Source organism: Ctenocephalides felis, unplaced genomic scaffold (assembly GCF_003426905.1).
Source record: "Ctenocephalides felis isolate EL2017-DRISC unplaced genomic scaffold, ASM342690v1 CF-g0.4_SCAFFOLD_01604, whole genome shotgun sequence".
Taxonomy (NCBI): Eukaryota; Metazoa; Arthropoda; class Insecta; order Siphonaptera; family Pulicidae; genus Ctenocephalides; species Ctenocephalides felis.
In genome coordinates, this window is record NW_020537758.1 from 24,686,556 (window position 1) to 24,974,913 (window position 288,358).

Genomic DNA, 288,358 nt, shown 5'->3' on the forward strand with positions numbered 1-288,358 from the left:
GAATTACCTTAATATATATATATATATATATATATATATATATATATATATCCAGACGTTTTGACATCTAATTCTATGTCATTAATAGTAGATGTATATTTTAAACACAAATATAACATACATTAATTTAGTAGTAAAAAAATGTAAATTATTCACTATAATAATAATAATTTGCACTAATCACTAAAGTGTGAGTAATTGTGAAATAAATGATAATTATAATGACACAGAAATTAATAATGTAATTTAATAATGTAAAAGTTGCAATGACACAGAATATTCTATTTTTACTATGTTGTCTAATCTAATAGCAACCTCTAGTTTAGAGCGCACATCTAACATAGTCTGCAAAATTAATTGTGATGATTGTGTTACTATTTATGTGAGTGAAACAGGGCTAATTTATAAAAAAATAAGACATCATTGCAATAAACCTTGGAATAAAAATTCAACATTTTACCAATCACATAAAAAATAAAAAACAATGCCAATGTCGATGTTGCTACAGTTTTGCATCACGAGTCAAATATATCAGAAACTCTTATCCGAATCATAGTTTGCAGAAATATACCAAAGTAGTATTATTGAAGGGCAAAGGAATGATATTAGTATCATTCAATTTACTAAGTAATTTTCAACAACATTTTTTGTCATTTTTTGAAATAACGTTAATTTTTCCTTTGATTTTCAATTATATCTTCAACGACAGTATATTTACTTTTTTCTATACATTTTTATAATATCGTTATTATTTTAAATAAATTAATTTTATAAACCTTAGGGTTTAATTGATATGTCATAAAAATTACTCTTTTATGGTGTGCTTAGCAGGTTGAGTTCTAAAAAATATATCTTTTGGTCTGCATATAAAATTCCTTAGATTTTCTCGCCTTCTCGCAGTTGGGAAATTCTTTTTTCACACGTCCCTCGGGCACTTTGCTGGGATAGAGTTAGATCAAACATTGGCCTCTCTCTTTGACATTTTTATAGGATTTCGTTTGAACGATGTAATTCAAGTAACTCGCACGTATCGCAATCTTTTTTTATTCCTATTTTTCTATTGTGACCACTCAAGTATGTATGTCTTCTTCTCAGTGCTATCGAAAATGTATTGCAATGTAGTGTTGATTTACAAATATTATTAAAAATCTGGTTTTGACTGACCTATTTTTTTAATTTAAAAACCATTCGATGAAACTCAATAAGGAACTGCGTACTGCGTTGATTTTATTTTGCGAGACGACCGTCCAACCCAAATTATTAAAAGGCAATTTTTGGAGACTTTGTTGAAACTTTGCATAATGATTGAATTTATGGAATAAGTTAAGATACTAATATATTATAGATCCGAAATGGTTGAAAAAGAAATTTTTATTAAAGTTTTGAATAAGGAGCCTCGCTCACTTCTAACATATATATTTTGTCCTGAGTTTTCTACTGATCACCGTCGACGTCCCCCCCTAAATAAAATACATTTGCAGAACATAAAATTAAATAAAAAATAAATTAAATTTAATTACAAAATATTGGAATTTGTAGAACCAAATGTAACGAATTTATTCTAAGAGAAGCATGGTAAAAGTAAACTCCATCTGTTTGCGAGGGGAATGTTCGATTCTATGTCCTATAGGAGCTTTACTTCTTGGTTTGAAACTGTAGTACAGTAATATCAAGATTTGTATTTTTGGAAAATCAATTATGACTAATAGATGTTTGTTTAATAGTAATTGTTAATTCAATGAAAACTTTTCCTCATGCTAATTTACCAATTAGTCCTTAAACTCTGAAGTACAGTGTTTTTGCAACTTCATATTTTCAACCATTTATAGAAGTATTCTTATATAAGCCATGCCTCTTATATTACTCCTTGTTTATCGAATTAATTCGTTTTTTATAAAATAATTTATTATCAATAGAGTATATTTAATATAGACCACCAGGCCAATTAGCTTTTTTTCGCTGTTCTAATATTTCTTCAACGTAATTTTAATAGCATTAACATAGCAACTTTATTTAATCATAAAAATTCTATTATTTATTTACAATGATTTCGAAAACGCTTTAAAATCAATATAATTTATTCTAGTTTTCCTTTTGAGTTTTTTTATTTATTTTTAAGAATACTTGTATTTCTAGTAATATAGTGCAAATTACTAATGTTGTTTTCAAATTTTCAAACTCAGAATTAAATTCTGCTAATGTTAATTAAACTTGCTTTTAATTACACTATTCGCCAGTAATGAATAGTTTGGTTCTTTGAACGTATATTATACCTGTCTATGTTGCCTACAATTACACTATCGCAAATTCGCAAATAAAATAGAGAGCACGTTCCCAATATATAAATTTCAAAGGATGACTAGGGCTACTGTCGAATCTGTTTTGTGTCCAAATGTTTACATACTGTAATATATGCCGAGTGTAAGCAAACAATTTTCTGTTTACACTGACGCCTTTATTTCAAATGCTTTGTGCCTGGGATGAATCGAACTCGATTCTTTGAAATAAATTCATGATTAATCTCTTTTTATTTGCACGCTTTTAAATGATATACTTGCTATAATATATACATATAATATACAGTAGGCTCTCACTAATCCGGTACTTCAATAGGCCGAGAACCCGACCTCTGATAGGCCGAGAAATCTGACACCCTCACGATCGATTTTTTTTTCAGAAATTTTTGGAAATTTTAACTTTATTCTCAATATCATACGTTAAGAATTATACTTTGTCAATATAATCCAGTGATCCGAACATTCCAGTAATCCAATTTTTAATAGTGTCGGGATTAGCAAGAGTCTACTGTATATATATTGTTTTGGATGGCAAGATATCTAACAATTCTCAAATGTTAATAGGCATATATCTTATAATTAAATAAATCACTTTTGAATCTTGGTATGTTTAATAAAATAATTTAAATAATCATTATAACTCATAGAATAACTAATATAGCATAACTTATAATTATGAATAAAAAAAACTCATAAAGATAGTTTTGAAACATGAAATAGGCGACAGATTTCTATTGGAATTGATGCAATAATAATAAATATAGTCTATTGAACTATATAAGAACTCAATAAGACACTTTCATAACTCTTTAACCGTTATTTTTTAATAAAGTTAATTCTATAATACATATCAACTTTCTATTATATTGATTGATCATGGGCATTGATGCAATCTGTTTTTTTAGTATCAATAAGTATATGGGGTTTCGACCCTTTGTTATTTTATATTTGAATATTTTCTCCATATAATGTGGAAACACAAAGTACTTATATATCTATATATATATATATATATATATATATATATATATAATAACAATGGGCTCTCTGTCTTAGGGCAGGTCCGTGAATTGTGTTAATCTCCAACTCAATTCAGAATAGTATGTATTTACACGTTTTTATGCAAATGTATTAATGCATTATGAAACATTATCCAAATGAATCTTAAAAATAAGGAGCAAAAAGTTATTTTGATTAACTGATAATACTATATATATAAAAGTCAAACGACTTGAGATAGCACATTGCCAAGACATTGTCAAGTTAGGCTAAACTTCTGAAGGAATTCTATCAGTATGTATTTACATATGCTTATGACTAACATCGTCTTTTATTGACTTTTTCAATAACGCAATAAAATGAAGATAAATTCAAGTTATCGACTTCTATTAATTAAAAGGGATACAAATAGATATATAATGCTTAGAAGCACGCAAAGGCAATAAAATCCATTAAATTGCAACGCGTGCACCGCTATTAAAAACCCTAATTTTATATTTTATCTATTATATCCTCGAAACAGTCGAGGTATAAAAGCTTCAAGTAATATTAAAGTAATTAAATGGACACCTAAAAATCGAAAATCTTAACTTCTCAGCATTTTGGCATATGTACTTTAGAAAAAACTGTAGTATGGGAGTGTATGTATGTTTGGATACAATTTTTGGTTCACAATGCACAGATGAGCCAATTTGAATGATTCAAAGAAATTCGCTTTTTATTGAGGGGGTGGTGTGCTGGTTAGTTTTTGGCAAAAGCAAATCCAACCGATGATACGGAGCAAAAATGGCTGAAAAATCTCTCAAAAACATTACTTTGATGAAATGAAAGAGTGATTAAATTTTTGAGAAGGCATGTCTACCGGTTTTGGAGATCCAACAAAAAAGCTAAAAATTTCCATTTGGCGGTCAAAAATAAATATTACATTTGTCTATCCACATTTTGTATCATAATTTAAATTAAAGTATTCTGTCTTACAACAATCTTATATTCAAGTTGCTTCGTCTGTTAGGGATGTAATTGAGCGATATCAATGGTTTGCATTTTATTATGTCGTTTCGGCGCAATCAGGTCGAACCATTGTTCAGAATTCACAGGCCTTCCCTGACGATGCACGGCGATGTTTGCTCCAGGGCCCCCTTCATCGGAATTAGCGCTGCAACTTATGTGCATTCAGCCGTCCTATCAAATATTATATAGGGAATTAGACCAATATTAGGCACTGGGGAATAATACTCTTACCTCTTGGGGCATTTTGTACTAATATACATTGAGCAAATTTAATTAACATGTTATTTAACTATAAGTTTGTAATTTGGTGATCATGATACACTGCATAACTTGCCAGTATCGTAAATTAGGGGAGAAATAATGAACATATTTTTCATGAAAAAAAAACTATATATAATATATTATATACAAAAATAAATAAAATAATATATATTGCGAAACATTTATTAATTACAGTCTAAATAAATAATAAAACATATATAGAATTAACTATTTATGAGAAGGTATCCATAAAGGGTATGAGCGTGTTTCCTTACAGAATTGGCTCCACCCTGGTATTTAAATAATTTTGATGCCATTTTATAGTTATTTTTGAGAAAATCCGATATACCAAATTTCAAATTCGTAGCTCATCATTTGGCCGAGATATCATTGAAAATGTGTGAAAGTGGCCCCTTTTTTCAGATTGACTCAATGTGACCCCTTTTTTCAGATTTACTCAAAACCAAAAACTCGGTTTGATTTTATTTCCATTATTATTTTTAGTATATTTTAAAAATGTTGAATTATTTGTCTAAATAAATATTAGAAATGTCAGTTAATTAATTTCTTTGCTAATAAGTAATTATTAAACATAGTTTTACTAAACATAACAACATAGAGCGCAAACTAGTTGTTTGTCTAACTGTGAGTGGCATTGTGCCTTTAAGCAAGTTGCATAAACCTCCAGATATGTGTATTTGATCGATGTAATTGATAAGAATTGAGATTTAGCTTGTTAATTGGTAATGAAATTTTAAATTATTTAATTGAACGTATAATTTTCACCAAACAGTATATGATACGATTTCGAATTTTCAGTTGATACCGTCACACTTATTATATTTGTAATTACATTAATTCTAGTAAAACAGGTTTTAAACTATATGATACAATAATAAATTATTTTAGTTAAACCACTTGTAGTAGGCTTATAACATCTTAGGATGTTTTTAAGTCTATGAACTTTATTATCAAATAAAATCGTCAAAACAAATTAAACAATTATTTACAAAGAAACTGCCTAGCCAAAACCTAGCTAAAACATAATAAGCGCTATTTTCAACTGATATATTTCGAAGATTTTATGAATTTTTAAAACTGATTCAGAATCTTTGACAAAAACTTGAAAAAAACAAATCGGATTTTATGAACATAAACTTTTATTTCTGAAAGTCAATCAATCTGAATACTATGTATTTTCTTCTATTTTGAGTTTTCTTAATAAATAATATTATTTTGTGATATATTGATATATATTCCTTAGCTATAAAATTCAAGATAATAAATAAAGAATATACACTTTTAAGCAATAACTTAACATGTATTACCTGTAACTCCCCTTCTTTTATTAAATTTTTAAACGCCATATCAATCTAAAACTTTCAAAACCTTTATCGTACTGAAAAAACACCTTTCTTGTTTCTCTCTCGCAGAAAAGGTGACGTCCTGCCATTTATTTTGTATTTTATTGTTTTGTACCAAACCGAATTGTGCCCTTTATGCGAAAGCATAAAATATTTATCTTTATTTTCTACGAGGGTGCAGTACACTTTGCTTGGAGGGTTAAATCATTCTAGAGCACCCCCACTCCTTTTTGCAATATAGTAGAGTTTCTTGTGAAAAATTTTCATCATATGGTAAAATTTTATTTCTGTTGTTCATAGTTGATTAAAATTATAAGATGCAAAGTTATAAATTTTATATTGTAAAGCTGCGTGAATAGAATGCCCCCTTCTTCAAATTCAAAGATAAATAATAAATGAAAAATTAAATAAATAATTATTTGAGGAAAAATTGTAAAATAATTCGAATCTTAATTATATATTATATATAATAAAATAAATATATAAACTTAGGTAAGTTTAAATAATCATATATTCAGATTTACCTATGTTGGAGTTTAGAGGCGTAGGGGCAAAAATTAATAAAAATTTGAAAATTTTGAAAAATGTATAGTCATCATCAGCTTGTGGAAAAAGTTGTGAAGATGTATAAATAATTAAGATTAGCAAATATATATTATATGCATTTTTTTATTTTGTGATAAATCATTACCCATCCTAATGACTCCTAAACAAATTTTTATACACTACCAAGGCTTTATTAAAGGCAAAATTATTATTAGTACAAGTATGTAAACAAATTTAAGTTATGTTGTCATAATGTATTCTAGAAAACATTATAAAAGTTTTTATACACGATGCCTAAAAAAAATCACAATTTAATTTATGACTAAAGTTATAGTTCAAGTTATAAAGTTTATACTATTGAGTGTTTGCAAAATATATTTGTGTGTAAATTTTCAAGTATGAGAATTTTTCATTTGTAAGATATAGAGTCTTATTCTATAAATTTACAATTTTTTTATGTATTTTCCCAAAATGTTGACGAGCTCTCGCCTAGATGTAAGGCGGAAAGCATGTTAACCTCCCCAAAATGCACGTTCGGCAGTCAACAAACACGCGCGGAGTAGTGCTGACGTTTTTCAACTGTAAAACCACTGAGACCTTCTTAGAACAAAAACATTTTCAGTGGTTTGAACATTTATTATAAAGCATTTAATCCAGTAAATCAATCAAAATTAGTTTTTAATATATTCTCAGGCTCAAAGCGGGTTGAACCAAATTAATTCCGCGCGAAATGCATGTTGTTGTTTAGTGGGTGGTGAAAACTTTGTCATGTGGACAAATGATGAAGACTTTTTGAAATTGTGATATTCTGTTGTTTCGATACAATAAAATAAAAATGAAACTTTTAAAATGATATAAAATATATCCGTAGATTTTATTTGAAAGTGTTCTCTTAATTCCCATTGGTAATGAAGATAATAGGTAATAGAACAATTTGTAATATGAAAATAAATACATAGAGAAAAACCTTTTTATGAACATAGTGATATTCTCTTAACTTAACCTAATCTTTTATAAATATTTTATTATATTTTTTATTCACCATTTATTGGGCATATGTATCAATCAAGTCTCTTTTCCAGAACCTAGTTGCTTAATTGTGGTGAAAAGGTTTTGCTATACCCAATAACACAGTTATATGTATATATATAAATATATATATATACATAACTAAAACGTGTTTTGACAAAATTTATTTATAAAAATCCAACTAAAATCATTAATTCAGCCAAATCTTTCTTCGGTTGAGTTTCTATTCAATTCAATTAAAATAGTAGTTTCTTTTGATTGTAGCAAAACAAACTTAAATTAATTCTTATATACAAGTATTTTGGAATTCATATTTTAAAACCTGTAAAAATTATTCGATAACCGTAGCTATATAGACTATAAAATATACCACTTTAAATGCTTCCTGAAAGCAAAGAAAAGCTTTAAGTTGTACATCTATTATATAGCTATTTATTTTTGCCAGTTAAAAGCAAGATTTATTATTATGAATTATTTGTAATAGTGAGAGAATGGAAAAGGAAAATAGCAATGTTAAAATAAATTACAATTTCCTCATAAAATTCAATTTAAATTGAATGTATACATATGGAAAATTCTATATACATATGTTAACTAAATCAATGTAACTAAAATATTTTTCACAGTTGGTGCTGAATACAATCAGAGATGGATAGATGATTTTATTCAATATCATTTTTTTGATAATAAAGAAATATGATGAGAAAGGCATTAAAGTTATAAGCAAGATGCAGAAATGTCTTCACCCAATAATATCACTTGTTGTTGTTTTGGCTAGCTGTTTTGCTGATAAGATAGGTAATATATTCTCTATATTTAACAAATAATAAATATTAGATTGATAGATCGTTTTAATTCAATATTGATCATACATGATAATGCAAAATGCGTCTAATTTTGATTTTCATGAATAAACATTTTCATTTAATAACATCAACACTTCTTCAATTACATCAATAATTTTGCAATGACCGATTGCACTCGTGATGACATAATTACGTCCAATTAATTATCGTTTATCAGTATAATTTATTTTCTATTTATTTCATGATATTGTTAATTCTTTAATCATTAATTATGAGATATGAAATTATAATCTGTGCCTGACATGTATGATTGAGGCAATTTAATTTTGTAATTTATGACTAATGAATAGCTGGCAGTAATTGAATGTTTAAAGCTTAGTGTTGTGTATTACGATATCAAACTTTATTTTCCAGAAAATAAAGGCTAGGATTCGAAACTTATGTAAATTAAATAAACTTGCAAAAAATTAGAATATTCTTATTAGAAAATACATACATATTATTATCCACACATTTATTTTTTTTATACAACACCTGGACGTTTGAACTCAAATTATATATATTATATTATCACATGATTTTACTTAATATATATGTATATATATATATATATATATATATATATATATTCATTTATATATATTTATATATATAAAGGTTGACCATATGACCTTTTTAGACTAATTAGAAATTTAGTTGCTCAGTTGTTTAGGAAATATGTCAAAGAGTTTATGAGGGCGGTCTAACAGTCGTGATAAGGGTCAATCTCATTATACATTTAAGGCCAATTATTTGGATTTGGAAAACACTTTTTTCAATTAAAATAAATTTAGTTTGTAATAAATAATAAACGAGAAGTGTAACATATTATTTCAAAATGCTGTTTTGTTTTGTTAAATTAAAATATTTTCTGATTGATGGTCATAGTTAGAATTTTTTTTATTTATATATATATATATATATATATATATATATATATACATTATTTTCATATCTCAGACAGATAGAAGTGTCAGGTATGAGAGATTATGAAAACAGTTCACCTAAGTTATATATACATTTCATTTGATTATTTCATTAATTTAATATCTATTATAATTAAAATATTTTTATATAACTCTTCAGTCTTCTTTGTCTTCAATTTCCTTATATATGATATTTCTTTATTTTTCTTTTAAATTTATCGAATTGATTTGTTAATGTGAAAGAAACGGAGAATCTCTAAAATATTGCCTTTAATTTTGATTTATGGTTTTCACCTCCTGGATAATGGATAATGATTATCTTGTTTTTTTATTTTATACTAATTATAGGTGGCATTTTGCTTTAAGGCGAGTTGCATAAACTTTCAAAAATGTGTAAATAATTGATAAATAAAAATCAATATATTAATTTATGTGATTTATAAGTATATTTAAGTGATTTATAAGTATAAGTTGCTGTAGAGCATTGATTTTCTAAGTGATACACATGGACCTCTATCAAAAAAAATGTTAGAGATCCACGATAGTGGATTGCAACACACCTTGTTAATATCTATTGTTTATTATAATTTTTAAGTCAAAAATCTAAATAATGTTTAATCATGTATTTGTATTTTTACATTGAATGCTCAATATGAAATGTTAGTACAAATATAAATTTATAAAGAGAAAAATATTTAAAAATTTGGCAAAGCCTAAGGGGTCCACGACATAAACAAGTTTGGGAACCTGTGCTGTAGAGTATTATTATGTGAGAAACTAGTACAGATTATTCAATTTGATCAAACTTTTCAAACAAGATAATTATTTTTGCATCCTGAGAAATATTACACATTATTGGAAAACGAACACACATGAAATATTTCTTAGAAACGCGGGCGATAAATCCAAACTTTGAAATTTTTTATAATTAAATCACTTGTAGTAATTCTTTAACATTTTAGTATGTTCATTAAGACCAGAAACTTTATACAAGTTTCTTTTCAATCGTCAAAACAATTTAACAATCAATTATGGAGAAACGATCTGACCGACCTCTGCCAAAACCTGATTAGCACGATCCCCAAATGATATCAAATAGTTTTTGGTTAATCAAAATCAATTTAAAATTTTTTACGAAAACGTTGGCTAAAAATTTTTGCATTTTTCTGCTAATTCTAAAAAAACTGTTTGTTCGACTTGAAAATCTTTACAATGGAAGTTCTTATTACGTTTTCTTAAATTTTTGAAATCAGTTCAATCGTTCCTGAGAAAACGTCGAAGAAATGTCAAAAAATGACTCCCAAATTTGATCTCAAAAGATTCAGAATGACTTGTAACGTCGAGCAAGCGTGGAATTAGCAAGTCAGATTTTTTAGCAAAAAAATAAAAATTTTATATGTCTAGGTAGACATATACGTTAGATTTAATTCCTACATTATTATTATTTATTTTCTAGAGGTAATCGAAGAGACAGGATGCGCCGATTCGGAATTCCGGCTGACGTGTGCCCGTTTGACGTCCCTGATAGCAATTTTAGAAGCAGGTTTATACACACCAGATTCGCAGGTGTATGGAAACGGAAACCGGAACCAAACCAGGAATAGAACTACTCAATTTGGAAGCACCAACTGTCGGCGAATGTACAAGGCACATTTGCAAAGGGATCTTTTCGAGTGGATCCATATCAATAATAACAAAGTGCCGGTAAAGGGGGTTCAAAATCTACGAGGTCCTCTAAATAATAGGTAAATATCACGAATAAGAAAATAATAGAGTCGAAAAAAACGATCTTGATATGAGGTTCCTATAAACCATTTCTGTCGCATTGTACCATATTTATTGGCAATTACTATACAAATTAATTTTGAGTATATATGTATATGTGCACAAATTATACACAAAGTGTTAACTAGCTCGTTTAAATTATAATTAATAGTATATAAATGTACTCACAACTTTATTTACTTATCAACATTTTTAAATATCTTTTATATGCTTCTCATACATTTTAAATTTTTTTCATTTAACTTTTCAAATTTCAAAATATAAATGTACTCACAACTTTATTCACTTATCAACATTTTAAAATATTTTTATATGCTCCTCATACATTTTCAATTTTTTCATTTAACTTTTCAAATTATTGATTGGATTGGAAGTATTATTGCACTTTTTGTTATATATGTAGCTATCTAGTAACATTTTAAAAATAAAATTCTTTGAATCATATTAAAGTGGTTAAAATAAAAATTGATTTTAATTTTAAAGAATGACTTGTTTATTTATTATTAAAATGTAGAATTAAATATCATAATAAATATAAGTATGAATACACTGCAATCTTTTTTGCACTTTTGCTTAATAATATTTGATCTGTTGAACAAGTAATAAGAAATAAATAAATTACATATCTAAAAGTATAATATTTGCTTTTTATTATAAGCATATTAACTTATGGAATTTCTCCATGATCCATTAGTTTCGTTTCTATTACTTGTTTTGCAAGTCCAACATTATTTAATGAAAGTGCAAAAAACTGCCTTGTTTTTATATTTTATATAGTTTTTATATAATATATGAAAATCGTTATAGTCGGACAACAATAAAAATTTAATGAATTTTATATACATGTAAGTTTATTTTAAATTCTTTTAAAATTATTTAAAATTCATACATTACTGCTAATGTTATAACCTTCATTCAGGAGAAATATACTAAAAATATCATTTTAGACACAGAACTATATCGTGCATTCCCTGTTCTTGAATAACTATTATTTTTTCTTTGTTCTGTCTATTTTTTAATATTTACAACAACTTAATATCCCCATCCTCATACGATAATATTTATTTATGCGTAGTGGTTTTTTTATCTTAGGATAATATCAAATTATAGATATTTAAGTACTTTATTACTATACTTATGTGCATTAAATCAGTTTTAGTATTTTGCTTATGAATGAAAGATATGGACTACAGTCAAAGCGTAATTTTGTAAAAAAAATAGCTTTTATAGATGCAATGTATGTATAATTATATACATACATATATAATATAATCTAGAATATGCCTCTATGCTTATATCTATTTTCCCTAAATATGTCCAAAATATATTTTGGATGATTTTATCCATGAAGTTATGTGTGCTTTTATGCTCTGTTTTCTGGCAATGTGTGTGTCTAAAATATGTTTGTCATGATTTTATCTATAAAGTTATATGTGTATCTATTCTCTGCAGATGTTCGGGCAAAAACCATTGCAGTTTTAAACTGCACGAGGATCACAGAAATTCCGAACAATGGGGACCAGGACTCGTGCGCATTACGTACGCGTGTATGGCAGGTGAGTGGCGACTCTATAACACCATTTCATAAACGGCGAGCTTGTTAATAAAAGATTTACAAAAATTATTGATGTAGATTTTTTTTATTTAAAATGTTTATAGATTCACATATCTATATGATTAAAATGTTCCTAGAACAAGGTTCCTGGTAAAAATCCTAGTAAGGTTCCAAAAGTTGCTAAGCATTCTAAAAACTACATGGTAAGAGTCTAAAGTTCCTTCGAAGTAACAAATAAGTATCTATTGTGGTCACTAGTGTAATTTAAGACTTGATGGATATTATTAACTTCCCGTAGGGTAAGTTATTGTAATCGTCCAAAAACCGAAATGAAATTTCGATAACTCTTCGAAATAACATTTCTCGACGTTTAGAAGGTTTCTGAACATTTTGGCATACCTCAGAAAAAATGGATGTGTGTGTATGTATGTACGGATACAATTTTTCATTCACGTTTTCGGGCGCACAGATCAACCGATTTGAATGGTTCAAAAAACATTCGATTCCTATTGATAGGGAGATGTGCTGATTAGTTTTTGGCAAGAACAGGTCCAACAGTTACAGAGATAAAAAGCAAAGATTGCAGAAAATAGAAATCGAGTTTTTGAGAAAGCGGAGTATCCGATTTGAATGATCTAAAAAACATTCAATTAGTAATGATTGAGAGAAGTGGTTATTAGTTTTTGGCAGAGGTAGGTGCAGCAATTCCCGTATACAGAGCTAAATGTTAAAAAAATTGCATATTTGAGAGAACTAAACGTCCGATTTAAATGATTTCAGATTTTATTTTTAATTCTGACTAAAGTTCTAATATACTTTAAACAAATAATTTCAACTCTGCGATTCTGTTTATATAATTCTTATAAATATTAGACAATGTTACAATATTTATAATAATCTATTTGAAAACATTCAGTATTCCTTGAACATTCCGCTACGGTACGAGAAGTTCCAGCAATTTGCTTTAACACTAGTATTTATTTTAATTTTATGATCTTATAAATGTTTATTAGTATGCAGACTTTGTCTTACTTTTCGTTTAATTTTCTGCGTCTCTAAAATTGTTTCTATGCTAGTAACACAGATGTGATCAATTTAAGTGATAATAAGTATTGTGTTTAAATTATATACTTTATCAAAAAAAATTGTATAATTGAATAAAAAAGCAAAATTTATTACATTATTACATTAGTATAAATTGAGTTATAAATTGTTCTGATATAAGCTAATTATTGTTTTAAAATGTAACATTCAAATAGACCTTTCTATATGGATTTTTCTTGATTTTTTATAAGATAATGTTTCAAAAAAATGTAATATTTCAAAATAATCTTGAAGCTTGGTTCTGTAAAAATATACATAGTTACATATTCAAGTTCAGATTACAATTTTGAGTAAATACTGATATTGTTTCTACTCTCATAAATTATTCAATGACGGGCAGTTTTCTGCTCAACCAACTGCGTCGGCCAACGGTTTTTAGGGGTAGATGTATTGTTTATATTATTTAGTTACATGGGGTATTTTATTGATATATGACTTACTCGTATTTGTTATGTAGTAGTTGCTGATTGATTGATTCAATAACAAAATGATACTTTCAAGACTTGTTTTCATAAATATTGGTTATCATAAAGAGACAACATAAATCTTCTTTATGTAATATGTAACAGTAGCATATCCATTTCGATAAATTTTCAGATTTTATGATTATATCGGATCGATACCGTATCATTTGATCCGTTGCGTAAATATGATGAAATATTTGAAATAACTCTGGCACCCTATTCTTTTTGATATCCGTGAAAGAGTCGTTCTAACAATGCGTATTTTCTAGATAATTCCGATACAGGAACGTGATTTTTCGGTATTTTGTGTTCTTTTATAACATTGTAGAAATAACTTGCCAAAATTCTCCTGGCTTCCTCGTAGATTTTAGTCAGAGGTCCCAGGTCCCAGGCTTGCCTTGGGCAGCCTGGTGACAAGCAGTAGTTTTACTTGGAAATAAAGATAGCAATATGTTTTAAAGTGAAAATAGCCCTTGATCGGCATTTTGCAGAATTAATTATTGCATACTGACTAACTGTTAAGTTGAATTTTCACAACAGCTAATAGGACCCTTAAAAGTTATGATCGCTCAAATAATATGTATAAAAAATCTCTTGTAACACTGATTAGTTGTGCTAGCATACTTTGTTTCAAACGTAATGATAATTAAAATTAAAATGATTTATTAATTGAATATGTGTTCATCTATATATTTCTATATATATGGTGTAAATGTCTCATAAAGATATTTATGATCTAGTAAAGTTCGTACATGCAAATCCATTTTAACTTGAAAGAAAATAGGGGAAGCCTATAATTCAATGGAATATTTTACATATTTAAGTCGACACGATTTTGCACTTCACTTGAATACAATATTTGGTATAAAAATAACAAGCGAAAGTATTTATTCTACTTTGTTCTAATTCAATTTGAAAAACTAAAAGCTTCTCACTACCCAATGTCGAATGCTGTATTTCAAGGAAAGTACATATACGGAAATATTACTAGATTGTAAGTTCGCACGATTTTATCAAGTTTCTAAATCTACCCTTAGTTCCATTAAGCAGACATAGGGCTAATAAATTAACCAATAACTATGTACAATGGGAAAAGGACACAATGCACTTGGTCACTAACACGTGTCTGTGTAGAATTTGATTTTTGATGAAATATCAGTAATGATTTTATCATCCATTTGTATAGAAATACCCACTTTTATACATATCATTTTTGAACATAGATATATGGCTACAAACCAAAACCTATTTTATACATTTTCTTACATATGATACTCCATTAACTTCTAGTTTATGTGATAAATCTTATATATTACTTTCTAGAACTAATGAGTAATATTCAGACTTAGAGGTAATATATCTGGTAATTGCTTTTTGAACCTAATGAGTAATATTCATACTTAGAAAAAAAATCTATTACTCGTTGGTGTTATATATTTTGGTTTAGAATTCATTCAGGGCTTCCACATCTTGATGAAAGCACTGAATTTATACCGGCTTTCGTAAAAATTTCAGGGGATCGGTTTGTACATATTAGATTTGACTCCAATAAGCAAAAAACGTAACAAAAGATTCCTTTCGTAGGGTAAAATGCGACAAAACCCCGATAAATATACAAGGTGACCATAAACCCAGGATCGGCCCATTTCGCACGTTTCTTTGAGACCGATTTGTTAAAAGTATCGACACAAAAAATATTGTACCAAAAAGGGGTATTACTATAAATTACTTCTTATGTGAGTCTGGTTGTTAAACTCTATTTTAATAACTCGAGCATAAGATGGTGCCTTATATGAGACTGGATTGCCTTGTTAATAGCATAAAGAACTGAATGACTAGGTATTAATTCTAACAATGATGTGTGAAACATTTCAGTTTTGTATATATATATATATATATATATATATATAAATCTTTTCTCTAAATAGAACTATTAAATCCTCATTAGCAAGCTCGTTGTTTTATGTAGACAACCATCCGATTTGTAACTTGAGCAAGGCAATTTAAAAATAATCGTAACCCTTGTATTTTTAATGTAGGAAATAGGAAGTCCTTACTGATTTGTTAATTAGATTATTTCAACTTTATTATGGCTGTAAACTTAAAAATAGATATAATTAATAAGACTTTTCTAAATTTGGAGAAATCACACATAAAAATAAAGAATAGTTATAAGAGGATGCGTAGACACACTTGTTAATATTTATATTTATATATAATTTTAATTAATTTATATTATTTAAAATGACAGAATCTTCGATATCGAGATTATGTGGTGCTTCTCTGACTCGATCAACGGGTTTTATAATGTCGCCTGGATATCCTGGTTATTATGTTGGAGGATTGTCTTGTTTCTGGACAATAACTCCACCACCTGGTTTGCAGGTGGAGTTTTTGCTACTTGATGTGTCACTCAGAGGTAAATAAGATATAAATGATATCAAATTATTATTTAACAATTAAACAAATGATATTTATTTAATTTTCAGATATAGTGGATAATGAGTCGTTTTGTGTTGATAGTTTAACCATAACCGATCATACGATTGGTAGGCATTTAATTCGCACATGTGGCGAAAGTCAGAAAATTACATCTATAAGTTCACAAGGAGATCAGAAATTAACAGTTACATTCACTACCCGATCAAAAAACATTTATCCTAAAAGAGGATTTCTACTTTATTATAAAGGTATATAAACCATTTATTATAAGTGTTGGAAAATTCATGATAAAAATGTGTAAAATTCATTCAATGTGAATTGCATTGTAAAATTACGAGTCTATTGGTCGGATGAAACATCGTACTATATAAAAAAATATCGTGCAAGTTTAAAACGAAAATGCTACTTTTTTTAATATAACTATTTTCCTAAAGATCATCTTATTTTGTCTAACTTGTTTGTAATTAACGATACATCTAAGATTTAATCCAATTTAATTTCAACTCCATGTTAATTAGATGACGCTCTTAATTTCATTTTCCGACTCTTGAACTTCTTATTTTTTCTCATCTGTGTAAATTTTCGAAGGAGAGCTAGGGGTTTGTTGTAACAGTTTTTTTAATAAATATATCTTGGAATCTGATATCTAAGAAATAAAGTTGAATAGTTGCTATGATTATTCCATTAACAAATTCCAAAGTAAAAATAATGCAATAACTATTGTTTATTATTTCACAATTAATACTGTTCAAGAAAAAGTGCGTTGTTACAGTTTACCCCGTGTTTGCGGCAAGTTGTAACATTTACCAGGGCGACAAGAAAACGGCAATACTATCTCTGAAATTCAATTGTTTGCTTATTTCAAGAAAATTGACATGTTTCTAAGTAATTTTTAGTTAGGAAACAAATTTTTGTCGACGATTTCGGGAACACGTATCAACTTATTTAAATAATTCATTCGAGATTCGTATTGATGGGGAGACGTGTTGACTAGTTTTTGGCAAAGACAGGTCTAGCCGTTTCGAAGATAAAAAAAAAACAAAAATAGTGATTCAGTTTTTGAGATAACGGAGCGTCCAAATTGAATGGTTCAAAAAAAAATTTATGTGTATTGATGAAATGAAAAAGTGATTAAATTTTTGGGGAGGCAAGTTCAGCGGTTTCAGAGATCCAATATGAAGAGTAAAAAAAATTGCCATTTGGCGGTCAAAAATGATCATTAGACATATGCACATCAATGATCAGATATTTTATAGAGAATATAGTTTAATTAATTATCATATACTTGTAATAAACTTAATATAGACTTAGAAAAAAAAACTCGTCGCCTTCGAATTAAATGCAAAACTAGTCACATTGTAAGAATTATTTATGTGCTACAAAGCTATGAAGCATACTGAAATTTGAATATAATTCCAAACAAAATTATGTTGCGCAAATAATATAAATAGCAACAAATATTTTGCGGAATTTGTTTAAAGAAGAAACAATATGTACATAATGCAAAACTGTCTTACAAGACAAAGTCTACATTTAAAGTATTAAAAAATCATTTTCATGATTACTATAGTCTTTTTCAAATAAAAGAAATTTCAGTTCTATCATCATAATAATTCATATCGATTATCATGACATGTATCACAACAAATGTTCTATTTTCTAATTGTTTAAAAATTTATAACAACCATTTGAAAAAAATATTTTGGATTTTAGGTACTACTTCAACTAGTCAAAAGTATACATCTTAACTAATACTAATTTATTAGAGTCTCTCCTACTTTAAGGTCTAATGGACTTTGTGCATCTGAATAAATTAACTATTTATAACTAGATATTAATGTGTACAAATTTAGTTTACATTTCCATGGGTTGCTTTCCAATTTTTATTCGTAAGACTGCGACACTGTCTTTAAAACAGCCAGCAGCATGATTGCTTTGAAAAATGTTCAAAAAAAATTCTTCATATTAAAAAAAATTTAAAAAAATCAAATAAGTTCAATTTTTTCAAAAATTTCAAATCTCTCTAAAATTTAATTTTATCAAAGTTTTCAAAAAAATTTAAAGCTTTCAAAAATTTTAAAATACGGTACGGAACAGTTCCACAAATTTGCCTCAAGGCACGATGCCATGCACCACCAGTTTATATATTAAAAACAGCACTATGAAACATAAAACGTAACCAAATAGCGTAAATCAAAAACAATATCATTGATTAACTAATGTTATATTATACACTTTTATTTACTAACTTTATATTAATCGTTTTCAGTTACAGGCTGCAAATTGCCTCAATTGCCGAAAGGCGTAAAAATACTTCAACTGTCCTCCGCCAGACGTGGAGCGTCGTCTAAAGCTAAAGATATCGTCGTTCCATATTTATCTCAACATGTTGTTTACAAGTACTTCCTGAGAGTCCCTTATTCTCATACGAGAAGGAAAAAGACTTACGATCTCGCACCGAGGGGCAAACATAGGAGAGATAACAGGCCAGAAGAGACGAACACGAACCACAGCTCGGAGCATTCGGCCGAGAGTGACGCGAAATCGGCGGCGGCGAACGGTCGGAACAGTCTGCCTGTGCGCGCCCGGTACAGCTGTGCGGTCGAAGGTTATGTCTTTCCTGATACTCTCTCCGAGGAAAGAATTCTGGTCTGTGTCGACGGACGCACGTGGAATAATACTTTGCCCAGCTGCATTGGTAAGTAGAATTATTAATTTATTTATCATACACCTAAGTCTGTTTTTACACGGTAGATTGGTTCCAGAAGAAGCCGTGCAAAAAAAAAAACTGTGTAAAAAAAGACATTGATCTTATACAAAAATGGGTGATTTGTTCCTAATCTCTAAAACCTATTAAAATTAGTGAAAAACAAGAATTTTTAAGAACAAGAATTCATGTTTATTTTATTAAATCAAATATATAATGCTTATTATATTATTACACAAGCATAGTAATTAATGACAAAAAAGATATGCACTCTAATCTTAAAAGTATATATATTAGATTGTCAAATATCTCCCTTCCGCTTTTTTGCTCTTGGTTTATAATACAAAAAGGCGGAAGGGAGATATTTGACAACCTAATATAAATTAAATGTATGGCAAGTTCAGGAACTAAAAAACTATGTTGTGAACGAAAAGAATAGGTTATTCAATTTTTAAGGTAAAAAATAAAATAAAATAGAATAAGTGAAAGTAAATACCAGTAAAAATTGTTTGTACGCGCTAAAGGGGAATTCACTTAAATCTGACTAGTAAATTTTATTGTATGCACATAAAGAGAATTCCCTTAAATTAGTGCTATTCACATTTGCTTTGACCAGTAAAAATTGTTTGTACGCACTAAAGGAGAATTCACTTAAATCTTTAAGCTAGTGTTCGCAAACTATCGATACTATCGATGGTTTCAGACTTTTTTCTTTCATAAATACTTTTTTGTGATATGAACATACTTCGCAAAAATTAAATTTGACAAAAAAAATGTAAGTACATAAAATTTCAAATCGTGCTAAATGGAATAAAATCGTGTAAAAAAATTAAAAATATTCAATTTTCAAACCGTGTTATATCAAAATCGTGTACAAAAAGACCGTGTAAAAACAGACTTAGGTGTACTATTACCAGGATACCATGTATAGATTGCTATACACATTCTCAAATGTAATATAAGCAAAACGCGTGTAATTAGTTCAATATAAACCTTAAAAACTACTTATATTTTTAACTTCCTTTAGGATAAGTTCTACTATTGTCTAAAAATCGAAAATTAAAATTTTTGCTCATCTTTACGTTTCCAAGGTTTCTGAACATTTTGGCATACCTTAGAAAAAATGAATATTGGTGTGTGTATGTATGTATGTATGTGCGGATACAAATTTACGTCGACGATTTCGTCAACACGGATCAACCGATTTGAATAATTCAAGCAACATTCGATTCTGGGACACGTGCTGATAAGGTTTCAGTAAAGGCCGGGACAGAACAAACAGAGCCAAAAATGGTAATTCAGTTCCAGCAATTTCCTTTAAGCCACGATGCCATGCACTACTAGTTCATTATACTATTTCTAAACATATTATCAGATTTAATACAAACAAAATGCATGTAATTAGTTAAAAATAAACTTTATAAGCTATACTTATATTTTCTCATCGCTTCGAAGCGCAGAATATTCTTGTCAATGCTTTCATTCACAAACTGCTTATACGGCGCATATGCTATTTGCTGACATGCGTGAATTTGATAAACTGAATCATAAAATTCATTATATAGAGCACATCTTTCTTTACATCAAAATATTGCAATCAATATGTATAAAGCTCTTCTTTATTCATTCATATTTATTCATACATTTTTATTATCAAGTGTGCTATTTTATTATTAAGATAAAAATATATTATAACATTAAGAAAATTGACTTGATGGTTAACTTTATGACTTTATAATTAGGTTTTATATTACTTCATATTAAATTTATTCTTTATTACTTCATATTTATTCACATATTTATTCATACTGCATACTGTTTAGTTTTTTTATTATTATTATAAAAATTTATTATAATTTTCAGAACATTGACTTTTAAGTTTAAGTAAATAACTAGGACAAACGGAAATAAAATGAAAATCAATCACAAGAAAATATAAGCACATGTTTTAATACGATTTAATGAAATAAAAAAACACTTAATGCAAATTTAATTAAATTATGTATTATTGTTATTATAATTTATATCTATCTATATATATATATATATATATATATATACATATATATATAAATATGTGTATACATATATATATATATATATATAAATATATATATATACATATATATATATACATATATATATATATATATATATATATATGTATATATATATTTCTCTGTTTTGTTTTTCATTACTCACTTTCGACTTATTCTGATTGTTGAAATTTGTAGTAATAAAAAAAAAATAATTACGTATAATTGGAAGAAAATTACGTTTTCTAATGTTTAGATAAACTGTAAAAAATTAGAAAAAAATCAATGAAAAGTTTGTGAAATAATTTACAGTTCTGCCATTTTAATCGGTAATTTTCGTGCTATTTTGATGAAATCTGCAATGAAATTTTGTATAAAACGTGTTATATATATTCTCTGTTATACATATTAACCCATGAGTGACAATTTATTGTACATTTGTGAAGGTCTTCTAGAGGGTCAATCTAAATTTAATAATAGGACCTATTAAAATTAATTAAATCGTGAGCGTTCATACTGGTCTGAAAAACTGGACTCTTTGTAAATATTTTCCCATGGAAAAAATACTAATACTAATAATAATATATTATTAATTAATGCATGTTACCTATTATGAAATAGTTAATATTATGTTGTAAATGTAAATCATTTTAAAACAAATTGAAAATATTCCTTTTGCAGATATAAAAGAGAATAAAATAGACACAACCCCTCTTATTAACGAAGCAAAAGCTGTAATGGCTAACGAACAAGGCGATATGTTTTTCGGTAAATTTTGAATTATATTAATTTACTGTTAATTACATATATTGAAATTATTTATTTTATAAATAAAAGTGTGAATATATATTTACTTAACTGTAATATTTTTCCTTAGATATTATCGTTCCTTCATTGCTGATTGGCGGCCTTCTATTTGGAAACGCAATCATTCTATTTATTATCTACAGATATAGGAGAAGGTAAAGTTTATTAAAAAAACTGATTAAGGCGATTTTCACAAATGCTACTATTATAATAAAATAATAATTATTGACACTTTATTTATGTTTTTTTCAAATTTGTATTTACTTTTCAGACATCCTCCAACTTCTAGTCCAGAAATTAATGATGTTCCTTCGTCTTCGGTGGCGCCATAAAATATATTGCTCATTATAAATGTTATATATATATATATATATATATATATATATATATATATAATATATATATATATATATATATATATATATATAATATACTGTATACATATTTTTACAATTTAAATGCTTTTAAGAACATAGAAGTGTTAAATAATTATAATATAATATATTTTACTGTTTATAAATGGTCTTTAGGATAATTCTTTTTTAACGTTTTACTAGCTTTATATTTTTTCAACTTTTCATGCCATTCTGATTTGTTCGAGACCAAAGTTGGAAAAAGTATGTGTGTATGTGACTTTTCGTCGGCGTTTTCTCAAAGAACGGCTGCACCTATTTTAAAAGAATAAAAGCCATTTTATGTATCTGGATAATATATTGATATATGAGGAATAATATATTTTTCTCCTTAGTATGTATGTTCCTTTTTGCTCTGGATTAATATGAGTAAGTAAGTTACTCACTTCCATACTAATTTTAGAGTCTGTGACATCAGCTTGATTTCAGAGTGGGGATGATAACCTTCTAAATAACAAACAATATTCAATTTTAACTGTCCGATTCATTCAATTCACTTCGTGCGCATTTTTCTTTGTACTTTGTATATTAATATGCAATACTTTAATCGAACAATTTATATCAAAAATATATAGATATTAATAGTAAAATGAAGTTCTCTGATCTGCTAATATTTGTATATTTACATGTAATCTGCGAAGCTTATAAGCCTGTAGTATTAATGCATGGAATTTTAACAGGAAGCAATAGTATGAATTTAATAGGCAAACGTATTCAAGAGGTACCACGGTAAAAAAATGTTTTAATTAAATATAATTATATTAGAAATTATTTAATACATAATTATGTATATATATAATATATATATATATATATATATATTAATATATATTTTATAATTATAAAATATAATTTCATATCGAATCACATTCAAGATACACCCAGGAACAGTTATCTACAATACTGAAAAGTTTGCAGGTTGGTCAAGTTTAGAGCCAGCTTGGCGTCAGGTTCATGAAATAATTGATGATATAAAAAATATTTCTGATAGTCATCCCGATGGAATACACATCATTGGTAATGCACATATGTTTTATATAAATAATATATCTTGTAAATATTGAAACTATTTTGCAGGTTATTCTCAAGGTGGCCTTCTGTCCAGAGTTGCAATACAATCGCTTCCCAATCACAATGTGAAGAAGCTCATATCTTTAAGTTCACCTCAAGCTGGTCAGTATGGAGGTAAGACAATGCTTTACACATAATGTAATTTATATTAGATGCTAAAAAAACATAATAATATTGAAATATATTTATAGCTGCATTTTTGCATTTGATATTTCCCAATTTGGTTTGTAAGACGGCATATGAATTATTCTACTCACGAATTGGGCAATATACTTCTGTGGGTAATTATTGGAATGATCCATATCATCAAGATCTGTATATGAATATTAGTGTTTTTTTGCCATATGTTAACAATGAATTACATTCTTCAAAATCATCTCAATTCAAAAACACTTTGAAAAAGTTAGAAAAATTTATTTTAATTGGTGGACCAGATGATGGAGTTATAACACCGTGGGAATCAAGGTGAATTGATTTTTAGTTTAATATATACAATTATACACAAGAAAAATGTTTTTTTTTATATACTTATTGGCTTTTAATTTTTATTTTTATTAATTATTTTTAAATTCTTATTATGATTTATGAACAAATTTAATTGATTTAATAAAGAAATTATAATTTGTGAACTATATTATCTTGGGATGTTTTAGCCAATTTGGATATTATGATGAAAATGGTGATGTTATTCCATTGAAGAAGCGTGATATTTACACTAAAGACCTCTTAGGATTACGTGATATGTTTATAAAAGACCAGTTATTGTTTATAACAGTTCCAGGAGTACAACATTATGATTGGCATCTTAACACTTCTATAGTAGATAATTTTATCTTGCCACATCTAGATTGATTTTAGGCAATATAAAAAAAATGTCTTGTAATATAATTTATTTTAAATACAAAATTGAGTCTGAAACATATTTTAATATATATTGTATAATTAAATTATACTCATTATTTTTTTTTCGTGTAAGGTTTATGTTCTCTATATCCCCTATATTTGTGATCAAAATTACTTCGTTTTTCTATGATTGGTTTAGAATTTAAATTATATTGATAATTTTTAACCAAACTTGTTTCGCCAGCAGCAGGTTTGTTGAAGGTTGCACAAACATCTAGGGATTGATTTTCCATCAATTTTAATTTTGATTCAATAGCTCGAATTGTAGTTTCTCTACCTATTCTGTTTGAATTTGATGATGCTCCAGTTAGGGCAGAAATTTTTAGATCTGGCTTATTATTTATGTCTTCCTATAAAGAAAATTCAATAGTTACTTGAAAGTTTCACATACACAAGAATACATTATGCACATACATCATTGATTTTATTTGCAAATTTTACAACTACTCTTCTTCCCATTATTATTTTTCCATTCATGGTGTCCATAGCATGCTTTGCATCTCCAGAGGATTTATATGTAACAAAGGCAAAGCCTCTGTGTTGACCCTTATTGGTTCCATTGCGAACATATGGCAGATCAAAATTTTCAATATTACCGCATTTTTGAATAAATTTTAAAATTTGAAACCAGTTTATAAAAAAAAACTTCAGTTAATATGTAAATTGTATGTATGTACACATATATATTAAAACAATTATCCAACTTACTCCGTTAATCTTATATCCAAATTTCCAATCCATAACTTTTGCGGAGCTATTTCTTGCTCAGTCATTTTTGATATTTATTGGAACTGTAAAGCTTCAATTAAAGTCGTGCCTGGGTCGCAACTTAATTTAGCTTAGTAATATAACTAATATTTTAATATTAAATAAAAAATACACCTATCTCATATAATAAAATTGTTACAATATGTTCATTATAATTCTATGAAAATGAAAACTGAAAAAATCTATTTACAAAACAACATATAAATATATATTTGTTATTATATTTTAAGACTTTTGACAGTTGTAGTGCCAGATTAGTTCTAATCTATATATTTTTAGTGGTATTGTCGTTGTAGACAAAAAGTATTAATAATAAGTTTGTGTAGCGGTAGCACTGCATTTATTTGACATTTCATTTTCATCAACTTCGTTAATTTTTATTGTCAAAATAAAACAATATACAATAGGAACATAACCCTAGAACATATCTAAGTAAACTATGAACATTTAAATCATATTTTAAAAATGTTCAAAATATTCAAAGCTAGTTTTAATGTTCCAAAGTTAAATGGTGCTATTAGTCTTTGCCAATGTTACTCAAAAACTGTAGCTGTAGCACTTAAACCTAAAAAGCAAAAATCTACACGGACGAAAGTACGATTTTATTTATTTGTGCTCTTAAGAGAGCATCGTGTATTTAAATATGAATTAAATAATTTTAAATAAAGATATTTATTTATATATATATATATATCGTTTAAATGGCACATTTTTTAAAAGTTATATAAGAGAATATCTACAAAACAATTTCTGAAAATTCAGTATGAATACATGAAAGTAGAAAATCCATACTTATGGAAAAACAATCAAAATAATTAATTATTAGAATACTCCTAAAATCTTATGTAAATTCTATTATTGCACTTTTATTTATTTTTAAATTTTATGTGCAGACTCAAAAATTTATAGATACTAAACCTGTTCGAACCATCGCTGGTGATGGTGGAGATGGCTGCATATCATTTTTGCAACTATGGGCAAATGAAAATGCAGGCCCTGATGGGGGTGATGGTGGAAATGGTGGTCATGTTGTGTTTGAAGCATGTACAAATGTGTCGAATTTGAGCCACTTAGAAACAATATTAAAGGCTGATTCAGGTGAAAAGGGCAGAGGAAAAGATTGCCATGGTCGGAATGCTCCTCATACAGTAGCTAAAGTTCCAGTAGGCACAATAATAAAAAATTCTAATGGCGATGTAGGTTGCATTTGTTGTTTAAGTTTTATTTTTTTAAGAATTAACTGCCATACATAATTAGTTTGCTGGTCTTTTTTTTAAATCTATTCTGTACGTTATTTTTGACTTAACTTATTAATTGTTAAAACTTTGATTTTCCTTTGATATATAGAGTACATTAAATAGAGATTACTTACATTAAACATATTATTCATCTATTAGGTAATTGGAGATCTAAGTAAGGAAGGGACAATGTTTGTTGCTGCTCGTGGTGGTGCTGGGGGTAAAGGAAATCACTTTTTCACAACAGATATTGAACAAGCTCCACAAATTAGTGAATTTGGGGCTAAAGGAGAAGATTTGCGATATGTTCTTGAAATTAAAAGTATGGCACATATGGGTCTTGTAAGTTTATCAAGAATCAAACTCAAATTAAAAGTCATTTTTCTAATAATTTCTGATAATTTGCCTATTTTTTAACAGATTGGATTTCCAAATGCTGGTAAAAGTACTCTTTTACAAGCAATTTCTCGTGCTCGGCCTAAAATAGCTCCTTATCCATTTACAACTTTGCGACCTCACTTAGGTATGATTCAATATGATGATTTTGAACAAATTGCAGTCGCAGATCTCCCAGGATTAATTGAAGGATCAAGCAAAAATCGTGGTTTAGGAATACAGTTCTTAAAACATGCAGAACGCTGTTCTGCACTTTTATTTGTTCTAGATGTTTCTCTGAAAGATCCATGGGTTCATTTGGATATACTAAAAAATGAGTTAAGGCAGTTCAGTCCAGAACTTTTAGGAAGACCTCATTTAGTTATTGCTAATAAAATTGATATTGAAGACTCAAAAAATAATTTGGAACTTCTTGAAAGTAAAACAGATTTGCCTGTTATACCTATATCAGCTAAGGTAGGCACAAATATTGAAAAACTTTTAATGCAGTTAAGAATATTATATGATGATATATTTGAAACAGATAGTTGAAATTATATGTTATTTGAATAATGTTTATGATTAAGTACAAATAATTTTATTGATAATAAATTACAAATGTATATGAATGATATAACGGTATAAATTGACTAAAGAATAATAGTTAAATGTTTTCAAACAAATGCAGAAGTAAAATACATTTTACAGTAATTTCAAATCTGCAAATTCTTTTGCAGCAATTAACACCTCATCAATTTTTGCAATATTGCTACCTGATGCTTGTGCTGATTCAGGTTTACCACCACCTTTACCATTTATGATTCTTGTTATATGATTAACCCATTCATTTGCTTTTAATCCCTTTTGAATTGCTTGTTTGGAAGCAGAAGCTAAACAGAATATTTTACCATTGTCTTGATCAACAGAGAAAAACATGGCTGATGCATCTGGTTTCAATAATTTTATTTGTTTTAAAGCAGCATCTAAGGCTTTAGTGTTTGAATCTGCTTGCAGTTGTTTAACAAATACATCTGATTCACTTGAAAGGCACAATTCTTTTACCTTCTCAACAATGTCATTCATAACAGCAGCTTTTGCCATTCTATCTTTGTCATCTAATGTTTTCTTAAGGGATTTCAGTTCATTTCTCATGCAGTCTTTTCTCCAATATGGAATTAAAGCTTGTGAAATATCATCAGTTAATTCAATGATATGCTTAACATGAGCCTTTGAGTTTGATGCTTCTTTATCGGCAATGACAGCTTCCTTCAATTTTACCAATTCGTTTTGCAAAAGATCTGCTTTTTTAATTGCTTTTGTAGCTTCTGGTCCAGTCAGTGCTACAATTCGTCGTATACCTTTTGCAATTGCTTCTTCACTAGCAATTATAAAATCACCAATATGGCCTGCTTGTAAAAGATGTGTTCCTCCACAAAACTCAACTGAAGTTTTTGTTCCTGCTGGACTCCAAGGATCTTTTTCTAAATCCTCAACTGGGATACCAATTGAAACAATTCTTACTGGATCGGGATATGTCTCCTCAAACACTGCTCGTAATCCTTGAATAGATTTAGCAACTGCTAATTGCGACTCTTTTGCATACACCTTTTCATTTTTAGCTATCATATTTTGTGTACAAATTTCAGTGTCTTTTATTTGATTTATTGATAATGCACTTTTATTTGTAAAATCAAATCGCAATTTATCTGGAGCTACTAGAGAACCACGTTGATCGGCTTCTGTTCCAAGAACAGATCTCAAAGCAAAATTTAAGACATGAGTTCCTGTGTGATTATTCATGATAAGGCGTCTACGTGCCCCATCTATGTGTAGAGTAACTTTATCACCTACTTTCAATGTTCCTTCCAATGTTCCAATATGCATTACATACCCACCACGCACTTGTACATTTTTGACAGCAAATTCTGTACTTTCATCATTTATTTTTACTAGAAAACCCTCATCATATATTTGACCACCCTGTTCTGCATAAAAGCAAGTTTTATCAAGAATAACACCACATTCCATGCCAGAAGTTACCTGATTAACAAACTCTTTATTGTGACGAAGTCTTACAACTTCACCAATACATGATTCAAAGCTATATTCTGTTAATAAATCTGATGAATTTGCATTGTAATTATATTTAAAAGAATCATCAGTAGCTTGAAGTCCTTCATTTTGTAATTGGGTGATTGCATGAACATCTAAATTAATTGTATCTTCAACTGAGCCAGCTTTACCCTGGGACAATAATTGAGCTCGTTTTTTAGACTCTTCATAACCCTGCATATCTACAGTCATGTTTTTTTCTTCACACATCAACTGTGTTAAATCCACAGGAAATCCATATGTATCATAAAGTCTCCATGCAATATCACCAGGTATTATACTAGCATTATCTAATTTATTTATAGTGCGATTAAGCAAATTTCTTCCTCGAGATAAAGTTTTTAAAAACATTTCTTCTTCTTCATTTATGATATCAATAACGCTTTGTGGATCTTTCTTCAATTCTGGAAAAGTATCTCCCAATAAATCAACTACAGTATGAACCAGACTTGAGAAAAATTTTGGTTTTGCATTTAGCTTTTCAGAACTGTAGCGAACAGCTCTTCTTAAAATTCTTCTTAATACATAACCACGGCCAGTATTATCTGGTACTCCTCCATCTGCTAAGGCAATGGTAATAGTCCGAGCATGGTCTGCTAAGACTCGATATGCCATATCAATTCCATCTTTATCATCTTTCCCAATTCTGCCTTGATACGGAGGTGCACCAGTACCAGATTGTATAGCTTCAAAGAGAGGTCCAAATAAATCAGTATCATAATTGGCACGTTTGTTTTGGATAACCGAAACCAATCTTTCAAATCCCATTCCACAATCAATATGCTTTTTTGGTAAAAGCTTTAGTTCACCATCTGTTTCTCTGTTATATTGTATAAATACTAAGTTCCAAATTTCCAATACATCAGGGTCATCCATATTAACTAGATGGGGCACATCTCTATTTCCTATTCTGTCATAATGCAATTCTGAGCATGGACCACAAGGGCCTGTTTCACCCATTTCCCAAAAATTATCTTTCATATTTCCAGGCAGAACATGAGAAGATAATACACCCAGATCTAACCATATTTGTTTGCATTCTTCATCTGCAGCTAAACCAGAAGCTTCGTCTCCTCCAAAATAAGTCACATACAATCTATCAGCAGGTAACTTAAACACCTGCGTTAATAATTCCCATGCCCAAGCACAAATTTCTTTTTTAAAGTAGTCTCCAAATGACCAATTTCCTAACATTTCAAAAAATGTATGATGATAAACATCTTTACCGACATCATCTAAATCATTGTGTTTTCCACCTGCTCTGATACACTTTTGTGTGTTAACCGCTCTTGTCCATTTAGCCATATCGCTATTGGGATCGACAGTACCAAGAAATATTGGTTTGAATTGATTCATTCCGGCATTAGCAAAAAGAAGAGTTGGATCATCCAACGGTACGGTTGATGAGGAATGAACATATTGATGTTGTTTAGATTTAAAAAAATCTATAAACGTATTTCTAATGTCTCGAGCTGTCATTTGGGTATTCATTTTAAATAAGGTATCTTTTATACTTTATCCTTTTACTTGCAGAAATTTCATTTATTCTTCAATAGCATATGGTAAAATCCTACCAGCAATAACAGGTTATGCGCGAGCGAATGATGCAATAAGGTATTAACAGATGTAACATTGACCAACAAATTGATACTTAGTATTATTATTATTTTAACAAAGCAAACATAACAATTTATAAAATATCTACACACACTCGATTATAACCGCCGACGTGTACTTAATTTAATTTAAATGTTTTTTTTTAGGGGTTAACCCCTCTCTAACGATTTTCAAGTTCCAAGTTGTAACTCAAAAGCTACTTATAACTTATAAATTTCGCCGCTAGGTGAAGACTTAAGCCGCTAGGACAGTCGATTCAAATCACATCACAATCACAAAATTGTGACTGCAGGGTTGCCTGATGTTAAAAGACGTAATTTGTGTGCCATGCTACCGGTTTTGCGTCGTTGTCACATCTGGTCATACTAAAACAAATGATCTGAGCCCATCTAGTGATTTCCACCAAGGCGTCCGAAGACATTGCTAAACTATTTTCTCATTGTTGATGTGTATTGATTGCTTAGTTGACTTTAATCTGATAAATTGAAATCTATTTAAGGTATGTATTGTTATTTGGTGTATATGTTGTACTATGTGCGTTCATATATCAAGCAAATTCTTTATATTTACTTACTACGTGTAATGTTTGGTACCTTTGGTATCGATTTATGTAGCGATCCATTAAAATTCTATATAATGATGCTGTAATAACAATTAATATAATAGTGTGCATGGATGTTTTATCTATAATACAAAATAATCTATTTATCGTTTTCCTGTTCATGAGAACTTTATACCAGCCAAAACTTATTTCTTTGTACTATACCTCCATATTCTTATCTACATTTATCAATAGCGTCTTTGTTTTCTTTTGTATTGTGTGATCTATTTTTCTTTGTACCATAAAAGAGTGTCATACTATCATTTCCTTTTAATTTCCATTCTTTATAGAAGGTACATTACATACATTTTATGTAACCACGGTATTTAAGTTTTTTTTTTATATTATAGATGAGTTATCGTCGAGGACCAAACTATTCCAATTCCTTCAATGAGTTGGGCCGAGGTTATCAAAGACCAATGCAAATGAATCCGTGGAATAATTCTTCTGAGCCAAGAAACTCAAACTCTGGCAACTATCAAGAAAATGCTACTCTATTGTTAGCCAATAATCTAATTAGTAATCTAATCCGCAATTCAAACAACATTTTACCATCATTGCTGGATGTTAATCCTATGCCAATGGATCAGGACTATGGTACTCCAAGAATGAGGCAAGGGGTGCCAGGAAAGGTATTTTTAGAAAATTTAGATTATATCTGGAAAAGTTTAATGTACTTGACTTGTTTTCTTAGTAGCAATTCAAAATGATTAAATATACTTTTTTTGTACCAATTGATTATAATAAAATCCAAAATAGTTATTCCACCTCTGTCATCAATGGGAACTTGCATGAAATTTTTTTTCAATCTTCATGTTGTGCATGAGTTATCTTCAAAATTATAATTGAAATTTATTCCAATTTATAATCTAGTGATTCATTAGTTTTGAGTGAATCTGCGCTCCCTCATCATGATAAAGTAAACTTCCTCTAATTCTATTTTTACTTTACTTTGGTACATATAATCAATATTGTGGTGGAGTTTACATAAAAAAGTTTCTGATCTTGTATTAAGGCATCTTCTGCATTATACATTTTTATAAGATTCACCAGGCAGATCTACATGTGTATTTGCTAAAAGCAATTGAAAAAAGCATGCAAGTTCTCTTTTCCCACACAATCTTCTTAATACTGTTCTAAAAGAAATTAAATCAGTGGGAAACTATTTTTATATCGAATAACTATTGTTATCTCGATTTTTACATAGTCCTTTGGTTATTTTTGCTGTGTATTTCATTGTTAATTCTATTAACAATGTTTTATAAGCTGGTTTATAGAAGATGAGACAGATTTTTATATATTCTATCTATATTACTTTTTTTGTTGCCATCTTTTTCTGGACATTTAATGTCCCAGATGCTGAATAGGAGCAATATGAGCAGGCAAGGTAACCGCGACTATAGTCGCAATCGTGTTGCCAAAATGTCTGGTACTAATAATATCGGCAACAATAAGCGATCGAAGCAGTTTAAGAAAACTCCTGGAAATTTAAACAATAGGAATAATAAATCTCAGCCCGGGAAGAGGTAAGCCTTCTAATATTTCTTCCTAAAACCATAAATACCAATTTTCAATTTCAATTCTAGGCTTTTGTATGGCCTTGCAACTTGAATTTCATCATTTTTATGTATTGGATGAGTGTACAAAGACTTGGTCTTCTGACCAATGCTGAGTTATCTTTTCAATGGGCTGAAAATAAACAAATATTTTAATTTTATTCTTACATTTCTAAATGATCTATCATATTTTTGTATAATGGGGTTGTTTCTATTTGACAGTTTCTATCAACATTTATCTTGATATATTCTGCTCTATGTAATGAAATTTGCTTACATTTTGTATATATGCCATATATGCTTTTATATAATATATTTATATATGCATTTAGATCAAATAATGCTTCTGAAGACCAGAAAGGAAACGAAGCAGCAAATGAAGAGAAACAAGTTGATAATGTTGAAAAAACCACTGATTCTTCAGATGAACAAAATGCTACAAAAACTGATGGTGGAAATGCAGAATCACCTAAGAAAAATGTTGTTAATGAATTTGAAGGAGTTGAGAAAAGATACTTTAAGTGTCATGTTTGTAAAAAAAGCATGTGGGATGGCACTTCATTTAAGAAACATTTGAAAGGTATGTATTATAATTGGTATTATAATCATGTTTATTAATCTTTATTGAATTCAATCATTTAAAAAAAAATTAAGGATACGAATTAAAGATTCTGTTCTTTTGCTTGATTAATATTTAATTGTAATAGGTCGGGCACATTTAATGATGATGGAGAGTTTATCAGACAGTTATGCTATAAAGGGTCAACTCATTCGTCATGAGATCCGTATGGCAGAGAACACAAGACAGATTGAAACAGAGCGCAAAAGACGTTTTGGCAAAGGTAATACATACATTATACAAAATAAATGTAATCTAGAAATGACAAAAGCATCTAAAAATGTTCAATTCAATTTGAAGTTAGTATGTAACCTTATTGTATGAAGTTATTATTGATTCTATAATAGCAAAAAAAAATCTGCAGGTCAAAATGTGAACAAACAATCCATGCCAGTGTTTTGTGCTATGTGTGACACTGAATTTACAAATACAACTCTTACATTGCATCGTCACTCATCAGGACATTTGCGTCTAAAAAGATTCTTGCATCCTAAATGTATCTCCTGTGATCAAGAGTTTCCCACTCGAATTGATTGGGATGAACATCTACTATCAACAAGTCATATCAAGAAAATTTCAGAATTGGGTGAGAAAATAAATATTTTGATACATTCACCTGATCAATGATTTCATTTTTGTATGGGCTTAACTAATACTGTAATTATTCAGGAATCATCAAGCTAAGCAGTGAGGATGACGAGCTAAAGGAATATGTTGAACAAGGAGAAGATGCAGGAATTGATATGCAAAAATATACAATGGTTAAAGTTCAAGATGCAAATGTCATAAAGCAAACAATTGCAGAGACTTCGGAAGAAGGGGGAGAAAAAACAAGCAAACCTGATAATTTTACAGATTTTGCAGAGGGAACTGACTTATCTGGTACATACATTTTTTAACTATAATTAAATATTAGTTAATCAAAAAAAAAATTGAGTAAATTTGTTTCTACTCTAATTACCACTAAAGACTAAAACTGTTTGTCATTTGTAACTTTTACCAGGTTGCACACTTTCTGATCTTCCCAAATATGATCCAAAAACTCCAGTAGGAATGAGTTTTATCAAAGAAATACCTTGTTATAGCTGCACTATATGCCATCATTTTATGGCAACTTCTGAGGCTGCAGCTGTGCATATGAAATCACTCAAGCATTATGAAAGTTTCATGAAAATCATGAAGAAGCAAGTTGCTTCTGCGCAGCAGGTACTATGCTTATATATATATATATATATAAATATAAATATAAAGTATGTATTTATGTCTTATAAAATCATTTACTATATCAGAAAAAATCTAAACAAGAAGGGCCAGAGGAGAATAATGCAAATGAATTAGAAGAAACCAGTGAAGACAAGCAAATGGAGGCAACAGACAATGTTGATGAAAATATTAATGCTTCAGAAATGTAAATATTAATGTTTGTGTACTAAACCTGTGTTCTCTTGTATGATGAATGGGTTATTGAGATTTGTGTGTGCTTTACTACCACTTGTTTACATTTAAATTACAAATTTGCTATTAAAGGTTTTATGTATGATATTAGTCATTTTGCAGTTTCATTATTTTAATTATGTTTAAGGTCTAATGACAATATTGAATCTGCTGCTGATGTTAAAGTTGAACAACAAGAGCAGGAAGTGAAACAGGAAATTATGGATAGTATAGAGCCACAATTGCCAGAAAGTGCTGCTGAAGGTAATATATGAAATTGCTTCTTTGCTATTGATAATAAATTTTACTTATTTTCAAGTGACAAGCTTACATTAATATATTACTTAACATTAGGCATAGAAGAAAAAAAGAACGAAGACATTGATTCTAATGAAAAGCTCTTGCAAACAAATAATACCACTAATAATAAAGAAGTTCCTAAAACTGATATTAAAACTGAGGTAGCAGCTGCGCCTGTCCCAGATAATTCAAACAAGCAAAATCAAAATTCAGTGGCTAATAAAACAGCAACACCTAATACTAGAGCAAATATGGCCACACGTGGTAGAGCATCGAATAGGGCTAGAAGAGGCACTCCTCGCCGATATTAACTTATCCAAAATTAGATAATTTGGGTTTGTTTTAGTAAACGGGTTTTTGACATAATGGTTGTCGATACAGTGGCAACAATCAATAGTGTTTGGTATTGTGGTAAATTATTTGATTTTTTTATGTGTATTAATTAATTAAAATAAGAGTAAGGGATTGATCATAGAAATTAATTTGACCTTTGATCATATGACAATAGATTTTATTTGAATCTGTAAGTTTTATTCTCTTACATGTATATGTATTATATAATATGTACTTTTCTTTTGAGTAAGGTAGAAAACATATGAAAGATATTTTATGTTAATTATTTTTGCATTTGCATTTTATTATATGTAGTAGTGATAGTATTATAAATACATTTGATGTTACTAACAGAAACTTTCCTCAAATGGTTTTTTTCCTTACATTTTTGTTAATTATAATCTTTTCTTATTTTGTTGCAGATCATTCTTTCATTATGTGAAATTTTCATTTCACTCAACAATTTTATTTTCCAGTGTTATGTGGATGCACTATCTTAAATAGTTTCTCGAAGAAACATTATTTTAATAGTATGAAATATCTCTTGTAGTCCATGATGTCACATTTTTGAAGATAGTTAAGTTAAAATAATTATCTCAATTTTATTTTTAATAAAATACAAGTAATATTTGTTCATAACCTGCTGGAATCAACTATAATAATATTATTTCAGAATCTTATTAATAATCGTGATGAGAAATAGATATGTGCAAAGTATGCATAATTTGTAATGATCTTTATTAATCCAATAGTTATTAATTATATTTATTAACTTCTTGATGAAGTTTGTTGTTGTTGCGCGCTTAAGGGATTATAATCAGATTCTATAGTTGATATATAAATCCATTATTAATAGGTGGCTACTAACCTAAGCAACATAATAATATGAATATATACATCAGAAATATATATATATATATATATATAATATAATATATGAATTATATATAATATGTATATATATATATATATATATATATATATAAGAATTATATATATATATATATATATATATATATATATATTATATATATATATATTATATATATATATATATATATATATATGTATATGTATATATATATATACATATACATTTCAATATTGCCTAGGCAATTGAATAATTTACTGATTACAGTTGATGTCCATATTTAAATAAAATACATTTTTAGAAACAAATGGATATATGTTTGAAAGATTTCTATTATATTGCTTTTTTATAGTAGCGAAAATTTTATTTTTGAAATGAACAGTTGAAAAATTTATCTAAAATCTGTATCTCATGTTGATTATGCATCAATGTATACAACCTAGACAATATAATAATACAAGCATGCATTCGTATCAGTAGTTAACGCTGGTTTTATCTATGCTTACGACTTTTTTTTAATTAAAAAGGGGAGCATTTTCATTGTTCAATATGAACACATCGTATTCCAATATTGTCTAGGGTTCAATCTCTGTTCTGTTATGATCACCTAGACAATATAATAATGTATAATACTATAATAATGTATGATCATATGATGACTTACAATACAAGGTAAAACAAGTAAGTAAGGTTTCGCTTGTGGCAGTTGACGTTGACACCGACACGTTACTTGGGAAAAATGGCGTGTGTTGATACGTGTACACCTCTGAAGATATTGTTATTTTTATATATTATTCAAATATGCCTACACTTAAATCAAACTCAAACAGTACCCTGGTACGAAAATTTACCTGCGGTGGCGATGGATTATAAAGTGCATATAGATGCTGGGAAAGAAGATTGTTATTACCAATATGTTCAACCTGGCGCTACATTTTATGTTAGTTTTCAAGTAGGTATGTCGTTCATATAACGTTTAGATTTATTCTAAAGCATGAACCATTTCTTGGAAGCTTATATTTGCTGAGAAAATGTAAAAACAAACAATGGTTTCAGGTCCTTAGAGGTGGAGATGGTATGGCAGGCTTTGCAGTTCGCCATCCAAGTGGCCAAATAGTTCATCCTTATCAATGGCAGGCTAATTCTGATTATAATGATCAGAAATCAACTGGTGGTTATTATTCTGTATGCATAGACAATCAGTTCTCAAGATTTGCGAGCAAGCTTGTTAATTTATATATCACTGTCATACAGTATGATCAGTGGGACAAATTTACTAAAGAAGTCGAAGAATTGAATTTAAATATGAATAATTTTACAGTGAGTTGAATGTTTAATAATATAGCCACTATTTATAGATACAATTAAAAAACAATGTGCTATATCATAACTGTTATTCAAGTTTTTTTTAACATTTACGGTTATTATTTGTTTACAGTCCACTATTAAAACAGTTGAAAGAAATATCAATGAGATGTTGCAGTATCAGTATTACAGTCGGGGTAGGGAAGCAAGAGATTACAATATATTAGAAGCAAATAATTCTTATGTTATGAACTGGTCAATTGCCCAAATACTTGTTATTGCATTTACTACTTATGTTCAGGTAATTCACTCATCAGCTAATTAGAATGAAATCTAATTCAATTACATAAAAATTATTTGAATTTATGTATGAAAATTTAACTGTTTGATCTTGTTTATCAAAAAACTTAATTTTTAGGTGTATTTTGTCAGAAGATTGTTTGATGTAAAAAGTGGAACCAGTGGGACAAAATCTAGGATTTGAATGATTAAAATTACTAATTTTTATATACAGTGGGAATGAGGGTTTGTATTGTTGAATTTTGTATTTATTGAAATTATCATTGTGAGCAAAGGTCACATTGCAAATTTATTTTTATAAACATGTATTAAGTTTTGTAAGATATAATAAATTTAGTATTATGGACTAAGGTGTTTATATTTAAGTTGATTAAGATTGAATAATGTTTTGATCTTCTTTACATTAAAAGAAAATAAGTATATTTTGTGTACAAAATGCTAAAGATTTCCCACAAAATGAATAACAATTTTAATTTACTTGTACTTAATAATATTGTTGAAGATATTTCACCAGACAATCAGCAACATGCTGTTTAAAATATCTTTATTTCTAAAGTGTAAGGCTAGTACAACTAATTAGAATCTATACAATTTTGAATATCCACTTAATAATGCCAAAAAAAAATATTGTTATAAAAACTATGTAATTTAATGAAATAAACTTAAATATCTTGATCGCGGTCCATAGAGCCAGAGTAGTGGTGAAATAGACAATCAAATATAAAATAAATGTGTTAACAACAAAAGCACATTTCATGGCCGAAATGGTTGAGTCGTAGTAACCACTGTCCATTGTCCAACATAGTTTGAATCTCCAAATAAACATAATTTTTTTTTCTAAAATACCTAAGTTAAGAAAAAGGCAAATCTAGTACACCGCTGTTGCTGATGTACGTTTGCTTGGAAAAGGATTTTGTTGATACTAAAAATTATGTTACCAGTCTAAAAATATATAGGTTTTACTGTTCAACTTTTGTTGATAATTTATTAAAATAATTAATCAGTCTGTGCTGAGCTTGAACAAGTTTCTTTTTCTTAATAATAAATTTCCATATTAAGTGACAGATTTAAAGTTTGTGTTTTTTATGAAAATATGATTTAGGTGAGTACCAAATAATGTTTTATATTTCAAATTTTAGGTAAAGTGGTCTATGTTTATATATTCATGCATATTTTGACAAACAGTTGGGTGTAATTTTAAATAAATAGCTGTTAAATATATTTTCAACACTTATAGATGTTAACTTAGTTATTGATTCAATGCTCTTCAGGATGTAGTGTTTGCACAAGAATGTGGTAATTGAGATATGTTAGATTTTAGTATGCCTACTTTGAAGTCACGAAAAAATAATATTAATTAAATATTTAACTTAACTTAAAAATGGACATTGTATTCATTAATAAATTTATTTATTATTTTACATTAATATTAAGATTTGTGTTATGAGGAAATAAACTTGCGATGTTTGATTTTAAAGATCTCTCTATGATCTTTTTGTATATCAATTTAAATTTTATAATATGAACAACATGTACGATTAAGAATGACTTAAAACTTTGAATAAAAATAAAAAATAAAATTGTTGTTTTTTAAAATATCTTAGATACAAGTTTATATATGAAAAAACTAGAGAAAGTTTGTATATTTAAAAATGTAATTATATTTAAAAATTCTATTTTAATTTTCTAGATATCACTTCAAAACCAAAATGCCTCTGTAAAAGAAATTATATACTTTTATAGTATTCGAAAATTTATTAATTTATTTATTTTACACCAAATGTATTTAATGTAATGATTATTTAAATGAAATATGTTTATTTGTGTGAATCAATAACTATTGAAATACTTGCTGTGTAAGTTATTAGAGTGCTTATTTAGAAAAATCTAGTATCATTATAGACATTAAGAGATGTTATTCTATTTAATTTATAACGTCTTTATTGTTAAAATAGTCAAAATTAAAAATTCAAACAAACCTTGGTTCCATTTCTCAACAAAAGAGGCGCTCGAGTTACTGCAACGATCGAACCATGATCGAACGAACGTGCACGTTCCTTAGTCGCTCATCTACAAGTTTTTTTTTCGCACATTTATGGTTTATGCCAATCTGGGATGTCTTTGCAAAAGTTCATTTTCTCATTGGAATTGTTTGAAGACAACATCCTGGAACACAAAGTCCTCTTTCCATTTGTTGTCTGGAGAGAACCTACAAGAATCATTTGGTATGTTGTACTTGTGCTAATTAAGTTTCGCTTTAAGGATTCATTCGGATTTCATTTCGTATTCGACAGTGTTGCGTCATACGCTCAATATGACACTTGGATTTTTACGATTTTATTGAATCTTCTGCAAGTTGAAACAGTTCCCGATTTGTTGTTTTACTCGATTTATGTAGTTTGTTCAGGTCGTATTAATATCTAAGAGCATGCTGGATACATTAAATCTCATAATTATAATTTACGTCATGTAGTGTCTACTTTAAAATAAAACTATTTCGTTGCCTAAGCAAGAGTTTACAATTGAAAGGCTGACCTACCTTGTGCAACATCATCGAGAAGTGATTGTGATTTCTAAAGACTTACGGATTTTTTTTTTTAATTCTTTATTCTTTATGTAATATCTATTAAATACTATTTTTCAAAGATTTTGCTCAAATTGGAAAGCACCAAGTCAAAGTAAACATGAACAACGGACAGTTTTATCATCGGGAGACTTGTTAATTTTGCGAGTATATCTGTATATATTTAAGTGTTATTTAAATCATCACTATGCGCTGACTCACTACAATTTATAGATCAGAAGAATTGTGTATATTGGGCCACAATCATTATGCCATCAATAGTATTTTACAACTGCATTGTTCACAAAGACAAATTTGGTGACGTATCATCATTTGATAATGTATCACTAATGATGTTCATAATTCAATACTAATTGCTGTGTTTTACAAATACAGCTAGGTTTGAATTTGTCACTGCCACTGCCACTTACTATTGTAATTTTGTGCAGATTCTTTCAGTTTTTATGTGAACATTGTTCCTGTGACGCACTAATGGTGGTATTTATTGGAATTGCACTTGGCACGAATGTATTTATTAAACAGTGAATTTACACAAGATATTGATTAATAGTTTTTGTTTTTGCTTTATCTTTTACAAATTTACAAAATCATTAAAGCATTGACTTTCCTGATTCAAATGACAACTATTGCATGTTTTGCATCCATTGTTCTAGTATTTAATAATACTAACAAATACTAACACATACTAATCCAGTTAACATATTAAAAAATGTGGTTGTTTGAATCATTTAAGATTAGGCAATGTGGATTTGATGTATTGGTACATTTTGATTTTCACTGTTTTCAATTCATGTAAATGCATTTCATATAAACCCAAGTGCAATTCTTAAACAATAAATTTCTACATTATATTTCTGGGCATCAAGATATATTATTTCAAGCAATTTGAAGAGAGTAGAATAGTCGAGTATTGAGTGAAAATTCAATTTACGTTCAATTTATTTTATTGATCAATTCTTTATTTATTCTTCACTAAATTTACTGATTTGTAAACTTATAATTTGTTTTTTAGGCATATTTAATTCAGCCACTGTGATTATTACATCATAATCAACTGGAATGATACAATGGAAATATTTGGATAGCATTCAAAGTATGAATAACTCAAATATTTAGCAATCATAGACATTTTTATGACCACAGAAACAATTTGAAAACCTATGAATAAATGCTTTTTGAAGAGGACTAAGAAGTTTGATAAATTTAAATTTACTGTAACAATTGAATTGCATATTGGTCAGCCTCATATAATAGTGGTAAACTAGATAAAAAAAAAATTAATTATTGCAATAATTAGCTTATTATTTTTATTTAATTTTTATTTCTGCATATATTCTTTCTGTATAACTAGCCTAACAATAAGTTTTGATCACTCAGTTTCTAAACCTCTTTGCATTGATAAATTTTTTACTATAGATTTTAGATGGATTAAGTATTCAAACTCCACACAGAATTCTTCACGAGCGATCTTTTGGTAATGCCTCAACTGTTTTATGAATTCTATATATAACATCAATGTATGCATTACTAATATCTTCTTATTTATTTCAGATGCTGGTCCTTCAACATTCAATTCAAGAATTGAATAATCTTCATACCCACTGCATTACCAAACATTTCTCCATATTTTGTCATGAAGTTTGTCTATGCATATAACTGTTTAAATACACTTTAGAGCCTGTAACTTTTACACCAGGAATCGGTTCACATTTTATGAAGTATATGTTAATCCATATGTTTATAACATGTTTATTTTTTTCCAGGTCCTTTCAACTACCGCTGTTCTGCACATTGACTCCTTTGTCAAGAATCGCCCTGAAAATATTTTATGAAAATACGTTTTTATCCATAATCAGTATAAATGTGAACATTAATAACATATGTTTATTTTTTTCAGGTCCTTTCAATTACCACTGCTCTGCACACTGACTTTTCTTCACCAGGAATCGCTCTCAAAATATTTTATGAAGTATGTTCATTATCCATAATCAGTATAAATGCAAACATTCCTAAAATGATTCTTTTTTTTTCAGGTCCTTTCAACTACTGCTGCTCTGCACACTGATTCCTTCGCCAGTGATCTTTCCAGAAACATCTTACCATGTATGTGTTTATCCATATCAGTATGAATGCAAACATTCCTAAAATGATTCTTTTTTTTCCAGGTTTATTCAACTACTGCTGCTCTGCACACTGACTCCTTCAACAGGAATCTTTCCAGAAAAATTTCACCAGGTATGTGTTTATCCATACCAGTCTGAATGCAAACATTCCTAAAATAATTCTTTTTTTTCAGGTCCTTTCAACTACTGCTGCTCTGCACACTGACACCTTCACCAGCAATCTTTCCAGAAACATTTCACCAGGTATGTGTTTATCCATACCAGTTTGAATGCAAACATTCCTAAAATGATTCTTTTTTTTTCAGGTCCTTTCAACTACTGCTGCTCTGCACACTGATTCTTTCGCCAGTGATCTTTCCAGAAACATCTTACCATGTATGTGTTTATCCATATCAGTCTGAATGCAAACATTCCTAAAATAATTCTTTTTTTTCAGGTCCTTTCAACTACTGCTGCTCTGCACACTGATTCCTTCGCCAGTGATCTTTCCAGAAACATTTCACCAGGTATGTGTTTATCCATACCAGTCTGAATGCAAACATTCCTAAAATAATTCTTTTTTTTCAGGTCCTTTCAACTACTGCTGCTCTGCACACTGATTCCTTCGCCAGTGATCTTTCCAGAAACATTTCACCAGGTATGTGTTTATCCATACCAATCTGAATGCAAACATTCCTAAATGATTTTTTTTTCAGGTCCTTTCAACTACTGCTGCTCTGCACACTGACTCCTTCACCAGGGATCGCTCTGAAAATATTTTATGAAGTACGTTTTTATCCATAATCAGTATAAATGTGAACATTAATATCATGTTTATTTTTTTTCCAGGTCCTTTCAACTACCACTGTTCTGCACACTGACTCCTTCACCAGGAATTTTTCCAGAAATATTTTACCAGGTATGTGTTTATCCATACCAGTATAAATGCAAACATTTTAGAAATGTTTCTTTTTTTTTGCAGATCTTCTCAATCCAACTATTACTGCCCTGAAGCTCTAACATCAATGAGTTTAAAATACTCATTCAAATGAATGACTCGCAAGTGGTTTTTTTTTAATAACTTCCTATAATTATGCATGATTAACTTAACTCTTATTAACTCAATAACATGACTAACCTCACTAACTTAATCAGTTATTATAAATACCACTTGTTGAGTTTTACTATGAAGGTTTTACTGAGTTTGCTTGGAAGACGGGCTGAACGATTAATCATGTAATTTATTATTATGGTATATTTTATGAGGCTTGTTACAAATTCATTGTTTTTTTTTATAGGGAAAACGACAACTTGAAGCCAAGTGGTCTTCAACTCTCAAATTTCTCATTAGTGAGAACAATCATTTGATCTACTAATTATGCTGTCCGTCCGTCCGTCTTTGCACCAAAGAAGATGCCTACTGTGATATATTGAGTAGTTAAGTGCATAAATGTTAATGAAATAATGAATAAATTTATTGTATTTAATTTAATTTGTTGTTTTAATTTTATTATGAGCCATTTTATGGCCAAATTACATTATGCTGTAACGTAAATTACACAGATATTTAAACATATCCGAATTTTAAAAATTTGTGTTATTAATGATACTTATTGAGTGTACTTGTATGTGAAGAAAATTGTGTAAAACAGTTTATTTGTTTACTGCTTGGGTGTGTTGAAATCTTGGTCAACTTCCTTATACTTTTGCTTTGTCTCGGCCAAAGTCTGCATCATTGCTTTGATTTGTTGTACTATTATACACTTGGCTCTCTTGATAATATTGAGAGAATATGCCTACTGTGATCTATTGAATAGTTAAGTGCTTAGATGTTAATTAAATAATGAATAAATATATTATATTTAATTCAATTTATTGTTTTAATTTTATGCTGTAACATAAATTACAAAGATATTTAAACATATCTGAATTTTAAAAAAATCTTGTGTTATTAATGATACTTATTGGGTGTACTTTTTAATTACATAAATGATAATGTGATTGATTCATTTTCATTCTTGTTATTGTAATAATAAATAAATATAATTGTATTATTAAATACTGTGATATATTGATTGGAAGTTTTGAATAAAACCAACTAAACTTTACTTGGAGTGTTTCATTTCACACCATTTTCAGTGATATGTATATATATTAGAAACACACCGTATGGGTGGGTACAGGTATTATAAACATAAGCATATTTGCTTATGTTTATATAAACTTTAATATACTCATTAATTCGTTCTTCGACGAGGATGATCAATAAAGTTAATGTAGTTATAACTTTGGCCTACTGTTATTCATAATATACTACTACAATCTATATACTATTATTCAAAGTGTTAACTAGTTCATTTTAATTAATATACTTCAAATATTGGTCAGTTTTACTTAACTTTGGACTTGTACAATAAAAATTAAGTTTACAACTATGTTCTTTTCCTTAACTTTGGACTTGTACAATGAAAATGAAGTTTTCAACTATGTTCTTCTTGCACAATGACATCCTCATTAATATTGAATATATCTTTACGTTTAATTAACGTAATTATTAACATCAATTACATTAATATTCCTATTATCTCCACGCCACTATCTCTTTTCTTACTTTACACTACCTTACCTAATGCTTATCTACGTTAAGAACTGATACTTTTACTTTGCTTATCTTACCACGTCTCGAACCTGCTACCCCGACCTCTCCAGTGACTCCCACCTCCTAACGCGCGACGCCACGACGATCACATTATTAAATCCTTACAAAGTAAGTGATATTGTATATTTTCAACGAAAAAAAACTAACAGGTCATATGGCCAAAAAAAAGTTGAGTTGGTATCGCCTCCGTTGGCGTAATTGGTAGAGTGATGGCTTCGTACCAAAAAGGTACCGAGTTCGAATCATACCTCAGGACAAAAAAGAGTATTGTTCGCGTTGTGGTATTTATTTAGTGTTGAATAACACAAAATTAATATTTAGATATAACAAACTAACAAGTCATGAGGTCGAAAGAAAGCAGAATCGATGTGTGCTGTGCTGGCGTAATTGGTAGAGCGACGGATTCGTACCCAAAGAGTGCCGAGTTCGAACCATACCTCGGGAAAAAAAATGGAAAGCGTGGAATTTATTATTTATTGTAAGATAGCACAAAGTTAAAATTTGGATTTAATAAACTAACAGGTCATGAGGCCGAAAAAAAGCAGAATCGATGTGGCCTGTGTTGGCGTATTGCTAGCGTGCTAGCTTCATGTCAACAGGGTACCGAGTTCGATTCATACCTCCGGACACAAAACGCAAAATAGCGTGACTGTTGACGCTGTGGAACGAGGTATGCACGGAATCACATCCGTTCGAATTTGAGACCCCTGGCAGGTATGCTCCCCTCGATCTCGATTGAGAGGAGAGATACGCGCGAGAATCCCGCAACATCCCCTAATGAACCCCGCAGCAGCCCCGAAAAGGGGCGAGGGGGGATTATAGGGGGGTGTGGGGTTCACGAACCCGCGACCCTGTGGTCCAACCCTCCCGAAAAAGGGAGAGGGGGGACTATAGGGGGGTGAGGGTTCCGCGCGACGACCATCACTGGGTCGCGCCGGTTGAAAAGCCGGGTGCATCACAGGGTGGGTCGGTGAGCGAGTCTCCGGAGCACCCTCGAGTGCGATGATGGGGATGTGGGGTGAGGGAAATGCAGTTGCGAGGGAAAAAGGGGTGGAAAGATATGAGGAGGGAGAGAGATATAGGGGTGGTGGGAGAGATAGGAGGGCTGAGATAAGGGGGGAGAGAGATAAGGGGGGAGAGAGATAAGGGGGGGAGAGAGATAAGGGAGGGAGAATGAGAGGGGGAGAGAGATGAGGGGAGGGATGAGAGAGGGGGAGAAAGACCGGGGGACGGATGGATGCGACGTGCGCGGACATAACACAGTGTGACACGGACGGGCGGACATAACACGTCCGCGGGTGTTATCAGTCCTCCCCTGTCGCTTCCTTCCCTCATCCATCCTTCCTTCCGTCTCTTGTCCCCTCCCCTTATCTCTCTCTCTCCCTCTCTCATCCCTCCCCTCATCTCTCTCCCCCTCTCATTCTCCCTCCCCTTATCACTCTCCCCCCCTTATCTCTCTCCCCCTATCTCTCTCCCCCCCTTATCTCTCTCCCCCCTTATCTCACCCCTCCTATCACTCCCACCACCCCTATATCTCTCCCTCCTCATATCTTTCCACCCCTTTTTCCCTCGCAACTGCATTTCCCTCACCCCACATCCCCATCATCGCACTCGAGGGTGCTCCGGAGACTCGCTCACCGACCCACCCTGTGATGCACCCGGCTTTTCAACCGGCGCGACCCAGTGATGGTCGTCGCGCGGAACCCTCACCCCCCTATAGTCCCCCCTCTCCCTTTTTCGGGAGGGTTGGACCACAGGGTCGCGGGTTCGTGAACCCCACACCCCCCTATAATCCCCCCTCGCCCCTTTTCGGGGCTGCTGCGGGGTTCATTAGGGGATGTTGCGGGATTCTCGCGCGTATCTCTCCTCTCAATCGAGATCGAGGGGAGCATACCTGCCAGGGGTCTCAAATTCGAACGGATGTGATTCCGTGCATACCTCGTTCCACAGCGTCAACAGTCACGCTATTTTGCGTTTTGTGTCCGGAGGTATGAATCGAACTCGGTACCCTGTTGACATGAAGCTAGCACGCTAGCAATACGCCAACACAGGCCACATCGATTCTGCTTTTTTTCGGCCTCATGACCTGTTAGTTTGTTATATCTAAATATTAATTTTGTGTTATTCAACACTAAATAAATACCACAACGCGAATAATACTCTTTTTTGTCCTGAGGTATGATTCGAACTCGGTACCTTTTTGGTACGAAGCCATCACTCTACCAATTACGCCAACGGAGGCGATACCAACTCAACTTTTTTTTGGCCATATGACCTGTTAGTTTTTTTTCGTTGAAAATATACAATATCACTTACTTTGTAAGGATTTAATAATGTGATCGTCGTGGCGTCGCGCGTTAGTAGGTGGGAGTCACTGGAGAGGTCGGGGTAGCAGGTTCGAGACGTGGTAAGATAAGCAAAGTAAAAGTATCAGTTCTTAACGTAGATAAGCATTAGGTAAGGTAGTGTAAAGTAAGAAAAGAGATAGTAGCGTGGAGATAATAGGAATAATAATGTAATTGATGTTAATAATTACGTTAATTAAACGTAAAGATATATTCAATATTAATGAGGATGTCATTGTGCAAGAAGAACATAGTTGAAAACTTCATTTTCATTGTACAAGTCCAAAGTTAAGGAAAAGAACATAGTTGTAAACTTAATTTTTATTGTACAAGTCCAAAGTTAAGTAAAACTGACCAATATTTGAAGTATATTAATTAAAATGAACTAGTTAACACTTTGAATAATAGTATATAGATTATAGTAGTATATTATGAATAACAGTAGGCCAAAGTTATAACTACATTAACTTTATTGATCATCCTCGTCGAAGAACGAATTAATGAGTATATTAAAGTTTATATAAACATAAGCAAATATGCTTATGTTTATAATACCTGTACCCATACGGTGTGTTTCTAATATATATACATATCACTGAAAATGGTGTGAAATGAAACACTCCAAGTAAAGTTTAGTTGGTTTTATTCAAAACTTCCAATCAATATATCACAGTATTTAATAATACAATTATATTTATTTATTATTACAATAACAAGAATGAAAATGAATCAATCACATTATCATTTATGTAATAGTATAATTATATATTTTAGTATATATAATAGTATTAACACAGTATGATATAAAATTAAGTTATATTTACAGTTAAGAAAAGTACATCATTTGAAGGGGTAATAGAAAACATATAACGAATATTATATATACACAATAAATGTTTAAGGCACTCCAACACAAGGGATTGCAAAAATGCTAAGTGAATAGTTTACGCTTTACAGTCAATTTAAACATGTCAAAAAAAAACTACATTTTTCAGTCAATTCAATGTTATTAAGAGAGCCAAGTGTATAGTTCTACAAGTCAAAGCAATGACGCAGACTTCGACCGATACAAAGCAAAGGTATATGAAAATTGCCTAAGATTTCAAGACACCCAAGCAGTAAACAAACTGTTTTACACAATTGTCTACATTAAAAAGTACACCCAATAAGTATCATTAATAACACAAGATTTTTTTAAAATTCAGATATGTTTAAATATCTTTGTAATTTATGTTACAGCATAAAATTAAAACAATAAATTGAATTAAATATAATATATTTATTCATTATTTAATTAACATCTAAGCACTTAACTATTCAATAGATCACAGTAGGCATATTCTCTCAATATTATCAAGAGAGCCAAGTGTATAATAGTACAACAAATCAAAGCAATGATGCAGACTTTGGCCGAGACAAAGCAAAAGTATAAGGAAGTTGACCAAGATTTCAACACACCCAAGCAGTAAACAAATAAACTGTTTTACACAATTTTCTTCACATACAAGTACACTCAATAAGTATCATTAATAACACAAATTTTTAAAATTCGGATATGTTTAAATATCTGTGTAATTTACGTTACAGCATAATGTAATTTGGCCATAAAATGGCTCATAATAAAATTAAAACAACAAATTAAATTAAATACAATAAATTTATTCATTATTTCATTAACATTTATGCACTTAACTACTCAATATATCACAGTAGGCATCTTCTTTGGTGCAAAGACGGACGGACGGACAGCATAATTAGTAGATCAAATGATTGTTCTCACTAATGAGAAATTTGAGAGTTGAAGACCACTTGGCTTCAAGTTGTCGTTTTCCCTATAAAAAAAACAATGAATTTGTAACAAGCCTCATAAAATATACCATAATAATAAATTACATGATTAATCGTTCAGCCCGTCTTCCAAGCAAACTCAGTAAAACCTTCATAGTAAAACTCAACAAGTGGTATTTATAATAACTGATTAAGTTAGTGAGGTTAGTCATGTTATTGAGTTAATAAGAGTTAAGTTAATCATGCATAATTATAGGAAGTTATTAAAAAAAAACCACTTGCGAGTCATTCATTTGAATGAGTATTTTAAACTCATTGATGTTAGAGCTTCAGGGCAGTAATAGTTGGATTGAGAAGATCTGCAAAAAAAAAAGAAACATTTCTAAAATGTTTGCATTTATACTGGTATGGATAAACACATACCTGGTAAAATATTTCTGGAAAAATTCCTGGTGAAGGTGCAGAACAGTGGTAGTTGAAAGGACCTGGAAAAAAAATAAACATGATATTAATGTTCACATTTATACTGATTATGGATAAAAACGTACTTCATAAAATATTTTCAGAGCGATCCCTGGTGAAGGAGTCAGTGTGCAGAGCAGCAGTAGTTGAAAGGACCTGAAAAAAAAATCATTTAGGAATGTTTGCATTCAGATTGGTATGGATAAACACATACCTGGTGAAATGTTTCTGGAAAGATCACTGGCAAAGGAATCAGTGTGCAGAGCAGCAGTAGTTGAAAGGACCTGAAAAAAAAGAATTATTTTAGGAATGTTTGCATTCAGACTGGTATGGATAAACACATACCTGGTGAAATGTTTCTGGAAAGATTCCTGTTGAATGAGTCAGTGTGCAGAGCAGCAGTAGTTGAATGAACCTAAAAAAAAAAGAATTATTTTAGGAATGTTTGCATTCAGACTGATATGGATTAACACATACATGGTAAGATGTTTCTGGAAAGATCACTGGCGAAAGAATCAGTGTGCAGAGCAGCAGTAGTTGAAAGGACCTGAAAAAAAAAGAATCATTTTAGGAATGTTTGCATTCAAACTGGTATGGATAAACACATACCTGGTGAAATGTTTCTGGAAAGATTCCTGTTGAAGGAGTCAGTGTGCAGAGCAGCAGTAGTTGAATGAACCTGGAAAAAAAAGAATCATTTTAGGAATGTTTGCATTCATACTGATATGGATAAACACATACATGGTAAGATGTTTCTGGAAAGATCACTGGCGAAGGAATCAGTGTGCAGAGCAGCAGTAGTTGAAAGGACCTGAAAAAAAAAGAATCATTTTAGGAATGTTTGCATTTATACTGATTATGGATAATGAACATACTTCATAAAATATTTTGAGAGCGATTCCTGGTGAAGAAAAGTCAGTGTGCAGAGCAGTGGTAATTGAAAGGACCTGAAAAAAATAAACATATGTTATTAATGTTCACATTTATACTGATTATGGATAAAAACGTATTTTCATAAAATATTTTCAGGGCGATTCTTGACAAAGGAGTCAATGTGCAGAACAGCGGTAGTTGAAAGGACCTGGAAAAAAATAAACATGTTATAAACATATGGATTAACATATACTTCATAAAATGTGAACCGATTCCTGGTGTAAAAGTTACAGGCTCTAAAGTGTATTTAAACAGTTATATGCATAGACAAACTTCATGACAAAATATGGAGAAATGTTTGGTAATGCAGTCGGTACGAAGATTATTCAATTCTTGAATTGAATGTTGAAGGACCAGCATCTGAAATAAATAAGAAGATATTAGTAATGCATACATTGATGTTATATATAGAATTCATAAAACAGTTGAGGCATTACCAAAAGATCGCTCGTGAAGAATTTTGTGTGGAGTTTGAATACTTAATCCATCTAAAATCTATAGTAAAAAATTTATCAATGCAAAGAGGTTTAGAAACTGAGTGATCAAAACTTATTGTTAGGCTAGTTATACAGAAAGAATATATGCAGAAATAAAAATTAAATAAAAATAATAAGCTAATTATTGCAATAATTAATTTTTTTTTTATCTAGTTTACCACTATTATATGAGGCTGACCAATATGCAATTCAATTGTTACAGTAAATTTAAATTTATCAAACTTCTTAGTCCTCTTCAAAAAGCATTTATTCATAGGTTTTCAAATTGTTTCTGTGGTCATAAAAATGTCTATGATTGCTAAATATTTGAGTTATTCATACTTTGAATGCTATCCAAATATTTCCATTGTATCATTCCAGTTGATTATGATGTAATAATCACAGTGGCTGAATTAAATATGCCTAAAAAACAAATTATAAGTTTACAAATCAGTAAATTTAGTGAAGAATAAATAAAGAATTGATCAATAAAATAAATTGAACGTAAATTGAATTTTCACTCAATACTCGACTATTCTACTCTCTTCAAATTGCTTGAAATAATATATCTTGATGCCCAAAAATATAATGTAGAAATTTATTGTTTAAGAATTGCACTTGGGTTTATATGAAATGCATTTACATGAATTGAAAACAGTGAAAATCAAAATGTACCAATACATCAAATCCACATTGCCTAATCTTAAATGATTCAAACAACCACATTTTTTAATATGTTAACTGGATTAGTATGTGTTAGTATTTGTTAGTATTATTAAATACTAGAACAATGGATGCAAAACATGCAATAGTTGTCATTTGAATCAGGAAAGTCAATGCTTTAATGATTTTGTAAATTTGTAAAAGATAAAGCAAAAACAAAAACTATTAATCAATATCTTGTGTAAATTCACTGTTTAATAAATACATTCGTGCCAAGTGCAATTCCAATAAATACCACCATTAGTGCGTCACAGGAACAATGTTCACATAAAAACTGAAAGAATCTGCACAAAATTACAATAGTAAGTGGCAGTGGCAGTGACAAATTCAAACCTAGCTGTATTTGTAAAACACAGCAATTAGTATTGAATTATGAACATCATTAGTGATACATTATCAAATGATGATACGTCACCAAATTTGTCTTTGTGAACAATGCAGTTGTAAAATACTATTGATGGCATAATGATTGTGGCCCAATATACACAATTCTTCTGATCTATAAATTGTAGTGAGTCAGCGCATAGTGATGATTTAAATAACACTTAAATATATACAGATATACTCGCAAAATTAACAAGTCTCCCGATGATAAAACTGTCCGTTGTTCATGTTTACTTTGACTTGGTGCTTTCCAATTTGAGCAAAATCTTTGAAAAATAGTATTTAATAGATATTACATAAAGAATAAAGAATTAAAAAAAAAAATCCGTAAGTCTTTAGAAATCACAATCACTTCTCGATGATGTTGCACAAGGTAGGTCAGCCTTTCAATTGTAAACTCTTGCTTAGGCAACGAAATAGTTTTATTTTAAAGTAGACACTACATGACGTAAATTATAATTATGAGATTTAATGTATCCAGCATGCTCTTAGATATTAATACGACCTGAACAAACTACATAAATCGAGTAAAACAACAAATCGGGAACTGTTTCAACTTGCAGAAGATTCAATAAAATCGTAAAAATCCAAGTGTCATATTGAGCGTATGACGCAACACTGTCGAATACGAAATGAAATCCGAATGAATCCTTAAAGCGAAACTTAATTAGCACAAGTACAACATACCAAATGATTCTTGTAGGTTCTCTCCAGACAACAAATGGAAAGAGGACTTTGTGTTCCAGGATGTTGTCTTCAAACAATTCCAATGAGAAAATGAACTTTTGCAAAGACATCCCAGATTGGCATAAACCATAAATGTGCGAAAAAAAAACTTGTAGATGAGCGACTAAGGAACGTGCACGTTCGTTCGATCATGGTTCGATCGTTGCAGTAACTCGAGCGCCTCTTTTGTTGAGAAATGGAACCAAGGTTTGTTTGAATTTTTAATTTTGACTATTTTAACAATAAAGACGTTATAAATTAAATAGAATAACATCTCTTAATGTCTATAATGATACTAGATTTTTCTAAATAAGCACTCTAATAACTTACACAGCAAGTATTTCAATAGTTATTGATTCACACAAATAAACATATTTCATTTAAATAATCATTACATTAAATACATTTGGTGTAAAATAAATAAATTAATAAATTTTCGAATACTATAAAAGTATATAATTTCTTTTACAGAGGCATTTTGGTTTTGAAGTGATATCTAGAAAATTAAAATAGAATTTTTAAATATAATTACATTTTTAAATATACAAACTTTCTCTAGTTTTTTCATATATAAACTTGTATCTAAGATATTTTAAAAAACAACAATTTTATTTTTTATTTTTATTCAAAGTTTTAAGTCATTCTTAATCGTACATGTTGTTCATATTATAAAATTTAAATTGATATACAAAAAGATCATAGAGAGATCTTTAAAATCAAACATCGCAAGTTTATTTCCTCATACCACAAATCTTAATATTAATGTAAAATAATAAATAAATTTATTAATGAATACAATGTCCATTTTTAAGTTAAGTTAAATATTTAATTAATATTATTTTTTCGTGACTTCAAAGTAGGCATACTAAAATCTAACATATCTCAATTACCACATTCTTGTGCAAACACTACATCCTGAAGAGCATTGAATCAATAACTAAGTTAACATCTATAAGTGTTGAAAATATATTTAACAGCTATTTATTTAAAATTACACCCAACTGTTTGTCAAAATATGCATGAATATATAAACATAGACCACTTTACCTAAAATTTAAAATATAAAACATTATTTGGTACTCACCTAAATCATATTTTCATAAAAAACACAAACTTTAAATCTGTCACTTAATATGGAAATTTATTATTAAGAAAAAGAAACTTGTTCAAGCTCAGCACAGACTGATTAATTATTTTAATAAATTATCAACAAAAGTTGAACAGTAAAACCTATATATTTTTAGACTGGTAACATAATTTTTAGTATCAACAAAATCCTCTACAACAGTGGGATATTAGATATTTTCCAAAAATTATTTGCCTTTTTCTTAACTAAATGTATATAATGAAAATTTTATGAACTTTGTAATAATTTATAGTATTATATATAAAATTAATTTAACTTGAACTGAATGTAAAAAAGTCTCATAGAAATTTCAGATATTAAATTGTTCAACAATTTAAAATGTATTTCAAATTTAATTATTAACAGAAACTAGATAATTAAAGATTGTGTGTAAGTTATCTGTATAGATATTTCACTGTATTGTATTAAAACCTTAAAGCTAGAAAATGTACATACTGATAGTATGCCCTACGTTCACCTGTATAGTAGAAAATCTGACTCAATCATGAATTATTCTGCAAACATGTGGAGCATAGATTTGATTCTAGAATAATAAGGTATAATTAATTGTTGTTTAATTATATTTTTACAGTGCTTTTATGATGTATAATTAAATTATGATTGCTACATGTATCTTAAAATTATTTCAAGAAAACTGCTCATGGATTATACTTTGTTGAATGTTGATAATTTGTGTTTATGAAAAAGTTTTGGATGCAAAACTTTTGAAATTTGATATAAATTTTTCACAAAATTTATTATTCAAACATTAAATAAATAAATTTAATTTTGATAAATTCAACAAAATTAAATTTATGATTTATATCTATCTATTTCAAATATTCACAGATGTTTAAGTAAAAACTATGGTATATTTTCATATGAAAGAAATTATATTAAGCTTGAGCTTGCGGTGATTGAACCACAGCAGCTTGAGGTGAAGGGGGCGTTCCAGCAGAGTTTCCATCACCTCCTTGCGGTGGACAATTACTACTTTGTAATGAAGTAGTATTATTTCCTAATAGAAAAGATCAACATTATAAACGAGTTCATACTTTTATGCAAATTCTTTAACTTTCATTAATCTTTCAGTTTGGATAAGAAGTATACTGAATAAAGTATTAAACACCAGACTATGTGAAATAATTCAAATATATCAATGTAATATATAATGTAATATATCAATGTAATATATAATGTATTATATCAATATAATTTAAATAATATATTAATAGATATCACTTGAAAAATATAATTTTAAATAAGGAACAGAATGAAATTACCTGAATGCAGTGTTTGATTCTGTGTTAGCCATGACTGATTTTGTTGCTGTTCTTGTTGTAATCTGTGGTGTGCCTGTTGTCGAGCTCTAAATTCTGCTGCTTTAAGTTGTTCTAAGTGAAATTGTTGTCGTTCAGTTATTAACTGTTGCCTTTGGTATTCCAAACCTGTGGTAGCAAAAAAAAATATTAGAATATACATTAATTTTATGTCTGCCACACAATTCATTCCTTCATGTCAACATGATATCAGAAAAGCATCAAAACAAATTTACGCAATACAAATTGATGCAAAACGAACCTTCTCTCTCTCGTTCCATAGTTGTTTCTAATTCTTCAAAATGCCTCAATTTTATTTCAAGTTTCTTCATTTGTGTTTCTACTAAAAGAGCTACCAAGGATTTAATTTTACGTTCTTCTACAGCAGCTAAATGCTTTGCTTTAACTGCGGCAGAGGCGAGAGCCGCTGCTGCAGCACTCTGCAAGCTGCTATCCTTGCTAACCACAGTTACTTGAGCTGGACCTGTAATAAGAACAAATCGATTTTATCATTGATATTTCACAAATTGAATGTTTTATTTTATATCATTACCTCATGTATTACAGTAACATTCCAAATAAAAAAAAAATATATATTGAAATAATATGTAACTAGTTGCAAGTAGCATTTTGCCTCTTAAAATAAGATATATGATCCCTGATATGTGTAAACAATTGACTTAACCAGTAAGAAATCAATGGATGAACTAGTCAAAAGTGCCATTCTACCTTAAAGAAAGTTGCAGAATCTTTGCAATAGGTGTACTAATTGACTTAATAAAACGAAACTAAGATTTAGAAATTTAGAAACAATTTTTAACTGTATATTTCAGAAGTAAAGTTTTCGCTTTCACTTAAATCTAAACATACGATTTACAATTGACATCTCAAACACATTTGCAATATCTGTAATTATATTATATTAAGTATAGTGCACAAACACATGCTTGCATGCCATTGAATTGCAACCTATTTTTCCAAATTTTAATTAAGTTATATAATTTTCACAGCACTGTTTAGGGCATGAACTTATTGCCTTAATTATTTTGTATAATTATCACCCAAATTATTTTGTAAAATATTAAGCATTAGGGCCGGTATATCAATTTCAGAGACAGCATAAAAAAATGCCATTTGGCATTCAAAAATTATCATTGGATATATGCACATCAAAGTGCATCAGATATTTCATAGAAATTTTAATAATAAGTACAAATTTTATTAACATTTCTATGGGTTCTGGCAAAAACAAGCTTCTCCTTCGTGAAATTAAGAACTCACCAATTAAATAGTTACTAATTAATTGATTAATTAATTTTTTTTTCTTATTTAAATTAAATATTACCTTCATTTTTAGTTGAGTCCTTAGTCTCAGCTTCAGTTTTTTCTTTTTCATCTACTGGTTTATCTATTTCCATGTCTTCAGACTTATCATTCTTATCCTTAACTTTCTCATTTGCATTATTTTCTTTGTCTTTATCATTTTCTTTGTTGTCTTCAGAACTGCTTTCTTTTTCTACTGTAGTGCCTGCTATTCCACTTTGGGCTAAACCAGCACTAGGATCGTACTTGCCGTCAACACTAGAGCTTTCTACATTTTTCATATGAGCATCCATCAGTGCAGCAGGTACTTCATCCTTGATAATTGATGATAATTGCATAAATCAAAAACATATAGTTTAAAGCATGGTTCTGCACTACTTTTCTCCAGTTAAGTTCTAATTGATAAATAAAATACCAAACATTTTTAAATTTAATATCTCTATATACCTTTATACTAGCAAATTCCTCCATTGCAGCCTTAGCTGCTGAAGCAGCCACCCGTGGATCTACAACTGATGCCAAAAATGCAACAGTTGACATTATGGGGTTGCCTGCTTTACTGAATGGTATGGGTTGATAAGCTAATGGACCTGTAATAATATGATATGTAGACAACAAAATGGCATAAACTTAATATTTGATAAAGGCATTGGTATTTTTTTTATGGTAATATCAATATGGAGCAATATTTAGTAGAAAATTTCATTTTATGAATAAATACCTAATGCTCCTCCAGCTTCTGCATCTTCTAAATATGGATCCTCAATGGGCAATCGCAGAAAATGTAAAATGCATTCATCTTGAGTTCGAGAACCAACATGTTCACACACTTTGTTCCAATCATCTTTATACATTTCTAAACCTTCAAGTAGTAAAAGAGTTTCCTGATCAGTCCACTCTCTAGACAATCCAGCTGCCTGTTTGTTCCTCATTGCTAATGGTTTTTTAGCATACCTAACAAAATAAAAAATATTGTTTTAATTTTAATATGTTAATTTGAAAAATAATGCAGCAAATAATACTAACTGATCAAGCTTAAGGCCAAATTGTCCTCCTGTTGAAGCAAACGTATCACTCTCTGACTTAACTGTTACACCAGGTGAAGGAGTGCCTTCTTCCAATTTAGAAGTCTGATCAGGAGTCTTTTTATCCATGTCTAACAAAATTTTAGCAGCAGCAGATGGTTGTTGAGTTTTTAATGGATTAACTGGTTGTAATCCAGAGGGAGTATCCGCTAACACATGGAAGTGAGATGTTGGGGGAGGACCCATAGATGATGGTCGGCAATCAGTATCAATCTAATTTTAATTTACATGTTTCTTAATAAGAAATATTACATAATTTACTATTTCAGAGAATTTATTCATTTAATTTAGAACATTAGTTTATGTCAAATTATTTTAAAATTATTATTGTATTCACCTGATAATTTATTAGGCCCCATTGCTCTAGAAAAGCATGAACTCTCATAATCGCACAGACGTCTCCAGCGAGGTTTCTTCTGCAAGCAGTGCTTGTCAAATATTCTGTTGGATTAAGTCTATATGTATCAATCATGAAGTTTCGATATGCTAAGTAGATTTCTGGACTCTTGGATTTATTTTTTCCATTGAAAAATTCTGGCAATGCTCTTTTCTCAACTGTGTGAACAGAATTGTAATCAAACCAAGCTGAGTATGATGGAATGATTATTTGATGTGTTTGCTCTGTAACATTATCTTCCATATCATCTTTGCTTATGAAATCCTGGAAAAAGTGTAAATGCATATAATATAGAAAGAAAATATATATATATATATATATATATATATATATATATATATACTAATTGTTTTTTTCTGTCCATTACTATTCACTTCTGAAATAAATAAAGATATATGCATTTAGAATTTCCAAATATACATAAAATTCATCTTACTTGAGTTGTGGTGTCGCTAATTTTGCTTGGCTGGGAATCATCTTTATCGTCTTCTTCAAGTTCTGTCACAGTACCTCCTTTAATAGGTTGAAGGTCACTGTCCTTTGTGCGACTTGTGAGCGGTGTTGTAGGTGTTGCAGGTCCACTTGTTATAAGTTTTGAAACCTATTCATATAATGATTTTATCTTTAACTACATTTTGAATACCAATGTCAAGCAGAACAACATATATGCATTTTGAAGATTCAACTATATATCCAAACATGTGTATTACTAGAAATTCACAAAATAGTTCACCTCTGTTATGACAGGCTCTGAAACAGGATCCTCCATATCCTTAGTATGATCTGGTTTCTCTTCTTCTTCTTCTGCTCTTGGTTTTTTTGAAACCACTACAGCCGGAGACCTTCCACTAAAAAATAATAGTTTAGAAAAGCATAAAAAATTATTGTCAAAATACCACATTGAATTAGTCATAATATATAGTCGTAAAATAAAGACTATTATAAGAAAAATGCAATTATAAATAAAATTGCCATATTTAAATAGGGGTTTCATAGTAAAACCTTTTTCGTTTTGCAGCTTTAGGCGGTGGTGAGGGTGACTTGCGTCGTTTAGTCTTAGATTTCTTTTTCTCGTCAGGAGGTTGCATTATATCTTCCACAGATAATCTGGCTGGATGTACCTTCTTTTTTCCATTTTCATCAACTTCATAGTCTTCCTCTGTCATCCACTCATTGTACTGCTCCAGATCTAAGACCCATGTTGCAGATACGCGCCAAACGTTTCTTCTATTGCTTGGAGATTCTGGATTTTCCATCTGCCAGATTATTTATATTTGTAATGTCATAATGAAAATTTTATTATGTGCGCATTCTTACAGGTATATCAATGTTGATCCAGGAATCTCTAGAATCTGGAAAATAATACCAGTGCATCAAGGTCATCTTCTCTCTTCTCAATACTGGTCTGGCAAACTCTTCCTCTAAAGGATCAACAGTGGGGTAGATAATGTGTGTTGCTTCTTCTTCATCATCTGCATTTAACATTTATTCAACAGGATAACATTACATATCTTAATTTGATTTAATCTGATCAACTTACCTACAATCTCTCCTTGATGACTGGTAACCAGATCCTTTATTTTGTTTACTAACTGTTTATCCACATCTGAACGAATATAAATTGCTGGTAAACGTAGGCATTCTGCTTCTAACAATGCGGCTTCAATTTCCATCAACATATTGACATTTATATCTTTTCGGGAAGGATTCTAACTCAAATATTAAAAATTTGCATATGTTAGGCAGTTACAACTATAAAACGATTTTGCAAACTGATAGTAAAATAATCGACTCACTTTCCCAATCTGAAAGTCAAATTTTCTCCATCTCTGCTCTAATTTAAATCTATACATAGCTGCTAGAATAACGCATAATGACCCGCCCGGTTTGAAGTCAAGAAACAATCTCATCTAAGTAAGATTCCTTAATATTAGATTTCGACAATAAACGTTACAATAAAATATCAAAATACAATGATGACATAGAATCATATCAAAGTTGATTAAAAATATTCTTATAATTACTTTATCTGAAGCAAAATAAAAATTAATAATCTTTTTATTGTTCGCATGATTTATATTATTAAATATATACATACTGGTAATCTTGTCATTGGAGGATCTACTGCATTTTTACCCAGTTTAGTTTCTTGAAATTGTAATAGTTGTATAATTAAAGACGAAAGACTTTCTTTAGTTGGTGGGTCAGTTTGTACATACTGCAAAACAATTACAAGATACAAATAACAGTACAGATTGATCCTATCAAATTTGTTTTTATGTTAATAAATATACCTTTTTACAATGTTTTTGTATCCACAAACGAATTCCCTCAAAATGAGTTAGAGTTTCTGGAGAGCTGAAGAATTCGGCATTAGGGCTGCCGTCCTTTTTAGGCCCAAAAGCCATCATATTGGTAAAATTATTAAAAATACTTTGCGACAATAAAATAAAACACACGCAAGTGACACAATATGAATGTTTTTTCACTGTGCACGTCTGAAATAAGTGAAAAACACGAAATCACATACGACGCTAGTTTTTCTAACAAACATAAGTGACACCCGGTACCATAGATAAAATGACTTATGTCGTAAACGATATCGGTGTCGTAAACGGTCGGTCTATGGATATGGAAAACAACGTTGGTACCATTGGTACCAACACCTAATCCTACCCATTATTGCCAACACTTAAATATCGGTTGTCAAAATTTGATGAGAAAAATGAGACAAACATTTTAGTAAAGATATAATATATAATTTCAATAAATAATTGTTAAACGTACAAAATTATTGCAAGCATTTGTTTTTTTTCGTTAATTGCTTATAGAAGAGTTGGTCCGATAAACAACGATATTATAGTTTTTTGGTTATATTTGAATTATAACATTGACCAACTGTTGTATTTATATTATGTATGTTACAATTTGTAAAACTGAACCTAAATATTGCATACATTTTTAAATCATATACATTCAATTTTGGATCACATAAAATAAAAACAATGAATAATCCATTGCACGGTACTGCTCACTTACTAGATGAACTTGATAAAAAGCTCATGGTTCTACTTAGAGATGGAAGAACATTGATTGGATACTTGAGGAGCGTAGATCAATTTGCTAATTTAGTTCTTCATCGAACTATAGAAAGGATTCATGTAGGAAAAGAATATGGAGATATACCTAGAGGAGTATTTATAGTTCGCGGCGAAAATGTAGTCTTATTAGGGGAAATAGACCGAGAAAAAGAGAAAAATTTAAATCTCATTGAAGTTTCTGTGGATGATATACTGGATGCTCAACGAAGGGAGCAGGAAAATAAGCAAGATCAACACAAACTGCAGATGAAAGCTGTAAAAGAAAGAGGATTACATCTCGTAAACGATCTTGGCCAAGATGATATGTTCTGAACGAATAAAAACTTATGTTAAGAAAATTACTTATATTTTATATTGTGATACATTGTCCAAGTTATGTTTAAATATATAAAGTATGCCAAAAATTTTGTTTTATTGATATACTGACAGACATAATTTTTTGCCAAGTATTTTTTACAATGAATTTGCAATACTTACACCAAAGCATTGAAACCCTGAGACTGTCTGGTTTTACAATTAGTGATGAGGATTTTACTGTCCTAGAAAATTCATTGTATGTTTTACAAAATGAAAATCATTTCAAAAGTATTTATCTTGTTGGTAAAATTTGTGGAATAGAAAATGATTATATCATATCTTTTGGATATGGAAAAGATGCATTATCAGATAGAACCTACTATTACAGTACTAATTGTTTGGATTGGGGACTTTTACCTCATGCTTCTACTGATGCCAAAAATTTATTTCATCTTTGTACGGATCCTTTTCAAGGAGATCCTGCAATGAGGTCATTCATTATTGCTGATGAAGTAAGTCTATTAGTATTAATTCTATAATGCATATAAAAAAATATGTTCACATATATAACAAATTGCAGGATAAGTCAGGTGTAAGTGAAATTTGTAAACTTACAGAAGAAGACAGATTAGCCGCTTGTGTAACTTCCATTATGGAAGAAGCAGCTTTAATACCAAGGGGTTCTCTTTATCACCGCCCTGATAATGTTATTGTTTCTAACTATTTGTTCGAAGGACTTTCAAGTATTGAAGCTTGTCAATTGTCTTCCTTTCAACATTACAGACCGGCTCAACATAGGTGGAACACAAATCTTCTCACCAGGAAAGATTATAACTGGTCATATGATTTTTTAGATACTATTGATTGTGATATACCTCTGTGTAAAACTTGGACACTTCAACAAGTTAATGGGGATGATATTGTTATACTAAGATCCCTTTATTGGCCTGGTATGACATTTTATCATAGGTAATAATTACATTTTCTATTCTAACAATAGCAATCTATAAATTTTGCAAAAATAATTCAATTGCACCTTTTTCAGACTGCAGACTGAAGAACATGGTTTCTTTTACTATGGCACCGGTAGAAAAAATTTAGATATACCATTTATGTTTGAAAATCTTGATTGAACTATAATTGAACTGATTACTACACGTGAAAAAAAGACTAAATATATATATATATATATATATATATACAAATAATATATTCTTTTATTGAAGAATAACTATTAAGAAGTTTAAAATTCAATTTTTTATTTCATTTATTACAGGTATTATACTCTCAAATGATGCAAAAAGATTACATGAGACATCATATATTATTTATACTTATTATGAGATAGTAAAGTAACTATAATTGCTACAATATTTGAATCAGTATCAATCAAGATAAAATATATTTTAAATTAGAGTATTTTCACATAATCTTTATAAATATTGAATATTTAGGTGTTCTATGGACATAATAAGCAATAATAATATTAGATGTTTCAATGCAATTTTGTGCAGAACACTGTATTATAAAAATATGTAATGATGAAAATGTATATTGATTTACAGCTATTTTGGAACATGGTCTAAATATTCTCAAATTCAAGGCACATTATTCTTAAAATTTCCTATTTACATATAAAATACTAGTTATGAAAATTTAGTACAATTATAGACACCTTAATAAGTATTCTTTCAACTTTTATAATGCCAACTTTAATAAATAATATTTGATTTAGTTATAATTTAAATAAATTTCTTATCATAAGATATAACTAACTTATTTATAATTCAGACTTATATTGATTAATAATGGGACTTAAGACATAAATAGAATTTAAGCCTTAACAACTTTTTTAAATACTACTGCTGCACATTTTGTTCACAAGGTTTCACTTGTGCCATAATCTTTCCTTCCCATAATGGTAACATATCTCCGTCATTGAATATTTCTTCTTGTATGACTTGGTTCTCAAGTTCCTCACATTCGGTTTTGAAAAAATACCTGCATAATGAACATTTATGTTATGTAAATACTATCCTTTGTACTTTTTTTTATTTAAATTTATGTCACTGTTCATTATTATTACTAGATATTAAAGTATTTAACAGTTGTAATAAATATTGTAATTAAAAAAATAATAATAAAGTATTCTGAGAAAATCCTAAGTTGTCGATTTATTTATATTTATACATTAATTAAGGTATTTGATCTAATTGAAGTGAAAAATTACAGAAGATAATATATAAAGTGATGGCTTACATTATAGCTTATAACTAATAAAAAGCAAAAATGAATTTGTTCATTTTCATTATAAAACTTGAAAGCTTAAAAGTGCTTACCTGTACATTCCCTTCTTTGGCAGAATTTCTTTAAATTGCTTCAGTGTGATCATACTCCCTGGTATTTTAGTTCTGTATGGAAATTTTTCATCGCAGAATGAGAAAACAACAACAGTGTAATCTGCATTTGAATTTATAACTGATGCAGAAGCAGATGTTGATATTGATGGGACATCTACAGGGGTGCTTATAGGTTGAGCGGTGTTAGAAACAACAGATCGTTTAGCTGGACGTCTTAAAGTAGATTGTGCAGACATTGTTTCTACTTTACCAGATGAATATCTGAAAAAAACATGAATGCACTTAAATAAAATAATTAAATAATAAAAATTATTTTATTACAATACCTTTGTTTGGGGTGCCTGCCCTGTTTTTCTTCCTCTAACAACCGCCTTCTCGCTTCTTCTAGTAAAGGCATGTTAGGATCAGTAGTAATTGAGCTGTTAGATTGTAAATCAAGTCTGTAGTTTCTATCTCTGTCAGATGATCCATAGCTGTGTCCTGGATACCTTTCTGTAGAACTTGAACGGCTAAATGGTTTACTGTATCTAAAAATAATTTTGAAAATTTAAAATGATGGAGTATCAATCACACATGACTTCAAAAATAGGCATTCAAAATTGCAATTATTTTAATTTTTAATTACAAATTAAAATATCTAGAACAGTTGTTTAACTATACACTTTTCTACTATTATATAATGAAAATATTTATTTACAACAAATAAGCACTAACTTTTCAGCAGGTAACGGTTGACCTCCTTCCATCAACCACAGAATCACCCTTGATTCACGTGCTTTAGTTCCAACATTAACAGTTGAAGGTGGCGGCATGGATCCTGACATCACAGAAACTCCACTATCAGTGAAATCGGTAAGAGTTTTTTTACTAGCAGACCTAAATATATAATGAAACAATAAGTTAATATTACAAAAATAAAATTTTAAGTATGTTCTATTTATAATTATTTCTAATGTTACTACCTCCTCGCAATATTATGTCTATTGAAAACTCCATCATTATAATCAGGCATAGAATGACTTTTGCTCATTGACTTAGTTGTTGATGAAGCAAAATCATGATAATCCTGTACATTTCCTGAATCTCCAGAAAATGTACTAAAAACGTCAATTCTATCACGGAGAACTGATGTTTTAGAATGATGATGTATTGAATGATCAGATATTTTGGATGCAGCTTGATGCAATTGAGTGGGTGGTGTATTAAAACCTCCTGGAGTTCTAGACGGTGTCAAATCTGACCAAACTCTTGAAACATGTTGATCTATATTAAATAAATACAAAGGTTAAAGCATAACAAATTTTTCCATTTAACTGTAAAATGAATAAAAATAATTCTGTTAAATTCTGTTCTGGTAAAGTTACATTTAAAATATTTCTACTAATGAATGAAGTAAGTACTTATAAATATTAATATAATATACCTAATATATCTTGATCGTTATCATCATCTAACTGTAGCCTTTCTCTTAAAGCATCTGCCAAAGCCCTTTGTTGCCCAGGATAAGCATTATCACAAATCAAATCATTCTATCATAAAATATAATATAATTTATAATGTAATTTTGTTTCGATAACCCAATAGGTTTATAATTACCCCTGCATCTAAGATATTTCTGTCCAATTTTTCTTTTAATTCTTGTTCTCGTTTCACAATCTCTAATTTACTCATTAATATTGCAGCAAATTTGGCAGGTTCCATAGGAAGACATTGTTCTTTTTGAACCCTTTGTGTTCTTGGAATAACCTTTTTAAATATGACATATATTTAACAATGATAATCCAATGATTAAAATCAAGTCCAATAATGAAAACTAATTAGGTACCATATCATTACGATCTCTGTTCAGTTGAGCACTTTCTCTTATAGCACGATTGTGCCTGAAGTGATGTCTTCCAGTATGCATTCTTCCTATTGATATTCCATCTCTACAAAAAAAAATGTTTTTTTTATTGAAATAGGTATTATATGTTTAGACTCGTATTGACTAGGAATATATCTACATATTACGTGTATTTGATTCAAAAATTTTATTAAAACAAATATTTGAAAATAATGGATATAAACAAGTACATAACAGAAATTATAAAAAAACATAATAATAATAATAACATATAAAACATTTCCAAAAAACTAAGCAATCTATTTGATCTGCATAGATCGATTTGAAAAAATTATCCAAAATAGACAATAATAATAAACTATTTGATGGAAAGTATGCTATAACTATGTATTGATAACATAACTTACACAGAACTTCCTGACATAGACATAGTGTCAGAATCTGTACGACCACTACTCATTGACTGCTGTTCAGAGTCTTGTCGGGACACTGGGTTATAAGAAGAATAGGCAGCGTGCGGATGCGAATACACAGAATATCCACGAGACAGCAAGCTAATTGATTTAACCAAATCGCAAACAAATATTTCAATATTACACTTGATAACAAGAAAAGTGCATCTTTCAAAGTGAAATGTCCATTCAATAGACATATTAGTTGTGCAGATTTATTATGCAGACATTTTTTTGCAACTTGAAGTGCAGTGTTTCAAGCAATTATAAATGAATATGACAATTTACTTCAAAATATATAAATGTTTGCATAAATCATGGAAAGCAAAACTAAAATTTCATATATGTAAAACATGCTAAAAAGCAACGAAACTTTCCAGATTTTCTAACATGTAACTTTAATAAAAATTAGATAAAAATGCATTGGCATTCAAAGTAGTAATAACATTACTATTAAGTAATGAAATTATAACTTTTAATAACTATAAATTATGTAAACCCAACATTCATAAACTACAGCTACAACAAAAACTACACAATAAAATAATTTGGAGGACTGTGCATACCCTGCAAAGGTTTCAGGTTTGGGCCTTTGGTCTAACCTTCTTCTTTGAGTGGCCATTAATAAATCTTTAGTAAGCCTGGGTGCTATCCCTTGTTCTGATTGAAAACTGTCCCCAAGTTCCAAATCTTCGTGCAATGTTGGTAGAGCTGAATTACTTTGGGTGCAAGATAAAACCTAGTTAAAAGAGTATAGATTATTAATACAGTATAAGACAATCTTAATAGATTCTAATAATCCAGCTCAGAATATTGGTTAAAAATATATGACTAACCTGCGCACTCCCTGAACTAGAACTGCTACATGTGTCTGAGACATCATTACAATTACCTTGGCTTTGCATAAGCTGAACATGAGACAGATAAATTTCTGATTTCAGAAAATTGGGATAAGTTGTATCGTTAATAAGTTTTTCTGCCTAAAAAGACATTAGATCGTATATATTCCTACAATTTAAGATGAATGACAAAAATACTATATGTCTTTAACGTACATCTGCTTGCATTCCATCATAAATGTCAGCAGTTAAAATTTGATCATTCTTCAAACCCAATTTAATTTGCCTTCTTAAATCTTCAGGAACTGATAATTGACTTCTACGTAAAAAACGATATATGGCTCCGACCATTTGTTTGACTTTTGAAGGATTGGTTTGCTGTTTTAAACCCTCACAGGCAAAATAAAAATTAAGTCTGTCTGCATGAATACCCCCTTCCTGTTCCACATATTTCTTAAATAACTCAACACCTTGCCTATCTTCTAAAAGGCTTGATAGTTTTCGGGCCCATCTCAAGTAGGAAGGAGGAGTTCTATCAGGAGGGGGTGGAGTTTCTCGAAATCCACGTGAACTAGTGCTGCAGCCATCAGGTTCAAATCCATTTAAAACTTCTACAAAATACAAAATATCATCAACTCAGAACATAAAAAGGACATAAAATGTATCTGTGTGTGTTGAATATTTAAAAAAAATTGAAATTTAATGCAAAGGAAACATTTTCTCAGACCCACCTAAATAAGGTGAAGACATTCGCCCATTATTTATCAGTTGGTTTGTAAAACTTTTCCGAGGTATTGCATCATCTTGCATTAAATTATATCGATGATGCGAATATGGACCACCACCATCTGCCAGTATTTCCTCTGCCCCTGGCACGGGCGGTCGAGGTGAAGTCTCCAGAAAGGGGTCTGATTTGTGAAATGATTGAGAAGATAAAGCTGTAATTTAACATATGTACAATATGTGCTGAATTCAATATTATCGTATTCAAAAATGTATTTAAAACATATGTATATATATATATATATATATATATATATATATAAACTATAGAAATTGTTATTCTACTTTACAATTTAAAATTAATTTCATCATTGCAAAAAAACTTCAAATATATATATATATATATATATATATATATTGTGTATTATAAATAAGAAAAATTTATATTATTAAATAAAAAAATACCTGATCTTGGTGGAAACTGTGACGTATTTTGATTCATAACTTAACAAGTTTTTTAATAATTACTTGCAGGATTATTTCCCCCAGTTTGCTTAAAAAGCAGGTTGAGCACCCCAGAATATGCTGCATGGTGTTATGTACTCTGGAACAACATTTTTTTTATAAAATAAGTTAATTATATATAATATGATTATGTTTTCATGCATCCATGCAGCAATATATTGTTTTTTCTTATATATATACATACATATATATATATATATATATATATATATATAATAAAGATAGTGGAATGAATAAAAATAAGATAAAACAAAATTTCAATTCAATATTCATCTAAACATGAAAGGTAATAAGAAAAGCAAGCAGGTAAATGCTTCAATATGCCTACCTACCTACATTATGCTTGGCTAAACTCAACACAGTAATAATTCTATTAATCACAGTAGGTAAAAATACATTGAAAAAATATGACAGCTTAACAATGAACATATGAAATTTGAGATGTATATATTTATTATGATATTACTAAGAAATATAGTTTGCACGATTGAACAACATGGACCGTGTAACGCACTACATACAACTGAATGAATGAAGTAGATCGATTGCTAGAAGTCCTTCCCTTGTTATATACTATATATTATCCTGCTTGATATACAAAAGGTATAAAAAATTATTTAGGGTATATAGCTATGGTACATTCTCGTAGCACAAAACGTTACAAGATAAATATATAGCAGTATGTATTTGCAAATGCAGTATGTAAGATATTAAATAAATTATCATAATAATCAAAAATAAAATTAAATTCAAATACAATGATGTAATAATTATAAAATTTGTAATATATAACAATTTAATCATTATATGCATTATTAATATTTAATCAAGTAGATGTTGCCAGAAGAGCTCAGGTAGCAGAATTTGACCCTCGTCATAATTTTGTAAATCATAACAAAAAAATATAAAACATATATAATGTTTTTATAAAGACTGTATTTCTCTGCTCTCGATCAATACTGTAAAGCTAGACCGGGTAATATGTGCAGAACACAAAAGAAATAATACAAAGCGGTTTCAAAAATCAATAACCCGGGGTATTAGTTTCAAAATGGAAGATGAACATCTGTGATGATTTGTTAGACTGACGTTAGCCAATAAAAGTAAATGATATGTTCATTTGTGTAGGTAAATTGATGTAACGCATGAAAATATATAACACAGACACTCATTATATATATGTATATATATATATATATATATATATATATATATATATTAACAAAGTCTAGTAATCGGGCATAACATCAATAAAAAACATTTATGCCCGATTACAAGTCTTTGTTAATACAATATATATATATATATATATATATATATATATATATATATGTGTGTGTGTGTGTGTGTGTGTGTGTGAATAAATTGTTGAATGCAAAATAATATAAAAAAATTTAATAATTGATCTATCATTTTTTCAATACTCACAATTACAAAAGCTTCATTGAAAGATCTCAGATTCATTTTTATACTCATTTTTGCTATGAGATTATAGAAGTTATGATTGTCATAATATATTCTAATAAATTAAAAAGTTGTACTATTTATAAAGAAGTTCAGGATGCAGGAATCTGAAAAAGACAATCTATTAATTTCGTATTATTTGATACAAAATTGATCTTTAATTCAACTCACCCACCTCTATTTTGAATATACATTTCGTTCTTAACAAAAATTGATTGCAGAATAATATTTTTGTTAAATGAAGAAATATGTTGAGGCCGCTATGTTGATCTATAAAATAAACAAATTCAATTAATTTTGTATTTTAAAAACCACAGTCCTTAAAGGTTAAGAACTGTCAAGTTGCTATATACATATTTGAATGAAAAACATAGAGCTTGGTTTATTTAGGTATATTTATTATTAGTATTCATTGTTCCAATGACTAAATTATAAATTAAATTCATTACTTTATTTTTGTCTCAATACAAGTTAAAATTAGTCAAAATGCCACACAACACATGCTAGTTGTATGTTTGACAGTTAGTCGCCATCTGACAATATCGCGAATGATATTTTGTCAAAATCTAAGATTCACACTACACACATGCGCCAAGTTCAAATCTTGCGCATTTGAGACGTGCATTCGAAAGCGAATACAAAACAATATCATTTATAAAATAATATAAACTTGAGACTTAAAATTATGTCTTATATTTAATAAGACGTTATCTAAAAAATCTCATATTTGCAGATAAAATCAAATTTGTAATTCAATACTGCATCTTAAAGCCACAATCACAAAAGTAGTTTTATCAAGCATGCATATGGTGCTATTTCAATTTTAACATTCTTATAAATATTATGATATTATGATGTGGTAAGAATTATATTATATAATAACCCCAGATTAATGGAGATCATGATGTGATTTTCAACACAATACTTAAATTATAAAGTTTTCGCAAACAAAGTTTGCTCTACAAAGTCCTACTTTCCTTCCCATAATAATTAACTTTTGTAAATATGTAATATCATATTACAAATAATTCTATTACTAATATGTGTATAGTAATAAATGTCACTCAACATTGCAATTGGTGCTCCAAAAATATGGTTGAGTGCACAAAGTTGTACTTGTAGATATTTACTTCATTCATTGTCCGATAAAGGAAATCGTTCTCTTGTTATATATTGTAGTGAAAATCCTCATGCTTCGAAAATTAGCTTTTTATAACACAATATAAACGGATAGAACGAGCTACGGGGTCTTAGGACGAGAAATGCATTTGCTTTTTGCTTTGCAAGAGTGCACACTAGGGATGGACTAAAAAAGGTTACTATATTACTAAACTGTAACTATACATCATTTTTTATATGTAAATATAAAAAATCCCTATTTCAAAAAAAAAAATGCAAAATTTCGATATCGAACGATATTAAAAAATAGAATCAATTTTATATAAAATTTCGAGAATTTTCTTGTGTAGATGCAATTTTATATATACATATTTCTAAGTTAGTAAAATTATAAAGAAAACTTTATAAATATAACAGTTTTATTGTTTCTATTACATAGTGTAGTCCTATCATACCATATGGATCAATGTTTTTTGTTTGTTTTTAATATTGGGTATTTAATAATAAGAAATTTTTAAGTGCTTTTTAATTTTTTACTTTTCATTTTTCAAACTCTACTGTAACATATTTTAAATTTTAAATTTAATTATAGTTACACTGAATGAAGACTAGGACTATAACCCAAACTTATGGAATTCTAGAACAAATTTTTAAAAAAAATCATGTTTTTACGTAATTCAATAATAATTGTATAAAAATTCTTTAATGGTTTTAGTAGTAGTAGAGAAGCTGAACTACAATGGTTTTTACGTATCTGACTCTTCAAATTATTTTTTTACATAATTTTGAATTAAATAATCAATTCAATATTACACCATTCTTATAGAATAGAATGTTAGAGATTTATTCCGCTTTTTAATCAGCATTTTTACTAAATTCAATAACAAAATATTTTGCCATCCCTGTATTTCAGCATTATCTCTACAAGAAACGGACGGGTGTACGCGACTAACAATCATTTTGAATCCTGCACAAAATAATCCCTCTTTGAGGTAATATTACTTATTGTTGGATTTAAAGAACTATATTATGAAACTTAAGAAGATGAGTATTACTACCTACGTTAGGTCACTAATCTTATTTCTAGAAGGAATTAAATAAATACAAATGCACTACAATGGCTGAAAATAAGAATTTTCTATTTCTTGAAATTTATGTAAGATCCGAATTTACAAAATGCCTTCCTTCAAAATATATTCACAAATTTATGTTAGATTAACATACGTCTGTTTTCAAAATCTTGTGAAGATAAAAGATTTTGTATTTTCCAAGTCTTTTTTTTCTTTTTTTCGAAGTATTACTTGTTGATCATTTCAGGACAGGTGTAAAAGTTACTATATAATAATTAATATTAAATAATAATATATATATATATATATATATATATATATAATGGTTTTATATTTATTGACACAATAGTTGTGTGTAAAATTATGTAAATATGTACACTAGAACCAATAAAACAAATTCTCCAAAATTGTCTATATTTAACCATATAACACATGAACATTGAATATTAAACCAAGTGAAAAATCAACACATTTCAAAAAGATCCCTTTCTAATAAATGTTAACGATGCAAAGGACTGGAAACAAACCAGTATCGACGTAATCAAATGCTTCAAGAAGGACAAATGTCCTTAGGACATCGGACAAATGGACAAATCAAACATAGGGACTCAATCATCCAATCTTATAGAGCAAGGGGTGGAAATTATTGAAGCGTATATAATCTCTCTGTATTCTGACAAGTTTCTGTGCAACTTTTTTCATCAATATTATTTCAACACGCAAAAATAGGCAGCTACTATTTATGATATATTATATTTCAATATGTTACAGCTACAACATGACGAAGATTTAAAATATGTATATATATGGGATAAAATTCTTATTTTTTCTCAAGATTTTTTATACCGTTTGTATAGTATCTACCTGTACATATTTTATCAATGATACATAAAATAGAAAAAAACGCACTTTATTATTACAAAAACGCAGGAGAATTTTATGTACGAGGTCTGTTCAAAAAGTTTTCGTAATTTTCGTTTTTTCAAAAAAATATTTATTTATTCGTCTCCATTAATGTGGTCCCCTTCAAAGTAGTCCCCCCCAGATATAATACACTTATGCCAGCGTTTTTTCCAATTTTCGAAGCACCCTTGATATTCACTTTTTGATATGTCCTTGAGCACTCTCGGCGATTTTCTTCAATCGAGGAAAACCGCCGTCCTTTCATGGGTCTCTTCAACTTTGGGAATAGGAAAAAGTCACACGGAGCCATATCTGGTGAATTTTTGCACTTTGCAACACTTTATTTCATTTTTTACGCAAAATTTAATACAAATTCTTTGACTTTTTCAATTCTTCCATTGTAAAAATCGCCGAGCTCAGAAAAACACGTCAAACCTTAGCGACTACCACAGACAAAGTAAACAGTGAATATAGCTGAAAATTTCATCATACTTTAGGGGCATGTATACCAACACAATAAAAAAAAAATTTTGACAATCAGACACTCCAGCCCCGCGAAATTTAATTATTAGTAATTCCGGGTACTTTTTGAACAGATCATGTATGTATTCTCGACGTTCCAAGTTATTTTGAATCAGTGTGTGAGTCTTTTGCTTTAAGTATAAATAATTAAAATATGAGTAAATAATCGTTTTAACCAATAATAATTGTGACTTAGCACCTTCATGGCGCAATTTTCTTGCCACAATTGTCATGAGAAAAAAAATACATTTTGATAAATGAATTTCGAAGAAACAGCAAAGCAGATTTATACTGAAAATCGAATCCCAACTGATAACAGAAGATAATGTTATATTGGCTTTTAAATTTTCAAAATGATTTCGGCTTTTTGCGAAAAAGTGGATGAATAATTTTGTATTTCTCAGCTAATTCTAGCGAAACGGATATACCTAACGCGAGTATACCTGTCGATTTTCACGAACTATTTTAGAGAAAACTTCGACAAAAAAATAACAAATTTTGGGCAGAATGTCCTAAAGCGCCAAGAAAACAAATTAGCAAATCAGACTTTTTGCCGAGAGCATAATATTTCATGTATGTAGCAACCAGCGCTCATATACTCGAGAAAGGGATCAACTAGTTGGTTTGGTATTTAGCCTTGAGGCAAATTACATGAACTTCCCGATATGTGTAAATAATCGACTTGATCAAAAAAATGTGTAAATAATATACTTCATCAATCCTACTTTAAAAAAAACGATAATAATTTTAGCAAAGTTTGACGAATTTTTAAAATTAAACTACTTGTTGTAAGGCCGTAATATTACAGTAAGTTCTATAACACCATGATGTATATCGCCAAAAAAAGTTCCATGAAAGAAGGATTAAATTTTTTTTTTCAACAGTTAATTACAAGAAAACGGCTCGGTAGATTTTCACCTAAAATTAATCAGTATCATTCCCAAATGATATCTTTCGAACAGTTTTTGATTTTTCAAAATCGGTTCGGTAGGATGAGCTTAAATGTGGACGAAAATTTAACACTTTTTTTCAACAGTTAATTACAAGAAAACGGCTCGGTAGATTCTCACCTAAAATTAATCAGCATCATTCCCAACTAATATCTTTCGAACAGTTTTTGATTTTTTAAAATCGGTTCGGTAGGATGAGCTTAAATGTGGACGAAAGTTTAACACTTTTTTTCAACAGTTAATTACAAGAAAACGGCTCGGTAGATTTTCACCTAAAATTAATCAGCATCATTCCCAACTAATATCTTTCGAACAGTTTTTGATTTTTTAAAATCGGTTCGGTAGGATGAGCTTAAATGTGGACGAAAATTTAACACTTTTTTTCAACAGTTAATTACAAGAAAACGGCTCGGTAGATTTTCACCTAAAATTAATCAGTATCATTCCCAAATGATATCTTTCGAACAGTTTTTGATTTTTCAAAATCGGTTCGGTAGGATGAGCTTAAATGTGGACGAAAATTTAACACTTTTTTTCAACAGTTAATTACAAGAAAACGGCTCGGTAGATTTTCACCTAAAATTAATCAGTATCATTCCCAAATGATATCTTTCGAACAGTTTTTGATTTTTCAAAATCGGTTCGGTAGGATGAGCTTAAATGTGGACGAAAATTTAACACTTTTTTTCAACAGTTAATTACAAGAAAACGGCTCGGTAGATTTTCACTTAAAATTAATCAGTATCATTCCCAAATGATATCTTTCGAACAGTTTTTGATTTTTCAAAATCGGTTCGGTAGGATGAGCTTAAATGTGGACGAGAAGTTTTTTCGAATTACAAAGAAACGGCTTGGCAGATCGTTGCACAAAACTGACAAACGATAGTCCTCACCGAAATACATCAAATGGCTTTTAAATTTCTAAAATCGGTTCAGGCGTTTTTGAGAAAACGTCGATCAAAAGTCTAATTTTGACAAATGCCAAAAAGACCATACTGATTTTTGCAAACTTTGACTAATTTTTAAAGCTGAACCAGTTGTCGTAGGGCCGTAATATTTTAGTATGACCTAGAAAACTATGGTATCTTTCGTCAAAAAAATAATCATAAAAATCGTCAAAATTTTTTTTTTTAAAACTTTATTACAAGAAAACGGCCCGGCCGATCTTAACCAAAAACTAATCAGCACGATTCCCAACCAATATCTATCGAACGGTTTTTGAATTTTCAGAATCGATTCAGAATTGCGGGCTAAAACGTGGACGAAAAATTTTTCACTTTTCTGCAATTTACAAAGAAACGGCTTGGCCGATCGCCGCACAAAACTCAGAGACGATTGTCCTCATCGAGATACATCAAATGGCTTTTAAATTTTTGAAATCGGTCCAACCGTTTTGGAGAAAACGTCGATTTACGGCAAAAAATCTGTTCACACACACACACACACACACATACACACACACACACACACACACACACACACACATACTTTTTCCAAATTTGGTCTCATTCGATTCAGAATGGCTCGAAACGTCGAGAAAACATAAAATTAACGATTCGGATTTTTTGATGAAAACATAAACTTCTCCTTCGGGAAGTTAAAAATATGATTACAGTATAGGATAATAATTCTATTTTTTTGTGTTACATATAACAGAAAAATATTATGTACTAGTATTAGGCACACAAAATTGTGAACCAATTTAACGCCACATGATAGGTAATTAATAGGCACATAAGAAATATAAAAATGTATGTAAATAATTTTTGTAGCAATTTATCCATAAAATGAATATAAACTCTCTGTATCAATAACCAGTGCTCCTATTATCGAAAATAGGAAAGGGTTGCAGAAAGGAAGAACGCACGACTGACTACTGTCTTCCAATTAAAACGAACTATGTATAATGTGTCAAACAACGGAATTTACTATTTGTCATTTAAACCGTTTACAATTTCACCTAATCCTATAAACCACAAAAAAATTTGGTATTGATAATAATTGAATCAATTTTTTTAACAGGTTAAGATCGATATAATACATAATATTTATCAATTAAATTATAATTTGCTCTCTACATGATAAGAATGCCATTACTTCTTATGAAATTTCAAAAAATATTTTAGCATCAATTAGTGATCACAACGAAGCTATTTATTTGATCTAAATTTTTCAATTGTGATCAAGAACAGATGCTTAAAAGCATCAAATTCAAATTGAAGTTTGAATGAGAACACCTAATAATTAAGACTAATCGAAATGTATGACTTTAAATAGAGCTAGTACGTGAGTAGTAGTTGAACTATTTTGAATTTATCTAGCAAAAAGTACTTTAAAGATATCATTTCCAAGTTTTGCAAAATACGAAACGTTACACCAGCAGAAAACAAAATCAGGAAACTATGTTCGCGAGAACGCCAGCATAACGAAACTACATAGCAAAGCACAAAAAGAACTTTTCTATTGTTTAACAGACTGTTTTTGCTTTCATATCGTTTTTGAGAAATAGATAAAACTGGATGTGTAACTTCTCAGTTTGCTCTGGCTAATGCAGTAAAGGAAAAAGTTTCAAATCTCTTGTAGTTTTACGGAGTGTAAAGATGAAAGCGACGAATTCTGTTATCGGTCTGGACCACAGGCTCTCAAAATAAAGAAAAGGATTCAAAACAAGTGAAACAATTTGTGAATTTACTACAATTCAAAAATAACCGATCTAATAAAAACAGTATTAAAATATTTAATGTAAATAACATCAGCTTGTTAATGGTATTATATTCGTCAAATACTACTTTAGAAGCTGGCAATAAATAAGCGATTCAGTAAATTGTGATATCAAGGGATTATTCGCGTTATATTTGAGACTTTTTTCACATAAATAAACGGTAAATAAACATACGATATAAAACATCAGATTTTTTGAAAAACCGAATGGTAAATTTGAAGGATATGTGCAGTATGATTTACTAAATAACTTAATTAAATAAGTACCAATAAGACAGATAATATTTATAATAAAAATTTGCAAATTTTTAAACATTTCTGCTGTACATTTTAAGGCAAGCAAACCAAAAACGCACCCTTTTCTTCCATAACAATTTGAAACAAATTCCAATTTACATCTTACAATTAGGCTAATACAAAAACGTTCTGTTTATATAAGATTTTTCTCTATAATTCAATCAATACCTATTAATGTTAGTTTCACACATCTCTATGTATTTCTCAAATAAATCAACATTTTAAAATACATTGGGCATTCAGTAATCGGCCAAATTTGAGCACAAGTTTTTTTTATTTAAATTTTTAAGGACAGCGATCAGGGCTTAAGGGTTCTAAAGCTACTTATTATTTACTAAGCTTTAATTATTATCTTAAATTCGATTATTACAATATATGTCAATCAAGCTGCTCGAAGCGAAAACTTGAGATCTCTGATTCAGGTCCAATCGTTCTAACCCAGAGGTCGGCAACGCGGCGCCCGCGGGCGCCATGGCGCCCCCGATCAACTTTAGATGCGCCCTCGGTTAATGTAAATGTATGATAACCTTAGCATAAATGAATTTCATATTTTCCAAATATAAGGCATATTGTTGTAAGTCTAAAAATATATATAGAAAATTTTACTACTACATCATATTTAGAAGTTATAGTCAAATTGGCAGAAGAGTTTTGTTCAAGATTTCGCAGCACTAGAACCCGTTCTAGCATTTTTTATAAACCCATTCAAAGTTGCCGAAGATGATCTTCTGAAAAGTGTTTCAGTGTATTTCGAAATTAGTAATATCGAAGACGTGGAGTTAGAAATAATAAACTTACAAAATGATATTATTTTAAAAGCACATGAAGTAATGATAAAATGTTTTGGAAGTCAATGAAAATACGTATCCTATTTTAAGGAAATGTGCGCTAAAAATTTACTCATATTGTGCAACAACATACAATTGCGAGTCTTTGTTTTCAAATATGAAATATTTGAAATTAAAATACCGAGCAGAGTTAAATGACACACATTTAGATAACTGTTTGCGGACAGGGAACTTTAATTATATTCCCAATTATAAAAAATAGCTGAAAATACGGACACACAAGTTTCACACTAAATTATGTGTATATAATTAGGTATTATTAAATCATGCTCTTCTTTTATCGATGTACTGAATGTTCGTAATGTATATATTATATTATATTAAGTCTTAGCAACTAAGAGAATAAAGGTATGAAAAATCTTTTTTTTTTTCATACCGATGCGCCCTCGGTAATTTTCAGATTTAGTTTTGCGCCCTTAACAGCAATCAGGTTGCCGACCCCTGTTCTAACCACTTACCTACGACGACCAAGCAAGTGAAATATAAATAATATTCGACATGCAATCGACCTTTTCCTACGTTTGGGTTCAATAAAAGCATAATTGTGATGAAAGTAAAACCGTGATTTATATATAATTAAGAGCAAGTTAATTTTACTTCTTGAATCGTTCGACTGACAAAAGCTGAGTAGAACATCGATAAATACACATATGCAATGAATGAGGAGATCATGATACGACGAAGTTTCAAATGGCGTAAAGATCAAAGGCACGCAACGCCGCTCGAACAAAAACAAATACTTTCAGCGGAGGCAGCGTGTTAATCAAAAATCACAAGCGCATCGTTCGGAACTTTAAAATTAAAAACATAACACAGCGTTTGAGTAAGAAAACTAGAACATAAAATACAAATAATAGAAGATTATTAACCTCTACGACGTATTTAGCATACTTACATACATTAGCTATATGTAACATAATACATATATAGTTTTGAATTTTATGTTGTAATTTAATCTTTGTTATTATTATTAATCCGCGATAGGGTCTAGATATAAATTTATCCATTAAACTAGTCCAAACATTTATTACTGTAAGTTTTTGTACATTTTCAACGTTTATTCGCATGTGAAAATGATAGCTAAGGGTGCAAAAACGGCCAGATGCATCTTAAAAGTTCTCTCAACACCTGCTCTTCCGCCATTATTTTTGAAATAAAACCTGAAATCTTAAAAACAATATTTTTAAAATCAATTGTATCTTCAAATCTCCAATTTATGTAACGTTTAATAACAAATCAAAGCTTTATGTAGATGGGCCAAGAAATATTGTACAATATTATGTTTGATTCAGGAAGCACCATAAACGGATTTACGTACTCTATTAAGGTATTGCTATCTGTACAATAGAAAATCGTTAGCATTGTACTGAAATTGCAAAACCAGTAGCACAACAATCACACAACAAAAGCCCTTCAAATTTCGTTCAAATCTAAATCTGTTTACATGCCAATTACAATTTGATGAAGATCATTCCCCGATCCCCGATCTAAATAGCATGTAGTAATGCAATATTACTAAATAAAAAATTGAAACCTATATTTAACCTTACTTCAATAATTAATCAGCCACAGTTGGGATTGAAACCGCAAGACTAAAGTCCTGCAATTCTTGTCAGTGCCAGTGTCTTCATTGAACTGTGGTCAATATATAGCCGGAAGCTCCAAAAACTAATATAGAAGTCTTAGATTGCAAGAGAATTAATATTGAAATGCAAATTTATTAGTTCTTCGGACATGAACAGAAATTCAGCAATTTCTCGAATATTTTCACATTTGTGGGATTATTAATTTCCCGAAGGAGAAGTTTATGTTTTCATCAAAAAATCCGATTTGCTAATTTTATGTTTTCTCGACGTTTCAAGCCATTCTGAATCGAATGAGACCAAATTTGGAAAAAGTATGTGTGTGTGTGTATGTGAACAAATTTTTTGCCGTAAATCGACGTTTTCTCGAAAACGGTTGGGCCGATTTCAAAAATTTAGAAATCATTCGACGTATCTCGACGAGAACTATTGTTTGTCAGTTTTGTGCGACGATCTGCCAAGCCGTTTCTTCGCAATTTGAAAAAAAAGTGTTAAACTTTTCGTCCACATTTAAGCTCATGCTACCGAACCGATTTTAAAAAATCAAAAACTGTTCGAAAGATATTAGTTGGAAATGGTACTGATTAGTTTTAGGTGAAAATCTACCGAGCCGTTTTCTTGTAATTAACTGTTGAAAAAAAAATTTAAGCCGATTTTTATAGATTTTTTTTAGCGATATATACCATGGTCTTATAGAACTTACTGAAATATTACGGCCTTACAAACAAATAGTTAGATTTTAAAAATTCATCAAAGTTTGAGAAAATGAGTAGTTCTTTTGAAATTTGTTAAAATTAAAATTAGACTATTTACTTGGTATAATGATAGAGTACTTGGCCTTGAACATAATAAACCATTAAAGTCCTGGAAAGTGGTTCAATTATAAATATTATTGATTTTTGAAAATTTGCTTTTAGAAAATACTCCGAGTCAAAGTGTTCGTTCGTTTTCAATTATGTGTAATAAATCAACTCGGAATACTTTTATAAAACTCATAAATTTATTTTTTATTAATTAAGCCGATTATTTAAACATATCGGGAAGTTCATGTAACTTGCCTCAAGTTTAAATACCAAACCAACTAGTTAGATTAGTTCCGATCTATATCAAGAGTTTGACGTATATTTGCACAAAGATATCCTTCCAGGAACTTGATGAATAATATAAAAGTCAAATCAAATATAGCGCACTTTATTTGATTAACAAAATCTATATTTCGAAGTAAAATATCGACAACACGCATCAATAGTTTTGCATTTTTGTTTACTTGAATCGGAGCGGAAATTTTTACGACAGATTCCAAGAGATTGATTTTTTATAATAAATATATGTTCATAATAATCATTGGTTGCATCCGCGGGTTATTGGGTAGAGCTGTGGAATTTGAATCAGAGGTCCTTTGAAGTAGGTTCTATACCTTGACACTCTTGACAGTGACATTGCTTTTCAATTGGAAATATAGATGTTTTCAAGTGAAAATAGCTTTTACCCGCCATTTCTGCACTAATAGAAATTGCTCATTATTACAGAAATTGCTGTTAAATAATAATAATCATGAATCAGTTAATGTAGATTGAATTGTCTGAATATTAATATTTATTTTATTAACAGCTACGTCCATGTGGAATTTATTAAAAGTTATAAAGGCTGAAAGTGCGCGCTCTCTGCAGTCGTCGGTATGTTCTTGAGAGAGATCTTCGGTTCTTTGGTGCGCTCGATGATCGCTCTTTTCTCTGTTGCACCGACGAGTCTTCAGCAGAATCGAGATTGTTCGTGTCTCATTCTCGCTTATTTACTACAGCGGCGGTCTCTCTTTGAAGTGACCCATCGTACACCGCGGCGAATGGACAGATGGAAGCAATATTATACACTACGCTGTCTACGGCAGAGCGTGCGAACAATTTTAGAGAAGTGGAATAATGGATATAACTAGTGGGGCGCATGGCATCTAGCCTTAAGGCAAATTGCTGGAACTTCCCCTACCAAATATAATTATTTTTTTAAAAAACGATTAACATTTTTGAAAAAAATTGACTTCGAAAAAATTAGATTTTTGAGAAACTAGGAACTTGACAAAAAATTACTTTTTTTGAAAAGAAAAATTTTTTGTGAAAAAAAAAATGTTTTCTTTATTTTGACATATTTTGGAAATTCTGAACTTTTTTCAAAGCAATCGTACTGCTTTAAACTGCATAGGGATCGTTCAAGTATTACGTAAGCAGATTTATTACAATTATTTACCCCCCCTCCCTTTGTCAGCAAAAGTAAGCAAATTTCTTACCAAAAATAAGCAAAATAAGCAAATCAATAACCCCCCGCCCCCCTATAGTGCTTACGTACTACTTGAACGGCCCCATAGAGACAAAATGTCAAAGCGTGTAAGCGCCGCATCGCTGTTTAACGAATAAATATTGGTACGGAACCCATAGGAATGCAAAAAAAAAATTATACTTATTGTTAAAATCTCTATAAAATATATGATAATTTGATGTGCATATGTCTACTGATCATTTTTGACCGCCAAATGACATCTTTTTTACTTTTTTTTATCAGATCTCCGAAACCGCTGGATCTGCCTATATGAAAATTTGATCAATTCTTCATCTTGTCAATATAAGTAAAACGTTTTTTGAATTATTAAAATCGGACGCTCCGTTCCGTTCTCTTAAAAACTGAGTTACCGTTTTTGGCACTTTTTGCCCCGACCTGCCTTCGCCAAAAACTGATCAGCACGTCTCCTTATCAGTATGGATCGAATGTTTTTTGAATTATTTAAATCGGTTGATCGGTGTTTCCGAAATCGTCGACGAAAATTTGTATCCGCACACACACACACACATACATCCATTTTTTCTAAGGTATGCCAAAATGTTCAGAAACTTTTGAAACGTAAAGATATATAAAATTTTTCATTTTCGATAATTTTGCGATTACTATAACTTGCCCTACGAGAAGTTAAAAATTTATCTTAGAAAAAAGAAAATTCGGGAAATTGAAAACCGAGACACAAGATAAATTTATAGAAATTTATAACTAAAAAGTGGTATTTAATCAAGTTAAGAAAAACGGGCTACTAAATTGTGGTGCCTTCGCATCATGATCAAAACCAATCATAATAATATTTAGTTAGTAAGTCATTTAACCAATATAAAATTTGGGTAAAATAAACCAATATTATGCAAGGCTATGTTATGTAACAGTTTTTCACATAAAATAGTACCAAAAACTGTCAAAATCCTGGTGGTTGCTGGGCGGTCACGTGTTTCATATAGAAAACCTAAACTAGAAAAAGCACAAGTATCATAACTGAATATTTGAGATATGGCTTGATAACATATGAGTGAAGTTGTGTAAAACGCCTGATCGCACAGCAAATATATGGCATTTTGATAGTAATTAGTAGTATTTACAAAAACTTGAACGTAACATAGCCTTGTCGTATCATTGATCTATTTCACGATAGAATCGGCCAATTAGTTTCATGTAAAGACGATGTCCTACTAAAATATCGCAAAACCAATTTTTTTGGTAATTAACAAAGAAAATGCCACACAATTCAAGTCAATATTATCAGTTGATAGCTCTTAGCTTTCAATAAAATTTTAGGTAAAAAAAATAATTAAACTTGATCAAATCTTTTATGTGTTAAATTTTGATTGACTAATTTGAGTTGCAAACCCCTGTCCCACGGCATTTTAAAGCATACTGATACATCGGCGATAATAAAAACAAATTAAATACCGTACTACAAAAATCATATGCATAAAACCTCCACGACATAGATATTTGATAGAAATTGGAAGAAAGTATTCAATTTCTTAAAATAACTAGTCCAAATTTTCATTTTGTGCATCTGAAAGAGAGGTATGTAATTCCAAGCATTTGTGTAATTCCGGAAAAAAATCATAGACAAATATAAATACGAATTATCTTTTGCGATTATAGAATTATTCTAACATTGAATAAACTACAAGGCTTTACTCAACCTCAATCCTTTTTTACAACAGTACCTGGCGGCATCAAAAAGTTTCTCAAGAAACTAAACTCGTTAATTGTTATAAATAAAAACAATACTAAAATAATTTTGATAAACAAATATCATAGCTAGTATCATCGTACAAGCACAAAAAAACTAAACTGATTAATACAGTCATGAAAATTGGGATTGACAGACACTGCTTTATGACCATGTTTTGTTCATGCGTTTTCCAGGAACTACCGACACAGCAAGTAATGGCGAGCCCCATAAACCTTTCAAGGATAATAATCCCTTTAACAGTGGTGTACGTGCGATTTTATTTCTTTCACAACTAATGATAAAAAGATGTTAACACAAAAAATAATGTCGAACGATAATTTAAATTATTTTCGCCAATACATGATATAAACTTCTAAAGTAGCATAAATAATCGATCCCAAAAAGTCGTGGAATAGAATTAATTTTATTGTATGAAAAAGTAACATTTCTGATGTTTTTTTATATGTTAAAGAAAGGTTAAAGATGCAATTTCGATATGTGATCGTAAAAACCAATTTTCAAATTCACAACAAATCAGGATTATAAATCAATTATATACATGAGAAATTTTATATTCTTTCTTTTATTATTTTAAACTTATTATATTTCACAGTATATGTTTTTTTTAAATTTTGAAAGTCATATTATTCGAATAAAGTCATAATATTGATATTTATCCTGGTTTTCAAGAAATGGAGTAACCCCTTTTAAATTACATAAATTGGTTAAATCTTAATATCATAAAAATAGATATAGGAAGTTTCTAATAATTTCCTTTTCTAAAACGTACTGAACCGAGAAAGTATACTGAGCATATATACTTATCCCGAATATACGGTATTAATAATATAATATATAATATGTATTGCGCATCTTGCTGCATTAAAAAAAAAAAAAATTATTGTTCTTCAAAGATATAGAATTTGAATATATATATATATATATATATATATATATATATATATATATATATACTTTGATAACCACTAATAATGACATTAAATTGAATGTCGAAATGTTTGGAATTAAAGACTAATTTATAAATCTTTGCTTTCTATTCTTATCGCCCACAAGAACTTACTGATATATCTCAACATCAAAAATAACAATAAATCATATATATATATATATATATATATATATATATATATATATATATATATATATATATATATATATACGAGTAAATATATATATATATATATATATATATATATATGCATGCTCATTTATTATTTAATGAATCTCATATTTTGCTTCTTTATAAACGACTATCAAGAATGGCAAAATATTATTTGAGAGTTCAGATACTGCTGATCTATGAGATATATGAACATCTAATATAAGCGTTGTGTCTAAAAAGCGATTGTATGATATGATTATTAAGTTTTGCCTGACAGAAAACAGGAGTATTGTACACTTGTGCAAAATTGCCAGATTCATCGAGTACCAACAAAACCAAAGCTGTTCTATCTATCGAGCTGTAAAACAATATGTGCATAAATTCTACTTATTAATTTAATCGCAGCAATAATTATTTAAACTTCTTTTAGAAGTATTTCATAGTTCTTCCCATATTAATGTTTAACCTTACTTTTCGTGATATGAAGGATGATGTTTCATAGATTATACATTTGAAATTCGTCTATATAAATAAGCCATAATAATTATTAATAAAATTTAAATGAAAATATAAATATAATATTTACCTTTTACACCTTTTTGTAGGCTCAGTTTATAATTTATTTCATTTGTATAAATCCAAGCACAGTTATGAACGAAAACACAATAACATTAACCACAACACAAATAAGACTAAAACTTATTATATAAATAATTAAATAACATAAATAACAACAAAAAATAAACAAAATAAAATTAATATACAAAATTAGGCATTTTCCAATTCACTGCACAGGTTTTGGAACAAAATGAAGCATGCAACAAGAAGTAAAACAAACTAACCTGAAGTTGCTTATTAAAAAGTAGCAACGACTTCAAAAAAAGGCGCCAGAACTGATCAATATATTTAAGAAATGCGGATGGTTTTTGTTTCTCAATAATAATTGTATATTTAGCAACTATACCATACAATTTTCTTAATATTTTAAAAAACAAATATGAGATACAATACTATGTATTATAACAACTAATTTACACTCATAAATAAGAGTACTCTGATTAATTTAAAAATTACCGTCTACACTGATTAATTTAAAATTGACTGATATGAACAATTGACTTTTAATATAAAATTATGTACATGAGTACTAATTGCTATTATAAAAGAAAACTAACTATACAAATTATTTCCTGCAACTAATATAATTATGTATATGCCACTGATGCTTTATTATAAATATTTATTTATATTTCATTAAAACTCTACAATTAATTTAAAAATAATCTTATTCAATCTCTACAACTGCACCAACTTTTGACAAGGCTTCTTTTAGTTTTTCTGCCTCATCTTTGCCAATATCTGATTTTACAACTGTAGGTGCACTTTCAACAAATTTCTTAGCTTGAACTAAATTCATTCCCTCCAATAGCGTTTTTATTTCTTTAATAAGTGCTACTTTTTGTTTTTCATCAAACTTCATTAGTTTGACCTGAAATTCAAGAACAATATTGGGTTTCAGCATAAATAGAAAGTACGATCGTAAAAATTTAAAACCTCAATGTTTTTCACAATAAAACTGACCGTAAAAGATGTCTGTACTTTTTGTTGAACAACTTCTTCTTCATCCTCAGCTTGACTGGCAGCGGGAGCAAAACCTCCCATTGGCATCATAGGTGCATCAGGTAGATTTAATCTCTTTTTCAATAAAGTAGTTAGCTCTGAAACCTAATAAATATACGAATCATTTACAATTTGCCCATTTTTCTTTATTTTTGAAATTAGATAAGACTCTTAGTAAATACCTCAAGTAAATTCAATTGTGCAATGTCCCCAACAAGCTTCTCCAGTTTTGGAGATACTACTTTTTCTTCACCTTCTGGTTGGGGAACAGATAACTGTGGTACGCGACTAGTGGTTTGAAAACTTTGGGCTAATAACACTCTATTGCAAAACAAATGTATAATTAATTTCATAAATTATAATTATTACGACTATAACCTAAAAACTAAGTTAATGATTTCACACTACAAAATTACCTGTGGGCACTGCACCATTGGGCACGGGGCCTAAACAAAACTTTAAGTCCTTGCATATTCTAATTTATGTATTAGTTAAAATTTCCCAAGATGCTATTAAGTAATTTGTAAAAAAATTTATCTCCACAACTCACAGGAATGGTTGTTTCTCTTAGCCAATGTGAAGATAGTAAGTTTAGTTAAATTAAATGATCAAAACAGTTACTCCATCTTCAAAACTGTGTTTTATTTTTTATTCAAACCCTCAGATAAGAGAGAATTCAATTCATATAAGGTGAGTTTATAGATTAACATACTATTTTCTTTTTACGATTTATATAAAATTATAATTATATTTTATTCATTTATTAACTATATTGTATATAAACTCACTCTGGAGTTCATAAACTTCGTAAGTGTTTGTGCACAACTTTTGGTTACTGTTTTTGAAATCATAAAAATTATGGATTAATGAAAGCTGTAAAATAATGAAATTAAATAGTTTTAACTACCAATGCTATTTTTGTATTATGTCTAAGATTTATTTCGTATATTGCAAGATAGTATGCTCAAGTATAATATTACGTAAATGATCATTTGCGTATCTCATTGATTTAACAAGGAATGCTGATATGAAATGATAAAAAATACATCTACAGAAGGAACAACAAATGAATTAATAAAAATATATATAAATTTATTTACATTATTATAAAATACATGACTTAATTACTTTCTAAAACTATATAATTTATGTTTAAAGTTTTAATAAAGATATGAACTCTCAAAAAGGAATCTTGCATTTATCAAGTTAACCACTGAATGAGTCTTTCTGTCTTCGAATTTCAGCCATGGTTCGTACTTTGCACCCCGTATGTCCAGCATATTGTTGTACACAAACATCATCCACCCTCATAAAAGGATTTATCATTTTTTCTTTAGCAATACTAGATGGTACCTAAAAGTATAATTTTAAAATGATTATAATTTCAATATTATCTTTACATAAAATTTGATCATAAAGTAGAAGAAGTTAAAAGATATCTGTGTAATTGTTATAAAATATTATTGCTCTATGAATTTATTTGATGAACATTTTATGCTTTCTGCAATAGAACAATGTTTTGAATTACCGTTGGTGTGTTCTTATTTCTCAAATCCGATGCCCATTTTATAGCTTGCTCTACTTGTTTGTTTGTAGGATCTACTTTTTTGGCAAATTTTAAGTTTTGCATTGTATATTCATGACCACAAAACACTTTCGTTTCATCAGGTAAACTTCCAAGCACAGACATGGCATGACACATTTGTTCAGCAGTACCTTCGAAAAATCTGCCACAGCCACCAATGAACAAAGTATCTCCTATTGACAAAAATTAAAATAATTTATTTTAGATAATGATAAATGCTCATATTTTTTTTTTGAAAATGAAGTCATGTTTACCTGTGAAAACAGCATTATCACCTTCAGCAGAAGTAATATAATAGCACATGTGTCCTTTAGTATGGCATGGTGTAAAGAGACATTGTACATCTAGAGATCCAATGCATAAAGTATCATTATTGGATACTTTATTTGTAAGGCAATTTATTCTCTCGTCTCCACCAAAAACCTCAAGACTTGGCACATGTTTTACTAAATTGTCATTTCCTCCGGCATGATCCCTAATATGATCATGGGAATTACATGTGAATGCTATGAGAATTTAGTGATTGTATCACTAACAAGGATAATTACCAATGATGATGTGTTGTGAGTACTTTTGTCAAAGTGGCCCCTTCTTCTTTTACTGCTGCTAGCACAGTATCCGGTTCAACAGGATCTACAACTGCAGCCTGTTTAGTTTGCTCGTCTATTATCTGGAATTAATAAAAACCTAATAAATAATAAGACCTAATAAATGCAGAGAAGATAATACATATTAAATTCAAGAAAACGCAAAATCCCCAAATCTCAAAAGTATCTAATTAGATTCCTATTGCAAATGAATGGAAATGAGCAGATGCTCATATGTAGAGTATTGTAAACATATATGCATATATTTGAAAATGTATGACATACGTTGCCAAATTTGTTATTAAATAATAATATAAAAATTGTGTATATGTGTATACCATAGGTGTATACTAACCAAATACATATAGTTATCCTTTAAAGCGGGTAATATTCTGATCTTCATTTTATCTAAATCTACAACAGCGTCTGTACTATGAAATCCTCTTCCTACGCACCTTGCTGTGAAACAAAATTAAAAACAATCACAAACAAATCACGAACAATGAATTTTCTGCCATTCCATAAATGTCACAAGTTTTGTTTTGATTTTTAAATTTGGCTAACCTTATAAAGGGCGTTACCTTTAAAATATAGAGCTGTGATTCTTTGTGCCACGCCGTTCGGCAAATTTCTTAACATTAAACCGATCATTTAAATTTGAAAATAATTTTGATGTTTAAATGAGAAATGAAAAAATAATACAAAAAATTTATTATCTCTTTGGAGCGCACATTCAAATGAACGGCACACTGTGCGATCACAACAAAACTAAACGCATGCGTCTCGCGGAACGCGGAGTCGACGCGTACATCTAAGTTGATGATTGGGGGAGAATTTTATCATGGGTGTTATAAAATATTATGTTAATAATGTGATTGTTAAATAATAGTGTTTATGTTGAATATATTTTATCAAATATTTGTTCGTAGTTGTTATAGTACAAGTAACGTCCAGTTCCCACACGTTATGTATTGCTTTTGCGGTTTTTCCTGAACGGATCAATATTGAATCATATTCTGACAGAAATTGGAGTATTATAGTAACAAGGATCTCAGAATATATAATTTTTCATATAATTAATACAAGTATACATATTGCTCACTAGGTTTTTAAGATGCCAATAGTAAATATATTAAAACGAGCATCTAGTTACATATACGGATCAGAGGACGAAAATGACTCGGAGATGAAATATTCAGATAACGAAATATTATTTTGTAAGAACAATGTATGTGTGCATCCTCCAACGATGGCCAGACAAGAATATGATGTTGTGCATCATCCTGGATATCTTACTGTCACAACAAAAACTTTTATCGATCAATATAACAATGCCAAAAGACCAACTTTATTTTTAAATTGGATTCCTAACACAACTTTGAGAAAATGCCCGTCAACGGTTGAAAATAACGTAACAGATGAACTAAAACAACATTTTCATGAACCACAAGAAATTAAACAAAACGGTAAAAATATAGAACTTCATAACAATGAATCGACTATTATTAATCAATCACCAGTAATAAACAATCATTTAGTAACTCAGACTTGTCGTAACACTAATCCTTTTCTCGAACCTTATCCTGTTGATGAAATAAATCTTGAAGTGGCTAGAGCAATTGATTTATCAGAAAGCTTAAGTATGAGTTCTGTGTCAGATAAATTAAGTTCTTTATCGGCTGAGCTGTCTCCTCAGAGACCAGCAGAAGAGGAACCTCAATTCTGCGATGAACAAGAACCACTTTTAAGACCTGGTGACACGGAACCGGCCGTCACATTTCCGGAGAGCATTCCGGAGGATGATCATTCTGTGACCTCGGTCAGTATAACAATAGCAGATCCTTTAATAGAGAATATAGCAGCTGTAAAAGAAGATACTTTTATGAGATCAGTATCCGTTAGTTCTTGTGAAGACAGCATTAGTCCGAACTGGATGTCCACCCCAGAATTATTTGCTCTAAAACACAATTTGTCTTTCCCGGAAAGCGTGAGTGCATCTCCAGTTATGACAAGGAAAATGCCTCTAAAATGCAGAAGGTAATTATAAAATGAATTCTAGGATAAGTGATAAATAAAGAAAAATATTATTTTTTTTATTATATAGTAATTTTTACACCAGTCCTGAAATGGACAATAAGTAGGAAAACATCTTTTGGCCAATTTCAGACATTTTGAAAATTGAAAATATTTTTTAATGTAACATGAATTTCTAATAATATCATATAGTACGTGTATATTTATATTAAAATACATAATGAATGAATTGTGAAAGAGTTCATGGCGTTTTGCTAGCCATCTAATATAGTAAAAATGCATCAATGTCTTGTTTTAAATTTGTTATTTGTTTTGATTACCAGCTCTTTCTTTCGACGTCTTCCTTGTCTTTTTTTATCAATTTCTTTTACATGAAAATTCTTCTCGTTCAAATAATAAACAAAACAAAGTCTTCACCTCTTGCCTCTTGCACGAAACTAGTTCCAGTCACTTTCTGTTAATTTCAAGGTTTTCTTATGAATATTCTCTACATATTGACTTGAACATATACATATTTATATGTGTGTTGTATACATATTTCGTGTATTCAAATACTTGACTCATTATAAATTATTTGAAACGGTAATTACACAATTGTATTTATATAAGATTCTTATACAAGAAGATTCTTGCTAAATCTTATTCTTTAATTGCCAATGAGACCAGTGTACTAATTGTGTGTGATATAAGTTTTTCAATAATGATACAAGTTTTTTTTGTCAAAATCATTGCGCAGAATCTTATTCTATTTTTTCATTTTTGAATAGATAAAAATATAACCAAAAATAATTATTATAAAACTGCAGTAATTTAAGAAAAGCAAAAGCTCTAACAACGCACAAGCAGTAAAAAGCTCTATAAAAATTCATCGTCAAAATTTTAAATATTTACTTCTCATCCTGCGTCAGTTTCCTGACCTGGACAATATAATTTACTAGATGTAGCACTTGGACTTTGTGGTTTAAAAGTAAAATAATGCGAGAACTAGTATTAATTGTTTGTAAGAAACTTTGATCTTTGATCTTTCATACATTATATAATAGAGTATACTAACATTTCTTAGAAACATAGAAAAATACAATTATATTGAATCACATGAATAACGTCAGACAATTTTATTACTAAATTAATTGTATGCACTTGTACTTGCTTTTACATATAGCCCATGAATTATTTCTTAATAAGAATATACCAACAATATGATCGGATAGTCCATGCATCTTGTATTAAGGCAACATGCCACTAACACCTAGTTTATTTAATGTTTTTCTACACAAATAAGTTAAATTGTACTTTTTGTGTGCTATATTATATTATATTATATCTTTCTAGAAAGACGAATTATCAAAGTATATGCGTACGTGTTCTTGACCACGGATTTAAATCCCAAATAGATTTATCTTTTGTAATATTGACATTCTGATAATATATACATATATATTGTATTTATACGTATATATATATATTTTTATCGCACTATTTATTAAATAATATTAATGTTACAAACGTGTCTTTATTAAAACATTTTCCAAAAAAATATTACCACTCAAAATACATCATATATATACATATTCATTTAGGGTATTTATAAAAAGTATTAGAAGTTATGTATCGAATAAAATTTTGATTAGGCTATAAGAAACAGAAAATTTGACTACAAATTGTATATATATATATATATATATATATATATATATATTAAAAATTCGTACTTCAACAATAGTTTGACCCACTGGTCAAAAAGGTTGCCCACCTTATGTTCATGATTATATTAAACGGCTGTTTTTAGTGCTTGCCCTTGACAATGTGAAAGTTCTTATTTGTTTCTTATTGGAATCCACTGCATTCCAGGTTCTAATTCAGTAAAGCTTTGTAGTATTTGTTAAGTCAAAAATATATTCAAGATGAATAGTAAACAGAAAATAGTTGTTTTGATTCACTTATACTTTCACACGATATTGTACCTATTTTTTTCGGAAAATTTTACTTTCTAGTTGCTACTTTTTTTGCAAACGCTGGTAAAATAACTGTTAAAAAGAATAATATTGTCACGACATAGATACTTGTATTTTGAATTATTAATAATCACAATAATTTTATATTGATGATATACCATATAAATGTATAGATAGAATTATGTTTGAGAGTCTCTATTACTGCAAGTTATTTCAAACATCAATAATAAAGATTCTCAAAAATTTTTTTTTCTTACTAAGATTGTATATAAATATATATCTATGCACCTATATACCAACATTTGTTTAGTTAGCAAGTATTAAATGATAATGCTAGAGACATCAATATTTGCAGACCATACACACGTTTTCAATTATTGCTAGTATGAAACTAATATCTTTTACTGCAAATCAATGATCAATATTTTATGGTTTATAGAGAACTTAATCTAAACAAGAAATAGTAATCTAGTTAATAATACTAAACTATATTCACTCTATTATGATATATGTTCTTATATGTTTGACTTTATATTATATTTTAACACTGGTCACATGACAATGGACTTTTTTATTTATAAAATTGACTATAACATTCATGAGTTACTTACTTTTTATTGAAATTTTAGGCAAGAATATTATTTGCAATAAAAAATGATTTCAGAATGATAAACTTAATTATACTTCTGTAGCAGTTATCTGCATCTTATGCAAATTTCCGAATTTTATAGTTGGCCTTCCTTTTGCATAAAATTTGCATGCAAATAATTGGTAGTTTTTAATCCAATCTGCTGGATCCAATCATAAATGTAAAATCATTCTAGCCTTCTATATTTCAAACACAAAGTTGGCATTTGGAGGCACATACCTGGAGTATTTTTTGCAAATTTAAAATTTGCAAATTTTATAGTCGACCTTCCTTTTGCATGATATTTGTATGTAAATAACTGCCATTTTAGCAAATCCAATCTGCTGGATACTTAAGATTCCAATCATAAACTTAAAATCATTCTAGTTTCATATATTGCAAACATAAAGATAAAGTTGGCATTTAGAGGCACATACTTGGAGTATTTTTTGATAAAATAAATTTTGTTTTAATACCTAATTATAAAAACACTTTCTTTATTTCTAATAGTAAGTTCTGTATTTTTTTATCATGTTGCAGATTTTCAGTGGATTTATCCCAGATGCGTTCTCTTCGACTATTTTTCAGCGATGAGCAATGCACATGTGGCCAATTAGTGGTTGCATCTCGCGAATCTCAGTATAAAATCCTGCATTTTCACCACGCCGGTTTAGACCACCTGGCCCAAGTTTTACACCGCTGGCACTCTATCATGCACAACGTAAAAGCCGCTCCAGGTAAGATAAATAAATAGATAATAATTTTTATGTAGTTAGAAATTGATCTAATTGTAATATTTTTAACGTTTTGCTCGGTGTTAATTTTGTAATGATGTAACTTTTCTTAATTAAATAATCTTTACGCGATTGCAGTCATTAAGAGTATATTATATAGATTTTACGTAAAAGATAAATGTATTATCTTTTTGGAACAATGCGTTTAACAAAAAATATTTACCAAATTGTATATTGACGTCAGTTACACGATGCGGTATTATTTTAAATATAACAAATTTTTACTCGTTATCATTAAAACTTTATTGCTTTATTTATTCTGTGATGAAGATGAAAAAATTTAAAAATATCTAGTTACTTTGCAGTTATTAAATTCACTAGAAAAGTGCGCACATTTTCTGTTTAATAATTTTCGAGTGTTATTTTCGACCTAGACTTTGTTCATTTCATAAAAAACACGTTGTTTGAAAACAAATCGTTCAAGAGAATTAGCATCAACTTATAAATATTTAACATTTCAAGAGCTCTTATTGATTTATTTTGCATCGAATGCTATTTCGCACTTGCAATTAGTATTATTGCGCTGCAAATACAGTTTAAGATAAAAATAGAGGTCCCAGGTTTAATATTCTCCTCGGGCAGCATGATATCAAGCGGAGACATCAGTTTTTACTAGGAAATTTAGATAGCAATATGCTTCCAAGTGAAAATAGCCTTTGCTGCATCAATAAATAAAATAATCACTATTACAGACATTATAAGAATAAAATTCATCACATAGTCGTAGGACAACTGTTTGGGTTGCCAGTCAAGTCAGTTAAGTTACGTCACCAAAAAAGCTCATAAAGCTCTCAATATCTGATCTTTATTCAAATCATATATAGACTAAAAAGTTACTACTATCGCTACTATTTGATTTTCGAGTCAAATAAAGCATACAAATAATAATTCTGATACATACTACCATATAAAACACAATGGTGTGAGCATTATGTTGCAAAATTAACTATAACAAAATACTAACAAAAAGAGGAAATATAACAGATGCCTAAAATATGTTATTGGTTTCATATAATTGATTTAAATTATATATTCGCAAATTAGTTTCGAAATAATATGTTTTATCAATTATGTCAACGCTCGCGACCCATCAAGTAATTTGCGATAAAAAGTCTTGATGTCGTTATTCCTATGACAAATCAAATTTTGTTCGGAAAGTTTTAACTATTATTTACAAATATTTTTTGTTGTTATATATTTAGTAATACAACAATTTACATATGTACATATACATTTTCATATAAAATTCATGTTCACGATATCATTACTCATACAATTACACCTGCGGTAGTTTTAAAAGACGCATTATGCGTTTGAGTCACCTTCCTTTAATCAATGTTTTTTATTTACTTTGTAGAAGTTTTTGTTAAATATTTGCTGAAGTCCATTCTTGAAATTAAAAAAAAGTTATGGATAAACAAACATTTTTGATGATATAGAGTTATGGGAAAATGTGGGTGAATTAGTTTATGAATAATTTAAATGATTTATATTAAACACATAATAAATTCTTGATGTAATGCGTACTGCATTAATGCAATTGCATACATACTTTATTCAAACTCAATCTCTAAATATATAAAAATACATAGAACGAAGTAATTATGTTATTATTAGATAATATTTTGTCTTAAATTCAAACTGCATTAAAATTATCATTTAAAATTTAATAATAAATAGAAACAAGTATATTTTAATATATCACCAGTGCTATGAAATAATAATTATCTATTAGGTCTGTAAACATTTTTGATTCAGATAACACATGTTTATTTAAATTGTCGTTCAAAATAAAATCGAAGTGGTTTTATCAATCGTTTGACGTATATATTGCTTTATTATCGCATTTTTTGACAATATTTGATTATTTAAAAACTGAAAATAATCAAATCATATTTTTAAGTTGAGAACTAAAATCAGGTTTAGATATTTATTTTATTATTATAAATATTATGAATTATTAAATGTACCTTTTAAATTTAATAAACAACAAAACACTTGAAAATTATGCAAGTAATTATTAATCAGACGATAAACATATTCGTGTATTATTATTGCATTTTAATTTGAATTTTTTGTCCTCACATAATATTTTTAATATGTTTCATGGATATTACTTAATATGCCTTATATGGATTAATAGCACATAAAAAATTACATAAAAATTGCAGCAAATTTTACTTATTAAATGATCAACGTCCTTCATGAAGCCTTGAGAATGTTCATCGTTACATAACGGAATTTATAATACTGGTATACATGTTATGAGTAATTTAATGATTGTCAAATATTTACAAATTTATTGATTAATTAATAAAATAATGAAATTATAAATACTAGCTGTAAGTGGCATTTCACCATAAGGCAAGTTGGAAAAACTTTGCGATATGTGCGAATAGTCGATTAGATATAAATAAGAATTGAGATTAGCAACTCTTTAGATAGTGATCATAGAACTTTGAAATTTCGAAAAGGCCAATTATTCTAAATTTTGATAAATGTCTTTAATTAACGCACTTTTTGTGGGACTATATAGTATGACGTTCGTTAAGACTATGATTATTAGCCACATTATTACGTGACTTTCACCAAAATTGCACCAAAATCGTGCAAAATATTTTTTTTCAATAACTAATTAAGAAGAAAAGTCTGCATCAAACTTTATCGAATGCTTTTAAATTTTGCCGCATTACGAAAGGTCAAATTTTAGCTCATACACATACATATCCAATTTTGGCCTCAAACTTCAAAAGAGCATAAAATTAGTAAAACGGATTTTCTGGCGAAATCATAAGCTTCTTCTTCGGGGAGTTGAAAAATAGCAGAGTACCAATTCATAAATAGTATAAAAAAGTAATTATCATAATGCGGTTTCTTTAATACAATTCCTTGGGATTTACAGAAATAGATTAAATTTTGTTGTCATAGAAACGATATTTTTCTTATCTGCATTCGTTTTACGGAACATATGTACCACAAATAAATGTTATCTAATAAAATTCGACATGGTCATATAGAAATTATTGTGTACGATATCAGCGGCCAACGTTCTCTGCTCCATTATCAAGGTTTCATCTAAAAATAACTATCGAAATTGCTTTTCAAGAATCGATTGCCTGTATTCTAATAAATGATTGATTCGATTCCACCAAAGCTGCAATAAAAATGTATAGAAATGTTGAAGTTTTCATGGCATAAAACATCAACATTAACATTTCTAAATATTTCAATTACTGTAGAACTACAATAATATTTCACATATTTTTTATATTAATTTTTCAAAACAAAAGAATTTCTTACAAAATTATACGTCAAAAAATGATTTAATAATATAAAAAATTAAAAACAGTAATGATGAATGAAGATAACGAAAGAAGTTCTCAAGAACCAGCGCCGTCAAACAAATTACCCAAAGGTTCATATTTCTGTCTGTGTCAAATAGTTTTGTCTTCTTTCGGTTTGTTAGGAACAAGAGCAGTCATGCCATTATATTTGCGAAATAAGTTAGGCTATACTAATAACGAAGCTACTGCTGTCGTCCATGGTATGGACTTGATGAAATTCTTCACACCCATCGGGGCTATCATAGCTGACAGTTTTTGGAATCGATACTGGATTGTGGTTGTGACTCTAATATTAGCTACTATTGCTAGAATAATCCAATTCCTAGGTGCTATCCCCATGATAGCTCCCAAAATGGAAATTGCCAGAATATACACATATTGCTTCTACTTCTTTCTTGGTATTGCTATGGTTGGCCTAGAGTCTGCTGTTATGAGCTTCCGAGGTGATCAGTTTAAACTGCCTGAACAGAACGCTGCTTTCAAGAAGTATGTCCACCTCCAATATTATTTACACAATATGAGCATCACTTTTGGATATTTGCTGACTCCATTGCTAAAAAGCGAGATCCATTGTTTGGGTCAGCAAGATTGTTACAGTGCATCTTTTGCTTTATCGACAATTTTTTCTGCTCTTTCGGCCACTATATTTGCAACTGGGAAAAAGTATTACAGAATCAGAAAACCAACTGGCAATATGATCGTGCTGGTGTCGAAATGTATTTTTGAAGCTCTTCGTACGCGATATAAAAATCCTAACCCTCGTCAAGTGCAACATTGGCTGGACCATGCAGAACCAATTTATGGCAGCCAACTTGTTAGCGACATAAAGAGGCTGTTTAGTTTAATTAAATTATATACCACTATTCCCATATTCTTTTCACTTTATACTCAATACATGACAAAATGGTTATTTCAAGCATCTAGAATGAACGGTAGGGTAGGATCGTATACTATCGTTCCAGATCACTATCAATTGCTCAATCCAATTATTATACTAATCGTGATGCCTTTGACAATAAAGTTTATTGATCCACGTTTGAAAAAATGGCATATGGATCGCAGTCTGAGACGAATGACTCTTGGTGGTTTTCTCACAGCTTTAGCTTTCATTGTTGCAGCGGTTCTAGAAACGGAGTTAATGAAAAATGCTTCAAAACCCATAGAAGAAGGACTTGGTCAAATCAGGATATTTAACGGCTTGCCGTGTGATTGCTATATAGTAATGGACCAACTGGAAAGCTTGCCAATAATTACAGTAACATCCTTAGGATCATATACCAATAGATTAAAGGTCAAAGGCGTTAAAAAGTTTACAATGTCTAGTATAGGAACTTGTGGAAATTTTAGTCAATTTCCTGTATCCATCGTAGAAAAGAAATCTGTGAGTGTGGTGATATCGACACAAAAAAACGTTACGGTTATTGAAACTAACTTGGATAACGCAGATAAAACAGACGGGAGCGATCCTGACATCACAATGCATGGAATGTTGTCTTTGCACAGAATGAATCTTCAAGATTCGAAAGGCACTAATATCACTTTAAGAAGCAAAACTAGTTCTATGGCAGCAGAAACTTATAATTTATACGTCGAAGGAAGAAAAATCCACAGTTTTCAATTATTATTAGGCGGGTCTTATGTTTTAATCGTGCAAGAGAATAATACTTCAGTTTACGTAGTCGTTGATCCAAATTCTATACACATATTTTGGATTTTTCCTCAAACATTTATATTATGTGTTGGCGAAATATATTTTCTGCTTACATTGACAGAGTTCACTTACAGTCAAGCTCCAGATTCTATGAAAGCCCTCATATCATCATTGAGAATTATTTCTATGGCTATTGGGCATTTTATTGTGATTTTTTTCACTATGTTCCTTTCCATAGCAGAAAATTTGAAATACTTCATGTTTTCCGCGTTTATGATGGTAGATATTGTTGTTTTAATAATTTTTGGACGAAAATTTAAACCAGCAATGCCAGATGTAAAACTGATTTAAATGTTCAAATTGTAGTATGTCGACTTTTAAATATATATTTTTTATTAATAAACGTTCAACATTTGTAAAGTCAATCATTTTGTTGTAATTTAGAAATATATATGTAAGAAAATAAATGTCACCAAAATATATTCGATATTATTTTGAAATGCAAAAGCAGTATTGAAAACAAATTTTATGGATGATAGCAGACTTTGCTAGCTCACTTTGATTAACTAAATCGACGTTATGAAAAATCTATTATTGACAGTTGTAAAGTTTGAAAAAATATAATTTATTGAAATTATATACTAATATAATCTATTTAAGGAACGGATGAACGCGATTTACCATATCGGCATTTTATGGTATGTAGACCAGAGGTCAGTACATCGGAACTTCATCCTGAAGAAGGTTCAATACCCAAAATTACCGAAGATTACTTTTATGGAACTCTACTCAACGAAAAGTGAGTAATAAAATACCCGCTATCGTATCTATAAATTTGTGTGCATGAAATAATCAATAATATTATTCAATGAATCCTTAAATTATCATGAAGAATTTACTAAATGCTAATAATCAATCTAACAGCGTCCTTAATGAAATTGTCTTATGTTAATATTTTTTACACACCTGTCTCGGAATATTATTTACCCATGACGCAAATAATATAAATGCTAAGCCAATGATAATTTATTGGATATATATATATATATATATATATAAATATATATATGTGTGTGTGTATGTATACATATATACATAAATGCTTACTCATGAAAGTGCATTATTGTTTGCCTACTCTATGCCTGGTGTTTAATGAACATATTTGCAGGGACCGACATATCGAATAACATGAAAATTAATTATATAATTTATTTAAGAAAATAATTTATTTGCGCATTGCAATATTCATTATTCGATTCATACAAAGAAAAAAAACAATATAGACAATGAAAACTGATATAAAGCCCTACCAAGTGAAAATTTATCTGAATTTTGCATAATTTGAATATGAATACAACGATAATCTTTATTAAAAATAAATACAGTCCTAAAAAAATAAATATTAATGCTTAAATATGTAAAAAACAAAAATCGACATTTGCATTGAAATGTTTCACTTACAAACCAGTCCGACCTCGACACTATGTAAATTACTTAAAATTACATAAATGCAAAATTTATTCTATTCTAATTCCGACCAGCATGATACAGTTAAATAAATTATTAAACATAAATCTATTTTTCCAGAGGTCAAATAGAAGATGACTTAATATTGCGCAAAGGAGTATTCTTTGGGGGCCTCGAGAAAAGTTTAAGAAAAGTCGTATGGCCATTTTTGCTACATTGTTATTCCTACAGTTCGACTTACGAAGATAGAGAATTCCTAACGCAAATAAGGAAACAGGTATTTATATGTGGAACAATTTATATGCAAAGTTTTGAATAAATATTTGCGAAATCAGCCTCAAAATATATAAAAGATCATATGTAAAAACCCACTTATGCAAAGAACTTATGCAATAATCGCTTGATAATAACCTTCATCTTAAAATTATATATGAATATATATATATATATATATATATATATATTTATATATACATATATGTTTATATATATACATATATATCTGCATAATTTTAATTATACATATACTTTTACCGAAAGGTTTTTCTTTACGCCCTCACATTTTAATATTCAACAATCTGTCCCTTATTTAACACAACTCCAAAATACCAAATGACTTAACTAAATTAAACTAAGTAATTTCAACCTCTCATTTTTCACCAGGAATATGACGAGTTAACCAGGAGACGACTGCACGGTATGGGCGAAGAAGAGACCGAACGTTTTAAGAGAACCGTACAATGTGTGGTAGAACGAGATGTCGTAAGAACTGATCGAGGAAATCCTTTTTATGCAGGAGAAGGAAACCAAAATGTGGAAATTTTGAAGGAAATACTTCTGAACTATGCCGTATATAATCCAGGCCTAGGGTGAGATACTGAATTATAGCACATGTTTTGATTTTAAATTATAACCATGAAAGACAAATCGACGCCCAAATCGTCAAAAGCCAAAAAAGATCAAATAAATAGATATTTGAATGATTTGATTTTGAAAACAGAAAAAATCAACAAATTTGTTACTCAATCAACAGAAGCCATATATGTGATGAATTGAAGCCCAACTTATTCGAACGATTATAATTAGAATGAGTACATCGACCGCTGGAAAAAGATAATACAGTTTAATTTTATAAAATGCTTATGCATACTTGTATTATATAATTTACAAATTTCAAATCACAAAATGATAATTTTTAATCTTTGGTATATTTTTTATATCGCCAGGTACACGCAAGGTATGAGCGATCTGCTTGCACCAGTATTGTGCGAATTGCGTTGTCCAGCATTGGCCTTCTGGAGTTTTGCTGGTCTCATGCAAAGAGCTATATTTGTAGCCACGCCTACTGATAATGACATAGATAGGAACTTGGTACGGAAATTGACAAAAACAAATGTATAAATATATATATATATCTATATATATATATATATATATATATATATATATATATATATATATATATATATATATATCTATATCTATATCTATATCTATATCTATATATATATATATATATATATATATATATATGTATATATGTATATAATATTTATAGAATATTTAAACAATATCCAGTGATAGAAATGCTTTTTTGCATAAATTAACCATGCGATATCACTTTTACACGAACAACAGGTATGTATTCAGGTAAAGCACTGTTCGTTTCAAAGGTGACTTGCATTGTATACAAATTAGCATTATCTATGTATCATACATGCAGCATAATACGTGAATAAATACATAAGAGTCAAATAAGAAATAAACATTAAATTTACCTGGCGACCTCTGTTTGAGATTAAAATTGAGACTTCGAAATAAAATAAATATTTCAACCTAAAGCAAAATATGCAACCGTAATATATGTATATATAGGGTATGCCAAATAACTTTTTTTAGGGGGTACGACTTAAGCAACCCTACTGTGTACTCTGCACTCTTTACATTTCACTTTCAAATGAAAAAAGTGAAAATATTTAGTAGTTTTTTAATAGCATTTTCGAACAAAAAGAAAATTGGCAAAATATTCAGTAGATTTTTTAAGGAATTGTTCAAAAAAACGTACATCTAACTTTTACATCTTTCTGCTAATAATAAAAAATCGAGTTGGCCGACCGGCGCGCGAAATTTTTGACATAGTCTTAGCAGCTTCGTAAAAAACACACCCACATACCTTTTCCAATTTTGGTAACGTTTTAAAATATCTTTAAATGCGGAAAAATCATATAATTAGCAAATCGGATTTTCTGGTGAGAATCCGATTTGCATCTATTTCCGTAAGGTACTGATACATAACTAGATGTTTAAAATTATTTTCAATAACTAGCTATTACTTTTATAATATAATCCATAATCATAACTATAACTTTTTCAGAATTACTTACGAGAACTTATCAGACTGATGGTACCTCATTTTTACGCACATTTAGAAAAACACGCCGACGCCATGGAGCTTCTATTTTGCCATCGTTGGATACTCTTGTAAGTAAATAAAAAAATATATGAACGAATTAAGTACTACACTATTTTAGAAAAAATAAAAAGTATAATATAAATTAAATATATCAATTTCCAGATGTTTCAAAAGAGAATTCACCGAAGCAGTAGCTCTGCGAATGTGGGAAGCATGTTGGGCTAATTATCTCACAGATTATTTTCAACTATTTTTATGTTTAGCAATTATTGCCGTTTACGCTGATGACATCATAGCCCAAGATCTCAGGACCGATGAAATGTTGCTTCATTTCAGTTCATTGGGTGAGATGATAATTTTATATGTTATTTTAAAAACATCCGAAATGGTTACTAAATAACTAACAAAATGAAGGAACAAAATATACTGGACAACTGTTAATCTAAACAATTGACTTACATATTTCTGTTTTCCTTAGCCATGTACATGGACGGTAGTCTGATCTTGCGCAAAGCACGAGGTTTGTTATATGAGTTCCGTCTAAGAGCCCGCATTCCCTGCACGTTAGCAGGCCTGTGCAGGCGCTGCGGCTCAGGCATGTGGGATTCTGCCCACCACCCTGCCGTAGAATGCATAGGACACGATGGTGACGTCTGTCCTGCTGAATAGCTACGGTTCGAGACCATCTAGCTGTCTAGGGAATGATGGATGGATAGATTGGTCCCGGGATTAAGGTTACGGAAAAATCTGGATGTCACAAGGCGATTTCAATAATTTATTTAGTTAATTCATATGTAAGAAACCTCTGAGCTACCGTGGCTATATGTGATCACTTTAAATTTATTCCGAGAGTAATGTTAATAATTTTCATATATGGGTCATTCTTTTACAAACCGGGCATTAACCATACCTCGACATTTTAGAATTGGCTGAAATTTTTTTTATAGATATTATATATAAAATCATTTGACACGTATTTCAGGATTTTGCCGGCAAAAAATTTTTTTCCTTGATATTTACGATTGAAATATTGCCGATTTTCTCAATTTTTATGATCTTTCTTTGCATTATGTTAATTATCTTCAGTTGTGTTGATCAGATCAGTATTGTTTTTTGTTATTATATTCATTATGAACTCAACTTTGAAGTAATTTAAAAAAATAATGTTTTTGCAATTATTTTAACAATAATAACAATTGATTGTTAACATTGGTTTTATACACGGGCGCCCCAACTTAAATCGATTGCGTAAAAAACCATATTGTTTCTTTTTTTATCTACTTAAAAATTATTTTTACAATTCGATGGGATGGCTGTTACATCGGAAGATATTAAATGTTTTCGAGGGAAAGTCGCGCCGCGCGTCCGTTTGAAAGGCGCATAGCGCGTATTAAATGAGTACAAGTACTATTTTTAACTAAAATATTTTACAATTTCGTTACTGAGGAAAAATAAAAATATTATCTAAAATATGTAGTAGCAAATATTTTATACAAAATGCTCATATTTTTGAAACTGGTAAACTAAAACTTATTATTCGTTGGATTAATAACAAAAGTTAAATTAATTGTATTGGGTAGGTTTGATTTCGTTAAAAAATAAATACAAGAGAATGCGATTGAAAAATAATTAATTTATTGCATTATAATAGGCTAGCTCTGGCAGCTAGCTTTTTCAAAGTTCCACCCAATCCATCGCAAGCGTTCTTACCGTGTGACGTTGAGAAAAAGTGCCACTCTGCAACCAGACCAAAATCTTTTTCAAGTAATGGCAAGTGGCAAGTAATATTTACAAAATTCTTTTTATTTTTATACTATATCATTAATTGCAACATAGTTTTATCAACATTAGTCCACTCTCTGTACCTAATTTTGTCAATATAATTTTACTTGTACTCATTTAATACGCGCTATGCGCCTTTCAAACGCGACTTTCCCTCGAAAACATTTAATATCTTCCGATGTAACAGCCATCCCATCGAATTGTAAAAATAATTTTTAAGTAGATAAAAAAAGAAACAATATGGTTTTTTACGCAATCGATTTAAGTTGGGGCGCCCGTATGTAAAACCAATGTTAACAATCAATTGTTATTATTGTTAAAATAATTGCAAAAACATTATTTTTTTTAAATTACTTCAAAGCTGAGTTCATAATGAATACAATAACAAAAAACAATACTGATCTGATGAACACAACTGAAGATAATTAACATAATGCAAAGGAAGATCATAAAAATTGAGAATATCGGCAATATTTCAATCGTAAATATCAACGAAAAAAAATTTTTGCCGGCAAAATCCTGAAATACGTGTCAAATGATTTTATCTATAATATCTATAAAAGAAATTTCAGCCAATTCTAAAATGTCACATATTTTTTTTACCAAAATCCGCCCGATTTGTAAAAGAATGACCCATATAAAGCTATTGCCAAAAATATCCTAGCAATCATTATTAATTAAATTTTACATATTAGAATTTATTGCAAATTTATTTTTGTTCCAGTTATGAATGGATGGTTTTTCTCGATAGCTATATAATTAATTATAATTTTTCAACGTCTGTACTAAAAGGCTCTTATTTCTTCATTTTTTCCATTTGCTTTTTTGAACTAATTTATTCGACTTTCAATTTTATAGTAATTAAATAAGTGTATCAATGTTTATTATTTTTTGTTTTTTTATTATTAGTTCATGAAGAAGAAAACATTCCAAATTCCCAAACAGTCGAATAAATTAATTTTTTTTAAATAAATAAAATTGTTTTGAAGAAAAAGTAGGCTGATTTTCAGAAGTTAAAAATTTATACATGTATATGACTTACCTTTCAACAAATTAAGTCATCTTTATTCGAAAAATCGCCCTGACTTGCGCCAAGAATAATAATTGCAATGAAAAGAAATGAGTCCAGTATTACCTCTGATGTTGTGAAGCCTATGTCGTTAAAAACTGAATTAAATTATAAATAGCCTAAAAATTAAAGTTGAAAAAAAAATTAAAGAGTGATATGTAAAAAATATATGTCGATCGCGTTGGTTACTGTCTTAACAGAATTTCTTTAACGCATTCTCATCGTATTTGGACATTAAAAAAATATACTTTTGAGTAAAGTTTGTATAAAACCGCTTTGAATAATTTAAATTTTTACTTTTAATAGATCTAAACTGCATTATCCGACGATACGTGTATAATAAAATGCCTTATGTATTATTTTTTGCCTACGTAGAACAACTTATACCGTATTTTCATATTGCATGAGTGTATATAAACGACTATTCTAAATTATTTAACAAAAAACAATTCTGCAAACTTTAGACAAATATATGAATAAGTAACAAATTATTAAATGGTATACAATTTATAAAACAAAACTTTTTTCATAAAAATATTATAAACCTAAAAAGCTTTCTAGTCCACATCTTACAAACTCAACTATAAAAAAGATTAAACTCACAATCGTATAATATCATATTTATGAATATTAATGTAATATGAAAATCGATGTTTTGAACAAAGCTATTAAATGTGAGCGATATAATTAATTATCAATAAATAACGTACCAAAACTACAATATTCAATTGCAATCTGCAAACAAATCGGCATCAATTTTAATTTTTTTAATATAATATAAAAGATAGATAGAATAATTGATACATTTTACAAAAATGCAAATTTATGATTTTTTGCGGAATACTTATGTTAATTAACGAAATAAATTGCTTCTATAACAATTTTACTATATTCACTCTGATATTAATAACTGTGATGAGATTTTTGGCTTTATGTCCGGAAACCATAAATATGGTAAATCTAAATTTATTGCTTTAATTAATTTCAAAATATAAATTTTTATTATATTGAAGAAAATGTGACCCAAGAAATGCTTTTTAAGATCTGTATACCTATCATTTTACTCACATTCTCGTAAGTATACTTATGTGAACTTGAATCAATTTATTTATAAATACGTACATAGCAGGTTTGCATTATTATGTTATTAAAAATTGAAACAACGATATATTGAAAACCAATACTCGCTTATATTATGTTGCATGATTTTTTTCTTGGGGACCAAATTTTACTTTTGCTATTTCACGCATTGTGATCTAGTAGAACACAATAGTAAGCATTAGCTCATGAAAATTAGATAATAACAAAGTGTGTACTGACACATTGTACAATGGTTTGTAAAAAGAAAATATGTAATTATATATGTAAAATGTTATGTTTTGAAAAATATATATACTAAAATTCAATCAAACAAATCATTTTCATAGAATTATATTAATTATAAATTCATATTTATACATTATATTTCAGTTCCTATGGGAAGCTCTTTTCATTGATATGAGAATCTTACAAAAAATAATTATTTGTGAAGTATATTATATATTACACACTATCCTAAAGTATCAGAAAATATAGTACGAGTTTTCATGAACATTTTGTTGGTCAACACAATATACAATACTTTGCATTAAGAAAATGATAACTAGACAAGCTGTAAGTCTTAAGATGTTAAAAATTCAGAAAGATATATATACTATTGAAATAATGTCATAAACCTTATATATTACAAATTGTTCACAAATATTTTTCTGAACCAAAGATTTATGGCTATAATGATTACGTAAACATCAATTATTGAATACTGATGCTCCCAAGATCAAGTATAAAACTATTAATATATCTTCTCATATAGTCACTGGTTCAAATTCACCATGAGATCATTTTTTGAATATGCTTAGTTGAGTTTTATTGTACGATCTTGACTAAATATTATATCCCATTATTTTATCACAGTTATACATTAAAATAAAATTGACATCTGATTTCTCAAAACAAAACATTTCAATTTGCTTTAGATGGTGCAAACAAATTGACTGAAACAAGTACCACACACGCAATGGACCATAAAAGTATAAAAATAAGCCATAAATTACTTTTGAATGGACTTTTGAATTGATTTTCATGTCTAAGAGCCGGAATAGTATTACACTGCCTTCTAGCAGAATAAACTAAACCTATGGGTACCAAATACTGAACACCAGTTCCTGCATAGCTTCCTGTGAAACCTACTAAACCTGATAAGCTTCTAGCACCTATTGCTACCAAAAACGGTGGTACAATTGCCAATAAAGGAAAACACATTTTGCGTACAAAAAAATTATAAGACTCGATTCTAGAGTTGTCCAAAAACAAAGTTTGCAAATTATTTCTCAAGGTTATAGCAATTATTGGAAAACTTGCAGATAATGTAAAAACAGGAAATAAAGCTAAAAAATAATGTGCCAGAGTCATCATAACAGAGTCTGGACTAGGTAAGAAATTTAATGTATATAAGTCTTCAAGATTTGCAAATGCAAATGTTCCAGTTACAGCTAGTACGATATAAAAAACACATATTAAAAAATAGTCACAACTAAGAAGCTTTTTAAGAGAAGACTTATTTCTAATAGGAGCCACAAGACTCGGTATAGAATGATGACACATAAAAGAATATACACATGCTCCAAACAAACCTGGCACACCTGAAACTTGTGCTACAGATGGTTGAGATTGAGGTCCTTGAGTTGCTAATCTCCAAGAAGCTATCCCAATCATAATACTGAATGCTAAAAAAAAATAATTGCAAATCAACCAAAAAACAAAGAACTAATAAATAATAATAGGAATATCTAGAGTATCAATCTGGAGTGTTAACAAAAAATCGTTCAAATTATAATATTTCTAATATAAATTGTATCTATGAATATGTAATAATTTTTACTTACCTAGCCACCTTAAAAATGAGGTGATCATTTGCAAATATTTTGTTTTTTGTACATTAAAAAATGCAAAAGGTCCCATTAAACAAAAGAATGCTGATAAGCACAAATTATAAACTGTAATTCTTGATATACTATTCTCTTCACTAGGGAAGCAAGGCAGGATGGTATTATTTGTATTATTTGCAGGTATGTAACTAAAAATAATGATTTATAAAAGATGCACGAAAATATTATATATCATATAAGCAAGTTTACCAAGTAATATCTACAAGACTTTCAGAAACAGCAGCACAGTATATACTTAAATCCCCATATAAATATATACACAAACACAAATAAAAAACTGATCTTCCTGCAGTATTAAAAAACATTGAGGCCATTTCACCAAGTTCTACCTAAAAGAAATAATAATAAATAACTAAACAATGTAAAACCTTTAACATTAAATGTATACTATTGCCATTAAACAATGTTTACTACTACAATATTTATAAATTACCTGGTGGTCAATTTCATAAAATCTTGGCATTCGGGACATTAACGGATGCCTTTCCAAATTGTCTATTTCAAATGAATCTTCACTTATTTCATCGGCACAGTCTTCATCTGTAATACACTGCAAAGGATAATAACAGTACGTTGATCAAATAATATTTAATACAGTAAGGAGTAAAGATAAAGATAATAATAATATATCTACCTTTTCTCTTTTCAGAAGACCCAGCCTTTTCCAATGCATGAGTGCATTTGCACATGACATAGTCTCGATAACAAATGTTACAGTAACAAAACTTATAAAGGCTAGAACGATGATTGCAGCAAGCCCTAAACCCCAGCCAGCTCTTGCAAAAACCGCTGGCAGGGTTAGGGCTCCTGTGCCCACAATTAGGTTAAATACATAAACTAAACCCATCTGGAAGAAAGTGATAAAGTTAATATAGTAAAACTATAAATAACTAAGCCTATCAAACATATAAATATATATATATATATATATATATATATAATATATGTGTGTGTATGTGTTGTAGAGTTATATACAAAGATCATTGCACAAAAAATTCTATAAAGCAATAATGATATTATGAACTTAACATTAATTAAAGCTACAATGTTTTTCACGTTTTATAAATATCTTGTTTTATAAAATCTAATTGACAAACGATCAACCTTTCCAAATTGTCTATTTCAAATGAATCTTCACTTATTTCATCGGCACAGTCTTCATCTGTAATACACTGCAAAGGATAATAACAGTACGTTGATCAAATAATATTTAATACAGTAAGGAGTAAGATAAAGATAATAATAATATATCTACCTTTTCTCTTTTCAGAAGACCCAGCCTTTTCCATGCATGAGTGCATTTGCACATGACATAGTCTCGATAACAAATGTTACAGTAACAAAACTTATAAAGGCTAGAACGATGATTGCAGCAGCAAGCCCTAAACCCCAGCCAGCTCTTGCAAAAACCGCTGGCAGGGTTAGGGCTCCTGTGCCCACAATTAGGTTAAATACATAAACTAAACCCATCTGGAAGAAAGTGATAAAGTTAATATAGTAAAACTATAAATAACTAAGCCTATCAAACATTAATATATATATATATATATATATATATATATATATATATGTGTGTGTGTGTGTGTTGGGTAAGAGTTATATACAAATTATCATTGCACAAAAAAATTCTATAAAGCAATCAATGATATTTTATGAACTTAACATTAATTAAAAGCTACAAATGTATGTTTCACGTTTATATATGCAATAGATCTTTTATGTTTTATAGATACAATACCTAATTTGAACAAAACGAATCAACCGAAATATTAATAAACTGAATGTAAATATTGTATATACCCATGAGGAATACTGGTTCCTTGCAATAGTTGGATTTTGTGCTGGCATGTTGGAACCACATGTAGAATAAAGGTATCGATAATCGATACCAGGATATATTTATTATTCGATCACTATTTTATTTTATATATTTTATTTTATTAATAATGTATCAATTCGTTGTTAGCCATATGTCAATTCATGAATGACTAATATTGTTTCGTACGTCAGATTCAGATAGACGTGAACATAACCCCAACTTGTCATTGGTAAACAAACTAACCAGGGCTGGCGGCAGTTATGAAATTTGAATATATTTGAATCAAAACTTTACTTACAGAAATATAGTTATCAAATATGCGAAATTGATTTAAAATTACAACTATATCGACTAAATTTTTAGATATCTGATAACTATAATATATGATTATGATATTGAATGAAAATAATTCAAATTTTTTAAAAACTTTAGAATCATAAACCACATGATTAATATCAATTAATGTATCATATTAAATATGAAACTGTTCATGAATAATAAATTATAAATAAAATAAACTTTTGTCCATTTATATTTATAGTTTATTTATAATTATTATTTTAGAAATTAATTTAATAAACAAAACTATAAAAACTTGTTCTTCGTTTGATTCAAATTTATTTGTAAATATTTTTAAAATAGTTAAAAGTTTTTTATTACTGAAGCCTAAAATTTAGAAATGGTGTAAATAAAACATACTTGCTTTAAAAAATCTTTATTATATACTAATATATTTTTCATTTTATGTACATATATTAATATATACATATTATTCATTTGCTTATTTGAACAAAAAACAAACATAAACTAATAAAAGCACACAAAACATGCTTGAAATATATAATATATATTTGATATAACATAATAATAATAAAAAATTGAATAAATAAGTACTAAATTTATCACATCATTAGATTTTTCATATTTCCTAAAATTTGTGATAAAATTTCAATTTTATTCACAGATTTAGATTTATTTTGCAATACATAAATCTCAATAAAATAGAAAGGAAACAAACGATCATAAACTTGTAAATATTTATAACTGGGAATAAAACTTATTCTAAACTATATACTAAGATATAAAATAATCATGATATATTAAAAAAAATTGCATATATATTTAAATAGACGATCAACATCTTAATGTACATTTACATTCATAATTATCGTAAAACATAATAAAAAATTGAATAAATAAGTACTAAATTTATCACATCATTAGATAGATTTTCATATTTCCTAAAATTTGTGATAAAATTTCAATTTTATTCACAGATTTAGATTTATTTTGCAATACATAAATCTCAATAAAATAGAAAGGAAACAAACGATCATAAACTTGTAAATATTTATAACTGGGAATAAAACTTATTCTAAACTATATACTAAGATATAAAATAATCATGATATATTAAAAAAAATTGCATATATATTTAAATAGACGATCAACATCTTAATGTACATTTACATTCATAATTATCATAATAAATTTTTGATGTAGTATGATATATTTAAATATTTAATTTGAGATTTCAATTGACTGCAATAAAATTGTTTCATTTAAAATAATTAGAAACATGGTAACTTTCGCAAATGACGGCATGGCTAGGCTCATATAACAAAATACATATGCTACATCTTTATGGTAATCTTTAAAATGTAGAAAAACATATAAAATTAAATGGTAAATATACATCTATAATATTCTGGTTATTCTAAACATAATATATCACAAATTATATAGTATAAATTGGAAGACAGTCAGTAAAAAATATTTTCTACAAATTATAAAAAATAAATATCTAAATTATCTATATGATTGATAGAAATTGTTTGCAAATCGTTATATTCTGATACAAAAAACTGGGTGAGATTCTTTTCGAATGGTGATCAAGGTATTGAAAAAGCATCTAGTAATTAGTAAATTAGATTTACTGCTAATGACTTTACTGAAAATTTATAGATTTTTAGAAAAGTCTATAAAACAAGAATGCGACTCGAATGCAAAACATTTCTTTACTTGAATTGACCACCATTCGTAATTTTTTTTTATGATTTCGATAACAAATCTATCGAACACGCTCATTATCCAATTAACCGGTAAGAAATGTCGAATTATGTAAAAGCTTTTACATATTTGTACGACGTTTTATTACACTAATTGCTCAATATTGATAGAATGTGTTTATATTGAAAAAAAAAAAACAATAGTTAAATTGACGTCGAAGATTGTGCAACGAACCGATTAGATAATAATTTGCAAACAAATTTCGAATGTCGTAGAAATAAAACAATATTTCGCAATTGTTACATATAGCACGTATTACAGTCAACGATGATTACTACTATTTGCGAATATTATTTTATAATTCTTAAATGCAAAGAACCTGATGTCACTGATATTTTAATAAAACAAATGTTTTAAAATCTACTTCAAGGAAAATTCAGCGTGATAAAATTTAAAACACGTTCAAAATGTTATGTTTTGAAAGTAAGGTTAAAGTAATACAATCAGCCTTTATAAAATTTAATAAATATTTGCGTGATTAATATCATTCTTTTTTAAATAAAAAGAATAAGGATTTCAAAGACTGACTAATAACATAAAATTCATTGACCTGGGCTAGGTTATCACAAATTAGTATGGAATGTAATAGATACAAAATGCATGAACAACATAATTTAGAGATCTTTTCAATATACATTAAACATTATCTGTTCATGGTTCTAATGAAGAGAGACTAAGATAAAATTCCTGGCCTTAAGGTCTTCCTCATTTTCTTAGTAATAAAATAAATAGGATGCTCAAAATGATGATAAAAATCGCGAATTTGATTTGAAAGGGAACGTTATCCTTCCATTATTTTATTACTTAGAATATGATACTCTGAAGATTTTGAAAATTTGGTCAGAAATACAAATATTAATTGACAAATGTTTTTGTTTCTGAATTCATATAAATTTGAGCTTTGATTGCAAAGCATATGAATATTGCTCAACGCAAACCTTGCAAAATGCACGAATATAAAGTAAAATTTAATGTATAATTTGTTATATTATTTTTTGTACTTTTGGTCATTTGGTCCAATAATTTCAGGCTAAAATTTCAAATAAATGCTCTGCAACCGCCCGATTAAAACCATTTTTGCCTGTTATGAAAATCAATAATTAAAACAGTGCAAAGCTTAACAAAAACATGTTTAAAAAAGAAATTATTTTAGTAAATCTATCAATAATGGTATTTTTTTACAGAAATTCGTAGAGCACAGCACTGTTGCAATTATTTTGCTTCAAAGACAAAAATTTCACGATAAAATGGTTTGAAACAATTTTTTAAAACAAGGCAAGCATAAATATATGAATAATTACTATAAAATGTGCTAAGTCTGTAGTGGTTAAACCTCCAAATTTTGATGACATGGTGAATTATTGTTGTCTTCTGCTGGAAACATGACGTCTGGCAAGGAATCTGGCGTTTCAGGTAATAGCCTGTTTACTTCTACTGGCTCTTCATCAGCGTCCAGGAATCTATAATTGAATTAAAATTATATATTATTCATTACTTATAAAAATCAACTTAATGGATGGCGAAAAAACGCCGTTTCTTCCTTTACAACATTATCTTTACTAACAACTTTACATTATAGAACTTTGGCTGAAATTGATATTGGACAATGGAACTACAAAAGTTTTTTTTTGCAAAACGAATTTTTATACAAATAAGTATATAGAATTATATATATTGAACTAACATTACATGTATACGATTAGAAGTATTAAATTTTTTTTATTGCAATAACGGAAAGTCGCGTGAAAAATTATAAATTTCAGGTAATACTTTGGTAGATATCTTAAACTGCTTGATGAATAATTATTTACTTTAAGTTATAAAATAGATTTTCAATCACTAGTGTAAATTGATTTAGAATTACGTAAATACTCTCGGCGCAACAGGTTTATTAATAAAATATCTCCTTAAGGAATTCAAAGAATTTAATAATTATTTCTATGTCTATATTTGAAGTCGACGTCTTATTGCTTTTTAATAAAAAATATTTATTTATTTTATTTATTGTGTTGTGATAGATGCTGATTGAATAAGAAATTTATTATTATATTTCATCTCGCTTATTGCAACCGTAAGAAGGGGGCGTCCATTAATCACGTGAGCGGGTTTTTAAGGATTTTTGGACCCTCCCTCCCCCTTAGTGACACATGGTGATATTCAAAATTAACCCCCCCCCCCTTCCCCATCAAACATCACGTGCATTTTCAGTTACGTGATAAAATTGTAATTTTTTTTTATTTTTTTTTTAAATGTTTGAATTTTTTCTAAAAAATCAGTTGAAAAATAAATACACGTGATATCTTACTATACCCCTCCTTCTCCCACGTGATATTTTGTGATTTTTTGTAAACCACCCCCTCCCCTTAAAAACCTCACGTGATTAATGAACGTCCCCTAACGTATTTTGTCAGTGGTGCGGCGTCATCAGAATCGAAAGGGTTAAATACCTTTTAAAATATTATATATGAAATTTTTAAAAAAATATTATTTTGTAGTTTTAAGGGGGCCTTCCTATGTGATGAGTTGAAAAAATCGATTTTTTTTTTCATAAATTGCTCCCTTCACATGTCTAGAATACGGTAGTAAAGCGATTTTAGAAAACTCGAAGTCGTTTTAAAGATACAGCAGGTAAAAGAAAGAGCGGTTCGTAGTAGTTTTTAACAGACTTGAAACTTTAAACGCGTTTTTCTCAAAACTTCTTTCCTCCATTGTATCTCAGAAACGGCTAGACCGAATTACTTGAAATTTACAGGGCACACTCAATATATTTAAACGCATGGAATGAACTATTATCAATCGATTCGATTTTTTTATAGCAAAAAACAAGAAAAAAAACGCCTAATTTGCAACTTTTATTTCAAATGTCTATCAAAAATCCAATTTTTTTTATATTCATTTGATTATTGTGTCATTCCGTGCTTTTAAGCCTACAAATTAAAATGCCGTTTATTTTTTTTTTCAGATATGCTGATCAGCCGAAATCGTGGAGGAAGTGGGAGCTCTTTTTTCGAGGCGGGGGTGTTCAGAGCGCTGTAACTCTAGTTTGACTGAATATTTTTAGCTAAAATTTTATATTTATGCTGTCCAAATATGTGTTAATAAATGATAAAAAACTTGAAGCTCTAAATATTTACTGGTCGTAGATAAAAAATCCTAAAATATCCCTAAAAACAGGCCGTCACATAGGAAGTAAAGTATTACACACTTTCACATCAATATTTCATTAACTATGTTATTATTAAAAAAATGCTATAAGCGTCACGATTTTGTAATGCCACCTTATGATTATTAACAAATTAAGTAAATTATCACATTCTTCAGGCATTTAAATTTTACATGCAAATTCCAATTACCTCAAAAGCATCATTCAACGAATGCATTCTCATTCTTTCGCGTTCGTTGCTTTCTAGCCGCCGCAGATTTCGTTCCCGCGCCGAAATTCCCGTCCGCCTACGGCGCGCGTTCGCCGGCGGCGCAGTCCCGCTGCTCCCAGTGGTCGCCGCGCTGCTGTATCCCGCTGCGGCCGCCGTCCCGTTGCCGTTGGCTTTGCCCGCACCGATACCGACGTTTGCGACTCCTTTGCGTTTCGCTCGCGGCTGCTGGTAATCCCGATCATCCTCGATCATAGCGCGGTTTTCTTCACTGGCCGAACTGTCGCTGTCTGAAAGATAATGTAATGTCCTCTGAGTTAGGGAAATAAAAGCTTCAAAATGTATGATAAATCATATTTTATTCTTCTGAACGGATTAATTATGAATATGAATATGGAAAAGCGCGTTTTGTATAACGCTTGCTCCTGGAATGAGAAATGCACGGTGGGAGTAACCTTTTTTTTAAAAAAATGTATCCTAAGTTAGGAAAATAACTAGTGGGGCGCATGGCATCGTGCCTTAAGGCAAATTGCTGAAACTTCCCGTACAAAAAAAAAATAAAATAAAAAGATTAACATTTTTGAAAAAAAATTACTCTGAAAAAATTATATTTTTGAGAAACTATAAATTCTTGACAAAAATTTACTTTTTTTGAAAAAAAAAGACTTTTTGAAGAAAAATTTATTTTGAAATATTTTGGAAATTCTGAACTTTCTTTTCAAAGTAATCGTACTGCTTTAACTGCATAGAGATGAAATATCGAAGCGCGTAAGCGCCGCGTCGCCGTCTAAAACGGATAAACATTGGTACTGAACCTATAAAATATCTGATAATTTGATGTGCATATGTCTAATGATCATTTTTGACCACCAAATGGCTTTTTTTTTACTTTTTTACTAGATCTCCGAAACCGCTAGACCTGCCTTTATGAAAATTTGATCAGTTCTTTATCTCGTTAACAAGTAAAATGTTTTTTGAATTATTCAAATCGGACGCTCCGTTCTCTTAAAAACCGTGTTACCGTTTTTGGCACTTTTTACCCCGTATCTTTGGAACGGCTAGACCTGCCTCCGCCAAAAACTAATCAGCACGTCTCCTTATCAATACGAATCGAATGTTTTTTATTCAAATTGCTTCATCCGTGTTCCCGAAATCGTCGACAAAACACACACGCACACACATACATCCATTTTTTTCTAAGGTATGTCAAAATGTTCAGAAGGCTTTGAAACGTAAAGATATATAAAAATATATAAAATATATAACGAACACTTTGAAAATCAATAGCAATTATCTTACTAAATTTTATAAATAATATAAGTTTTATAGAACAAACTTCTTAAGCTATGATTAACAATTGAAAAGTTAAAACTTAATAAAAAGTTACACATAAGACTTTTATCTCTTTTATATTTTGAAAACTGTTAACAGACTATAACAAATCAAAAAATTTCTAGAAATGTATATATGTATATTTATATAGCAATATTATCGATAAAATAGAATTGTTTTATTCATTCGCTTCAACATCTACATGTATAACTTAATAACTGGTCCATAAATAGATTTGAACTTCTGAACATGTAATGAGTGAGTTTCAGAAATACTAAATATTAATTACTAAAAACTTTAGTAATTAAGAAAAATCCCAGATAAATTCATTGATAAAGAAAATTCAAAACAAAAAACCCAAATCACTAATTATTGATTAAACACTTCTGTACTCGTGATCAATAAGATTATTGCTATACTGAATCATCGCACAGGAAAATCACTACTGGTTTTAAAATCCCCTAATAGAATAATAGCGGTGGTAAAATCGTATCTATAATCTTCTCTTAGTAAATTTAAAATTTATTTACTGTTTTCCTGTTTAGTAATTTTAAAATGTATTTAATAATTTCTTCTTGAATAAATTTGAGTTATTAGAAATATTTGCCATAAAAAAAAAATATAATTTGACAAATTTCGGTAAGAATAAAATTATAGAAATAAATATGAACTATTGGGATGTATGGCATCGTGCCTTAAGGCAAATTGCTGTAACTTCCCGTTCCGTAACAAAATGTTCGAGGAATACTGAATGTTTTCAAATAGATAATTATTAATATTGTAACAATGTCTAATATTTATAAGAATTATATAAACTGAATTGCAAAGTTGAAATTATTTGTTTAAAGTATATTAGAACTATAGTCAGAATAAAAATATAATCTGAATTATTTTCGATATACAAAAAAATTTTTTTTTTAAAAAAAAAGTTGAAACAATTTTTTTTCCAGAATCAATTATTTAGTTAAGACAAGCAGAAAGTTCTTTGAATCATTTAAATCGGACGCTTAGTTCTCTCAAAAACTGCCATTTTTTACATATTTAGCTCCGTATCTTCGAAATGGCTGGGCCTGCCTTTGCCAAAAACTAATAAACACTTCTCCCAATCATTACTAATTGAATGTTTTTAGATCATTCAAATCGGATACTCCGTTCTCTCAAAAACTCGATTTCTATTTTCTGCACTCTTTGCTCCGTATTTCCGAAACGGCTGGACCTGCCTTTGCCAAAAACTAATCAGCTCTTCTCCCTATCAATAGGAATCGAATGTTTTTTGAACCATTCAAATCGGTTGATCCGTGCGCCCGAAAACGTGACTGGAAATTTGTATCCATATCCACACACACACACACACATCTATTTCTTCTGAGGTTTGCCAAAATGTTCAGAAACCTTCAAAATGTCGAGAAATGTAAAAATTTTCAATTTCGATTTTGGGCGCATTACAATAACCCACTCTACGGGAAGTAATAATAATAATGATCTCTTTTAATAAACAAGATGTTTGCTTTTAACATACCTTGTGGATGTTTTCCCAATCCGCGTTTTCCAAGGCCATTTCTATATCTCGGTTCTTCCATGGGCTCTTCGTCCTCCATTTCTACGTCTTGCCACCTGGGCCCTCTTCCACCTTCACCGCCTTCGCTGCCGCTGAGCGGGCTGCTACCGCCACTGGGTCTCATTTCTGATCGCATATCAAATTCGAAACAGAAAGAAAAGAAGAAATGCTTCCAATTTTTTTAGAGAATTTGTAGATAATTGTTCCACGTTCGAACACGTACGGAAACGCGTCCGAACAACAATTAGCTACAAAACCGATCCAGCTGGAAAAGCTTTAGATCAACTTCTAGAAATTGAATTTCTGGATTGTGATGTGATGGTCCGAGTTGAATGTTCGTGAGACGACAAGACAGAAGTGTTTACTTTGTTTGCTTCTGTAAGAAAATAGAAAAGTACCATTGTCATTAGTTATTTGCATCGTATTTAGCGTTTTTGGTTGATTATCGGTCTGAATAATATAGCATTCTACTTCGCATTCAGAAAGCATGACTGATAGAAAAATATTATATATATATATATATATATATATATATATATATATATAATATCAAATAATATAGTTCAGTGCATGCTTTTACATTTTTGCATGCAAGGAAATAATACTTGGTGACTTTAATTTAATTAATATAGTATGTATACATGTATAATACAATATTTTCATATTTTGTAGTAGAATTTAAAATAGACATTAAAAAAAGTGTATCACCTTATATTATTCATAAATTTCGTTCTAAGAACGTCAAAAAAAAGTAAATGTAAAACGGCCGCCTTGCACAATTAAAACTATTTTTTTTTATTCAACAATATATTTACAACTGTCCTCAATTATAACTATTATTATAACTATTATAACGTTTTCAACAGAATGTCCTGTATGATTATAGTTTTATAATAGTATTTCTATTAATTTAAACGAGATTATTAAATGTTAGAAAACAGATAGTTCAGTCAGTAGCATGCCCGACATGACAGGGATGCTCGGTTCGAGTCCTGCCACTGATAAAATTGGAAGTTAGAAGAAGTAGCAAAGTTAGAGAAAAAGAGGAACAATAGTTATAGAATATAAAAAGAAATGTTGTAGGTATGTAGGTAGGTATAAAAAAATAAATGTTACAAAATAACATATAAATTCGCCAGCGGCCTTTTACATAAGTTTCACATATATTAGTAAATAATAGTTTTTGTTTTGTTAGAAATTTCACACATAACCATTCAATTCAATCGATTTTCTTTGTCAATTTACTATGCATGAAATTTTATTTTCCCGCCATGCTTAAATTCGAAACACCTCTCATAATGTCGATAGCCTTTTGTTACCACATTATAAAATAATATAGCTGGTATTTGAAAATGCACACCATGTTTGTAGTAACAGTCAATAGGAATTTTATGAAATGTCAATGTACGTTTTATAACATTATTATATAATTTAAACTTGCGACGAGCATCGACTTGCAATTTATTTGCATTGTAAATGTTCTGAAGTTAATTAAAATCGTTCTATATCTAATGCTTTATATTGGTATATTATTTTGAAATTTATGTATAAAACCAAACTTTATTATTGTCCAGACGACATTAACCTATTAATTAAGTATGCCAATTAATCACATGGATACTTAATCACTGCTCTTAATTAAGGAACATAAATCATGAATATTAATCATGCTCGAACATGGACGCACTAGGCATTAAACTGGAAAAAAATCTATATTCATCAATTACGCAAATAAATAGATATTGAGCAACTATATGCAAATGATTATGTTGTATATCAGCTTTTGGACTACTATAAAAATAATACTCATTGGCAGATATAGCATTTCAAATGTAGCAAGTTTTACTTTAATCTCGTTGCAAACTTTCTATTAAACCGCGCTATGGTAATCAATATTCAACTATCACATTCCTGAGATTAATGAAAAGCTGTCTTTATCGAATTAATATGCAAATGTATAATGATAATTAATTACGCAATGGCAGATCTATAACTGTTCGTCAAAACTAAAATGTCTTAACATTTGTATTTTGATAATATAGTCAATTTCAATATTTGTTTCTATATGACAAGGAATAACTGGTTGACAAACCGACTATTTTTTATTAATAATATAAAATGAAACTTTTTAATATTAATTTAGTTTAAAACTAAGAAATAAATATTTGATTAATTTCATATTTGTCTCTCGTTGATTTTGAAAAGTTGAAAAAAAATTATTTTCAATATCATTAAAGAATGAATTTTGAAGAAAATTGAGATCATGATATAATTAAAAAACTGGAAATTGAATTAAAAAATATTAAGTGAATAAATAAAAAACATAAATATCTAAAATTACCAAAATTGCAAGTTAAACCGCAATTTTAAACTGTAATAATATATGGTGAAATATATATCATATATAGATATAAACAAAAAAAAAACTGTTGAACAGGCATCCATTCAGATAATAAAAAGGATGTCTAATATATGTTTTTATTTTTTTTTTAAAGTGCCATTCTGTTTAAGTCATAATTAGCTTGAATATCCTGTGGATATTCAAACCAGTTAATATTCATCCAGTATATATTCGAATTAAATAACTTACTTTCTCACAAATATGATTGTTAATCAAAACTCTTATCAATGCGGTTTTTGTGTATGTGCTTTTCAAATAATTTACATGTTCCATTCGCTAAATAAAAATGAAAGTCTATCAAATTCTTGTATTTTTTTAGAAACGTTTTCTTAGATAAAAAGCTGTTTTGTTTTTAATTACATCTGTATTATTATGTTAGCCAAGTTTTTCAGTATTTATTATAATTTATTTTTCATATAGCTTTTTAATTATATCTTATCAAATTCTAAATTGTATTACGAGAATATATAACAATTTTCTACATAAGGTATGACAGTCTTCTGAGTAAATGTTTTATATATGACAATCGATCACAATATACTGATCCTCGTTAAGAAAATAATTGGCAATCATTAATAAAAGATAAAAAGTGTATTTATATAAAAAACGGATCTGCCATTCCGTTTTCTATGGGCGATTCGCCAGCATCGTCGTCCGAGCAAACAGTCATCACCTTCATGATTTTATTACTTGCGTTTACCGTTATGATAAGTTTTGTAGGTCAGAATATTCTCAAACGATTTTTTCTTTTCAACAAGAAACGGGGCCCACAATGATGATTCGTATCGTATCACTTCGTATAGGTTTTATTATAATGAACTAAATGCAGTACAATATGTCTACAAAAACCTTGGCCCACATTATCGCCCGAGACGTGTGTGTCTGTATACGATGCATTTGTATGAATTTGCAAAATTTATTATTTCTGAGATGACCTTCTTTCTCAAATTTAAATCTTGCAAGGTGCAAGATACTGAATTATGAATATGTAACATTCGTCATGAAACGACTGGCTCGCGCAACCGATGTAATATTTCATAGGAAAGAGAATGGTATAGGCACAGATGTAAATGTCAAATATGTTCTATGGAGATATTAAGTCGATAACACCATTGACACAAAATTATGACTGGAAATTGATAATAAATGCAGGTTCATAAATTGCAAATTGCGATTATTAGAGTTTTGTGGAGATATGTCGACACTAACCACACCGATCAACTTCAACATCAACGAAAGGTACCTAATATAAATTGTAAATGTAAAAATTGTAAATAAAATAATAATAAATTTTATTTATAAAATATAATGAAGATTTAATATGTGTCAAAGGTACTGGAAAATATATGATCGAATTGTTATTTGAACTTGATTAGTAATTTTGTCTGTTTTCTTTTATTTATCCACTGTTTTTTACCTAAACTTAATGAAGATTTTTTTAAAATGCGAATAGAAACCAAATAAACAATTATCAAATTACCTGGCAAATACTTTCACAAAGTATTCATCATATCACTAATGGAAACTGTTCTAACATCAGTTTTTTTTAATTTCTCATCAGTAAATAGATGAAATAATTTATCAAACTGAGGACTACGATTACAGTTTTGGTAAAATCATATTTCCATAATAATTCAATCAAAAATTTTGATTGAATTATTATTAACTGGTGGTAGCTATAAAATTATCATCCAAACCACGCATGCACATCAAATCCGGTTCTGATACGAAATATTATTTAATAAATACTTTTATATTCAAATATCAAGCGTTTTGCAAGTGTTCATTGCCCGAGTATGCAAATTATGTGCAGATTTCTTACATCGATTGCAGTATCTTGTGAAATTATATATTATATACTGTATGTAAACTCAATATTTTACGTATAATATTGTCATAAGGAAATTAATACCACTTACTTCGGTTTGATATTCAACTATTTTTCATAATAGTTATAATCTTGTGTAATGATCGTTTGTTTTTTTATTATGGATCAAAATATTGTGATCGCAAATAACTTAATATTTACTTAGTGAATAATATTATATTTCAACTATATATAAAATATAGTTTGACAAAAAGCAATGAAAAGAAAATGTGGAGCATATTAATACAGGGAAAAACTCTGCTTCAGAGACTGTATTATTTTACCAGTTTTTTAATTTCTTCGTAGATAATTTATAACAATGAGAGAAGACGAAGAAAAGACACACACATTAATATATAATTATTTCTTATATAGATTAATAATTTAGAACAATGTAATTTCGCGTTCATACAAATAAATACTCCAATACAGATTTGTACTATATTTAATAAGTATGTTGACAGCATGCATGAGTATACAAATAATAATAGGCAGAATAAATATTGAATCTAGAACACAGACGGCCAGTTGCAAATAAATGCAATCGTACATATTTGTAAATGATATATGTATCATTTCAGAAAATACATATGCATGTGCAAATCCAGACTTATACGACCTGGATGAGTTTTCTTGAAACAGAGAAAAAAAAATATATTTTTAATAGGTTTTCTGGAAATTTTATATGTTAGCACAAACTTAAAGTATTTGAAATTTTTATATAAGAAACAAAGTCTAATCGAAAGTAGTATATACTAGCTGAATAGAGAAAGAAAAGAAATTAGGATACGAATTTCTTAACACTATGTAGAAAACTAATAATTTTAGCAAATAATGATTCATATTACTTTGATTATAGCATTGCAAAAACGAAACAATTGAAAAAATCACAGTTTTCTTAATAATATTGATGGAGGAGTCTTTGTTCAGCTATTCGAGGAACAGTTTCATTTCAATCAATTGAATCCATATAAAATGAATCAATAACTTGTTTAAATAAAAAACACTCTAAGTGATGCTAATTCAATAGGTTGTAATTAATAAAAATATACTTAAAACATTGCAATTGGACAAAATCTGGGAAATCTGATTTATTGAGAGTACTACCCCCGAATTTCCAGAAGTTTTTGATAGAGACCGTGAATTGAATTGATTTTTTAAGTTTCATTATAATTTTTCAAGTGAAGAAGTTTCTATGATCATCGTGACCTATTGCATCTGAAGCAACTTTGCCATGATATATTACTTGATTTAAAACTTGGGCCATTCTCCAAAGTGCATTAGAAATATATTATTCATTCGCAAAGACACGAAGTCTAGCCAGATGTTTACATATACTGCACATGTCGCAAGAAGATGTTCATTCGAAGAATATTGATTTAAGCATTTTAAAATTTTATAATCGTAGAGCTTAGCAAAATTTGTAAAATATACAGGAAAAATTAGAAAGGAAGGAAGGAAAGTCTGGGTATGTGTTAATTTTTTTCCGGCGGTTTTAAAGTCGATCAATTTTGAAAATTGTGTAAATAATATTATGTAAGTAATTTTGATTTATGTCATAGAAATGTTAATAAAAATTAGGCATAATGAACGAAAAATGTTCACATTTGGACTTAAGCGAGTCTGGGCTGTACTTAGAAGCTCATGATTTTCAAACTGCATGGGATAGACTTTTCTTCTAATTAATAGTAACAATCAAATACTGTCATCCTGTTTCGGTTTAACGTTGAATTTTGGGACACCCTGTATAAAATAATTATATTGAAAAACAAAACAATAATTATTTTAATCCTCAATTGTTTTTCTGGCTCTCCGTCTATTTCGAGCTTTCTAAAGGAGATGGTTCGGCAAGATAAAACGTTAATAGAAATTCTATTATATTATAAATTCTACTATTTTTGACAGATCGTGCTTAATATAGAAACACGATATTTACTGTATGCGATTGTTTCAATCACGATTTTAAGTAACAGTATTTGGGAACTGCCGCTTTATTTATATCTATTAAAAAGATTTCGGCACGTTATTATCATGTATGAGTTCTATAACAATAGAGAACGAGAAAGTTTGGTATTAATAGTGAATGTAATTTTATGAGACATGGCAAATAAGCTTATTACATCATGTAACGAAACAAATTCGGAGTTCAGATTCAGGGCAATACATATTTTACATACATAAATTTATTTAGTTTTTAGATCTTATTAATGTTTATTTCATATTCCCTGTATATTATTCTCAAGTCTAGATATCGTTTTTTGCAAAATCTAAGCAAATAATGCTTGTACAAAATGAATTATGATAAAAGTGTAAATAAAAAATCTAATATTCTTACAAGATTGTAATTTAAGCAGTAAAAGTGTAAAGTTCATCCATCGAAATGCCTACACAATCTGTCATTTATATATGATATCATGAATATCAAAGACTGTTTGACCTCGCACTTGTGTTACTTAGAATTATATGTAAATACATATGTTTTCATACATTTGTATGTGTATATTTACAAATGTTGTGCTTTATGCGGTTATTTATAATCGTAATATATTGCCACGACCTACCTACGCTACAAAATTTAGTGGTCAATGTCGATCAAACGCGAAACGATACATAAGTTTTTATCAATTAACCTAATAAAAATTATCATACACCTATTGTGCAATATACAAACTTAATACACAACTTATGAATCGGTGGAAATATATTTATTGCACGTATGTATCATCAAAAATGTTATTTACCGCAAAATGTAACAATTTAATTATGATACTGTTTGGGGTCTGATTATTCAATTAAAACTATATATATATATATATATATATATATATATATCTTCGTTTATCGCCAAAGATATAGTTTCATATTCTTTAACCGCAATAGATTAAAAAGCCTTCTATTCCTGTATGTAAGTCCAAAACAGGAAACAGAGAATGCATCAGATAAAAATTATCAATTTGTATCACCTTAATTTTATTTAAATTGTTTATGAAACAAATGTATCAATAAATTGTATAATGCAATAATATAATTTAAAAAAAAATATTCCGATCTACACTAAAATGCTTTTAGCGCATGATCGGCCAATCGTCACAGAATGTATTTTCAACTTATATCACAACTTAAGAGCAATAATAAAACCAGTATTGCAATTATTAAAGGTAAAGAGAAAAGGGTACCGTAAAATGTCTGACAAAATTATAATAATAAGTGACATTTATCTTATTTATCAACCTTAATCCCAAATGCAGACAGTTGATTAAGAGACTTACGTAAAATATTAGCAGATCCGCCTTGGAACTTCAGAATTAGCATGGAATGACCTCAGATCACCACGAAAACCTGAAAAAAAACAAATAGTTGAAATTGGTAATTACAAAAATTTTTAATTTACACATCCGCAAATCAAAAGTAAACGAAAAGAATATATAGCATCGTTTACAACAAAATAGCAATAACATATTCCCATATTTATAAGATATGCTTTATATTTGACCACATCACTCGATCAAATTATTCAGAAGCTAAAATCTTGACCTGTAAGGTGTTCACAAAGTATCAGGAACTTTTCAATTTCTCGGGTTTAGAGAGTACGATTGCCAAAAAAAAATGTGTTGTATAAAGAAATTTAAAAATTCTTAGTACTTTTTGAACACACCTCGCACACTAGTTAATACATATTGATTAAAATTAACAAGTGATTCATTGTAATTAATACTGATTTACATATCAAATTATGAACTTTGAAGTACCGTACGATTACGAGCCATGAATATTGATAAACAGAATGTAAGACAAAGAAGTCCAACATGATTATGATTGAATAATTGCTAGTTAAGTATTGTAAAAAAAAATTCTTAAGAATTTTTATTAATAATTACACAGTAATGAATATACCATAAATAATAATTTTATTGTAACTGTGTTTCTAAAAGAGTACAATTGCAGCTAAATTTTTTTTTAAGCAAAGACAAAAAGTAACGTTGTTCAAATTTTAATAACTTAACTTTCTTTTTTTTTTGGGTATCAAGAAGAGGGCTTCTTTGTTTGAAGTTTTGAAATAAAATTAAATTTTTTGCTTAATAATGATATAAAATTCTTATAATCCTCAAAATACTCAATAGAGATTTGAACCAAAACACTGGAGAGTACAAATGTGTACAAATTAAAATTCCGAAGCTTTCAAAACTTATTAAATACAGTGCTTGGAAGCATAAATATATATTTATATCTAGAAGAAAATTGATGGAAAAAAGCATCCCCTAATCTAAAACCACTTTAATTTTTCTTCGTCAAGAGTCGAAATTAGTTTTATACGTTCACCTAAAACAAAATTTATAAAAGTATAAATGAAAAATAGTTTTAGAAAGTTAATAACATAATTGAATCTTAGCCCAACCGATTTTTTTTTTGAAAAATCATATTCAATCTCATAAAATCTTTATTTGTACTTTTTGCTTTAGATTAAGTACAATATACAATATTACCCTATACAAAATTATTTGAATGATCACGATTTATTAGTAGGCAATAACCTAGATTAGCAACAATTACAGGTTCCGGGTTCGATACCCACCCCGGACAGCTTAAGCTTAAGAAATTAATCTCAAACAGTCGTAGCATCAGATTTTTACTTGAGATTATAAAGATCTCAAAATTTGATATCAAGCCAAAATTGCATTTCGAGCGTATTGCTACAAAAATAATTAGGTCTAAATCAGTATGTTAAAAATAAAGGCACAACTAGGAGGGAGAACTACTCTAGGTTACAAACAGTAACCTAACTAAATTTCATTATAACAGATAGATTGTAATTCTAATATAAATAAAAAGATATTTGATAACAACTTTTGAGCTTATTTATGAAATTCAAAAAACAAAACGAATAAAATCGAACGTTTCTTTCCGTCGCGACACGCCTGAAGCCGTGAGAAAGTTGCACGGTCAGTTACTGAAACCGAGGTCACTAGGGCGGAACTTGCTAAAATGCTCACTTACCATTACCATTCGTACAAATAATTTAATTAAATCAACTTTCATTTATCGACAATAACTTTCTGAATTAAATTTCACGAAAAATATAATAGATTTGAAAATATTGCCGTCTTCAATTGTACGCTTCTAATTGTTGCACAGTATGCCACAATTTTCTCTATTGATTAATTGCTTGGTATAAATTGATATAGCAAAACCTTCTAGTTCTTGAGGCCTTTACTTCTGCTCCCCTGTTTTTGCTTTTGTGCATTTGTTTTCTATATCATGTATTTTGTTGGCCACCATCTTCATCTTAGTCCTTTCAGTCCTTCTATTTTTCCTTCCATGATGTTCGGCAGAATGATCTGCTTTCTGGAATCAGACAGCAGAGATTTTCTTGTAAAATCTCTAATCCTTTTTGAATCATTCATTTTATTCAGCTTTTTCCATCAGTGCATTTACATTTAATAATTCACACTCCGCATATGAGTCATTAAACATTATTCATTATGCATTATAGAATCATCACCGCAAACAAGCTTCGATTAAAATCTATCTTCCGATGAATTTTTATAACCGAGACTACCTTGAGGAGGAGCTCGTCTCGTGAAGATTTCTACGTTGTTTTTATTATTCTAACCGTACGCATCCTGATTAGATTGAATTGAGTGACATTTTAGAATTAGGTTATGCCGTCACTGAATTATGCCATGTCATAAATATGCTAAATAATATGAGGATAGAGAAAAATCGACGAAGAATGTCTTTTGGTATAAATCATACAAGTGAATGCATGAAAGATGCTTTGGACAAAATACGTTAGTCTTGGCATATTTAAATCACTCAATATACTGTTATATGTTGAAAAATTGATTGAAAATTGTTATACATATCTTGCAAAATTATTTACATATGTATAGATTTCAATATGCTAAAAATATATTATTTTTACTAACCATTAAATTTAGAAAAAGTATTGAAATCATTAACCAAGGGTCATAAGGTTGCATGCCAAATTGCAATTGCATTTGCATTTTTTCTGCAACAAATTGTATCAGAAAAGTGAATAAATACATATAAAGCAGTCGCAAATCAATATAAACAAACATTGTTTTTTTACTTCATTAGCAATCAGATCGTAATTACGACAACCTTTATTTGCATTCAAGCGTTAGAACAATTAGTCGTTTGTTATATAAATCAACTAATAACATTCGAAATACAAAGACCTGCAAGTCTGATCTCGGATAAGTTTGCAAATGTATCTGATTAATATATTAAGACAAGATAGTCGAAATAAGAGAAGTTGATGCATCACTACTTGCTTATCATAAGATAATGTAATACGATTTCAATTTTTATCAAGTATAAATAGAGTAAGTATACATTAAACCTAAAACAGCAAAGCAAAAAAATATAAATAAACCAACGAATTTTACTTTGAACTATATTACTTTGTATTCTGACTGTTTTATATTTTTGCAAACAAATGGTAAAGTCTTGAGCAATAATAAAATCAATTTCAACAAACTTTCTGTATAAAATTATTTGTATGTTTCCGAAACCGCTTGTTAAATTTTACTTAAATTGCAAGCAGTTATCAGCAAAAACATATTTTTGCAATAAAAATATCGAACGGTACTAATTTTTTAATTGCTGATTACAACTTAGTAAATTAAGTCCGAAAGAGCGAACGATAACCTAAGATAAGTAACTCAGAGCTAGCGAAACTTTTGCTATCCTGTAGCAGAAACATATTGCAGGTTTGCAGAATAGCAATTAACAATAAATAAAGTATAAAAATGTTGGTCTGATGGAATATTCACAGCAACATCATAGTTTTTCACCTGCCAGAATATAAAAAATAAACTTTTTTAGGTAACTTTGTACTTTGTACTTTTGATGCGGTCGGATGCCGGTTTTGTCTCTCAGATTCAGATTTAAAGTACATATAAAGGAGTAAGTATAATATAAAATTTGTATTGAAAAATCAGCTCTACTTATTAGAAATTTCTATATAAAATCTATAATTCATTGGATAGATAACGTCCACGCTCCCCCAACTTCCAACATCAAAATTAACACTAATTTTATGTTTCCTTGATGAATAGTTGTATGATTTAATTGAATGCATATATTTCACTAATATCTTATGTGGCTTGGGGACCTAGGTACCTATTTTATCAAAGACAAATTCACATGTTTTATTCTTTTTGAAAACTTTTGTTCTATTTTCCTGCAGCTTAAAAATGATGTGGTGTTATAAAATCCTGAACATCCAGGGCCCTTTCAGATACTATAGTTTAAAAATTATTATTTTGCCAACTTTCAATCATTTCTGTCACTTTATAAAAAAAAGTGCACTAACTCTGGGTTAATAATATGCATATTTGCATCGTGCATTAAGCAATGCGATATTTATATGTAACACCTCGCCCGCAACGAAATTGCGACACATGCACGCAGGTTCTAAATACCGATAAAAGTCATGTTTACAAATTAATTTTCAGCAAATATTGATAATTTTGCATATATTTTAATTGCATCATGTATCAGGAATTCAACTGTACTGCAAGATTTAGGATGAAGAAAATGGGCACCGGTTCCAACTTTTTAATGTAGTTTTGTTCGCTCGTTTGAGCGAAAACTATTATGAAAAGTTATCAGCTTATATAAATAGTTGATCAGTATTATTTATGAAGTTAAAAAACGATTTTTTTCAAAGATCGGGTAAATTTGTTTTTTTTTTAAATAAAATGAACAAATCCAGCAAAGGAAATCTTTTTAGTAATTTCAACCATTAGCTTTGGTAAACTATTGTTGAGTATTGAATTATATTTTGCTACATATATTGATAATTTAAAATTTAAATATGTCACTATTAAAGTTAAATAATCTAAATGTAATGTTTACATTTAAATATGCTAATTATATCCAGATAGTTAATACTAATAAAGTTCTATCTAAAATATTTGACTACAAAGTTGTACTATGTCACCAACAGACCTGTTATTCAAGTTTATATTGAAATGTAATAGGTACATGTCACTCAAAATACCTATCAGATATAGAGATTGTCTGTTAGCCTCAGAACATTTATATCTCATTACTGATTAATTCCTAAAGTGGGGAAGGAGAGCATACCATACTATAATACATATACCTATCTATTTTACCTATGCATAAAATTAAAATAAATAATATTTCATATTTGATTTACTAATTAGATTACATTTTTTGAGTCGCAATTACAAAATGATTAATGAACTAGGATTTTATGCGTGCAGCTATTATTGTAGGTTATGCCAAAAGGTTAAAGAGGAGGTGGCTTTTAGATGATTTATCTAAAGATTAGAAATACCTGTACAGGTATTTATAATCTCATATTATGAATTGAATTTATCTGGCTTTGCTGAGTTAGTTTATAATATATTGCCTTTTACGGACTTAAGACATTAAGTAAACTGCCTTGCATACATTGGATAATATTACTAGAAAAGGCTGCTAACAAGATTAGAATTAAATAACAATGAAGATGTATTCAATAGTAAAAATATTTTTAACCAAAAAATCTTCGCCAGTTGCCAATAATCTAATCAAATTACTGATTCGAAGTCAAGATTTTTCTTAAAGTATGAATTTAAAAGTCGTTTGAAACAACCAGTATCAATAAATAGACCTCAATTACGTAACTTTGCAAGACGCGAAAGTTGAAAATTGATTTCAAATCATTTGGAATGTGTTATAGCGCAATTCTCGTTACGATCGAATCACCCTAAGAAATGTGGATAGATAAATGTATTGTCTTGCATAATATATAAAATATTATAATATATAATAAAATAATATATAATTTAATACAATACTTACAATAAGATGATAGTAGTTTTTTCTATCAAATCAGTTGCAGTAATTTTTCTGATATTTTTCTTTTTGTATAATTTTTTATAATTAGAAATTTATTGTAGAAATGTATTTAGCAATCAATTCACTGAAAAATTAAACTACTTTCATTGTATTTTATGAGAGTCGTGACAATGTAAGAAATTAGTAAATTAGTAAGCAAATAAAAATTGATGTCAGAATTTAGTTCCAACTTCAATTTGGCCTTTTCTAAATGCTAGTTCATTTGAGATTACAATCAACATTTCTTTTTTATTCGACAGATATGATGTATGAAAGACGAGATGATAGATAGCCAGAATACTCTGAGGTGACAGCCGTGCGAGACATTGCCATTTAAAATATTAATCGATTCAAATTTTTACCATTATAAAATTAACGAAATATAATTGAAACAGGTTCTTCATCATCTACAATCATCTTTGATTCATTAATAAGATAAATAAAAATAAGTCCCGATTTACATGCAAAATGTAACCAAAACAAAACGGATCAAACAAATCTATCAAGTTTTCCGAAAGTTGATTGGAAATTGATGGTAATAATAATTTTAACAATTAAATTTCGTCTTGTTGTTTCACAAGTGTTTAATATGGAATAGAATTATAATGACAAAGTCGTAAATAATATAGTGAATGGCAACCAATATTTAATCATGTGAAACTATTATGGCTTGAGCATCAAAATTGAAAGGGATCTCATCGAATTGACGAGATATTCTGTTGCGTAACTGATTTAGAAGATTCTACGATATAGTAGCTGAAATTTAGCAAACAATTGACTAACATTTAAAATTAATTTTGTTTAAGTAGTAAGAGGTTGTATAATAGCAATATATTTCCAAGTGAATATTATCTTTACCAGCATGGCTGCAGCTAATAAGAAAGTCATCAGTAATAGAATTATTCTAATAATAAATATTCATCAAAAAGAGAAAGATCACGCAATTAAGGAATCATAAGATTAGGCTTATAAAACTATTAAGTTCTGACTACTGTTAGATAATAATATGCACGAGAAAATTGTTTAGATTGTGAAGTGATTGGGAATTTTGAAGGTTTTTCTCGGATTAAACAATTCTCTAATATATAATCACCATGCAGATTCAACAATTCAACAGAATTTTAAGTCATTATAGCAACGTTTTTAAGACATCCCTAAATCATCACCAGCTCGGAGTCTACTAAAATTAGACAAGAGCGCATATAATGCCCCAGATTCGACACGTTGTAGCTTGTTGCTTTTAATATTATACACCAAGCTATGAAACTAACAAGTGAATACAGCCTTGATATTTGAATTTCTCCTGTTACATGCATACTTAATACTTTCGTGGTTTATACATAACTTTTTGCGCAAGTTTATCCAATCCAATCAAACTTAGTTGCGGCAAAATGCAAATACGTAAACGAGCCAAGATTTACAATGTGAAATAGAGGTATCGGCGCGCCGAGAGAATCCTAATTAATTCAAAGTATCTCATCAATATATATCGAAAGAATTATCATTTTTATTGGAACTTATAATGGATTAACTTTGACACATATTTTAACGGCGTCAAAACAAAATTACTTTCAATACATCTGTTATAGTATTGATTAAAGTTGTGCCTTTGACCAGAAGTTGATCTAGAGTAATTAATTGCAATGAGCATTAGCTTATGTTTAAATCAGTACATGGGAATTGATATCTTCTATTAGTAAATTAATTAATAAATTGGAAAACTGTCGTTAGTAACTGAAATGTTATATATTTAAACCCCATGCCTAGTAATAGAAAACAAAATATGAATAGATGATGATCAAACATCATTAGATCATCGAGCAAAGCTAATAGCACGAGATTATAGCAGAAAATTATATGTAATTTTGATTAATGAACCAAATGATGTATTAAATAACTTAATAAATAACTACTCGTACACAGAGAATATGTGCATGTATAGTATTTTTTTAGTGTGTTTAATTATGAGTTTATAATACTTATTGCACATTGAATCACCGAAAATCCAAATGCTATAAAATTGATAAATATTATTTAATATATATTAAACGATTGAAAAATTGCTAGTAAATATTTTATAATTTTAAATTATATACATCTAATGTTAATATATTTATAAACAAAAATATGTGTTTCGAAAAATTACTTACAATATCTATCAATCAATTCAAATTACTAAAATACGAAATCAAATTTGAATATTCCTACTTTCCCATTTATAATATGTACTATAATTAATGTGCTTTGTAATACACAATGCTTATAATTAATCTTTCGTTTGCTTTCTCTTTAAAGATTATAATATTAGTGATGGCTTTTTATTCTAATAATAGAAAATATTGATTTAAATAATTTTTTAAAATGTTTTTAAATAAATTTATATGAGATGAAAGTATTCGTGTCATTCTTTTTAATTTCACGAATAATAACTGTTTACAAGTACTTATGTATCGATTTGTACCTTTACGGTTTAGTACAAATATCAAATGGCCACCAAATTTTACGTTAAAAATGTTTTTTTTTGCATTGATACTTTACTTATTAGTAATATAGACATAACCATCGGATATGGTAGCATTAATATACTTAATACGTTAATTAATAATATGGCATAATTGCACAAGAACATCAATGAATAAATAAGATGTAAGTTGTAAGTCACTTGTAGGTGAGGTAAATAAAATCTAGAATGTGTTTCACTCCGAATCCAATCGCGAACGAATGGAAGGACGGCCTTACTTGCGGGTGAAATGAGAAACGGCGCAGCGACCTTGCAAAGCCGCAAGACATAAGTTGCAATAGACGGTTAAAAGACTCTCTAAACGACTATTTTCAAATTCAATTAATTCTTCTCAGATTCTTCAATGTATTTTGCTACTTTCTGATTGGATTCATGTATGTCCTGATGTCTCCTATTGTTGGATTCGAATGTCTTTCCAGTTTTTGTGGTTGCACCAAGTACATTACTTATCACTATGTATCTCTCTTTGTTGGAAAGATTTTGATACCATAAATATATTAAATATTAAACATAACATTTTTGATTGTGCTCTTTGATTTTAAAAAATCAATTTGAATATACACATAAATCAACAGCCATTAGCCACATGAATTTTAATATTAAGTGTTTAAACACCATGAATCTTAATAAAGATTAAATTTGCATCCCATGAGCAACAGGTGTTATTACGCTTCGGCATTGCGACATCAAAATAATCCTTTCTATGAGAAATAATTTATGAAATCATTCTTATTTATTTGTCGGAAGACTAAAACGAATTCCAAACTTGGAAGGCGTTAAGGTAATAAAGCAAAATGAGTAAATGCGACATTTCATAGTAAACGACACCTCAATCAACGACATTTGTAATGCAAAGCTGCCGCTCTTGCGACAATAGAAATAAAGGAGCCTCAAATAGATTGGGATTTCGAAAACATCATTTAAGGTATTAAAATATGAATATATCTGTGCAAATTGCGGAATAAAGCAATCACTTTTAGAAATATACACTCAAATCGGACTGTAAAGCGCATCCTGCGGATCTAAACAAAAGACAAAAACCAAAATGGCCTCTTGATTATGCTTAATACCAAAATATAAATTATAAAAATAACATTGACGTACTACAAATAGAACGACGATAATTAGCATTATTTTTTTGGCATGGAATAAATTTATTTAATCCAAATATTCGCAGCAACACGATACAATGCATATTGCTTTTGAACTAATTGATTGCAATTCGTTTTGCAAATGAGAAACAATTTATATTAGTCGTTACAGATATCGGTTGCCCTAAGGCCGACTCTTAAATAATAGTTAATTGCTCAAATCTATCAGTATTAGAAAATCGTTAGTCAAGATGTCAATTCATTTCAAAAATCTAATACAAACTCATTATTATGAGTAGTAATCTATAATAATTCATGTCAGCTGACCTGTTTTAATGGCCAATTCATATGTTCCTGGTAACATTATACAGGTAAGCCGCTGTATAATTATATGACCTCAATTTCAAGTCGATATACAAGACATTTCTAAAAAAATCACAAATGAAAGGTATCACACGCAGTTTCATTATAAAATGCGTATAAATTCTTTAATAAAATTATGTATTTAAACATAATTAATTAACTTGTAAAATGCGAAATAAATACTTCTGTAAATCTCACAGACTTGAATATATTAAAATAAATTTAAATTTAATAAAAAGTAAAATAAAATGATTTTATTCCAGAGCAATTCTTTTTTTTATCCCTGCTACCAGTAACACATTTGAATCCAGTAATCAATACAAATTATTCCTTCTCCAAATTTATTTATATATTGATTATATTTCATCAAAATTGAAAGTAAACGACATGATAATTCCAGCTATTCACTCCAAATGCAAAACAAGTAATAAAATTCATGAATATTCATATTTTTTATCACTCATCCTACGCGATGAGATTTTACATCATAATATATATCATCGTGAATCTTTATAACCCAGAAAACAGTTAAAGAGATGACATTCGAAATAGCCTAGATGTTCTGAATTTGCATTAAAGCAACCCCAGTAGAAATACATCTGAGCTGGAGATGATTTTAATGCAAGCTAAATATTTGAAGCGTAGCTTATGTTAAATAATGTTGAGCCCACGTTCAAAAGGTGCGATTAATATGAGCTGAATATGAGACGATTCATATTAGATTCACATGAATTTTCCATATTGCTAAATGTGAAACGAATATGAGCGATATATGATATGTTTTACATATGATTTTTCCATATTGCTGAATGCGGGATATGTATGAGAAACTGAATATGAGTTTTACATGGTTTATTCATATTGCTAAATATAAGTTTTATATGAGAGTAACAATATATGCGTTTTATATGATTTTTAGAGGTTCTTAGAATATAACATCACAAGCGCGGGCTTTGCCAATAGAAGTGTCAACTTATTAGTGAGCTATTTGAGGTTATATTTCTTGTCAACTTATTAGTGAGCTATTTGAGGTTATATTTCTTTATTTATATTTTATATTACATAATATATATATATATACATATATATATATTCTTCAATCATATTTCAATATGAATCGTAAATCGAGGTTTGCTAAATCAATGGCTATCAAGAGGCATAGAGACGCTATGCTATCGTTTGGAAAAGATAGTTCTAAACTTACGAATGACCTTCTTGGTTGCAATTCTGCCACTAAACCCATTTGTAATGCATCAAATTTAGAAACAGGTGCATTAGAAAAATCTGCAATTTACACAGACTTAATATATGAAAGCAGTGATAGCCGTGATAACAGTGATAGCAGTGTTAATAGTGACTTTTCGGACAGTAATAATGATATTTTATTTTATGATGAGCCAAATCTACCTAATATGCCAAATATTCGACTTGATGATGAGCCAAATCCTATCAGGCAAAACATAGTTGACGAAATTCGATCATGGGCTATTAATTTCAAGGTGAATCATCAACAACTAAATCATTTGTTGCCAATTTTGAAAAAATATGGGTTAAATGACTTGCCATCATCAGCTAAAACTTTATTGAAAACACCCCAACATATACCAATATCAAAGATGATGAGTATTCGTGAAACTGAGGGACAATACGTACATTTTGGCATTGAAAAAAATATTATCAATGTTCTGGAAACAATGCCAAATGATACTTTTGTAAATAATCATATAGAGTTAATAATTAATATTGATGGTCTTCCATTACATAAAAGTACCTCCAAACAGTTTTGGCCTATATTAGGAGCCATATTTTTAAAAAATTGTAAAATAAATCCTTTTCCTATAGGTATTTTTTATGGTGATAGTAAGCCTAAGGATGTTGGAACTTATTTAACACAATTTATATATGATATAAATCATTTATATACTAATGGCATCAATTACCAAAATAAGCTTTTCACCATTTCTTAAGATGTTAGAATTTACCCCACATAAAACAATTTCACATTCCGCAAAGCATTATAATTTGTAACACTAACATTAACATTAAACTTTTAGTAGATGTAATTTATAATGAATACATGGTATATTATTTATCCATATTTATGTAGCCAGGGGCATATATACAAGAGCATAGTTACTTACAATATATGGCATGCATATATTAAATGCATGTGAAGGGACTGGTGCAAAATGAAATATAGATATATACTAAGAGATCCTTAAAGGCACTCACATTATAAAATACAAAGTATATATAATCCATATATCTTAATTTTTTATACTCAATATGCCAAACTTGTAAAAAATTATGAGCTACCATTAGTATCCATTTCCTCGAAGTTCCAATTATCCATTTTCATCACATGCTAGTAGAGAAAGATTTGAAAAAGTCCCATTCTCAGTAAAATTGAGCTTAATTGAGGATGTTAATCCTAATAGGGAAGCACGTGCAAAAATAAAAGTTCTTAAAAATTGTACTTGAAAAATAAGATACGCTCGCCAGAACAAGTTCGAGCCAAATCTACAGTTACATTGTATGGCTCTTAAACCATTTCAACCTTCACCATTGGTGTATTTGCTTGCAATTTCACTTTTCTTGAGCTCGACTGTCTACTATGCACAATATAATAATAATAGAAGAACAATTGCTAACCTCGGCAAGCAATTATATCAGCAGAGAGCCGAGCCAGATCAAATCGAGAGAAGATATTTCATATGTGTTTATACATGCACCATACGGGGAAAACGACTTGTAGTGGTGGATGACCTATGATGAAAGAGAGTTGCCAATAAACTAATGGATAAAAGTTTTTCGATCTTACATAAAAATATCTTCAAAATATTCGAATTACAAAAAGATAATACGGTCTTATACCCAATCCTGATACCTTAGGCAAATACAAATTTCATAAGCGCAGCTATCTCTATTGATAGACAGAAATAAATTCACTGACAAAAAATAAACAAAAAATGGAATATGTTATGTTAACATATTTTTATTAGTTTACGTTATAATTTTATTTATATGATACTAGACACTCCTGCGATTTCATGCATCCGAGTATGAAAATTTACCGAAGTTTCATCGAATACCACAAATTTGCATATGTACTCGCATAAGAACGTTCAGTAATTTAATATTGTATTATATACATTTTGCATATAAAACTGGAAACGATATGGTAAATATCATAGTCTACAATATAGCTTGGTCCTTGGATGAAAATTATTTTCATTTATTTATTTTGCACAATTTAAGAAATGTCCACTGTATTATTTTAATAAAATGAATTATTATATTAAGTTATTGTATATAATCTTTTTTTACCGTGAGTGTATAAAGATTATTATATTGCCAAATCATAATTGATTGAAATAAATTTGCTTTATTTATTTATAATAATAATAGAACGTAAAATCGACACAAATTTATTTGCTCCAATATTGGAAAACGTACAATTACTGTTTGAGATATATGTTGAAAAACAGATATTGCTGTATACTAAATAATACCACAAAATAACAATCCAAAATAAATACCACAAAATATATCAAACCATAAAAAATTCAAGTCTCAGCTAACGGTTAACAACAGGTGAAAGTGAAAGGAAAAGGCGCTACGCAGCTGTTTCAAAATAGATATAAAACAGCATATCGTATATAAGAAACAAAATAAGAAACGACGCATATCTTTCTTGGGAACAGTTACATCTCCCTACTCTAACAATAAGCATTCGCTCAAGAACGAGAAGACTTTGCGATTTAGCGAGATCTATGGTGATTTTCGAATTTTATTCATGTTAACATAATATATTCCATAATTTAATTTTTTTGTGGGATATCATATAACAGCAAAGTCTTAATTAAAAAATATTGAACTATTGAATGCGCGAATCTTATGAATTAGTATTCAGAAATAAAGAACGATCTTGGTTTTGACAAAAAAAAACAAACTAGGAAGTACAGCTGAGGAATATTTTCAACATTTCTTCATTCTAATTATCTCCTTGATAGGTTTATTCATCTCATGTTTCCAAATAAAAAAAACTCGGTCGATTTTCACCTACATATTTGCAACATCACATAGACCATGCATAAACGTTGTTCCATTGTTTACAGAATAATTTCACGATTTATGTTAAACCTTGAAAACGTATGATTCATATGCTTTAATTCTAAAAACAATTGTTCAAGAAACTTCATACTATGTACTGTTTGTTATTTGTCTAAATTTCCATATGTAGACTTTCCAATCTGAGAAAAGCTTCCCTTATAAAATAATTTTATGAAGTTACTGAGGAAATCAGCACCCGAACGATAAATCTATTTAATTGAACGCAATTGATACTCAAAGGTATTTATTTATTCTTGAAAAATAGCGGTTAAATCATTTGTTTAGTCTCGACCACCGCGAAAGTAATGCAAACCTCCAATATTCAATTTGCAACATGAACGAAGTTAATGATGATTAATTTCCCTATCTATTTCTATCCTCTCACCGTGATGAATTAAAGAAAATATGCGCAAATCACCGCAATAAAACAGTACGCGTGCGAGTGGAGCACATATAAACGGTAGGAAATAAAATTATAAGCTTCATGTATGATGGTCGTAATTAACGCGCACTAGTAACATATTTGCATGACTCACATCAAATAATTTATATAAGAACTTTCACTTTGCGCAATTTATCGGCTTTGATATACCGTCGCGGAACAATTATTTTTCAGCATACTTTCAAACTAACTTAATCTTCGAACTAGTTATGAAACATCATCACACACTAAAAATGGAATATCGTAATCAATTCAGTGTGAAGAGTAATGATTCAGTGTAATAAAATAAAGTAAAATCTGTATAATATAATATAAAAGTTTATATTTAAAATATATTCATCACAATTTATATTATTTATTTAGTTATTTTAATTCAAACATGTTGTGGAAGCTACTTTGATTTAGAAGTACTATCTTCTTTATTTTCTTCTTCAGTCTTTTCATCACAGGATTCCTCTTCTGATTCTGTTTCTTCATAATCCTCATCTTCATCTGATCCCTCTTCATCTTCATCATCTTGAGCTGAATAACCAGAATATCCGTAACACTCTACTGGAGCATAACCACCTAAAAATGGTTAATTTTATCTTACTGTATTTCTGTTTATTACGATACTTGAACAGATGCCTGTGCATTTTCACACTTACTTTCATTAGTAGTTCCACTATAATATCCATAACTATAATCCTCATCATCTTCAGGTCCAGCTTGGCCTTGCCGACCAAATTTATGACTACGAGCTACATAAAATGATTAATATACCATTTAAAATCATTGATATATGAATATAAATATACTTACTCGACATGCTAAGATCTTTAGTCTGTGAAGTATCATAATTGCACTTAGGACATGGAATTGGTTTATTTTTATCATATTTGAAACCTTTGCGTTTCACGTGATCATCACAATAACACGTTTTGCAACGCAAACAAGAATATTGACCTAAACGATTGCATGATTGACCTAAAAATCATGACAATATTATAGAAATGTGACAATGCATACAGGTAACAAATTATGGAACCATTGAACCATGATCAAACAATAATAATAATTTTGAATTAAGGGTAAAATTATTATGTATACATCAAAACAAATGTAAATACTGCAACAGAAATAGATTCTATAATCTATTTCTTCTAAATTAGAAGATTATTTTTCGTTATATATTATGGATATAATATATATATAAACTTGAGATATTGACTAATGCGAAAACGGAAAGAATTTCCATACGATTGTGTTAATCATGTTCCAATAGAAACCTAATGTAACTAATGATACCAACATTTAAAGTTCTCCGATTCTAATACTTGACAAGAGGCCTGGTGTTCAAATTGATCATCCTCACATAAGAAGTTGGAACAAAATGAGCAACGAAACATTCGTCCACCATGATCCCATACACTGCGTTCACATTCAATACAAACAGCATCTTGTAATGGACAAGAGCAAGCATGTGTCTGTAAACATTTTCGGCCATGGCAAACCCAAGCTTCACAAAAGTCGCAAATAGCTCCAACCATACCAAGACCTGTTGTAAAAACGCCAGCATGGCGAATAACACAATCTCCAGTTTTTAACATACATTTAACTTTGCCACATTGAGCGCAAATTGGTAAACGTTGCACGCTCTGGCAAAAATAACAAAACGCTCTAGATTTTTGTTTTCTAAAAGACATATAAACAATTATTTATCTAACAAAATGAAAAATACATGAAAATATTTGCATAAATTAGCTAGGAGCTATACATTATTCTATTAAATACTATATAGACAATAAAATAAATATATAATATAATACTTCTAAACAAAACCTAACCTCTGGCACTTCTCGCATTCCATGGGGGCATTGCATGGAAATTTAGCTAAGTCCATATTATCTTTAGCCATACGAATTTCTTTTTGACGGAGCTTTTGCTTCTCCGCCTTTTTTCTTTGTCCAGTTTTCTTTTTCGGCATTTTTACACTATTTTTTATTCACTTATTCACAAATTAAAGAACAGTGAAATGACATATGTGGTTCGATTTGACGTATAAGTTTGTGCGATGCGAACTGCGGTAAGAGAGAGGCCAAGCTACCAACGTAACAAAACCGCAAAGGAAAAAAAAAATTCAACGCATTAACGTTAAAATTTAAAAATAATGATATAACGAGTTTAAACATAAAAAATAAAGAATAAAAATTCAGTGTATATATAATAAAGTTACCTATAATCAACACTTTATATATTTCTTACAAATTTTATTATTATTAGCCTAGCCATTTGCTCAAACTTCAGCACGTTTATTGTTGAAAACTTCATTATACAACTTAATTTGGTTTGGTTTATTTATCAATTGTTGTTTGTTTGCTACACATTGAACAGGAGATTATTGCTCTTATTTTATTACAAAGTATTTACGTTATGTACGTTGTGTTTTTTTGAGCCTTCTTCATAAAGTTTTCCAAGTGAAAATGAAGAAATAGATAAACTAAAGAAGAAAACATGGGAATTGAAAGTCTGGGCACAGGACACCATTTGACACAAGCAGGATTTATAGAAATAAAGTGTGAATAAACCAGGAAAAAAGAAGGGTAAGTGAAATGTGCAAGGCACCAATAATATATATTGATAATCTCTAGTACAGTAAATGAAAAAAGTTATAATAATTGAAACTTATCTTTTTTGAACATATAAGAACCATACGTAAAAGCAACCTATTTTTTTATATATGTTATCATGATTTCTTATCCCGACCCATAGGCTGAAAAATTGATCTCTAGTTGTTGACATGTGATGTCTCTCACAAAATAAAGCTAGTCCAAATGACGTTGCCGGAGTCGCCCTCGTCCGCGAGTTTTCCCACAAGGGAAAAAGTCAATAGTATTGTGCAAATGTTATATTTCTGAGGCACATAGCCATACAGTATGCATGTGTAAGCGACTCACTAGGAAACTTAATCACACGCTGTGTGATCATGTTTTCCTAGCGATATGTGTAGGTTTTCAGAATTGATATTGTGATTATCTATATAAATATAGAGTCTTCAAACATGCAACATTTTTTACCATAATTTGGAGAACATCTTTTTAATTTACTCTTATGACATATTATTTGCTATAAGCTGATGATTACCAAATCTAAAGTTAAATAAAATTGTCTTCTTCCAATTTCAATTCGTATTTCGATGCATGCAATTCTAAAAATTGAGACTAATTAATTAAGCTCTAAGAATTACTTTTCCGTTAGTTCTTCAACCTCTTGTGAAAATATACACCAATTTAATATCCCTACTATATTTTTGCTTTGATATTTGTAAAGTGAAATGCTGGCCGTTTCAAAATGTCCTGAAAATTCACTAAAAATAAGAAAGCGATCTACTAAAGCACGAAGCTGTAAAGCTGCTTCATTTTATAATGAAACTTTTCAATTTACTACCCTTACATGATCGAAAATTAAATGGTCGAAAATGTTACAATATTAAAATTTTTTTTTAAGGCTCTATGTTATTTCTGATTCTAATATACTGATTTTGATAAAACAATACATACTCTACAATCAGAACTTGAGAGTCCTATGAGCTATTGTGATAATACTTCTTAATATAATATCAAAAGGTCTTTTGATGGCATTCATAATATGCAGAATATGATTAAAAAAAAATTGGTCAATAATTTTTGAATTCAACCCATCTATATACGGGTAGGTACTATAGATTTATTTCAAATTTCAAACATTATATTATAATATGAAAAATCTGCTTCCATTAATATTATGAGGAACATTTAATGCCAATGCCAATATAATTAATTTAATATTCAGCTAAATAAGTACGTTTTTTAAAGTTGAATGTAATTTTTTAATATTGCAATATTGGAATATCTCTGTAAATAGCTACGTCTTTATTGATTTATAAAATTATAAGGATTTATCACACGACAATGCATATAAATAAAAATAAGTAAAGTTAGTCTTTAAGCAGCCTGAAGAGTTAGTTATATAAATATTTGTACCACAACTTTGAAAATACAATCAATCTATTAATATTACTATCATAATATAAAAAAAATCATTTGCGATTTCTGTGGAAAAAAATTCAATATAATTTACTATTAAATTAGCGCATTACGTGATCTCAATTATATAACTAGAAGAGAGGAATACGATAATTTACTGCTTTTTTATTATACTACATTACACTTCTATTTCTATAGAAAATAATTGGTAAGCGTCACTTCCACGTTTGATTATTTCGTTTATTTGCCAAGCACTTTATTGCAATATTTCATATCAGGGACATCGATCTGTATGTTTAGTCAATAATAGACTATTTTTCAGTAGATTTTTTTTATGAAATCAAATATTGAATGAAAATGATGGTTATTTGCTGAAGGCAAAATTATATAATCCGTCATATACGATTTTTTTCAATCGATTAACAATTGTAAACCAACTTTAAAAACTTTTATATTCGATTGAATTTTTAATTTGTTTAGTTATTAATGTATTTATCTTTCAATTGCTAGTTTTTTCCCATTAACAGTCAAAATTTATATCGGCTCTATTTTGTATTTGTTTTATTTTGTTTTAGAATAAAAATCATAGCTTTTATGAAAACATTTAACAAATATTTTTGAACAGACATGATTTGAAACAATAACTCAATTTTCTTTATGTAAGTGAACGTTACGTAAAAATCTAAATGAATATTGGCAGATGAAAATCTGAACATGTTTTCCGACCAAAACAAAACAAACAAAATTCCATTCAACGTCGCAATAGTTACAAGATTACAATATCGAAAACATTTGCAGGCGATGGACAGCCGGCAATCCCCATTATCGGCATTTCCCTATTATCCACGAAACGGTCACAAAGACACAGTCTACATTGAAAGTATAATTTAGAGGAAATAATCCAAATGAATGCATCGTATTTTAAAGTCAAAGTATAATATAATTGTTTTTGTTGTTTTAGAGCATCAAAACTATTGCATAATATTAAGCTGCATTTCAACATCGCTATCTAATTTATAAGCTCTTATATTTTGTCTATAAAGTACGAATAATAAAAGTTAAAAAAGTCTTATTAATCATTTAGTATTTTTTATTGATTATTCAATAATATTCGTTGACTGATTAATTACGGTACGGAAAGTTCCAGCAATTTGCCTTGAAGCTCAATAGCAGCTATACAGAAAACCCCTATTTTCTAATAATCATTTCAGTAATCATCATCAGTAATAATTTTTCATCACTTTTCAGTCAATAAATGAATATTTTTTTATTGAGTTTTTATTTTTAATTGGGAGTTCCAAGAACGTCTTTGTTAGAAAGCAATGATGATTTCTGAAATATAGTATTTATTTTTAAAATTGAACGTTATTAAAAGGCAGAACAACGGTTGCCTTCTAATTGGGATATTGCAGCAATACCCGAAACATTGATTCCACTTGATAATGTATTACCAGCTAATTTTCAAGTAAAAACCGATGTCACTACTGCTTGGCATCAGGTTGTCCGAGACCAAACCCGTGATTCTAAGTGCTTAGCTCTAAAACCACTGAACTATTTGGAATCCCAATTTAATATAACAAAACGGCATTATTTTGATAAAAAATAGAGCAATTAAAAGAAAACTACAAGAAACCGTTAATTTCTGTACCCACGGAAAAATGACCGAAAGAATGTAATAGTAGTTGTGGTTTTAGTACAGAAAATACAATTTGAATTGCTTTTTTGTGGTTTGAAGACACTTGTAAATAAAGATGAACAACCCAAAACTTATGAAAAGACCAATTCTAAACTTTGATTTGGAAAATTATTTAATTTATTTATTTATTTATTTAATATGAAAATTACGTTTCAAAATACTATTTATTATTATTGCAACTAGAAATCTGCAATACATACTGGTAATATATCCGTCTATGTACACCTGGGTAATTTACATAATCGACAAAAATGCGCCTAATTTATTTTAACTAGCCTATTCCTGCCTAGAAATAAATTTAAATTCATCGTAAGCTGCAAAGTTAGAAATACAGTGAACACTTTCAATCCGAGGATAGGGCCCCCTATTATATATTGCTCCTGTCAGTCCGCTACGAAGGCTACGGAGAAACAATAAAAGCCCCGCACAGCGTGGATGGCGCTAAGCTCAGCTGGAAATCACAATTGACACAGTTACACCCACTCGACGCATTCGATCATTTAATTAGTGAACTTATTTGTGCGATACGAAAACCTACGCATTTTCAAAACTCTATCATAGATTAAAACACTAATAGAAAAACTCATAGGGGGTGGAAATAGTCACATGTTCTCTGTCCTGTATCACTTCTTAGGGAAACTTGCCTTGGAAATATAATGCAATTTCTCAAAGATTGTTGGGGTGCTGTGGCTCGAATGCAGATTTGTAGTCCAAAAGCTTTATAGTTCACTTTATCAAGTTTCTGCATTTTCTCTTTTCTCATAAGTCGTCAATATTAAGGGGCACAACTAGTGTAACCGTCTAAGAAAAGGTGATTTTTGGGAATTTATATTAAAAAACTACTTTATCAATCATTTCAAAATTTTAGGAATATATTTATACATGTTTTAAGAATACATAGTAAAGTTAAAAGAAGAAAAAAATTAAATATATATTAAAGAGAAATTATTAGAATATATTAAATATGACGATAAATAAGTTATCGTCGATCTCCAACGGCTCGACAAAAAAAGGCCCATCACTGCTGCAGTTATTCCGGCCTTCTACGTGGATGAAATATTTTAAAAAAAAATTCTCGTTAAACTAGATAATATTGTCTGTAAAATGAACTACGATAAAGAAAAAAATCAAAAATTGACAAAATGACGGAATTTTTTTAAAAAAAATCGAATTTTACCCAAAATTTTGGTCGTTTTTGGACTGCCAAAATTCAATTTTTGATCCGATAAAAAAATCGATAGTTCATTTTACAGAGAACTATATATAGAACATGTAAAAAAAAATTGATAGTGATCGGATCATTTTTTTTTGAGTAATCGCTGCAGCAAATTCGGAAAATGCTGTTTCGAGAAAAACGCGTTTAAAGATTAAATGATCGTTATACTATATACTATATATATACTCTTTAAATGGCTGTAACTCAAAAACTATACAAGATATCGATTTAAAATTTTGGTATGTTTAAAGGTATAACCTATCGAAATATGGAAAAATTGAAAATTCGATTTGACTAGTTGTGCTCCTTAAAACTGAACCTCTTCTGCGTGAAGCTGGTGAAAGGTGGATTTTCTAGATCCTTAAAACTGTACTTGACTTCTTTTTCCCGCTCTTTGCAGTATTTCTCCATTTGTTACCAAACATTCAACATTTTTACATGTTCGTTTATGGCATTACGCCTTATTATATATTACAACTTACATTCCCATATTTTTCTTTGACACCAATTTATACGACTGGATTCCGACACCATAAGTCAGTCGCTCTGCTGCTTTATTAATTCCGCTGGGGTTGTTGGGTACGTGAGAAATGGTATCTCGTATAACATTCTGAATATCGGAAGAACAAATTAGGCGATTTAATTGGCAACCTCTCAATTTACGTATCATGAATATATGATATCGGCGAGAAAAGACTAACAGGCCAATTCACAAAAGTTTAGAAATTTTTAGCTGAAATTATGAACGAAATGAATAAAAAAATTACATATTTATACGATTTTTCGATTGTGATACAATTGTTAGGATGGAAATGAATAAAATTTTAATAGATCCATTGTATACATTATATACATATTGAAAATCTGCTGAACAAAATCGTCAAAGTCACTCTATTTTGTTACGTAACTATAACTTTTAGTAACAAATTCTTGTTATTAGGAGAAAATTATGACTACCACTGGGTAGAATTTTAAAATCCCATCTCTACACGTAAGTCACCAAAATTTAATTCTATTCCAAGCAGATTCCAATTGGAAATATATGAGATGGAAATATATGAGTAAAATTTTTGTATACCTCGGTAATATTTTTAATAATAGATACATTAAAATATTGAACGTATATTAGTTTTGTACTTATTTGGTAGATAATCAATTATAATATTGCATTTTATAGGAAATATGAAGTGTTCTGCACAAAAATTAGAATTTATTTATTTATTTTTTTATTCATAAGCAAGCCGTAATCAATAATAATAGATATTATTTCAGGCTCTTGTCAAGCTTATTCATAGTTATTATATTAAAATGATAGTAATTTTATAATAATCATAGTAGCTGCACGAATTTCGCTTCTGAAAAAAAAGAGCTGAAAAAAAGCATTCGAACATTAAATACATCAAGTTCATCATATTAAAGTCTATTTGACCACCAGTCAAGCTCAAAATTCTTGCACAAGGTTGAAAGTTATACTCATTTAAAACCATAAAAAATTTAAATTAATAAAATAGCAATAAAATTATGTACTCATTGAAGAATGTACTCATTAAAGAATATGTACTCATTGATATTCAATATGTCAATATTTAGTATTTTTCTTATTTAGTATAATCGTTAATTTTTATATCTCGATATAGAAGCCTGAAATAGAATTTACTATCAATACACCATGGATGAAATTCTGCCACAAAACCGATATATAATTTTCCGACCGAAACCCCCGTCGCGTTTGTAAAAAGCATTCCCTTATAACTAAAAGCCCTAAATACAATCAATCGAACAGAAATACACACCTCGTACTCGTAAACAATATCAGCTTTTCTTTTTCCATAATAGTAATATTTCAGTTGTGAAATATATTATATTCAAATTGTTTCTGTAATTGATTATTTATTGGTTATTATTTCATGGTTATCAATTGCAAATTAATTGCTTTGTTTGCAAACTTGATCAAAAACGGATTAGAATTCTGGAAGTATTTGTAATTAATTCTAACTTACATTCTGAAGTTTGAATAGATTTTCCTACATCTTTCTTTCAATTGATAAACTTTGTTCATTTTTTTACTTCCTATATACAACATTTATATAATTTTCTCTTTGAAATGAAAATGCAAATTCAATTTTTCATTACTAGCGATTTACAGTGAGATGCAGCAAATCAAATGTCAAAACTTATAAAATAGTACTTTATAAAATATCTGAAGTTCTTAAATATCTATGAAGGACTTTATTAAAAAGATGTAACAGAAAAATTATTTATTTTATGTATTTTCTTTGTAATATGTCATTATTACATGTCAATATCATTTTACAGAAAATAATTTTAATTTTATATACATATACATAAACTATATACATATATCTAAAGATTTAGATAAAAGCATGTATTTATATTTATCTATATATGAATAATATATTATTAAATTTGATAATTGATTTTCATATATAATAAGTAAATAAATAAATTATTTGCAGTGTTTTATAATGTTCAATATCTATACAATTATTATTTTTACTACAATTCTTATTGTTTAATTGAAGTTTTACAAAATATATTGAACTTTTTAATATTTGAATTCTCTTTATTTAAATTTTTTATATTTAAGCACTAATGTTAACGTATAGACATATTATTAATATTCTAGAACTTATGTATTACCATTACCAATAACAGTTCATCTTTTTAACCAAAAATAAAGGAGAGTTAGATTTGAATTTAAACTACAAATAATTTATGCGTATTTCCTGATTGAATAAATACATTTATTCATTAAATATGATTGATTATTTTCATCATTCATTATTCATTCATTCGGTCAAATTCAACACTATGAAAAATACTCTCGATTTTTTGGGAAACAAGTTTTGAATCTCTAGTTATCAAAATGATATCAAATATAGTGTTCTAAGCTGCGACTTCTGATCGATGCTTGATTTATTAATAACGATAAAACGAATATTTGTCCACAAGAAGTAAAAAAAAGTTGATCGAGTGAAATCGATATAGTCTGGTATTATATGATTCGATCAAAATGTCGAAGATCACGTAGTAAACTATCTCGAGCTTTCTCCATCGAAAGGAGTTGGTTCTTGAGAGTTCGTCGGTAACTCGAGCAATGCATATCGAATTATACACAATGATGCAGATTACAGGAGATCGCATTTCCCTCAACACAAGGTAATTGCCTCCATATATATAAATTATAGTAATTTTTAGAAATATGTATACATGCTTCTTCAACATTTAAAATGTTTATAACTACCTGGAAGTCGAAACACGTTCCTAGCATATAGTCGATACTATACTGATTCTCGCTTTTTCTTATTTATTATATTTTGTTTTACAATTGAAACTGTTTTTAACTTCCCGTAGGGTAAGTTATTGTAATGGGCCGAAAATCGGAATTGAAAATTTTTACATTTCTCGACGTTTTGAAGGTTTCTGAACGTTTTGGCATACCTCAGAAAAAATGGATGTGTGTGTGTGTGTGTGTGTGTGTGTGTGTGTATGTATGTGTGGATACAAATTTCCAGTCACGTTTTAGGGCGCACGGATCAACCGATTTGAATGGTTCAAAAAACATTCGATTCCTAGTGATTGGAAAAAGAGCTGATTAGTTTTTGGCAAAGGCAGGTCCAGCCGTTTCGGAGATACGGAGCAAAGAGTGCAGAAAATAGAAATCGAATTTTTAAGCGAACGGAGTATCCGATTTGAATGATCTAAAAAACATTCAATTAGTAATGATTGGGAGAAGTGTTTATTACTTTTTGGCAAAGGCAGGCCCAGCCATTTCGAAGATACGGAGCTAAATATGTAAAAAATGGCAGTTTTTGAGAGAACTAAGCGTCCGATTTAAATGATTCAAAGAACTTTCCGCTAGTCTTAACAAAATAATTGATTTTGAAAAAAAAAATTTTGTTCCAATTTTTTTTTTTTTTTTTTTTTTTTTTTTTTTTTTTTAGTATTTTGTATATCGAAAATATTTCAGATTTTATTTTTAATTCTGACTATAGTTCTAATATACTTTACAAATAATTTCAACTCTGCAATTCGGTTTATATAATTCTTATAAATATTACACAATGTTACAATATTTATAATAATCTATTTGAAAACATTCAGTATTCTTCGAACATTTCGTTACGGTGCGGGAAGTTCCAGCAATTTGCCTTAAGGCACGATGCCATAATTGCCTCAAGACAGAATTCCACTTACAGCTAGTTATAATTTTATTTATACATTATAAATTCAATCAGGTAAATACGTATACGTTATTAATAATTTTAATCCAAATCTATTTGGTTAAATATTAAACTCTACTTTATTATTTATATTATTGAACAGAAAAACCGAAATTTTGGTTAAAACAACGTCTGTTATTCGTAACTTCTAAGTTCTAAAATCTTAGTAATTTGAATTATTGGTTAACATATTAGGACATCAAATTTAAAAAAACTTAAAACAAGGAATTTAAAAAAGTTCAAAATGTAAGAAAGTTAAAAATTATACATTTATTTGTATGTATATATATATAATTTTTCTAATTTTATATTCTCTGACACGCAAAAGCCACGAATGACCAATGAAAGTGAATAATTATTAAGAAAAATATAAAACAGTCAATATTATTTATTTATTACCCAACTCACAATTTAATATAACGCTCAAGATCACTGGAAAAATGAATGCAATTGCATTTGTTAGATACATTTAAATTAGTTTGACTACTTTTATTTTCTTTATTGATTGATTAAATTTGTTCTTCTGCGTCTCTACATATTTTAAAACAATTTATGAAAATAAGACAAATAGAGGTTAAAATAGGTTTGCGTGGTTTTATAACAGAATGGAAATATAATCGAATTATTGGAATTAGATTCAGATCAAATTATTATGCTAAAAGCAAAATAGTTAAAACAGTACAACGAGTAAATAATATTGTATAAAATATTGTTCTTTCAATATTATGACAGCAATAGTAAATAGACTAAGCATAATAATTAGAAAATTTAAAAAATTCAAAAATACAAAATTTTACAAAAAGAAATTTTTACAGACGTTTCATCTGGAAATTTGAGAAGTGAATACTTAAAACCTAAAAACAATAAGACATAAAATTCATGTACCTACATGTATCTATGTAAAATTATTTCTCACCTAAATTTTGAATCTTGATTATCTTGCAAACGACTATTACCCACTCTACATTTATTTTACCTATGAAAAACCCGTCGCTTTTCTGTACAATTTAGTATGAATTGATTTCAATATTGACGTTTAATATTTAGAATAAAAATTTACAATGTTCTCGTCCCGTTATTCAAAAATAAAAGAAACAAATAGTTGGCAAAAGTCCGACTACTTTCACTAACATTTCTCCTTTCCTGGCAATTCACAAAAAGTGCTCGGAAGTCGATTACCTGATTGTTCCTGAATTAAAATACATACATACATATTTGCAATAAATAAAATATTGTTGATTATATAAATTAAAAACGTGTATAAACTATTAAAAATGTAAAAATATGGTCTACCAACCGACAGATCCGTTTAAAGGCACTTATTGCTAGATACAAAATTAAATTTTGAAATATAAATTATAATTCAACTAACAAAAAATGAGATAATTGATGTCATAAGTATACATTGAATTTCAAAAATAACAGGGAATTAAGCGTATACTGCAACCAGTTTAATATTTCCTTATTATTCATAATCTTTAAAAATATTTACATAAAACTTATCAGGAAACATTTAATACAATTATATATACACGTACAAGCTATGAATATAAATAATCAAAAATAAATTTGTAATCGATTACATAAGCAAATAACAAAGTCATGTCTAACACTTGAAAAATGTTTCAGCCATCATTGCTTAATTAACTAATTAATTCGGTCTTAATCGCATTTTTTCAAGATTAAATAGTTGCAATAAGAAACGACGTATTAAATAATAATCCGATAAAAATTTTAGGCACATAAAACAAGCTTTTATTTAGAATTTATTGGAAAGATTGGAGGGATAGTTATTTATAAACTATCTTTTGCAAACAGCTTGTAGAAATAAATAAAATACATTACAAATTTTAATATAAAATGAATAAAGTACTGTCAATATATAATTAATGTATAATCTTTTATTAAAATTCGAATATGAAATTCAAAATAGAAATTAATTTTCGTTTATTACTAAATCTTTGCTTGATATATTATATATATATATATATATATATATATATATATCTAAAAGTTGAGTAATTATTTATTATTGCTGATACCAGCAACGACAAAAAAAATATAATTTTGCAATTTCGTTTTGTAGATTAATATGTATCAGGTGTTCACTTGCGTAAATTACGCATTAATAACATGGTATGTTTTGCAATATCAATTGCATTCTAAGACTTATTTAAAATACAAATAGTTTAAAATTTTACATAAAATTATAGTAAATCACGTAGTGAATTGATATTTATGTACAAAATAAATGGAACTAAATGAATATTACATTGAATAATAAGCATCGTGTAAAACTATCCTATTTGAAGCATTTTTATGCACCTTTTTCCTTCACTTTAACATTTATCCGAAAAACGAATTCAAGTTTTACATATTTTATTTATAAAATCTCAACTTTGATTGATTGAGTCAATTTATACGCAAGAAGAAGTCTAAGCATTTTGTCTTTAGAGAAAATACTACTAGTTTATATAAAATTTTGAAAATTGATTTTGTTAAAACAAAATTTGTGAAGAAAGATATATGGTGTTGTAAAATTAGCATGCATTTATATAAAATATCGAATTGTTGGAATATTTAATATAGTGTCCAGTCTAAAAAATTAGTGAAGGATTAATTAACCATAACCCAAATTGCATACCACGATAACTGCTTGTACTTTATTGCGAAGTGTAAAAATGCACTAAAAAGTCTTGTATAAATCAATCGATTTTATTGCTTATTATAGCGTTTTTACATTTTTATTATTTATTACATAGATTTTTAAAAAATATCCGAAGGTGCATACGTTATTATCGGGCGCATGTAGTGTTTGACGTCCATTGTCTTATCAGCTCGTACAAGATTTACCCAAAGCGAAACATATCGACTCTAATGACGCTAAAATCCATAATTTCTGGTTTATAGTAAAGAACAAAATTATAAAATTGACTTCAGAATAATAAAATATCGACATTAGCCAACAATAACAAAAAGGTCATTAGAAATTAATATCTGAATATAGATACTCACGATGGTTTTGTCGATGTAACATTTTTAGGTTTAGTTTTTGTTTTGAAGAGATTTTATTAAATTAAATTAAATTAAATGATTCAATAGTATATTAGTAATAGGTAAATCTACACTAGGATTTCAATTAATTGAAATGTTTTAAAAATAACAAATCTATAGTCACATCGCGTTGCTTCTGAGTTTAATATTTTAATTAAATTATAAATTCTCCATTAAACGCAAATAGGCTTTTAATATATTTTTTAGTATGATCAATTAATTATACAGTTTAGATATTAAATAACTGATTCAATGCATTACTACATCAATGAAAAACATTTATTCAAATTGCAGGTTTTTGATTAAAAATATCTAATAATTTTTATTGAAAATATAAATCGAATAACAAATTAATCCAAAAAAACTATTATTACATAAATAGCGAAGTGAAGCATACTGCCACTTGGATGTGGATTGGAAGGCGATTTTTCTATTCACTTTCTGCCTTTATAAAAAAACTATTATTATTACTATTTAGGAGTGCAATATTTTATTTCATATCATTAAAATAATAGCTGTGAGTTAACATTCTTTAAATGTAATTTTTTAAACCAAAAATCAATATAAAAAATCAATGTACACACAAAAAGTTTTGCTAACTTGCAACGACACAAAATAATTTGTATAATTAAAATTATTCTATGAAATAGAGATTCAGAAACATACACGCATATGTATATATATATATATATATATATATATATATATATAAATATATAAATATAAATATATATATATATATATATATATATAACAGCAACAAATAAACGTTATATTACGCGAATATTATGTCATATGTAATTCGGTTTCGGAAATTAATAATATCACGTTAAATTCATTTAGAAACGTAAATGGTCCGATTGAATATTAGTCACTTGTTGTAAATTAAATTAGTTCACATTATTATTATTTTAAACAACTAATAATAAAAATCGCTGGAAATAAATAAATAAAAATAAATAAATAAATAAAAATAAATGAATAATTTTTTATGTAGAATGAAATTAGAATAATGAAACTTGATAATGCAAAATAGTTCTAAATTTGAAGCGTAGACTTCGGAATAATATAGTTTGAAATTAGGTTAGGTTTTAAAATATAACTGCTGCTAGTACAGAATTATTATTAATACTATTTTAACATCGATATTCAAATATTCCAGTAATGACATCCCTATGGGTCTGTCATCTATTTTATCACATCGTGTTATAAATAAAACACCAGGCATGCAGGTTGCTGAAGCTTTGGAACCGAGAAATGCGTTCGTTTTGTTTTATATAGGTTTCGGCAGCATTGTTAAAAATGTAATTATGTCAATGACTTCCGAATAACGCGGACCGTTAGGAATTCGTGATTCAATTCTGGAGGGATAGATTTTATTAATAAAATATAGAACTACAAAAAAATTTAGATCACGACACCAGATTATATAGAATTACTGAAGATATGATTGTCGGATATGTACAAAGTATCAAATTCATGCTCTTTGAGCGTTTTTACATAGTAATTTCTGTTAATCGCAGGTGTTTTATCATCTGCCTATTACTTTCTATATATACTATTAATGTTGCATGTCTTTTTTTCAGAATGGCCTAAGTAGTTAATGATAATTACACTCCGCAAGTGTAAGAATAGATATCAATTTTAGTATGTCTTTACGATAAATTTATTATTATATTACATTGAAAAACCATTATTAAGACCTTAAATCTATCCAAAATGAATTTTATTTTTCTTTATTACATGCAATGCTTCAAGTATTCTGCACAAATAATTATTAATATATCCAGTTTGCCAAGAAAAATAATCAATCTTAGAATTTATCATTATAATATATATATATATATATATATATATATATATATATATATATTAGAACTGCCATATAAAGCAATTAAAGTTCAATTGAATTAACATGTTTTGGGCAAATTTATTGACAAAACGACGATTTCGTGTTGAAATTTTTACTTTTCATTTCTAAGCATTTATCAAATATAATTAACACGAAGCAAATACGTAAAGTTCTAGATATGTAATATGCAATCACCTGGTTCCGGGTTCAAACCTGAGTTGCATATGCAGCTTGATATCATGCAGTAGTGTTAAGGATTATTACTCAAAAATATAGATCAAAAATATCGCTCTCGGAATAATCGGGAAATGTGTAGATAAATAATGCAAATGAAGAAAGAATAATCAAAAGTATAGGTAATTAAAATAGTAAAAATAAGAAGAAGCAAGAATAATATGATGTATAACAAAGAATAATTTGGCACATAAAAAACGTGGGTAGATGTTAGAAAATCCTGTTACTATTGCAACCAGTGAAAACTATTTTTGTTAAGTCAAATTCATAACTTCTGCAGAATAGAAATCACGTGTTTGGCATCCAAAATCGATTTTTGGTTAAGTGCTTAATACTAACCCAGTCATCAAAATCATTCATTACTAGAATTTCATCGGTGTTTGCACATTCCATAGCCATTAAACGTTACCTAAAAGTATTATATAAATAGTACTACGTCAATATTTCATAACATTCAATGTCGAAAAATATTTGCTCCTTTGAGATCCATTATCAGCGGGAGATAAATATGTCATTATCAGATGAATGTTCGATTGTCAGTCGAGTCAAATGCACGCATTTCAAATTTACTGACTAGCAAAATAATAAAAATAAGGTATAAGAAGACATACCTGTATAAACTTTACCTATACTATATACTGGAACAGAGATATATGTTTAAAATGTATAATATGTTCCATTTGCATCAGCCATTTGAACAAAAACATTTAATTTTTTATTAGACACAAACACAAGCTATCAAATTATTTAGACAGAGCAATCAACTTATGAAAAATACTATTTACTTATGTATTCCATTTTGAAGTTAATAACTTCTTCATTAGACTGTATATCCAAATATTAACAATGGGAAAATATGAGGGACCAATAATTAATTTTTAAAGATTATTTTTTCATTAAGAGTTCATATGCTTAGACTTCATTTCTGTTATTATACAAGTTCTTTATCCTTTGTTCCCTAAATAGGTAAATATCGATTTCTGTCAACAAAATCGGTATGACGAACGTGTATTCAGTGCATATGTGGGCAGCTGATAACAAGATAACAATGAAACTTATCACGAATATTAAACAATAGAGCTTAGGTACTTCCACATATATATAAACTTGTGTATAAATTGGGCTTTCCCGTGGACTAGTGGTTAGAGCGGTGGATCATCTATCCAGAATGCTCCAGGTTAGATACCCACTTCGGGCAACCTTATGTTAAACTTTAGTGACTTTGGTTTTCACTTGGAAATATAGATGGAAAGCTCTTCCACGACATTGCGGTATCAAATAAAAAATTAGCAGTATTGGAGAAATTATAATAATAAAATATATAAAATAGAGATAAGCCAACTGTTGGGCTATATTCTAAAATGTCTTCTATTTTTTGTTCAATGATGTGCAGAAAGCACTCTATTCAATATCGATTCAATATGTAGGTGTGTGCAAAATATAATGTTAAAAAGCAAAATAATTGATATGAAATTGTTTTACACATTGTGAATAATTTTCAATATTACTTCGTCAAAATAATGTTAGATATAGATAAGCAAATCTGGCAATGAAATTTAGTAATCAGTTAAGTACGCAGACTGATTGGGAATTTCACGATCTATAAATACTATCAATTTTAAATTCATTGTCAAAAATATTTAGTCTTAATATACGTCATTTACAGATGACTATCTTTAAATAGACACAGTGTCCTACAAGTTATTTTTTTATCTTATTTTTTTTAATATTTTCTTATATATGAATGGCAATCAGAACTTAACATTCCTTCTCCTTAACAACGTCGCTTTTTTAGGAGACAACCCAACGGTTGCTCCATTTATATTTGACTTTTTTTTTATTAGAATTTCTCTGATACCGATCTACAATTTTATATTTTCATATAAATATTACAATTATTATAGCTAAAACAAATAAATAATTTCTCTATATATTACAACTCAAACAAAAATAACTATCACATGTAGATGTACGTAAACAAACGATTCACGAAAGCGTGTCGTTAAATTCATAAATGTTAATAAAATAATAATTAAGATGTTATTGTGATTATATACAGATACCGTTTGTTTGAAGGATGAAAGATAACAAAAAAATATCCATAATAAAAGCACGCAATTTATTTGCACAGATGCCTTTATTTACCGTGATACAAATCTACAACTGGACAAGTATTTGCTAAATTTAAAAATTGTTATTTAAAGTTTCAGAAGAATAACATGAGTGCTATTGAAACAGTTTAGAAATAGTTACATATAAAATAAAAAAAATCTAATAATATAACAATTAATCAAAGTTTAATTAACATCCAATCGACAATTAAGAAGTGTCAACAACTAATAAATAGATAAAGAGTTATAACTAAAAACACTTACATTCAGAATTTATGGTGTAATTAAGTAAGTGTAGTTAAGTATTACGTAAAATTAACATCAAGTAAAAAAAGATTTAGATAAAAGTTATCGGACAATTCTATTTTAGTAGAATATTTGGATTTAGTTTCAATGTTTCGAAAAACGCTTTGTTTTGTACAATTTAAATAAACTAAATTAAAAAATTAAATAAACTAAATTAGGCTATATTATTTTTCTGGATATTATATAAAATCACATCTATTTATCCAAAATATTATATATATAGATTTCGATACTCAACTTAAAAACATAGAAATATCAATATCCTGAACATATGCACAAAAAAAATTCTTTCCTTTTAAATTCAAAGTATTCTATTTGATTTTAGTCAATACGATTTCAATAATTGTTTTCTCACTAAAATCTAAATCTAAATAGTCTGACTATTCGAACTATTAATATTGCGTTTCATTAATTTTATTTTAAACAATATTTTGGTTATAATTTAACAGATAACATTGATATGACTGGATTTTTATAACTGTAAACTAAAACATAATATTCAAATGTATACATAACTTTCAGTTTTTTTCATATTAGAATTGAATGTTGTGTTGCGATCAACAACTAAATAAATTATTGCTATAAGCAATAAGTTACCTCTAGATATTTAATATGAACAAGCCTGAAATAAGTTTTTTTTACTACGTCCTTGCTTATGAACAAATAAATAAAATAAAAAATAACTAATTATTAACCAATATTCACAATTACTTGAATCAATGATTTCAAGTATATTTTTGCTTTGTTAGAGCAATCAAATGCGATCTGGTCAATTAATTTACACTTGCAATGCACGTGTGTTTACAGTTACGAATGAGCAACAACAATCTCTCCAGATCCAACAAGTGTGCTTTTAAATATTCAAGCATGCTAAACATTTTCGATTATTTTAGTATTCTTGCAATCGTGTTCTGCAGAATAAATATAGTATGTACAGCGTTGGTAAAACCACTAAAATGTTGGAGTACCAAATTTGGATATCCAATCTCTTTTTCAATGACTTTTTTTGTCAATCAAAACTTTATTCAAGTTTTATAATACAAAATTGTTGAGAATTATAAAAAGCAAAAAATTAAACCTAAATACAAAAATATAAATGTAAATAATAAATAGAAAATAATCTTATAACATCAACTATGGCTAGACTGAGCATTAGCTACTCTGTCGAGTGGTGAATGCTTCTATGGTGGTTTTTCAATGACTTAAGAGTTGAATTAAAACAATAGTTTGAATTTTAATAAAGACATCCAATGCAGAGTCATTGGCAAGTCTGTAATAACATGAAAAAATTCTAACATTTTTATTTGCATTTTTTGTTTGGCATATTCCTCAGTAATAGACGTTATAAGTGAAGGAAACAATACCGAGGCGCCAAAAGCATTTTTAACCAAGGAAACAATAACTAATATCTTTGTGGTATATTTTATCTGAAATTTTATCATATTTCACGAAGCAAATTTTCTGATATAAAGAAATTATCCATAATCAGCAAACTTGCAACAAATCCTTTATAATAAAATGTTCATCATATATGACGATCATCAAGCAGTACTGAACCATCAAACAGGTTCTGATGTCTACATTTTATATGAATGTTGATCATATTTTACTCTCTGTAGGAGTAATTTTATAGAGATAAGCTAGCCAAAACTTGAAAAAACATTTAAAATAAAAAAAAATCCACCATAAAATGTAATGCCTATCATAAAATGATGATCATCAAGCAGTAACTTTTAAATTATTAAAAACATTATTATAGTGAAGACAAGTTAAAGTTTAAGTTGTTACTTAAAGAGTCCTATGAGTTGTGCTGGCTTCTTAAACGACTTGGCTTTATAGATAGCAACCCAAACGGTTGTCCTATCTCTATAAGATGGACTATTATAAATATTGAATATTAATACAATTTCTGTAGTCCTAATGACTTTTATATTGATGCAGCTATTCCGCGGAGGGTTATATTCACTTGGAAACATTATCACAAATGTTTAAACTATTTTAGAAAGAACAATAAAGCGAAATTCCAATGAAGATGTGTAATAGCGGACGTCTATAAGCTAAATGTGGGTAATAATAAATAGTATTCTGCTTGAAGGCAGGTTCATGGCATGAGAGCACTACAAAACAGTGATTCTATTTATTTCTCCATTACAATTTTATTACTATTAAACACATTTTATTCACTCTTATGAATTTTTTTGAAGCTAGCCAAAACTTCAAAGAATGATTTGGAATGATGGATTTGGATGGCTTTATAAATGGCAACCCAAACGGTTGTCCTATCTCTATAAGATAGACTATTATAAATATTGAATATTATTACAATTTCTGTAGTCCTGATATTGATGCAGCTATTCCGCAGAGGGCTATGTTCACTTAGAAACTCTATTAAAAATATTTAAAATATCTTATTAGAAAGAACAATAAAGCAAGTGAAATTAAATTAAATATAATAGTTTATTCTAAAAAAAGACCTGTAATACCGGACGTCTATAATCAAAATGTGGGCAATAATAAATAGTATTCTGCCTGAAGGCAGGTCCATGGCATGAGAGCACCACAAAACAGTAATTCTCTTACTCCTTTACAATTTTATTACCATTGAACACATTTTATTCACTCTTATGAATTTTCTTTCTGAACGTGTGCTTCGGCTTTCAGTTCCCTGTATTTCCTTATTTTCTCAGAACTTCTTCATTGGTTACTTTGTCCATCCACTTTATCTTCTGTTATCTTATCTTATCTCAACTATTGTGGTTACATTTATTTTTTACATTAAGTATATTAATTTGTTTTTCACATTAAGGGGGTATTCTAGTGTAGAAATTTAAAAAAATCGATTTTTTTTATTTCATATTTTCAAAGTTTAATTATCTAAGAATATGCGTACGAGAAGGTTTTTGAAAATTTGAATTATTTTCGAAGATATAGGCATTTTACTGACTCGGTGTCCATACTGATTTGGCTTCACGCAAAACTTTAAATTCGTTTTTCTTAGAAGAGACTTTTTCAGTACTGTTGACACGATTTCTCGAGTTTTATTCGACCGATTCACTTGAAATGTTCAGAGAGTCTTGTTTATAGACCTATCTATAGCCCGAACTAGGATTATCCCCAAAGTCGAATTTTTACTATTTTAAAAAAAAATCGAGAAACTCAAAAAACAGTAAAAAAGCACTTTTTTTTAAACAGTCGCAAACTTGTGAATTTTTTTTTTTTAATTAATAATCTTTTTATTTTTTGTATTTCCGATGGCTAGGAGGGCTGAAATCATGTCAAGACTGAAGTGCCAGTTTTTTGAGACCACCCACTTTTTACAATTTACATCAGCTGCCAGTTTTTACAATTTTCAACTTTTTTATTTTTCAATTTTTGTTTTGTATTTTAATAATGTTAATAAACACGTGGTAAAAGATGGATAGTAAAAACATTTATTGCTTTCTTTTACGACACTTAAAAAATGACCTAAAATTCATCGCTCTTACACTAGAATATTACCCACTAGAGACCAACCATAGTGAAAATCTTATAATAAGTATTTTGCTACCAAAGGCTTGAATATTATAACCAACATCAACTATTTTTTTTTCTATAAAATCATTTGAATGTTTCTATGACTGCTTATTAGTTTTTACTGAAGTTGCAAGCAATTGTCTATTACTATTAGGTTCAAGCCACCAGCTTTCCCTCTAACTTGAATCCAGCAGCCGGTCGCCGTCTGTCGCCCCGTCACTTGTTGCTTTCCCCACGAGGACGTGTAAATCAATAGATTGTAATTTAGCGGAAGAAAATAATTCAATCTTAGCTCACAATGAGCTATAGACTCTATCCGATATTAATTCTTTACTCAAACAAATCGAACCGACACGATACGTCGAGTTGTCCGTTTTTATTTTGCAATTTGTAATTATATGAAGCGCAGAACAACGGCTGAACAACGTCAGATTATTACGAGACGATAACAAAAGATTTTCTTTCTCCGGTTATTTTATTAAAATATTAAATTCGATAGCTGAAAAAAGATTGACGTTGATTATTAACTTTACTAGAAACTAATTTTAACAAATAGGAACAAAAATAATAGAGCAGTTTTGTCTTTATTATAAGTCACTTATCGCTGATTAGCAAATTAAAAGTTAAAACAATAATTTATATGTTTAAAAATATGTAAATTACTTTCCATTATTTACAAAGCAGGAAAACATTCAGCATTGTACAAGCATCCGGCAAAAACTATTTCACACGATTGTGTGCATTAAATATAGTTTTTATTAGTCGAAAGTGTATACTTAGTGTAATAAATTTTACTTTATGTTTAAATAATTCGTTTTTGAGTCGAAAATTGATAATGATAATCACAGGCACATGGTAATGATAATGCGTGTTTCAAGCAAAAAGAAGCAGCGCCGACTACTTTCAATTTTAACTGCAAAATTGAAATATTTCTAATAACTTATAAATATGCATTTTCTATAATAAGTACATATATATATATATATATATATATATATATATATATACAGAGGTGGCGTGGGAGGTCACAGCCTCCGAGGGCGGATGAAAATTATGACCCTGGATAAGAAAAGTTCAAACTAAAGAAATTAAGCTATTCATAAAGATTTTGTCATGTAGAGAACCTCATCAAATATCATAAAAAATCAGATATTTTCCAAGATATATCACGACTATTATTAAATCAAAGTGTTTAATTTAGTAAACACTTTAATTAAAGTGTTCACTTCCGCAAGAAAAGAGACAACTCAAAACTTTTTCAGAAATCACTTTTTGTTTTCAATATATTCCAATTAGATTAGTCTTGGACCTTGAATTTAAATAAAATAAAAATATAGAGAAATGAGACTAATCAAAATAGAAATGAGTTCTGGGAGTTCTTTGAAGTATAAAGTGCACTGAATTTAACCCAAAAAAGGCAATACAAGAAAAGTACTATATGTGTTCAAAAAATTATCAAAGATTGCATTTGCATTTGATTCAAAAATTGAAGTTCCTTATTTTTACTCTACTGCACATTTTAACTTTATTCACTGTGTGTCACTTTAACAATTAATTTTATATTTTATGTAAATAGATGATCAAGCAAGTAAATAAAAAAGAAATAAAACCTAAATGAGTAAAATTAAAATAAACATACTACATTTCAATCATTTTTAGATATTCCACGATTGCATAATTGCAAAAATATTTTATTCAATAAATACTTTCAATTAATTTAATTGTTTATTTAACCAACCGCACTTATTTCACACACGCACAATGTTAATTTTTACTCCCAAGCATTGCTCATACGACATTAATTTTAAATTACTCTATAAATTATGTTCATATACAATAATTTTGATAAGCATTTAGTAAACAACTTTAAATTAAGTTGTTCTTAATAGACAGATGTCGATAACTATTATATATAGTTATTATTGTGGGAATAAATCTGGATTTTTGCATTAGATATTATCAGAGTTTGATATGAGTGTTTTACCCATGGGACAAATATAACAACAGACGTTATCTTCAAGGCTTAAACGATAAAACTATTATTAATATGAATAGATGAGTTGAATTGCTCAGATTAATAAGAATATAAGGGAAATTCCTAAATCACTTCTTTATTTTTAGTTAAATTAAAATCACCGATTACGACGCTTTTCGGTAAATAAGTTTAAAAAAAACTCATGATAATGTATGATATAATGTAAGATTATTATTGAAATTCCAATATTCATAAGGAATTCCAGTCATTGATTTTAGATAACTCAAACATTAAAAGTTAAATGCAATAAGTCAATTTCTATTTTATAATAACTGGTTGTAATATAAGTTTTTTGTTCAATTAATAGATAAATCACAATATTTGCAAATAAACTAATGATGAACTAATGAACTAGTAAATATCAGCTAATAAGTGAAAAGTTTCTCTAAAAAACCAATTTGGCTACTGGCACCTAATCTGATCTAATTAATTTGAACAAAATAGCTTGAAAACGTTTTAAATGAAACTAGTGAAAAACTTTCAATTTTCGAATTGTAACATTTATATATAAAGAAACTAAAAGCCTCTTCGTAAGAGCATTATAAGATGGTGGTTCATGAATGTTTCAATATAAAACATTTATATAAGTATTTACTAAATTAATTATCTGTTTAAGTAAATTTTCTTTTATTTTCTTATATTTCTTTACAGCAAGTACTTACATTTTTGATTTTTTTTATGATTTGTAATTATTTTAGCATTACTCATGATAAAGATAACAAGAGACATTGTGTTGTGTTGTGTATTATTATACAACACTTAATATTTTTTAATAAATTTACATTTAAATCTGAAATGATTGAATTGAACACGATGAAAAATTCGCAGAAAAATAAGTCTAGAAACGCAGTCACAATGTCTCTTCTTATCTATATGCCTTCATAATATATTGACAGGCAGCAATTTACATAATAATCACAAAAATGGCAAAACGATTATGCCTCGCATTCATGTAAATAAATCGGGGAAACATGTTATTTCTAATAGAAAAAGAATCCATGAAATTCGAAATCTTTAGGAAATTTAAGTAGAGCTAACAAAATTGTATTAAAACAGTAGAAAGAGCAGACTTCGTAGTAAAATTGTGAATTAGCAACCACTGGCTCCAGGTTCGATATCTACTCTGGCCAGTTTGACATGATATCAGATCTTCACATAAATGTCTAATACAGTAAATGACTAATACATTTAAGAATTAAAAAAACATCTCAAAGATCTATTTTAAGTCTACTTAATAAGCAAAAATCCATTTTATATTTTTTCATTTCTTGCCAACGCTGTAAACAACTGTTTCACTGAACGTTGCTAATGATTTTTAGATTTATTTTCTCATATTTTATGAGTAATTGAATCGATTTAATGTTTTATGCAGATTGATAATAAAACAAATAAAAATTCAAAAAATGTTTTAATGCTGTGATATAATTATTTGAAATATTATAAACATAACTCCATTGCCTGAAAAGATCTTAACTGAGATTTTATAGAATTTTTTCTGATGAACTTATTATAACTATTATTAACAATTATCCGATGTTTTAATAATTTATTTTTTTATGGACATATGAATATTATTATTAAATAATGTTCGCTTCAATTTTAATCCGTTTTCTATAAATTATTTAAAATAATAATCAAATTTCCAATTCAGTATCAAGCTCCGTATACAAAACACAAATTGATTTGTTTCGTAACAGATTTTGCGAATACATTAATTAGTCGTAGCAATTATTTTTACATACAACTGCATAATTGCTATTATGATAACCGAATTTCTACTTTATTATACACACACATATATATATATATATATATATATATATAATTTATGTATAAATTTCTGTGTTTGCATAATTATAAACAGACGATTGTAATCTCAAGACAAGATGACCTCTTTGGATCCGGATTTATCAAAAAAATGAGCAAAATAGAAAGTGTTTTCTAAATTTAATAACGATATGCACTTAGTAGTCTGGCAAACATAAATATTAAACATTATGTGCCACTAACCTTCAAAAAAACTAATTATGAAAAAAAGATTAAACAAATTGCTAGACAAATTTGGTCTAAAATGATGATTTTAATTTAACATTTTAATTTTCATTATGTGTTATATTATATACTTGGAGCCCAATTGCATTTTTAGATAGATAATTATATTTATTAGCTGATAATTCTTGGATCATTATTTGTTTATATGCAAATATTATAATGTAACTATTAATTTATTTTTGTAGCTGTACGACTAAAAATGCTACTACTTCTATTATCTTACGATTAGACTACTTCATTAACAAATACTATCCTTAAATCTTCTTTAATAACAGCAGCTAATATATTTAAAAATAAAACAAAAGTTTTTATAAAAATAACAAAAAAGCTTAAATATTATAAGTATAAAATTATTATTAAAGTTTTTATTAAAGCCATATTATTAAAGTCAATGCAGGGCATTACAATTGCCCTAAAAATATATTTTTTTATATTTATAATTCATATCTTTGCAGTTAATTTTCGTATTATGTTAAAATTTTGATTACTTAGATAAGATTATTATGATTAATATAAAATTTTAATTAAATACTGCTCTTTATGTAAATATCGTTAAAGCAGGTATTGTGTGATTAACACAATTCAAAGTTTGAGATTAACTGACAGTTATTACTTTTAATTATTTTTTTGAGAATATAGAGTATATGTACATACAAGTCAAATTGGATATTAATAGTCAATTGTGTGATATTTTAAAGAAATTATAAGATGAATAAGAAGAAATGCACATTTGACTTTCAATACAAAGTTCGAATTTGCCTTCGAAGGATCTTGTAGTGTTATGAGCAAATTATAAATCCTACATTTTCGTCCTATTATACATTTTTATATTTGTTTACAACATTTTAGCAAGTTGACAATTGCAAAAAAATACTTACATTTTTTTTATTATCTCTTTTATTTACAACTGTCCAGTAAAGGAAATTCAATAAATTTGATGAATTTACAATAGTCGGCCGAAAAGGGACATTGAATACTACAAGGGCATGTTGGAAAAAACAACTCAGTAGTTGTTTTTCCATTCGATATAAAATTCACAATATTTTATTGATAATTATATAATTTTAACTATTTAATAATGATTAAGTTATTTCCATTTTTTATCAGGAAAGTTGATGGCTTAAATACAGTGGCGCTTTTCTTTTCAAACTTCTTGGATAGTTCTCTGTTATCAAGGAGTTTGCTAATGAATTTGGGTGACTGATTAGCTTGTTTCTATACTTATTTACACATTTATAAAAATAAAAAAATACAGAAGATTAAAGTGTAAACAATAAGAAATAGATTATTATAAAAAAAACGCTTTTACTTTACTATAAAATCTATGTGAAAAATGTGCCCATAAAATTCATATTTCACATTGGATGAATAATGTAACTATTATTTCGTAAAATCTCTTTAATATAAAAAAGACGTTGCCCTCTCTTCTTACCCCTATCGGGGCAAAAAGTATAATTACAGAAACTGTACAATTACTGAAAATCAAAGTGAACATTTGTGCTTCGCCCTACTCTATATTTCTGTACATATGTACATTTATATGAACACATCAAAATCTATTATCTTCTTTCACTTGTATTTTTTGCAATAGATTCTATAAATCGTCCAGCACACCTGTCCATTACAGGTTGTGATTTCGATTGCCATATAATGCAGACGTTCTATATATAAATTTTTTCTGCATAAGGAAGCAGCGAAGCGAACAAGGACGGATAAAACAAAGACTCTTAGAAATAAATCATAACATCATTTTCCATTCTATTTTAATATTTTCAAATTCCGACATTGAATTCGATACAGTGCATTAATCCGAAATGGAAACTATGCAGAGAAATAAATGATTTCTATGAAAATAGAATTTTTTTGGAAATTATGTCACCATAGAAATCATATTGCCATAGATTCCAATTAGAATTTCCTAAACGCGGGGCGTAATTCTAAACTTTTATGAATTTTTATAATTCAACCGTTTATCGTAGGCCTATAATATTTTATATGTTATTTTAGACTTCGATATCTATAGTTATACATAGTTTTATCAAAATTGTCAAATTTTTTTCAACGTTTAATCACGAAGAAATGGCCTGGCCGATCGCTGCGAAAAAGTGATTAACGCTAGTCTTCATCATCTATATTTTGAAAATTCAAAACCCGTTCGAAAGATATTGGTTGGGAATCGTGCTGATTAGTTTTTGGTAGAGATCGGCCATTTCTTGTAATAAAGTTAAAATAAAAATTGACGATTTTTATGATTCTGGATTAATCGAATGAAAGCTAATTCTGAATTTTCAAAATCGGTCTAGTCATTTTTCGGAAAACGTCAGCAAAAGATAAAAAATTAGCTCACATACACATACATTCATCAAATTTAGTCTCATTGTATTCAGAATGGCTTGGAACGTCGAGAAAACATAAAATTAGCAAATCGGATTATTCGTGAAAATATAAGCTTCTCCTCTGGGAAGTTAAAAAAAAAACAAAGATAATGGCAATGCAAATGTATATAACAAATAATTTCATAAACTTGTGTGTGATTGAACTAGAGAAACATGAACGTCTAGAAATATTCAATTCTGATGTTCAAATTAGTAATCATAATAATATGCTAAATTATTTATAAAAAAGTGACACTTGAAAGGTAATTAGGTAATGATTAATTCGAATTCATCATTTTTATTGCTATCAAGTTTTGAAGAGAATAACAGTAACAAAATGAGAATGGTCTATAGACCAACGCACAGTAAAAGTATCCAATTGGAATTTAGAATATAAAACCCCACAAAATCTATCAATGACCGACCGACGTCAAATGATGTATTGAAACGAGCAAACTATATAAAACGATTTTAAATAAACCAACATCGAACAAGGCAATTGAAAGTCGTGCTGTAAGTCCATCTATCTAGTCATGCAACATTTTATAATTTAAAACACATTTCATTTTAGTCAGCAGTTACTTTCTAAAACGCGACGTGCAGCCTCTAAGAAAACTGCACACAGGTCAGCTCCGGTTATCAACAAATATCAACATTAAAGTAAACAATCGGAAATCAAATCTAAGTTCAATAAAACTATTAATGCACGAGGAATTAAATTAATTACCACGTAAACATTTTATAATAGAATCTTATAAGAATTGCATACTCACATTGACTGTTTGCGCGTTTCTAACTGGAAGATTTTCCGCTTGGCCAGCTTTCACGTGCTGCAGTTCTTATCAGCTATTTGTAATTGGAAAAATATGCACTGATTTCATTAAATTTGTATGCCACTGACACTTAATAGTTATTAAAAATCACATAAATTTTTTACGAAAGCTTTGATTCTACCCGTCTTTAAAAGTAATCATCACGGATTTTGATTTATTTGTATACACTTATTTTTATGATATGCAATCGACATGAAAGTTAGCTAGGCAAAGCCTTGACATTTCATTGTATATCTGTTGACCCAGTCCACAATCAATGTTAAACTTATAGAAATCAAAATAAAACTAATCTTGTTTATATTTATTGAAACGGTAACACTTGAGTTTAAAACGAAACGCAACAGGTTAATTTGAATGTAAAATGGGAATCGATGGTAGGTAGAATTTCAGTTTTTTCGTGTCTAGAATTTAGATTCACTTCGCACGGAGCCTTGGGTACCGTTGTTTTGATTTTTTCCACATGTATTATAGAATTGGAGAGTTTACCGTTATTAAAAGTACTTGGTACACAGATAACCGTCGCGGCGTGACTGACAAGCGTCGCTCGGACGGCAGTCGGCGCGGCGTGGCTGCCTACTTCGTTATTCGCACTACAGCTGATTCTGAAAGGTGGGAGAACATGCGACTATGTATTCGATGTTCGACGTTCTACGCGGATTCGAAATTGCATTTCGATAACAACAAAACGGGAAACGGGTTACCTTCGAGAGAAGCCAATGCAAATCATTGTTTCAATATCATTTTACTTTTATTTTAAGATATTAAACTCATTCTACGAACAATACAAATGATGCATTGCAAAGCAGTTTATAAATGTGAAATATTATTATCATTATGTATGGGCGTAACTATAGTTATATCTATAGATATAAAAATATGAAGTCAATAAATATTACTGATTTTTTGCTCATATCTTAAAAGTAACCGGAATCTTACTTCCTATGAGCTGTTCAGCTAAAACTTCCCCTTACTTCGTATTTTTGGATGGTAACCAATCCATAGTTGATTTCATTACTAGAATTAATCTGATAGGGCGTACTTTTTATTTGAGCAGCAATGCCGCACAGAGGCTTTCACTCGAAAATATATTGTTATCTATATTTCCAAGTAAAAACCGTTATCCTTAACATGCAGTTTGAAGCGGGTCTCGAATCTGAGACCTCTGAATCAAGTCCCGCCGCTCTTAACCGTTTACCTACGGGCGAGCTTTTAATACTAAAGTCGTGTATGTCAGAAAAAGGATAAGACAACTACTGGGTTGGTATCCATAAACCAGCCAAACAATCAGATGTCTAAACAGGTACTAAATGTCCTATAGACAGATTATAAAAATAACTTGAAAATTAGGGCTCGCGCGTAGGTAAGCGGTTAAGAGTGACGGGACTTGTTTCAGAGGTCCCGGGTTCGATACCCACTTCGAACTGCCTGTTGTCAGGCAACATTGACAACGATTTTCACTTGGAAATATAGATAGCAATATGTTTCCAAGTGAAAATGGCCCTCACCCGGCATTGCATATTATTAAAAATATTCGCCCTATTACTGAAATTGTAATAATAATATATCAAACAAAGATGTGATAACTGATTGGGTTGCCATCTGTCAAACAGACTAGTATTAAGTAAAAATCAGGACAACAGCTTATAGGACTATTAGGTTCTGATTGCTGTTCAAAAGAAAAAAATAAAAAAAATAAAAAAAATAGTCCTGGGTCACACCTTTCAACTTGTATCAACGTATTCTCTCGTCGCTTCAATGTAGAAACTTAATTTCAATCGTCCTTTTTTAGAATTTTTATTTTTACCAATCATATAACTATATAATCTGTAAGTTAATTGCAAGTATTGAAAATAAAAATACTACAATACATACTACAGTAGATTCTCGCTAATCCGACACTATTAAAAATCGGAGGGTATCGGATTATTGGAATATTTGGATTATGGTGAATAAGTCATAATTTTTAATATATGATATTTAGAACAGTGTCAAAAATTCCAAAAATTGCCAAAAAATTGTCCTATAATTTACTCGGATTACTGAAGATGTACTTCAATAGTACTTTTAATTTCTAAAACTAATCTGACCGATGAAACTGTGTGGACTACTTATTATTAATCTTTCTAGGAAATCCGTATACGGTCTAATTGATTCAATATTTTGATATTAGTTAGACAAAACAATTTTGTACTCTTGCATATTACTGGATAGCATTATTATTTTATAAACTTATAAAATGATACATTTACGGACTCTATTCTAATTAGAATCCTTAATAAAGATTGAAAATCTTCCTGAACAGTTTTAAAATGTGGACAGACAAAGTAACAAATGAAAAAGTACTGCAAAGACTGAGGAAAGAACTATACTGAAATGTTTGGAAAAGAAAAGGAATCTGATTCGGATCCATATTAGAAATAGAGCTTTCAACATGATGTCATGAAGTGAAAAATAGAACTAGACAGAATATAAATAATGAACAACTTAGGCGAGAGAGGAAAATACATGAAATTGCTTGTTCATATATTTTTATTATGAGTACGGAGTAAGCGATAAAAAAATAGATAATTTCATAAACGATAATTTTGTATACGATGCAATATTAAAAATTAGACAACCTTGAGATAGTTGTTTTCAAAAATATACAAAAATGTGTCAACAGTGAATAATTATTTAATTTCTACGAAAAAAAGCCGAATAAGTAACCACAGCTTAAAAAACATTATTGTTGTCCTTATATGTATATATAAATATATACAAATAACGTAAAAATATATATAAACTACAGAATTTTTAAATATAGTTTGAGTTTGAAGATATAATTTTGCATCAGTTTCATTGAATTATAAACACGGTGACCTTGCTTGGCTTATGCAAATATTTGGATATAAAACACGGATGTTGATATAATGCATCAATTACATAAATAATGTTAATCTAACAAACTCGTCATAAATTAGAACAGGTTCAAGAATCATTAGGGTAGTTTATTCCGTTCACAATTCGATCGCGTTTCAAATCCTTTAGACGTTGTTGCAATTAGTAATTAAAATAAATTACGACATTGCAACAAAAAGAAGTTATATAAAACATAACATAATCTCCAAATCCAAAATATTTAAAACATTTTTCGCCATATTATTTTTCGTATATAACTATTTCTTCAACATAGTTGCAAGAAATGTGCCTTATCACTATTGAAATGTAGTGCAATTTTATTACATCACCAAGAAGATTATGAAACAAGAGATTGCGAAAGCAAATTCAAAATGTATATTCGTGTCAATTGTAAATACGGCGAGAAACGGTATGACATGCTTTTATATTTAATTAGGACAAGCATGGGTAATTCAAGTACCTGCGGTCTTTTAAAGAGAATTAAAGCAAACCAAAATTTGCTGCGAATTCAATTAAATTAGGAATTAAATATTTTTTATAGTATAATTTAAAGATTTATCTTTTACATTTTAGAATCAATACGCCACAGTCCCAAATTAAAGTATTCATCCACAAATTGTAGCCCTTTGTGCCAAATGTTTCCACCTTGCATTTTATTATAATTTATTTCACATCATTCAATTATTATAAATTCCAAAGAAGGCAATATTTGAGTTGTCAGAGTAGCATTCGTTGCATTTCTATTTCTCTATATGTAATTTACAATTTGTCAAACGTTTCAATGATCATTTAATAAAATATTTGGAATCAACCAGAAGTGCCAAGGATTAGGATGCCAATATTTACGCAATAATTACAATCGTTACAAAAATTTATAATTTTTTCCCTTGGCACAGATTAAAATTAGAATGATTAAAAACGAGAGTAGTAAAAAAGATCTCGTGCAAATAATTAGATAAATAACTTACCCTAAGGGAAGTCAATATGTATTTTATCCAAAATATATTAGAACTAATGGATAAGCTTGTATCTTATTTTCTAATATATTTATTTTTAATTTAATAAACTAATTGAATTAGAACAAAATATATAAGAATAAAACTTTTTTTTACGGCATAAATATATTATTCCAATTTCTTTTACCAATTATAAATTAAAATATATATAATATACAGTAAATAGAATACTGTGTAATGCTATAATAACAATTTACTAACATTGACATTATGATATATTAAAAATATTCTATACAACAGAACTTAAAGTGAAATAGTTCAATTAAATTCAATAAAACAACTATTTCACAATAAAACTTCAATAAAAACAACTATTATCCATACTGTAACAGTACAAAAGCTATGTTTGCCATAGAAAAACATAGTTCAAACCTAATAATAGAAGTTTTTATTATTCTCCTCACACACATATTAAAATATATCCAATATGCAATTAACCAAATACTATGGACCTAATTAAACCATCTCGTACATTGTCACTCGCCGGTCCTACGCAGAAATTAAACAACACAGATTCCGATTGTACTCTTTGAGAGCAAGCCCCCATGGGATACCAGCCAACTTTATTAAAAACTACTCCTACCTTATAAACTTTATTTTTCTGGATGTAAATTGCTCGGTTAAATGAAATCTCTTGTAAGGATCTGAAGGAAACCCGCGCTGTATGGTGTGTATATGTTAGTCGTGATCCATCAGCGTCCAGTAAGTGTGCATATAAGATATCTGTGTAACATCCTATGTTCTGATTACCGTTGCCTTCAGATACCGTCACTTGTGTTGGAACCTGTGAGAAATTTAAATTCATAATTAAATAGTGCGGTGCATGGAATCGTGCCTTAAGGCAAATTGCTGGAACTTCCTGCACCGTAATTAAAAATCTTGGTACGGAACCCAAAAAAATTACACAAAATGTGTACACATTATTAAAATCACTATGAAATATCTGATAATTTGATGTACATATGTCCAATATGTACTTTTGTATGTATTTTTGACCGCCAAATGACATTTTTTTAACTTATTTTTATTGAGAGTCCATAACTGCTGGATATGCCTTCACAAAAAGTTAATCTGTTCTTCATCTTGTTAACTTAATACAAGTAAAATGTTTTTTGCATTATTAAAATCGGACGCTCCGTTCTCTTAAAAACTGAGTTACGGTTTTTGGCACTTTTTGCCCCGTATTTTCGGAACGGCTAGAACTGCCTTCGCCAAAAACTAATCAGCACGTCTCCTTATAAATACGAATCGAATGTTTTTTAATTATTCAAATCGGTTGATCGGTATTCCCGAAATCGTCGACGAAAATTTGTATCCGCACACACACATACACTATATTCAGAAACCTTTGAAACGTACAGATATATAAAAATTTTCCTTTTCGATTTTTTTGCGATTACTATAACTCACCCTATGGGAAGTTAAAAATGCATATCAACGGATACAGAGCAAATAACAGCTATAAAATAAAAATAAACTACCATGTTATGTTATCTAAAAGAAAAATGATTTGATTCTTACGTAATGCCATCATTCAATTAGTTACCGCTAATCGACTTTTATCCTTATTAACTTCCCGAAGGATAAATTTCGCCAGATATTCCGACTTGCTAATTTTATAATTTGCAAATTGCAAAAAGTATCAATAAAAATTGACCTTTCATAGAAGTTTTTACAAAAACGCCTAATCTATCAAAAATTTAAAAAGCGTTCGACGATACATCATAAGGACTCGCGTTGATTGTGCGAAATGATCGGCTGAGATGTTTATAATTAGCAAAAAGAATTCAGAATACAAAATTGATTAAAAACATAAAATAATTCATCCAGATTTAAATCAAAAAACGATTTTAAAATATCGGAAACTGTTAGTTCGAAAAATATGCGCTGAGAATCATGCTGTAAAACTTTTTAGTAAAAGTCAGCAGAGCCATAATTAATTTTAAAGAAATCGACGATTCTGATGAAACTTTTTAAGATAATAGATTTCACGATCTTAAAAAGCATTGTGAAACAATATCTACAAGAGGTTAAATTACCGAATTTCATTTCATGTTATTCAGAACAACCATAGTGTATGTTCTAAGCATGTGTTTGTATACTATTTCAAATACTATTACAGATATGTCTAACAGATATCAAGTGGAAATCGCATTGACTTGTTTTAACTTTATTTTTGAAAAGAACACTTAAAAAACGTATCTTAAGAGTTAAAATACATTTTTAGTTTTTAGGCGATTATTTGTACTTATGAAGAAGTACATGCAACTTCAAATAATGGGCCTTTAGAAAATACAAGAAGGTGTTTGTGCACTATAATTGATGCAATTACAGATATTAGAAGCCTATTTGAAAGATATCATATGGAAATGGCATTGATCACTTTTCAATGAAAGCAAAATCTTTATTTTCTCAGTGATTAAGTCAATAATTTAGGTCTATTGGGGAGTTGATGCAATTTGACTTGAGACAAAATGCCAAATAGTGAAGAACATTTCACAAGCAAGAAAGATAAGAAATGATATTAGAACTATTTGTCTAAATTGTATGAAAGAAATGAATTTGCACAATAATATTTAAACGCATATACTCATGTTTAGTGATAAAAGTAAAAAAAAAAACTCTACAAAGCTAGACATTTTAAACATGCTAAATTTATAATGTCAAATATTCCTAAAATATTTAATAAAATCATAAATTACTTGCCTGAATTCCAGTGACACATATATTCTTGTCCACAGTGAAAGTAACTGAGCAATCCAAAACACTAGCATTTAGGCAATCTGTTTGTTGCATCATAGGCCTTAAGCATATATATTTGCTCAAATCTCTTGGATTACTGCGACACTCATAACTAGAGCTACTACTTGCCAGTCCTACCGGAGGTGGCACAGTCAGAGTAACATTGCTCACACTATTTGTAGTTGACGGTGTTGGAACTGGACAAAAAGCAGATCGACTGATAGATTCCCTTTGAGGTACCATTTGCATGACTGGAATTTCAGAAACTTTGTCTGTTGGATGCAATGAACAATCATGCATGTTGTTGCCTAACGTTTTTTGATACTAAAATAAAATTATTAGATAAATTAACATAAAAAACACACATATAAGATAATTTTACTTACCTTGACACGTCTTTCAGTAGATAAAGAAAAACCTTCTGGCATAGGGCAGTCAGATAAAGGTGATGATATATTCATAAGAATTGCAAATGCTTCTGCCTGTGTGAGTAAATTTGATTTTGCAGGCCCTTCTGCAAACTCTTGAGGAGTTAATGTTAAAAATCTTATTTGTTGTACTGCCATACGAACATGAGGGATCTGAGCCATTGCTTCAGGGTTATCTAAAGTAAACATAGAATTGAATAAAGCACATATTCAGTGTTACTGATAGTTTATGCAAACTCACCAGCAGAATATTTTTGAGCATATCGTACAGCAGCATCAAAAAGATCCAGTTCAGAGTCTATACTTAAAAATTCTTGTTCAAATATTGTGACTAATGTTTGGGGCTCAATATCATCGAAAGAGTTGCAGTTTAATACTTCCAAAGTATTTGAACATATAATCTAAAAGACAGAACATTCATAAATCATATAAAAAAAGTTTCAAGTAAAACTTGCACTAGCTACTTACTTGTCGACATTTGTCCATCAATACAGGCTCTTCAAATAATTTAGCAAATTCATATGCTTTAACAGCATTTCGGGCATGTAGATCAGACCATAAAAATTTTGTACATTTCTCTACCAAATGTGGTAACATATACTTTTTTGCACAATAACACAATTCACAAGCTTTGTCAAAAGAGTTTATATTAATGTTGTCTGTGTAGATATACCTAAATGAAAAGATATATGAAATATAAATAAGCTGGTAATATATTTCAGAGAGGCATATCAATTGTTAAAAGAAATTATAGATCAAAGACAGGTATTAATGATAAATATTATTTCAGGCTCTTGTGAACAATATTATGACAAGCCTGAATAATTATTTAGAAGAAGGTATGACTAAATGTGATATTATTGATAATATATTATAGTAAGTATTCGAGACAGATTAAGTTGTAAACTTCAAGGAAAGAAGCCTAATGAAAAGGTTTTTTATTGAACATATAATCTGACAAATATACACTTACTCTAGTAATGCCTTAAAAGCATCTGGCTGAACATCCAATATTGGAATTGTATCATTTTTCTCAGCCATATTTCCAAAAAACATAGCTTCGAATACTGGAGAGGCAATGGCCAAAAATAATTTATGAGCCTCCACAACTTGTTGATTAGATTCTGAACCAACTAAAAATTTGCAATCTGACCATTGCCCTGTTTCTAAAAGATATTGAGCCCTCTGTCTTACTTCTTTTCTTGATATTTGCCAGTCAACTGAATTATTTTGTTCCATCTAAAAAAAAGTACACATATGTACCTTGGGAAATATTGTTCATAATAACACGAATATAGTATTTAGATAGTTACCTTGAAAATGTGAAATATATATTGCGACGTTTGTTATAAATTACACTTTCCTATGAATTATTTTTATCTGCTGAGGTAATTGACATAGCAAAAGTCAGGGTTAGTCAGTGCCAAAATAATATTTTGCTTTCAACTTTCAATAGTTTAATAATAAAAATACTCTGTACACTTTAGAGTTGCCATATACAAGAAAATATGTCGATGGCTGTCATTAAGATGATGTTGCCACATGTGATTAAACATGCCGGTATTCCATGTGAGTTAAAGTATTGCCATATGTGATTAAGGAGTTTTTTTTATTCGTTTGTTTTAACTGATGTAGTTAAAGCGCTGATTTTAAATCGGAGAATTATGGATAGATATCTTTGAATATTTAAAATAAAACGGCAAAAACTTTGGATAAATATCTTGTTTTGTATGGTCTTTTGGATTCAATTTAGTGCAATTTGTACTTTAAAGTATACAGAGAGCTTCCAAAACTTATCTCTATTTTGAATAGTGTCATAGTTTCATATTTTTATCTAAATTTATTTAATTATAAACATTTCAAATCATAAAAAAATAATGAGGAGGATCGTGCCACGCTTCATCCCTGTAATAAATTTTCTATATACATATTATTCTGAAGTTATTCACAAATATAGTTTATATTTACAACAAACAATAAATTTGATGAAAAAACATGATTTATTATAGAATACGATACAATATTGTTTCACAAAATGTTAATATCATACAATACTAAATAATGCCATATAAAATTATGTTTTATCATATGAAAAGCCCAGTATTTATGTCTACATATATAGTGTGCAATCTTTGTGATAGATATGAGAAAACATTATTTGCTTACTTTTAATTTCCAAGCTACTATTGTCTAGTGAATAATTTCAATATATTTTGAAATATAATACCTAGAACTAGTTGTTATATATAAATGTTTCTATTTAAATACCCATCACAGAAGCTAGCTTGTGTATTAAGTATTTCTTTGTTATACTCATATTCATTTTAATTTAGTCCATCAAGATATACAACACGCACAAACACATCTCATTTAAAGCATTAACTGACAAAAATAAACTGACTGCATCCACAACAAATGACTGAAAAGTTATCATTGATATTTTACAATTTCATTGATAAGTACACATATCCCTGCGGGGAATTTAGATAAAGAATTTTTTCGATGATCATATAAAGAAATATCAATTTTCTAGAGATTTTCAATATTGTCAATAATGTCTTACAACTACTATAGCTGACATGTCCTAACAATTCAAGGATTTAAGAATGATCTACAATTGCTAATTATGTCAGCTTACAAGCAAATTCCAAGATCAACATCTTTCTGTAATGCGATATATTATTTAAGATTATTTGTAAGATTGTGGAATGTTAATACACCTATATAGTATAGGAATCACTAATATTTAGCTGTGTTTTTATAATACTCTGTTTTATTAATCGAGAGAACTAGCTAGATTTTTATCAAGAAATAACTTTTCTTAAACCTACACAAAAGCAATGCCATAGCCTGGACAACAAGTATAAAAAAAATAAATTTTAATTATCCTTACATAGTGATAATTGTACATTTATTGTATGCATGTATGTTATTTAGTATATGTATATACATAACATGTATATGTATGTATTGGACTCAATTTAGAAATGTGTATAGAATATGTGTTAAATATGTCGAATGCGCCAAAACAATCACAGAATTAATTCAAAAAAAATGTAAAATTAAGTAGTAAGTGATGTAAATCAATATGCATATAACAAATCTAAACTTAAATTAAAATGAATAATATTTTAAAATACTGAAAGTTTTAAAATCACATGTTGCAAGTTAATGATAAAGATATTCGATCATTAGTTAATTTTTCTCTTAAAATCTAAAAATGTATAAACTATATAGTTAATTAGAAAGCGCAAAATCATTGTTGCATATAAAGTAACATGTTATTAACCTGAAGAGGCTGTGACGGGAGATTCTTCTTCTTGTTCCAAAGCTGCTTTGTTTTGGCGAACCATTTCTGCTCTGCGGTCCTAAAAAAAACAATTTTAAATAAATAAATATTAAATAATAATCTTATCTCACTCAAAATCAATATTATATATTATAAACAACAAAAACTTTTGTGCAAAAAATTCAGAAGATATTTTATAATATAGAACAGATAAAATCGCTTAGGAATGCAAATGATCACATGCATATCTATTGATGAATTCAATAACAAAAACAACTAACATGTTTTATGAATGTGTTTAAGAACAAAAACCTGGACAAATCAGACACTAATTATTACTCAGTAAACAAATTTCTAATATATTTTAAAATTCGCACCAGGAAAAACTTATTAAAAATACATTTATAATTAAAATTATAAATTCTTTAGATTTAAATACCAAATTGCTAAATTAATCAGCAATGAGATTTAGTAACAATAGACCTTTCTGTTAATTTGATAGATATTAAAACCTACATGTTCTTTAATTTGGTCAAGTTTTTTCTGTATTTCCTGAGCACGTTTTTGTTCGGCAGTGGATAATTTTGTTTCAATAATTTTCGATGTTTCAGTCTTCAAAATTTCATCCTGAGTCTCAATAATACTCCTCACTTCGGCGATCTTGACTGTGTTCTATGCGATGAATATGAGGAAATTATAAAAATATGAAAATGAATGATTTGAAATTAATAAATTAATTGTAAATAAAAAAATCAGCTTTATGCATGCTTAGAATCAACAAACAAAAAAGTCAAATACTAACATGCTTTTGTGATCATATAAATATTCAAAAATAAATGTGCTAAAGGCTAAAACAATGATATAAACTTTGATATTCATCAAACAGACAATTTATCAATAAGTGAATAAAAATGCAATGGATATATTTCAGAATGCATTTAAAAATATCACACATAAAAAAGTATTTAAATCGAAAAGACAATGAAAACTTCTAATCGGCATAGAGAAAACTAAAGCAACTTTTAACTTACATGATTTCTAAGCTTCTCCTTCTGTTCCTGCTCGAGTTGAATTCGTCTATTTTCAGCCTGTTCGAGTTTTGAGTTAATTGTTGTTTCTAATTGCTGAAATTTTTCCATATTCGCGCTGCGAACTCTTTGCACTTGTTCTTCCTAATAACATGCATGGTAAAATGTGCCATATAAGTTTTTGGAAGTACATTTGCATGTGCAAGCACGAATGATTTGCAAATCAATTGAAGCAATGATTAAATATTATTTTTAAATTATTTTTACTTACATGTTCCTTTAGGCGTTCTAACATTTTTTTGATGTTTTCATCGCGATGAGCTGTAACGGTGTTGACTTTTTCTTGCATGGCGTTTCTTACTTCTTCGGTTTGTTGGTCCAGAGTTAGCCTAAAGGTATGTAAAATGAAATAAATTGTTTAATAAACAACCAAATCATATAGAAAATAAGAATTTTTAAAAATATTTGAAATATTTTAATAGAAATAGAGCAAAAATGGTTTAAGGTATAATAAGTGGACCAATAAATTTAGAAATGATTGAAGAGGAAACTAACTAAAGAAAGAAATGTAAAGACTATGCAAAAAGGGATATTTTTTCTTAATTTAAGCAGAGCATGTAAATCGATTGTCTATTACATCTTACCGGCTTTTTTCGACGCTTTCCAAATGTTCCTTCATCTTCTTTTTGAGATCATTAATATAAGCTTCGCGTTTCTCAATGTGAGTTTCCATTTTCGCATCCAATGCCTCCTTGGTGTTGACGATGAAGGAGCTCGTCTGCTCGTCTTTCTTGCGAGAAGCTTCTTCAATCTTGGCCATTTTGGCCGTAATAGCTGCCATTTTGTTTGCTTCGAGACTCTAATAAAGGAAAATACAGTTAGAAATAAATGATCTTTAAACAATCAAAACCTAAAAAATTGAGACAAGTTGCCAAAGATAAAAACAGTTACGTCAGGCCAATATCGAATTTTCCAAACGTATAGTCAAATGATATTCTTTTAACATATTTTACTTACCAGACGTCTTTCTTCTGCTTTCTTTAGTTTCTCCTGGATTTCTTCAACCGAAAGATTTTTGGGTGTAGGTGGAGAACCAGCCCGTTTAGGTGTGGTATTTGTAGATGGTTCAGCCAGGATCACTTCATAGCAGAGACCACCGCGAGATTTCTCTTGGCAGCGGATCTCGGTTGCTAGAAAAAAGGAAGGTAAACGATTAATCGAAATTCGTAAGAATAAAGTAATTAATAAATTATGTCATTTATGATTATATATTATCAAACATTCTGTAATTTACATGGTCAATATATGTCGAATATAAACCATGTTAAAAAAGTCTGCACTTAGTTTTTTATTGTCATGTTTTATCGACAATTACGTTTTACAGATATTTTTATATTTTTATAAACAGGATATAAATGTTTTAAAATTTAATTATGTATATTTTAACATGTTTTTTTATAATCATTTAAGATTGAAAACGTTTATTATTTTAATTTCATTGCAGCTATATGCATCCATACATTCATGCAATACACATATGCATATGTGGTACATATAATTCACAGACATAAAAACCAAAAAAATCTTCAATGTAAAATATTAATTTTCAATTATTTTGAAGTTGATCTTCAGTGAATTCTATGTGTGTACTTCATCTTGTATCAGAAAGTATAACAATGAGAAATATCACGTACTCATAGTGCATGCTTTTCCATTAATTTTAGTAATACAAAGAATACACTAAATTTTATTAAAAAATAAAAGCATTACATATTTATATTTTTTAATAACATCCAATTATTATTAAACATATTAGAAAATGATATCTTGTACATAAATAATAAAATCTGAAAAAATATCTCGAAGCAGGATTTATAGTAAGTACTGCATTTTCATCCTGAAAAATATATTTTGTTTCATCTAATAATTCACATAGATCCCAATTTTATCTCTGCATGGCACACTATATCTAGACTCAATATTGGGGACGTATCCAATATACAATAACTCAGAGCCGCCCTTAAGCAAACAAACCCCAAAGAATCTCTTGTTTGTTTCGGAATATAATAAAATACAAAAAGCACTTCAAAATAAAATCGTATTTAGGAATTTGGTAAAATATTCAAACTAAAAGGTAATAATAAATAATAAGCTAATAACTAATAGATGTAAGTATAAAAGCAACTGATCAACTGTTATGAAATAATTGGTGACAAATTTTGATGCACATTCTAATAATATTAAATATATAAAAAATGTGGGCTCGCCCGTAGGTAAGCGGTTAAGAGCGACGGGACCTGAATCAGAGGTTCCGGGTTCGATACCCATTTCGAGCAGCCTGTTGTCAGGCAGCATTGACAACGATTTTCACTCGGAAATATAGATAGCAATATATTTCCAAGGGAAAATAGCCCTTGGCCGGCATTGCTGCACCAATAAAAAGTCAGCCCTGTTAGATTAATTCTAATAACAAAAATCATCAAATATGGATGGATTAACCAATGGGTTACCATCTAAAAATACGAAGTAAGGAGAAGTTTCAGCCCAACAGCTCATAGGACGAAAGGTTCTGATTGCTGTTAAAAAATATATCATATAAAAAATATAAGTAAGTAACTGAAATGAAATTTAATTAAATGCTTTTTATAAAATCTAATGTTCTAACGTAAACCGTTCAACTCTAATATTTTAAATTTGTGGTAATCATACTCGACAAGAGCCAAGGGAGTAAAATCGAAGAGAGTCTATAATGATATTATAATTGATAATGAATAAATAAATAAATAAATATAATCAGTTTTAGTAGAAAAATTAATTTTAATATTTTTTTACTCATAAATCTATAATTACCATCAAGGTTTAATTCTGTTTGATGTCGCCAGTGAAAGTAATCTTCACTGAACAATTTTAGGATGTCCGCCTGGGCAGTAGTAATATGGAACGTCCGTGTGACGCGTCTGTTCGAAGATCGATATCCGAACTCCCTAATGCGTACCGAACCCCTACCATGACTTACTTCTCACTTTTCCTACTTTTTCCTAACTTTTCACCCAAAATGAGACCATTTTCTCTGCTACCCGCTTTCGAAAAACAACCACTGCTCAGACAAAGTCGACACGCGGTGCGCTCTTATAGGAAAAAGTAATGACTTTTTCAAGAATTATGTATTAGCCGGAGGAGACTTCTCAACTTTTTGAGAAGAACTATAATCGCTAAGAAAAAGAATAATGATTTAGTATCTACGATTTGAACAATTCTAAAATTTATGTATGAAAAACAACATTGTCGAAAATGTTCTTTGTTACAGGTCTTCTTTTTTAATCTTAAATTTAAAGAGTTCTCCGAGAGGAATGGAAAATACAAGTACAAAGAAGATGTTCAATCCTTCCTTTCACAATGCAGAATCCAAAATCATATCAATACATACACATATTTTGTATTTGATAATTATGTCAGAATCAAAACTAAAAACTTACCAATTAGATAATAAAGTAAGTGTTATACTTACATTACATTTGGATTTTTAATTTAAAAAATAAATTTATATGTACATATATCAAATGATGATCCCAGATATGTTACAAAAATATATAAGAACAAACTAAAGTCATGTAACATAAGGCATGAAATGATAAAATATGAATCAATAAATGTGAAATAAATAATGAGCTTTTAACAATAAATCACCTAGAAACAAATGAAAAAATAAAAAATTATATATATATATATATTATATATTATATATATATATATACTAGCAAACCCGACGAACTCCGTTTCGCCAGCAGTTGGTTTCGTGAGAAAGATGAAGAAATGTTTGGTTTGTTTTATATTTGAAAAGAAAAAAAGAATGATTTTATTATACAACAGTAATGAATTTATTTCGATTACAAAAATGAATTGGTTTTTAGTTGAACTTCTCTAAGTAAATGAAAGTGAATCCGCAAATTATCCGTTTCATTGAAGTTCTCTTTGGTAAACCACATTTTTTGTTTTTTGGTCTGACGTTAACAGAAATAAAGCGGATGGTTTTCCAACTCGTGAACAGGCAACGTATAACTGCTCATGCAAAAAACAATGATTTTATAAATAATCTATTTGAAATTTATCCCGAAAACACTAAGCAATTGGCCTTGCGACTTGTTAATTGTCATTGCGAACGCAAGGCGAACTGGAAATTGCAATCGTTTGGAGTCAAACGGAAGACCAGTCAGAATCATAGGTATGTCACCAAATCACCAGCAATAATTGATTGAATTGTGAAATTCAGTGCGTGTACATCATATTTATTGGCGGCAAGAATTGCTCGTTGACTTAACCAAGCATATTTCTGATAATTCTCACTAATGTCATTACTCGAATTTTTCATTTCATGCACCATTAATTTTCTTAGCTATAAACCTTGCGGAGCCCGAGACCTTTCCAAAGAAAGCAAAATTGTCGAAATCGGTTCGTGCGTTCTGGAGTTAATTCATCAGGAAGGAAAACCCGACTTATTTTTATATATATATAGAAGATAATCTATTTGAAATTATTTAAAACAGTTATTGATTATTTTAATTACTCGGATTTATAATTACGGTGCATGAAGTTCCAGCAATTTGCATTAGGGCACGATGCCATGCACCACTAATTTTCTAAGCTATAAACCTTGCGGAGCCCGAGACCTTTCCAACGAATGCAAAATTGTCGAAATCGGTTCGTGCGTTCTGGAGTTAATTCGTCAGGAAGGAAAACCCGACTTATTTTTATATATATAGAAGATAATCTATTTGAAATTATTTAAAACAGTTATTGATTATTTTAATTACTCGGATTTATAATTACGGTGCATGAAGTTCCAGCAATTTGCATTAGGGCACGATGCCATGCACCACTAATTTTCTAAGCTATAAACCTTGCGGAGCCCGAGACCTTTCCAACGAATGCAAAATTGTCGAAATCGGTTCGTGCGTTCTGGAGTTAATTCGTCAGGAAGGAAAACCCGACTTATTCTTATATATATAGAAGATTAGGGTGGTCCTTAAAATGGTCATTTTCGAATTTCCTTGCTCCCAGGGGCTCGAATGGTTCCAAATTGATAAAAAACAATTCTCTGCAAGTTTTAGCTTCTAATATCAACGTTTAGATAGAGCTTAATTTAATCAAAGTTTTGTATGGAAATAGCATGGAAAAATTTTCAAAAATTTTAAAATTGTTTTTTAGATGTAATTTAACGAACAAATGTATGAATAAAACTTATTTATTTGTCGGTAAGTTACACCTAAAACATTTTTTTTCAAGTTTTCAAATTTTTTCCATGCTCTTTCCATACGAAGTTTGATTGAATTGCGCTCTATCTAAGCGTTAATATTGAGAGCTAAAACTTTCAGAGAATTGTTTTTATCAATTTGGAACCATTTGAGCCCCTGGGAGCAAGGAAATTCGAAAATGACCATTTTAAGGACTACCCTAATATATATATATACATACATACATACATACATACATATATATATATATATATATTTTGTAGAGTTTCGAACAAGAATCCAAAAATAATACAAAATAAAAAACAAGAAAAGTTTTTAAAAAAACAATTTCTTTATTTAATTATTTGTTTATTGTCGACGTTTCGGAACTAGGTACGTTCCATCTTCAGGACATCTGTCAAGAAACATGATCTTGATGAGATTTTTGCAAACAATATGTTTAGGAAAAGAAAATAGATTTTTCTTAAATAATGAATTAAATTGTAAAAAATATAATAATGTACAGAAATATGTACAGATTAAATATACAGAAATATTCTTGACAGATGTCCTGAAGATGGAACGTACCTAGTTCCGAAACGTCGACAATAAACAAATAATTAAATAAAGAAATTGTTTTTTTAAAAACTTTTCTTGTTTTTTATTTTGTATTATTTTTGGATTCTTGTTCGAAACTCTACAAAATATACACAAATCCAAGACTCTACCATTCAATATATATATATATATATATATCAACATATGAATGACTTAACCAGTTGTGATTGACGAACATACTCGTAATGGAAAAAAGGCAGAAATTTGTGTATTGAGTATATGGTTATAAAACATATTCGTCCTGGTTATAAAACAATTACCTTTCCTAATAAAATTTAAATTTTTGGATACAACAAAATATATTCTGGAATGTCGAGTTTTTTTTTAGAATATTTTGAACCTACTGTATAAAATAAGAAGTTATAAGTGGCATGTTGAAATAAGAAGTCATAAGTTGCATAAACTTCCCAAAATGTGGAAATAATATACTAATTAATATAAGTAATAAAAAATTAGGAATTAAATCACATTTTATACTGTTTATTTTGAAAATGGTTTTTGCTTCTCATTAAAGACTAGTCCTACTTTCTTACATTTACACATGTAATACGATTTCATTGAATTCAATTCGTTTTTAGTTCAATACGTAAGTAATATTACATTAAAAGATTCTAAATTTTGACTCGGGAATGTTGATAAATAAGTAAAACGTATTTTTAATTTTGTAAAATAAACTCATATTTTTCATCCGATATCTTAGCAGTGCAATTCACTCTGTGACTGACGAATATACTCATCATAAGCTCGATTTGAGCGCCCCAATTAACAGGTTAAATATATTTCAACTAGAAAATTTGAACCAAAAAATGTTTATATAAATTTTTAGCACTACAACACCCCCCCCCTCGTCCCGGATTATAATAAATTCATAAGTGAGTACAAGAAACAATTACAGTAACTACTAGATTTCCTAAATTACCTTAATTTTGTTTGTATAATAGAATAAAAACACACATACATTCTCTCAAAGAATATTTCTTATTATATATACGAGTGTGTGTGTATAACAACAATAAAAGTAAAGTTGATGTCTAATAAGTTTCCTCTTAATTCCTTCCCGTTTTTGACAAACACACTTCATGAATAAAAAAAGAACAAGCAAGCTGCGGTAGCAAAAGGTACCATAATCAACAAATTTCCCAAGGAAAGTGTCGCCGTGGGACGGAAAAGTGAGCGGATGTTGTCCATAAGAGAAAACGAAAGGAAACATGCCTTTTGATGATGTCTAATATCATTTGTCAGCCGCAGTAATTCCTGTTTTCTTTTCTCATTTAGGTTCATATAAAATCCGAGGTTGATAAATTCGATACTTTGCTGAAACGACATCTGATATTAGAAGCTTATTGGAGGCATCGAATTTCTCGTTTGGAATCAAATAATAAAATGCGATAGTAATCCTTTGGCTTTGGATATATTACGATCATAATAATAGAGAAAGGAAATTGAATGGTACATTGGTAAATAAAATTATATTTAAAATGTTCATCGAAGAAGTTAGAACTAGTTTCTATTTGGTATATAATAAGATAGAATTAGTTTTTATTTGGGATATATATTAGGGTGGTCCTTAATATGGACATGGTTCCAAATTGATAAAAAGCAATTCTCTGAAAGTTTTAGCTCTTAATATTGTCTTTTAGATAGTGCGATAATGTCCATATTAAGGACCACCCTAATATATATATATATATATATATATATATATATAAGGTGACCATATTTTTTAAGGTCAAAACCGAGACGACAACTTGCTCATTCGAGGCGAAGGGTTTAGTTTTTCTTTCATATCATTGTAAGATATTTGATGGGTAGTTGTAATATTATCATTGAGTTATTGCAAAGATTCAATTGAACTCTAATGCTTTCCAAAAACCGGAACAAAAGATCTAATTCTGGCACAAATATTGCTTCTAGAAAAGCCCGGGACACAAGTGGAAAACCGGGACTGTCCCGGGCAAACCAGGTCTTTTGGTTACCTTAATATATATGAAGCTAGAACTAGTTTTCGTTTGGTTTATATAGCAAGTTATAATTACTTTTCATTTTCATATATGGTATAGAATTACAATTTATACAAAAACTATATAGAATTGACTAAATTAAATACTGATTAAATACTGATATAAATTTTCAAAAATAAACCCGTTTTATTTGAGTACCACAGCACAAACACAAGGATGTATTTTCAAATTTCTGAAATTTCAAATTTCAGATTATTAAGCACAACGTGTAGAAATATAAAATATTGTAATATATTAAAAACAAATCTTAATAATACATAAGAGCAAAATAAAATTTGTATTATTTTTAATTTGTGTAAAACAAAAATGCAAAGTAAAAAAATACATTTTAAAGAGTTGAATCAACTATCGTATAATTAGTTTATTATATTTTATTTGTTTAACTAATTGCAAATTCGCAATTAAAAATGTAATTAAAAACTTTATATAAGTCACAAGGATATTAAAACGTAGTTGAATATGACAGTTTTGTACCTGAATATAATTCAAATTTGGAAGGATATTTTGAATTAGATACCATGCGATTTCAGATTATATTCAAAGCTGAAGGCTCTTCGTTAATATTCCTTGTGAGTTCTCAACTTGTTTGAAGACATGTGTCGTGGGACGTAGAGAAGGAACAGACATATATACATAATATATATATATATATATATATATATATATATATATATATATATTGTATATATATTTTATATATGATCAAGTATCGAATTTTGTATCTTCATTATTTCTTAGAAATATATTTATTGGTAAATTAAAGTTTGAATTTTTAAATCTCTAAGATGAGAAGTTAACAACTTGAAAATATGAAGAATTATTATATGTTACAAACTTATTCTTATAATAAATGCCTCTGAAAAAATATTTTTGAATGTGCACAATATATTGATGTATTTTTTGCATAGATTATCCAATTAAAGTATAATTATGCTATTATAGAATTATATATTATTTTTGTAAATTAAACATGACATGATTTAAGAATAAATGCATAAATAAGAAATGTATAAAAAATTTAACACACATCTAAGTTTTCAATCTAAAGAAAATCGATCTTTTACCATGTAATTTTCTCAAAAAGCTCTAACTACTAATCGCCCGCAAACCGTAAATCGCGATGAAAGTCTTTCTTTTGTTCGGTCCTCGGAGAAAATGCTTTTTCACGTATTCTCAAGGTGACCTGAATATGTCAACTTTTCATGAGCTCTATTTTTACTTGCAAATTACATAAAGCATTTGCGCCACAGGAATGGAAATATAAAGTTTAATCTGATATAAACATAGAATGGGCACTTATCCGCTAGATTTACCCTAAAGTTTTTATTTTTAGTAGTTTGTGAGATGTATTTAGCTGCTGTGAAGAATTTTTACCTACTAAACTTTTCTACCTCTAAAATTTTTTCATATTTTAGAACTAACGAATGGGACACGAATTTGATGTACAGAATGTATTTATAGGATTTAAACCAAATATTAAGTAAAAAACTTATATCTCGAGTCTTAAATCATGAAAAATATATGCCCAAGTATAATGGTGAAGATATAAAATGTAAAATAACAAATGCTATATATCAAAATAAATAAATAAAATTCTTGAGTATGTAGCAACATTACATGTATTCAGAACCAAGCAAAGTAATTATAATTACATAAACAATTCTTAATGATCCCAATTAAGCGCCTAAAAGCCTATTAATTAACGTGAAACAATGAAAACACCCCTGTCTAATGATTTCTAAATATTTATCGTTGCTTATTAACGTTTATCCAATAAAATTTAATTGAACACGTATTCAATATAAACAGAACTGAAATGAATGCTAACAGCTGGTAGTCGTTTAGCATTCGAATTCCAGGTGAGTTTCCTCTATATATGCATCGAGGACGTGAATTTTTAATGCGAGCTGAAAACTAAATGGGTTTGAGGATTTTAGACAAGGAACTGGTAGAAGTTAAAGTTTGAAAGATATATAAATCGATGGCCCTACATTGAAATTCGAAATTTAAAACACAAACCAAGGAGTATTCATTAAAAATTACAAGACGAGTTGTCAAAAGCCAGGAAAGAAATTTTCAAAAGACGTCGCTCATTATAAGTAAGTAATATTGCTAATAAAATTGCTGAAACATTTTAAACATTTTTTTACACAATCACGAACATACATGCTTATATTTAGAAATATAATTTTTACCAATATATGAACATTTATAACGACGAGCAATTTATATTCAATCGCGAGTAATTTATTTTCGATATCTCCCAACCATGGAAAAAATTCATTTCGATGAAAAATATAAAAAGCTCAATAATATCCTCCATGATTACTTCAATTATTTATGATTAATATGTAGATTACCTAAATAATATATAAATATGTATTGGACTATATTTAGAAAAGTTATTAAATAAATGTAGACCTGTGAAATCCTATTCATCTTAGAAGTTGGCGCTATTTTAGATAGACATCAATGGGTTATATACAGTATGAAGGCCGAAAAAAATTAATTTTCCAGTATTTTTCCTGAGAAAATTTGATGATTTATCGGCTCTTCATCTACTAAGGTTGGGTTTGAAATTGTTGATGGCTGAAGCAATGGTATATTTTATACCCACACGTGTGGCGTGTTTATGAATAATACAATCGAATCGAAACAACATGTTTTCACAATTAAGTGCGTGGAATGAAACACTCGGAAAAACAGTTTCAGTAATAGTATATGAGGAGCGAATTCAAAATACCAGAGAAAATTAATAAATCGGTTGAAAGGATTAATTTTGATCCAGGCAGTCATAAACGCAATTTAATACATTACCTGACGCTGCTTTTTTGGTCATCAGCATCAATAGTGATATTTGACCATTATAGTGATGGTTGTAACTATATGTAAGAGAATTGATCAGTACATAAACTATAGTATATAAATCAGTACTATAGTAGTATATAAACAGTACTTGGTAAAGTAGATAGAATAGTAAAATATTAAAGTAAGATTCAATAATACAGATATCAAAGGTGACAAATATAGACACAAAATACACATAAGCTTCAAGTTTATAGGACTTTATAAATCACTAATCAGGGGACACAAAATACAGTAATTTTTAGACAATTTAGAGATAAATTTTCAATTTTCAATATGATTTATTATACTGCATACATAAATTATATTTTTAATCAAGTTATGTACCAATACAAGCATCTATATATTTTGATATGGAAATTGTATACAAAATATGCCATTATTGCCTAATATGTAAAACATGTTATCAGTAATAATTCATAATTTTAATGGATATTGTTATTTCGAATAGTTTACAGGCTATAAAATATGTGATTTATTACGGGATAAAAATGAAAAGCTGAAATTATTATAGAAAATGAGTATTGAATAAAAAAGAATTATTAACGCGGTGAATTTAAAGTTTGACATAGTAAAACAAAATCCATAAACCTATGTATTAAAGCTATTTCAGAACAGTTCAAAGACCGCATATGCGAAAAATGCATAGAATTTAATATGACTATGCATTTCGGTGCAGCTATGTGGAATATAATAGTAGATTGCAGTTTGTTCCACTTACTTTCCAGCTGTTTATATATATATATATATATATATATATATATATATATATTTCAAAGTAACTAGAGCCCATTCGTCGAAATAAAAAAGGTAAAAAGTATTAAAAACTTTTATTTATACGTTTCGACACAAGATGCGTGTCATCATTCAGCAACACAGGACAAAAACACTCAAAAAAAATTTATTTTTAAAAAAATTAAACTTATAACATATTAGAAAGAAACATTTTTTTGGAAAAAATTATGAATAATTAAAAGATTTGAAAACTAATATGACTAAAAGTTTTGAAATGTAACATTATGAAGCGAGAAATATATATATATATATAAATTTATATATTTATATATATTTATATTAGTGAGGATCACTATGATTAATTTGATATAAGCGGACTGTAAATTATAAATATTCCATCACCATAAGATATGTGAATAAAATTTAGTTTATGATATATATTGATTTTCACTTTATAACCTTCGTCTCTCATTACATTTGCTAGTCTCTCTCAATTATTATAAGTTGCAGGTATTTATACTCATACCATTGTATCCCCTACCCCATAGGGTCCCGGGTTAAATAAAAAAGCCCTGGTCAAATCTTGACCATATATTTAAATTAATAATAAATATATAAATAGTTTATATAAATCGATTTTGGGACTATTTTTCCTTAACTTGATAAACGTCTTGAACTCATTGAACTTGAAAAAATTTGATAACTTATTACATAAATAATAATAAATTAATGAAACTGTAGGGCATGTATAATGTAGGCATTTACCCTCTTATGAATAAAATATATTTTGTATTTTTGAAGTATAAACCTAATCAAATATAATATTAGGTAAGTACGTTTCATTAAGTGTCGAACATACAAGATTATAGAATACATTTTTTGTCAGTCTCATAAATGATGACTTGAAGTTGATTGCAGTATTTATAGTTTCATTGTAAACCGGATACTTTACAAATAAGTAAATTAAGTCAAATTTAAGATATATTTGAGTGCAGATTATATAAAAAACGAAGCTTTATAGTAAATAATAACAATATTTCTAGTTTATTCAGAGCTTAGATTTGATTCAAAATATAGGTTTGTGACTATTTTGCCATCACTGTGCGGTCCTAGGTCGATAAATGTACGTCGAGGCGTCGATTCGCCGGCGCCCGCGACCCCGTCGCGACGCGGTGAGTCACGCTAGTTGCGAGTCCGCTTATGAAAATTTCCTGCAATGCGGGAAGACGCCGAAAAACGAACGACTTCTGCGAGGAACTTCTTGTATAGTTCACATATATACTTCGTAGGTAAAAAATTGAGTACTTAAAGCATAAAATGCTAAATATGAACTAACTATATTATCAAACTAGCTGTAAGTGGAATTCTGTCTTAAGGCAATTAAGGCATCGTGCCTTAAGGCAAATTGCTGGAACTTCCCGTACGAAAAATTATTATTTTTTTAAAAACGATTGACATTTTTAAAAAAAATTTACTTCGAAAAAATACGATTTTTAAGAAACTATAAATTGGACAAAAAATTACTTTTTTTTGAAAAAAAATTTTTTTTAAAAAAAATTTTTTTTTAATTTTTTTTTGTTTTTTTTTTTGAAAATTTTTTTTTTTTATTTTGACATATTGTGGAAGATCTGAACTTTCTTTTCAAAGCAATCGTACTGCTTTAACTGCATAGGGGCAAAATATAAAGCGCGTAAGCGCCGCGTCGCTGTCTAACGCATAAGCATTGGTACGGAACCCATAGGAATGTTAACAAAATGTATACTTATTGTTAAAATCTCTATAAAATATCTGATAATTTGATGAGCATATGTCTAATGATCATTTTTGACCGCCAAATGGCTTATTTTTTTACTTTTTCCTCCATATCTCCGAAACCGCTAGAGCTACCTTCATGAAAATTTTATCGATTCTTAACCTTGTCAATACAAGTGAAATGTTTTTTGAATTATTCAAATCGGACGCTCCGTTCTCTCAAAAACTGAGTTACCGTTTTCGGCACTTTTTGCCCCGTATCTTCGGAACGGCTAGACCTGCCTTCGCCAAAAACTAATCAGCACGTCTCCTTATCAATACGAATCGAATGTTTTTTGAATTATTCAAATCGGTTGACCCGTGTTCCCGAAATCGTCGACGAAAATTTGTATCCGCACATACATACACACACATACATACATACATACACACACACACACACACACATACACACACACACACACACACACATACATCCATTTTTTGCCAAAATGTTCAGAAACCTCTGAAACGTAAAGATATATAAAAATTTTCATTTTCGATTTTTTTGCGATTACTATAACTTACCCTACGGGAAGTTAAAAATTATTTAAAAATAAAAATAGATTGAATTGAATTTGAAACGAAGCATTCATATTACGCGTATCTACATAGACACTAAAAAAAGACGGACGCAGTGATTTTGACTGTTTTTCATTTTCAATCAGAAAAATAACTGTGTATTTGAAATCGCAACATCGTGAAATTTTGTGACTTTATGCAACATATAAATGTTGTATATAAATCGTATTAGTTGCCTAATCACTTTTATTTCCAATATTCTTACATGTTATGCCTGCGTGGACGGAAAACATTCATTTTAACTGCTATAGAAATTTTACATAAACAAGACCCTGCAATTTATTTAAATTTATATCAGTAAAAAGCCTATAAACATTTTAGCATGTAATAATAGTGGAAAATAATAATACAAAATCTGATCTGTCAGGAAATATTAAATTGTAGATTGCAGTAATTTGACTGTGCAAAGGTAGCATAGATAAGTATTAATGGGTAGCTTAATCAATTGTTTTGTTGCAATGGAAATCTGGAATGAATGATTAAATATAATAGTAACTGTCTTAATAAAAGTGTTATAGAATTTAATTTTTATGTTAAAAAACGCAATTTCAATTAATGGGCATAGTAATTAACAAATAGTATTGATGCACTAGTAGTTATACTGATTACACAGGCCAACAAAGAAAATGGTGCAAACGATTTTAATGCTGTTATTTAGTATATTTGGGGCGCTGATTTCAAAAATGACATTGTTTTTTTTCTATGAGCTTTAGTTTTCAAGATATGATATATATGATATATAAGGAATGAAAGTACAAAAATAGTAATACAATTCAGAATTTTATTTTAATGAGATATGCCTACTCGTACATACAAACATACAAGACCCATTCGGCCTTAGTTGGGACATTAGTTGACACTGTGAAAAGTTCTTTTCCGTGACGACCTAGAATGGACCTGGTTTCGGCAACTTTTTTCCAAGTTCCAGACTAGAGCTGATACAAAAAATGGTTTGCAGATTTGAAATAAGCGCAAAAAATGCTATAAGAATCTAACATTTGAAGCACCAAATAAAAAAAATTTTTTTGTAAGCCTGTGTTATTAATATAAAATCAAATGTAATACAAGAAGATACAATCTACATAATAGTATACAAAAATAGTACTGAATAAAATCATTGAAAGCAATAAATCAATATTGAAGCAAGTACATTTGCGCCATTGGATGAATATAACTATTCATTTCTTTCATTAATATAACAAATACAAATAAATTACTAAACAAGCTGTTATAAATTGAAATTTAATATTTGAATAAATATCTTAATATAAGTTGTGGATTTTTTTTAATGCATCCGCAACCCCACAACAGAACTATATTTGAACTAATTTGGAAATCATCAGTTAAAATATATAGTTTACAAATATTTTCCTTGACACATATTAATATTACACAAAAATGCAATATTTACATAAATTAAAAAAAACTGAATTATATTTCGATAGAGAAAATCCATATATAATCGGGAAAATACAAGGTGTGTGGAAATGACACTATGATATATTAAAAATAAAATATTAAAACCTTAATAATTATGTTTCTGCAAATAATGCTTATTGCAACAAATTTCTAACTAGTATTACGTAATTCAAGAAGGAATCAATGTACGAACATGTAATATCTGAACTATGTAAGAACGATTATATGAAAGAAATAGCATAGAAAGTAAACACGCAAGCACAATTGAAAATAAAAGGAATCGTTGAAATCTTTGTTCCATAAATATAAATGGGTCTCAAGAGAAAAGGCTTTCTATTTTATATTTCAAGACTTTTTTTATAGCCGAAGAGAACACTCATACGTCTGGCAGAGTTGAGTGTCAAAACTTATCAGATAAAAACGATTTGTAAGAAGGGTTGGTTTGTCATGTGTATATTCCGACAAACAGTTTCCAAAAATCACTTTGTATAAGCTTCTAATATTTTACATTTAGGGCCCATTTTGACCACCTTAGTCAGGGCCATTGTCATTTATCGCCGGTAGTGTGTTGGTATTGCTTACCATATTAAAAAAATATTAGTATTATTAAAGTTATATGTAATATATTCGACAAATAGCATTGCATCTGCTGCAAATAATTTTTGAAATGTAATAAATAAATTATTGTGTTATAAACTGTAATATACATAATACCAAAAGGAGCAGGAATGTAAATAAGATTAAGGTTTATTAAAAAACCTGAAGCATGAAGTATTTTATATTCTTTATAAATTTATTTTGTGAAATCTTCATACGCAAAAAATTATATAAATAAAAATGATATATAGTTATTATAAATTAATAATATTTCATTTATAATCGTTTAAAATATCTTACTAAAATAAAGTGATCAAAAGCGTTAATTTCGCGCCAATTCGATCACATTTCCATTACTATGAAAAGCAAATGATAATTAATTCAGTAGAGATTTGTTCAAATTTGTTCGGAATTTCTCCTTTACAGAGTACGCGAAAATTAATTGAAAATCGGGAAAGACTTAGGTCTATTGTTTCCTCGGGGAGTAACAGTAGCATTTTGCAATTCTCTGAAACACATTTATAAATATAATTACATTACCTGCGGAAATCAATATTTGAAATATTGATTTATTTTATGACTACAATGATATACACTAGTTTGGTTAAAAATAATAGAATCAATTAATATAACTCTTCGCTGATGCAAAACGTTTATTTGATGTAATGAATACTTTTGCTGGATTCATCCTACAACACATGAAACAAAAGTGTAATTGCGATGATTAAACGCGAAGTCATAAAATCTTTATGAAAGAAAATTTTATGTGTACTAAAGAAAAACAACTCAATTATTATATGCATATGATAAAAATAAGTAGCTAAACGTGACTGAGAGTCCGGTAGTTAAGTCTATCGAGACTGATATGAACACGTACGACTATTTCTTCCTATTTTATTGAGATGAATTTATAGCCTGTCCCGTCTACTGAACTTACGGACATTCACCGTAAAATATTATGTCATAATATAATAAAAGTGATAAGAAATTTACTATAATATTAGTTGGGGTAACATGTTTATAAATTCTTTTAATACGAAATTAATTGATCTATTCTAGAATATGATCAAATTTCCTCATTAAGTATAGAATATATAATATTACAACGCACGTATCGAATGTTTGTAATATCTTATTTTACTTTAGAAAAGTAAAAAGCTGAGCCGAAAACAAACTTCTAAAACTAGTTAATGTTCATAAAGGGTTTAAACAAATGAACGCGCCAATATTGCATAATGTTAGAAGGATATTGTGAACTTTGCCAGGAAACAAATATAATGTAGAAGACACATATTATTTAATTGACTGTTGAACTGAATTTGATCGAACTCCTCAGAATACGCAAAAATGGCCATTTTACAAATAAATATAGCAAAACAATATAAGCCAATCTGCAGTAAGGACTTTACATAATGAAATTGGCCACCTTAGTGAAGTAAATAAAGGGCAAATAAAATACGAACACACTTGGAATATCAAAATCGATGAGAATAACATAGGTCTGGGCAACACTGACGTCAATGAAGTTAACACGCCACAAGACAGTCAGTCAGTCAGTCGGTTGATTGGAAGGTGAATTATTGATCTGATACAAATGACAAAACGCAATTTCTGGGAATACGATTTGATAGCTGATGAATTACACAATAATATAACTTATGTAGTTGATACATAACAGATAATATGTAGAAATAATACACATGTTAATACACAAATATTATACATACACTTTGACCGCAATGACACCAATTAAAAATATTTAATAAAAATTAACTTTACGACTAAAATAAAAATATCGAAAGATAACCCGAGATTCAAATTTTTCGATTTATAGATTTATTCCCGGATAAACTTGTTCTTTAACCACGCAACTTGATTATGTAAAATAAGATGGTAAAAGACTTTTCTGAATACATTCAAGTTGTCAACTACTTGAATAAATGATTTTATCATATTCGAGAAAACACCCATTTAACAGTAACAGTAAAAAATAATTATATTTATGTGCAACAATTATAAAACTTATTAATTGCAACTATGATAACAAAAAAGAATAAAATACCATCAAAATAAACATAAAACAATAACATCATCTACTAAAAATCGTAGTTGGATTTTTTAAGTTACAGTAATACAGTTGACTATGGTACTGATCATTTCTCTGCTAATATAGAGAAATGATCAATTAGAGGCAAAAGCTGTAGAGCTTTTCCAAAAGGTTATTTTTTTGATACTAAATTAAAATTACAATTTGTTACGCAGGGAATTTAGAATGAAAATTGAATATTTAATAGATAGTAATTCAAAACTTATTTAATAATTTTTAGTCCTAAAAAAATTTTTTAGTCTTAAAGAAATATCAAATATCAGTATTTAGAGGGGCAATGCAGCCAAATATAAGTATTCACTAATTTAACAAATTTTAATTGTTAATTCATTTAACATATGAAAAAACTTGAGTAAAAGGTATTTTTGAATAATATACTTAATTCATTAACGAAATATTACATATTTTATAAAAATCATTTTATGAAATATGTGATACATCCCATTTTACCACAGAACACAATATTGTCATTATCAAGTTATTTTGTACCAAAAATTCAATGATCAACAAACAAATTCCATACGAGTATTTCGTGCTACATTTACGTAATAGATTTAACATGAAAAGTGAAATTAGATTTACGTCATGTGTTATTTTCCGCTATTTACTTTTCCGCCCGCATTTATTTTTATTTATTGGCTTTTGACACATGATTTATTGAGAACAATTTATGTTAACACATACTGAAAATTACATGGTTAACGGTTACGAATGACCCAGAAAGAGAATTTTAATCCTAAAGTATAAAAATGAATACATTTAGAAAAATTAGGGTGAAATAGAAACAGATTTACATTGGAATATTTTGTGATTTCTGGAAAGATATGGTGACGGTGATTGATTAGGCTCAAATTTCAAGGGCTAGATTTACATACTAATTAAAATCTGGCATAATATGAATAAGTGAAATATTATTTTTAATAAGAACTTTGCAAATAGAATTATCAATAATTATTTAAATACATATTTCAAGAATTATTTATGCATCAGTTTAGCACAGCATTGTGGAGAAATACAATATAAAATAATAAGGAAAGATAAAATGAATGAATGAATGTCTTTCAACATACGTTAAACCTTAATGTTACAACAAATTCAACCATATTGTAATATTGAGGCCAATCGTCATGTAAGTGACTTGTATCTAAGATGAAAATATTTTCTAGATGAACTTACTGATAAATTTGACCTTCTTAGGTTGCTTGGTCCGCGGTTTCATCTTCGCCTTCTTGATTGGTGCCTGTTGGTGCCTTCCGGCTGCAATATGGTAGCGTCCAAAGGTAAGAAACAGAAAAGTCAAAAACCCGTTAAGAAACACGTTCGGTGATACCACCATTGAATTAGGGATGGCAAATAGGATTTATCGACCATAAATCGATACATAGTTAAGCACGACCATGTCAATGTCGATCGTTAATGAATTCCGCGATTGCAACAAATTGGAGACATACAGTAGAATCCATCAATCAATAATTGATCACGACATGATATTAAGTAAATTTGAACAAAGAAGTACATCAATTATAATGCATTACAAATATTAAATCGATCTACAAGCATGCCATGCACTATAAGTCCTTGTTCAACATCGATTCGCAGCCGTCGGGCTCTGTGCAACGAGTTTTGCGAACAAAAAAGCTCGGCTTAACTACTTCCACACACTAGTTGAAATCGCTTTTATGTTATATACGACTAAACATTGGTATGTATTTGTAGCAGTTGCTTTTAGCACACAAGAAGCTCAACAAAACGATACAATATAAGCTGAAAGCACAAATAAGGAAATAACGCAGGCTCAACCCATGAAGCGAGTCAAGGCAATTAGCCAAAGAGCTGGAAACGTTTCATCGATTTGCTCAAAATCTCATCCATATTAAAAATTTTGCTCCCATTTTACTGAAGTCATGTTAATAACCTAGATAAGATGTTATACAAAACATATGATTGCAAAAGGAACATTGGAATTTAGAATTCGCAATATGACCTTCAAAGGACCTTCCTTAACAAAGTCAGTAAGACATAAATGTAAATTCTCTAGTTGCTCAATAGACTCGGGCTCAATGATTATTGTTGAGATTCATTACTTAAAGTTGGTTTTTACTCTGGCTTTGACGATTTCTAAAGAATATTACTTCTATTTAATATAAGCAGATTCCAAAATAATGATTATAAAGAAGCTGTAATTCTTTAAAATTTTATTTATTTATTGTGACAAGTCATCACTAACGATTTTTCATATTTTAATCGGATACACAATATTCCAAATGATTTAAAAACTTGGAAATCTAAAAGATATAATAACATAAATACATTTTCCCGTAAAGTGTTTTCAGAGCTCTTGCTATAACTCACCGCACTACAAGTATCCATTTGAGACAAGGAATTAGGGCGTAAGTATTTTCTACTTAACCTAAGGGCAACTACTTAATGCCTTATTAGGGTAATATTATGTACAAGGGTGCACCGACAAAGAAATAGTATAATAAGATAAAATAATCAATTTAAAACAAGTAAGATAATCAAGATTTTTTAATCATTTTTTTCCTTCATCTGGTACACCCGATGTGATTTTAACTTCCTTGTCAAAATTGCATCAATAAGAAATTTCCTGTTGAAGGAGTTACAATTATTTTCGTTTCTCCGAGACGAGTTCCGCAATAATTTTATTACCGCCAAAATCCATTATATCGCTGAGTTTCTACTCCGACGGCATTTTGATGCTATAATGTAATTCTAGATAGAATTTAATTAGAAAGGACGGCATTTGAAATATGCTGCCGAAATTCAATACAGGAACACCGATGGAAAATCAAATTTTATAGATGTATAACAGAAATCTTTTGAATAAATATTGGTCAATCTTTTACTTTAGTAATGTAAAATATCAAACAATAGAAATATTATGTGTTGCAAGTTGTTTTGATCATTCAAACGTATATACATGAGAAAATATATACAGGCGATCGATATTGATTAAATAAATAAATAAATAAGTTATACCCATATTAGGTGTTGTATTAGCAGTTGGCTTGATTTTAATCGTTGATATTAGACAACAATTTATTATTTAATTTTGTCCATTAATATTAGTCGAGTGTAACTCCTACGTGATAAAGTTATCGATCCACAAGTTAAGCTTTTATACTACAAACAATAAAGTTGTTACGAAAGTTCTAATATTCCCGTGTTCTGCAGTGTTTATTCAAGCTGGAAAATACATATAAATTGCAATTGTTCTCTTATTAATTCTTTGTTCTAAATTGGAAACAACAGAGTTGCGACGCGTTACCTCCAAGAGTCCTTTTGTAAAATTAAGTGCCCTCGAGTTGAAACTTTGTTCTCAGAGTATGTCAAGTGGTTCAAGTAGGAAAGGTATAAGTAAGAGGAAGAAATTGTGCATTATTTCATTTATTCATTCTATTTACAAGACTAAACAGAATGAGCCCTATCAAAGTTAAAAAATACATTATGAAGTAGTAGGCGCAATATAACAAAGATTATGAATAGGGTCCAATTAAAATGAACACATGGAATTATAGATAAAAACATAAGACACATTATGAAAGTCGTTTAAATTCTTCTTCAAGCTTCCATAATTCACAATGATACTGATAAAATAGTTTTCAATTCATTTATTCAAATAATTCAAAATAAGTTATAAATTGCCACCAATAACAAAACAGCTGCAAAACTTCATATTCTGAAAACTAACTTCTTGTCATAAATTTCTGATAGAAATAAAACTAAAACTTATTGCAGCAGGAAGAAGTCAATTCTCTGCAGAAGTGCGAAGGAAGTGTTCCGCTAATAAAAGTGAGAAATACTTTTAGATTTTATTTATGAACTTCAGAAAACGACTTGACAACTGGTTTCTACCATTATGACAGAGAAAGTGTTGCCTCAGTGCCAGATAGAATTGCATTTCCATATGTCGACTATAGAAGATATTTATAAACCACCGATATTGAAAAAATGCGTCGTGTAAAGAGGACATATATGATTAAATAAAGAAAGAACTGAAATAATTTATCAAATGCGGACTTATTTACTTTGAACGAGATGCATTCGTATCGAATCGAATGGTCGCCATTTATCATGCGGCTTTTATGTAATATGTTCCATGGTATAAAATCCATTTCTGCAGAAGTCATTATATTTCATTTTTATGTGAACGAGTGTTGTGAAAGATCAGGTATAATGCGATATGTAATTTTCCGTCATAAGGAATTTTGGATAAAATGCAGTGCATTTATATAAAAACATATAGGATATATAGTAATGTTTGACGACACCTAAATTATATTAACATATTTATTATCAAAGTTAGTATTAGAGATTAGTACTAGTTTCTAATTACAAATATTTTGAATAAGATTTGTATTTGGATAAGTAGTGGAAGCAGAAAGGCGAAGGAAAAAACGTTTTATGATTACAAGTTGTGTGGTAACTTTTAATTGGTTCTAGAGCAAAAGCGAATCAAAATTCTTATTTGAATTTCCGAAATCAGAAGTAATTTTCCATAGATAAATGAATATCAAATACAACTAATATATAAAATTTGTGAATCCAATACCGAAGTACAAAATTTGTAAGTGGTATAAATATGGCATAGCGTATGAGTTGGAAATTGTCAGGTAATTTTGTTAACTCTAAGACCAGAAGCAATTACAATCATCGTATCTATAATTCAATTGTTGCCATTGCTTCTGTATTCATATCAATTTTTCTACATCTCTCCGTCCAATTACTCGATGTGCATTAAACACGCAGCTCTACCTAGTACCAGTACCGGTAATTGTACCTTATTGTTCTCATAATATAGTAGATGAGTCTGTTCTCTTCTGGTTGTGTGTTTTTGAAGTTCGTATATTTCACGGCAGAACAGACGGTTGTCATATGCTAATGGCCTTTTCACGGCTCCTGTTTCGCTTCGGTACATAATATCTACATATTTCCTCCTCTTGTTCACACAAAAGGGTCTATATTAAGGTTAACCAAAATAGAGAGTTCAGTATCGAGTAGAACATAATTTAATAAGGCTTAAAGCATATAACATAGATAACCATCACAGAGTGACTAGTTTCCCAGGATTATACTAATCATGAAAATGTCTGAGGTGTTTGAAGTCACCGTCTGGGTTTATCATTGTTTCCAGAATTTACTAAACCAAGAAAAATATTAATTCATGATGATTGTCAAACAAATCCATATGAGAATTGATTATTGAAAAAACTTACCACTTGTCACGCGAGTAAATAAATATAAAAAGCTCAAAAACTGTCTAGGCATGAAAATCCTTGTCTGAAATACCTTGTCGTTATGTAATTGAAATATGATCATCTAAAGTCTTTCTGCACTTTTATAAAAGTATAAAAATATTTTGCATCTTAACAATATGTGCAAGTGAGACGTCATTCAATATACAGAACTTTCCAGAAAAATGTTTGATGTTAAAATTCTAAGATTATTATTAGATTTCCAATTTTTTGTTTCTCGTGATATATCATCAAAGTGCTTGTTTCTGCTTCATTTTAAACCAGCTACTTTGATTTCCCAAATTAAACCACTGCTTCCTTTTGATATTTGATTATTAATTCCAAGCTCTTCATTATTTGCTCGTAAAACAAACGAAACAATACTCTGAATGTAAAATAGCCTCTATTATAAGCCACTTTCATTCGAATGCGCTTCAAACGTGAATGTAAATATTTTAATACTGAAATTTCCAACAATGGTCACACAATGCGGTTCCCCTCATCAAAAACGACTAAAAGAACGATAACAAACATTTATTCAGGAAGTCGTTTAGCCTGGAAGTTCATTATTCCTGTATTTAGAATGAAAAACGAGAAAGTACTTTAGCCTAATACCTAAAAATATCTTAATCATATTTTGGTGCATGTACTTGTAGGATAATACGAATTCTGCTTTGTTATTTGAAAAAGAATTATCAACCAGATTTCCAATATTAGTTCTTCATATAATACAACTCGTCGAGCGCATCTTTAGTAGGTACCTATTATTTATGCACTTATATAGCAATTTTTTTATAATGTGAAATATCAAAAATAGTTTTCGAAAATACATCGACATGAAGGCACAGAATCAAATTAAAGAACTTATTTTAGGTAGTACATGATATAAAGAAAATACTATAAATATATAGCGCCCCATGAAATTTTCTTTCTACATTATAGCAATATTCAATTTTAGAATTTATATAAATTCGAGCAATTTATTAGATGCCATTATGAAAATACTAAAACTCAAATTGCTCGTTATAAATAAATAAAAATATCGAATCGCTATTTAAAATAAAAACCCGTCCGAGGAATTTATTTAGTAATAATTTACTACAAATACTTCCGCGAGTTTTATAGCCGGAAATATAATTAAAACTAAAATATGAGTACAAGTTTTTCTGTTTGTATTCTATAAATGATTAAATTTCTATCGCAATGCATTATTTATAAAATAGGCATAGAATATGATTGGATATTAATTTATAATAAAATGAATGTCAGTTTCATTTAGTCGATAAGCAAATTACAACAAGTTGTATTTATATACACGAAGTTAAACGAAACGATGGATTAGTTCTGACTTTTTATTATTGTATTATGCAAATGCAATCGATTTCAAAGCGTTCACTAAATTGTGTTTAAAGCGTTTTTTTTTATTACAGATTGAAAGTGATACTAAAGTGATGATAAACTTTGAAATAATATTGACCACAAACAAATAAATATAACAAAAAATTATATAATAAAATACTCATTAATCAATGCAATAATTACATAATTAAATCTTTGACAGAAAATGTTCTGACGAATTTAATCTTTTCATAGAAGCTTCAATAATCCCAGAGATTACCCCCCAAGTATTACATAACACGAAATGGACAATGGGGGCCAAATCCGAGTATTAGTGGTTTACATCTTTTGCGATTGCGAGATCAGAGTTGCCCAAAAATATGTAGTAAATAGTATTAAATATCAATAAATAAGAGTTAGTAAATAACCCTTGATTCAAACTTACAATTGCTACTGTAAAATACATAGCACAACTAGGAAGATTTTACACTTCAACCTGTAGTATTTTTACGAGTTTTCGTAACTCAGACCGTTTTTAAATAATAGTATCATTTTATATGCTGATTTAATTTTGTAGATTTTACATGATACGCGCATTAGAAACCTTTTTTCATTAATTCAGTCTTTCATATCATTATAGCATTTTTTCAGCGTAACGCAATTCTGTAGAGCTTTTTCGGCAGAGAATAAGAATGATCCGCAGTGGATGTCATTTTATTATGATTAAATTTGTACGACCCCAGTACAAAAGAATATTAAAATAGCTTCCACAAAAACGCTGCAACTCGACCACAAAATGTAATTTGAGCAGCATTTTGTGATAAAAAAATCTACATTTTAAATATAATGCTAGAAAAAGAACATTTATTTAAATTAATATGATGAAAACGGAAAGAAAATGAAATGATTGAATGGAAAAAATTAAATTAACCGTGTGCGACCGATGTTATTAGCAAATTTTAAACATTACTTCCAATTCCATGATTGATCATTGCGTTTATTAAGTTCTGCGATTGATTCAATCATTTACATTTATCATGTATTAAATCCATGTACTTTTATTAAGTACATTTATTACATATCATTGAAATAGATTTGTCAAAAATAACTGAATTTGCGCTCAGCCCTTCACAAATGTGGGGGGCCACGCCCAAACATAAATTTATATTACATTTCCCAATGAATCACCCGTTACGAGTATATGGGGTGAGCAAAGAACACGAATAGGGATCCCTGACTTGGGGGGTCGATTTCAGGGCAATTATGTTCGCCGGGACTTGTTGACGCCTGAGGTGAAGTAAAAAAAAAAAAAACAAGAAAATTAAAAAATATTTTAAATCATCACTTTTTTGATTTGCAGATTATTTTAAAGATTTAAACAACGAATGTAGATACTCGTCTATTTTAACAACGAAACGAACCCCAATTTTCCTCATTATTCGTTTAGGTCAGGCACGCTCATTTTCCGAAAAGATACTGATGTCCGAACAACGGGAAATATCTTAGGACCTTTTTTCTGCAAGGATTTATTTATTACAAGAATTAAATGAGATTCACTCACAATGGAACATTGGATTCATGATCTGTTTGACCTTCTGCCGAGATAACAAAAAAAGGATAGAATAGAAGATGTCGAAGGAAACAGAAAAAGTGCGAAATGCTTTGGGTGAGAAGTCTATGTCTTGTACGAGGTCAGGGTAGATTATATTGAGATGAATAGACTTCATTTATAAAAAGGCATTTATAAAATCACAGAGGAATTGAAAAAACAGTCAATTATATGATTTATACACTTTCTGTAATATAAAGTAGCATAAAAACCCATAAAATAGTTCAGTTTACTTTATATACGATGTAGTTTTTTACTTGAATGTTCGTTAGCATTATCGTGCCGTCACTGACGCAAATTGTATTGCTGCAGTAGTCATTAAATATGGAATCGTGGCAGAACATCAAACGCAAAAAAAATCGATCGTCAGTAATTCCATTCAAACAGTAGAACAAATAACATCCAACTCAAATAATCACATGACAGCTGTAAAATTTAATTCCTCAAAGAGTTACATACCCAAAAATTTGGAAAGAACTTTATCGAATGCTGCTGTGTATAAAATTATGTTTTTGTATAAACATATAAAGAAGTGCATCAAATATATATAAAAATTAATAAATATATATTATATATACACACACATATACATATATATATATATACATATATATATATATATATATTATATATATATATATATATATATATATATATATATATATAAGTGCAACTATTCTAGGGTATGTATATTTCTGCAGTAAGCGTATTTTTTCTCCATTTCACCTAAGTTCAACAGCCTTAACCAATTGTTCATGTAAAGGCTGAATCGATTTAAAGTCCTGCAGGTCAGAACAAAACCGTTCTAAATGAAACGCGATTTGCCGGATATTCAGCTGAATGAACCCGGTGTAAAATTGCAATCCTTCTACGTGAACCAATCGTTCGCAGTTCAAAAGTCGGATTAGAAAATCCTCTCTAGTCGATAGGATTTATATTCGAAGAGAGGTCGAGTATAAGGAGTAATCTATAATTAATACTGTAAGATCGAAAACTTGTTTAATTAGTTGATAGAGGAGAAAATAGAAATGTTTAGTGATAGAGAAAGGATATAAGCACTGTCCTGTGTTACTCCAAATTTTGTTATGCATATTATGAATTATATACCGACAATTTTATGTGGACAGAAAAAGTATTTTATACATGTTATTTACTTTAAGTATTCCTTAAGAAATAAAGGATTTAATACGACAATTATACCTACTGCCAACATTAATTTTTTTGTCATAATAAAGTCTACACGCTGCATAAAATCATACGATATGAGTAATCAAGATAGCATACTTTTACAAAACGAACAAGATCTATCTAACATATAATTAACATCAAACTGCGTTCATCTTAATATACTATGTTTACAAACAAAGTTAATCCATCTACTCAATAAGGCGACGACTAGAAGAACTGGTTTCTGCAAGTTTCCTTTTTGTTGAAGATAAATGATCAAGTTTTTTATACTTATTTTTATTTATCAAGTTCTAAATGACTAACAGAACAGCTGTTGTTTTTATTTTTGGTTGAAGAGTCATTACTTTACTTGAACTTGAACTGCGTGTGATTTGCTTGACAATCGATGAGTTCGTTCACTTGAAATTATCTTGTATGACGCATACGAGTCATTAAATTTGTAACATAAATTTAGTGAAAATTTCGTTGCAGTTAATTTCTGATAAAAATCACGGTATTAGTTAGACGTTCATAAAATATTTTTCTTTTATAGATTTAAATCCACTTGTAGAATAATCCAAGTAAATTTTAAAGCGATTGCTGTTGTCAATTTGACAAATTGAAACGATTGACTGCTGAGAACGTACGAAATCGTCCCATGATATTCTCGAGGCGTTTTACGTGATAAATCTCTAGATATTATTTTTGCCATTATCTAAAACGTCAGTTCTCCTTTTCTGCAATTTATTTCAAACAGCGAAAATGCAAATTTATATAATACACATCGTTTATTCGCATCCAAAACGTCGCTGTTTTCTCTCTAAGTTGATATTAGGTTAAATTGATAAATAAACGGTTTCTAGCCTCTGGGAGTGATAGGATGATTAAGTAATAGGGTTATATGCACCCTGACATTATGAATATATGGAAGAATAGTTAAATTTATATGTCTAATAAACTGTTAAAGCTGCATAATAAACTAAAAACTGACTTAAATCCAAAACAAGTAATACAATTGTTTATCTGAATTTAGTACATTTGTTTTTGATATCTTTATTGGTTAGCTATTTGTAAAAATAAAAAAAATTCGTAGCAAAAAAAATATTGCACCGTAATACAATTAATATAACGTTTACTAATTATGATTTTGTTAGTCATTCATTGAAGTATAAAAATAAGATTATAAATGATAGTTTGAAATCTTTAGTATTTATAATATATGAGGTATACGGAATTTATAATAAAATAACAACGAATGTCAAACAGCAAGGGGAAGGAAAATGTATGAAAATTTAAATGAAACTCAAATAGTCATTTAAGGTAAAAAGTAACAGAAAGCGGCAAAAATAAGATTTTGATTGTCATGTAATAAAGTTACTAGATCGGAGATTTTTTTATTTTTTCATTTTTCTTTATTTTTTGTATTCGGGTATTTTGTATTAGAGTAAACCTCAATTTTGACTTCAGATTCGTGTACAACGGTAAAAGCTACATTGGAAAAGATATGTCGCACACCCTTTTTTTGTGAACCCTTGAAACCATTGATGTAACTTAATCGGTATTCGTCGATTAAATATTGACTTGCTACGTGTAGTAAAAATGTCAGAAATGGAATATTAGCGATAAAGTCAAGAATTCTAAAAGTATGTTCATTGTTATAAACTTATTGAGAACAATATGTTAGGTTTAGTATGCTAATACCAATATTTAGACATAAAATTCTATAGAACTACTAGCAAACCGGGCGAACTCCGTTTCACCACCAGATTTTATGTTTGGCAATTAAAAGCTGAAGAAAAAATTGCCTGCCATTGAAATTGAATAAAAATTTGCACAATACATGTGATTGATTTGATAGTTTCTAATTGAAATGTTAAGAAACGAATAACTAATTTTTTTTACTTTTTTGCACAATTTCACAGTGAACACAATGCCGATTTGTCACATAAAATTAACTGAGCAGAGAACAATGAGTGACTGTCAAACAAATGAGTAGCAGTCAAACAAAAAATATTAGTTCGTAGTACATGCTAAGTATCATAGATGATGCTGTATGTGAAAAAAGAAAAAGTGTTTTTCGCTTTTTTGTTAAAATCTTTCTTCAATTTTCTTTGCTATGAACCTCAGGGTGTCCGAGACCTTTCCAACGAATGCAAAATCGTCGAAATCGGTTCGTGCGTTCTGGAGTTATATCGTCAGGAAGGAAAACTCGACTTATTTTTATATAATAGATAACTCATCACAGTGAATGTGTGAAATTTTCCTGATTCCATTAAAATGAGGAAGCTAGGCCAATTCAAAACCGCAGATACGTTGAGCAAAGCGTCAGACTGCGAAAAACCGAACTACAATAGACCTGTCTGTAGTTGGTACGTGGAACACCCACACATAGCAACAAGAAGAAAATGTACAAAAACACATAAAAACACAAACACAAATGTACAGAAGTACAGAACACACGCAAAGGAAGAAAGAAGTGATCCGAATCAGGGTGTGGCAGATTAGAGAGGCCTTTGGGCATAATGCATGGATCGCTGACTACTATATGCAATTCTTATTCATGGGTGACTAGCCGATATAATGCATGCAGAAAATAATTCGGAATGAACCGTTCATGCAAATCGAGAAGCTCAGTTTGAAGCATTTGAGCCATCAACGTGAATCAATCAAGTAATAATTGGTAATCGAAGTCGAGCATTTGCGATGGTTTAATGAAGCATAAAGCACAAAGCAAAAACATTTATGTAATTTTTTATGTATAAATTTATAAAATTTTAAAAATCCAAAATTTACCACTGTGTCATATGAATTGAAAAAGATATTAATGCTACCTCATCAGTTTCACGTATCATTAAGCGTTTGATTTTCGAATTTGGAGTTACACAATATTGTGTGAAATTCGCCGTGTCGCCGGCAAGCCGGTACACACGAAGTATAGTGATTAGTGCACGTATAAGACAAATATAAGATAGATGGTTTACGTTTACAATAGATGTTTAACGAACATATTTTATAAGGGCTGGCCAACAAAAGCAAAAAATTACATAATGCAGTTTAAGCAAAATTAAAAAATAATAAAAGCGTTTATCCAAGCGATGAGAATAGTTTAATTCTCGGATACATCACCTGCAGGCATGATGGGCACCTTGCACGTGTGACAAAAACATTGCAAAACCGAATCACGAACCAAATTAATCAACATGTTTGATATGTGCGTTGAACGATTTCAACTTTACAATTTATTAAAAACGAAAATGATCACATTAACCGACTATCGATTCCGCCAAAAGACGTTCGACGTTAAATTCTCAGTCCATACGGACGTAGAGCTCTCACCGTAGCGCAACCGTTGGGAACTGAACGCATGACGTAGACAGCGCTCGTAGCCGAGGGCGCCGGCTCGGCCGTTGGGCGCAGGCGCTAAGGTCCTCGCATAAAAAACCCTGCGTAGATCGTAAACCCATGTACGGGTACGCCTGAGCGAGTTTGTATGCGTAGATGCGTTCGTCGTGAGCATTACATAATTCCGTACAAGGGAGGAAAGTAGGGAGGTTGGCTGTAAGTGTCATCGACACTGGGCTACTTAGAATTTGTATCGTATAATAATTTGTTGTATAATTTACATAGAATATTGTAATTAAATTTTAAAAATTAATGTTATTTTTTCCAGATTGTACCAATTTATCTTCTAATACTTTCGCTATGAGTGTTGTTTAGGGTTTATACAAAAACCGACATTTCAGAAAACCGGTTTTCGAATTTTAATTTTACTAAAAAAACCGGTTATAACCGGTTTTTGAATTTAATATAAAAAATAAATTTTTGCTCGAATATTCTGTAATTTATCCGAAAATTTAGTGTGATTTAGAGCAGTATTTGACTGAATTTATGTATTGTTCAATTTTATAGATAGTAAACAAAATTATTTTAATTTTAATTAGCAGAACTAAAAAATAATAGTTTATCTTGATTAAATAACTTTGAAAATAATTATTCGTTATGCATGCATCATTTTCACATATAAGAATGAAAATATTTTTATGATAGTAAAAGGAAAGTTTTCGAATAAATAAAAATAATACGTTTTAAATAAAAAACATTCATTAAATTAAATATATATATATATATATATATATATATAAATATATATATATATTAGATACATGTTGATACATACTTGTTAAAAAACAATTAAGCTAAACTCGGGTATTGTCTGTTCCGAGCAATTTTAATTAATTAATTTTAAACATTCTAATTGTTTTTTATTGTTTAATAATATACGATTTCAAAAAAACTGATAACGTCTATCAAATTTCTACATAGACGTGTCCTTTGTTTACTCACAAAATTTCTTGAAATAGAAAATACTCTCATACGCCACACTGATTTAAATTCATATATACACTGGTATAAAAATCTAAATTAATATATACAAAACCTTTCTGGGAACCATTGCAAACTGATAAGATATGAAATGCTACTGAACCGATATGATTTCAAAAATCAAAACGCTTGCATCTATATTTTATATTTGTCATTTTCCACATATACAGTAAAAACCGACTTTTTTCGCTAAAACCCGGTTTTCGAAATCCATAATTTTCGCCAAAAAACCGGTTTTTAAAACCGGTTTTTGAAAACCGACAAACCCTAGTGTTGTTCATGAACTACATCCACTCGACTACAAGTGCATACGAGTGCTGTCCATGGATGACATATGTCAGTATTTACTCCACATTTACCATTATGAGTTGAGAACTATTCGGAATTCTAATTATTCTAAATATTTCTTCTCATTATCTAAGCAGCGATATTCCGGCGGAAAACACTTACGTAGCGAAAGGATTAGCTTTAAAGAACATTGATTTTATAGATGTATTAATAGTACTAAGTTGTATGTACTCCTAACGCAATCGTAGTTCTACACTAAAATCGCAATACCACAAAATAAAGTATTGAATCAGATTTTTTTTATTATCTTTTATTTACAACTGTCTAGTTAAGGTCATTTAATAAATTTGATGAATTTACAATAGTGAGTTGTTTTTCCAACATGCCCTTTTAGTTTACAATTTAATCAGATTGATCAAATTTTGTACAATGTACAATCTTTCTTTTAGTCTTTTTTCTCTTCCTCTTAACTTACTTACTATTTCGCCTTCAGATCTGGAAAAATGCGGAAACGTGCAACAGGAGAACGTCTGTACGAGTCAGTTGTCGCTCGAAGCAACAAAGTATGTGAACTGTGAACTATAGTATTTAATACAAATGAAAAAGGTATGCTTTTTCCGAAAAGTATTTTACCAAGATAGTGTTCTGATGGCAAATACTACAATTTCCGGGTATAATAGACTATTGTCAATATTCAGATAGGTGGGTTCTGCACGGAATTAATTATCATGGTTGTACATGTTCAGCGTGTTTGGTCGAGTGGGTATTTGCACATTCGGAGCAATTTTCCACAGCTTTCCCTACGATAGAATTAATGTTTTATATATTTTGAATAATAAGCAGTTTGCAATTATTCAAAGCGAAACTGTGGTTTAGCTATGGTGTCAATAAATATTGCATTTAAAACTCTAAAAACAGTGCAAAAACTGAATTTAAAATTTCATTTGTAATTGGTGAATGAAAAACTTCAGTTGAAAAACGATGCCGCACGAAAGCATGTAATTAAACATATTTATACGATACTTAGAATTATCTAGCACTTGTTCATTGATGTTGAAGATCGAAACAACATATCTTTATCTTATACTTAATGCTTGAACAGTTTTTACATTGCGACCACGATAACCAATTCAATACATGTCTACAATATTTCTCAAAATAAAACTAATTATTTACTAGAGCTTATAAATTCCTCACATAACGCCTAGTAGAAACTTGATTTTTCGCCGGCGGACATGTCCCAATAAAATAATTGGCTACCTAATAAAACTCTATACCGGGATAAAATGTGCTATAGTAATATAATAAATATAGAAATTTCTTTAATAAGACCGGAAATCCTCATCAAACGTCTTTGCAGAGACAAACATAGAAGATATATATTTATCATGTCAAGAGCATTCGCGTGGGATAAAGCAAACAGCATTTCTACTTATCTGACAGGCACGCTTATGCAAATAACACATCTTGTATACATCGAAATCCATGTGAATTTTGCTACGATGGATAAAAGATTACAAAAAAAATGTAACGGTGCACGAGAAAAATTATTAATGACAACCAACGTTTAAAAATATGATATGGATTAAAGTAGACTAGATAATTGATCCCATTCACGATCTGCGGAACGATATGTAAAATTTATGAAGAGAAAAAAAAGAGCTGTGATAAGGGAAACGTTCATTTAGAAAAACCAGTAATATTGAGATTATTCCTCAATTATACAAGTAAACACAATCACAAATAGTCTAATATCTGATAATCCTTTTCAGCTTCCTACTTGGATTTTTCCCAGCGACCCTAAATACAACAACGGATTGCTTTTTAACTCATAAGAAATATTTGTTGTCAAAAATTCTAGAATTGAAAATTACACAAAAATATTATTTTCCAATACTAGTTTCATATAGAAACACTAACGTTTTCTAATTTCAATTTAATTTAAGCAGTATCACATTTTCAACAAAATATTGAACAAAAATATACGCTAGAAACTTTTTCATATTGAAAGCTCGGTATTGGATGAACATTAAATTTTCCAGAAAATGATATTTGCATAAGACGGTTGTTTATGAAAGGAAAACTCAATATAATACGCGAAGATGAAGTTAGCAACCTGTTTTAGCACGAAACAAGCGCCAAGTTACAGAAGTTATGAATTAGTCGACGAGTTTGGAATAATTTCATTTGGAATATAACAAGTACCTACATAAAACATGAAGACGTTGTGAATGAATAAATGATAATGTATAATCATCGTAATATATAACATGTAATAGTTATAATTGAACCCATAATGCCGCAATTCGGTATCGCAATTTGAAACAAAAAATCTTCTATATAATAAAAAAAATAGTAATAAATAAGGCAATCAAAGAAATTAAATTTCAATACCTTCAGGATCAAAATTAAAAGTGTCTAGATTTTTAAGTTAATCTGTAGGTTAAGATTTTTTAAAATAATATATAATAAAAAAACGGTATTATCAAGATTCCCTTTAACATAAACATTTCCATCAGACGTCATCATAAGCACATCTAAAGTGAAATATTAAGACATTCATGACGCGACCTATTTTTTTTTTATTAAGTTATCTTACCAAACATATATAACAGTTTTTCAGTATATTTTCTTGTACCCTAAACGCTCCAGTCAAGATCAAGTGTCATAGATGTTTGATAAGGGTCAGCAAAAAATAGAGAAAACCTTACTAACATATGAAGAAGCAAAAGAAAACTACATTTATCAACAAACTTTTATTTGAAAAATATGTTGTCGTTTAAATTGGATATGAAATTGTATTTAAAGTTTGAGAAAACAGTTGTATTTCAAGTTTTGCCTTTATTTTATTAAGTGGGATTATGGTAAAATTTATTAGTCAGGTACCAAGTCAATAATAGATATTTTATATTATTAATAAAACTAATAACCCATAAAATTTCCAAAATTATATGATGCACGTTATGAATGATTGCACATATACACAATATATATAATTAATTATTTTATCGAATAAACAATTTAAACTTGTTCCATACCTAGCTATATCTAACTGTAAAATCCTGATTATTTTAATGAAAATCGAAATTTAAAAAAATAAATGTATAAGCTATAGTGCATATTTTAGAAAAAAATATTGTCCCCGTCATTAGCCCTTTCGAGTGCCATCGGTTGGAAAATCGTGGCTCATGTTACATTTTACATTCCCTTGATTATTCCATCAAGCACATATGTAATGAAGAACATTCACGAGATTTTATAATCCATTAAACGAACATTCAACATCGCTCTCACCGTCCTGTCGTGTTGATTTTGCTAATTTAATTGTCAACAAAATATTCAACGTTATCTGATGGTTAAATAAAACGAGGACTTCAACTTGTTGCGCCACTTTATTAATTAGCGGGTCCTTGCGACAGAACACAGAGTAAAGAAAAATTACACGGACAAATAAATTGTTGCGAGAAATGTGTTTTGGTTGTAATTTGCGTTGTATATACAAGGGAATAAATTAGTGTGTTAAGTTGTTCAAAAAGTACTTTAGTTTCTCACCACATAGAATTTAATTGTATTTTTTATTTTAATTGCATAATCGCGTACGTATACCAGAAATATAGCAAAGCTGATTTACAAAAGAGTAAATCTGATTATATTCTGGAGTTTCTGGTCTCATTTTTGAGCATAAAGAGAGGTAGAATTTTCTGGAGTTATGTATTTTAATATGTATATTGTTTGAATAATTTGATTTATAGGTTCATACATAACATAAAAAAATTCATTGTGACTCTATATAAATCTGTATTATGCAACCCACATTGCTCTACAAACTGTTCAATTAACCGCCGAATTCTGGTAATTGAATCATTAAAAGGAAGATTTGGGATGTAATGATGCCATGTCCTCGAACACTTCGAAAATCTTCATGCGGTTCTGAATCAGATGGGTTTGTTTGCATTTAATTTAACTTGTTTGCGAAGTTCGGCCTCTACACATAAAGGCGACGATTATATCATATTTCATTCAGGGAAATGAACCGACGATGATTATAAAATTAGAACAATGTGTAAATGATTTATTTAGATAATTATCAGAACAATAATCTTCATTCTAGTTAAAGGAATTGATATTTTTCATAAGCGATTGCTAAAATAACAATTGCGCCTGTAAAAGTACCTGGAAGAACTTTATGAAGGAGAAAACATAAGAAATGCTTTGTCATTGAAAAATATAAAATTTAAGTTTAATGTTATAAAACTTCAATGAAATTAAATATAATTCAAAGAAACTGAATAAAATTCAACGGAACTGAATAAAACATATCAAAATAAGTTAAGCAAACTAGTGATGAAGATTTTTTTTTCATTATTGGAATATTTTTGGTAATTCTAAATAAAATTATTAAATATTATTTAGATGGCTAGATAAATAAAAATATAGTAAGACATAAGTGAATTGAAAGAAAAATTTTGCAGTAAATTTAGCTGCAACTCGAAGAGCAACCAGAATTATGTGAAAAGCACATTTAGATGAAAACGTAGATGCCAAAAATTGAAAATATTTCAGAATCAAGTTCATACCAGTATGCTATGAACATTATCACTTCGACAACTAACAATTACGTGGAAATTAACAATAAAACGATTGCATAAAAAGTACTTATATTAATAACAAAACGAGTGTCAAATGAAAGGTACATCAATAGCAGTACAGTTTAGCAATAAAGCATTCAGTAGGGCAAACAATGCAAGCAACGGGAATTTCTTTTCGAGACAATAGACAATGCAACCCACTCATCCGTATATTTAAACAGATGATTCCTATCTAATGGAATCATTTCTCCTCAATTACAAAGTTCAACATGTTAAACACGGGAATGATAAATACTATTACCATTATCCAGATTTCATCATCACTTTGTCCAATGCAGATAAATAAAATTGAAATTCATTAATTTTTGGACATTTCATATCTATACATTGCAATCAGAATTCAAACATGTTGGGGAATCTAAGTTTCAAGTCAAATATATTTTTACTTAATATTTAATAAAATTTATTTTTGGTATTATGCTAGATTAGAATCTTCTTTTGTACATGTTCAAAATAATTTAATAAACCATGCATGATATATGAGCATGATCAATATTGCACAAAACTAAGAAAAGCAAAATAAAGTCAATTTTATTTCATCGTAAAATAAATTATAAAGCGCAAATAGCACTATTTGTGGCTTAGGTAAGACTTTGTATATGAATTTTACTATTTATAGAACCACTATTCATAATACATAAAATATACGAAGACTAGTGCTTCGAAATAACTGTTACAACTTTCTAAAGATCAAACTTTTTTCCTTGTGGTTACAACTTTATTTTCTATCTCGAAACAATCGCAGTTCTGTGTGCAAGGTATCGGAAAACTTATCAGAAAACTATGAAACAGTAAATGGGTCATGAAATTTTAAACTTTCTTATCGCTTGAAAAACTCTTAGAACAGCATGGGAATATAACGTGGTTTTATAAAGTTTTGCTTCTATGCCTCTATAAATGAATTCTACTTATTATATACAATACTCAAGAATAAATTGCTAAATCCTAAAAAAAATATTTTTCATAATAAAACTGTATAATATCAAAGAAACTAACTAACTTCTAGTAATTAATTTCATATCTAAACGTTTATAAACACTGAACAACATTTTAATCACTCATCAAGTTTGATTTAGTTTAATTAACTTAACAAGATTTCCCCAGTGAACTGCAGGTAATTAATCTTGATGTACCTTCTTGATTAATACTAAGAATATATATAATACAAGTCTAGATCTATACAGTGTGTAATAAAGATAGAATAATAAAGTAAACAGCAAAAGAGGACTTGATAGTATTGATATTGGGGCATTCGGTGTTAGAAGAAAACACCCTCTTATAAGGGTAGAAGGCGTCTCTAGGCAATGGGACGTATTTAGTAAAAATCGAAAAGAAAATTTATACTAATTGTTATTTTCGAAAAGGAATATTATTAGCAAAATATATTATTATATGTTTATTTTTAATTATTTATTAGTTACTATTAGTTTGATGTAATTTTTTAATTAAAACTCTTTTTATAAAGCCTAACCTCATGCCAACATTTATCAAAATCGTCATATTTTTATCAACAATTACTAACAATTACTAACAAATGGCCTGGATGATCCGATTCCGATAATGACCGATTTAGTATTTTTTGCGAAAGTGTAAAATATTTTTTTTTACTTTTTGCTAATAGAAAAGAAACGTTTAATCCGATCGTCTTCCAAAACTAGCTGTCTAGAACCTTCATATAAAAGCATTTGCGTAATTCTGCATGATTTTAAAAATGCATCATTTACCATTTATTTCAATTTTTCAAATCCATCTCTACTCCTACTGACATATGTAATAAGAACAAACGTTCTAATATCAAAACATCAAAAAGCGATACCATTCCCATAGACAGCAAAAAGCCAAGAAAATTATATTCGAACACAAGAACGTGCGTGCTTCAATGAAATACGTTCCGAAGGTGCATTCGTCGAGGAAAGACGCGCGGTCAATACCGACGAGATGAGTTGCGAGATGTTTTGCCCTCTGCATATGAAATGCGGATCATCAGGCAAGAAACGGTGAAGTGAACGAATTGGTCGGACGTGGAAAAAGATTTTGGATAATCTTGATTTTCTAATAAAATATGTTTTAGATGCCCCGATTTGCTATATTACAAAAGAAAAGTATTTCTCGTGCATGCATACCTATATAATACAATAAAGTTAAAACTACTAATTTTATTTATTTACATTTGCGAATTACAATCTGTCGTTCTTATACAACATTCAGTAATGTTGATGGTATATTAAATAAAGGAAAAAGGTCGAAATGTCACCCATTGGTGATCCGATTCGATGTTGGATATGTCTAAAATTACTAATAATAATATAAAAATGTTACTAAAATAATAAGTCACAAGTATTTATAATATATAAATAAATATGCAGACATGTATGTGAATATATATATATATATATATATATATATATATATATATTTCCAGTTTTTCTCCAGTTTGGAGATGTTTTGCCTCCGTATGCATACGAAACGCAGATCAGGCGCGGAAACGTTGAAGGAAACGGATGACTCAGACGTGTCTGCACGATAGTGCACGCAAAAACTTGGAAAATCATTGTTTTCCTAGTAAAATAGCCTTCATATTCCGATTTACACACGAATACACAATCAGTATAGCATAAGGTTTTGTTTATGTCCATGTTAAATTTTAATTTGTTAAGGGGGTATTCTATTGTAGAGGCATGAATTTCGCCCGGTTTTTGAAGCGCTGTATAAAGGAAATAATATTTTTACTATCGATTTTTTTTATCATTTGTTTATTGATATTTTATTAGTACATAAAAAAATTATTAAAAAAAAAATCACAAAGTTATGAGCAGTCAAAGTGGGGCTCAAAAAAAAAGAGGGTGTCCTGGCGTGCATGATTCCAACCATCCTGGTGATTTGAAACATAAAAATAGATGGATTCTGAATTATTATAGATGCCGCTATCGTATGACCCTTGGATAAGTTAAAAAAAATTTTTTGTTTGAATGGCGGCAGTTTGATTTTTTTTAAATTTTTTTTCATGTTTTTAACAATTCCGAATTTTTAAAAAATACTAAATGAAAAGTTATAGTTTTGGCCAAGGTCCACGCGATAAAGCGATGTATAGGGAAGATCTTCTCCAAATTTGAAGTAAATCGGTTCATTAGAAACGGAGATATCCTTACCGCTAGCTCGAAAAATGTAGTTCCGAGAAAAACGCGTTCAAAGTTTTGAGACAAGTCGGACCCGAACTGAGGCCATGTAAAACGGCTATATCTCAGGAAATAATAGTAATTTTGAAAGATCCTTTTAATGACATATTTTTGAATAACTAAACTTTGAGAATATGAAAAAAAAAATTTTCGATTTTTTCAAAATTCTACAGTAGAATACCCCCTTAATGTTTAATTTTGAATGTTTTTCGTATAATCGATTTGAACAGTATAAGTGCGCCTTGAATTATAACTGAAACCTTGAATTATAACTGAAAGAGGAATTAGTAAATTATGTAAATGTTTAAAAAGTATTGTTTAATATTACTAATCAAAAAGTAATAAAACTCTTCATTTACCTATATATGTATACTTTATTTACCTATATCTGTATTTTTTCCCAGAATCAGTTAAATAGATTCTTTTTTTTTTGAAATCTTATATAGTGATGCAAATGAGTATGATTTTTTCTAATTAATAGAAAGAAAATTAATATTGAAAAGCAAATCTTGTTATGTCCTCATGAAGAGTACATTATTCTCTTACAATTGTATTGCTGCATCGCTCATAAATGCAATAAATCAATATCTCGTCATGTTTAACCCTATTCCGAATTTTAAACTTTTCGAGAATATATAAACATCCTACTATTTATTAACTTGCCAAATAGACAGCTCTTTGAGACTCGACGTTGAAAAATGTAAGGTTTATAATGTCGTCAACAAAAGAATGAGTTTTCACCCCTGAATACCTGCAGTTTAAAAAAACTGAAGCTCTGAGAAGTTCGTAGAAAATAAATTTAGAAACTCTCCGCAAAAATAAAATAATTTGCACACTTTTTTTTCTATGTTACAAAATAATAATTTGTGAAACTACAGCGTACCATGTCATGTTATAATAATCAGGTAAAAAACATAGATTTTTTATTTATATTAGCTTTAAACGAATATGAAACTTCTATAACAGTATCCTGTAGGTTTATAGAACAACGAGAAATGATGCAACACTACTCTAGTACATTAACTATTTTTTTTAAATGTACAAGCAGGGAACATTTTCAATACAATATGATATATGCATTGCAGAATCCTTGAAGTGAATTGGAAACATAATTATACCTAACATATAAAACCCTCTCGTGTTCATATTTCACATAGTCAAAACTTACTTCCAACATGGTTTGAATTGCAAAGAACATTATTCAAACATTGAAAACTTTCCAGTGCCGGCTGCGATCAATGAGGTGCAAGTTGGGCATGACATGTTTGTGCGCATATAGGACATATAAGTGCATGCACTATGTATATTCAAAGTTGGAAAAATGCCAGGAAAATGTTAGCAGAAAGGAGAGAGAGGACACAGTTTCATTTTCGACCGAATGGAAAACCTATGACCCCGCAAACGTTGTCAGATGATCCCTCGGCGGATCGAACGATCGGGTACCGTCTACGTGATATCCATGCTGGGTCGGGAATTTAGATACATCAGGCTACGCCGTGCGGAATACGACACACAAATTCAACTAAAGGAACGAAATATTTGAATATATCAATAGTTTCATAAGAAATGTATTCAAATGATCAAAAGATAATTTGCCCATAAGATAGGAATTTCGTACAATATGTGCAAAAATGCAAAACGCGGTAATGTAAAGTATTCTTGCGAATTTATTCTACTATGTTCGCAAGCATAATCTCATCACATAAACCAACTACATTTTTATGCAACTATCTTTATAAATTCTCAAAATGTTATTACAATTCTTTATAAAATTGCGTTGTATTAGGGGGCGTCCATTTATCACGTGAGGTATTTAGGGGGAGGGGAGGTTTGGCAAAAAAACACGAAATATCACGTGGGGGAGGGAGCGTATAGTAAGATATCACGTGCATTTATTTTTTAACTGATTTTTTTAAAAATATTCAAACATTCTCAAAAAAAAAATTCTAAAAAATTAGTTTTTTCACGTAACTAAAAATACACGTGATGTTTGGTGAGGGAGGGGGGTAATTTTGAATATCATCATGTATCACCAAGGGGGAGAGGGGGGTCCAAAAATCCTTAAAAACTAGCTCACGTGATTAATGGACGCCCCCTTATTAAGATATTCACACCCGGCATTAGGATCAAAAATCCTACTCACAGATAAAATAACTTAAATGAAAAAATAAAGATGTTTTTTTCCCAAAAATTATAAAGTACGTTTAATAATTAGCCAAATTGTTGAGTGTTATTTTCAAAAAGAACTTTGAAGAAACCTGGATTGGGAAAAACTGTACCTTCCAAAAATAAGGATTCATATGTACAGATGTCGGACAACTTACGAAACATCATTTACATCAAACGATGTATTTATATATATTTATTCAGGGAACTAAAAGTCGATGAAAGCAAAATTTTAAAATATAAAAAGTGAACTACAAAAGAATAAAGAAAAAGGTATAAGTAAATAAAATGTGGTACTCCCATACCACGAACCTCATCTCGAGCAAAGCACCAGTAAGAATAATAACTTCAAGTGATCACATAAACTAGGTGTAAGTGATATTTTGCTTTAAAGTAAATTCCATGAACTTCCCAATATGTTTGAATAAGCGTCTTAATATTATGGGTAAAGAGTGATAAATCAATGTATGGCGGCCTTACAATATTAGAAAATATTGCACACTTAATTCATCTTTATAATTTACTAAAAATGCTAGTTATTTTTGAAAAGCAGTTTAAATATAATTGAACACGTGCAATGTTCTGAAAGATAAAGAACTTTATCAATATGCAGTCTCATAAAACGCTGAGAAAATTTTAAATTGGTAAATTGAAATTGCTAACGAACACAAACTTCTTCCGGAAGTTTGTAAATTCTAATAATGCGCCGAATAGCTGTTAGCAATTAAACAACCGGTACAAGTTTCGTTGTTGTTTATAAAACGTTCAACAATTTGATACAATAAAACAATCAAGATAATAGTGCTTGTTATCTATCAAAAGCAGAAAGTTTATCATTCTTTTGAAGACTTCCTAAAGAACAATGCGTTGTTATCGTGCTAAAATGACACCACACGGTATTGTTGTTATCAGCAAAAGTTTGTATGCAGCTCGGACAAAACGATCATTGTACTTTCGTGCAAAATGCGTAGTAGATTATAGATACATGATGCGATATTTATAAAGCCATTGTTCTATTTGATGACACATAATGCGTGTTATTAACGGGATCATTATATTTTTGAACGTATAACAAAATTTCAGCTAATACTCCTTTATATTGAACACGTTGTAAATCGACAAATTAAGATTACTGGATATACATAAATTATATGTAATATATTCTCAAACTTATTGAAAAATAAAAGTTTTTTTTCTGATAAAATCTTATATTATTGCTTGCTAAATTCAATTATGATGAAAATTTTAATTAATGTATTGTTGAAAAAATAAGTGTCAGTAATATTTATATCTTACTTATGTAGTTCATGTAAAAGTCTCAGTTTGCATAAACAGCGTTGCATCAGAATACAAAACAGTACAAATAAAAAACTCGTTACGATTCTAACTGTACAGTGTACAAGAAACCACTTGTGCCTTCCCATTTAGGATTAAATTACATGCCAAAAATATTAAATTACATTGACAGCTTGTTAAAACATGTTTTAGATTACAATTACAACACCATTCACGCCATTTCACAAAATCAAAACTAGTTTTTTTTTGTTATAAACTTAATTCTTGTTATTAACAAAAATTTGAGGTGGCATGAAATAAATACAATGTAGTCTACGGAGGATTTCAATTTTAATATGATTAGAAAATTGTGCCAATATAGGTCAATCAAAAACTGGATTGGATGGATGATCAAAGAAAATATAATCTAATCAATCCATCATAAAAAGTCAAACTGAAAGTAGAAAACGAATTCACTTTTTATTCATCTTAGTCATACCGAAAAGGATTAGGATCATGAACTCAATTTGCATCCGAGATTGCTGTTGCAAATTCAATTTGCAAAATCTCGTTCGTGATGTGGATGGATTTTATAGATTCAATGGAGTAATAAAGGCAACAGTAACTCTGATTTTCGTAATAATTTTAAGAAAGTTTTGATAAACAAACATCACGTTTTGTAATAACTAACGACGCAAATTATAGGTCTGTAGGATTCGGATGCAGTATTTGTTTCGGATGAGTAGCGAAGCGAAAACGTGACTCATTTTGTTCAAGAAGTTATGGAATAAATTAATTTAACAAAAATTAATTCATGCTATGTAAATTTTTAACTTCACGAAGAAGTTTGTTTTCGCCCGAAAGTCCGATTTGCTGAGAGTACGTTCACTCGACATTTTAAAGTATATAAATATATATAATTAACATAATTATGTATAATATATTTAGCAAAAATGCAAAAAAAAATCTCGCCCAAGTTATTCGCAAAAAATCCCAAATCAACTTGAAAAATTTACCACTCATTCAAAATATATCAGTTGGAAATCATACTGATTCGTTTTTGGTGAGAATCGGGCCAGCAGATACTTCGAAATTGTTTAATAATGTTTTTCATATGATATCTCAATTAGTATGGATTTTAGTAAGGAATTATTTACTTACACACATAGAAAAGTTTTTGCAACTTTCCTTTAATTTGAACCGTATCAAATTCCTTTAGGTCAATCCGATATTAACCCAATTTCTAAAAGAAACAATATTCCTATTTCTCAGATTACTTCATGTTTCCTACACGATGTTACAGAACCAATTCCTTTTAATTTATTCTTTGAAAAGCAACATTTATGTAATAAAGACATGAAAAGAATGCGTTTTGGTCGAAGATAAGTCACGCGACATTTAAATGAAATTATGATATTCAACAGAACATGGCACGATAAAATAGTTACGCTTTTAATTATAAAATCAATTTGGGAAGCAATTTCATGACGAACATCAATAAAATAAGACATTGCATAGCTCATTATTATAAATGGTACACATTTCCTGGTTGTAAAACCAATTAATGATTATTAATGAATATCTTAAACACTGTGAACAACCTGCAAATAGATAATAACGACCAAGAAAATAAAATTGAGGTTTTTACTTAGATTCCAAATTTAGTTATTCAGATTATTGCTAAATAATTTTTCCTCAAGATAAATTGGATAGCCAAATAAGTTTTAAAATTGTAAACTAAAACTAGGGCTTTACAAATAGCAATTTCAATTATTAATGATTGGTGAGAACTTAAAATATCGAATTAAACTCTAAGAATATGCCACAACTCATAGAAGCTAACACTCACTTTATATATATTAAACATTTTATATCTAATAAAATGCGAGCATAGCATATTTCGACAAGAAAAACCGTACTTTTGGTTGAGAATAAAAAAGTTATAAAAAAAGCTTTATGGGTTCACCGTAAAAAATGAAGATACACAAATTGAAGAACATGCCGAGAAACATACTTGGACCATGTGTGATGAAAGTGCACCGACGATGAACCATGAGAAAATTTAACAGCAAAAAATATAAAACCAAATCTTTCATTTAATAAATTTTTTTGCTGTTCAGATTTTGTATTATTTACGAATAAAAAATTCAGAGTATCGTGCGTGGAAACTAAACTGCTTGAATTGCATGTTTAAGATGATGTTGCACAACTTAAAAACAATGTAAGACAGGTAAGAAAAAATACTTAACAATATAAATACTTACAGAATATAAATGAATAATAAAAAATAATAAATATTCGTTGTTATACTTTATATAAAACTTTATATAAGAACTCAGTTTAAAGTTAATATTATTATATAACTAACAGTACATAATGAGCATATGGGCTGTTATACTGATTTGTTGAACGACTTGGCTTTTTATATATGGCAACCCAAACGATGATGCATTATTCATTATTAAAATTTCTCAAATCAATCTCAAACTTTGATGCAGCAATGCATAGTAAGGGTTATTTTCACTTGTAAACACATAACCATATGTATTTTCAAGTGAAAACCAATATTTCTGCTGCTTGACATCATGCTGTCATAGGTTGGTCCACAGCTCCAACCACAAGGAAGCGCATTTTAAAATGAGTAAAAATTAGTTACTACAACCGAAGAATTAGGGGACAATAGAAAACTTAGCAGGGTCGAAATAAATTCATCTTTTCGCAAAATAATATAAAAGTGATTAATACTTTTATATTATTTTGAACAAATTCTACAAATTTATAGAACACTGAATAAAGTAACTGTTACCCTTATGAATTAATTATGACTGTACCAAAAATAAATAATAAATACAAATTACTTAATATTAATTTGTATTGTCGATTAGTTAAGGATAGTAATTTCGAACCTATATTTTAAAGCAAGTTTAAACGAGCTAAAATATAACTTGAAGAATTTAAATTACATATATAAGAATATACGTGCGTGTGCATGTGTACAGCAAGTATAAATGATTAATATAAAAATGTATATCAAAAATCTTGCCAAATAAACTGAAAATGTGTCCCCACCTAACGCGGATCCTTTGAATAAACCAGTTCAGCAAGTAATCCTTCCACAAATGAATTTGTACGAAACATACACACAATAAAAGAATTGTGTGATACGATACGACACAACAATATTCATAAATCTTACGACATATTTTGAAATAAACATATCTCAAAATCATTTTTGCGCATTTTTATAAGAAAAATACATTTACATACAATTATATAAATGTAAAAATCACTTACGAGATGTCTGGACTTCAGTCATTTTGGAAGAGTAATGAAATTTTGCTCAGGCAGATGTTTATATCCGAATCCAAGGTCACTTGAAGCAAAATATAGGGGTTCACTGAAGAACAATATGTCTCGTAATCTGTAATAAAAGAATATTTTTATATCGACTAGACACAAGATTTGTTATGATCAGTTATATAAATATGCAAGTTTTTCATTAGAAGGCACTATCTTAAAAATAATTTGCTAGAAACTGCAGTTAAACATACAATATGTAACATTGAAAGGTTGATACTAGTATGATAAATATAAAATGCAAAAAACGTTCAATGAAGCAATAATCAAACCCTACAATAACTATTGCGAGTTTCAAAAAAAAACATGAATTCAACGTTATTGTGAAAAAATAAATATCTTTGTAATAAACGTTAATCAATTGAGTCGAGCAAATAAAGACAGACACAGAACTTCGGTACATTTTCAACAGGTTTTTCATACTAATAATGAAAATGTAAACAATAACATAGTATAAATATATTACTAGAATTGGTGTATACAAAAAAATCATTAATGAAAATCGATGGATGTACTTTGACAACTAAAGCAAATTTCCAAAATAAAAAATAATACGTACAAAACATGTAGCATAACAAAAGCTTTTACGATTATAATGTACTCTAAATGTTTAAGTTTATTACAAAGAAATTAGTCACTCCATTAGACATAAAAAAGAATTTCAAACAACCATCCGATCGGCCAAGACAAAGGATCACGCCACGCTAAACACAAATCGTACATACATCGAAATACCTTAACATAATTCGCAAAATAAAGTATATTCAATATTCCTAATTATATTTCTAATATATTAATTATATTCTAAACACTAACCACAAAATGTATCAAGGAACTGCAGCCACAATCAACACTACTTGTTCACTGACAGACTGTTGCGAATGCAATGAGGAGAAGACTAAGCCATCGGCCAGTGCAAGGCACAAAGCGACGAGAGTTGTTTATAAACAAGCCGAGAAGCCTGTTGAATGCGAGCCCGCCATTGGTCCGTTTGAATTCGGACGTTAAATTGTGCAAAGATTCGTTATTTGTAAAAGAAGTAAATAAAATCATTAAAATTTAACAGAATCGAATGAATCATCAAAAATGCAAGGCCGTTCCGCTCGTTTAAATTTAAATTAATCTAAATTTTATTGTATTTGAACTTTCGCGTTAAGTTTGTGCAGATTGATTACTTTACTTTTTATAGGTTGCAGTTTTGGATATTTTTGATTTTACTTTTTTGGGTTGCAGGTTTGGATATTTTTGATTTTACTTTTTTAGGTTGCAGTTTTGGATATTTTTGATTTGACTTTTTTAGGTTGCAGTTTTCGATATTTTTGATTTTACTTTTTTGGATTGCAGTTTTAGAAATTTTTGATTTTACCTTTTTGGGATGCAGTTTTGGAATTTTTTTTACTCATGGTAGTCTTCATCAGTAACAATAGTATTCGTGGCATACTATATTTATAAAATAAAATTAGTAAGTAATCCATAAAAGCCTTATTTTAACGGGCATCTATCCGTTATTAAAAGAAAACATAAATTATGTTTACTAAAAAAAAATTAATAGACTAGCATACGTTTCTAGTCTTAGTTTGACTATTCCTCAGAGCAAAAAACTAGAATTGTATAGTTTTTTAATTAATAATATAATGAATATTTGAAATTTATAAATAATTAGTAAAAAATATGGTTGCATAGTTATTATATATTATTTATTAGTTATTATTATATTATATTATATTATTATTTATTAGTTATTATTATTATAATCCTAAAAAATTAAAAAATTACAATTGAAAAATTTATTAAACTTTCAACAAAAATAACGGATAACAAAAAAATAAACCAAGCAAAATATATAAAAAAAGATTTTTTACAACACAAACTAATTTTTTCTTTGTAAAAAAATCTATAAAAAACACAAATCACATGCAAATGGCAAAGGTTTCATCCGTTATGATACCCAATGGCTAATAATTTGCAAACCCAAATTCTTGGACGGTCAAACAAACTTCAAAAATGATGAAGGTCAAATTAATAATTTTTTATGATTAATGATGCATCTGATTATAAAGTAAAATTACAACATATAAAAGGATTTGATTCCTTTTCTGTCATTTGATCGTCTTGATGCCTTGCATTAAGGCAATTTAAAACATTTTATAATTCATTCTGAATTATTTTTACATTTAATGAATCTAAATGCCCCTAGCCTATATAATAATTCTAATGTCTCAAAGACAATCCAGAAGAACAAAAAAAAAATGCTCATGAATTCTGAGTTCAGAAAGAAAATAAACTGAACCAAACAAACAATAACAGTATCATAAGTTGATGTAGATATAAAATTATTGTCTAATATTTTAATATTATAAAGAAGAGGACATGCATATCAAACATTTCATGAAACAAATCAAACCAATATTCTACTTAATCATTAATTCAAATAAATTAAAAGTTTCAACTTTTAAATATTATGTTTTTAGATAATAATACTTTATAATTTAGCCATGTTTTTGATCTATATTTTAAAATACAACTTTTTTCAAATAATTTTGAAATTATTTATTGTCTTTTATATATTTATTATTTCTGTTATATCTTTTATTATCTTGATTGCATTTATATATTCTTATAAACAGATTATTTTCTATTTATTTAGTTTAGTCTCTGAGCAAGTGTGTTAGTGCACTCGTTCGGCGTTCCCGTGGGCGTTTTGTCCGTTGAGTTCTAGAAACAAGTCTTTGCCTTTTTAAGAATAATATCCAGTTTAAGAAGCCCGCCTGTCCCACGCAAAACGCACTATAAACAGCCATATTAAAGTGCAATGGACTTTTGATAAGAAATTTTTGCGGGAAAGAAAATAAAACAGATCACGAACCGCTTTTTATTCAACTTAAAAAGTATCCACGCGATTAATGCCTCTTCTAACTTATTGTTAGCAATATCAATTATCTGTTGGTCTTTACATGTGTAATTCTTTAGCTGGGAATATATTGTATTCATTCCATATTATGATTGTATTTATTCCATATTGTTATTACATAGTATTTATAATTATTTGCATCACAAATACTTTAAACTATATTTTGGAGCACAAAGCAATAATTTTCTGCAGTTTAGGCTTATTAAATTTGTATGAATGTTAGAATTTGAATCAGGCTTTTACCCTAGTTTTTAGAAATGTTTAATTTGCTTTAATATAATTATAACAATAACCCATATCTTGAATTTTATGATTTATATGAATAAAAAAATTATAGTTTATATCATACATTTAATATGTCTTTTTAAATAACATATGATTCGAGTCAATTATACAGTCAATTAATCTATTCTTAAAAATTGGTTTCTCATAATTGTAACTAGAAAAATATGATATCACACAATAGCTTTTGCAGTTCCAAATACTAAATACAACAACCATCCACACAGACTAATTGCTGCAGTTAAATTGAAAACAGCAGGCCAACTTTGGGTAACTTCCAATATGTGCCCCGCTAAATATACCCCTAAAAAACCTACAAATTTAACAGAAAGCTAAAGTCAAATCTCGTTATTAGCTTTGAATAAATTGCTTTTTCTATATAAAAGTTTATATATATTTATGGATAACAATAATACTAACCTGGAACTGAACCAACAGTATTCATGAGACCAAAAACACTACCAGCATGTGATGGTGCTAAATCTTGAGGATTAACAGTTATTCCATTATTATGAAAACCTGTGCCACCTATTTAAAAAAGAATACAATTCATATATAAAGAAGTACAGGCATGTTTTAAGGTAAATTTACCAATTATAATGACCATCCAAAATAGTGCTTCATAAAATGTTTTAGATCCTGATAAAAAATACAATCCTAAAACTTCACATACAAAACACAGACTTTGAATTATTTTTCTAACGTACGAAAGGGACGTCCCTCGATTTATCAAATACTCTGATAAAGCCCGTGCTAGTACTGTACAAGGCACCAGTGATAACCAGGGTACCATATTTACAACCCAGCCCTAAAAAAATATAAATATAATATACTTAATGTTCAAATGTAATAAACAAGAATCATAATAACAAAATTATCAAACTAAAATAAAATTAACTAGAAGATTAATTTACATTACCTTTGCATCTGGGAATGTATCATGAAAATAAGTGGGCATCCAAGATAATAAAACAAAAAAACAATTGGTCTGACATGCGTGCCCAATAACACATGCCCAGAATGATAATTTTGACATTAAAGTCAACCAAGGTACTGTAGGTTTTTGCCTAGACAATTGCCGAGGCACTGATAAAACGACATTATGATTAGAAGAAATTATTAAATATCTCAATCCTAGTGCCCAACAAACTCCTAAAAATCCTGAAATATAGAAAAAGGTCTAAAAAAAAAGATTCGCTAGGCTATAACATAATCTATACAATTGTAATAGAGAATGTAAATTTTATAAATAATAACACCTAATTAATAATTATGCTTACTTTAACAATAATTAATCATTAATATTAATAGATTCATATAAACAAAGAAAATAAGCATAAAAAAACTGTTTTTTATTTTCAGAATTGTAAATAAATATGGAAAAATAATTAATCTACAATTTGAGATTAATAGCATGCTATATATTTAAATCTAGATGATAATTACCAATTGACTGAGAGTGTATTATTCAGAAGTAATTTATGTTTATTTTACTATTTACAATAGCAAATGATTGAATTTGTTGATAAAGATTGTGCAGAAAACCTTATCAGTATATATTGTTTTTAGAACTGTTATGTTTTCATGTTTACAAATTCAAACAATGTTATCACACTATTAAGATATTCAAAATAAACTTCAAAGCACTTTGCATGCTGTAATAAAGCCCTGATAAAAATAATATTTAATATTAAAGAAATTTAATAAATCCATGCATCACTTATAAAAAAAAATCTGAATAAATAATATTTCAATAAAGTTATATAAATAGTAAAAAAAAAAACAAAAAATTAAGATTTTGTTATACCTTACCTATTATGTGGAAAACGGAAGGCCATCCAAAATAATCTAGAAGAAAAGAACCTAAAGATCCTGTCAGTAGAGTACCAAGCGCGGATCCCACTGTTAAAGTACTAAAATAACTAGCCCTTTCTGATTCAGGGAGACGTTGGCTAGTTAAACTTATCATACTTGGAAAATGCACACCCTTAATTGAAATGCAAGTTTAGTATAACACAAATCATATTAAATGTTATTGTTTGAAATGATAGTTATAAGCACAAATTAAGAAAAGGGTTTGCATGTTTAATCTACTATACAAATAAATACTTTTGACTTAATTATTAAATTAATTCTTATTTGTAGAATAAAGAAGTATAAGATTTGTATATACTAAATACAAATTTTATATTTCATTATTATATTATTAAAAGCAATCTCATATAAATTTGTTAGTGAAAAACGGCCAAAAAAATAATTCAATTTAATAACAGCACTTTAGTACTTAATATTGATGCAAACATTTGAAACTTTTTCAACATTTTTCATACTTCGGTATTTATATAAAATAGTCTATTAAGTTACCTGAAAAGCTCCATTTAATACACGAATTGCTACTATGAAATATACAGATAATGATGCATCTTTTATTAACCAAATAAGTTGAGGCATCCATAATGTAATTAAAGACCATCCTATTGCAGCAGTTAAAATCACTCTTTGGCCCCCTAGTCTATCAGATAAATACCCGCCTAATACCTAAATGGAACAAAATTATTTATGTATTATCCTTATTACAAATACAGACAAAAGAAATATTTTATAAATAGCTTCTGACTTGAGTTAAGGTGTATCCCCAAAAAAAGGAACTAAGAACCGTGCCCGAATCTGTTTTCGTCCATTTTCTTTCTGAAGCTACAGCTGGCATCAAAAGTGGCATTGTTGTTCTTGTTGAATACAAAGCCGATGTGCCCAAAAGCAGCGTGACAAACCATATTCGTTTCTCATTCCTGAAAGAGATATATGTAATTAGTGTTATATCAAAGTAACAAAATCCAAAAAAAATCATTTGAATTGCAAATTTATTCTTTAGTGGACTTAATTATTTGTATATTTTATGATTGTTAAATTTGTGTCCACATTTACATACTTTTACAAGATATTGCACAATATTAATCTGTCAGATATTATAGAACAGAAACCATTTAACAAAATGAACAAGTTTTTTAATAGTTCTTAAAAATTCATGATTATAAAACAAATTAAATAAAAATGTGAACACTATTATTATATACAAAATTTATCTATGACAACTTCAGAATTACAAATATATAATTACTATGCAAATTAGTTAATTGAGTACAAAGTAGTGATAGCAACTGCAATTAGTTTATTTTAATTAGTCTATTTACCTAGTCCATATATTACTATCATCCGAAACATCTTTGGCTAATAAAGAATATTTTAATTTTTGCTCCATTACTAAAAGATGTAACCAAAATTAATTTTATTTGAAAATGTCATTTCTGCTTGATTATACATTAGAAATATCTGCAGACTACTAAATCTAATGTAACATGCTTGGTTGATAATCGTAATGTTTTATTAACACAGAATTAAAAATATAAATATTGATAAGTAAATACTGAAACGTTGGCATTTTGACATTTGTAGAATTCAACACACACTACATCTAGTTGCACAAGGTGGAATTCCGAGATAGAGTCGAAGACAGAATTTAAACCATTATCGTTATTTAACGGTTAATTTTATTGAACTATATTTTCGTTAGTAAATTTCCGTTTTGAATAATCTAATAATAAGATAGATTTCAATAAATCTAAGATTTTGTTCCCTATTGTATCTGAAATTCACAAAAGTCGAAACAAAATTAAAAAAATTAGTGAATTGTTGAAAAATGAATATTATAAGGAATACAGATCAACCATATAAATATATTGTTATATTCTGATCATTTCCTTATATATGATTCTATGATTCTATACAATTCTATATATATCGTCCAGGATCAACCCTGAGAATAACTTTGAACTGACTTCTTTGAACAACTTTGAACTAACTTCAAGCACTTCAATGTACTTGAAGTTATCCAGGACGAAAGACAAGTCATAGATAAGAAAATAAAAAGTAGTCCATAAAAATCGAAACAAAATTACAAAACTTAATGAATTGTCTAAAAACGAATACTATAAAGAATACAGATCAACTATATGAATATATATTTATATTCTAATCATTTCATTATCCATGTTTCAATATGCTTCAAGTACTTCAACATACTTGAAGTTATCCAGTAGAGAGACAAGTCAATAAATGAGAAAATAAAAAGTAGTTCATAAAAATCGAAACAGAATTACAAAACTTGATGAATCGCTGAAAGAAGATTATTATAAGAAATACAAATCAACTATATAAATATATTATTATTTCCAATCATTTTCTCAACCCTAAGACCATGGTTAAAAGAAAGGTATGCCTAAGACCAACTTGGAACTGAACCTGCGGATAACTTCAAGTACTTCAATATACCTGAAGTTATCCAGTACGATAGACAAGTCCAGAAATAAGAATATAAAAATTCTAAATCGAATAACAAATTTTAATAAATTGTCTAATAAATAATATAATTATAATGATAAAAGAATCAATCATATGAATATATTATTAAATTCTTATTATTTTCTTATCTATGATTTTATATACATTGTATAGAATCACTTTGGGAAGCTTGATACACTATTGGATGTAAATAATATAGCTTTTCAAAAGAACTGTTTTAAAAATTAAATATTTTATAACATCTTTCGAATTTTATTCTACTTTACACGATTTTCTTGATATTTTTATAATTTTTTAGTAAATCTATCTAAATGCATCTTATAAAATAATATATATGGGATAATTGTATATTCTCAAAATATTATTTTTGCTTTTATCCAAATACATACTTACAACTTTTACAAAAGTCAATAATAAATAATCTATAAAATGTACTACCTGCTTCGCTTATTATTGATTTTATCTTGCATTTAAAATCTAGTAATTCCGGAATCCAGTTATTTGCATAATTAGGTTCTAACGCAACATGTGGATTAACAAGTTTTGATGTCGTTTCAATCCGATATTTTTCCGAAACAATTTGCGTGTCAGTTATTGAGTGGCTTCGGCTTTGATAACTTTCTCAAGATTATTCATTTTGATTGTTGTAAAAAATGCCTTCTTTAAACTTGAGCGAAAATGATCGTGCTGTGTTAAATAGTATATTTAATCCGTCTCAACCATTAGGAGAAAACGCATTCGAGGAAGATATTCCAGAATTATTAGAAGGTAAAGAATATAATCAATATTTGATACATATTATAGCTAATAAAACGCTGGTTCAATATGCTTACAATATACTAGTAAAAATTTAGTGTTCCAGGATGATCAAATTTTTTGATATTGTATAATTTATTATGATACGAAACATACAAGTATGAACAAAAAATATTAATAAGCAAAAATAAAATAAAACTGGTAAAATTAAGAAAGAGTTTGTTTTATAAACAAACATTTTCATAAAAATATAATTTTTTGATAACTAACTGTTTTTAACTTTAATACTTGTTATTAGATACATTAATACTTGTTACATTAATAAATTCCATGAATCCATACTATAAAAATTATAATATATAAAATTTATAAAATGAACCATAAAAAGTATGATACTTTGCGTATAATAGATTAACTAATGTTAAAGAAATTATAGAATGCAATTTAAAATTTACAAAATTATCAACATTATAAATAATGGATTACACAAAAAATAAAAATAAGAAATAAAATATAGAAATCATATCACATAAACTATTTGAACAAATTACGTGCATAAAGGGATCGAATAATAGATAAAAAAATATTTGTGAGAATATGATTTTAATGCTTAGAAATTATAACGTTCAAGTATTACGTAAGCAGATTTATTACAATTATTTACCCCCCCCCCCCATCCCCCTTGTCAGCAAAAGTGAGCAAAGCTCTTACCCCCTACCCCCATGCTTACGTAAACATTTTTGCAATTAATGTAAAAAAATAAAAATACAACCTATGACGTAATCATCATCCAGACTCTCCTGCCCCCCATGTCAACTCAAAATAAGCAAATCAACAACCCTACCGCGCCCCTATAGTGCTTACATAATACTTGAACGGCCTCTAATGAACAAAATACTAAATTGAAATAATCATATATTAAATTTGAAAAAAAATTAATATGTTACCGAATAACATGTGTATAACTGGTAAATTGTAGTGTTTTTCAGCATAAAATAGAAGAAATTTAGAATATTTAGTTTAATTTTTAATAACTAGATAAATGTTTGTCAAACTTATTTATTTTAAATATATATATATATATATATATATATATATATATATTAGGGTGGTCCTTAAAATGGTCATTTTCGAATTTCCTTGCTCCCAGGGGCTCAAATGGTTCCAAATAGATAAAAAACAATTCTCTGAAAGTTTTAGCTCTTAATATTAACGTTTAGATAGAGCGCAATTCAATCAAAATTTTGTATGGAAATAGCATGGAAAAATTTTCAAAAATTTTAAAAATGTTTTTTAAATGTAATTTAGCGAACAAATGAATGAATAAAACTCATTCATTTGTCGCTAAGTTATACCTAAAACATTTTTTTTAAATTTTCAAAAATTGTTTCATGCTCTTTCCATACAAACTTTGATTGAATTGCGCTCTATCTAAAAGTTAATATTAAGAGCTAAAACTTTCAGAGAATTGTTTTTTATCAATTTGGAACCATTTGAGCCCCTGGGAGCAAGGAAATTCGAAAATGACCATTTTAAGGACCACCCTAATATATATATATATATATATATATATATATATATATATATATATATATATATATATATATATATATATATAATTTAATTTTATGAATATTTTAGATCAAGAAGACCCGCAAACACCATTTTTGAACGACGCACGAGCCTTGGAAGCTGAAGCTGTCCGTTTGGCCGAAGCCGGGGATTTGGCAGCCGCGCTGACCGTGGTGGACCGCGCGATAGACCTGCTGCCCGGTCGTCCTTCAGGTTACAACAATCGCGCACAAGTTCACAGGCTGGCGGGACGAGACCAAGGTACACGAAAGTTTTTACGGTTGCATATAATTCAGACACATATGGATAATAGAAATATCAAAGAATTTGTTGGTTTTTAAAAATTTATGGGTAAAACGATTAAATATTCCCATATATATGTGCATGTAAATGATAGTGGATATTTGATATAACCATAAAATATTATCCCAAATATCTTGATGCTTAAACAAATATTAAATACTATAAAATATTATCCAAAATATCTTGAAGCTTACAGAAATGTACATGTTATTTTAGTCCCTCTTCACCCCATATAGGTTTTGTAAAGTTTTGCATATTAAAAGTGTTTCTGTTTAGTATATATCAACATAGTTAATTAAAATTCATTTTAAGATTTTAAATTCAAATTATAATCAAAACATTTTCCATTCCTCTAGATGCTTTGTCGGATTTAACTATGGCTGTGAACCTCAGCTCCGGAAAAGGAAGATCTGGTGTGCAGGCTTTATGTCAACGGGGCCTCCTGTACAGAAAAACTGGTGAAGACGATTTAGCTCGGGAAGATTTCAACAAAGCCGCAAGCTTAGGCTCCACCTTTGCAAAAAATCAGGTGAATAATAATTTTTAGCAATTTATTGCTATCTGGATAAAAAAAGATTTTAATTGTGCTTCTGTTTCAGTTAGTGGAAATGAATCCTTATGCTGCTTTATGTAATCAAATGTTGGGAGAAGTTTTTGCCAAATTAAAATAATAGATAAAAAAAATTATTGTGTAAATATGATTTTATGTTTAGAAATTGTCTACAGTGATATATTTGTAATTAAGGTGTACTAAATATAAGGTACTTAAACATGTTATAATAAGAAGAATAAAATACACAGGTATTGTATCAATATATTATATCGCAGTATTGAGAGTGTATTATAGCAAAATAAAATAATTTAATTGAATTTCGTATCGTTATTTCATTGATTTTAATTCAGAGCGTTCTAATAAATATTTTATTTCAAATATTTTTTAAGTATTCAATAAAAAAGTAGAATTGTTAGAATTCCTCTGGACAAGTTGAATAATGTTAGCCTTATCCATCAACAGTGACTAAAAACTTGTTACTCCATTGATTTTAAGGATTATAAATTGTTTTCTTATGAAGATTTTTTTGAACGTCATTTGGGTATATAATTTTTATATATGTTAAAAATTAAGTTTCAGCTTAATGGGATTCTAAAATCTATACTCCAAAAGCAGACTGTAATCGCATTAAAGGGCAATGATATGAAGTGATTATGAAGCCATATAATTTGCAACGTGCTTGAAATACTTTATATTAAAAGTATTTTGACCTATCAGGTCATGGTGGGAACAAAGCTCCATATGAAATATGCTATACTTATTTGCCAATATTAATAGAAGCGTATCATAAATCCCTGGTCTGGATAATAAAAGAAGAATATTTTTATCATATATGATTGTGTGTTAAAACATGTTAAACAAGAATGCAAAGTGGATTAAAATATTACCAGCGTTTTGATGAAGATTGAATTTTCTTCAAATTTAATTAAAGTTTCTGTCATAAAAAAATCTTTATGATTAAATAAATAAAATACAAAAGGACAACACAAAACGATGCAGCTGTTCTATTCGTTAAGGCGGCAAAAGGCATTTTGTATGATAAAGGTCATATAACGATCTAAATTTCAGTGACATTTTATCAAACTTTGGACGATAATTAAAAACATTTCAGGTATAAAACTATAAATAAATTATTTTATACTCACGATAAAGAACGTATATAGTTCGTTCGTGTATACATATATAATTGGTTTTGTTTCCACACCGATTTTTTTTTTAAATATTGTAATTGAAAGCAAAAGTAAATAATGCCATGTAAATGTTGTTTGAAAATTAAAATCGTGGTAAAGAGGCGTCTGTTACTGTCATTTTTTGCTGAAATAATTACACCAATGACACGGCGACAAAAACTTAAAATTCATGTAATCGTTTTAACAACGTTTGTTTTTTTTGAACGAAAACCATTTTTTATAATCAGACGATGCCCAAGGTGTCAAACTTTCACGAGGTCCCGTCCAGATTCGGATTTCTTTATGAAGATTATTAATAATAACATTTTATTTAATAATTCAAGCTACATAAAAAATATAAAAAGCAGATATGTACATAAATTTGTTTGATTTCACCTTGTGATACAAAAATAAAAGTGAATATATCTAGTAAATGATAAAAAATGCAATGGATTTAAATAATGTTTAGATTTAAAATTTTTAGGAGATTTTGGTTTAACTATATTCAATGCAAAAATATTGCAATTCAATATTTTTTTAGTAATGAACAATATCAAGGAAGCTAAAGAGGAAGGATGTATAAAGCAGATAAGGATATAAAGTTTGATTTTTCATTGTGATACATTATGTACATAGTATATAATAAAGAAATGATAAAAAATATAATTGATTTAAATAATAATGTTGACATTGACGATTTTTAGTAGAGAAATAAATTGCAATATTTAATCATTTTTTTATTTTATTATACATATATAGCAGCAAATAAATACAAACTAATCTTACTATTTTATTCATGATATTAAAAAATAAATAGTGTTGATTTCTTTTGTGCTAACTGCTAACACATCAGATCTTCGAGCTACTAGAAAAGATTAACCCACATAGAATTTGATGTCCAGATAGCAAAATAATTAAAAATCCATAAATGTATTTCTGTAATAAATCATCTCGTGTTATATTGTTATATCACACCATTGCTTTAATACCATTCAATTATTCAATTTCTATAACAATGAATTTTTATCATGGTATTGTTGGAACGAATACCATTCCCTAACGAAAGCTCAGCCAGTTGGTCAATCATTGTCCCCTCTTCACTATATGCCAATCCCTTGGACAACATTTGGCCAATGAAATAACGGACAAATTATTTAAAGTATTTTGACATGAACGAAAATAAATTAAATCCTTACGATCCTTAAATTAAATAACTTGGCATAAGGATCAATAGACACGAAATTTGAATGGTTGATGGATTGACAGTGATATAAATTGGGGATGGATTTAATAATAATCATGTATATATATATATATATATATATATAGGTATAAATACATATACATATACATACATATATATATATATATATATATATATATATATATATAAATATATATAAATATAGGGTAGGACAGAGATATGGTTGGACCATTGTGACTTTTAGAAATTATGCTGTATAAACAAAACCTAACACATTATGCTAAATAACATATATCAAACGAACTATCGACCTTTGTTCAATAAACTTTCCAGCTAATTCATCATTATAAAGATATATTTTTACCATTTTGCTCATTTTTAAATATTTTTCATATGGCAATAAGGAAGACTCTTTTACCCGTGAAATTGAATAGAATATGGAAAATTGCATGAAAATGAACAAAAATACTATATAAACTTGCAACATTAATTTTGTACAATTTTCAACAATATGCTGTATAAATAATATTATGTTTTTATATATGATTTATAATTTTAAAAAACATAATACATGTAACGTGCAAAAATTCATAACAAATAACATACGAACTAAACACAAAATGTAGTAAAAAATAAGAACAAGATTATATAAAAAAATATAATAAGTGAAGTTGTTAAAAGTTTTATTGCAAATCCAACTGGTAAGTATATGCATACTATTTTATTTTGTTAATAAAATATTTGCACAAAGTGCATTTTTTAATTTTTTTACAAAACGAGTTTTCGAAGATTTATTTTTGTACCTATTTTATTATTGATATAATTAAAATATCATTAAGGTATTCTGAAATCAAGCTTAAATTTCAATAATTACAGTTTAATTAAATAATAAGTACAGTAAAATCATTTTTCATATATTCTTGATACAACAAAAAAAAAGTTGTTGTATGATAATATATTTTTTTTCGATAGGTTTTACTAAGGGTTTTAAGAAAGCCGTTAATCATAGAAAAAATCTGATATGAATTTATAAGAAAAAACTGTATATTATTATTATACTGTATATAAAACGGAAACTGAGCAAACCCCCCAAAAAAATATATCAATATGCATTATAATACCGTACGATCAGAATCATCTGGCGTTCCGGGGCAACCTGTTACTTCGAAAGGAGCGTGCGCTTTGTCTATCGGGCTACCGAATCTAAAAAATATAGAATTTTAACCTATGAACCATTTTTTGTTTGTCAAAATTCTTTTTATATCGATTATCGATCGAGCAGAAGCTGTATATTTATTAAAAGGGTTTGACATAGCGGTAACTAGATAATAATCTGTTACTTTTTTCTCAATACATTGGGGAAACTGTTATATACACAGAATTTGACGATGCTAAACAAACGCTTTGGGTGTATTGATAATAAAATGCATATGCTTGTCCAGAATTTGGATATTTAAATAATATTTGGATATTTAGATATCTGGTATTGATTTTCTTTCTAGCTTGATTTGAACCATATGCAATAATAATTGAAATTAAAAATTCCAATTCATAAATATGAGGGGTTTTCTCTCATACATAAGGTATTGATTTATATAGGCAGGATGGGTAGTTCTAATTTTATTATCAAGTAATTACGAATATTCAATTTAAACCTATACTTTTCGAAAATCTGGGACAAATATTTCTTTTAAAAGGATACAAGGTGGAAATCCTAGACCAAACCCCTGTTTGGTCGTATGGTCATCTTAGTATTATATATTGTCCTCTTACTAAAAAGATCTAGTTCAAAAGTAAATGATAATATCTACTTTTGATTTTATGTATTTTCTGTTTAAATACATGGAACGACTTGCATTAATTATAAACTCGTGCATCTATCGTAATCAGCATCGTAGGGCGACTTGTCAACGGGCAACGGTTCAACAAGAGCGCCGGCAGGTGTGTTCGCGCAGTGGTGCATCATCAGGGACAAAAATATAAATTATTCTAATGAAAAATATAAACATAAATACAAGTTTCAAATGAAACAAGAAATTTTCTTCTGAATCTAACATATACTTTCGACTGACTTGATATCAAGCTGATAATAACAAATTTTTACTTGAAATTATAAATGATGATCTCAAGTATGATCTCAAGTGAAATTGGTATTTCGTAGACATTGCTGCATCATGCATAAGCTCATCTCTTAGATATACATATTTGTTAGATAATATCTATATAAATTAGATATTACATGATCACATGGATTAGATATTTAATTAGGTTCACATATAAAAAAGAGAGAAGTTAAGTGCTGGATTGTCCTCTCGAAAAAAATAGTGGGTTGAGGTGTACAACAGAAACATCTTATAAAACACGTAATTCTAATTAATGTAAAAATATGCATAAAATATATTTTATTATGACGTGTATACTTTTATCCTCTATTTTATACAAAATGCATTTTAAAATCACAAAATATGTAATAATATCTTGGGAAATTTAATTTACATATAATGCCCTTTATATTCTATTTGTGAAAAATATTTTTCACAATTTGACGTATTAAGAATAAATGTAATTTATTTATGTTTAAAGTTTTCTTTTACTGGCTGAGCTACGTCCATGGGCGACAGGTTGAGTAAAATAGTCAGATGTGTACCCGAGAGAACAAGGTGCGTCCGCGGCATTTCATTGTTCGCATCTTCGGCGCGCGTAACGCGAGCGCGTGGCACAAAAACCAGAAGGACCCCGTCTCGATCATAATATGAGATTCCATACATTATTTTACTCAAATTTTATAATAGGATCATAAATAAATGATGAAATCATAATTAAAAGTTTATTAATAATCAATTGATAAAAATAGGAATAGCAGGGTTCGAATAGCTGAATTGTATTAGGAGTAAGATGATAAATATTGGAACTTGCTGAAATTAAAAGCAGAATGAAGAAAAAATGGAATGAAGCTAGAAGTTAAATAGAATTAAAAATTTAAAAAAGAGCAAGAATTAAAGAAAATCAGAAAAAGAAAAATTAAGAAGAAAATATAGAATAGGGTACATAAATAGATTGAAAATTATAAGATAGTATAATTGCTAAGATAGTATAATTGCGTTCAAAATTGAGAATGCCATGTTACTTGATTTTCTAATTTTTGAAAACTTGGCATCGTCAGATATTACTAATAATCCTAAGTCTTGGGGAGGCGTACATCAATTATCTGAGGTTTAATAGGAGGGTTATCAAAAAATTATAGATATACATGTATATATATATATATATATATATATATAATGTGGATGCTGGGAAGGTTATTTTCTGAATTAAAAAAACACTTTTTTTTTCAAAAAAGAAAATACTAATTCATCTAGTTACTAAAAGTACATGTAATGTTTGGTCGAGGTGGAGGTTTTTTTTAAATATCACAAAGAGTGAAGAAGGATGCCAAAAATCTTTAAAAAGAGATCATGTGACCGACCAGGTTCACTGGTTAGAGCAGTAATATATTTAAAGATTGGTAATCATTATACTTTTCTAACCCTAATATTTACAATCCAGTTCACTGGTTAAAGCAGAAATTTATTCTAGGAGTCATATAAGCCGATTTCAGACTTAGAAAAATCATTCTTGATAAAATGTGTTTAAATATATAAATAAATTTAATAATATAATATTATTCAACTATATATAGTTCCGTATTTTTGCAAAACATAACAAAATTACATTTTTTTAAATAAGTTATCACTACTATTATCACATGATTAGTGATCCAGTTTAGTTATTTTATTAAATAACTAAATATTAATATGAAGTTTTTGAACATATAGAATATATATTTAGTTTGAATTTAAGTAAGGTGACCATATTTTTCGAATGAAATCCGGGACAGATCATAATCTGTGTGAGAGCAGGAGGGATGATTTGAGCTAAAAATTTATGTGCACATTTTTTCGGTTCAAATTTTCTAGTTGAAATAAATTTAAAAAAATATTGTCAATCAAAACATTTTTAAAAATCCGCGATAATTCGGGACAAAACATCTAAAACCGGGACAAATATTGCATTTAGAACAAGCCGGAACGCAAGGCAGAAGATCGAAACTGTCCCGGCCAATCCGAGGCGTATGATCACCTTAATTTAAGTGACTTTACACTTTTTCGAACTAAATATTTTTTATTATACAAATTATATAATTTTTAATTTTGCTATAAAAATTTTATTGTGAATTTATTGTTAGTATATAAATCGTTCAGAACGAGTTAAATTGTTTTCTTTTAATTAAAATTTTTATTAACGGTTGAGAAAAAAACATCCTTCAGCTGCAACTTTATTCTTCGGGCGCATGTGACAAGTCGAAAGAAATTTACTCCGGGTCTCCAATCTCTGGCCGGGGGCCATAAAATTAATAAAATACTCGCGTGCCTGCCATTTGTAGATTTATCATCGATTACGATCTCATGAAATCCCAAAGATCTTTCGGACCCGAAAACATTGGGACCGTTGACTACGATTAAAGATACCGTTTTAAAGATTTCGAAACCAGATTAGTTTGCAGTCGCGATTAATGTTGTGGTAGGTAAAGTGCAGTTAGGATTTTAATTATTTGCAACTTTGCCTTTGATGAAATATTTTATATATAAGTAGACATATAATATCTGAATATGTTTTCATATTGCTAGCAATACCTTTGCAAGCAGGTAATGAAACTATTGTTTATTGCGGTTTGGGTAAATGGTAAATATATACAAGTTCTAACATTGCACAATAACTATTTATACTAAAGTTAATAAAGAATTAGTGATACATCGTAGCTTTTCAAAACATGTGATTTTCTTCATTGCTTTCTCCTGAGCTTTCTTTATCAATTTGATTCCCTAAACCATATGTCCATTCCATATGGGATCATTTGGGTGCTGTTCTCTTAGAATATCTCATTCTCAAAAAGCTTTCACTTTCGAAGACATAATGCATTCGCTTTGAGAAAATTGCGTATGTCAGGAATTATCAATTTCGTTTCAGTTCATGTGTTGACAAAACCGCAGTTAAAATTACGCCAAAACCGATAGCCTGTTGACATTTGGCCGAGTTCGAAAAAAAAGCAGAAGTTCTTTCTTGACAGAAGAATTGTCAAGTTAAGATATGTGAAGATTGTAGACAGGGAGCCGTAAATTGAACCTTGATATTTAAATTTATAATCGATAAATCATTTTAAATATAATAATACAATCTTGGGCAAATATACGAGACTTTATTGTTTGGTAATTGCTAATGTTAACTAAAGTAAGAAATTGTCTTCTTAGAAAAAATTATAAACATCTAGTTCATAATGTATATAATGTAGAACCCTTTATATTATAAAGGGTTGCCTTCTAGAAAGACATCGTTAAAATGATTTTCCAAAGACCGATACAAAAATCCGTCTTAAGTGAAAAGGCCAATTGTGCAAGATAAGCAATATATTTTTTAAAATACATAAAGAAATGGTATTAAGCATGGTTAATAATCCTTTCCAATGAATATTTTTTTCATCAGTGCTCTTAAGAATCTGTCGCATTTTTCTTAAATCGTGTTTCACTTTTCGGACATATCAAATCAGCCTGTGGCTCGTTTCGACCGAAAGACATGTATTATTAATATATTATTTATGCTCGGCGTATTATATGGGATCGCCACTCATCTGCATTCATTCGAGTAAAAATCGAGTGACCCTGCAGAACACATTTGTTCGGCGATAATGAATGTGTTGTTCGACTGACATGCATTTGCAGACTCGTGTTTGCATAATAATAAAAGTATATTGCCTAAGAGAGGGCAAAAGAAGACGAAAATCCTACAAATCAAGGTTAAATTTAATAAAACAAATTACGAATAAGTCTAGGTACATTAAGGCTCTTTCATATCTATTCAATAATTCAGTATTTTCAATAGTTCAATAATACATTCTGCTCAAGATTTGACCACCCTTGTCTGTGTAACCAACCCATAATCGGACTAATAAAATAGGACTAATAATAATATATAGATAGCTGATAGTCAATCCGAACATATTATAAGAAGTGGTTTAATTATAAAAAATTAAGTTGGGCAATACGTACCAATGGAAAACAGACAAGTCAATTTTACTAAAACATAATTTATTCTTAAATTTCAAAATAAAACCAATTAAAGTTCTTTCCAGATCTAACCAAGACAACAAGGTCGTACCTTTTAATTAAGAATCATTAGATTTTTATAGGGTCTTCGGCTTACAAAATATCTGTCATTATTTTTGGGTGATCGAATATTGACCGCGTTCCTGCACACATTTAACGGAGTCATAAAGTACAAAATTATCATTCGATTTAATATATTGTCCAATAATTATATATTAAAATATCAATCTGGCTTCGATTTACTGTGATTCGGCCGTCGGGCGATTTGGGAGGTCGTCGTTTAAACCGCAATGAATTGCCGTTAATTTCGGTCCAACCGAGTGATTTTTTTGCGGTCGAATCTGTCGTCAAATCCTTCGCCGATCGTTAAAACCAAATATGCCGTTTAAATTACGGTGATAGAAGCACTTAAAAATAAAGAATGTAAAATTTGTTACTTCTGGGGATTCATGCTTCGCGAAAATTAATTAAAATTAATATATTTTCGTCACTTTAATGTTTCCTGCTTTTGCGAAGTATACTTAATTGACAATTTAAGCATAAGATTGAAAAAAAAACAGGTATATGAATATAAATGTAATTTTATTTAAAGGATGATTTATTAGTTGTACATATTGCCAGAAAAATTTAAAATAAGGCCAAGATTTGGCCACCCCCCTTCTAACCGGGCCAAAGCCTATCTGAGTAACCATGCAAATTTTGTTTACTAGAATATTAATTTTAAAATGCTACATATTCTCTATCAAATTATATGTAGTTCAATAACCTCAGCCAAAAAATGTAAGTGATTTTCTAAAATGTGTTAATATCGTTAACATATGTTTCAGCCATAAGCGCCAGTTTGAATCAGTCATTACCAAATTCGCAGAAAACTCACCACAAAATACTAAACAAAATGGATAATACGATCATAAGTTCTGTTATTTGAACATATAAAATTTTATATCAACCATAAACTAAAACATTTGATAATGTAACATTAGGAGCAAGTGCAAAATCCAACAGCTAAACCTTATAATATAAAGCTATATATGGTTCAGACCCATATAATAAAAATATTAAAGAGGATGCAATATCAATAAATATTGATTACAGACCACAGCAGGTATGCACACACTTTCTTCAACGGACAACCCCTTTATCTAAAATAATTAAGTATCGAAAAAAAGTTGAAGAAAAAAATGTTTCACTGTTAGATGATTTCGGTGTTTGTTCTTTCGAGATGATTTCGGCACGCGCATGGATATTTGGAAATAAATAGACAGAGAGCAGATACCAAAGAAATAAAATAAAAATTGTACGAAAAATACTATTTTTATGATTTTTCGTAAAAGTAACCATAATTGTAGTAGCAATCACTTGGCTAAATGTGATAAGATAGGGCAGTGTACAAAGGTCCAATTTTACTTTCAGTAATTAAACTGTGCAACCAAATGAAATACATCACAATACATAACACCATATAACCACAATCTAGTATTTTGTCAAAAATATTCTTAAGCACAGTAAAAGTTTTTTCTGTTACCATTTTCTTATTGCTCAAACCTTCGCCAATGTAAACGTTTAGGTGATCCTTCTTTAGCCAAACCATACTCAAAGAAAACACAAAATCCATAACCCAAAATTACCAATGAAAAAAAATACTTTTGTCATGAATATTGAATACATGTTGTCATGAATATGTATACACGGCCGTTTACATAAAATTATCGAGTTAATTGGTTTTAGTATTTTTATTAATGTTTTTATATGTGCTTTAATAATATTAGTTTCAAAAATTGAAAATTATTACCTATACCAATACTGTTGATGCAAATTTTCCACAAGCTCGTTACAAAGTTTATTAGAGAAGCAAGAACATCCAATATGCTGTGTAAAAAATTGATAAAAAAGGTCAGGTATATATAAAAATAGGAGTTTATTGATCGCTAAATCGATTCCAGACGTTCCAAGCCGGGTTAATGGACCTTTCATAATCATCTGTTGCGACAATCGAAAAATTTGGTAAAAGCCAAAAAATATACTGCTAAAGCCTTTATGTTATTAGTGAATAGTAAATTTAAATTTACTAGTACTTAACGACAATCCTTTTGAAGGTGTGAAAATTTAAGGCTGTTATGCACATAGTTATCAGACCTTCATAAAAAAAATCAAGAATAATTAGAATGATTACAAAATTGTAACATATATTATTTATAAAACAAATGTATGAGTTTCAAGTCAATTAATTATTGATATAATGCATGTTGTCCCATGTTCAAATTCGTAAATATATTCAAGTCATCTGTTTCCAGCTTACACGAATTACAAATTATTAACATTAATCCCCGTTGCAGAATACAAAAATCAAAGAAATACAACAAACTTTTCGAAGAAATAATGTTAATTTTATGAGCAGCTGGTAGACATTTTATCGCAAGGAGACTCAAAAATAAAATATGACAAATAGATATAATGTATACGGAGGTATTGGATAGATCTATATCGAAATAGATGGTAGTACAATTAGAAATAAAAAACTTCGAATGAGTAAAATATAAGTTAAAATATTTTCTGTTGGGTGGTCCTTTAGCACCCATCTGCCCAAAAAAACACAGATTCCATTGGTGAAAATGTTAAATATAAAAGAACATTGTGAATTTAATGAACATGCATCGACATTTATCTGATTGCTAAAATTATCATATCTCAAACCCAGCAATATTTTAAAACTCATAAAATATCATTGTACCATCAAAGATTCAACGTTAATTCAGTCAACTTTTAGATTAAGGTAGGCAATAAAATACATTCTCTAGATATCTTTTTCTGTTATATTGACGAAAATTATTTACAATGCACTTTAATAATGTTGGCAAATTACATGCTCTATTAATATAATGAAATGTATATGAGAAATGCGTTTTTTACCTGTGCATCTGGTGGAACAGCAGGTGAGTGCCACGTGGACTTCTCGCACCCAAGGAGTCTCTGAATCAACTTATGGAGGAATGAAGAAATATGTATTATTATAAATAATTAAGCATGTAATCATACTAAATAATATAATTATTTTAAACCATAATAGAATGAAAAATATTATTTTGCATACATGAATGTGCGAGGCATTGCATTCATAACTTGCAATTTTAAAGAAATATTGAATTATTTTAACCTTAATTAAGTTAATACTTTAACTTATCAAATACATTATTAACTTCACGAAAGAGAAAGTTATGTTTGCGCATGAAAATCCGTCGTGCTGATTCAAGATTTTCAAATCAATCGGCATATTTTCAAAATTTAATAATCGTTTGAAAGATATCTGGTAAAAATCGTTAAAATTTGTCGATCGTTTTATATTATTACGATTAATCGCTATTGATTGTGGTACAAAAAATTATCTATAAAATTCTGTAACAATACTAATACCTTAAGTCCATTTATTTCCGTATCAACAGTCAATTATGCTGCCGTTAAAAATATTAACTGTCTGGTCCATTGACTAAGTCAGGGTCAATAAATTACATTTTTTTTATTTTCACAAAAAAATCTAGATGTCCAGATATGCGGTTTCTTTGGCAGTATTCTACATTTGGCATATGTGCTATGCGCTTTTTTGCGATGGTCATTTGGTTTGAAGTGGCTATAATTTAAAGGTTTTTTTCTATTCGGAGGTGGAATAATCCTAGAATCATTAAAAGGAAAAAGGCATTTGATACAAGGGATAGAAATGACTTTAAATGTTGTTGGTGTTAATACAGGGTGAAGGATACTTGGCCTTCGAGAACATTCAATTTAATTTACTTAAACATGGCAGTTTAATATTTTACAAACTTTACAATTACAAATAAAAATTAAATATTCTGAAAATATTTGGTATTTATTAAATATAAATAGGTAGTTTCATCCTTCAATTTTAAGTAAAAAAATTTGAAATAATTTTTTCTATTAATTCACTTGGCCTAAACTTATGGCTCGATTAACGTTTGTTTTATTTTATAGAACATGGCAATGAACTCTATACAAAAAAACGGCGGTTATACTTTTTCCACAAAGAAGTTCCAGCTGTCCAGCACAAGAATAAGTGTCTAGTAAAAAGCAGTGAATTTACATCCATTAATAAATATTTATGGAGCGTCCGCCATAGAACAAAACTGCGGGCTATGTCGTTCATAGACTTTGTAGCGAAACATACGGGCATTCCCAGGTGAATCCTGGATTTTTCTAATGTGATGACATTAACGGACATAGAGCTAGTACAGTCGATTAAAATGATATTTTAATAATAATTAGATAAAGCATTTTTGTTAAAAATGCAAACATAAACGCCATTCAATATTTGGAACAAAAGTCCGTTTGTACATAAATTTTAAAAATCTTTATATATTAACTCCTATAACAATCAACAAATATTGTTAAAGTATTGATAAATAATGCTAAATCTTATTGTAATCACCCCAAATATACAATAACCATTTTCTACACAAATTGACCAACCTTTCCTAATATTTCATATATCATCTTTGCAAATCGAATGCTGCCAACTCTTTAAATCATTTGTTCCTGATTACAAAAACATTGTCAATGTTCATGTAAATTTAGTTAACGTAATATTTTTATTATTAGTTTATGTATTATAGAACATTATAATACATAAACATAATACATTATGTATTATAGAACATAAAATATAATTATAAGATGAAAATAAGGAGCAGTACGATGATTGATGATGTTAATACATTTAAATGACAATGCTATTATAACCACAGATTTTAATTTTAAGTTCAATTCGTAAAACTGCTTTAAATGGCTCTTTTATTAAATATATATAGAAAACTTTTTAATTTGCGATTCTATAACCAAATATTTCAAAGAGTATATACTTCAAAATTTTTATTCCAAGTTCATTCGAACAAACTAAGCGAAAGCTTTCAGTTAATTAAATCAATTTATTTATTAGTTGTCGAAGTGTTATCAAAAATTCAAGATGTGACGACGTTTTAATTAAAATTTGCATTAAATCCGATATAATAAACGATTGGTGATTAAAATTGATTGCTTTCAATATCATAAATACCTTTTATAAAGTGAAATATAAAAATCTTAAGTAAATAAGAAAATATAAATTTCTACATGGGCAAGTAACTGTAAAAAAATTCATATGATAAAATATGAAAATGAATATGAATATATATGTATATATACATATACATTTTTATATTTTTATATATTTTTTATACGTTTCTATCAATGACTACAATGTTTATTGTAATTTATATGACTGAACATATCAATTTTCACTTAAAAATATAAATAAAAAATATGTTTTGAAATTGGCAAAGGAAAATCTCTCACATTATTCTTCCCAGAATCTAGTTAGAGTTCAACACGGCTCACGGACCTGTCCTAGGGTAGTACTACCCTACCCATAATTATAAGATAATGAGATATTAGAATCAAATTAATGTGATAAAATCTTACAAAATAGAATAGAAGTTCATAAAAATTCAAGGCGTGTTTGAAAGACATTGGCACATTTCCACAATGTGAAATTATATTAATATGTTTATTGATTTTATTTATACGATATTTATTTTCAGAATAGTTAGTTTCATATACTACTAGTTTCTGTGACAGATTATTGTCAGGCACGAGAAAAATGAAAGTTTTCAACAAGAAATGACAAGAGATTCGTCAAGGCGACGATATATTATCCGCGCCCCAGTTCACCGCATTTGTATGCAAACTTGGTGCCAAAGAACAATTAATTTTTATTTGCAGAAAAGATCGCTCGTTCGGCAATTTGAACAATTGCAAATTTTAAAAATACAACATGTGTGGCAGCTTTTAATAATATTGATTTTGCCAAGATAACATGCATAACAACGTAAACGTTACGTACATTGCACATTTTTATATTTGAGTAATTGTATTATTCAATTAAATCATCGATGATCGCAGGAATTGAAAGTTGTCTTTGCAAATATTGACATAAGTTTGACAATCAAGTTCATTAAAATATTTACGTAATTGCATGTATTTCGTAGAACAAGTGGCGTTTGAGATAAATAAAGTGCTGGATCAAATTGATAGAAAAATCTTGAAAACGTACGTTGTATAGTTTTGAATTAGTGCTAGAAGTTCAATTATTGTAATATAGTTATATATTATTATATAGTATATAAGTATATTGTTTAAACATACAGTCATTATTACTTAGCTTTTACCACCTATGAACAAATGTTTTAACAATTCATTACAAAGAACTGAGTCGGCCGGTTTTTAACTAAAATTAATCTTCACGACTCGTAACTGACGTATTTCAAATACTTTCTGAATTTTTGAAATTTTGCATTTATCCGATAAATATAAAGAAACGTGTAAAACTGATCAACCCGTCTGATGCGAAGGAATCTTAAATTATTCAAATAGGCAGCCATTTTTTTAAAAAAAAAATCGACGAAAATCAATTTTTGGCTCACGCCTACATACTTATTTCAATTCCGAGGATGAACATAAAAAATGTAACCTTAGCAAATTGGATTTGCTGTGGGAAACTGAAACATATACCTCGAAGAGTTAAACATTAGTTATTTTAATTTGAGTGGTAAAAAATGTCAACCAATTATAAAAAATTATCCCGCATTATAAAACGACACAAAATATACAGATTACGCAATAACTGTCATACCACCTTTATAGGGGCATGTAGTTCGAAAATTTATAAAACCAAACGGTTCCCATCATGAACCCCTGAGAACAGGATTTTAATTTCGTGTTTGACGACCGTACTCTGGTTTTTCATTAAATTGATGATAATGACCAGTACGTAATTGATAAAGGATGCCAATGCATAATTTCAAATATGTAAATTGTTATATATCGTTGAGGATATATACACTAAATTATAATACATACATTGAAATGTTTAAAACTGAGCAACATATCTACTGATATAACAATACATATACCCAATATTACATTCAAACATTTAAATACATAGTCATTTACATATTAACATTTGCTACTTATTTAACTTGGTTACAATACATCTGATCACATATTTAGCTCAAAATATTCTATAAATATGATAAAAAAAATCTAAAGAGGTAATTAACAAGTTCTTATTACCAGGCCTTATTACGAAAAACTCGAAAATATAACAGGACTATAAAAGTAAAATGATATAAACGAGACTAAGAGTTATCTACTTTTTATCTTCTTCGACAAAGCCTGAATGATTTACCAGTGGTCCCTTTTTACCGAAGACAGGTGTTAAGAGAAACGTGATGAGGTTCCTGGTGTAAAACCTGTTAATGGTTATTGTACATCTTCAAAATAGTTTTGAAAATAGTAACTTTAGTATTTAATTAAACAAGTTGTATGAAAATAATAATTTTAATCACCAAATTTACATTAGTGTTGGCTCAACCTGGAAAAATTTGAATACAACGAAGTTTTGAAGTTATGCAAAACAACTCATGAGTGCATTGTACATCTCAAAATAGTACAAAGTGAATTTTTATTTAATTTAATAACGTTTTAAATGATTCATATTTATTTGGTACATTTTTTGTTTAGTTATACCTAGTAGACACGCCGCAGGGTGTTGCTACTATCTTCTGGTTTATATTATAAGATAATTATTGTTAGCAATCTCTGCTTAATGTTAATGCCCATGTAAAACAGATTGCAGAATAAATTAAATATAAAAAAAAAATTATGTTTGGTATAATGTTGAAATATATACGAAAAAAATTGTTATGCTTTTAATTGCAATTTGTCATATGAGGGCATTTAATAATTATTTTGATGTTATTATATGGCTTTTGAATGGAAGACATCCCAGTAGTTGTTCAACCCAGTTGTGACTAATTGACCATACTCGAAGTATTTGTAGACATTTTTAATGATTTTATATTCAGCTACACCCACGAGAGGCTAATTTTCACTTGAGATCATATCTTAGATCTATAACCTCAAATGGAAATTTGAGATTTGTGGCGGGAATCAAATCCGATTAAATTACGCCGAACATCCAAACTGATTACGCCGCCGCTAGGCCGAGTTATATAAGGAATAATTAAAAAAAAAATAGTTTGAACAGAGTCTTAGCTCTCATTTTTCTGATAACTTAAAACAGAACCATATAAATTAATTTACCAGCCACACGATCCATAAATAATTATTATCTACAATATTGACTGTCTAAAAATGTTCGCATCGATGTCCATAATTTACATATTATCTGGCACCTTGGCTTAATAAATATAAGGATTTATGACATTTAGCTTTGGACAAGTTAATTGACGTAAATAAATGATAGTACATTAAAGTATATGTATGATATCCTCCTACATTTAATTTAATTGGATTAGCATTTGCAATGTATCGACAGCGATATTTATTTATAACTGTTCGCAGTCGCAAAAAATAACAAATTATTCCTCTTGATATTGACGCGGCACTCTTTTAAATTACTTGTATGACATAAATCAAGTAATGAAGACATTACAGTTGAATAATATTGAACATTTTTGATAAAATAAATTTTGAATAATATCGAAAGCAACGGAATTGAATATATTTTTAATGGTAATGAGTAAATGATATCTGGAAGATGAATGATGCATTAATTAAGACTAACTAATTTTGATATTGAAATATTTGATAAAGGCCATCAAACACTGCTTCAATGTGAAGTTTTCATCATAATTTTATGTCATCACCATTTGTAACTTTCGGTTACCTTCGAAAACAATTTTCTTAATAAAGTGAAACTGTCTGTCCAAACGATGAATTAAGTAAAAATTCCCAAAAAATCGATTTATTTAATATATATATATATATATATATATATATATATTAAAAAGACTTAATTATTTTATGAAACAGTTAATATTAACATTTTTTAAGTAATCAAGATCAAAATTAATATACCTTTCCCAGAACAGTAAGTAATAATTCACAACTTACACCAATCGTATCTATATTAAAAAAAACTTTACAACTTTAATAAGATTTATACAGTACATGTATATACTGAAAGTATATTAAAATTGATATTTATATTTATTTGATTAAAAAACTAAGTTTAAAATTTGAATATTAAAAAAGAATAATTTATAAATGTCTATCAACTTATTACGAAACTTAAATAATAAATAAATAAATATTCTGTTCGATATTCTGTTGCATCACTGTAAATATTTACGTAAAATATTTATATATTTGATTTGATCAACTGATTCATATTTCTTCCTATTAACGAACAATATATTCATAATAAATTATTAACGCGTCCATAGGCGATGTTATAGGTCAAAACAAAACCTTTACAGAAGGGTCTTATGTAATGGATTGCATTTACAAATTGATTGTAGTGCTATTGTATGTTTTTGTTCCGATTTTCCACATTAATTTAATTGTTATCAAATAAATCAATCATAAAATAACACGACAATGTACAGAATACATAGTATTTATTAATGAAAATTACTTATAATGAAATTGATGTCACGGAAAAGAAATGAAGGTCTATAGGGTATCTGTTGATACTATCAGAGTTTGAAACAATTATAGCTTCTTCAATCATTTTTATTTGTCATAAATATTTATACAACTATATATATATATATATATATATATATATATATATATAGCATACAGACGTAATGATACATAATAGAATAAAAACTTATATTAAATGCTATTTTTATAATACGTGTATCGCATCAATTATATTAATTGCTAAATCTATCTTCTCGAAAAAGAGATTTACGACAAAAAAAACGACTTACTACTGTGTACGTAACTGAAGCTAAACATTCAGATACCCCGTACAAATGAATCGAACAAAAAATCGTGCAAAAATCATTTAATGAAATCACGCAAAAACAGGTTTTACTGTTTTGATTGAAGGAAGAATTGCCTCAAAGGTTCCATCGCGCGATCTATAAGGAACAACTCGCCGATCTGCACATGTAAATTATTTTTATGGAAAAAATGACAATAAAAATGTAAAATCACGTACCTCATTAGGCAATGTCCGCAGTGTTTCAAAATGAGATCGATTTATTAACGAATCCGGCTCTTATCTGCACCAGATTATAATTTGTTAAGATATTTTATTGGTTCTTATTGCACGGGAGAGATTACCTTGCAGTACATATAATTGCGTTGCATCCGAAAATTTATATATATATATATATATATATATATATATAAATATATAAATAAATAATACTCTACAGCAACCCTGTTAGTGAAAAAAATAAAGAATATATAAACGCCATCACGCCTCGAAGGTTAGATTATGACTGTATCACAATTACATATTTACTTTTGCATTGCACCCTCTATGATTCTGATCCCAAAACTATTTTGATTAGATAACAATAGTTGAAATTTAATATCATCTGGTAACAATTCATAGTTTTTGACACATTTTCGAACCTATATAACGGGACCAAGAACCGTAGTCAAACTATTCTGTTTTCGGAGCTCTTGGCAGACAATTCAATCGGGTGAGTCTTTTGAAGATAATCCATATTATATAATAACTTCATATATTCAGTTTTCGAATACTTGGCATGGTATTTTTGTTTTGATTGATTCTATTTGATTTGATTTACTGTTCAATTGTAAATGAAAGAAATCAAATAAATCACAGTAAATACTTGCCGCTTTTATTTTAAACGATTTATATTACTTTTTATATTTTATTATATCCTTGCTGAGGAGTTGCCTTAGTATTTTTGTTGTAAATATATTTTAATTTCACCATCCGAATTAACATAAATAATCTAATGCAATTATGAATGACATTTCTTTAACATTGTAAAAATATTTTATTTACACATTTCGTTTACAACTGACTCGTATTTATTTTATATTTACTAATGTTCTTGTTTAATTTGTTTCAGATTCCATATAATGTTTTGCACAGTGGCGGATGACTTTGGGGATTTATTGTGCATTTTTTTAACATTTTATTATTTTTACAATTTGTAATTAAGTTTTAATTTTTTTATTGCTATGAGTTATTTATGTCCATGATTCACTTTTTGTTTATCCGAGAACTTATTCGTAATTTTAATATCGTTTTAAACGATTTGTAAAACCTAGTTTGCGCATTTAAATGTGTTTCTGTCGCCTACCCCCCACGGCAGATTCAAGTAGTTCGCGTTTCGGTATCAAATTAATTTAATATATTAATTTTTGTTTCATTCAGTGTATGGATTCTTGCGTTGTTTTTCCCAGAAGCAACGCAACCCCATGCACTTTAATTTACAATTAGTACTATATGTACGTATTGTGTACTTTGTTTAAATCTTTGGAATTATTTTATTTTTATTACGTGATGTATGGATGTAAATAACTCGTCTAAAACTCTCAGAAATTTATTTATAAAATAACTCAGGTTTATTTTGGCTGGTGTCTCTGTTGTAATGTAATCAACATAATTTATCAAATGAATTTAAAATTTTTGTGATTGCACAATGAATTTCCTTGAACGGAGAAATATTGAGAACGTGGTGCTTGAAATTAAAAAACATACGTATGTTTATACAAAACACTAAATTATATACAAAATTAATAAAATATTTTTATTAAGGAGACGATGAGTGATACCACTGGAATAAAAACCAAGATCTACTTCTACAACCGACAACAGAAGATGAAGGGCACTTGAATGAATACCAGCAGGCTACCAAATTGTATTTATAAGTCATTTTCTATTTCATTTTCTCAAATCAATTTTTGTTTCAGGGTTGCAGAGTTAATTTTTTTTCCGGTTGCCAAGCACCAGGAGCGCCAAATGACCGCCAGGAGGTTGCAACGGATTGAAAGGGTTAAGAGCACCCTTTCTTGAGTTCAATGACATATCTCAATATGGATGTGTGCAGGTTTTTTTGTACTTATAAGTTAATATTAAGTAGTTAGACCTTACTTATTTATAACTAAATTATATAAAATTTTCACATCAATATTGCCGGGGCCCCGTTTATATGTTCATTTCTATTTTAGGGACATTTGTGTGTTTTCTTATCCCATTACAGGTGTCTCAAAAAGAAGTGCCTACTCAAAACATACTACGACCACCAAAAGACCACTACCGAATCGAACAACATAAACTAGAGGAAAATCAAATGTGAGAATACTTTTTTAGTTATATTGCATTATTCTTACCATTGTATAATTACTCATACTATATTATAGTACTCTTCAGGTTAAGTTCGCAAGAGCGTTCACATATTAAATTTCGGTCGTCCCTTTTTTTGGTTGTTCGCGTAATTTGTTTAGAGCTCAAAAGGGGTGGCGTTGTGAGAGAACCTTTCTTACAATTTTCGCGTTTTTCTTTAAACCTTTAATTAATAAGTCCAAATCACTAAATGATTTATCTTTAAGCTTCATAGGCTGGGAACCTATGAAGTTTTTTCCAGTGTTTACATGATGGATCGAGGGGGGTACATCATGTAAATACTTTTTCTTGTAAATTTACGATCGCAGTTTTAATACTAAAGTATAATGTTTATATTAATTTTTTTCTTTTTCACAAGAGGTTCTTTCGCTTTTAAAAATCGAAATTGTTGGGTTAACATTAGGTCATCTCTCGGAGTTCATTTCGCGTTACGTTTGTGTCAGTTCGGTACAATTATCTTATAAGTTAAGTATAATTAGTTTATAAGTTAGTTTAGGTAGATTAGGGCTGCAAAAATCGATACTTAGTAGTATTTACACCATATCCATTTCCATCTGAAATGTTAGAAACGTAAATATGAATAGAAGTATCTATTTCTGTGGCGACACCACAGTAAAAAAAACGCGCCTGGCAACTTTACCCCATGGGTGGTGAGGAAAAAAGTTGCATTCTAATTATAAGTACAATTGTCATAATTAGAATATTTAAATAAATATTCTAATTAATATGAATAAATGTATCACTATGTTATAACATCACTGATAATTACAAACTATTATCGAAAACATTTAATAAAATATTTTAAATTCATCTTTGCTTTTTAATTTGTTACCTTTGATTTTTTTTACAGAAGTTTATAGACAAATGATACATTTTCAATAGTCAATAATTCAGTATTGCATGTTGAAAAAATGGTTCTTGATAGTATTAATAATACTTGTAAAAGTAAAGAATTAATTATTATTCAATTGACATGTTTTAATTACACATATTTTTTAACATAAAAATATAAGTTTAAATAAAAATTTATTTCAGAAATAAATGCAATAAGAATAGAATACCTCATAATTAATTTATTGATGAAAGAAAGTTAATAAAAAAAATTCTATTTTAGAAGTGCTTGACGGGCCGCAGAAAAATAACAGGGCCGCATGAAGCCGCGGGTTGCTCATCCTTGATCTATAATTTGTTCCATTATTATCACAAAAGCAAAAGCAGACGGTCTTTCGCCAACTGTTAACAAATGAAATTTAAATTGGGGATCGTTATATCAGAACAATGCAAAAAAACGCCATAAGGTCAGTACTAAAATAAAACTAGACGTAGGTCGCATTTTGTCTTGATACAAAAATAAACTTTCCGGTATATGTAAATAATCAAATTAATTAATAATAATTGATATTTAACAATTGTTACGATATATTTTTGAAATTTTGACATGACCCATTATTCCAATCTTGGATACATTTTTATAATAAACCAGTTTTTGTTGTTCCATATTAGTTAATAAGGTTCATCAAAATCTGGAACTTATATAAAACTTCATAAAAATCGAAGGTGAGTCGATTTAGAATAAATTAGAGCAAAATTAGCAATTTGGGTTTTCTTGCGAAAGCATCAACTTGTCATTCGAGGACTTAAAAATATATTAATATGTGATTGTGTTAAAACGCTTAACATTGTTTATATGACAAACAGAAGTCGAAGTATCTTTTCGTAAAATTCTTTTAAATTTGTAAATCCACGTTGAATTAGTTTGCGCCCTGGCTGTCCCTTTTTAAACAGGGACAAATGACAAATTTTTGAAAAATAGTAGAAACACATTTCTATAATTAGGAATTACCTGGAAATTTTACTGAACATAGTCCGGCAGTTGGTAGTTTGATACGTGATTTGTGATGAAATGAAGTATTCATTTGGTTCAGGCTGCATAATTACTAAAAGTCAAATAGGACTTTAATTATATATATATATATATATATATATATATATATTTCTTTTATTTACAACTGTCCAGTAAAATACATTCAATAAATTTGATGAATTTACAATAGTCGGCCGAAAAGGGACATTGTATACTACAAGGGCATGTTGGAAAAAACAACTCAGTAGTTGTTTTTCCATTCGATATAAAATTCACAATATTTTATAGATAATTATTTAATTTTAACTATTTACTTATTAATTTCTTATAAATAATTCTTATAATAAGTTATTTCCATTTTTTATCAGGAGAGTTGATGGCTTAAATCCAGTGGCGCTTTTCTTTTCAATCTTCTTGGATAGTTCTCTGTTATCAAGGAGTTTGCTAATGAATTTGGGTGACTGATTAGCTTGTTTCTATACTTGTGTGCTGTTTTTGTTATTACTTCATTTATGGTAGGTTTATTCGTGTCGACATGAATCAACCAGTTGGGAACATATTTTGGAGCTCCTAAGGCAATTTTCAAAAATTTGTTTTGAAATTTCTGTATTATTTCTATATTAGTCTTATGAGCACTGCCCCACAATTGTATACCGTAGCACCAAATTGGTTTGAATAAAAATTTATATAAAAGTAGCTTATTGAATGAGCTTAGTTTGGATTTAGTCCCTAGTAACCAGTAAAGCTTTTTGATTTTTATCTCGAGCTGTTTCTTTTTTTATATGAGTATATTAAGTAGCCTATATTAATTAATCATATAAATATACCCATTAATAGTTGAATATTCTCGTATTAACAGATTTTCTCGCACTGTTGAAAATGAAAGTTCCGATTTCCGAGCTTCTGTCATTCGCGGTTAAGGAGAGCACCTTATTTTTTCAGCAGGTAACCTAAAACATCTTACACTTCCTTACTGAATGAATTGGCCTGAACGTCTGCTTATGTGTACGTCTACCTTGTCGACTTTTTATCGTTTTTTTCCCTCTTGCCTTTGTGTGTTTTTTCCTCGTAATCGAGAGGAGGTGTAACCATTCCGCGTATCGGCCCGTGTCGAACGCGCGCCACTTTAAGTGCTGATGCACAATCTATATGCAACCGCAATATGTTCTGATGTGATGTGATGATTCGATCTCGCATTCAAAGATTCAACATGTGCGTGAAAAATCATCTACATGGCGTTTTTCATTAGTCATTCATCGTGTTATATATTTTTTCGAGAGGTTCTTCATTCATTTTTTGGGGTACTTGGGAACAGAATTACTCAGAATATTTTTTTTTCGAAAAGTCTGTCGCTTTTTCAATCAGTCATTTTTTATCTGCATGAACGATACTCAGTTGAAAGTCTAATTGATAATAAAAAATAAATAAAATAATGAGGTAGAACGGGGCTTAAAGGTCCGCGGGTAAAAAGTCTAACAACATAACCAAATACAAATAAATTATATTGCTTTTACCCGTACTATTTTAATCGCCAGGGATAAAAGACCGAAGATAAAAGATAGTTCTGTTGGTTTTGAGCTCTTTTATTTAGTTCAAAATACCTGAATATAATTTTGAAGTATACGTTATATAGTTATTCTATAATTGATATTTTTAGGCAAGAGTCAAGTGGTTTTTTTATATATAATTTTTTTAAAAACTTAGACGTGTTTGGAATAAAAAGAACCAATTGAACCTTGACACTGGTAAAGGTGTAAACTTATAAACAATAAGAAAACTGTAAATAAAAAAAATAAGTTGAAAAAGTCAATTTTAGCAAAAGAGATATTAAATTAATAGATATTACAACTCTGCTGTTGAATATTTCTGATAAAGTACAAGACCAAAGTTATATACATTGTGACTTTGTGAAAAAATTGCTTAAAAAATTGCATAGCTTAAATAATGTGGCTATTATTTCGTAAAATACCTTTAAAATTAAAAATGAAGCATTGGATCCGTTTGACACCTGGCTGTCTATTTAAGTCGCTTATGGGGTAAATTAATAAATATTAAAAAAAATATTCAAACAATTGTTTATTCATGAATAAAATATGGCAAGCTTTGGTCGTGAATTTGTATATTTCTGTATCCATATCTCCATATTTCAATGCAAAGGACAAAAAAAAAACACTTGTTCATAAGAATCATTTTTAAAACTATTGTGATACGAATAGAAAGCTTTTTACATTATCTTAGTTCCAATCAGTTTAATTTCACTTTAAAATTTCCGAAAAGACTTAATTTATTCAAGGGGCCAGTAACATCAGCTGTTTCTGTGAATCTCTTTCGACAATCGTATGCGGAAGTCCCGAGGATACAAACGTTCATTTTTCATTCCCTTCATTCCGATGTTTCGTTCGATATTTCGTCCTTCCGAACCGGATCTTTTCCGTTTGAACTAGGGATGGAGAAAGATCGATCGATCGAAAAGTCGAAGATCCAAAAATATTTAGTTAATCTTTAAAATTAAATCGATTTCTTGGCTTACAAGTAAAATACTCGTCTGTAAGGGTTCTTAGAAACGATTCAAGTATTAAATGGAAGAAGAATATATTATTTAGAAATATTGAATTGTTTGTGAATTAGTAAGCTCTCCCATAGTTGGCTTAATGGTTAGAACTATAGGATTTCAACCAGAAATTCCAGCCTCGGTCAGCCTGTTGTCAAGCAGGAGTGACATCGGGGTTCATTTAAAAAATTGGTATCTAATAGTTTCCAATTTCTTTCGAGAATTGATACAATGTCCTAATTTTAAAGGTAACCGTGAGGTTGTCTTCTTGTAGCCTTCAGTATTAATAACACAGGCCTACAATTTTTTTTGTTTGGTGCATCAAATGTTAGAGTTGTAAACCATTTTGTATCAGCTCTAGTTTGGAACTTGGAAAGAAGTTGCCGAAACCAGGTCCATTCTAGGTCGTCACGGAAAAGAACTTTTCACAGTGTCAACTAATGTCCCAACTAAGGCCGAATGGGTCTTGTAAGTTTGTATGTACGAGTAGGCATCTCTCATTAAAATAAAATTTTGAATTGTATTACTATTTTGTACTTTCATTCCTTATATATCATATATATCATATCCTAAAAACTAAAGTCATAGAAAAAAAGCAATGTCATTTTTGAAATCAGCGCCCCAAATATACTTAAAAACAGCATTAAAATCGTTTGCACCATTTTCTTTGTTGCCCTGTGTAATAAATAATATCTCTGATAGTAAGAATAATAATCAATTAATTGTCTACTAATAACATAGTACTTAAGAGATAAGCAGTACTCAATACAGCTTATACAATATCTAATGATTCTGATTGCTGTATTTTCTAAAATTAATGTTTGTTGTTATTTAAAACTTCTTTTTTTTAATCAAAACATAACAGAAAACTTTAAAAAAATTCTGACAAACTGAATTATAAAAGATTATAAGGTTAAATTCAAGAAAACTGAAAAACTGCCAAATTGCTAAACTATAAAAAATCGAATTAAATAAGTACTGGGATATTAGAGAAATTATAAGATTTTGATCTAGTGATTATAAGCTAGTGCAATGTGAGGCATATATGAATTTAATTCGGTATATGTGATCAACAATAATATCAATACCAGTTTTTTTCAATATGTTGCGTTCTAAACAGGCTAATGTCAAAAAAAAAATTACAATAAAAAGCGTAAAAACATTACACTATTACAATTACAATATTATAATTACAAGAAAATTTGTTAGATTCATTTTATGCATTTTTTGTGAATACACCATTTCTTATGTATTGTTTTTGAATATATTATATTGAAATATGTAAAATATTTCACAAAATATGAATAATTTCACCACATTGAATAAAAAAAAAAAATTAATTTTTAAAACAGATTTTTTTATACTCTGATGCATTATCTACAAATCCATAAAAGCAAATTAAGGAAAATTGCACAAAACGTAGATTTATTTTAGGAATTTTGTATGAATGCATAATTTTTTAATCTGTAAGTTACAAATATATGCATTAGCAACGAAATAGCTAATGTACTTTAGAATATAAAACATGAATACTTAAATCACCTTACTTATACATACTTAATACTACAAATCCTACAAACTAGGGAAAGATAACGTTGAAAAAATATCGAATTCGCATTACTCATGCATTTTTAGGCATAGATATATATTAAATCTATGTCTAAAAATGCATAAGTAATACGAATACGATATATTTTTTTATCGTTATCCATCCCTAGTTCCACCTATTTGGGCACAAAGCGAACGTAATCAGTAGCGCGAGTCCGCGCGTACACGTTGTATTAGATTCAGGTTTATATCAGGTATCTCCCGGTTCCCATATGACGCGTGCCCGCGCCGGCTGCTGCTGTCGCGCACATGTAATCATACACTCGCTCGCCCGAAACACGAGCAATCGGAAGGACGATTGAGATTCGCCGGGAACAACTTTGCTTTTGATATATATATATATATATATATATATATATATATATATATATATATATATATATATATATATAATCTAAAATTGATGTTGACATATGTGTTAACAGAGTCTAATAATCGAACATATCAATGAAAAACATGAATTTCTATGTGAACTTCTTCTGAATGAAGGGTAGGCCAAAACGTATAGATTTTAAATAAATGATAAATAAAGCCAGAACCAGGAATTGAAAGCGAGATAGGACACAAATATGGTAGTAGAAGTTTGAGAAGTGAAACGCCATAATAAACAAGTGTGAAAAAAAGGGTCAAATTAAATCTGGCCTTCGCAAACTACGAATCTACATTTAGAAAGAGTACCAATGATTACAATAATGATATTGAAAAATTATAAAATATATAGCCTTAATTCTGTAATGTAGGTGAGTAGAGTAGGATAGTCTGAGATATCTTGAAATTAAAGTAAAATGATTTCCAAACAAATATTTATATTGGCTTTTCTCTAAGATAGTCTGTTTGCTATCAAAATGCAATTTACAATCACCAAAAAATGTGGAATCATTTTCGGCGATCAAGTCAGCTTTGAGATGAGAGTAGAATAAAATAATATGTAGATATTTTTGTAAATAATATTTTTATTTATTTAGAAAGAAACTGTTATAAATTCATACATTCCCATACATTGCACGTTCACTTAAGTTTCATAAACTTAAGATAAATAAGAAACCCTATTTTTAAGTTTAAAATTAACTTTTTTATTTAATTAATCTGATTGCAAATAAAGTTTGTGCAAAATTATGTAAATTTTATAATAATTCGTTATTAACACTATGGGAACAGTATTTTCATTATTATATTATATTACGTTATTAACACTATGGTAACAATATTATTAACGGTTCTCTGCTAAAAACAAGTTCATAGTGTAAGGATATGAAAAATTATTAATTTTTCTCTCTTCTCTTGTTTATATTTCATATCTTACTTCTAAAACTTTTACTTTTGTGGTGTTATTTGACTTTCAATTTTCTGTTTTTTTTTAATTGCGTAATCGTTCATCAGTCCTTAAGCCTTATAAGCCTTTCTATTTTTTTTCTTATTCAGTTTCTTTTCCTTCACAAATATATCCATTACTTTTATTTTCTACTCAACTTTATGTAGTACTTCTCAATTCGTTAATTTGTCGATACATTTTTTTAAATTTTTTCTCAGTACCGCATCTCGAAACAAGGATATGCTTTTATTAACTTACCATAGAGTCCATATCTCTCATTCGTACTGATTTGCCAAATAGCATTTAATTTGATTCCGACAATTAATTTACTCGCCAACAGTCTTCTTCTTTAGCATTTGACGTTTTTGGCATTTAGACCATATATTTAATTTTCTAACCGGGTTTAAATTTAATATATCCAACAAATATTGTTTTTAATTTGCAATACACTTTATTCAAAATGCATTATATTACGGATTGAAAGCCATAAACCTACCACTATTATTGTTATTTTAATTATATTTCTTTCATTGAGCTGGTTGTGAGTAAGATCTAGGTCAACATCTATTCATTCCTCCCGATGCCATTCTCATGATATATATCCCCAACGCAAACAATTCAATTAATATAATTCATTTCTAGACATCTAACACCAAATATGTTGGTTTTTATGTATACATTTGTAAACGATTGTTTTGCTCATTAGCAGGTGCTTGCATTCTGAATTTTTTACTTTCCCGAAAGTAATTTATAGCCAACTCAGACAATGAGGAAAGTATACTCTTGTAGAATTGGTTTGCATACACCGCTAAGAATGTTCTTAACAGGTATATCCCGAACGAAATCAATTAAATTGATATATATGTACACCTGCTGTAAGGAAAAACTTACAATAGTTTTGCTAAAGTAGAACAAATAAATTTGTTTTACGGGTTTATTCCCCAAAATATTATGAAATAAGATCATCTGAAATGGATAATAAATATTTGATTTATTTGAAAATAAACGGCATGTTTTGTTGGTATTTTATAATTGGCTGCAACTGGGGCATCTGGGGTAAATTAAAAGACTAATGCTACCCATCCACTAGGCAACCAGGCGACCGAGCAATTTATGACCAAATGACCAATAAATGTCCAGTTGTAAAAATTTCGGTGTCTCGGGCGATGAAACAAAATTTCATTCATATTTCTTGAACATTAGAGAAAAAAGTATGTATATTTCGAACGTGAAATGAGATAAAATCGACTTTTGTTGCAAATTTTAGATCGTTTTCATTTTATTTAAACATTTATTTTTTATATAAAAATCATATTAAACTTATTGATATTAAATTAATGTTGTACATTTGCAACAGATGAATTTGGAATGAATTTTGTCTCAAATATATATCTCAAAATATTGTTCAAACGTAGACCAACAGCCGTTATAACAAATTATTCACGATTTATATTATATTAGAACCTAATTTTAACCTGAAACATGGCATTTAATCTTGGAATATACGTCTACATTTACAATAATGCAGATACGAGAAAGGGTCGTGCAATGTGAATTTCATAAGTGAAATTAAATTCCAAACCAATGACTCATATTTTTTGAGGTGCAATTAAAAACGGACAACTTTTAAAACAAATTCAATATTATATTTATTTTTGAAGGAAAAAACACGAATTAAAAATCAATTTTTTATTCATATGAATAAAATGTGGAAAACTTTATGTATGCATTTCCCCAGTATAATCAATTTTTTGTAGTATATAAAAAGTTTTTTAATAGATAACACATCGCATTGCCGTTCTTACTATATTCATTTCTAAGATTTCATTTATAATATATAAAGAAATTTGGTTAATTAATTCAAGAAAAAAAAATTAATATTTTTCTTATATCATTGAATTTTTTTTTTTTTTTTTTTTTTTAAACTTTTATTACTAATTATTTTTTCTTTTTATCTTACATACTACATATATTTTACTTTTTCTTTACATATTTTTACTGTTTATTACATTTTTCTTTACGAATATTTCTTCCAAGGGCAGGTCCGTGGGTTGAGTTGAAAATGCACTCAATCATGGTTGCACGATGTCAGAGCCGTTACATTTTTCTGTTGTATAGAGATACAAATTCGACTTCCTTTTTGTATTTCAAAGCGATACCATCTTAGTACCTCTTTACTTCCAAGTGGCGTGTTGCCACTACAGCTTTGCCCACGAAAGGCCATTTTCACTTGAAATCATATTTGAATTCTATGTCAGCGAAGAAATGGATTTTGCGATCTAAGGTGTTAACGGTTAATTTATAGAATTTCGGGTTTTGGAAAAATCAGATTAAATTCATTTGGAGATTTTTGGTTCGAATATACCTGGATTCAGGATTAATCCATTAAATGAAATGTTAGCTTTTACAAAAAGGAATTACTGCATTATTGAAGGCATTATTGACATACATTTAATAATAGAATTTAAATAATATTGTGAATATAAAAGTAACTACTTTATTTAGCGAATAATAATGTGTACCCATGAAAGTTACCGTATTATTCTATGAAGTATGTATTTAAATATTGTATAAATATTTAAAAAAAAATTACTGAATGGTGACACACCGTGTCGAAACGTACAAATAAATAGTTCATTATTTATTGTTCTTAGAATAAATATTATTCATGCTTATTTGTATGGTTACTTGTAATATCTGAATATATATTTTGCAATAGTGCACTTTTCAAGTAATTTTAGATTAGTTTATTATTATTATTATTTTTATTCTTGAACTATTTCAAATGGTTTACTTAGATAAAGTACTATTCTTGACTGTATAATCAACCGAATAAAAGCAAGGATGTTATCTGAAACGCATGGATTTATAATAATTTTCAAATATAAATAAATATTAAATATTATGCACAGATAAATATAAAATTTCACCTACATATTTTTACCTATGTGATTTTGAAAATATATTTTTGTATTTTACGAAAAAAGGTATCGTTTCGAGTCATTTTATGACTATGGTCTCATAAAAATGGCAAAATATTCAGGTAAAATCTGGTTGCTCCGCTCTCCGCCAGAACTGCGGACATCATTTTAGTCACCTGAACTATTAATTTTTATCATTTTACTACAGATCTTAATAAAAATTTTCAAGTCGGGTGCTAATGATTCTTTTGTACTGTTAATTTTTTTATAATGCTTGTTGAAACATATAATAGGCGATGTCTTGCGAATTCGAAAATATTGCTCATGACATCATGTTTCATCTCTATTTTGTATCTGCCTCTTGCTCATTCCATAATAAATCTTCTGGTTGCTTCGATAATAAACTTCCTAATGGATGGGTACCTTAAAGGTTACTTCGAAGGATAGATTGCTCGGTTTTTAAAATACATTGGTTCTACAATTATATACGTATTATAATTCGATGATATCGATTTTTAAAAATAATAAAATATCTGCATTCACAAAGTGATCTTTCTTTCATGACGGACTAATAAACTCAAACAACAAAACGATAACGCGTGCCGGGGTTGCAACAACTGTTGCCCAATGCGACCGTTACGATGTGAAAACGCGAACAAACGGCTGATTCACAATATGAAATTGAATGAAATTCAAAAATAAATAAATGAATTATTGTCAAATCAGTAAATTGATGAACGACGAGTTCATCACACATTGAGAGTGACATTGATGCTAAACAAACGTGTTTTTCACTGATGAAAACTTAACATTTAAATATAAATCATACCACCATCATACTTTAAGTAAATTATGTGATACAATATTGTATCTATAAGGTTATTGTTTAAGCATCTTCTACAGGACACATTATCCTCAAAATACACGTAAATTTCGGAATTCGCGAGAGGAAACGGTTAAGTATTACTTCTAATGTGCTTGTATTCTGATTGATATTATTTCAATAAATTAATTGAATATAATCTTGTGAAAATGTTATTTTCTTAAGTTATTTAAAGGTAAATGACAAAAATATTATAGCATATTAAAAAGTTATTTGTTTTTTAGTTATAGACGTGTGGTGTACAGTACGTTTATTGGGTCAGCTAGTATATATATATGTATATATATATATATATATATATATATATATATATATATATATATATATATATCTTGATGATTTTCAGGCAGTCGTTTAAATATTAAATAAATAATGAATTTCGACGATTGGCTGAAAATTACTATCAAGATATGTCTCAACGTCGAACAAAAAAATCTAATTATTATATATATATATATATATATATATATATATATATTATGAGGATTTTTTTAATTCAATTTATACAAAAAAAATTATAATTTGTGAAATATTTTATACTTACAAATTTATATTTATTAGTAAATTACAAAGTCATGATTTTGAAACAATGATTTTGTACAAAATCACGATTTTGTTTGATATATTATTGGTATTACTAATTCAATAGCGATACTAATAAGAATATGTTTAAAAATATTCATTACTTTACTAATTTTCTTTCTTTGAATACATTTTTTCTAGATAATTTTATTGTATACAGATTACTATTTCCAAATTTGCCATTGACATCCTTTAAAAACATTGAATTAATAATAACCAGTCTTTAATAATGAAAATAAATTAAAACAAATCAATTTTAATATTTCTACTTAATTTCGTAATAAAAAACTTGAAGAAGTTCGAAATTTAAAAAATATATAATTTTCAAGTTTAACCATATAAGCTCGACCGAAACCAATTGCATTGAATTTGATAAAATATTTGTTTTTATTATTTATTTATTCATAAGCAAGCCGTAACTAATATTAATAAATAATAATTCATACATTTGCATGAATTTATCAAGACTTCTACAGATCACAAAATCTAACAACACTAGTGTCTTTTATTCGTGAAAATAAATTCAAACATAAAATTGGATGAAATTGAAGCAACTTTTCTACCCGCATTTTGAAACAATATAAAATTCATCCATCGTGAAGCCGTCAGGTCAGCCGACACCATGTGGTGTCTGATGATCACTACAATGTTCCGGTTCGCGGATCATCGCCCTTGTAGCACCAAACACAAACACACGAGTCTTTTCAACCACTAATAAGGAAATGAAAATTTCAATATATATAGGTATATGACTATCAACCACTAACGTATTTTATATTTTATATTCTATATTTTAGTCGAGAATCCACCCTAGGATTTTGGACAAAAATTCACTGCTGTTATATTATGCACTCTTGCGTATAGTAGGTGCACGTGCAGCATATTACAGAAGCGTGTTCTCGATTTGTTGATGTTCTTGAAGGAGGTTTGTGAATTATCCAGCAGAAACAAATTTTGAATATAAAATATATTTTTAAATCTATACTATCAGTATCGCAACTAACATTGACAACCTGTTTGTGATAAATTTTTTTGTTATACTTTTGATAACAATCTGTCATACTAAGACATTGAGTAATTGTTTTGACTTTTATATGGCCTTTTGAATAGATGGCAACACAGTAGTTGTCCAATCCTGTTATGACTAATTACTCGAATTTATTAGGATTTTTATTATATATACAGCAATATTCACGCGAGACGATACTTGAGGTTATATTTAATATCTATAACATCAAGTGAAAATTTGGCATCGAAGCTGCCTGACGTCAGACTTGGCCGTGGCTGGGGTGAACCAGCAAATTTTATTATTAGACTCATTTTCTTCAGGACATTTTTGCTATCCAACGTCCAAACTGATTACGCTACCACTGAGCCCCTGTTTACAATCAAATGCTAATTTAAATTTATAGAAATACAAAAATTAACGAATCGCAGACAAAAATAATGACTAAATTTTTTCAAATATCAAATACTAATGCCAGTTCTATTTTCAATGCTGATATATCTAATTTTTTTTATTCATATTTAAATTAAAATCTGTCTTATAATTAAAAATCAAGTAGTAATAATCTGAGACTTAATAAAGGTATAATTTATTTAGAGAACCATCCATTGGTACGTTTTCTAATTTATGAAAATACTAAATTTGATGATAATGTTATATCTATGAACTATAACTTTTATATAGTTGTATAATTTGTTTTATGAAATGTAACAGTATTCTTGATACTGAACAGTAACTCTTGTTTGCTTATAATACAGAAGATTATTTTGGCGATTTGGCAGACGGGTTTTATACATTTTTATGTACAATTTTTTAAATAATACCCTCATTGCATGTTTCTATGTTTTGCAGATTGAGATGTGATTATAGATATTACAAAAAAGGGTCAAAATATATCATACTTTGGAATACTTGATCTACAACAGCACATCTAACGCGTCAATAAAACATTAAACACAATAATAATCTAGATAGGGCTTTGCGCACATGTAAAAGTGTGAAAATTTTATTAGAGGGTCCATAAAAAATTTACTAAACGAGATATAAATTTATTTTTACCACATTGTTAAACGCTCCACATTAAATATCTCTAGTCGTATTCTAAATTAGTAATTATTGTAATTGCATTTATATCTATATAAATGTCGTCCAAATTTAAGGAAGTTCATCAACAATCAAAAAGTTTACTTGAATTTTATTTTATTGATTTTTTTAATTCAGGGGTTGAAAGCGTTCCCATAATTTCAAATAATCGAAAATAAAGTTGTTGTTTTTTAAATAAATGTTTCCAAGTGAAAATAACTCTTATCCTGCATTGCTGCACCAACAAAAAAAGTCAGCCCTATTAGATATATTCTAATAATAATATCATTCAATATGGATGGATTAACCATTGGATTACGATAAGGTTCTGACTGCTGTTAAGATATGAGAATAATAAAAAAATGAAAACATTGACCGAACATTTGCGTTTTTCAAAAATATATTGCAAGATTGACTGATTTTTTTATTATCGGCAATTTTTTGCTTTTTTGGTCCCGTATCTTCGAAACGGCTAAACCTGCCTTGCTAAAATCTAATCAGCACGTCAATAGTTATATATATTTTTAATTACTTAATAAATATAAAAATTATCATATTTAATCATCAATCCAAAAATTAGGCCGACGTCTAATGAATCAAATGAAATCAATTATTCACGACGTCATTCTCGAATGAAAACGTATCTATATCAGAACATACTAACACGTTAAGTACTATTAATTATCTAGATTAAATTCCATTTTTGTAATACGCATAATATACTGAATAATAAAATATTAATAACAGAAATATAATCAAATGATAGCAATCAGTCTAAAACCTTACTCGGCCACATGCATTGCGTTTTCTGTCATGTAGAAAGCGGTTTATTTGGATGTGACAAGTTAATTGCTGGTGATTTTAATTTCGAATTTAAATAAATTACTTGGAAGCAGATAGAAACAATCAACAAAAAAATAAAATTTACTGTCACGGCGTTAAGTAATTATAACAGCACTGGAAATAACCCTTTCAGAGATTGCTGTAAATTTTAACATTTTGTAAAAAATAATCAAAAAAGAGATAATATTGTGAATATCCACAAATTCATGCAAAACAAATTACATAACATTTTCCTTACTTGGTTTTAAAAAATATACACCATCATAGGTGATACCTTACGTCAGCATGGACGTTTTCATCAGAATATGGCATAGAGTTGCCATCAATAATATATTTTGTTAATAATTATCTATACACACTTACACACACACACACATATATATATATATATATATATGTATATATTCTATGATTCGTAATTATTTTTTAAGATGGTTACTACTTCATACCATTAGTACGTAACCCTAAATCAAAAAACGATTCATTTATAAAACATTTGATGAGTACATATAATTCCTATAATGTAATTGGTTTTTATGAAATCCTATTTGTGTTATTATAGTCGATAAAAGGAAAAACATTAATGAACCAGATAGTTCTCATACTAATGAATAAATATAAAGCTGTCCCCGCTATTTAAATAACTCATCACTAAATTATTAATGTGGAAAGGAAGTTTAATGTCATACACGGGTATTTGAATCACAATAATAAAAAGTATTCATATAAATACTACGGGTTTTGTGTCAATAAAATATATGATACATTTTATTTTAACTTTATATTAGACGGTGATGCGAAATTTTTAAACAACTTCTATAATCCAATCGAAAGTAGGACCAAACTTATCTACAAACATGAAATTGAAAAACTTAAATTTTTTCTAATTCTAAACTTCGAGAAAAAGTATGACTATTTAAACATGGATTTAATATTTCAAAAAATCTTCATAGAGAAAATTTTATCTTCCATGAGAAAAAAATAAAATGCAAATCCAAACCAACTAAATAAAATTTCAATAATAAATTTTTTTTGCGCTCTAATTTGACTTCGAAACTTTCATCTCTTTAATCACCGTTGATTATGAATAAGTATGTATTTTTTACGATACTGGAACCCAGTAGTTATCAATATTACGAAAATTATTATAATATAAAACATCAGTTTATATCTTAAATACAGTTTAATAACATCATATCATATCAAGTAAAACACGTTCGGCTGTTAATTTACGATCAATATTTGTCTTATTTGTGAAAAAATCTTAATAAAAGATATAAACAGGCATGTTCACACTTTGTACATCAATAAACATTGTTTTTAAATGCTAACTGTAATGTGTTCTGTAATTAAAAACTGTTTTAATTAATTCGGCAAAAATATGGTGGTAATTTTTGAATGTGAAATCTCGAACGATAAAGAACTCGTTCGAATAAGAGGACATTTGTGTATAAAGCAATATTTGGTATATAATTACATTTTAAATATTGTGATTATTTTAATTGAAATTCATTTAGATTTAATGAACCTTATAAAGGAGTTTAACATTTTCATAAATTTACTGGTTTCATGGGAATCATTCAACAAAATTTTACAATATTTTATTAAAAATTATAAGAATACAGTCAAATTTTACCCATTTAATAGAATTTTATATAAAAAGCGTTACAATTTGTATGAAATTTGTAAGTAACAAAATTCAGCTTAGTGACCTTAACAAAAAACTGTTAAACTAGTTGAATTTAACTGGAATTGGGGCTTCATAATATAATTTTGAAGATACTTCAATATATAGAATTTTCAAATAAGAATATTAAGTTAAATACAAAAAATACGGCTTCATGGTTTAAACATTAATAGCGATAGAAACATTTAATCCAGAAAAGAATTACAATTTTTTATCATTGTACTAGAGTGCATTTGTATCTTAAGGAATAAAATAATGGATGGTACTGTACTAGGGCAGTTTTGTGAGCTAATTTAAACTCCAACTCGATTCAGAAAAGAATGGTGTGAGAGATTTATTATTGCCATTTCACACAGCATTGCCCGGGAATCATTTGGAAATATACTTTTGATCTATATTTTCAAGTAAAAATTGGCATCATTGCTGCACGATGAAGGCTGTCCAGAGGGGGATCTAAACTCACAATTCAGTCCACACGAGTCAGTAAGCTTAATTATACAAAGAAGACATAGTCTGGTCATTATAGTAAGATCATTTTGGAATTCGAGATACTTATCTGTAACACTGTAAATTATACTTAATACAGGTACAATATTAAATAATAATACAGGTACATCCTACCATATGGGATCGTTCATGTATTATGTAAGCAGATTTATTACAATTATTTACCCTTCCATCCCCCTTGTCATCAAAAGTGAGCAGAGCTCTTACCCCCTACCCCCATGCTTACGTAAACATTTTGCAATTAATGTAAAAAAATAAAAGTACTACCTATGATGTAATCATCATCCAGACTCTCCTGCCCCCCATGTCAACCCAAAATAAGCAAATCAACAAAGCCCCCCCCCGCCCCCCTAAAGTGCTTACGTAATACTTGAACGGCCCCTATGTAGGTTTTGAGACAACTTTTTAGTGACAAGTATTTACAGACTTATAGGTATCTGTAATTGGGTAACTCGAAGTCCGAGATTCTTACCTAATTTAAGCTTAAATGACTGGGCTAACAGACCAAAATCCTTAGAATGATCGTGAACTTTTCCTGCATGTAACTAAGAAAACAATTTGCAATGATTTAAAAACAAAGTGAACAAGAAGCTATGAGATTTTGCTGTAAGATATTTTTGAAATAATATCTTACAACCTGGACAGAGAAGGATGCTGAAAAGAACATGACCACTGGATAACGCCTGATCAGACAACAGGATGATTTTGTTGGAAATTATTTTAAAATCACAAAATGTACTTAGTTTTTAGTTTAACCTATAGGAATATTTTATACTTCTGATTGCTAGAATAAAGTGAAAAATAATCAAATGGAAGCATGAAAACAGAAGTTCGAGAAGTAAAAAATGAGCTATGAACTGGAAGGAAAAGGTGGTCAATAAAAGGCGGTGCTCTCACTCCACAGACCTATCTTTGGGCGTAGCACCAAAACAATAATATTACATATTTGCTCCGAGCGTGACTGCAGCGCCCATGCAGCGCCGTAATAAATATGAACTAATTGGGGGTATCAGTGTGTGGTTTTCATGGGTTTTACATGTTTGTTAAAGAAAAAAGATATTAAATAATTGTTATAAATAATAATAAACAAGTTACAGTAATAATGTGAACGCTGAATGTTTATTGAAATTATTAAATTTACTTCAACGTACTTAAAACATAGTTAAGTATAATGATTAATTAAATAAAGAAATGCAGTAAATAATTTTAAGGTTAAGTGCCTCAAAGCTTATGTCATAATCTCGGAATAGTTCTTAATAAGAACAATATAATAATGATAAATAGTATTTTATCAATAGAATAAGTAAATAATAAATTAATTTACTCATTTTTTTGGTCAAACTAAAGACTTAGACACTATTATAAAGACATAATTTAGACATTATTATAAAGACAAGACCAAGTTGACAAGTAGGTAGGACTCAATACCTCGACCGATTCACTGCAAATGCGATCATAGGGCTTGGGAACCCACGGTGATCCATTAACACTACAAATATATATTTCGCATTATTTCAGCATTGTATTAATTAAACTGTTTGCAAAATAAACATTTTTACGCTATGTGATAACTTTTATTTTTCTTTTAATCATAAAATTACAATTATTATATAATAAAATGTAATTAATATATAGATAATAGTTATACATAATCAATATACAATATATAAATATGTATTTTTCATTATTTCAGGCTTGTATTAATTACATTGTTTTACAAAACATTTTTTTAGTTAGCATTAAATTTTGATAATACAACAATTTATTGACTTATAATTTTTCTTTTTCTAAACATAACAATTTTACAACTATTCATAATATTTCAAATTGTATTTTTATAACAATAAGGTTATGATACTTACTTTATTCTTCTAACCGCTGCGATCCACTTTTCCCGTTGATTTTCTTTCCACTTAGCTGTAGAAAATGTATAGAATTTGCAGTCACTTTTTCTGCTGGTATTTCTACAACCCACTACACAACAGACATGGTGGTTCATTTTTAATTATCTTATTTAAATTTGAAATAAATAAATATTTTATGTGTTTTTGTTTAGATTTTGTTTATAATAGCCCCTTTTAGTGCTCCAAGTTAGCCACTACGAACGCTTCGGTCGATTTGACTTCCCCTTCCATGCCTTCGCACATAGCCAATAACTTGCGTGTCTCAATTACATTTTATTTAAACAAAACAAAACAAGCCAGAATCTCCCTATTCATGATACAGTTCTACTGACCGTCGCCGCGGTAATTGAAGTGATGCAAATGACCGCGCCGGCAGATGTCACAGCTGCACACAATACGTCAAGGTAACTGCGAAGTGTGCCACTCAGGTTTTAACTTTTAACTTCATCTTCAACTTTAATTGAGACGATTATTATAACACACGTTCTTCGTAGTCGGCCTAAAATGCTAAACGTTTTATCACAACCTACCCCAACGGCTGCGAGGAGTGAAGGATTAGCAAGGAAGCTGGTGGAAAAAGGTAGATCGATGATGGCTGAATCTTCCTATTGTTCTTGAATTATTCGAGGTACATTTTATTAGTTAATCATGTGTTTTGTTATCATCATTGTTACATAAAATTTGCCACGAGTCAATCCAGTTTTAGTAACTTCAATATTGCTTTTTGTCATGCAACATATGAAACATTAAGGTTTATTTTATAATTCAGAGATTTTTCATATTAGATATATTGTAATAATTTAATTGATTTGTTTACCTTGATTTTATAAGTTTGATTTAATTGATTTGTTTACCTTAAAATATAATATCCAAATCTTCCAAGAACTGATAGACTACTCCAGTCATTCAAGCTTACATTAAGTAAAAATCTCGGAATTCATGATACCCAGCTGTAAGTCTGTAAATACTTCTATATTCACACCCTAAAGTTGTCTCAAAACTTACAAATAGTAGAGTATCAATACCATATGTAGGTTTTGAGACAACTTTAGGGTGTCAATATACAAGTATTTACATACTTACTGCTGGGTATCTCGAATTCCAAGATGAACTTACTATAATGACTGGACTATAACTATTTTTTCCCTTTCTCAATTACTGTTTTTCTGCTACTAGCGGTATCACTATTTTTCATCTGTTACCTTTTTGTTGATTTCTTTGAAATATCAAGAATGGTCTATTTAAAATTATAACATCACCATAAAACGGCTTAATTTTGGAAATATTAAATCTAACACTACACATTTGGGTTTTTTTGCTTAATTATAAAGATCATAAACTTATTATACTCAGGAATAATTTTATAACGAGTTTTAATATCTAGATTAATAACAACATAAATATAATATACGCGGCAGGTGTTGACGAAGGTGCGATAAAATAATTCAGTAATCAAATTGAAATGCTTCTGTAATTTTTTTTTCAAGATATGAAGTATTAATTAACTTTTGACTTGATTTAATAACATTAATAAAGAGTTTGAATTTCATAACTCTTCATTAACTTCTTAATAGAGATTATAATAAAATGAAAAGTATTAAAATTTTGCGCTTTTCTGCTAATTATGAAGAACGGCTTTGTAAATTCTTATAGAATTACATCTTAGCTTTTTAAAATCGGTTCAGCGGTTTTTGAGAAAAAACATCAACGAAGATCGGCTCCACATACACACATGCATACTACATACACACATGCATACATACATAGTCAAATGCCAAATCGAAGTTTACCGTATTATTAATAAGTGCGATGTTAAATGTAGCCAAAGTGAGGTGATAAATAGACTCGATTTTCATTTTATTAATTCAAATCAATTCGAATATGAAAAAAAACAAGATTAGTTTCACCATAGGCCCAGTAGGGTGCTCGTTTTAGTGCAATAATGGCTAAAGTTTTTGTCATCTTGGGATGTGAGTCCGGTAACCTAGCTTGCAAACACACAAACAAATCAAAATTCTAAAAGGTAAATGACATATTTTCAACACATTTGTTACGTATTAAAATGTCTGATAAAAAAATCCAAGCTCACGATTTAACTTTACGTAAAGAGCAGTGGTGTTGTCGAGCCGGAACGCACCGGAACGTGGTTCCGGCAAAAGAAATTAAAAAAAAATCGTTACAAACTATAAGTTTGTATGAGCATGTCTATTTTCTGCTACTGGACAATTTAAAAAGATTTACTTGTTAATTATGGTTCAATTCAATTTAAGTAGAATCATTTACATCCACTTTGTTCTGTAGTAAATCTCAGAAATATTAATAAAATCAATGCAGTGATTTAAAATACCCGTGGGTGGCAAGATTATCGGTTTTCCTTCAGGAGGTAACGGATCCGCCTCGATCTCCGCGAGGGCACCTGTCTCTCGCTCGCGACATTAATCGTTCGAATGAATATTCATCGACAGGAAATTATCAAAATAAGGAAAGTGCTATTGACAAATACCTGTACTGGACGACGAATGATTGACGTGCGATTCATTCTTCAGCTGCCGAATAAAAATTACTAACGAACACCGCCAAATTAACGAGATCTGCTTGGTTGTGGGAAATCACACAAATCGTAATGATTTAGATGAGAGGCGTTGACTATCACCAATTTGACCATTTTTGATATTACATATAAATCAACAGAAATGGAATAATATATGAAAAGGTTTTATGTTTCAAATGATAAAAAATTCATTTAATTCATTTTGAAATAATAATTTAATATGTTTTATCAAGTTAGTGGAACTGTACATTATCACAATTGTTTTTTTATAATTTTATAATTTTATTTGAACAGCGATCAGAACTTATGGGTTCTATGAGCTGTTGTGATTAATATCTTACAAAGCACGTTTGTTTTTATTACAGATGGCAACCCAAACAGTTGCCACATCTCTGTATGATAATTTTTTATTACAATCTCTGTAATAGGGCAAGTATGTCGCAACAATGCCGGGTGAGGGCTATTTTTACTTGGAAACATATTGCTATCTATATTTCCAAGAGAAAATCGTTGTCACTGTTGCCTGACAACAGGCTGCTCGAAGTGGGTATCGAACCCGGGACCTCTGAAACAAGTCCCGTCGCTTTTAACCGCTTACCTACGGGCGAGCCCTATCACAATTCTAATTCTATATTAATTGAATATGTTTTTTACACCATGTTGATATAAAGTTACACCCGCTGGTTTTTGATTTTACATTTTCTGATATTTTTTTGATTTTTATCTTGCTTTATATTGTAATCACATAGAAGGCGTTTCAATGAAAAAACTGTTGTTTTTTTTACTATATTTTAATCAAAATTATCTTATGTTACTTTATATTGTAATCACATAGAAGGCGTTTCAATGAAAAAACTGTTGTTTTTTTTACTATATTTTAATCAAAATTATCTTATGTTACTTGATGTCTTATTATCAGTTGTAACTAAAATTAAAACTAGAAAAAATTTTAGTAGATAATGTATATTTATTTAACAGTACTGATTGTGAGTAGGACCGTTTCTTGCAGTTTATTGTATCTTTTTCATAATCAACGGTTCAGAAGATTTAAATGAATTTTTGATTAAATTCAGAAATCAAAGATGCAATAAACTGAATATTTTGTAAACGATCACTTGGGTATTTATAATTGAGAAGTTGGTACCAGAGTGGACTATCCCACAAATCGGGACAACCTGAGATTCAATAAGAATATGATGAGTTTTTTACTAAATAACGTTGACAAAGTGAAATAAATAAAATCATTATATCTGTCGTTAAATGGCAGCTAAAAATCTGCTTTGGCTCTGAAGTTGTTTCACGAAAACCCAGATTGGAATGTAGGGCTTCTATTTTATCTATATTTGATTAAATTCAGAACTCAAATATGCAATAAACTGAATTGATTGTATACGATCACAAAGGTATTTACAATAGAGTTAAATGGCAGCTAAAAATCTGCTTTGGCTCTAAAGTTGTTTCACGTTTCACGAAAACCCAGGGAATTATCAAAATAAGGAAAGTACAGGAATATAGGGCTTCTATTTTATCTATATAATGAAAAATTGAGTGAAATAATGTAAAGATGAATAGTAAGCATATAAACTAATTGGTGTTAATATAATTTTGAAAGATTTGAAAAAAATAGCAAATTTGACACGTTTTGATGGCGTTGACGTATGATTGGGATAGTCCACTTCTGTTTATGGACTGGCCAATTATAAATAGATGAAATATAAAATTTATCTAAAATAGTAATTAAAATAATCATGTTGCATGTTGCAAATGAGGATAAATATATAATAATTAATAATTAATGAATAATGTTAAGGATTATGATGTAACTTTGAGTAAAATTTATTTTGTCTTAGTTCCCAACAACAAATGATGTCTTTGTCAATTTCCTTAATCAATTTCGAAAGTTCTCATTCAGTTTACCGAATTCCGCATCTGAATTTGTCATAGCGGGCGATATTCGATCAGAGATCAGAGATATCAACTTAATGTAAATTCTCTCTCTCGATCGATGATTTCGTTTGGTTCTCACGCAATCGGCGTCGCGTTTTTCGCTAATTTCTTTCAATCATTCGGCTTCACGCATTACATGCATTTTCGCTAATGACCGCACGTGACGATATCACATATATTCGAAAAGTACGCCCGCGGTGATATCTTAATCCATTGTATTCCTTCCAGGGAAAAAATCGATTTTCGATCGAAAAAAACGCGACAATCCGGTTTTGATTTGGTCTCACTAATTACTGCACAGAAGCCTGCGACATTTTTGGCACAAGCTGCAATTACGGATTGGCATGTTTTTATGTTATAACATTTTTTATAAGATACCGAAAACTGATTGGATGCTCATATCCAAAAAACTGGGTGCGAGTTGGGCGATTACCATCAACTACATCTGTATACGCATTTTTATATGTACATATGTACAGGCATACACACGATTATACATACATAGCAAATATAATATCTCTCAATAATGAAATTAATTATATATGAACGCTTTGCAAACACAATGTTCCAAGTAGTAATATATAAATATATTATTACTTGAAAATATAGATAAAAATTGTTGCCAAGTTAAAATATTTTTTTCGGGCATTACTGCAATAAATTCAAAAATCATCACAATCAGATTCAATTAGCTTTCTAGAATATAAATATACGCATATCAATACTAAACTTCAAGTTGCTTCTAAAAGCTATTACTTAAAATTGAAATAGTTATATTTATAATTTCACTAGGTACTCAATTATTTGGATATGGATAGGTACTCAAACTTAATATATTTTTTCAGTCAAACGATATTGAATATTTAATAACAAAAAACTTTTAGTAGACCAAACAATTTATTTCGTATAGCTAGAATCACTAACAAGGAAGGATTTATAAATAAATACCTTACAGTCCTTCCCGATTAAATTTTAACGGTCTTCGGTTCTTCGCCCCATAACGGTGGATGCTATGACGTCCAATTCTAAAAACTGACGGTTCTCTTTTACCACTACTTATAATTTAGAATTAAAACCTTATAATAGATACTTAATTATACACAAAAATCCAAATGTTAAAGTGAAATGATTTTAGCCATTAATTGCGAAACCTAATCTAAATATCCACAATATTAGTTCCAAAATGCATATTTAATACCTCATAAGAAATGGCCAAGTCACATGAATATGTATCTATATTCAAAAACATAGACAACCGGTGATAGGAAAACATAAGAGCGGTGATAGGAAAAATAATAATAAAATTGTTGCTGCATTCGAAAGAAAACTCCCTGAATTCACGAATAACTTGACATTCCATTAAGTTGCATTCAAAAAGCGTGTTTTAAATCGTATTTCACTCCATAGAGAGAAGTCTAGTGTTTTATTTAAGAATATAAGTATTATTATGGTGTATGAATGTCCAAAATCCATGGTCTCCTCTGTTCAAATCCACCAAAACACCTGCCAAACTCACGCCGCGACGGCTGCTTCATCAGAAATCTCGATTTGATTGCAGGTTGATGATATCACTATCGTAAAAAAACGCTTTCAATAGGCACATGGACTGTTTTTTCATCGTTTCAGGTCCCGACAATCCCAAAAGCGGAATACTTTTAAATGCTACTTTGTAAGATTTGATACGTACCTGCCAAGTACCAAATTATGCTTTAATTAGCACGTACTTGTTAAGTATGTGGTTCGTAATTGTAAAATCAGATGGGATACTTGAAATTGTTGTCAAAATTGCCATTTTTAGATATATTATTGTAGCAATGTCAGATTTTGTATTCATAGCTTATCAACCATCGTTGAATTCGCGTTAAAAATAACCCAAACGTCCAAGTTATTAAAAAAATGGCATAAAGACATAAAACAACTAAGACTACTTTATATGTTTGTCGTGATTTTATAACAACATAAGAACAGTAAGAAATTACTCAGATTATGTTCAGAAAACATCATTTCACTATGTTTTTGTCCAGCAAATTATCCTGTAAAACAAAGCACAGTCTGATTTTTGTAAGGTAAAAATAACAAACTATATTCTGAAGAATCATTTATATTTCTTTCCTAAATTCAAGACACTTTGTTTCTTAAAACTATTTTAAATTACTAATAAATTTTGTATATTCTCTGACACAGTATTATATAAATTTAAATCCTAATAAAATTTTAAAACCAATGTACAAAATTTTTACAATTTTTTAAATAGTCAAACAGTGGTGACCATATAAACTGTTCCAATTTCTTTGGTCTACTAGCTGCTAGAAAACGAGTGTTTATACAGTACGGGATTTCCAATATTTGGATTCAAACCTTTAGTGCAAAAATATTACAAATTACATACTTGAAATAATAATCTATCATTTTTAAAAAATGATTTGATACTTATGCCTAATTTTGGTGATGACATCTTTAATCATTTGATCATCGAATAAATATTATAAAAATTACAAATCAATTAAATAAATTAATTAGCTATGAATTAATGTACACTTAACTAACACTTTTGTCCTAAACTATACAAATATAATACATCATTAATTTTGTACTTAATACTTAATTGGTATGTCATTTTCAAATTAAATGGCCCCGACATTTTTATTTTAAATTACTTATAATTTAGGGTAACGACTTTCGCGACTAGACAAATTAAATGTCTCGTGTTTAATCATACTTTTTCAAATAAAATACGAGCTTTGGGTCACTGGATTTAATTTTTTTTACTGAAATAATTAAACACCTGTATGCTTAAAACACATCTGCTATCAGTGTTGGATGGGTACAATTATCAGAAATCTACAACTATATTATTGTTTTATATTATATATTGAAGTGTGTGATATATCTTGCTTTATTTTGCAATCAAAATTTAAAAACTATTGATTTAAAAACTATAAAAAATGGCACTAAATTCACGACCTTAATCGCTTTTAAAAACTACAAATCTGAGACTAGTAAGCGAATTTAAGTAAACCAATACAATAATACTAAATACAAAAAATCCTAATTATAAAAACATAAAATTAATAACACAAGCTGGTAATTTTAGCAAATCTTAATACTATTCCCTTGTACAAAACCTCATATGGCAGTTTTTGCTTAAAACGAGGCACTTTTAGGCGTCTTTTAGACTTAAAACACTATTTGTTCAGAGCACTTTTTCACTTAGAACAAGCTAAGGCACATTGTCATTCAAGATCATCACTAACACTTAACTTGTATAAATAAATATAAATATTTCACTTTCTGGGTTTTTCTTCTAGCAGCTACTTGTGACTTCTTCTTTGACAAGAATATTGACACCACAGTCCGGGTGTTGGCTTTCCCTGTGTCTTCTTAAGTCGACTTTTCGTTGGAAAGCTTTGTCACAAAGCCCGCAGGCAAAAGGTTTGTAACCTGTGTGTTTACGCATGTGCGTTATGAGATTAGAACTCTGGCTGAAAGCTTTCGAGCAGACGACGCATTTGTGGGGTTTTTCACCTGAAAAGAAACAGAAAAGGTAATGTCAGTCAAAGTAAAATTAAAAATCTATTTTTAACATTATTGCAAAATTTCTCATATATGTGGTAAATATTATTATTAAAGTTTTGCAATTGTCATTGATGTTTAATATATAGTGCTCACTGACGTAAAATGAATGTATATGGCAAAAACAATACCTGTAATCAATTTTGTTTATTTGCTATACGTAATTCATACACAATTTACAATGACGTAAGCAATAAATATATTATAATTATTCAGTCAATCACACCATTACTTATTGTTGTGATTGTTAAAATGAAGATGTTGGGACAAGTTTCTGCGCGGGTTAAAGTATCAGCTGGAACTCATGATCAAATCAAACTCATCTTCAAATAAAGTTGTTTTATCATACTGGTCATTTATAAGATAAATTCTTTGTCAATTTATAATTAATTTCGGTAAGCGAAAGCATATTTCTGGCATGAGTCCGGCGGGCTTGCGTCCACGTGGCTCTGGCCGAGGGCACGAGGCAGCGATTGAGCTAAATCACCCGTCAGATGCGCTTTTGAAATGCGAAGTAAATGTAATACATCTTATTGCGTTAAACCGGTAATTCAATCCGTACATTTATTATAATGCGGAATATAAATACTATTGCCAAAATAATATATATATAAAACAATGAAAAACTACGCAAGAATACACATTCTAGTAAATTTTTTACCTAACTATATTTCACAATTATTTTTGCCAACATAGTAAATTCAGAACAAATTTCTGAAAATTGCCTTGGGAGCACCAAAATATGTCCCGAACTGGCTGATTCATCTCGACACGAATACACCTACCATGAAAGATGTATGTATGAAGCACATAAATATAGAAACAAGCTCATCAGTTTTCCAAATTCACTAGCAAATTCCTTACTAACAGAAAACTATCGTCGAAGGTTAAAGAGAAAAACGCCACTTGACTTAAGTCATCAATTTTTGAAGCAGCTGATATCAAACAGTAGTGAGTTAGTGACAACAGTTTTTACTTGGAAATATAGATAGCAATATGTTTCCAAGTAAAAATAGCGCTCCTCCGGTATTTATGCATCATTAAAATATTCGCCCCATTGCAGAAATTGTAGTAAGAAAATTTATCCCACAGAGATGAGATAACTGTTTGGGTTGCCATTTGTGAAACCGACGAAGTATTAAGTCAAACTAGCCCAACAGCTTACAAGATTTCTGAGTTCAAAATAATAAAAAAAAAGTTTAATTTGTCGTATTTTTTATCGATTTTTCATCCTTTTGTTTATATTATATGAAAAAATTATTAAAGTAAAAAAAAATTGGTACTTATCTACCTGATAATTACATTAACTCATCACTCTATAATGGAACTTTTTATACCTAATATATTATCTTTTACTTCAATATTTTTTTAGTAAGATATAAACGAAATGAATGAAAAAATAATTGAACAAAATTCGAACATTAGGTTTAAGCGAATTGAGAAAATATTTGGAATAAAATCTCGTGATATCCTCGAGAAGATTATTGTTAACAATAAGCAAGGGAGGGACGAGTGGTAAATAGATTTTGATGCTTCCAAAACCATGGACCAGCCTCTAAGTAAAGCCAGACTAATAATGTATGAGTCTAGATCTACAAATGTGTCCATTACCAAAGT

The 288,358-nt window shown here is 28.9% G+C and overlaps 23 protein-coding genes and 2 long non-coding RNA genes across 29 annotated transcripts in view; 11 read left to right on the top strand and 14 right to left on the bottom strand.

The window, feature by feature from the left end:
• Positions 1–7,180: 7,180 nt before the first annotated feature.
• LOC113373547 lies at positions 7,181–11,027 on the top strand. The gene is made up of 3 exons (XM_026613838.1): positions 7,181–7,399; positions 8,134–8,305; positions 10,735–11,027. The coding sequence occupies exons 2-3, from the start codon at positions 8,164–8,166 to the stop codon at positions 11,025–11,027; spliced, it is 435 nt and encodes a 144-aa protein (XP_026469623.1). The 5' UTR covers positions 7,181–7,399; positions 8,134–8,163.
• A 1,492-nt stretch (positions 11,028–12,519) lies between these two features.
• On the top strand, positions 12,520–22,520 carry LOC113373138. Its single transcript, XM_026613453.1, has 7 exons — positions 12,520–12,619; positions 16,438–16,605; positions 16,676–16,876; positions 18,898–19,326; positions 22,053–22,139; positions 22,249–22,333; positions 22,450–22,520. Exons 1-7 carry the CDS (start codon positions 12,613–12,615, stop codon positions 22,508–22,510), a joined length of 1,038 nt encoding a protein of 345 aa, XP_026469238.1. The 5' UTR covers positions 12,520–12,612; the 3' UTR covers positions 22,511–22,520.
• A 558-nt stretch (positions 22,521–23,078) lies between these two features.
• Positions 23,079–24,572, top strand: LOC113372532 (lysosomal thioesterase PPT2 homolog). Its single transcript, XM_026612872.1, has 5 exons — positions 23,079–23,312; positions 23,467–23,608; positions 23,669–23,776; positions 23,854–24,127; positions 24,316–24,572. Exons 1-5 carry the CDS (start codon positions 23,181–23,183, stop codon positions 24,512–24,514), a joined length of 855 nt encoding a protein of 284 aa, XP_026468657.1. The 5' UTR covers positions 23,079–23,180; the 3' UTR covers positions 24,515–24,572.
• Positions 24,545–25,510, bottom strand: LOC113372533 (probable RNA-binding protein 18). Of its 2 annotated transcripts, none has more exons than XM_026612875.1 (3): positions 25,274–25,510; positions 24,980–25,111; positions 24,545–24,915 (listed from the first exon to the last, which is right to left on the bottom strand). In XM_026612875.1, exons 1-3 carry the CDS (start codon positions 25,304–25,306, stop codon positions 24,619–24,621), a joined length of 462 nt encoding a protein of 153 aa, XP_026468660.1. In that variant the 5' UTR covers positions 25,307–25,510; the 3' UTR covers positions 24,545–24,618. The 2 variants fall into 2 exon arrangements, with proteins under 2 accessions (XP_026468660.1, XP_026468659.1); XM_026612874.1 differs by having other exon boundaries at positions 24,980–25,193.
• Positions 25,511–25,694: 184 nt separating this feature from the next.
• On the top strand, positions 25,695–27,486 carry LOC113372965 (mitochondrial ribosome-associated GTPase 2; the record flags this gene model as incomplete). The annotated part of the gene is made up of 4 exons (XM_026613295.1): positions 25,695–25,927; positions 26,227–26,529; positions 26,731–26,913; positions 26,992–27,486. Coding segments are annotated over exons 1-4 (1,110 nt in total), but the record flags the coding sequence as incomplete, so codon positions are not given.
• Positions 27,487–27,633: 147 nt separating this feature from the next.
• LOC113373122 (alanine--tRNA ligase, cytoplasmic) lies at positions 27,634–30,834 on the bottom strand. Its single transcript, XM_026613439.1, has one exon. It carries the CDS (start codon positions 30,547–30,549, stop codon positions 27,649–27,651), a length of 2,901 nt encoding a protein of 966 aa, XP_026469224.1. The 5' UTR covers positions 30,550–30,834; the 3' UTR covers positions 27,634–27,648.
• Positions 30,835–31,040: 206 nt separating this feature from the next.
• On the top strand, positions 31,041–35,663 carry LOC113373066 (zinc finger protein on ecdysone puffs). Its single transcript, XM_026613398.1, has 11 exons — positions 31,041–31,174; positions 31,627–31,908; positions 32,633–32,802; positions 33,165–33,412; positions 33,540–33,674; positions 33,816–34,037; positions 34,121–34,333; positions 34,455–34,657; positions 34,741–34,859; positions 35,034–35,149; positions 35,240–35,663. Exons 2-11 carry the CDS (start codon positions 31,627–31,629, stop codon positions 35,494–35,496), a joined length of 1,965 nt encoding a protein of 654 aa, XP_026469183.1. The 5' UTR covers positions 31,041–31,174; the 3' UTR covers positions 35,497–35,663.
• Positions 35,664–36,911: 1,248 nt separating this feature from the next.
• On the top strand, positions 36,912–38,226 carry LOC113372778 (transmembrane emp24 domain-containing protein A). Its single transcript, XM_026613116.1, has 4 exons — positions 36,912–37,341; positions 37,446–37,709; positions 37,828–37,995; positions 38,113–38,226. The coding sequence occupies exons 1-4, from the start codon at positions 37,129–37,131 to the stop codon at positions 38,176–38,178; spliced, it is 711 nt and encodes a 236-aa protein (XP_026468901.1). The 5' UTR covers positions 36,912–37,128; the 3' UTR covers positions 38,179–38,226.
• A 5,183-nt stretch (positions 38,227–43,409) lies between these two features.
• On the top strand, positions 43,410–44,110 carry LOC113373202. The gene is made up of 4 exons (XR_003366888.1): positions 43,410–43,466; positions 43,530–43,599; positions 43,663–43,916; positions 43,979–44,110. It is a non-coding gene; the product is annotated as an uncharacterized LOC113373202 (long non-coding RNA).
• A 5,304-nt stretch (positions 44,111–49,414) lies between these two features.
• Positions 49,415–49,931, bottom strand: LOC113373226. The gene is made up of 3 exons (XR_003366899.1): positions 49,896–49,931; positions 49,578–49,831; positions 49,415–49,516 (listed from the first exon to the last, which is right to left on the bottom strand). It is a non-coding gene; the product is annotated as an uncharacterized LOC113373226 (long non-coding RNA).
• A 4,851-nt stretch (positions 49,932–54,782) lies between these two features.
• On the bottom strand, positions 54,783–61,028 carry LOC113372547 (SWI/SNF complex subunit SMARCC2). The gene is made up of 16 exons (XM_026612889.1): positions 60,721–61,028; positions 60,525–60,644; positions 60,223–60,336; positions 59,967–60,135; positions 59,744–59,898; positions 59,429–59,682; positions 59,160–59,274; positions 58,863–59,027; positions 58,367–58,690; positions 57,971–58,242; positions 57,666–57,898; positions 57,392–57,534; positions 56,967–57,258; positions 55,884–56,105; positions 55,586–55,750; positions 54,783–55,320 (listed from the first exon to the last, which is right to left on the bottom strand). The coding sequence occupies exons 1-16, from the start codon at positions 60,835–60,837 to the stop codon at positions 55,199–55,201; spliced, it is 2,982 nt and encodes a 993-aa protein (XP_026468674.1). The 5' UTR covers positions 60,838–61,028; the 3' UTR covers positions 54,783–55,198.
• Positions 61,029–61,242: 214 nt separating this feature from the next.
• Positions 61,243–61,922, top strand: LOC113372563 (U6 snRNA-associated Sm-like protein LSm1). The gene has a single exon (XM_026612911.1). The coding sequence runs from the start codon at positions 61,345–61,347 to the stop codon at positions 61,837–61,839; it is 495 nt and encodes a 164-aa protein (XP_026468696.1). The 5' UTR covers positions 61,243–61,344; the 3' UTR covers positions 61,840–61,922.
• Positions 61,923–61,985: 63 nt separating this feature from the next.
• Positions 61,986–62,980, top strand: LOC113373548 (radial spoke head protein 9 homolog). The gene is made up of 3 exons (XM_026613839.1): positions 61,986–62,336; positions 62,405–62,793; positions 62,870–62,980. The coding sequence occupies exons 1-3, from the start codon at positions 61,986–61,988 to the stop codon at positions 62,955–62,957; spliced, it is 828 nt and encodes a 275-aa protein (XP_026469624.1). The 3' UTR covers positions 62,958–62,980.
• Positions 62,981–63,646: 666 nt separating this feature from the next.
• Positions 63,647–70,290, bottom strand: LOC113372549 (axin). The gene is made up of 16 exons (XM_026612891.1): positions 70,206–70,290; positions 69,995–70,137; positions 68,507–68,645; positions 68,050–68,256; positions 67,535–67,929; positions 67,316–67,459; positions 67,046–67,218; positions 66,435–66,581; positions 66,010–66,112; positions 65,781–65,930; positions 65,608–65,713; positions 65,147–65,447; positions 64,899–65,060; positions 64,511–64,711; positions 64,164–64,445; positions 63,647–63,825 (listed from the first exon to the last, which is right to left on the bottom strand). The coding sequence occupies exons 3-16, from the start codon at positions 68,541–68,543 to the stop codon at positions 63,684–63,686; spliced, it is 2,550 nt and encodes an 849-aa protein (XP_026468676.1). The 5' UTR covers positions 68,544–68,645; positions 69,995–70,137; positions 70,206–70,290; the 3' UTR covers positions 63,647–63,683.
• Positions 70,291–86,396: 16,106 nt separating this feature from the next.
• LOC113372562 (39S ribosomal protein L12, mitochondrial-like) lies at positions 86,397–87,362 on the bottom strand. Its single transcript, XM_026612910.1, has 4 exons — positions 87,221–87,362; positions 86,987–87,125; positions 86,766–86,909; positions 86,397–86,673 (listed from the first exon to the last, which is right to left on the bottom strand). Exons 1-4 carry the CDS (start codon positions 87,274–87,276, stop codon positions 86,470–86,472), a joined length of 543 nt encoding a protein of 180 aa, XP_026468695.1. The 5' UTR covers positions 87,277–87,362; the 3' UTR covers positions 86,397–86,469.
• A 639-nt stretch (positions 87,363–88,001) lies between these two features.
• On the bottom strand, positions 88,002–89,729 carry LOC113372560 (hydroxyacylglutathione hydrolase, mitochondrial-like). 2 transcript variants are annotated; one of them, XM_026612907.1, is made up of 6 exons: positions 89,558–89,729; positions 89,332–89,435; positions 88,938–89,059; positions 88,644–88,864; positions 88,333–88,562; positions 88,002–88,157 (listed from the first exon to the last, which is right to left on the bottom strand). In XM_026612907.1, exons 1-6 carry the CDS (start codon positions 89,625–89,627, stop codon positions 88,011–88,013), a joined length of 894 nt encoding a protein of 297 aa, XP_026468692.1. In that variant the 5' UTR covers positions 89,628–89,729; the 3' UTR covers positions 88,002–88,010. The 2 variants fall into 2 exon arrangements, with proteins under 2 accessions (XP_026468692.1, XP_026468693.1); XM_026612908.1 differs by having other exon boundaries at positions 89,541–89,607.
• Positions 89,730–90,000: 271 nt separating this feature from the next.
• On the top strand, positions 90,001–103,931 carry LOC113373549 (TBC1 domain family member 16). The gene is made up of 10 exons (XM_026613840.1): positions 90,001–91,013; positions 94,134–94,314; positions 98,561–98,570; positions 100,043–100,181; positions 100,970–101,126; positions 101,513–101,718; positions 102,076–102,220; positions 103,224–103,330; positions 103,425–103,606; positions 103,741–103,931. The coding sequence occupies exons 1-10, from the start codon at positions 90,091–90,093 to the stop codon at positions 103,929–103,931; spliced, it is 2,241 nt and encodes a 746-aa protein (XP_026469625.1). The 5' UTR covers positions 90,001–90,090.
• Positions 103,932–107,961: 4,030 nt separating this feature from the next.
• LOC113373550 (transmembrane protein 104 homolog) lies at positions 107,962–110,948 on the bottom strand. The gene is made up of 6 exons (XM_026613841.1): positions 110,901–110,948; positions 109,735–109,947; positions 109,534–109,650; positions 109,290–109,429; positions 109,038–109,228; positions 107,962–108,878 (listed from the first exon to the last, which is right to left on the bottom strand). Exons 1-6 carry the CDS (start codon positions 110,946–110,948, stop codon positions 108,115–108,117), a joined length of 1,473 nt encoding a protein of 490 aa, XP_026469626.1. The 3' UTR covers positions 107,962–108,114.
• A 3,368-nt stretch (positions 110,949–114,316) lies between these two features.
• Positions 114,317–170,694, bottom strand: LOC113373551. Its single transcript, XM_026613842.1, has 5 exons — positions 170,391–170,694; positions 126,788–126,857; positions 119,212–119,626; positions 116,326–116,650; positions 114,317–114,449 (listed from the first exon to the last, which is right to left on the bottom strand). Exons 3-5 carry the CDS (start codon positions 119,384–119,386, stop codon positions 114,317–114,319), a joined length of 633 nt encoding a protein of 210 aa, XP_026469627.1. The 5' UTR covers positions 119,387–119,626; positions 126,788–126,857; positions 170,391–170,694.
• Positions 141,314–142,969, bottom strand: LOC113372556 (zinc finger protein 330 homolog). The gene is made up of 5 exons (XM_026612902.1): positions 142,752–142,969; positions 142,217–142,599; positions 141,727–141,891; positions 141,573–141,665; positions 141,314–141,492 (listed from the first exon to the last, which is right to left on the bottom strand). Exons 1-5 carry the CDS (start codon positions 142,889–142,891, stop codon positions 141,317–141,319), a joined length of 957 nt encoding a protein of 318 aa, XP_026468687.1. The 5' UTR covers positions 142,892–142,969; the 3' UTR covers positions 141,314–141,316.
• A 4,027-nt stretch (positions 170,695–174,721) lies between the features above and the next one.
• Positions 174,722–179,034, bottom strand: LOC113372552. The gene is made up of 7 exons (XM_026612893.1): positions 178,848–179,034; positions 178,508–178,773; positions 178,003–178,207; positions 177,776–177,935; positions 177,493–177,710; positions 177,071–177,430; positions 174,722–175,148 (listed from the first exon to the last, which is right to left on the bottom strand). The coding sequence occupies exons 2-7, from the start codon at positions 178,771–178,773 to the stop codon at positions 174,798–174,800; spliced, it is 1,560 nt and encodes a 519-aa protein (XP_026468678.1). The 5' UTR covers positions 178,848–179,034; the 3' UTR covers positions 174,722–174,797.
• Positions 179,035–180,681: 1,647 nt separating this feature from the next.
• LOC113372557 (tropomyosin-1) lies at positions 180,682–229,422 on the bottom strand. Of its 3 annotated transcripts, XM_026612903.1 has the most exons (8): positions 229,297–229,422; positions 228,418–228,544; positions 182,869–183,041; positions 182,496–182,710; positions 182,123–182,240; positions 181,855–181,995; positions 181,340–181,495; positions 180,695–180,902 (listed from the first exon to the last, which is right to left on the bottom strand). In XM_026612903.1, exons 2-8 carry the CDS (start codon positions 228,437–228,439, stop codon positions 180,819–180,821), a joined length of 909 nt encoding a protein of 302 aa, XP_026468688.1. In that variant the 5' UTR covers positions 228,440–228,544; positions 229,297–229,422; the 3' UTR covers positions 180,695–180,818. The 3 variants fall into 3 exon arrangements, with proteins under 3 accessions (XP_026468689.1, XP_026468690.1, XP_026468688.1); XM_026612904.1 differs by lacking the exons at positions 181,855–181,995; positions 228,418–228,544; positions 229,297–229,422 and adding exons at positions 200,994–201,074; positions 212,313–212,399 and having other exon boundaries at positions 180,682–180,902; XM_026612905.1 differs by lacking the exons at positions 181,340–181,495; positions 181,855–181,995; positions 228,418–228,544; positions 229,297–229,422 and adding exons at positions 200,994–201,074; positions 212,313–212,399 and having other exon boundaries at positions 180,682–180,902.
• A 2,424-nt stretch (positions 229,423–231,846) lies between these two features.
• On the bottom strand, positions 231,847–235,058 carry LOC113372554 (solute carrier family 17 member 9). The gene is made up of 8 exons (XM_026612896.1): positions 234,865–235,058; positions 234,291–234,462; positions 234,038–234,211; positions 233,486–233,660; positions 232,593–232,834; positions 232,265–232,481; positions 232,094–232,201; positions 231,847–231,986 (listed from the first exon to the last, which is right to left on the bottom strand). Exons 1-8 carry the CDS (start codon positions 234,930–234,932, stop codon positions 231,847–231,849), a joined length of 1,296 nt encoding a protein of 431 aa, XP_026468681.1. The 5' UTR covers positions 234,933–235,058.
• A 1,573-nt stretch (positions 235,059–236,631) lies between these two features.
• On the top strand, positions 236,632–239,342 carry LOC113372561 (tetratricopeptide repeat protein 36). Its single transcript, XM_026612909.1, has 4 exons — positions 236,632–236,800; positions 238,430–238,621; positions 239,020–239,192; positions 239,263–239,342. Exons 1-4 carry the CDS (start codon positions 236,686–236,688, stop codon positions 239,332–239,334), a joined length of 552 nt encoding a protein of 183 aa, XP_026468694.1. The 5' UTR covers positions 236,632–236,685; the 3' UTR covers positions 239,335–239,342.
• Positions 239,343–286,467: 47,125 nt separating this feature from the next.
• The window catches only part of LOC113373552 (zinc finger protein with KRAB and SCAN domains 1-like), a 34,544-nt gene continuing 32,653 nt past the window's right edge, over positions 286,468–288,358 (bottom strand). The window contains exon 6 of the mRNA XM_026613843.1: positions 286,468–286,693. Within this exon, the coding sequence (XP_026469628.1) occupies positions 286,473–286,693 (221 nt within the window). The 3' untranslated portion in view covers positions 286,468–286,472. The remainder of the gene's footprint in view (positions 286,694–288,358) is intronic.

What these genes read in the sequence shown, in the direction of transcription:
- LOC113373547 (XM_026613838.1), top strand. Translation starts at nt 8,164, where the DNA reads ATGATTTTATTCAATATCATTTTTTTGATAATAAAGAAATATGATGAG. An exon ending in CTGTTTTGCTGATAAGATAG is followed by an intron (nt 8,306 to 10,734) that starts GTAATATATTCT and finishes TTTATTTTCTAG; the next exon opens with AGGTAATCGAAGAGACAGGA.
- LOC113373138 (XM_026613453.1), top strand. An exon ending in ACTTGATGTGTCACTCAGAG is followed by an intron (nt 16,606 to 16,675) that starts GTAAATAAGATA and finishes TTTAATTTTCAG; the next exon opens with ATATAGTGGATAATGAGTCG. An exon ending in ACAAGGCGATATGTTTTTCG is followed by an intron (nt 22,140 to 22,248) that starts GTAAATTTTGAA and finishes ATTTTTCCTTAG; the next exon opens with ATATTATCGTTCCTTCATTG.
- LOC113372532 (XM_026612872.1), top strand. Translation starts at nt 23,181, where the DNA reads ATGAAGTTCTCTGATCTGCTAATATTTGTATATTTACATGTAATCTGC. An exon ending in CGATGGAATACACATCATTG is followed by an intron (nt 23,609 to 23,668) that starts GTAATGCACATA and finishes ACTATTTTGCAG; the next exon opens with GTTATTCTCAAGGTGGCCTT. An exon ending in ATAACACCGTGGGAATCAAG is followed by an intron (nt 24,128 to 24,315) that starts GTGAATTGATTT and finishes GGGATGTTTTAG; the next exon opens with CCAATTTGGATATTATGATG.
- LOC113372533 (XM_026612874.1), bottom strand. Translation starts at nt 25,338, where the DNA reads ATGACTGAGCAAGAAATAGCTCCGCAAAAGTTATGGATTGGAAATTTG. An exon ending in TTGGATATAAGATTAACGGA is followed by an intron (nt 25,194 to 25,273) that starts GTAAGTTGGATA and finishes TTTTATAAACTG; the next exon opens with GTTTCAAATTTTAAAATTTA. An exon ending in TTGCAAATAAAATCAATGAT is followed by an intron (nt 24,916 to 24,979) that starts GTATGTGCATAA and finishes TTTTCTTTATAG; the next exon opens with GAAGACATAAATAATAAGCC.
- LOC113373122 (XM_026613439.1), bottom strand. Translation starts at nt 30,549, where the DNA reads ATGAATACCCAAATGACAGCTCGAGACATTAGAAATACGTTTATAGAT.
- LOC113373066 (XM_026613398.1), top strand. Translation starts at nt 31,627, where the DNA reads ATGAGTTATCGTCGAGGACCAAACTATTCCAATTCCTTCAATGAGTTG. An exon ending in AATATTAATGCTTCAGAAAT is followed by an intron (nt 34,860 to 35,033) that starts GTAAATATTAAT and finishes ATTATGTTTAAG; the next exon opens with GTCTAATGACAATATTGAAT. An exon ending in GCCAGAAAGTGCTGCTGAAG is followed by an intron (nt 35,150 to 35,239) that starts GTAATATATGAA and finishes ACTTAACATTAG; the next exon opens with GCATAGAAGAAAAAAAGAAC.
- LOC113372778 (XM_026613116.1), top strand. Translation starts at nt 37,129, where the DNA reads ATGGCGTGTGTTGATACGTGTACACCTCTGAAGATATTGTTATTTTTA. An exon ending in CATTTTATGTTAGTTTTCAA is followed by an intron (nt 37,342 to 37,445) that starts GTAGGTATGTCG and finishes CAATGGTTTCAG; the next exon opens with GTCCTTAGAGGTGGAGATGG. An exon ending in TAAATATGAATAATTTTACA is followed by an intron (nt 37,710 to 37,827) that starts GTGAGTTGAATG and finishes ATTTGTTTACAG; the next exon opens with TCCACTATTAAAACAGTTGA.
- LOC113372547 (XM_026612889.1), bottom strand. Translation starts at nt 60,837, where the DNA reads ATGATGGCTTTTGGGCCTAAAAAGGACGGCAGCCCTAATGCCGAATTC. An exon ending in TTGACTTTCAGATTGGGAAA is followed by an intron (nt 60,136 to 60,222) that starts GTGAGTCGATTA and finishes TATTTGAGTTAG; the next exon opens with AATCCTTCCCGAAAAGATAT. An exon ending in GGGGCCTAATAAATTATCAG is followed by an intron (nt 58,243 to 58,366) that starts GTGAATACAATA and finishes AATTAAAATTAG; the next exon opens with ATTGATACTGATTGCCGACC.
- LOC113372563 (XM_026612911.1), top strand. Translation starts at nt 61,345, where the DNA reads ATGTTACAATTTGTAAAACTGAACCTAAATATTGCATACATTTTTAAA.
- LOC113373548 (XM_026613839.1), top strand. Translation starts at nt 61,986, where the DNA reads ATGAATTTGCAATACTTACACCAAAGCATTGAAACCCTGAGACTGTCT. An exon ending in CATTCATTATTGCTGATGAA is followed by an intron (nt 62,337 to 62,404) that starts GTAAGTCTATTA and finishes AACAAATTGCAG; the next exon opens with GATAAGTCAGGTGTAAGTGA. An exon ending in GGTATGACATTTTATCATAG is followed by an intron (nt 62,794 to 62,869) that starts GTAATAATTACA and finishes CACCTTTTTCAG; the next exon opens with ACTGCAGACTGAAGAACATG.
- LOC113372549 (XM_026612891.1), bottom strand. Translation starts at nt 68,543, where the DNA reads ATGAATCAAAATACGTCACAGTTTCCACCAAGATCAG. An exon ending in ACAGTTTCCACCAAGATCAG is followed by an intron (nt 68,257 to 68,506) that starts GTATTTTTTTAT and finishes GTTAAATTACAG; the next exon opens with CTTTATCTTCTCAATCATTT. An exon ending in ATGATGGAATGCAAGCAGAT is followed by an intron (nt 67,460 to 67,534) that starts GTACGTTAAAGA and finishes ATGTCTTTTTAG; the next exon opens with GCAGAAAAACTTATTAACGA.
- LOC113372562 (XM_026612910.1), bottom strand. Translation starts at nt 87,276, where the DNA reads ATGCAAGGACTTAAAGTTTTGTTTAGGCCCCGTGCCCAATGGTGCAGT. An exon ending in CAATGGTGCAGTGCCCACAG is followed by an intron (nt 87,126 to 87,220) that starts GTAATTTTGTAG and finishes GTTTTGCAATAG; the next exon opens with AGTGTTATTAGCCCAAAGTT. An exon ending in CACAATTGAATTTACTTGAG is followed by an intron (nt 86,910 to 86,986) that starts GTATTTACTAAG and finishes TATATTTATTAG; the next exon opens with GTTTCAGAGCTAACTACTTT.
- LOC113372560 (XM_026612907.1), bottom strand. Translation starts at nt 89,627, where the DNA reads ATGATCGGTTTAATGTTAAGAAATTTGCCGAACGGCGTGGCACAAAGA. An exon ending in AGGATAACTATATGTATTTG is followed by an intron (nt 89,060 to 89,331) that starts GTTAGTATACAC and finishes TATTAATTCCAG; the next exon opens with ATAATAGACGAGCAAACTAA. An exon ending in TGATAATGCTGTTTTCACAG is followed by an intron (nt 88,563 to 88,643) that starts GTAAACATGACT and finishes TTTTGTCAATAG; the next exon opens with GAGATACTTTGTTCATTGGT.
- LOC113373549 (XM_026613840.1), top strand. Translation starts at nt 90,091, where the DNA reads ATGCCAATAGTAAATATATTAAAACGAGCATCTAGTTACATATACGGA. An exon ending in TAACGCAAATAAGGAAACAG is followed by an intron (nt 101,127 to 101,512) that starts GTATTTATATGT and finishes ATTTTTCACCAG; the next exon opens with GAATATGACGAGTTAACCAG. An exon ending in ATGACATAGATAGGAACTTG is followed by an intron (nt 102,221 to 103,223) that starts GTACGGAAATTG and finishes TAACTTTTTCAG; the next exon opens with AATTACTTACGAGAACTTAT.
- LOC113373550 (XM_026613841.1), bottom strand. Translation starts at nt 110,948, where the DNA reads ATGCCAGCACAAAATCCAACTATTGCAAGGAACCAGTATTCCTCATGG. An exon ending in TTTATGAAATTGACCACCAG is followed by an intron (nt 109,430 to 109,533) that starts GTAATTTATAAA and finishes TATTTCTTTTAG; the next exon opens with GTAGAACTTGGTGAAATGGC. An exon ending in AGTCTTGTAGATATTACTTG is followed by an intron (nt 109,229 to 109,289) that starts GTAAACTTGCTT and finishes CATTATTTTTAG; the next exon opens with TTACATACCTGCAAATAATA.
- LOC113373551 (XM_026613842.1), bottom strand. Translation starts at nt 119,386, where the DNA reads ATGCGATCAGAAATGAGACCCAGTGGCGGTAGCAGCCCGCTCAGCGGC. An exon ending in ATTGGGAAAACATCCACAAG is followed by an intron (nt 116,651 to 119,211) that starts GTATGTTAAAAG and finishes ATTATCTTTCAG; the next exon opens with ACAGCGACAGTTCGGCCAGT. An exon ending in GAGGTAATTGGAATTTGCAT is followed by an intron (nt 114,450 to 116,325) that starts GTAAAATTTAAA and finishes ATTCAATTATAG; the next exon opens with ATTCCTGGACGCTGATGAAG.
- LOC113372556 (XM_026612902.1), bottom strand. Translation starts at nt 142,891, where the DNA reads ATGCCGAAAAAGAAAACTGGACAAAGAAAAAAGGCGGAGAAGCAAAAG. An exon ending in GAATGCGAGAAGTGCCAGAG is followed by an intron (nt 142,600 to 142,751) that starts GTTAGGTTTTGT and finishes TATGTCTTTTAG; the next exon opens with AAAACAAAAATCTAGAGCGT. An exon ending in TAAAGATCTTAGCATGTCGA is followed by an intron (nt 141,666 to 141,726) that starts GTAAGTATATTT and finishes CATTTTATGTAG; the next exon opens with CTCGTAGTCATAAATTTGGT.
- LOC113372552 (XM_026612893.1), bottom strand. Translation starts at nt 178,773, where the DNA reads ATGGAACAAAATAATTCAGTTGACTGGCAAATATCAAGAAAAGAAGTA. An exon ending in GCTTTTAAGGCATTACTAGA is followed by an intron (nt 178,208 to 178,507) that starts GTAAGTGTATAT and finishes CTTTTCATTTAG; the next exon opens with GTATATCTACACAGACAACA. An exon ending in CTACTGAAAGACGTGTCAAG is followed by an intron (nt 177,431 to 177,492) that starts GTAAGTAAAATT and finishes ATTTTATTTTAG; the next exon opens with TATCAAAAAACGTTAGGCAA.
- LOC113372557 (XM_026612903.1), bottom strand. Translation starts at nt 228,439, where the DNA reads ATGACTGAAGTCCAGACATCTC. An exon ending in GAAAGCGTCGAAAAAAGCCG is followed by an intron (nt 182,241 to 182,495) that starts GTAAGATGTAAT and finishes ACATACCTTTAG; the next exon opens with GCTAACTCTGGACCAACAAA. An exon ending in TTGACCAAATTAAAGAACAT is followed by an intron (nt 180,903 to 181,339) that starts GTAGGTTTTAAT and finishes TGTTTTTTTTAG; the next exon opens with GACCGCAGAGCAGAAATGGT.
- LOC113372554 (XM_026612896.1), bottom strand. Translation starts at nt 234,932, where the DNA reads ATGGAGCAAAAATTAAAATATTCTTTATTAGCCAAAGATGTTTCGGAT. An exon ending in GATAGTAATATATGGACTAG is followed by an intron (nt 234,463 to 234,864) that starts GTAAATAGACTA and finishes TATCTCTTTCAG; the next exon opens with GAATGAGAAACGAATATGGT. An exon ending in GGGGATACACCTTAACTCAA is followed by an intron (nt 234,212 to 234,290) that starts GTCAGAAGCTAT and finishes TGTTCCATTTAG; the next exon opens with GTATTAGGCGGGTATTTATC.
- LOC113372561 (XM_026612909.1), top strand. Translation starts at nt 236,686, where the DNA reads ATGCCTTCTTTAAACTTGAGCGAAAATGATCGTGCTGTGTTAAATAGT. An exon ending in GCTGGCGGGACGAGACCAAG is followed by an intron (nt 238,622 to 239,019) that starts GTACACGAAAGT and finishes CCATTCCTCTAG; the next exon opens with ATGCTTTGTCGGATTTAACT. An exon ending in CCACCTTTGCAAAAAATCAG is followed by an intron (nt 239,193 to 239,262) that starts GTGAATAATAAT and finishes CTTCTGTTTCAG; the next exon opens with TTAGTGGAAATGAATCCTTA.